The 288,358-nt window shown below is 35.9% G+C and overlaps 1 protein-coding gene across 1 annotated transcript; it reads right to left on the bottom strand.

Annotated features, from left to right (window-relative positions):
- Positions 1-52,280: 52,280 nt before the first annotated feature.
- Positions 52,281-234,764, bottom strand: LOC308640370 (protein O-mannosyl-transferase TMTC2-like; the record flags this gene model as incomplete). The annotated part of the gene is made up of 10 exons (XM_081312304.1): positions 52,281-52,420; positions 58,528-58,606; positions 92,494-92,615; positions 108,324-108,402; positions 109,520-109,704; positions 110,131-110,216; positions 143,016-143,130; positions 223,209-223,330; positions 234,438-234,545; positions 234,751-234,764. 10 exons carry the CDS (start codon positions 234,762-234,764, stop codon positions 52,281-52,283), a joined length of 1,050 nt encoding a protein of 349 aa, XP_081168430.1.
- Positions 234,765-288,358: the final 53,594 nt, after the last annotated feature.

Genomic DNA, 288,358 nt, shown 5'->3' with positions numbered 1-288,358 from the left:
TTTCTCCCAAGTCCATTATTCAGTTTTTCTCCAGCAGACTAGGGGGTGGGGTGGGGTGGGGTGGGGGCAGTTCTCATCCACTTCCATGGCTGGATCCTGGGAAAGTCTCCTTAAGGATATTTACATATTAATGGAACATTCTCCAGCTATTCCCAAAGTATCTCTTAGATAATTAGCCTTCTACCAATTCATGTTCGTAAGCTGTCAATTAAATGTCATCATTAAAACATTAAACTTTGAAAAAATGCCTCTGTTTCAAAAAATCACAGACGACAGAGAGACATGTTTACTTGCTTCAGAGTTAACAAGGTAACTCTATGCTGTTTGGTCAACTCTTCAGCTAACACAGGATTTCTATTATTCATAAACATGACATTTGATCAAAGGAGCAGACATGTGGCTCATCTTTCTGCACTCTTTTCCCTGGTAGTTAAGCCAAACACAAATTTCATGATCTGGTTTCTAGTCACAATAATGAGCCACAGACTGTTCCAAAATCTCAGACATCAAAGCTAAGAATCTTTTTTTTTTTTTTAAAGAGAGAGTGAAAGAGGGGGGGAGAGAGAGAGAGAGATAATTTTTTTTTAATATTTATTTTTTTAGTTCTCGGCGGACACAACATCTTTGTTGGTATGTGGTGCTGAGGATCGAACCCGGGCCGCACGCATGCCAGGCGAGCGCGCTACCGCTTGAGCCACATCCCCAGCCCCAAAGCTAAGAATCTTTGAGCGAGGTTGTAGATGAATCTGAAAAGAACAGAAAATGGTAGTAATAGTAATGGTTTTTAGGAATCATGTGTCAAGTAAAGGAAAAAAGAAAGGTTGTGAATAGGGATTTCTCAATGCACTAAAAGACTTCTATAATCTCTCCAATTCACTGAGGTTCCAAGATAGTTCTAGGATAATGTGGTATCATGAAGGGTTTTCCAGCCCTCCCTAAGAAACATTCTGTAACAGGCTTTATTACTTTTTTCTTCTTTCCAAAACAACAACAGTGATTACTCAGGGATTGCAAGTTCGACTCATTCTTCTCATGGAGCATGAGGAAAAATGTCTAAAAATACTCCGTACATGAAATTTTTATTTGATGAGGAGGAGGAAAGCTGAAGGACTCTGCAACCACATAGGCAAGTGTTAGCAAAGCCATCAGAGAGGAATAGAACCCCCGGCTAAGCCAACATGTTCACTTGAAAAATAATAATCAAAGCCACTGAGGGACAAGTGAAGCCATGTGTTTTACATATGCCATCTACTCCCTGTAACCTCAGGAGTTTGTAATATTAACCCCACTTTATAGGAAAAGGGAATATTATACTATTAAGAGAAATATTTAAAACTTTAAATGTCTAGATCATTCTTTGTCCTATATACATATTAGCTTAGGCTTCACTTCAACTGAGAATTTTTAAAGACTTTATTACATGAAATTACTCAGTATAATAGAAATCCTGCATTACACATGAATGAACACAAGCTTTTTGGTGAAGTCACTGTCTGGTGAAGTTTCTCAAACTCCTTGGTCATAGGATCCCATTATTCTCTTTAAAATTATTGAGACTTCCAAAAGTTTTTGAGGATCCCAAGAGTTTTTTCTCAATATTTACCATAGTGGAAATTAATCCTGGAGAATTTTATAAAGCATGGAACTACTAGTTCATTTTAAAGGAACAATAATAAACTCATTACATGTCAACTTCAGTATATTCCAACTTGTCCTCTATTGCTTCCTTGTCTTTAATCTTCTGTTACCACAAAGAACACTGCAATGAATAACAAACTACACTGCTTTTAAACCTCATCTTTCACCTCCTGATCAGGAGGAAATGTGAGCGTGCTTGTATTCTAACCCCACAGTCAGCCCCTTGAGTCCTTCAGCTTCCAATCTTTCATTCTAGAACTCCAAGAAGCTTAATCTTATAGTATTATTTACACAAAATTACACAGTTGTATAAACAACAGAAACCAACATTGCCAGACTTAAGAGAAATGAGGGGGAAAGTTGACACTAGTTGGCCCTGGACAGACTAGGTCACCATCATCCTGGACAGGTCTAGCACCATCACCACCTGATACCAATCTGCTCTGCTTGTACCTTCTCCAGTGGACATCCAAGCTCCTGGCAGAACCTCCATCACAGTATGATGAAGGGATTTGAAAGCCTAGGAAAGGGGTAGGAGATTAGGTCTGGATTTTCCCAAGGGTAGGAATGGGGTTCTGGTATTTTGGACAATTGAAATAACCTAATAATGGTACCAAACAAAAACACTCACCAGCAAGGCAAGAGTCTGAATTCAGAGATGATAGTTTTGTAGTCACATTTTGATTACAATCATATTTTGAACAGAGCATCTTTGGAAAAAGATTTACCAAACTGTAGGTAGAGGAAAGGAAAACAACACAAGAAATCTAGCAATGGTACAGCAAATTCTGACAGATAATAGAAATGATTCATTTTGATTCTCAGTTCCAGTACAGTATTTTGTGTTTTCAAAGTAGCTTTGAATAAATAAAACAGATACAGGTGACAAGGAAGACACAATGCTGTGTTAAGGGAGTCACTTCAATTTGTCAGTGACACATTGCATCTGGTGTACTCAATCCTTCCTTCCTACATTTGCCCCATCCCAGAGGGTGTTGCAAGAATGTTCATTTAACTTTTATGATGGGTGTGATTGCCACCATGTGGAGCACTATTCATTTCTATGGCCATCAAAATGCCAATAGCTGTGGTGTGGGGGATAGCAAACACTGAATGTAACAATGATTTCAAAGGTGGTGATTATTTCTAACAGACTCTAAAGTGCATCTACTAAATTAAGAATATGACCTCTGAAATTACTTTTCACTGAAGATCATCCTATTTTAAAGCTGGGACTGGTGACGTTTTTAATTTCACAGGAATATCTTTTGCAGGATCCAAATGGAAAACCTAGACCCCAGGCTACCTAAGTTGCACTCATAACTTTAGTAAAATGCAATCAGTGCACTGTTTATTTTGATTTGCAGTAAGCATTGAGCCCATCATTTGAAGCAAAACTACTAAATAAAATTTCTACATAAATAAAAAAGTAGCTGATGATTTAAATTGCATGCAGATTTGAATAAGAATCAAAATAGATTAAGAAACTTAAAAAGAATATCTGCAACAGACAAGCATCACCTATCTGTCCAAAACAACAATCCAGACAGCTGCTACTAAAATTCCATAGAATCTTCTTGCCCTTTTCTTTGAACCAAATTGTTGCCTGTGATTTAAACAATATAATTCACTCTACACTTTATCCATTACTTTTAAGCATGAGGAAAAAGGAGGAACATGTGCATACTTTCTCAATCATAATCATATTACAGAGTAGGATTTCTAGTTGGACTGTCCATTCATGTGTGTATGTCTGCGGTACAGGTACAAGTCTGAAGAGATGTGATAAAATGACTGATCATTCCAAGGAGTTGAAATAAATCACTGGAATAATCATGTTGTTATTGAATTAAAATTTCAGAGATGAGTTAAAAAATTGGTATTTACATTTATAATATTTAAGAACTCACTGTCATGGAAGATAGAAGCAGAGACTCATTTTTCCTGGCCTTTTTTTGCTATGCAAATTGATTATTTCTACATATATATAGGTGTATCGGGGAGGTGTATGTGTGTGTATCAGATGGTATAGACATACTATATTAACATGATCAAAGGCATGCTGGAGTAAAGATTAAACAGATGGCACAACAATCAAATTTGGCAGAATATTCAAAATATTCTCAATACACTCAAAGTGTACACATACCACTTCTCTAATTGACTTCTACATTTGCAATAAACAGATTTCATTTGATGGAGGTCAACTGAGAGATACTGGTTTCTATATTGTAGAAAAGACAAATTTGTTCCTGAATAGGACTTAGTGAAAAATATTCACTTTTTAAATCTGCAGAAATAAGCCTGTCAGAGACCTTGAATAATAGATTAAAGTGAAATTTAGGAGAATTTCAGAAATAATAATTATGTAGTAATTACAAAGGTAATATATACAGAAAATTAAGGACCCACATTCTAAAGAAGGTTTCTCAGTTGGTATAGCTGCTATAATAGAGTGCTACATACTGGGTTTCTTAAACAACCAACATGATCTTCTCTCAGTCCTTGGAATTTGTAAGCCTGAGATCAGGGTACTAGTTTGGTCTGGTTCTTGTGAGATCTGCTTCTTGGTTGTATCCTCATGTGGCCTTCCTTGGTGTATGCATGTAGAGATTCCCTGTACCTCCTCTAAAAATGGTTTTACTCCCATCACAGTGTCCCTTCATGGCCCAACCTAACCCTAATTATTCTCAAAGCCCCATCTCTTCACACCATCATGTTAGGTTTAGGGCCTCAACATGTGTGTTTGGAGGATACAAACATTCCATACATAGCAGATGTGCAAGACAATGGTTTAATCTGTCACAAAACAGATGTGGACTAAGGTCTGAGCAAGCAGGATTAACACAGATGTGGCAGTTTCATTCAGAGCAATCGCCCTTCAACATGACATCAGAAGGCAGCAACTGTCCACTCACAGAACAAATATGAAGAAACACATTTCACTGAGCAAATTCTCCACAGCCTTCATGCACATCGCAAGTGGGAAGTATTTTTGGTGCTCTGAATAAGGATGACCAGATGAAATCTAATGGGCAGGAACAAAGCAAATCCTCCAGAAACTATAAATCTTTCCAGGAACTAAAAATAAAATGCAAACACACTGGCTAATGCATGGCATTCTATTTGCAATTTTATAGGGCCCATGCTAGTACATGCTTGGAAAAATAATGATACGAGATTTTCACACATCATTTTAGAAAATATTCCATCAGGACACACAGATCAAAGTGAAGCCAGGCTCTCTATTCCAAGTCACTACATTTGCCAGCATCCCACCTGCTGAAAATGTAAAAATAAAGAAATGTGGCTTGTGTTTCTACACTCATGGCAATCAAGGAAGGACTCAGGGTAGAACTTCTGCCAATCACACAGTATAAGCTCACATTTTGCTCTTAAGAGCTCTCTATCCTTGCACACTTTGCCTTTATTTCTGAAGTGTGCATCTGAAACTACCACAATCAACATCAAGCACCTCCTAAGTTCAAGTGTGGTCTGTCAGCACATTTTTATTCTATAGAAGATTTTTTTAAGAGAGAGAGAGAGAGAGAGAGAGAGAAAGTGAGAGTGAGAGAGAGAGAGAGAGAGAGAGAGAGAGAGAGAGAGAGAGAGTTTTTAATATTTATTTTTTAGTTTTCGGAGGACACAACATCTTTGTTTGTATGTGGTGCTGAGGATCGAACCCAGGCCGCATGCATGCCAGGTAAGCACACTACCGCTTGAGCCACATCCCCAGCCCTCTATAGGAGGTTTTAAAGACAGGTTTGATGACATTTTTCAGACTAATAGCCTCAAGTTCTTACATACTACAGAATTTGCATTGCTTTTACCTAGTGATGAGACCCTGTTTTGAAAACTGATACCCTTACCTTTGTGCCTCCCTACCTTGTTCTAGCATGCTAATATAAAAAAAGGAAACAAGCAAGCAAATAATTAGCAATCAATAAGACAATCATACACATGCCCAGAGTCTAAGCCTCAAATATATTGATTGAATACCTATTCACCCATACTCTCAAATAGCAACCAAATGAGATTTGAAAAGGAAGGCAGAACCAAGTAAATAATTTCAGACTCAAAGAATTACTTTAATTATGCCAACTCTTGATTTCTTTTAGACCCGTGTTCAATACTGAGTTAGAGAACCATAATAATTATATGATATATGTAAAATATGTTTATAGAATCAAAATGAAATATATGTTTACCTATTCAAAGAACATAATTTTGTATTGAGAATATAAAAACCTTGAAATAGTGATCTGATAATTTGATGACAGCTAAAATTGGCCACATATCACCTCTACTGAAGATTCATGTCTGAACGAGCAAAACAAAAACACTTCTCTAGAATTACAAGAAGGCACATCATTTTATTTCTTTTATGTCAGAAACCAGAGAGGCACGATCCTTTCCTGCTATTACAGATCATTCTGAAAACAAAGTAACTTATGAATACTTCACTAACTATCTAATTAAATTGTAGGCCATTTGTCTCATGAATGTGTAATGTCCATTGCATATAATAATTAAATCCAGTTTCAATATCTTGAAATGGCTCATAGAAATTAAGCTATGCTCTAATGCCTATAATTTGACACTTTTATTTAATTCAGTCAAAGATATAAGTTTAAGAACTTTGCTCACTCCTTAGTTCATCCAGGAGAAGTAACAATTAAATGGAAATTATGAAGGTAATATTCACAGTAAATTAAGTCCTGGATGCTAGTGATCATGATCTCTCCCAGCAGCAGCCTCCAGCAGAGGAGCAGGGATGCAGGCTGCTCTGTGTGTAGGTCAGCTCAACTCTGAAATCTGTTTGTGGGAGGACAGGAGCCCTGTGCATTTAGGGAGGATGAAATGGAAATTTATAACAGTGAGATAAAATGAAAAGCTTAATTAGAAAGTCAGTGAGTATTTTTCTGTAGGATGAAATAGTTAAACTGGTATCTAACCTGAAGTTCTCTAATTGCAATTTTTTAAAATTATGTGGGTTCATCCCATCTTTTATAGCTGATTCACTTTTTTTTCCCTTTTAAATGTAATTTGTTTACTCATATATTCAATCAACATCTAACTATTGAGCTTCTACAAAACTGGGGAATCCAACAGTACACAAAACAAAATCTCAAGTCTCTTGGAGCTTATATTCTCTTTGTAATACACAGATAATACACATTCAAAATTAAGTAAAACTTAGCATATATTGTAATAGAAAATATCATAAAATAAAAAATAAAAATAAAAGACAGTATTTAAGAAATATGGAAGAGAAGTCAGCAAACTAGCTTACTAACCGCCAAAAGAAAATACTCAAAAAATACAAAATGACACATGAGAATTACATGGATGGATAGGAAAGAAACAGCCAAGGGAGTAAAGAATATAAGAGAATAGAGTTAGAAAGTATCAGAGCAGGTGTCTTCAAAACCCGGGAAGAAAGTGTTTCCAGAAAGGATGAGTAATCATCTGTGTCAAATGCTGCTGACAGGACACGTAAAATTAGAACTGAGAACAAATGGATTCAGTATCACTAAGCATTGTTCTAGTAGGTTTGACAAAAACAAGTTTGGTGACATATTGGGGGGAAAAGCATGTTTGGAGTGGGTTCAAAGGAAAATGGCAAGTTTTACTATAAAGAGAAAGGGGGAAAGAGAGTGATGGTTAGAGGCAGAAATGGGATTAAGAGATTTGTTTTTCAATTTTGGGAGAAATATTAAGCAATGCTTAAGCAACACTGAGAGAATGATGGAGACAGTGACAGAGAGAGGAGAGGGGAACACGGGCTGGAGTGATGTCCTTTACCAGTCAAGAACAAAGCCATCAGAATGAGCAGTTTGGTTTGAATTAGAAGCATGAAGGGTTTATCCATAATGACAGGAGAAAAATATAGCATCAAAAGGCTCAGGTGCTAACAGATGGTTAGATGTGGTGATAGAAGCCCTTGGAAGTTCTGATTACTTTTAAATTTCCAGTGATAGGGCATCAGCTGAGTGTGACCTTGAAGAAGATAGACGAGATAAAGAATACCAGTGAGATTAGTTCTGATGGCACCAAGGAAGAAAATAACACAATTTCATTAATAGATGCTAGCAAAAGTTTTTCAGCTTAACTTTTTTTGTGAAGTTAAATTCTTAAAGGTAACCTCCACTTGTTAATACCTAACTTTAAGCAGTGAAGTGGCTGTTTCTGTGCCTCGAGAACCTTCCCCAAGAAAGCAAATGTGGCACCAACAGCATGTCCTAAATGTTTCTGAACACCGATGAATGCATTTCTGAATGTTATTATTGGATTGCTCTAGCAGTCTTGTAGTACACATTTTATAATGTTCACTTTTCTTGTACTTCAATGGCTAGCTAATAATATTTATAACATATTTACTTAGTGTCCATGCAATATCATTTAATAAATGAATAGTAAATTTATAAATAAAATAAATTAAAATAACCATATATTTACCTTGATAATTAGTGGTATCAACTTTTTTTTTCAAAAACTAAAGCTTCACTATTGAGTATGGTGATTCAAAGAGTGATTATCTCTTAGAGAGCAGAGTAGGGGACTAGATAAAAACACATGGATAAATGACAGTTTGTGGCAAAGATTAGTTTAGAAGTTACATGATATGTTCAGAGGCAAGAAATTTTGCTATTATGCATATTTGCTTTCACATATGCTAACATTTTATGAGTTAGATATTATATGTGACATTACAAATAATTGATTTTTACAAATATTTTGTTTGTAAGATCACACTTCCATAGGCTTTCCCTATTGGCATGAGTCCAAAGGAAGTCTCCCATACTAGGAGGAAAAAGTTCACTTGGGCCATACAACTTTGGTGGAAGCATGTATGGGAGCACATAAACGCTGTTTTTCTAGAAGGTTTCCTATGTCCTCTGCTCAAACATCAGCACCCAAATGTGTCAGCCCTGATACTAGATTATATGATATTCATTAGTTATGTATCATGTTTTCTATTGTATTTTCTCACCATTTTATCTTGCATCTTAGTATCTCCTTCTGGAATATTCTCATTTTGCCAAAACTATTTTACTTTGCTCAAAATAAAAGGCTACTGGTTTTTGAAAATGGAAAAGTATCACCACCAGAGGCCTCTTACTGAAGAAATTTCTAAAGTACATACTACATGCTAATCCTAGATGCTGAGAGTATTAAAGAAAGTTTATCTTAACACAGTAAAGTGGTCACTGTATCATCTACTGCCTTTTCACTGTTGATTTCATGTGCTCTTGGTGAACTTGGTTTGCCTCCGTAGGTAAGTGTCTCTTTGTCCTGGATGCTTTTAGGTGAACATCTTTGTCTCTGGTATAATAAAACCAGGGTAAGCCAAGGTATAGATTTCTATTGATTTATTCAATTTGGAACATATTGGGCTGTTTATCTTTTAACCACCCTAAAAATTCACTACTTCATTTCATCTGGGGGCTCTGAATAGGTTTAACATCTCACTGTATTATTCAGTTTTCCTAAAGTCTCTTTATTTCACCCATATTTCCTTTTGTGCATGGCAACCCAATTTGCATACAATCTGTAATTTCCTTGGCATTCTCATTTGAACCTAACTGCTGTTTAATCCATCCACTGAGTTTTGATTTACTTATGTTTTTTCTTTCAAGATTATTCTGTTATCTAAATATAAGTATTCTTACAAAGCTATTCTAGATTTTTTTTCTGACCATTCCAATATCTATAGTCTTTGGAAACCTAAATGTTTTCTTTCTGCTGACTCTCATTTAAGGCAGTTACTTCACCAAGGTCATGTGGTCTTTGCATTTTCTTTTATTTCTTGACTGTACCGGGAGGAACCCAGAAGGTTAAACTGGAGATGCTCTTCTCAAGATAAGATTTCTGTCTGCCTTTGCAAATAGCTAGAGATTACTAACAACTGAAAATCACCACATTCCTCCTTGAGGGTTTTGACTCAGTATTGGAAATTACACGATCTCCTTCACCATTCTGATGCAGGCACAAGAATCATCAGCTGAAATGCAGGGCTGCTACTGCACTTCATGTTCAGGGTAGCCCAGTATACACAGGTGTCCCACCATGTAAACCTTGAACTCCAGTTTGTGGTTGTTCTCTTTTCTTTTTCTTCCCGACACTGTACCTCTTTGGGAATATGCTTCTTATCTTGCTCTTAAAAGCCCAACAGCATTTCAGAATAGTATTTTAACTTCTACCAAGCATCTAGGAAAGAGACTTTCTGAGCTCCACTCTGACAAAAGCAATTAAAAAGGTCATTAGAATTTTGACAATTGTAAGAGCTGGCTTGAAAATAATTTGAGGGTAGAATATTAAAGAAGAGTTGATCAATAACTGTGCAGCTGCATCCTATCTATAACACCCTTCTAATTAATAGGGAGAGTGAAAAGGAACTGGCTCTTACTCTCAAAATTTTGTCAAACTCAAGGGAAGAGAGGGAATGGCAAACACAGATAAGCAACACTAGCAAATAAAAACACACAGACAGCTAAAGAAATACTTTGATATCCTCTTGGAGCATTATCCACTTTTGGAAGTACTCTACTTTGTTTAGCTTACAATTATCACTACACAACACACAGTTTGTTTATCCAAAGATACCAATCCACAGTTTATTTTTTCCTATAAAGAATACTTATCACATGCATGACTATTTTGCATCTTGACAAAACCACTTTCTGATAATAGAGAAATTTCAATTTGAGACTATATTTTTAGCAGAGCAATTCTACCTCTTGCCAAGATAAACTCTAATTTCATCCTCACAAAATGAGAAGGAAGGAATTTGCCTTCCTTCATCTCTCCTCTCCCTTTATCATTAAGCAGCAAATTATAGAGCAAGTCCTGTTTGAGCACAGGCACTGCTACTTTAGACTAAATATATTTGCCCCTTTCTTCACTTAGAGAAGAGTAAAAAATAGCCTACCTTCCCTGCTGCCAGGATTGATGTTCACAGGATGGATAAGTGACTCATGTAACTGCTTTCTTTGCTATCAAAAAGAAAACTTTTTCTCATGGGGGCACAAATATACCCATAGGCCTCTTTGTACCCTAAAAATCTGAAACTGGCAAAGGCCTACCCAATTGCAAGGAGCTAATGCCAGTGTGTAAACTAGTCACATATGTACTACAGTTGACTGCAATATTTTAGAATTATCTTTATAATATTAATTTGTTACCTATATGCAATTTCCCTATTGAAAACAGTATTAGCAGGCTCTTAACCTTACGCATGAGAAATCATTTTAATTCTCATGCAATTATTTGTTCAATGTGCATCATATACAGGGCCCCCAGATCTTCTTTTGTCTTATGAGTCAGAAAGTCTGACTTCTGTTTATTATACCACATGTACCTTACATTTGTTTGCTACTTTCATATTTTTTAAACCCTATATGCTTATCATGGTCTCAATTTATCCTCATAATTGACCCAGAGAGATCTATGCCCTAAAGGATTCAGTAAATTGTTCAAGGGAACATATTGAGTAAGCAGTGCAGTTGGGTCCAAAGCCCAGTTATCTCTACTCCCTCTTCCCTTCCCCTCTTACTATTTCAGCTTATTATGGTAGAGATATAGTGATGATTTTTATTTTGGTAAACATTGGTGGTGGTTCACAATATCGGTCACAAGCATTTGGATAGACCAGATTGACAATATTCTAAGATATAATTTAGGGGCATAAAGCTAACTGAAAGATGAAGAGAATGAGAGAAAGGAGATTATGAACATTTACTTGTAACACCATGAATTTTCTAAGATTTTCCTGAAAAACTGTAAAAAGTATTCAGGGTCTATGACATTGTATACAATTTAGTCTTCATTTTTTGCTTCATGCACTCTAAAAGGAGAGTAAATCAATATCTACTTAAATCAATATCAACAAAATCTATTTCTTTACAATTGGCCCATTGTTCAAACAGTAGGGTTAAAACTATAATTTAGATAGTTAAAAACAAAACACTAATATGTCCAAGATTAATTATACAAAATATTCAATTTAATAAATTGTCTTTAAATGTAAAATTATGTCACATGCAATCATGCTAAATGCTTGTACTATAATTTACTTCACTTAAAATTTTATTTCTCATTTATCAAGTTCTATGGAGTGAAGACTGATTTAAAGTGTGATCAATATTGTTTATAGCTAGCTGCTGAAGTGAGAGGAAAACTGAGATTACAAAACATGAACTTCAGGGTTTCGAAGGCAGTCCAATAATACAATAAAGAAATCTGCTAATCAGAAGCATCAAGGATGTGTTGGGAGCAGCATGCTTACTTCCTGGAAAAGGATTCAGAGGGATTTAATAGCAACATTAGTGTTTGTTAGGTCTCATAAGCGAAAGGTGTATCTTAATTGCTGTCCATTTTTGCTAGTATTTGTTAGTGAACAAAACTCCACAATGTTCCGGATATAAAATATGAAATAGTCCTTCATACATCATTAGTTTAGGAAACATTACAAGATTTTCTTCTAAGCTGTTTCATCTACATACTTATGTTTTGTTTAGACAGATCATTCTTGCTGAAAATAAAAAGAAGACCTCTGATTATAAGGACATTGATAAGCTTATTCCCAAAAGAAGAGAAAATGCCAGCAAAGAGATACACTAAAACCTTTGATATATCACAGAGATATATCAAAAATAGCAAGAATGACCACTTCTGGACTAGCATCAGAAGACCTGGATTTTAATCCTCACTTCAGCATTTATTGCACAGGTGATTTTAGAAAAACTACTCAACATGGCCAAGTCACTTTCCCACTAAACAACAACAACAACAAAACAACCTATAAAAACAGCTGTTCAGCTTTCCTTTTTGGGTATTATGAGGAAGAAGCAATGTAGTAGGTAATGAATACTTTGAAAAATTGTAGTACTCTACAAAAATGGAAGACATGATTTTATGTTACTCAAATAAAAGCTGTAATATTTCACTAGCACTACGCAAACTTCCAGGTGGTACTTCCTTGCTGAAATAAAACTAGATTAAAAGTGAAAAAAATATCAAGGGCTACCAAAGAGGGCAAAATAACCCAAAACTGGAAGGAAAACATTTTTTTTGTTTTTAAACATGTGACAATAAGTTCTGTTTTGTGAATCCTTAAGTTGAAGAAGAACAATAGGCTTTGGAGCAGCTCTTAAGTTGTCTTCCTCACAAAACGTGTCTGAGGGGTCAAAGACACCCCTGCAAAGGAGACATATACAAATACATGTTGTAGGCGTAAAACTCAAAAGCTTGATTTATACATTGAAATGTTGCTCCTAATCTTGGAAAAATTTACCTCTGCAAAAAATAAAATATATTAATAATAGCATAAGGAGGTTCAAAACAGCATATGTTTAAACTTTGGCTCCAAATCACAGTTATATATTTAAAATTCAAAGTAAAAAGAGATATTGTACACAGTTAGAATCTTAGCACAACAAAAAATTTTAGCTTTACTCATTTGTTTGCCTATGGGATTCTTTCTATTTAGGCTGAAAACTTTCATTACTGTTAAAAATCTTCACAGTTCACAATAGCTAAAGTGTGGGTCCAACCCAGGTGCCCTTCAATAGATGAATGGATAAAAAAAATGGGGCATATACATACACAATGGAATATTACTCAGCAGCAAAAGGGAATAAAATCATGGCATCTGCAGGTCAATGGATGGAATTCAAGAAGATAATGCTAAGTGAAGTTAGCCAATCCCAAAACACCAAATGCCAAATGCTTTCTTTGATATAAGGAGGCTGATTCATAGTGGGGTAGGGAGTGGGAGCATGGGAGGAATAGATGAACTCTAGATAGGGCAGAGAGGTAGGAGGGGAAGAGAGGGGGCAGGGGGTTATTAATGATGGTGGAATGTGATGATCATTAATATCCAAAGTACAGGTATGAAGACATGAATTTGAGTAAATATACTGTGTATGCAACCAGAGATATAATAAATTGTGCTATATGTGCAATAAGAATTGTAATGCATTTTGCTGTCATATATAAATAAAAAATTAAAAAAAATATTTACCATAAATGCCCAGGAATAATACCTACTGTATAAGAAAGAATGAAATTCAGCTTTTAATCAAGAAATCATTAGCTCCCTGAGAAAGGAGAATCTAATATTTCACTGCTTTTGCAAAGTTAAAAACTCTGAAAAAGTCTCAAGCCTTCATGTGAAGATACTGGCATTAAGAAAATCTTATGCACATGAAGAAAAGCCATTCTCTGCCACAGAAAAGGACTTTCCCCAGTGTAGCCTAGTAGCTCATTCTGGATATGACAGACCTTAATTCAACCTAAAAGGTTGTCTTGGTATTTAGATTGTTTCTATTTTCTTTACCATGATCAACAATAATGAAATTTCCAGAGATAGTATTGATATACATTTTCAAGGATTAATTCATAGGATCAAGGAGAAGAAGAGGGTGGACTACATGTCCAGTGCCTGATATTTCACAGCCTATGGCATTCAGCATGGATGGCATGGGGAGCTGGGAGGGTGAAAAGTAATCAGAGGGGTTGCCCTGCATAGCGTGGCTGTGTGCATGGAGGGAAGTGTGGGGCATCCCTGCTTAGAAAAGCTCATCTTCTCCATATTTGATTTCTGATAAAACTTTTTTTTTAGAAGAATGTTTTTGGGGCTAGGGATATAGCTCAGTGGCAAAGTGTCTACGTGCCTTGCATGCTTAAGGTCCTGAGTTTGATCCACAGCATCAGAGGAAAAAACATTTCTTCCCCCTCTAGAAAGTGTGAAAAATATTGTAATAAGCAAAGAGAAGTCAAAGAGTATTTTAAAAAGCAATTTGAAAATGGATATGTTTTAGAAAGATGCAGCTTTCCTGACAGGATTGGAGACCTGATATGAGGAACTAGAGGCTTGAGGCAAATAGAGGAGTTATAAGCTTCTTAAAAAAATCTCACACAAAGAATTATGGAACCTTAAGTGAAGGTGGTGAAATGAGAGATGAGGAAGGAATATTATTGCAAACCATTTTTTTTTTGTAGTTACTAATAGGATTTGATGAAGTGCTAGTTGAGTGGGAAGGAACAGGATAAAAAGTTAAAATAAAAGATAATAAATAAGATAAATAATAAGATAAAATAAATAAGATAAAAAGGAACAGGATAAAAACAGGATAAAAACAATGAGATGACAAGCATGGCCACTTGAGTGGAGGGTGAATGTAACAACTGATATCAAGAATTCAGGAGGCAGAGATGCTCTAGCATAGAAGGATGGAGCCAGTTATTCTGAATATATCTATTTCTTTTCATCTCTACCCAGGGCTAAAACATCCCTCTCAACAGCATGAATGGGAGCAATGGCCCATTAACCCTCCCATTTCCAGCCTGTTCCTCTAATCCATTCTTCAAAGAGTAGCCCCAGACATCCTTATAAAATTAGAATAAAAGTGTTTTACTCTCATGTTTAAATCATTCAAGATGTTGCCCTCTGTACTAAAAATAAAATCCAAAGTGATTTTTGTGTAATTCTGCCTATTCCTGCCTCTTCCGCTCCCCCCTCTCCCCCTCTCTCACTCAAATCATCTCTCCAAACTGGCGTTTCTTCCACTCCAAGCTATTTCCTATCTTGACTTCAGGTCTTTAATGAGCTCTTCCTACACACATTATTTCATGGCTGGAACCTTGCTGTATATCTTCCAGATTCAGTCTCCCTTCAGATGTCTGGTACCCTGAACCCTGACCCCTAGTGAATGAAGGACACCCTACGGGCTGCCATTCATGGTAGCTTCATATCACACACTGATAACACTACATGTACTTCTGTGTGTGCTTTTCAATAAACCGTCTGAATGTGGCAGAAAATGTATTATTCCAAACTGTGGTTCCAAGAACTATAAATATAACCTTTATTCTCTTCTAGATATATGGAAGGCAGTATTTGACAATCTATGAAATGCCTGTAAAGTGAAGTGAAAAAAGTAAGTCGTGTTTACGTTGGATCAAAGGGGACATCTTTGATATTTGCAAGTTTTTTCTTGCTAATCACATACAATCTTCATAATGCCAAATTTCTGTAACAAGAAATCATCAGTTCTGACTTCAGATCTAGATAAAGTCTTCCTCATCTGAGCTTAAGTTCCATTTCTAATACTGAAGAACAAAGATCTTGTTAAGTAAATTAATATTGTGCAAAAAGGTTTCCTGGAGGCATATTTAACCTAATTTCAAAGCCAACTACTTTGTAATATATGACTTACATGCAAATAGAAGCTACTAAATATAATTTGTTCCTTACAATGGTCTTTTGAGGCTGCAAAACACATTATCATTAGTTAAGTCACCGGGATAAAGTGATAAAGGCAGATTTCTATTAAAATCATTCACTCATTCTTTCTTCTACTTATTTACTTGCTCACTCAATAAACCTACTTTTTTGGGAGTCTTCCCACCTAAGAATATAGCAACTCTATTCTTGTGAAAATTTCTCAGACTGATATACATGAAATCTTGTTGACTCCTCTCCCCATCCCCACCCCCGCACTGGCCCCTTTCTCCCACCCTCCCTCGCCCCACTCCTTACACCAAATGGTCATTAGTAATACTACAGGTTCCAGTTCCAGCTTAAACATGCACATACACATTCAGTCCTCAGCCTCTTGAGTAATCCTTTTAGTCACATTTGGAAGATTCTCTTCTAACTGGCAGAAACATGTCAAGTTTTTCCAAAGTTTTGGGATCAAAGAATCTCTTAATATCGCTCCATGGACCCCAGGTTTAGAACATCTGTTCTTCCTGTTCTCTCTCGAGTTTTTTCCAACGATAAAACCATTATCTCCAGCTCTGACCTTGCTCCTAATCTTCAAATTCATACTCAGTTGCCTGATAGGCTTCCAGGATATACAGTAGTCAACTAACTTTGACACATTGTCCTTCATATTAGATGATTCCCCAATTAAAAAAAAAAAGAGTTGTGCCATAATCTACTTGTTCATCCAAGCGAGAAACGTCTCTTTTCTTTACTTCTGTCTCTAGTCAGGAATCAGAAAGCACTCCCCTTTGATCTCCTGAATACTTCTCAGATATTCCTCTTCTTCCCTCTTCCTTTTGCTATGACACTAGTTCAGGTCTTTATAATTTTGTGCCTGGATTACTGCAAAAGTAGTGGTCTTTCTGTCCTATCTTTGCTTCCAGAAAATTGACCCTCACAATGGTATCAGAACATATTTATCTAAATTGCATTACCCTCTTTACAACCATTAAATGGATCTCAAGTATGGCAGGTAAGGCCTTTGATAACCTCACTGATACTTTTCAGGGGGCAGCCTCTCTGCTCACCACTCTGGATGTCCGGCTTCTTAAACTCAGAGCTACTGCTCTTCCACATTATGACCCACATCATCTTTTGCATGTGAGAATGATCCCCACCCTAAGCATTTCTTTACCAAATCCTACTCCTCTTCAATTCCTATGCTAGGCATTCTTTTCTTTTAGAAATTTTGTCTGGCCTTCTCAATCCTCAGGCTGGCCTACTTATACTCAATGCCATGGGGGCACATGGGGATATAGGATCTATGGGAATACACGGTGACATTACACTGATATAAGTAATGAAGTGTTTCCTCCACAAAACTGAGAATCCTCAAAGGCAGGGAATACATACACTCTAGCATGATACCCATTTTCCCCCAAGCAGGTCAGGCACTGATGCTCATTTACTTAGTAAGTTTGTAAGCCACGACCTAGTGCCCTTGAGCCTATTCCACACAGACTCCATCCCTATCTTATTACAGAAGTATTAAAATTTCCTCCATCTCTTTATAACTGAATGAACTCTCACTCATCTCTTAGATTTCAGATCATTTATCAATGTCCTCAGAAGCCTTTCCTGGTACAGCAGAAACGCCTTCACATCTCCCCATTCAAAATTCACATAGCAACATGCTCATACCTTTTGACACCAAGATTCATATTTTCATGATTATAAATTATTGCCTCTTTCTCACTAGGCTCAAAAGTCCATGAAGGCAAGCAGCCCTTCTTTGTTTACTCTGAAAGTCTCAACTTCTGGAAGAGTGGGCAGCACATAGTTGGTTCCCAGTAAGCATTTATTGGTTGAATGGAAAGAAGGAATTTCATCTTTGTCTTTCAAACCTGAGATCACCTCTAATTTTCTTCTCCCTCCTCTTGCTTTTAGGGAGCTTTGTTAAGGCTCACTTTTGTTTCCTAGACCTTGATTTACCTCCTCTGCCAGGTGAAAGGAATAAGGTGAGTTTGGCTTCCTTTGCAGAGAGATTTAGCAGGTACAAGCCTGGCATAAACTCATTTACCTAAACCCTTTGCTACCTTTCTATACTCTCCCCAAGACAGACCCCAAAATAAGCTGACAACTTATTTAATACACAGAAAAAGGTTTGAAATAAGAGTTATAAAAATATTTTAGTGCCTTTTCTTCCCTGTTGTATGATATATTTGGGGACTCATTGGAATAGATGTTTTATTCACTGATCCTGGCACTTCCAGCCCCCAGGCACAAAAGAAATGGAAAAGCCTGGAAACATCTGGAGGATTGCATTTTATTCCCTGCTCCCTTTTCTTCTTTTTCCTTTTTTGGTCAAGTTCAGACAAGGGTAAAACATGCAACACTGTAATTTCTTAAAACACCACTTTATGGTATTGATGAATTGATGACAAGAAATTTAGCTGTGCACCTTGTGTTTGGAAGAATTTTCTTCTCGGGTACCTCATTATTCATCATCTCGCTGAACTGTTCCACATGATTCTAAGGTCCAACAGACTCCCACAGAGGGGCATGGGAATGTGCACACACAAACACAGAGGGACATCCTGAATGGGCCACAGAGTTCCTAGTACAGCTCCCAAGGGAGAATGCAGGGACCTTTCAGGGCAAGATTTTGGAAGAAGCCCTTTGAAACAGAGCTATGCTGCATTACTAAACAGATATCTTTAAAATGTTGTTACATTACTACCAGTTTACAAACAGCTGTTATGTAACCAGAGAGGAAAGAATGTTTTCTGGTTTAATTTTGCCACGTTAACTTCTCAAGACAAGGGGCACCCAATAATATCTGCCTCCCATTTTACATTTGTACTAAATACAACTTGACACTGTTTGATGGAGGGGTGACTAATAAGGGGCATGTGATAAAAAGTTCATATTTAACCATGGAAATAGCAAGGACATATAAGCTATTTCTATTTAATTGAACTATGTAAAACAACCTCATATACACAGAAACTTGTATTGAGAAAGATAAATTATAAAAACAAAGTAAATAATATGCTAAGACTAATTGATCTCCCAATACAATATGGTATTTTCCATTCTTTGTAGGTGCATGTCTGCCAGCTAGATGCAAAATTTCTTAGTTTCCCTTGTGACTTGGTTTGGCTATTGTATTAATCAGCTGACACTATAACATGTTACGTGTATTTCTGTTTTTCCCTACTTCTTTCTTATTGAAAGAAAAAGAGGTTGGTTTGGAAGCCCCAGTGATTTGGACCTCTGGTAAGGATGGCATGCCATGTTAGGAGCATGTGTGGAGCAAGAGCTCATGTCCCCAGTGAGCAAGAGGCAGAGTCACCATCCTTTTTGACGGCATGCCTCTCCACCAACATAAGGACAGTTCATAAGGCCCTACTTCTTAAAGGTCCATAAAACTTCCCAGTAAAACCATCCTGGAGATCAGGCCTTTACATAGGGACCTTTGGAAGATGCTCATCCAAATTAGAGCAGCCAAATAATTAAGTGAAATATAAACAGAATAAATATGCATGACTTACATAAAGGAAACTATTCTGAACTACCCTTCTGTTCTCCGATGCTTGAAGACAGAGCCATGCCTTCAGTCAGCTATGACTGGGAGAAAGGGTTAGGGCTCTGAGCAAGAATAGAACTATAAAATAAAGAAGGAGCTCCTCAGGCTGTATTTGAAGGTGCTATTTCCACTGCTGTGGATTCACATAACGACAGTTGGGCCTGGTCTCTGCACAGGAGGGAAAGTGGCAAAAGCATACGCTTTAGGAGAAGGCTGAATTCTCACTTTAACACAGTGGCAGGCTGGAAGCCATCAAGAAGTAAGCTATAAGGGATGCCCCAGGAGAAGCAGCATGATCTTGAAGAATACATACATACCATGTTCCACAGGAAGGTTAATAATTTTCATTTCTCCCTTCCCATCCAAATCCATATGTTTGTAAGTGTATGTGTCCTCCCACATATGCTCCTCCATTCCCTTCTGGTAGATGCACACAAGCCAGTAGTATTACATTACAGTGACAAATCTATAACATTTATTTCCGCTAATCTCATGCATAGTGCTTGGTGAAAGGTTATAAACAAAATGCATACTTCTTAATAGCTGAGCAACAATTGCTACTTGGACCCCATATAAAAACCATAGAAAATTCCATATGACTTAAAAATCTAAATGAAAATTATAAACAAAAGAAAATCTCATTGTGAAGGAGGCCTTCTTAAATAAGACAGGTTTCTTGACTGCTGCAGTGAAAAAAAGAAACACATCTTGATAAGAAGAAAACAGCATTGCTAAAAAAAAGTAGCAAAAGATGTGAAAGGTGAGCCTCAGAAGAAGACAAATAGAAGATTAATATATAAGCATATGAGAGACGTGTTATCACAAAACCATCCCAAAAGATGCAACTTGAAACAATGAGATAGTGATTTTTATTCTTCAGGTTAATAATAAAAGATGGACATTATTAAAGTTTGGCATTCATGCTGGTGGGAATATGAATTGTTATAAGTTTTTTGGAAAGTAATCTTGCTGTATAGCAACTATTAAAATTAAAAATGTTCATCTTCTTTGGCTCAGCAATCACACATTTAGCAATTTATCTTAGAGGAAGATGTATAGGAAATATTTAATAAGACTTTCTACAGCTTTGTTTACAACTGCAGTTGAGGGGGGAAAAGAAATAAATGAAATAAATGTTCATTAATAGAGCAAATTTGACAAAAATGATAGCAATATCTGGGTTAAGTTCTGCTCTTTATTAAAATGACCTTTGGTCGTGTTTCATTATCTTAAAAAAGTTTAGGTAAATGCCAAAGAGTAATTTTACTTGTGTATAGTGAAGTTAAAGGGGATTTGGGGCAAAGCATGCTTCAAGAATGGTAGTGAAGGGAGGGCAAGGTATAATGTGTTGTGCTTGAAAACAAATCAAGTCTGGATGGAGAAGGGCTGGCTGTGGTGACTAGCAAACCACCCAGACACTTAAACAGAACATGGAGTTACTGTTTTGCCATACCCTGAAGGTATGTGGGAGTTCAGTCACTGATACTGACACATTTTAAGGCAATATAAACTTGACAAAGATGGCATGTTGAGGTCTTGGGGTAGCCACTTTTTATCTGAAGTGGTTGGATATAATTGATGCTTTACAACAGTTCAGTATCTGCAGTATTGGGTTCAGGTAAAGTCTGACAATTTAAAAAATATTTTCTTTCTTTTTAATGGTACATGACAGTAGAGACTATTTTGACATATTTATACAAACATAAAATATAACTTATTCTAATTAGGATCCTAGTCTTGTGGACATACACAGTATTGAGATTCACTGTGGTGTATTCATGTAGTACATAGAAAAGTTATGTCAGAAAATCTGACAACTATGAACTTAATTCAGGAGATGAAGTGATGGAAATTTAATCTTAGAAATACCACTATGTGTGAAGCTAGAAAGGGAAATAAGAAAGAAGGAGCCAACTTGCTCAACAGTGGGATCATAGTAAGGATCAGTACAGGGTAGTGGTGGCAGAGTGAGAGGGGGGAGAATTATTTGAGAAACAAGAAACTGCTTAGCATAATGAAGGAAGTGGGACTGCTTTTTCAGTCTCTTGCATCAGTGTTTGGGCAGATGATGGTGTCATTCATAAATTCAGGAGAAAGAGCTGAGGTTAGAGAATCATCTCATCCAAAGAGGTTGGCTTTTTAAAATGCACAGACTGGTGATAAATCAGTTGCAGGTCTTTTAATGCATAACAATGGAAATGGAACCTTCAATATCAAATTATAACAAATGAGTTTTCTCTCTAAAGGCCATGAATGTGACACTCTTAGCAGGATGTGATGTTAGAATAAAGTACTTTAGTGATTATATTTCATGTGAATTTTCCAAGTGTAATTGGTTTCCTTCTTTTCTCCCTCAGCCAGTACATGGATTTACGTAATGTCTTCAAGACAAAAACTAAACCTAGGAAGATATGTCCACATCTAATTTTCCCTTCCAAATGCTTCTGAAAATTAGATATCTTAATACTGCACTTAAAACACCTAAAACACAGTAAAAATCTTATGGAATGTTATGACTATTCAGAGCCTTCTGACCTCCTTATTAAGAACTGGGTGACAAGAGAGACTGAAAAAATGCTACATGTCGGGACAGGAAGATGCTTTTCCTAGGTTTGCTATCAGAAATCTAATCAGAGCTCATAAGCTGCCATCTTAGGATACACACACTGAATCTTGCAAAATGGGTGGGGATAGTAACAAGTGTACGCACAGAAGCCCCCAAAATAAGAAATATTTGGATTTTTTTTTCTTTTCTTTTTTGGGAGGGTTGTTTTTGCTATTATCAAGCTGACCTCTGTTTATCCCTTTTCAAGTCTGGCTGCATGACTGAAACCTTGAGAGTCAGTGTCATTACAGAAGGGGCATGGCTTATAAGAGGTCAGCATCTGAATCTTCAAGGAGCTTCTTTTGCTTACCACCACCAAATGCTTCAAAGTGAGATTTTCTCCATGAGTCTATAAAGTTTTTAAGGAATAGCACATGGCTTATATTTTTGTTCTCATACCCTCTTCTTAGGTATCATGCTGGCTAAAGAGCAGGTCATTACTGTTTATTGAGTTTTAAGATGCTTATAGTACCCAAGTGATTTTTGAGTTTGGCCAAAAGTCCATAAAATATACAAAAGTGTGCCTATTGAACTGTGTATTAGTTATTCAACAGATATATTTTAAAGCTAAAAATAGTAATGGTATTACAAAACTAATAAAGCTATAATAGTTATAGTGACATTTATTGGATGCTTACTATGAGACATTCAATGTTCTTAATACTCACAATAACCTTATACAATGGATATAATGAGGAAATCAAGTTAATACATCTGAGGTAATATATTTAAGTGGTTAAGTCAAAATAAGAGCAAAAATTTCACTGAGTTTTATGAGATAGTCCAAATGAACAGATGTTCCAGAAGAGCACAAGTCAGGAAATATATATACTTCTTTAAGTAATCCAAAAGCTTATCATTATCACTTTTATTTTAAAAAACTGAGATAGTGATGCTGATGACAATTATCCTTTTATTGAGCATGTATTATCTTCTAGAAACTAAAATAAAATGCTTAAAAGTCTATTAACTCCTTGGGTTCTCAAAATAATCCTATGTCCCAGCTTATATTAATACCCAATCAACAGACAAGGAAATGGAAATATAGAGAAGTAAAGTATCATGACTACAGTCACATAGTAAACGGTTATTCTGGAATTGGGTGACAGAAGCAAAATCCAAGCAAGAACCAGTGGTTCTCAGTCCTAACTGCACACGAGAATCATCTGCCGTGCTTTAAAAAACAGGATCCTGGACTACATACATCTTTGAACAATTAAATTCAGTGTTTGGTGAGGATCAGGTCTTGGTATATTATAAAAGTTCCCCAGCTGATTCTAATCTCACCTGTGGCCCCTGCAGGCAACAGAAGCTGGGTTCCCCTGTGTGAAGTGGGCTGGCTGAGAAATATGGCAAAAAAAATCACACGACACAGAAAATGGTTTTAAAGCAGGATGGCTCTTTGACCTTAAGGGTCCAGCTTCCAAGCTGGAAAGAGAGCAAGAGCCCCTGTTTGCTTTATTTATATGAGGGAACTTCAAAGGCTTTTTACAGAATGTTCTTAGCCAATTAAAGTAGGAGGTGGGCTGCCCAGTTCCCAATGGGTCACACCCAACTCTGGAGCTGTCTTCCTAGCCCAGCAAAGACTGAAGTCACCTGCATTGCACAATCCATTTAGCAGGAGGGGCCGCAAAAAGGCATGCAATGCCAAACCAAAATCTTGACTCAAGGTGGAGTGAAGACGCTAAATAGCTCAGGAGTGGCTTCCTACACTAATGTGCAGTCATAGCAGAGAACCACTGTATTACACATATGTGAAACTCTTTTTTTTTAAATTCCCAACAAATAATGTTTGTGCACAAGGTCAATGACAGGAGGTAGATTTGAAAATCAGTAGTTCACAAAAGAATGGTACCACTATTGTCTTTGCTCTGGTAGGAAATTTATTAGCATTGATTATAAGCAAGAAAATTATAGATAACTAAAACAAAGCATCCCAGAGTAGATGTAGAGTACCAGGTTTATTTATTGAATGTCAAAGCTGACTTTATCAGTTTTAATTAGATAGTAAATTTACCATGTTGTTTCCAGAAATCACTCAGGAATACTATGTTAGGAAAGGTCTTGCAGAACCTTTCTAAAATTGAGCACAAGCAGATGGCTAATTTCTAGAATCTTAATTTCTTTCTGTCCTATTCTTCATGGTCCTTTATTTCTGATAAGACTCAGAGGGTAATATTTTCTGAAAATAAGGAATACTACTCTCAATGCAACTGAATACACACTGCCATTTCCTTCATTGTTTTATGAGGACAGTTTCAAAAACAAATGAAGTCCCTGAGAAATCTTGGATGTCAAACAGTTTGTAGATAATGGAAACTGTCCATGTATGTCCTAAAACAAACAAACAAACAAACAAAAAAACCTATGCCCTTTCTCTTCTGGGCGAATAAATAGCTCTGAGAAAAATGTGAGGCAGTTAAAGGATAATGCTTGATCAACCTTAACTGCTAGGGGAAGTGGGAACAAATGCTGATCTCATCCAGACATTTTCTCACAGGTGCAGTCAACAAAATGTAATCACATTCTCTGTCCCACTAAAACATTTATTTCAGAAGTCTTCAACCAATTGAACCCAGAGAAGAACTAACAGCACATGTAAATTGGGGAGGAGGTTAAAACAGAAAGCTCAACTCCAAAAGAGAGTGTTGATTGACTAAGCCCATTAAAAACAGACCATCGGTTGGGTGCAGTGGCACACATGTGTAATCCTGGAGGTCCAAGAGGCTGAGGCAGGAGAATCCCAAGTTCAAAGTCAGCCTCAGCAACTTAGCAAGGCCCTAGGCAAACTAGTGAGACCTTGTCTTAAAATTAATAAAAAATAAAAAGGACTGGGAATATGGCTCAGTGGTTAAGTACCCTGGGTTCAATCCCTGGTCCTAAACAAACAGAACAAAACAGTACCAGGCCATCCTAGCCAGCCCACACAGGAGTTGCCTGCAGTCAGCGTGGCCTGGCTTTCTCATCCAACAGGTTCACTGTCCAACTAGCTGCATGGAGACAGCGAAAGTTCGGAGGAAAAAAAAAAAAAACTTTCCCAAGATAGCCAATTTGTTACTTTCACCTTGAAAATTTTTTCTCAGCCACAGTCAGTTTTTTTTGTTTTTGTTTTTTAAAGCACAAACTGTTTCCCTTTAGAGAGTATGCCTTTCTCATCATGTCATGGTTGACACAAAACTATGATTTTAGAGTTCTGACCTGTCCTTTTCGGTCCCTGGCACACTTTCCCTCTCAGTATGCATGTGGTGCCAGTTATTGTTGTCATTTCCTCATTCAGTGGGGTTTTCCTCCAAATATCAAATAGGTCACCCCCAGACAATAGCACGGGAAATAAGTTACAAATTCTAATCTTTCCCTCCATCTCATAAAATTGAATAACGGATGGGGAAAATTTTGATTCATTATTCATTTCCTAATTTAAAAAAAATTCTTCATAGTTGTAGATGGACAGAATGCCTTTATTTTATTTGTATATGGTGCTAAGGATGGAACCCAGTGCCTTGCACATGCCAGGCAAGCACTCTGCCACAGAGTTACAGCCCCAGTCCCATTTCCTATTTTTTTTCACATATAATTATTGTTTTTAACATTGAAATTTTTCTATATTTTTTAATAAAGAAATCTTGCATAGGTAGTTAAGCTATGGAGAGGAAGAGACGCCCTTTTGCAATTAATTTTCTTTGAAATGACTGAAGTTTCAATAAATCTAAAAAATTTTAAATCAGTGTCTACCTTATTAGATTTTTCTTCCAGAGCAACATGAATGAGGCCTGTAAAGTATAATATTAAGCCAAACAGAAAATGTTTAAGGGTTATACTTTTTTTCAAGGTAATAATAAAACGTCTATTTTATTTACAATAGACAGCTCTGTATCAGCTGTCTCATTTACATTTGTTTCTTCTATTAGATTTGTTGTCATTTCTACCATGGGCTGGGTTTCAGAATTTGAATTTATGAATACTTAATGACAGACCCAACTATCTGAATCACTCTAAATTTCATGAGAGTATAGATTAAAACTAGGTCTTGAAATTCATTGTAACCACTATCTCCTGATGGTCACAGAGAGAGACAAGGAGAACCAAGAGACCCAAGAGATACATATCCCATAGCAGGTAGAGAGAGGAGATGTCAATATTCTATAACCAGCAAGAGTTAAAAGTGAACATTATCTTTTAAAATCTCCTAAAAATCTCTCAAGTTTCTCTTGAAGTAAACCCATCAAGGACAGCCTCTCAATGTGCTCTTGGCAATCAGTTTTGCTGTGTTTTGGTTTTATTTCCAGCATTGTAAAATATCTCCATGTTTGTGCTGAGCATCCCATATTGTGGTTGGCTTAAGTTTAGAGGCCAAGTTTTATTGGGGGTGGGGGGAGGTGTAGGCAACATGTTTAAAATGCTACACCCACACTCGGTGCTGCAAGATGTCCACATCGTGAAAGCACCGGAAACCTGCACAGAGGTGACAGAAGCTTCCCACAGATTCCTTCACAATATTGATTGAGCACCCACAGTGTTCCAGGCACCATTTTACATCCTTGTCACAAACAATGTAAAGAGAGCAAAGTCTCTGACATCACAGAGCTCACCATCCAGAGAGGAGAGGCAGACATATGCATATAAGGCAACATGTAGACTAAATGATCAGCACCAGGGGAAAAGGGTACAGAAGTCCAAAAGAGAATGCCTTGGGGGATGCAATGAATTACTGACACATGGTGCTACTGGAGCAGGTGTTAAAGACAGTGCCTGCAGAAGCCATATTGCTCTTTGGAGGAAAAGCACCGCAGCTGGAGGAAAGAGTGGGTATAAATGCTCTCAGGAAGGAGCACAGTTGAGCCTGAGACAGGCAATGCCAATATGTATATTGTCTCCACAGTTGAGCAAGTGGAATTGACTCTTTTTTTAAGTAAATATATATATACAGAGATCATGTGTTAAGGCATATAGATGGATTCCTATAATGTCAAATTTTAGTACTTCCTATAGACCAAGTGGCATTCTAAGTGCTTTATATGTATTGCTTAACTTCTGTAACAAATCCTCTGGGGTAATTACTATTACCACCACCTGCAGAACAGGCAAATGAAATTTAGGAATGGTGAGTAGCATCTGAAGGGCCTGGAACCAGAGATCAGCAAAGCCTTAATTAGTATGTAAGCCATTTGATTCCAGAGCCTAAACTGGTAAGCTACCAGGCACATGCAAGTGGCCTTAAGTCCATGGGGAATTACCATATAGACTACTTTTTCAAAACAGGTTATATAATTGAGGCATGCTTTGAGGTATGCTGTTTATAACAACACCTACAAACAGAAAAATCCTACATACTATGTGTTCCAAGGCCATCAAAAATACCCAACAGGCACAGCTTTGGGTCTTCACAGAGCCTACCATTTTCCAGTACATCTTAAGTGATTCAGCATGCACATATTTGAAGAGGCAATACATTTTTCATTAAAGCAGCCTGAAAATGCAAACCAAGCTTTTAATAGAGTTTAGTTGTATGACATCTTCATGCTATAGTTTCGACTACATAAACATCTTTGCCATATTCAGCAACTTCAGTTTAGATACATGAGGGAAGTACTATGATCAGACAAATTAAGAACTGAAATTAAGTATTATCAATTCTCATAAAATACAGCATTCCAAAGCTAGGGAGGCCACTCTTCAAATGAAACCAATGGGGTGATTAACCATTTCAAATTCTTGTCACACGATCTCTAACAAAATCACAAGTGCTCTTTTCAACTTGCCATTTCTTCTTTAAAAAGGAAACATGCATATGTTGTAAAGGTGCATTTCTGTGAGTTATTTTAGTAGAAATAATTTAAGAAAGTGACAAAAAAATTAGAGATGAAAACCACATAGGAATAATGGATGTTGTGCAAATATGAAAGTCCAATACTCAAGAAACTGAGTTCTATTCTATATTATTAGTATTTTGATATAACCATATTGCAGTTTCACTATAAATAAGACTGAATACTGTCTCATAGCACCCATTATTGACACTTGATATATAAGGAAATAATAGTTGTTCATAAGATTAAGATGAAAATATTTTAAAATGTAGTACATACATTCCCCCCCCCCACTTCCTAAATATGTAGCTCTTCTTATTTCTTTTCTGGGGCTTAACAAAGATATTATCACAGTCATGTATTTAAATAAAATTTTACTTAAGTAAGGAGAAAGTGTTGATTCTGATGCTTTACAAATGACAAGGAATTTAACGTTGTAAAAACTCCATCTGGAAAAATCTTCATCCTTGAGCAAGCATCAGATAAGCTCTTCTCAGCTCTCTTTTGGACCAGGCGTTATTTCTGAGCCTTGTTAAGTAGTTTAGCAACAATTCTCCCACCCTGAATCTGATTCCATGCAGTATCTGGTCACATTTCTTATCCTACCCTTGAGATCTGATCACATGGCTTGCTTTCAGCAAAAGCCCTGTTAAGTCAGTTTAGCAAGAGCCCCTTACCCTTGGTGTCTTCTGGTAATTTTCTATCCACTCCCCCCCCCTCACTCTGCTAGTTAGCTACAGCAGGAAAGGAAAAGTATGTCTTCCTTCCCCTTTAATTCATTGTCACAGAGGTCCCTGTGACAACAGACAGACAAGTGACAAACATACAAATTTATTAACATTTTACCTGACTTGCACTAAAAAAATGAAGACAACAATTAGAACCCAAGTGTTTTTAATGCCAAGACTAAATAAGAGTAAAAACAGTGTGGGGAAATACACATGGAGTATCAGGCAAGTGCAGTGAACTGGGGAGACTTTAGCACAGCCTTTTGTTCAGATTCCTGTCACTTTGTCTTTGGAGATGAGGGAGCCTTCAGGTATGCAGAGAGCACCACTCACATGAGGGTCTCAGGACCTGCTTGAGGTCAGAAAGTTCTTCTTTCACTTGCCATTTCCCAAATTCCTTCAGCTTAAAATATCTAATATACCAAGCTGCCATATTTTGTGACAGCATCTCCTGAACCCTGTCACTATTAATCCCCAGGTATCTTTACTATATTTGGAGTTGAGCTTGTTTTCTCTTCCTGATCCTAACAGTCTTGACCCCCTATCACAATAGTGCTAAATAAATTCTTCCTTCCCACTTTGAAATGTGTCTAAATATGTTTTTTTTTTCTTTTACAAGGACATAGGACCTTCAAGAGAAATTAATCGACCAATCTGTTAGCTTTCCAGGATCTGCCAACTTATTTGTCTTTAAGTAGAATATAATGTATCTGTAGATGCCGATTAGAGTTAAAATACGTAACAATGGGTTAGGAGCAGATGAGGAAAGTCCTGGAAACAGAAGAGGGGTGGAATGCTAGGGAGGAATGAAGACTACACTCACAGGCAGCTTTTTGTTACTGTTAATATGTTTTTGAATAAAACAAAGCTCCATAAGACCAAGGATCAGAAACATGAATGCCTATAAAGATAAGAGAGGCAGAGGAGGCTAACTATGGCATTCCAAAGAATGCATAAGGGCTATAGGGGTCGGGGAGAACTGTTCTCTGCAGGTGGCATGAGGCCACCCTCCCAGGTGGGAATGGGGGCCAGTGTGGGTAGAACTGAATTCTCAAAGAAACCAGGAAATGAGTTTTCCTGGAGAAGAAACTGTAATTTTAGTGTGTGGTCCCACAATTCAAACAATTATAGCTACATCTCCTTACAAAGGATACTCCCACAAAGAAATGTGAGTAAAAATAAACATGCTTAGAAAAATATAATTAAGTGAAGTTCCCCAAAGGTTCTGATGTTCTTAAAACTACCACACACAAGTTGATTTTCCTTATAACCAAGAGCCACTTAAGTTCCTGCTCGTCTCTTACATCTTCTGGTCTTTTCTGATGTGAATATATACCCCACTTCCCATACACACTAATGCACAGACATTTTTTAAACACTATTGTTTAAAAAATGATTGCATGTGGATTGTGATGCATGATAATACCCCAAGGATGGAAGAATTGTAAATTCAACTTAGTTCAGCCAGACTATCTCTGCAACTAGCCCACACCAGCAATTCGCCAACAAGTGGGTTGTATTAACCCTGTCTTCCCAGCATGAGGCTTAGAAAAATCAAACAGAAGAAAAACAGTAACCACTTCAGAAATACATTTTTTTTTCATTCTGTCTAATACAAAGTTACTCAAATGTAAACAAAGAAAAGTGAATGTACCAGAAACCAGACTGGGAAACTTGTCAGAAAAAAAAGTACTGTATCTGAATAAATTGAAAAAGAGTTCTATGGTTGAAAAGAGTTTGAAGGTATATACAGGTGGGATTAGACTAAACTTGATGCTGTCACAACTGAAGCTGAGAAGTGGAGCATCTATCTTGCTGAAAAAGAAGAATAAGATTTTTTGATTCCTACTGATTCATAATCTAGGTACAAGGAAGGCTATTTATATACCAAAAGAAAGCAAGAGTTTGGTCTATAAATTTGGATGGGTGTGAATAAACCTAAGATCAAAGGTGTTATTTCAATAATATCTCTGGGCCAATTTAATAAAACCAGATAAAATACAGTGAAAAACTAATAGCAATTTCTCTTGTGATTGTTACCTATTATTTTCTGGGTTCACCAACTTACCTAACTCCATTTTCTAACTACAATATACAAGAAACTGAGGGGAAAATATGAAATGAAAGTATATGTGCAATATTAGAACATATTTTACTCATCCAGTCAATCTGGTGATATTGGAAGGTATGTGTTGATAATGCGTAAAAGTCATGGAATGCAAGGGTCTATAGTTTTCCCATGTCACAAAGCTCATTCAGAGTTTTGGGAGAACAATATGGGTCCTTTCCCATTTATATGAAATGTGTCTTAACTGCTCACTGGACAAATTATTATTAACCCTGTCAACATCTAGCATATAAAATTGCTGAGTCAAAACTAGAATTAATCTACTAGTGATTTCAGAAATTCATGTAGAGATGACCAATTGCTGATTATGGGTCTCACAAGAATGTACCTTAACGGGCACTTGCCTATCACACACAGATGTGACAGGGCTGTATGAAATATCACCCACTGTGCACTTAAGAGCGGCCCACGTGTTACTATCTTCAAATTCTGTTATTTTCTTGGGATTAGCAAATATTCTGACGAAACCTAAAGTAATTTACCCTGAGTTCTACTCCCTTATAACCTAAACTTTCTTCCCCTCCATACCCAGGTCTGTCCCATCCCATATTTTCACAGTCAGTCCCTAGGAGAGGGTGATCCTTTAAGATCTTTAGTATTTTAAATCTCATATTCAAATATATACTCTCTTTAACAACCCTCTTTTTTGAGTTCTTCTTATCTTATCCATATCCCTTTAATTTCTTTCATCTGTCTGATTGCTTTGGCTAGAGTTTCAAGAACTATGTTAAATAGAAGTGCTGAAAGAGGGCATGCTTGTCTTGTCCCAGTTTTTAGAGGGAATGCTTTCAATTTTTCTCTATTTAGAATGATGTTGGCCTGGGGTTTAGCATAGATAACCTTTAAAATGTTGAGATATTTTCCTGATATGCCTAGTTTTTCTAGCATTTTGAACATGAAGCAATGCTGTATTTTATCAAATGCTTTCTTTGCATCTATTGAGATGATCATATGATTTTTATCTTTGAGTCTATTGATGTGATGAATTACATATATTGATTTCCATATGTTGAACCAACCTTGCATCCCTGGGATGACCTACTTGATTATGGTGCACTATCTTTTTGATATGCTTTTGTATTTTATTTGCCAGAATTTTATTGAGAATTTTTGCACCTATATTCATTAGAGATACTGGTCTGAAGTTTTCTTTCTTTGATGTGTCTTTGTCTGGTTTTAGAATCAGGGTGATATTGGCCTCATAGTATGGGTTTGGAAGTGCTCCCTCTTTTTCTAATTCATGAAATAGTTTGAGAAGTATTGGTGTTAGTTCTTCTTTAAAGATCTTGTAGAACTCAGCTGTGTATCCATCATTTGCACATGATATGACTCTATAGTTAAAAGACACAAAAATTTACACCAGAAATCTAGAACTAATAAATGAATTCAGCAAAATAGCTGGATAAAAAAATCAACATTCATAAATCAAAGTCATTTCTATATATTAGTGGAGAAATCCTCAGAAAGAGAAACTAGGGAAACCATCCCATTTACAATAGCCTCAAAAATATATATATGTATACTTGGGAATAAACTCAATGAAAGAGATGAAAGACCTCTACCATGAAAACTATAGCATGCTAAAGAAAGAAATTAAAGAAGACCTTAGAAGATAGAAACATCTATCTTATTCTTGGGTAGGCAGAATTAATATTGAAAAAGGACCATACTACCAAAAGCACTGTACAGATTCAAAGCAATCCCAATCAAAATACCAATGACATTCCTCATAGAAATAGAAAAAGTAATCATGAAATTCATCTGGAAAAATAAGACACCCAAAATAGCTAAAGCAATCCTTAGCAAGAAGAGTGAAGCTGGTGGCATCACTATACCAGACCTTAAACTATACTACAGAGCAAAAATAGCAAAAAAAAAAAAACCCAAAAAACCAACCAACCAACCAACCAACCAAACAAACAAACAAAAAAACAGCATGGTATTGGCACTAAAATAGAGCTGTAGACCATTGGGTACAAAACAGAGGACATAGAGACTAACCCACATAACTACAGTTATATTAGACAAAGGTGCCAAAAATGTACATTGGAGAAAAGATAGCCTCTTCAAAAAATGGTGCTGGGAAAACTGAAAATATACATGTAACAAAATGAAATTAACCCCCTATCTCTCACCATGCACAAAACTCAACTCAAAGTGGATCAAGGACCTAGGAATTAAACCAGAGACCTTGTACCTAATGGAAGAAAAACTAGGCCCAAATATCCATCATGTTGGATTAGGCCCCAACTTCCTTAGTAAGACTCCTATAGTACAAGAATTAAAACCAAGAATCAGTAAATGGGATGGATTAAACTAGAAATCTTCTTCTCAGCAAAAGAAACAATAAGTGAGGTGAATAGATAGCCTACCTCTTGGGAGCAAATTTTTATCCCTCACACATCAGATAGAGAGTACTAATCACTAGGATATATAAAGAACTCAAAAAGCTAAACACAAAATAAATAAATAAATAAATAAAAACCACAACAACAAATAACCCAATCAATAAATGGGATAAGGAGCTGAACAGATACTTCTCAGAAGAGGATATACAATAAATCAACAAACATATGAAAAAAAATGTTCAACATCTCTAGCAATTAGAGAAATGCAAATCAAAACTACTCTAAGATTTCATCTCACTCCAGTCAGAATGGCAGCTATCAAGAATATAAACAATAATAAGTGTTGATGAGGATGTGGGGGAAAAGGTACACTCATACATTGCTGATGGGACTGCAAATTGGTGCAACCAGTATGGAAAGCAGTATGGAGATTCCCTGGAAAACTTGGAATGGAACCACCATTTAACCCAGCTATCCCACTCTGTGGCTTACACCCAAAGGACTTTAAAACAGCATACTACAGGGACACAGGCATATCAGTGTTTATAGCAGCACAATTCACAATAGCTAAATTGTGTAACCAACCCAGATGCCCCTCAGTAAAGGAATGGATAGGGAAACTTTGGTATATATACACAATGGAACATTACTCAGCATTAAAAGAGAATAAAATCATGACATTTACAGGTAAATGGATGGAGTTGGAGAATATAATGCTAAATGAAGTAAGCCAATTCCAAAAAAACCAAAAGCCAAATGTTTTCTTTGATATGGGGATACTGACTCATAATGGTGATGTGTGGCAGAGAAGCATGGAAGGAATGGAGGAATTTTATACAGGGCAAAGGGGAGGGAGGAAAGGGAGAGGGCAAAGGGGAGGGAGGAAAGGGAGAGGGCAAAGGGGAGGGAGGAGAGAGAGGGGGCGAAGGGGTAGGAATGATGGTGGAATGAGTTAGACATCATTACCCTATGAAGATGCAAATGATATGAAAATACTTTGTGTACAATCAGCTACTTGAAAAATCGTGCTCTATATGTTTAAGATGAAATGAATTGTGTTCTGCCATTGTGTACAACAAATTCAAATAAATAAATAATTTAATAAAAAAATACAGAAAAAAAAAGCCAACAACCCTCTTTTGTATCTTGTAAATTCACACTTACTTTTTGGTATGGTCCATTCTTTTTCATTTACCTTCAAAATTCTTTACAGAATAAGTTTTATACTCCTCATTACCAGTCCTCCATTTCCTTTACACCTTAAAAACTTCTCGTACCACTACAGTGAAAATACTCTTCAAGGCTATTAATGTAAACTTATTCTCTAAAATCCATGAATGTTTTCAGTACTCCTATTGCCTGTTAGCAGTAGCGTTCACTATTCACCAACTTTGATTTCTATGTCCTGTTCCTGTCTTGGTTGTCTTCCTTAGCCTGTATTCCCAATGTAGAAATTCCCAGGGGTCAGAAAAACTTTTGTGCACCACTCCTTTGATGACCTTACTTCATTCTGTTGGTACCTCCTTTCTGCAAACAATTGCCACATCTCTACCCCTACCTATGCATGTTTTCCCAACTGCTTATTTCATAGGAATGTCCCCGAGAAAACTAGAATAGCTACTTCTCACACTGAATTTACTAAGTCCAAACTTAAGATTTTTCTCTTGAAACAAGCATACCCCTCTGATGACCCTATGTCTGTTTACGTATTTTTTTCCTAAGTTAATCTAGATTAAAAATTTTTGGCTATACATTGTGGATAACTCATTTTCCTAGTCACATCCTATTAAATAATCTACTGCTTATTTTTTTCTTGTATGTTCTTTTCTACTCTCCTCATTCCTATATCTTAGTGTCTACAACATCATGCCCTTATTATGACCGTGACCTTCTATTTATTTTTCTTGTTTGTCTTTGCTCTGGTTTTATGTTAATTTTCAGGTCTATCTTCCCCTATCCTTCCTCTAACTTTATTTATGTCTGTGCACCTACCTGCCAGGATTCCCTCCTTTCTCCTCTTGCTAGATTCTTCACCTATAAACATTCAATTGTTTCAAGCCATTTTCAGCTTGCCAACTCTGACTTGGTGCTTTTTCAGATCAATCCAGCTGCGAGTGATTTCTCCAGTACACTTTGCTAGCACAGCTTCTATCTCTCAGGAAGCCTTGATTAGACAGCATTATTTACTGCCCTGACACATGAGGACTGGGATTCACATATTCTCTCCTCCTCTATTTTTCCACATTAGCTTGTATATTTCTCAAGGCCAGAGTTAATTTTTCATAACTTTGAAATTGTATTGCACTTGGCAGAGTCTTACATACAAAGGTGGAACTTGTTTAAAACAAAAAAATAAGTAGAAATGAGCTCAGACTAAAAACAATCATATCCACAAGAATATAAGATCTGATCATTGGTCATTACATTCTCTTGACTCCAGAGTTGATAAAAAGTAAAAGCAGAAGACTCTGTACTACGTAAAATTTTCCTATTTAAAAAAAATTCAAATCCATAAGTTAATGCAGAATTTGGCTTAGATCCCACAGGAAGAACAAAGCAGTTCCATTCTCATGTTCCTGCAGTCCTCAAGAGTCAGCATTTTTTGATGTGCAAAAGTGGGTGAGAAGGCAGAGAAGATTGATGTCTTTTTAAAATAACTCCACAGAAAGACTAATGTACTTACAGAAATGAAAAACTAAAGTTAGAAAAACAAAATGAATTTTGGTAAAGTTTTCTTGTTATAGAAACATCTTTTCACATAATATGAGCTCTAATTTTGGAGAAACCACCCCCAAGATCAACTAAATAAGATTGAAAAATTGGTATCTGCCATTTTTGAAGTAATACCTGGATTATACACTGAAAATCAATACACAATTCTCTAACTACGCATTTCAGTAAATGGTAAGAGACTGAACACTTCTGAAGAAGACACAAGACCATAGTCTAAAACTTACATCGTGCCTGATAATTTAGAGTTCTTCCATCATTTTTGCATTTGATCTTTGAAATTCTTTGTGTGTAAAATAATCAAAAAGTCAACAATTTAAAACTAATTTATGTAGAACCACATGGTTTTTGTAGAAAAAACAAATTCATTAAGGAAACAACTTTATTTTATTAGGAAAGAACTACATCCCAGAGAAAATCAACAATCTTTGAAAACATAATATTAATAAGCAGTTGTATACATATTTTATTTTGTGCAGTTGTAACCTGACCTAATTATATGGCTAAAAGATTCTCAGAGTCCCCCTACACAGCTCCTAATCATGCTAGTTGCAGGGATATTTTAAAAAATGTAAGAATATTCTTTGTTAAAAATAAGAGTAAAATTAGATTACCATGTAGATGTGAAAAATGCAAATGGCAGTGGAACTTAAATAGAGAATGAAAATTGAGGTCTGTTTGCTATGCTCTCATAAGCAGGTAACTAAATTGTATTCAGATAAAGCATATAAACAGCAAAGAATATTCTGTTAATTTTTTAAAAAATGTTTTAGTTGTAGGTGGACACAATAACCCCCATTCTTTTTTTTTTTTAATATGGTGCTGAGGATCGAACCCAGTGCCTCACACATGCTAGGCAAGCGTTCTGCCATTGAGCCACAACCCCAGCCTACAAAGAATTGTTCTTTATGAACAAAGGTAGTAAACAGCAAGTTGATGTTAGGTGGATGCTTTAATTTAGATTAAATGCAAAACTCCTAATAAATCATAGCCTATTAAATAGGTCTCATTGTTTCAATTTAGATTATTACCATGGTTTATGTTTTATCATTCTTGCCTCAGCGAAACCTTACTTAACTAGAGTAATAAAATCCAGAACTTAATCCTAAAGCAGATTATGAAAAAATATATCTGTTGATTCATCAATCATAAAGTCACTTACTTATGGCTGAATATGAGCTTCATATCCTAGTCAAGTCTGATAGATACTTAATTTGCTAATACTAGATAAGGAAAATATCATTGGAATAAATGTATTTTCAAAAGTTTGAGCATGTTTATGAATCAACATTTTGGGGGCCCAGGAAAAAATAGCTTTGAGTTGGAGATTAAATATTGACTTCATGATTTGTCTAGTCATTTAGAATAAACAATCTCAACAGTCAGGCTTGATATGCAGTGCCCGAGTATCTTTTTCATTTCTAGTATAGGTCAGATAACTTAGTTCTTCTCTCACTATTCCATGATATTGTGCTGAAGACCCCCATCTGGCCAACCACTTAACAAAGTAAAAGTAACCCTCAAATGGCACAAAGTGAATAAAAGTTGAACTAAATTCCAGTATTACATATATTTAGAGCATCATATTAATCAGTGTAAAAAGAAAAAATAAAGAAAACCCTGATCCCTGCCTTCTATGAAATACAATAACAAGTTTAAGACTGTAAAATCAACTTTTTTCTTAGAAAGACTGCACAAAGATGCCCAAGTTGGGCATTTACAAGGCTATCCCTTCTGTGTTTCCTAATTTAAGTTCCTAACAGTCAGGCACTCTTGCCCATTATTTTCACTCCTATATATATAAAGTGTCTAGAATAAGACCTAAGACTCAGTAAATGTTTACTAAATAAATAAGGTGATTACTATTATTTTTGTTTCCCAGACTTCTGCTTGTATTTCATCTTAAATATATTGCCACATTTTTTCAATAAAGCTTTCCCTTATAAATACACCATGGTTTTGATTACAAGGTGATTCCACTTAATTATGATGCTGTGTGAATCCTTAACTTCTCTAACCTTCTGCCCAATGGGAATTGTGAGAAAGGAATGAAAAAACTCAAGAGTTAAAACCTAACGATGTCAGCCATAAAGAAAAATGAGATTATGTCAGTTACAGGAAAATGGATGGAACTAAAGCCCTTATGTTAAGTGAAATAAGTCAAACTCAGAAGGTTAAGGGTTGTATGTTTTCTCTAATTGGCAGAAGCTAGAGAGGAAAAAGGAAAAAAAAAGATGGGGATCTCATGAAAATTAAAAGAAGATCAGTAGAGAAAAGGGACCAAGGGGTGGGAAATGACAAGGGAGGGGAAAGAGCTGGGGAGTGATATTGGCCAAATGATACTGTTGCATATAGAAATATATAACAACAAATCCCACCAGTATGTATAATGCACCAGTAAAAAAATGTGGGAAGAAAAGAACAATATAACCTAGAAATGTGATTGATAATATAATAAATGCTTAAAACATTTAAGCCATCATTGTTCTTACCATTGGGATTATTAAATTATTTTCTTCGTTGTAAAGAATTTATCAGTTTTTGAAGCATCACACAATTAATGTGAGGGGAATCAGAAGAGTCATTGTAAAACATGGTGTCTTGCAATACTGAACACTTAAAAGAAATTAAGAGGCCCACTCTGTGACTTCCCCATTTTCTCCCCTGACATAGTCATAAGAGCTTCATTAACTTCCTTCTCTCTGAAGACACAGGGACACATCAAAGAATCTGAGCACATAGGCCTTATTAAGCTTCTTCCAATTAATTATCATAACAGGTTACCAATTTGTTCTCCAATTGTACTTCTACACAATCAGCCATAATAAAAACCAACAACACAGATTTCCTTATTTCTTTGTGTCTTCATTTCTGAGGGTTCCCTTGCCATGTAAAACTTCCATTAAACAAATGTGTATGTTAATCTGTTTTTTGTTACACAGGTCTCTGCCATGAACCATGTGATAAACAAGGAAGACTTATTACATTACTTTTCCTTTCCAAAAAAAAAAAAACCCACTTCCCATTTAAGACTCTTTTAGCAACATCAATCCTCCACTTCTGTGCTCCCAGAGGACTATACAGCCTCTAGAGAAACTGCCACACTATATCACTGTATTTCAATTAGTTGATGACATTGGGTCTCCTCTGCTATACTGTGTGGTCTTGTAGAGTACAATATGAAATCTCCGCATCCAGTCACAAAATAGGCACTTTACAGACATTTGCCCAATAGATGAGCTACTATAGCGAAATGAAACTGATCCCATTATTTGTACTCACCTCACACTAGTACTTTCATTCCTGTTTTAAAATTACATTTCTTGATATATGGTCTATATCTGGAGAGCAGGGCAGAAATTTTTAGCATTGCAGAGGGAGGTAGAATGCATATGAGAATAAAAACAATGGGCTAGAATTCAGTGAGGTGCTGCAAAAACAATGCTTAGAAGATGGATACAAAACTAATTCTTATTTTCTCCAAAATAGCTATTCTATTTCAATAGTAATGATATAATTTATATCCATTTTATGTTATAGAAGTGTGACTACTCAAGGAAAACTTGCAATGAAAACAGTTTTTATAAAGTTGAAAAGCAGTTCTCAGAAATGGGTATTATAAAGTCAAAAAGATACATGCTTCAAGATCTACCTGTTATCTGAGAATTAAATAATAGGTATTTAATACCTCATCAAAAATTTAAAAAAACACTTTTCAAAGAATTTTAAAAGTCATCCAAATGTAAAGTATTTAGAAAAACTAAAACCTGTATGCAAATGATACAAATTTATAGTGCTTTACACAGCTAGAAAACATCAATTTTACCTCTGGAGTCGGGGAAGAAGCTTGAGACTAATAGATTTCTTTGTTGGACTAGCTGTATCATTGGCATTCAAAATAGGAGATTAGGACAAAACCCTAGTATCATGATGCATCGAAATCCCAAAACTAAATTCATTGAGACTGTGCCTCTGAATAATGCTTCTCATTAGAAATGTACTTACATTAGGCCTCAGCCTGGCTGCCAGATCATAATACTTCTCCGCTGCTTCATTCAGGCTAGCCTGTCTGTAAGGAAAAAAAAAATTACATCTTTGTATTTAAAAAATTGCAGATAGGTGAACAGAATCATCATGCAAAAAATATTAACTTTAAAAAATTACAATCACACCAATTAAAGAGTAAGTCGCCCATACAGAAAACTGAGTGCTTGCAATGAATGTGTTATTATGTTTAAAGCACTGTAAATAGTATCTCAACATAATCCTATTCAGTAGGTATTGGTATTTTAAATTTACACATATAATTTTCTTAGCTAAACCACATAATGTTGAGACACCAATCTCAACATGATGTCTCAGAAAAATCTTCTTTTTAAAAAAGTAAGTTGTTAAAATTAATATTTAGTTGAGCTTTTTATGGAAATAGTGAACATTTACAAGTTTAAAAAATTTTGTTCATTCTATCTAGAAAGTCACTATCTCAGGGGAACCTTTGCATTTTGTATAGTCCCCCTCATCCCCCCACCAAAAGAAAAGCCAAATTATCCCTCTCTTTGCTCTCTGGCCACTAGAGTGGGCAACATGACCTAATGAATGTCAGATAATTGAACGTTCTCACTTGGAATTTTAATTCCTGACTGACAGAAAGATGAAAGGATGGCCATAATTCACTGACATTGTAGAAGCAATGTGGTTGTGTCCTGGCCAGACTCTCCCTATAAAGGATTGCTACAATATCACACTCCCTTGGCCATTGGGGCTACCTTATTTCCTGTTGCTTCAAGCCTTCCCACTTTCAGTAAATTAAATTCCCTTAGCCTTCAAACAGCTGGGTCAGCTATTTGAACAAATATTACATAAGTGATAAGACAAATATCACATGAGTGGCAAAGCTGATTTATACAAATAAGATGCACACTGAATTTTACAGATAAATCTGTTTACTGCCTATTCTTGTAATTCACAGGAAAAAAAAAAAAACTAGGTTCTGCCAATTTATTAACAGAAGAAATAAAATGTCAGATGTTGAAAAACCCAGTTAGTTAGTCTTCAAAACATAAAATAAGAGGGGTACAGGGGTACCTTCCTGTAATCCCATCTACTTGGGAGGCAGAGGAAGGAGGACCGTAAATTTGATGCCAGCCTAAGCAACTTGGTAAGACTCTGTCTCAAAAAAATTTTTTGAAGGGCAGGGGGATATAGGGTGTCCCAGGTTCAAACTCCAGCACCACTGAAAACAAAATAGAATGTTTTATGATCATACCATCATGTATCATTAGATACTTCTTCAAAGACAGTAGAATATAAGATCAAAGGACCTTATACATGTGGAGCCGGAATCTTGTGACCATATTTGAAAGGTATCGAAGAAATGCTATTGGAAAATGGCAAATCAATTACAGATGCACACATAGCATAACTATGATTTGACAAGAGTAGTAAATGGTTGTAGGTCCTACATGTAATATGGAGTAATGTTCTCTTAAAACTGATGTGTCTTAAGCTTTTGTGACAAGATGACAGAGGTGAGTCACGAATAAAGATGATAAAACCAAAATTAACTTAGTCAATTAGAAAACCACATTGATGTTTTAAAAGAAAAGGCTAACTAGCCATACCTATAAAGTTGAATTTGTACTTTGGTCAAGCCAAATAAAAACCATAAATACATACCCCAAGCAACCATATAAATTATGGGAATAACTGAAGATAACATCTCTCTGGAGAGCAGGACACATTTTTCTAATTTTTAAGGAAAAATAATTAGAAACACTGCTATTTTTAATGGAAGTTTTAAAGAAAGTAAAAACCCTTGACCCAAGGCTCCACTGGACCCATGACATGTTACAATGTGCTGCTGCAATTTATATTCTCATAAATGTTAAAGTTCAATTTCAATATGTCAAGAAAAGTTCTTTAGTCTGGTATGAAACAGTAAAAATTCACTCACTAGGGTATTTAATGAAGGTTCCCTCCACCAAATTACAGAATCACTTTGGTTCAGATTCATTTTGGAAATTTGAACCAGAATTCATGAGGTCATGCCCTGGAAGGGTTTTCTCTAGAGGAAAATACAAGGCATGGAGGAAGGAAATTAGAGTAACTTAATACTACAAAGAAATTAGTTACTTTGAAGCAAGATCAACCAATAGATATCGAGCATAGAAAGTAAAGCTACTATTAATATTCATCTTTATGGGCATTCAATTAATAAGGCAGATAAAGATCAAAAGATAAACTGGAGAATCCATTAGATGAAATGTCTTTAAAATAATAATTCAAATTTCAAAAAGGTTTTTCCCCCAAAAAAAGGACTATTAGTTTTTAAAGTCATCATATTCTTTAGTGGTTTAATGTCTGAAAAAAAATTTACGTTGGAAGACCTAATTTCTTAAACTAGAAGTAGGATTAATTATATTCTAATCAAACGAAAAAACAAGTAGATTTATTATATATGTCATCTGACCATGAAAATTAATTTTCACTCTAGGACTTTGCTTCTGTTATTAAATAGTCTTTATTGACTACTATTTAGAAGGCATTTATGATGCACATAGGAAACTGCAGGGAAATCATGTCAGTTCTTCCTACAGAATGTTCATGTATGTCCTTGTTTCAGACAAAAGAAAAAACTCATGAGGCATACATGAAGACCCGTCCAATGTCAAGTTTGCACTGTATGCTCTCCTTTGTATTACCCTCTGCAAGAATCACTGGGAATACTTAATAAACCTTAATTTTACTGATGTCTAAAACGTCAACAGATTTTTGAAAATCTAGGTAAATTAGCAGTATTCTGCCAGCTGCTCGGGGGATTCTACTAATATTGTCAAGCTCCTCAACCATGACATTATTAGGAGGCAACTAAAAGATTCAGGTTCTCAGGTTATTAGGATATGGCTGTTTAAAGCAGCTGATAAGCTGGGTATGATGGTGAATACCTGTAATCACAATGACTCTGGAGGAAGAGGCAGGAGGATTGCAACTTTGAGGCCACCCTGGGCAAATAATCAAGTCCCTGTCTCAAAATAAAAAACAAAATGTAGCCGGGCATGGTGGCTCATGGCTGTCTGTAATCCTAGCCTTTCAAGAAACTGAGGCACAAGGATCACAAATTCAAGGCTTGGAGATGTGGCTCAGTGGTTAAGTACCTGGGGTTCAATCCCCAATACCTGCTACCAAAAAAAAAAAAAGCTGATAATGTATTCTTTCCCTACATTTTCATCCTTTTTTCCTTCACTGTTTCTTTTTTGGGACAGAAAATTTATTAAATTCTCAATCCAGGAATTTACTATTTCATTTGCTAATTACAACATCACTGTGAAAGCAATTGCTGTTATTAATCACATTTTAAAGATTGAAAAAAAGCCAAAACACTTCAAGATACTTCCCATTTTAGGAGATTAAATAGTTAGATATGGAAGGGAGCCATAAACCCCACTCACGTGCAAGTGGAAGACTCAGGAAGTGGGGTAAAAGAGAAACAGTTGCCTCTGTCAGGAGATTTCCCCAGGCTGGATGTAGACAACCTTGTGCTTTGGCCATAGGACAAAGCCAAGAATTGAGATGGTAGAAAAGATAATTAATTCACTCACATCAAGAAACTACCATGGGGGCTGGGTTTGTAGCTCAGTGGTAAAATGCTCATCTGGCATGTGGAAAAGAAACTACCCTGGGTCCAGACAGGAAACGTCCCTCATTTTAAATGTTATCTTAGGAGTCAACATTGAGTTATGTCATATATAGAGAATAAAGATCTAATCACTAATCCAGTAATAGACACCAACTAGAGATTCAGAGAGGGGCTCTTTTCTCACCACCAACTTATACCCATCTTATATGTTAGGCCCTCCTAACTTCATATTACCTAAACCTCTCAGGGCCAAAAAAGCAAAGAGGCAGACAAAAAAACCTAGATGGTATTTGTGAACCAGACTATGAAACAGACCTTGAATTCCCAAGGAATAATTGGACTGAGCTGATTCTATTTTTCTCCCATCCATTAAAATTCAGGTGCAAGTCAGAAACATATACAATAACAGAAATCACAAGCTTTATCATTTGCATATCATAGAATTCCACTTTTGTATAGAAGACTATAAAACTTACATCTGTTACATATGTATTTATCTTATATATTTCATATGCCTAATTTCTCTCTCTGGTGCTGTTTGGTAAGAGAGAAGTATATTTTGGAACACAGGTTTATGACCCATTAGATGAATAAAAGAAATGTGGGAATAAATTGTTATGAAATAATAAGTTAATATACCCTATGGAATGCTTGAAGAGAATCTGATTAAAAGAATCATTCACAATTACCTACATTTTTATGTATTCTGTGAGAGTTGTAAAACTAAGTATTGCTAAATTTAAAATTACTTCCTGAAAAATATTTTCAAAAACCTCTAGTGCCATTTAGAAGTAGGACTTTCTTTAACTATAACTAATAGTTGTGAAATATTAATTTTGAATTAAAATTACTTAATATGAACAATAGTCACTGGTTCATATAAAATATATTTTATTAAAAAATAGATGATTATTTTTAAGGATAACATGGGGTATTTCTTTTCAACTAGACAGATGTTTACTCTCATAATACAACCGCAGAAGGGAACAATAGCTGGGTTTTTCCTGAATTCCTACCAATCACTAACCTGATGTTTAGCTTTAAGTTACTTAAAGCTACACTAATGCTAATTTCTAGCTAAGTTATATAGTAGGGATAGAAGTTAAACTGAAATAGATGACATGGTATGGAAAATCTTAAAACAGCAAAACCAGAGTGACCCATGTAAAAACAATGGGGAGAAAAGATCCTCACAGTGAAACTCCTACAATAAATTATGACCTTTAAGCCCTTCTTAGATGAAAACTTCTCTGTTAAGATACCAAAAATGGAGCTGGTGTTGTAGCTCAGTAGTAGAGCACTTGTCTAGCATGTGTGAAGTACTGGGTTTGACCCTCAGCACCACATACAAATAAATATAAAAAAGATATTGTGTTCATCTACAATTAAAAAAAAGGTTCCAAAAATGCCTTCGAGATTTATAGGTATCCATTCTAATTTTAAAAGTAAAGGATAGCATGTTGAAGAGAAAACAATGATTTAAAAAAAATTGTGCTGATCATGTCATTCACCAAAGTTCCCTCGAAGTCAGAAATTTTATGATGTCAAATGAGATTTTGATCCCATTCTTCCATGGCCTCAAACCTTTCAGGGACTGCTTAGGAACAGTTAAGCCTCTATTGAGAAAGACTACACACTGTTGAAAGTAGTCTTTTAATTTTGGAAAAAATTAAAAGGGAACAAATGTATGGATTTCAACTGCTATATTAGCATAGAGTAAATCATCTCCTATGTTCAAGGTGTAATTTGGTGATGGAGGGGGAAGGAGTTGGGAAGAATGAAAATAGGCAGGATAAAACCTGTTCATGGTTGTAGTCTCAGAATCATCATAAGCATCACCTTGAATTTGTTAGAAGTGCCAACTCCCAGGTACCACCCACACCTACTAAATCAGAATATTCATTTTACAATGATCTGCTCATACATTAATACTGGACAGACACTGGGTTGGAAGACACCCACCTTCAACCTGCTTTGCTTTAAAGACCTTACAGCTCATTACAATGTGGTTGAAATAAGACTCTCCTGACCAAGGTTGGCAGTAAAATACAATTTATAATTGGAAAAGTCCAGTGACTTTTGAGTGGTTTTTGGTTATTTAAAAAATGTTAAATAAGAGAGTATATGGCCCTGGAGACTCAGCTGTTCGTTCTTATCCTGGCGGATCTGTTCCAGAAGGACTCTACTCCTGAGCAGATATCTAAATCAATATTCAAGTCCTGTAAATAAATTGGTGTAGTATTTACAGATATTCTATGCACAACTTCCCTGTATTTAAAACATCTCCAAATTAGTTCTAATACCTACCACAACATAAATATTATACAAGTAGGTGTCAGATGGTATTGTTTAGGGGAAAGTGATCAAAACCAATCCACACATGCTCAACACAGTTTTCCAAAATATTTTTGACTCATTCATGGTTGAATCCATCGATGTAGAACCCAGGGATATTGAGGGCAGACTATATATGTCTCTCAAAGATGTACAGATTAAAAGACACACACAAGTATATGTGAACTCTTTGAAAAAGCAATCAATCCAGTTCTTTTTCTTTCTCACGTAAGAACTTAAATTTTAAGACTATGGATGTAACTCAATGGTACAACACTTGCCTAGTACATATAAGGAGGCCCTAGATTGAATCTCCAGTACTGCCCTCTCCCCCAAACAAAAAGCATATGATACTTCTAGTCGAATTTATAAAGTTAGTATTTTTAAATTTAATGTTTATAGAATAAACAATTAAAAATACTATGTTAATTGAGTATAGAAGTTAAAAGATAATGATTCTTTCTCATATATTTAGTCTGCTCTCTAGAAACTTGTGAAGCAATTGGAACCAGTAGGTGGGGTACAGTTTGGCTTTTCTTGCTACCTTGTAAGCATGTAGTAAGGTGAGAGCTTGTACCCTTATACCCAGAGATGAAAAAAGTGCACACTTTCCTCACCACTCAAGTGTGACCCCTCTCAGTCACTATACCAAGATGATAGTCCTAAAAATTTAATATTCCTTTGAAAATACAAACTTGAAGTTGTCTCCCCCATGACTATGAATCTAATTTCTAAAATTTATCATGTGAAAATAATTTAATAATATTAGAGAGATGTGACTATTTAGGATTTACACATCTGAAAACCTGGTATTCTTTATAAACCTCTTGTCCTTTAATAAATTCAAGAATCATAGCTTCCAGGTAGTCCCTCATTTGTAATGACAGAGGGAGCCAATGTGACACCGTGAAAACACATATCATCCTTGGCCAAAAGACAATAGCTTTACCAACTTCTCAGTCCCACATTTACCAACTCTGAGGAGGATTAACTCTGAACCTCAGTATCCTCATCTATGAAATAGGGATATTAGTAGTTACCTGACAGATAAGTAAGCAGAACTAAGAGGTGACAGACATAAATGCAAAATACAGTGGCAGGCAGACAGAAAATACTCAAATAAATAACTCTTCTACAAGAGACTATGAAAAGTGAATTTGGTAAAATTTGTTTTTTGTGCCTGTTCTTCTCAGGCATCAAATATATTCAAGCTCTCACTCCAGCTTTGAGTTTAAAAAAAAGAAAAAGAAAAAAAAACCTGAACAAATCTGTTCCTACAAAATGCTTCAACAGAATAGTTGATTCAATTGTTTATTCTCACAACTGTAGAGAAATAACTTCACTGATTTCTAGAATTTGAATTCCTTTGATAATTTCCTTTGATAATTTTATTTGATGATAACCAAACTGATTAAAAAAAAAGTCTCAGTGGAAGCACTGAGTACTTTTTCCATTCTACTTAAAGTACTGAAAGTACCACCATGTACTGTTAATACTCATTATATGAAACCACCCAACATCTGTAATCACCTCCCTGCAAATACAGTTGATTAATTAGCAGCAAGTGGACACCACCTTCCCAAGCAAAGCAGAAGCCCCAAGTCCCTTCATTGTCCAACTTTCTTCTAGCACATGACTCCAGTTCCAAAACTCAGATGCAATCTCCAGAGAATGGGATTCAGAAGTCTGCTTATAGGAGGCCACTGTGCCCAGGACAATCGCCTTTTAACATGTGTGGCACTTGCTCTGTTTGGTTCCTCATGGGTGATGGTGGCACAGCTCTGGGACTGCAAAAGCTGCTGAGGCCTGGGGAAAGCTGGGTGGCTGGGGATTGCTCCTGGTTATGTCCAGTACAGCTCCCAAGTCCCCAAAGAGAATCTGCGGGCCACACAGTACTCCTCAATATACCCTGCTTCTGCTTAATCTGACCAGACTGGATTATTTACTTTGCATCTAAAAATCTGTGACCAGTAGAAGATGGGCAGTTTAGGAATGGATCTATTTTCATCAACTTTGCTTTCAAATGGTAATTGAAAGCCTTCATCCTGCCTTAGAAAATTTCCCTATTTAATGATAACTGCTTATTTGATCCATTCCCTCCTTCAGAAATTACTTTTATTAATACTTATATGTGACAAATAATATTATATATATATGTGCCAACATTTAATTATATACACATATTTATATATACATATAGTTATATATCACACACTAAGTATATACTATATATTTATATAAAACTATACATGCTACATGATTTATATATAAACACATGAGTGTATACATACTATATATAATTGTACAGTATGTATATATATTTAGTGTAATTACATATAGTTACAAGAGTGAGTTTTCTATTTTCCAGTCTTTGAATCTGTCAGTCATCATTTTCACATTTTTATGATTTTCCATTGAGTGTTGGGGAAACATGGACACCTTCTATTTATGTCTATCAATTGTATACTGCTTCTGTTGCAGATATAATTTCAAATATCCTATTACTCTTTAGTTAACTTTTCCAATGTTATAAAGTCCCACTTTCCAACTACTTATTTTACTTTCAGATATATTTTGTGTCAGGGTAAGTTAAGCTCTACTGTGGTAATAAACACATTATAATCCCTCTTAAGACCAAAAATGTTTATTTCTCACTCATTCAACCTATCCAGGTGAGAAGGTAGGTTTGGGTGCCTTAGATTACTTCTGTTAATTTTGGTTATTTGACTCCTCTAGTTTCCAGTCTTCAAGTAGGAAAAAGGGAAGAGTGCTCACTCTTGTAGCTTTGGTTCATCTGTGACATACTTCACATTCACACACATTCCATCCCAAGGAAGGCCTGGGCAGGTCTGCAACTTCAGAGAACTCGGGAGAGGGCAATCCTATTGTTCTGGGACAAATTTTTGGTGACCAGCATTACTACTACTTCCATAGCTCCTAGAGTTCTTGTGAATATCCTTGAAACAGGAACTAGGCATGTTCTAAAAGGCCCTTCAGTTTTTATAGTCAGTGTGCTTCACCAAGCAGCCTAACTCTGATACCTCTGAGTTGTCGTTCTTACCTGAAATGCTTAATTCAAATCATATATCTTAAAACTTTACATCTTCTTATTCTACAGAGAAAGCTCTTTGGGTATTACTTCGAGTTACAATGGTTCTGTCAGAAACTTCTCAAATATCAAAACTTTTGAAGGTCCCAATCAGATAAAGATATGCCCCTGGAGGGCTAGCCTCAGGCCCTCATTTCTTTCCATCAGTTATATCCAGAGGCAGTCACTTAAAAAAAATTTAGAATGAACAAATTTTTCTCCTCCCTTATTAATATATTTTTTTATTATTTCAATAAGAAGTATCCAAAAAAGGGAAGTTAAATCAGTATGGTGGAACCATATCTTGTACTATAAGCTGTCTCTAAATTACTGATTTGGAACATCAGACAAACCATAGATCCAACTAACCAAGTCAAAAAGGTGGAGACTTTACCCTTTTCTTCACATACAACTGGTTATTAAACCTTGCCAATTTTGTCTTCTAAAAATCTCTCAAAAGAACTGAGCTCTCAAGGGAAGAATGACTATCAAAATCAATTTAGGACTTTGGCAGTTGCAGGGGAAACTATATGTAACATACATAACAAAATTTTGATAGCTAACCATTTTGATAAAAGTACATTAAAAGATACAAAAATCTTTCTTATCCTTTCAGCAAACAAAGTGCTGAACTTTCTTTACTGATAAGAGATGGGTGTTCAGCTTGCATAGTAAACACTGAAGAAATATTAGAATTTGATGGAGCTGAAAAGCAGAAAAGCTACATAAAATTAGTCATGGGGACTGCCACCAAACTGTGTATGATATCATTGTCAGGCTGCTACGGTCACGTGTGCAGTCAATATAGGAGGGCGTTGAGTGACTGAAACTTAATGAGGAATGCAGACTGCAGAAAGCTGGAAAGAAGGTTCTGAAAAATAGATCCTAAAGATTTCCACGTCTCCAACACGTAACAAAAACTTTCCACTGTTTTCTAAAACTGTGGTAAGTCAGAAAAAATTACGAGTGATGGATGTAACAAGGACATTTTTTTGTAATGTTCTTATAATGGGTTTCCATTGGTAGACCTTGAATTCCAGATACTGATTTAATATGTACAAAAATGATCTGTTGATGAAAATACTTATAATAAATAAGATGAATTCGCCTACAGAAACTTGTGCTTTCCCATCCTTACAAATGGTTTATTATTCATGAAGAACAAAAAGTCCTCTTCCCTGCCATATCACCTAACCTTGTCATGAGAACAATAGTATTTTGTAAAAATTATCCTTGCATTGAAAGTTCTTGCAGATTGACTATAATTCATTTTATAAAGATACTAATGATCAACTGAATTTTGACTTTTCTGTATAGGTGTCAACTTTTTGGGGGGTTATCATCAAAACTAGTGCCTCAGCAATGCTAAATACTAACAGCAGAGTGAAGGCATCCAACTGCAACCTCATCGTGTACCCCCAACTCCCAGCTAGGCTTTAAATTCCTTATTTAAACTAACAAAAAGCTAAGCAAGAGGTCCTGAAGATACAGTCTAATAATATTCTCAAATGATAAACACAGTCAACAAAATTTGCTTTAAATATTGGTTCCTGGGGTACAAGGGAAAGGGGTAGAATGTGACTAGAAAATAACATGAGGGATTATCTGTGACAATGGAATTATACTGTATTCTGACTGTGATGATGGACACACAAACCTGCACATATGAAGAAATTGTGGAGAACTAAACACACACCTGTACAAGTAAATCTTGGAGAAACCCAATAGAGCCAGGGACTGAATAAATATCAATATGCTTGTTGAGATAATATGCTGTAGTTTTGTAAGATATTATCAATGATGAAGCTGGATAAATGTTACAGGAGATTTCTCTGTATTATGTGGGAAGCCATCTATGAAAAGTGTGTGGACTGAGCAACGTTGGCGCCATTAGGCAGGGAAGCCTGGTCTTAGGAACTCCCATGTGGAATCCACAGATTGGAGGATGCCCAATTCACCTTGGCTCCCTGTTCTGAGTCATAGCTCACATTCAAGCACAGCCTTAGAGAAGGGAATGACCTGCTAAGAGCCAAATAGCCTGCTTACCCCTACCCATATCCTGGTTTTCCTGAGGAAGCAAGCACCCAGGCAAGACCCCTCCCACATTGAAATCTTATACCTACCCATCCCTTTTGATCTGTATCACCATAAAGCATGGGCTCCATTTTTGTTAGAAGCCTTACCCCTCTTAACCGATTGGCTTAACCGGTCACTGCCCCTGCTCTTTAAAAAACATTTCTGGTCTTTTGCGTTTATTTCATGGTACTACTTTCATAGCTTTATTTAGCAGACAGACCCATCCCTCCAAGGGGTACCCATACTCTTGCCCACATAAGATGTGAGCTAGAGTATTATATCTTACAATTACATGTTATTGTGTAATGATCTCAAAGTAAATGTTTTAAAAATAGTTCCTCTACTTTTTCCAAAAGCCATTTATGTATGTATGCTGGGGATGAAACTCAGGGTTTTGTGCATGCTAAGCACACGTTCTACTGCTGAGCTACTCCTCAGATCAAAAGTCCTCATTTAAAAATCACCCAAATGTGAACCAACTTCTCTGCTATCTTTCTTACCTTGTAAGAATGATCTTCATAATTACAAATCCATCAGTAGAAGATAAGCACAAACACCATAGCATGAATGTCACTTAATGAAGCACTTGGTGTGTGTGTGGGGGAATTTAATGGAATGAAATTCAGTAAGAATATGGGTAAAGGAGTACACATATTGCTAACAGAGCAAATACTGCTTTTAAAAAAACTGTATAAATCATTTGAGTTTTGTTAAAGCATACTCCTTTAACCTAAAACACTACTTATGGATGCACTGTCTCTCTTTATATTCACAACAAAAATAGTTTATGTGCCTTTTTATTTTTTCACTATTGCAATTAGCTTCTGTAATAACCCTCTGAAAATAGAAACAGTAATGGTCTAGAAAATGTATTGTTTCACAGCACAGCAATAGTACTGATTATAGGGCCATTTTAAGTATTTCATAGGCCATATGCATATTTGTATTTGATAATCCTTCCAACTATCAAACACATTAAAATGCATCCACATGCCATATTCAATAATAATTAATACAAATACACAAATATGCAGATGCAATTGATTAATTGACATAATGTTTTGTTGTGGAGACATTTAATTAGATAATTATTCAATTCAATTTTGCAGTTTATCTTTTGTATTTTCTGACCAGTAATTTTGGAGGGAAGGGAAAGCAAGTTGGGGAGGGAGTCCTCAATGATTTTCAGAATACTGAGAGCTCATATGCCATGTGTATTGATCACTAGACTATAATGAAAAAAAAAATAGTTCTACTTTTCACATGGATCTGCAACCTGATTGACATTTACAATATAGAATGCATAGTATGATATGAAAAAAATAGTATAATTATTTTCTTAAAAGCAGGGCATTGGTCTTTTAAGGTTTAGTAGCAAAATCTGACCTGAGCATGTGGGCAGCATTGAAGACAACATCAAACTCTGTACTATCCAGCTCAGCTGCTTTTTTTGCCATTTCTGCTGCTTCTACGAAGCGAGCTTCTTCCAGAAGAAATTGACCTACAAAGTACAAAGTGAGCTTCAACTCAGAAAATGGTAATTGTAGAAAATGATAAAGCTGCATTTAGAAAAGAATAAGTGCAGTGGTAAAGGTGATTTGAAGCTAAGATGTAATGTCACGCTCATTATTTAGTCATATTTCATGTGCCTTTCCTTTAATTGCAGAACATTGCAAGAATTTCCTTTTCTTGAAATTCTGTTTCTTAAATGTTCTGCAGACTACTCGTATAATGAAAATGAACATATTTAAAGGTATATTACAAATGTGAGTTGATTTTAATAGTACTTTAGAATAGCTTCTGTCTCTGGCGCACATGCACAAGCAGGTCTATCCATACTGATATATTTATTTCTTACATTTCAGTTATTGAAAGAACATAGGCAGGCACGATAATGACTCACTCTGAATTAGACTTAGTAACAGAAGTGGAAAAAATATTCCCAAGCTCAAATTTTTTTGAGACTACTTTCAGGTCAGCCTTGCAAGGTTATAATTATTGCAGACAGAGCCACACAACTCCTTAAAATTGCACCTCAAGAATTGCTATGTAATGCTATCCTGAAAACATATCGAAAAGGAAAAGGAAAAAGTTGGGTCCAATTTTAAGGCTGTAAATATGTTTATAGAAACAATAGATTGCATTGCTTTTATACGTAGGGATTTACTAAGAGCAAAACTAATGATGTTAAGCTTCACCTGATATGGATATTCAAATAAAAAACAAAATAAGGGAAAAAGGGTATGTTGAAATCATCTATAATACTGCCAGGCTTATGGAGTTGTGGTCTAATTATCATCTCTTGTTGTGTGGGATTCCCTTTTTGTTTAAAGTTCAGGGCATTAAAACTAGAAAAAAAATTGTTATAAAAATGAGTTGCAAACCATGAGCTGCATATAGAAACACAAAAACTATAAAAATGGTAAGTACTGATGGCTGTTGGAAGAGCCTGTTATTTACTGTTCATCTAGTAAATATTAAAAATTGTCTTTTAACCCCAAAATATCTCCTCTTAAAGGGGGAAATATGTTTTTTAAGGATTTATAATAACTAGTAGTCATGGCTTAATTTAAGTATTTTAAACTTTGATTAGTTAAAAGCTGGTGAGTAAAGATAAACCTGTGATTATAAAGCCTACTATTTTAAACTAAAAGACAAGACTGGGACTTGGACAAGGCTTGGCTATTTCTACAGAATATTTCATATTACTTTCTTATATTCTGGGCCTTACTCATCTCCCAAAACAAACAAACATAATTTTAGGGCCAGAAAATTATTAAGGAAACAGAGTTAGTTGCAAATAAACATTTATAAGTTTAAAAAACATGTTTTTTTTTAAATTTGGGTATAAAGTGTCCCGCAAAAGTTGATACTAATACAGAAAATATTCAGACAAAATGATTGGATCATGAGAACTGGAACTTAATCGGTCCATTCTAGTTTGAATGGATAGAATGGTGGTTGGTAACTGTAAGCAGGTGGAGCGTGGCTAGAGGAGGTGGTCAGAAGATGCCCTGGTTCATCTTCTCAGTGCTGCCCTGCCAACCCTGGCCTCCTTGCTGCCATGAAGGGAGCAGCTTCTCTCTGCCATGTGTTCCCCCCATGATGTTGTGTCTTCCTTTGGGTCCAGAGCATTAGAGTCAGCCATCTATGGACTAAACCTCTGAAACTGTGATCCCCAAATGAATTTTCCTTCTTCTAAGTTGTTCTTGTTGGCTGTTTGTGTCACGGCAATGCAAAAGCTGACTAAAATAATAATACTTATTAAATTCTTGTATATGCTAATTTTATACATGTGTAGATATGAGATGAAATTTAAAGTATATGCTTTTGTTCAAAAAAAGTGAAACAAAAATTAGACAATATGTGGTAACTAAAAAAAATACTATCCTCACGTATTTCTTAATCATTGACACATCTATAAACCCATCTTCTAGTTAGTTATTTTTGTTAGAGATTATTTTTTAAATTTAAACAGTATTAATAACTACTTGTATTCAAAAAACAATATTTAACTAAATAAATGCTTTGATAATTATTTCTGGGATATTTAAACAAAGAACAGTGTAGGAAATTAATTATTCTTTTTTTTTCCCCCAGGGAGCTATTAATGCTGAAATGTAACAAATTAATAATTAGGATAAGGCAACAGTTAATTGAATAATGAAGGTTATTTTCTTAAAATTCATTTCTCCAGACTGAAGGGGAAAAAGCAAATATATTAATTATGGCTAAAACAAAAATAAAGAAAATATATAGATCTATTATGTTCACACAGAAAAAGAGAAAGACATTGAGAGGTTGTCTATATGATGAAGATAATGGTAACTGGTAACACATGAGGTCAGTTATAGGCATGCTCAGGGCAAAGCCTTCCAAAAGCTTTGTCAATGCCAAGCGTATCTTTTATGTTCAACAACAACAACAACAACAAAACATTAACTACTGTGTAAAATCAAATATGCTACTTCATCACAATAGCATTCTTTATGTTTAAGTAGCAATGCCATGTAATATGCACTTTGTAAACTGTTCGCCAAGTCTAGAAACTACCCTAAATATATAATGTATCATTGTAAATGCTTACAGTAAAAATTCTCATGTGAACATTTTAGAGTAGACTCTATCATATTACTTTTTAAACAAATAGTATCACAGCATATTAGTTATGCATTTCCACAATTCTACCCCTCTTCTCAAGAGGCCATATTATCTCAATAGTATAAGTGTATTATTAAGTGAAGTTTATTATTTTTTAAACTGAATTTAAATGCCTGTACCAAGATTGAAAGTCAATTATTATTCTACCACGTTATACAACTACTGATTGGGTGTGTGTATCAGAAAAAGCCTGACCTTTCCAGGTTTTAACAATGACTGATCTTTAAAAGGATACAGTCCAGAATTGTTGGAAAATAGAGTAGTAAACATTTCAAATATACAGAACCAAAACAAAAAGAGAAAGAAAAGATACACTAGCTTTCTTCCTGATAACAACCCAAAGAATCTCAATGTATTTATTTTGTGGAATAACAAGGAACAATTTTGCCCTTACCCCTTCTGGGTAAGACACAAATCACCCCTCTACCAACAGATTTTCGTATTATTTCTTCCACCAGAAACCAACCTCCTTGAACTACTCATGCTTCCTGTAGTGTACTCTACTGCTTCACATTCTTATTGATCTGGAATATGTGGCTTCTCAGGTTTCTTGTTCTCTAACCCTAACCCTAAGCCTAACCCTTCTAATTGCCATTTCTGTTTCATCTTCCTATAATAAATAAGTATATTTCATTTTTGGGCCCTAAATACTTTCTTCTCTGTGAAGCCTTCTTACACCAATTTCTAGTAAGTTTACTATAGTATAATTTATCATCTAACCCAGAGCACTTAATAGAGGAATGTTATTAATTATGCTTGAACAAGGGTTTAATCAGAATTGTCTGAGTATGACCACTCACTTAGAGCACAAGTAGCAAGTCAGGCTACTGGGAAGTGAACTGTTTGCAAAATACTCCCACTTTCCCCTATGATTCAATATGTTCTAGTCTCATGAAACTTCTTTCTCTGCTGTGAACATAGCTTGTTCTTGTTTGAACAGTGAACTTTCTATTTCTTCTGAGTCTGGCTCTTGAAGTAGCTGCCTGAAGTTCTGAAATCTCAAATACTACACACTCTTAGCCATTTGCCTTGACCACCTTGTCTCAAGAAGTACTCCATTTTCTACTTGTCACCTTCTAAAGATGCCATGGTCCTGTTTAGTTACTGTATAGCACTACTTACTACTTACTTTCTGAAAATAGAGGCTTGCACCTAATAGACACATTTTACACATATCAAAATAAAGACCTTTCCCTAAGAATTTTAAGTGAAGTCATCACACAAGAATTTGATATTCTAAAACTGCACACAAGAACCTACTGATTGAAATGTCTGCTATTTGCCTGCCTCTCTACCGGTATTGTGAAAACAAACAGAATTTATGTTATAGAATAAAAAGCAATGAAACAGGATCCAAAATTTATTCACCTACAACTAATTTGGTTAAGTCATCTTCATTTCCCTAGATTTTAGTCTACTTGTGTGTGCAGTAGAGGAATTAATTTTTAAAAAACTGTTATAATTCTGAAATTTAATTATTTGAAATGAATTTTCTAAAATGAGAATGATTCTTTAAACTGTACATTTTTTTATAACCCAAGCATAGTAAGCAAGGACTATTAAGCACTCAGTTATGAGCTTACTGTGCAATTGTAGATTCTTTACTGTAACCAATCCTCCCTTTGACACCATGTTTTGAGTTCTCTACATATCTGATTACAAAGTAGAAAAAATGCTGAAAGTTGTAAACTTTCATAAAATTCATAAAATTGCATTCCATACATTTATACTGAATTATAGATTCTTCTCTGAGAAAATATACTAATAATGTGTATATGCTTCCAAATTTAAAACATTCTGAGGCACTAAGAACAATTTTCATATCTGCATTTAAAGACATGTTATCACTATCATACAAATAATACATTAAAAAGATTTTTACACTTTCTGACAAAATAAATTTTTAAAAAGTTCTCATGAGAAAAATATTACCTACCACCACACTACAAAAAGAAATTTCAAGAACACGAAATAGTATAAAAATTAGAAGAAGTAGGTAAGGACGGACAAGCCAGAAAAATAAGGGGGCCAACTATTAAAATTGATATAAAGGTGATTTTTAACAATTGCAATTCAAATGCATCAATGATGAAGTTTCAAGAAATTTACTGTGAAAAAAACTACATATTACATAACAATGTTTTCATAGAAAGCTTAGAGGATGCAATAAGTGGAATTAATTTGAAGCCAAGGAAATATAGGCAAAAAGATGGGGGAGGTAATCCTATTTTCTAAAATGTAACAGCAAGAGGTCTTTTAGCACTGACAGAAAATAATCATGGAGCTACCACAAACAGTAACCATAAGAAAATCCTAATTTAAAATATTTAATACGCAAAAACCTGTGAAAATAAAAATAAATTCTGAAGCAAACTTAAATTACTCGACTGCTATCTTAACACAACAATAAAATTGTATTGTGAAACAAAATCAGGAGTGTTTATATAATTCATTACATGGAATTAGATCCTACATTATGTTAGGAAGATAAAGCATCACAACCCTAACTTTATAGATGTATATACACAATAATCTAAGTTTAAAAATGCTCTTGTGGTTGGTTAAGTGTTTCCTCCATTTTATTATTTCCATTCTTCTGCACATGCAGCCTGCCACTGATTTATTTTTTACTAGCTGGAAACTGGAAGAAGGAATTAAATATTATACAAGCATATTAGTTTTCTTTCCTTAAGATTTGATTTCCGTCCACTTTTAAGTTTACTGCTTGATAATAACTAAGACATCAAAGCCAATAGCGATAAAAGAAAAACTTTTTTTTTTCCAAGAGATCAGCAAAAGTAAATGTTTTTTTGGCTCCTTGAAAGCCATTCCAAATCTGGTAGAAATAAGCACATCTTACCCAACACCAAACCAGCTATATACTGTGCCTCACTAAACATATGACTCACTACTAATGATAGAGTGGAGTGTGAAAGAGTTGTGTAATGTAAGCTCATTCTGGACTGATGAAGGCCAAGGCTAGATGGAATGAGACAGCTATCCTTTATACCCATTATAGTTTTATCCTTGGCCGCACTCAGAGGCATTTAATCTTCCAGAAAGCAAAACTTTTTGGTCAAAATGTAAATTTCCAAAATTTCAAAATGGCATGTTCAATGACTAACACAATATCACTCAGAGTGAAAAGGAAGCTAATATTTTTATTATAAACTACGCATCAGGCAAGGAGCTAGATGCTTTCCTTATGAGATCTCCTGTAAACTCCACACTGAACTTGAAACAAACAACTGTGAAATTGCCTTCCCCATTGAAATTCTATGAAAATTACCGCAGGGAAATACAATGGATAAGGAGGCTTTAATGTGACTACTTTGTGAAGATGAGAATGTAGCCTGAGGCTATATCTGCACCCCAAAATGTCAGTAAATCTTATACCCACATTAAGAGCAAATGTGGGGAACTTGGAAAAAATGGTCAGCCACTCACCATAGTGCATGTAACAGTTTCCTTTGGTGGGATCCAGCTCGATAGCCTTCAAGAACTTTTCAGCCTCACTCTTTCGACCCTTGAAAAACAGAGAACATGAATGATTCAGAAATGAATCATGAGGGATTCTTCACCTTCAAGGCCCAAATGAGCAGACTCATGTCCACTGGTGACCATCATTGCAAAAGAAGAGTTTTATTTTTATCTAAATGAAGATGTTGAAGGAGAATATGTGAAAATAAAGATGGAGGTCTGAATCCTGGGAAACATTAAAATAGAGGTGTGAGTGCCAGAAAGAGAAGAAAAGGAAGAGACCAGAGAAGTAAGAGAAAAGTTACAAAAAAAAAGGATTCACAGGAATCAAAAGAATAAGGAAACATTGTTTATCTTCATATGATTCCTTCTTTTTTGTCTTGTAACGGGAGTTTGTCCTCATTACATACTTCTAATCACATCCTTATCAAATGAGGAAATAAGATCACAATTCATTGGATCTGAAACAGCTACTCCTTATTGCTACTGAAAATTATACTGATCCAGAATTTAATCTCCTGTGAAGTCTCCTGCCTCACTACAATTTTAATTGGGAACATCGTCAACACTCATAAGAAAACAAATTAAAAAATAAGGGGAAGGTTCACCTGCAATACATTTGAGTTTTTTCATCAAACAGTGTAATCCAGGCAGATTGTAAAACTATACATTCTTTATTTGGTTATGGATTCTGATCCACAACAACATCCAGAATAACATAAAGAGGTGGCTTGAAGCGGGAGAACAGTCTAAGCGGAACTTCCCGGAGAGCTCTCATCTGCCATGGTTGAAGATCTATGCTGAATACAAGTGGCAGCAGGACACTGAGGTTGATGTCCAAAAACCACTATGGTAAAGAGAAATGATCTCACCTGCTTATTCCTTCTAATTTACACACTATCCATCATATGAATTTCAGGCATTTTCTTTCTTTCTTCACAAATATTTTTAAAATTACTGTTACAGTGATGAATTTTCCAAAGTTAAAGATGTGTGATTAATTTAGTATGCTACATTCCACACAACACTTATTCATTTCCCCATATCTTCATTTTTTGTTCATTCATTTAAAAAAAAATCACTCTGTTACTGCCTCCTTCATTCACTCATTGTTCTAACAGCTAGAGACCAGCCTACCACATCTACCACCTATAAACAGTGATAAACAAACAATGAACTAATGGACTTCTGCATTTCTTCTTTCTTTTAAATAATGTTATTCCATTGAAAAACTTCCCTCTAATTCATAATTCTTATCAACTATCCAACAACTAAAACTAAAAAAAATACATTCAATATTTCCCACATTTTAATGTCAAAGGTAAAAAGACAAAATGTTTCCCTTATGTATACTTTAATAAAGTTAGTAAGACTTAGCAATAATTTTACCAAGCAAGGATTCTCCAAATGAGTCAATAAATTTAAAGAATCAGGAAGGCTATGTATGAGTTATGAGCAGAGATGCTAGACAAGTGGAGCAGCTTACATACTGGTTTTAACTACGTGACTTTTGGAGAATTTATTAAATCTCTTAGCTGTAATTTTCTCTATACAAAAAAAGGAGGATAGGTGTAGTACAGGGGACTATTAGGGTAGTGAAAGCACTTTGTATGACACTATTATAGTGGATACATTTCATATATGTATCTAAACCCATAGAATAAATAGACAACACCAAAGAGTAAGCCAAAATATAAACTATGGAATTTAATTGCCTTATCAATTGACAACAAATATAGAACACTAACTCAAGTTGATTATAATAGGGTTTGAAACTGTGTGTATGGTGGTGGGAAGGTAGGGAGGAATATGGAAACTCTGTACTTTCTGCTTAATTTTTTTTTAAACCTACAACTGCTCTAGAAAATAAAATCTCTATATTTTTTTAAAAAGATAAAAGCTATTTCAAAAGATTATTGAATTATCTGAGCCAACACATACAAAGTAGCTATTATTGTACTTGAGGTATAAGTTTGTAGCAAATGTTAACTATTATTTGATACACACAGGTAATATGCAACAAAATGAAGAGCTATGAATGACAAATAGTAAGTTTTGTTAATATACACAGGCTAAGAAAACATGGTCATTCTTTAAATCATCTCCAGAAAATAATATACAAAGAACTTGCAGAAGAGGATAATAAAAGAAAGATGCAAAATATAAGATACTGTTTGGTAAAAATATATATAAAGATTTTATATACAAATAAAAAGGGGCTTTGAACTTTCTTCCTCTTAAATTTTTAAGGATGGAAAAGAAGGAACTGGTTCATTTATCAATGCCACAATAAATTGGGTAGTAAAACCCTTGTTCATTGACAAAACAATAGTATGAAGCCTTAAAAACATGCATCAGTACTCAAAGACAGTGGTCTTTGTCTGCTCACTGGACTGTTATTAAAAGAAATGAGTCCTATAATCTCCTAGATAGAAATTGGACATGTAGAACATTATTTTTGGGGGTGGGTGGAGGACATATGGCCACTATTTGTTTAGTGAAGACTAACTGCCAAATAATAAGGATGAAAAGAAAACTCTCCTGAGAATATATAAAATAATAAACCAATTGACCATATAAGTCAATCAGGTAAACAAATCACTAGTTTCTATGAAGGGGTCAGGATTGTTGGGAGATAATATTATCTTCAATTAAATTTACTGTTTCAACTATCACTATTATAGGGAAACAGTAATTAAGAAAATGGTGAAGAAAAAATTGTTCAGCAGATTTTTCATGGTGTCTTTGATATTATATCAGCATTTCCTATATGCTAGTATTATGGAAGAGCCACAGGCTGAACAAACCCCTTACAACAAGCAAAACATATACAACATACAAAATTGTGTGTATTGATAGGTGTCTAGACACGGGTAGTGGTTCAGAAACCAAGAAAAAGGGATGCCACTAATTATTTAAAACCATACACAAGACAATATTGTTGAAACTCATGAAGAACAACAATGAAACTTCCACCCTACCATATTTTTACCACATGCACAGATAGACCTCTAATCTCCAGGATATATAAAGAACTCAAAAAACTTAACACCAAAACAAACAAACAAACAAACAAACAACCCAATCAAAAAATGGGCTAAGGGACTGAACAGACAGTTCACAGAAGATATATAATCGATCAACAAATATTATGAAGAAATGTTCAACATCACTAGTAATTAAAGAAAAGCAAATAAAAACTACCCTAAGATTTCATCTCTCTCCAGTGAGAATGGCAATTTTTGAGAATACAAGCAACAACAAGCGTTGTGAGGATGTGGGGAAAAGACACACTCATATATTGCTAGTGGGACCATAAATTTGTGCAATCAATCTGGAATGTAGTATGGAGATTCCATAAAATACTTGGAATGAAACCACCATTTGACCCAGCTAGCCCACTCCTCTGTCTATACCTGAAGTACTTAAAAACAGTATACTACGGAGATGCAGCACATTGATGTTTATAGCAGCACAATTCACAACAGCCAAACTGTGGAATTAACATAGATGCCCTTTACTAGATGAACGGATAAAGAAACTGTGATATATATATTTCATTGTGTGTGTGTGTGTGTGTGTGTGTGTGTGTGTGTGTGTATCTCAGGAATATCTATCTCAGGAATAAAAGAGAATAAAATTATGGTATTTACAGACAAATGGTTGGAGTCAGAGAATACCATGCTAAGTGAAGTAAGCTAATCCCCAAAAAACAAAGGCTAAATGTTTTCTCTGATAAGTTCATGCTAATCCATAATAAAGGGGGGCATGGGATGAGTGGAGGAACTTTGATTCGGCAAAGGGGAGGGAGGGCTGAGGAAGGGGAATGGGGATAGGAAAGATGGTAGAATGAGATGGACATCATTATCCTATGTATGTGTATGATTTCCCAAATGGTGTGACCCTTCTTCATGTACAACCAGAGAAGTGAAAAATTGTGCTCCCTTTGAATGGATGAATCAAAGAACATTCTGCTGCTATTCCACAGTGTGGGATCAATTTCCAGCTAATTTACTTTGTTTTCCTATTAAACTATGCTACTACTACCACAACTCAGAAACAGGAGCCTAGTGAGTGGATACAAAAAGCAAACAGTATCCCACCCAATGGCGATCAACACTATTTCCAACTACAAAACATAGAAATACAAAAACAGCCACATACAGGTGTTGACATACTCACACACACACAAACTCCAATAATCATTCCTGGAAACCTCCCTTAAGAAAGTACATAGGAATAAGCAAGTGAGAATTACACTATTATGGCTTTAGTAAACTATATTCATACTTTTGTATTTATTTTTAGTGACAAATTATTCAGAACAAAATCCACCACCTTCTACAATGTGTCATGATGTAACTGCTCAGAATTGCTATTCTACTGAATGACACCTGAAAGACATACCAGGACCTTTAATCATTGCATCACTTTTTTACTTTATGTGGATACATATTATATGTGCACATCTATTTAAATATATAAATGGTGATATTGTGGTTTATGTTATGTTATAAGTAATATATTTCTGAATATATATATTACAAATATATAATATATAAGTTACACACACACACACACACACACACACACACACACACACCGCTTTATGAACATTTCCTGGCACAGAGCTCTTAAAACCTTTTAATTTTCTGAGTAATGGAGGGGCTAAAACAACTTTTGTTCTAACATTTTCTCTTTTAAGCCTGATACCTAACACAGAGGTACTAATCCCTAGGAATTTCCTCAGTGACAGGAACATGATATTATTCTAATGAGGCCACTCTTTGTGGGTTCCTGGATAGGAGTAGATCACCAGAAACACCAACACATGATTGGAAGCTTGGAACCTTTGGCCACTCACCCTAAACCCCCACCTGATTCTCCAGGAAGGAGAAATGGGCTGGAGGTTAAATGATTATGCCTGTATAATAAGTCTTAATAAAAATTCCTGCACTATGGGATTCAAGGAGCTTCTGGGTTGGTGAACAAGAATACATATATGTGACAGGAGGGAGGTGCAGCTCTACAACTCCAGTAGGACAGACATTGCTTCCCACCCTCTCCCATGTACCTCTTCACCTGACAGTTCCTTTAAATTATCTTTGTAAAAATACAACTGATCAACCAAAATATTAAAAGATGTTCAACATCTCTAGCCATTAGAAAAATGCAAATCAATACTACTCTTAAGATTTTATCTCGTCCAGTCAAAATGGCAATTATCAAGAATACAAGCAACAATAAGTAATGGCAAGGGTGGAAAAAGGCACCCTCATAAATTGCTGGTGGGACTGCAAATTGGTGCAACCATTATGGAAAGCAGTATGGAGATTCCCCAGAAAACTTGGAATGGAATCACCATTTGACCCAGCTATCCCACTCCTCATTTTATACCCAAAGGACTTAGAATCAGCATACTACAGTGATGCAGCCACATCAATGTTTATAGCAGCTCATTTCACAACAGCCAAACTGTGGAACCATTCTAGATGCTGTTAGGTCCTTAGGCCAAAGTAACTCCATTTTGAAAATCAGCCTCTGCCCACCCAGGCATGACTTCCCATTGGGCTACCCCCAAAGAGTCCCTAACTACCAAAACCACAACAAAGACCTCAAGTAACAATCGCAGGACCAGATGGGTTAATTCTTGACTACTCCATTGTACATGACTATAGTGAAGAACTTTTTTCCAGCAGGCAGGCTGCTTCGTCTTGCAGAGGGCAGCCTGACAGATGTTCTCTGCCATATTGCTCGACTCAGAGATGTCTCTGTTGTGGATATTTGCACCAGCTACCCTAACAGACTCCCTTCAACAGATGAATAAATAAGGAAAATATGGTATAGATACACAAAGAAACATTACTCAGCCTCAAAGAAGAATGAAATTATAGAATTTATAGGTAAATGGACAAAGCTAGAGAATATCATGTTAAGCGAAATAAGCCAAACCCCCAAAACCAAAGCCCAAATGTTTTCTCTAGCAAACAGATGCTGATCCATATTGGGGGGGGGGCGCTGTTAGAGATAGGGACTTTGGATTGGGCAGAGGGGAGGGGAGGAGGTATGGGGGTAGTAAGAATGATGAAATGAGATGGACATTACTACCCTATATACATGTATAATTACATGAGCGGTGTGACTCTGTACCATGTACAGCTAGAGGAATGAGAAGGTGTGCTCCATCTGTGTACAATATGTCAAGATGCATTCAATAATCATGTATAACTAATCAGAATGAATTAAATAAATATTAAAATTTATTTAAAAAATAAAAAATCTTCATAATAAATTTGCAATAGTGAGTAATCCATTTTCTCCATTTCTGTGAGCCACTCTAATAAAATGAACCCATAAGACATTCATGGGCATCTCTAATTTATAGCCAAGTCAGACAGAAGAAGTAACCTGTGAATCATTTGAAAAAGGAGCCACAAACTGAGCTGAAATGCAAATGATAAACAAGGCTGAAAGACGACAACAGAGGGAAGTTCACTCAAAGAAGACAAGTATTTTGTGCTCACGGAGCTGCGTTTGTTGTTTGTTGTCTGATAAGACATGTTACATCAACAAAGGGCACAAAGAAGTAGTTTGCAAATACCAAAACACAAAAACAAAAAAACAGAATCCCTATGGAAACATGTTAAACATTTGCAACATTTAATTAGCCTATCATATAAATTAATACATTAACATGATATTATTCCTATATCAATAAAGTTGTAAAAAATGAGAGAACTCAATAATGGTGAGAGGTCATAAAAAGGGGCACTCCTATTACACATTGTTGAAATATAGTAAAATGTAAAAAAAATCCTTCTGAGAGGCAATTTTACATGTATCAAAAGTTTTAAAATCAGACACATTTTGGCAAACCAATTCTATTTCCAGGCATTGGTCCTAAGGAAACACATGTAAATATGACAAAATTGCTGTTTATTTTCCATACAGTATTGTTCATGTAAACTCAATGTTCACCAGTATGGACTGGATTAACCTGTGTCATTTCATTGAAATACTGAGTATCTATTAAATTAATTTTTGTTTAAAATTATTTAATCCCTAAGAGATCTTCCTGATCCACTACCAAGTGAACCAAAAAGGCTGCAATACAAGTTTACAGCCCCATTATGTTCTCTTGGTGGCACCACCTATGCCACTGGCTCATTTTACTATTGGAGTTTCAACACTAGGTGAAGGAAAGGGTTGGTCCCTTGGTATTTTAAAACTGATAGGGGAGAAGTACACATCTAGAGTAGAGAGGTTAAAAAAAAAGTCAAGCCAAGGGTCTCAACAACACAGTACAAACTAGTCTACTGAGAAGAGAAAGAGAAGGGATCCTGGATGTGAGTTTCACTTCATAGGAATGGGTTAAGTTCCCGCCACATGGCAGGCTGTGTTCGGGGTCTTGGTAATCGAGGCAGTTCCTGCCCTCATGCAGCTTCCTTTCTGGTTGCAGAATGGATAGTGAATACACAGACAGGTGATACATCACTCTTAAGTGTGTTGGTGAAAAATAACACAGGATCCATAGAAAGAGCAATTCTCCATTGTTGGGGATAGGGTGGGGTTATGTCTGATAAAGTGACCAAGAATAGCCTTTAGTGGCATTTGAGAAGTGACCCAAGTAAAAGGAGTGAACAGGTCATGAAAAGATCTGGCATGTCTGGAGTGTTAGGACCTTTCAGAAAAAACATAAAACAACAACAACAAACAGCATGGAAGCAGTGGCATAAATCCCACTAAAATCCTAGGAAAGAAGTATGAGAGGAGGGTGTAGACTTACCAGGCATTGCAAGGAGTTTGTAATTTCTGATTTTTTTTCTGGTTTTATTTTTCAGTAGGGAAAAACAACCAGTCAATACTGGATGCCACATGCTATTTTGATTCATGTTTTCATCAGTGTTAACGAGCAACCAGCAATCTCTGGAAACTGCATAAATATGGGACACTCCAGACATCTGTGTGCCATTTTTTTTTTGCACAGAGACCATGCAAACCTTCTCTGGATCATTTCAACTTTAGTATATGTGATGCTAGAGCTGGCAATGGAATTTCTTTTGAATGAGAAAGGAATACCACAGAGGATTTTAAGTAGAGGTACACCATGATCTCACTTATATTAAAACAAAATAGAACAACCCTCCAGATTTGGGGTGTAACACTAACAGGAGGAGGGGCCAAGAGACAACAGGAAAATCACTCAGGAGGCTGTTAATACTCATGGCATATGCTAGGGTAGTAACAGTGGAAGTAGTGAGAAGTGTTTAGATTTGGGATGGCTTTTGAAGAGTAGTGGCCAATGGATCAGGTGTAGGTATAGCGTAAAAGGAAGAACTGAGGATGACTACAGTTTTTTACTTGTCACATGCGATGGATGCAGGTATTATTCATTTACATGGGAAAGATTTTGTGGGAGTTGGTGTCAGGAAGAACATGCATGTGCAGTAGAGTATTGGAGTTCTGCTTGATGGAGATGCTAGGGCAAGAAAATATGGAGGACTAATCCAGAAAGACTGACCAGAGAGGGAGCCACTGGCAGGAAAGAAGAACAAGAGATATCTCATAACTTGCCTGAGAAGAAAGTAAAGGGAGTAAACTTGCTAAAATACTAAGAAAGGAACAAAAAGAAAAACAAAATTAATTTATTTACTTTTTTTTATTAGCTACACATGACATTACAATGATCTTGTCAATTCATACATTTGAATCAGATGGGGTATAATTTCTCATTTTTTCTGATTGTACAGAGTGCAGAATCACACTGGTCATAGAGTCACCTATATACATACAGCAATCATAATGTCTATTCTATTCTGCTGCCCTTCCTACCCCCCCTTCCCCTCCCCTCCCCTCCATCATTTTTCTCAATCCAATCTAATGTGACACACTTTTTTTTCTCTTTTTCTCCTCACAACATCATACATGTATTCTGTATAACGATGAGGGTCTCCTTCCATCTTCTGTGCAACTCCCCTTCTCCCTCCCTTTCCCTCCCACCTCTCTTCCCCATTTAGTGGTGATCTTCTTCTCATGCTCTTCCTCCCTATCCCATTTTGAGTCACCTCCCCTTATATCAGAGAAGACATTCGGCATTTGTTTTTTAGGGATTGGCTAACTTCACTTAGCATAATCTGCTCTAATGCCATCCATTTCCCTGCAAATGCCATGATCTTGTTATTTTTTAGTGCTGAGTAATATTCCATTGTGTATAAATGCCACATTTTTTAAATCCATTCATCTGTTGAAGGGCATCTAGGTTGGTTCCACAGTCTAGCTATTGTGAATTGTGCTGCTATAAACATTAATGTGGCTGGGTCCCTGTAGTATGCTCTTTTTAGGTCTTTTGGGTATAGTCTGAGAAGAGGAATAGCTGGGTCAAATGGTGGTTCCATTACCAGCTTTCCAAGGAATCTCCATACTGCTTTCCAAGTTGGCTGCACCAATTTGCGGTCCTACCAGCAATGTATGAGTGTACCCCCCCCACCCCCCCCCCCCGCCATCCTCGCCAGCACTTATTGTTGTTTGACTTCATAATGGCTGCCATTCTTATTGGAGTGAGATGGTATCTTAGAGTAGTTTTAATTTGCATTTCTCTGATTGCTAGAGATGGTGAGCATTTTTTCATGTATTTGTTGATTTACTTACTTTTTTAAAGAGAAAAACTATTAAAAAGCAATATAAAATATCAACATACAGGTCCATTTTCAAAAACCAACTCAAATTATAAGAAACTTGTCTTTCATAAAGAAGTATTTAAAATATCTGAGTATATTAAAATTCACATTTAACTGTTGCTTTTTACACAGCTTTGACATTCAGAGTAGGTTAAATAAAGTTACAGTTTAAGAAAGAAATACAAAATGACTATTATAAAGAGTACATAACTGAGGTGTTTAGCTTACTTAGACTTCCTGTTATGTTACAATTTTTATTTTCTTTCTACATCTGTTCACTTGTATATTTTTCCTTCAAGCCTAAAGGAATCATCCACACATACTGCAATAACATTTCAGTGGAGATAATTAATTTGATAGAAAACAACCACATCTTAAACTCCACCTGGGCAAATTACTTTGGCTCTTACATTGTGTTGCCTACAAAGTCAAGTTAACAGCAACATCACATCATAACCCGTACCCATCCATATCTCAGTTGACGAGAACAGTACTCAGATATTTCATTAGAATGTCTGGGAAAGCTGAGGTAAAGTAAGTAGAAATTCTGTTTAAATCAAATTTATAGTTAGATTGCAGGTAATAAATACAAACTTTTCACTTTAAATTTTGCAAATATTTTAAAATTTTAGAATAGGTCATTTTTAGACACTAAAAATGGGCTTATGATTTATCTTTCAGTTATAAAACAAAAAGATCCATCTGCTTTCAATTAAAACAATAAAATTTCAGCAATCCGTTACATTAATTGATTGGCTCTCTTAATTCAACAAACATTTATTGGGCACCTATCATATGCCTAGCACTGTTTTAAGTGGGATGGAAATGGTCTAGAAGAACAGACACAACTCCTTCCCTGGGGAAACTTACAAAACTGCAGCTGTTGGATGACAAACACAAGAGATGGGAGTTTGACCCACAGCAGGTGGTTTGAATGAGTCAATTACAACAAGGATTCCTAAGGAACCGATGCTTGATGTGAGAGTCAAAAGACACAGCAAAGATATCATACTTGTGTCAGGAATTCAAAAACACCTGTAGAGTGGGTGAGGCAGGCAGGCATGAGGTTGAGCCCTGTGAGAAGCAGGGCAGAGCACAGCACACCTGGCATACAGGTCACATGAAGATGCTGTCTGATGCTCTGTAAATATCACTCCCAGGACAGTGAGGATAACAGGTTTAATGGGAACAGAAGGACATCAGGCAGGTGATAGAGAAGCAAAGATTAGAGGGCTAGCATGAGAGAAAACACAGAATTGGTCACCTACCCAGAATGATAGATAGGATAGGGAGGGGATAAGATGAAGGAGACAGAGGGAACAAGGATGACCCCTGGGTTTTAGACTGTGATGAAGGGAAGGTATTAAATTATCAAACAGAACCTAGTTTAGAGGATAAGATTATCAGCTCATTCTTAAGACTTGTGGGGATTACTGTACCTATGAGATACAGGAGATGTCAAAATGTAATTTGTTAATCGGGTTGAATCAAGAGGCTTAAGCCAAGGTGAAACAGTAAACATTTGGAGAAAACAGTAGTAGTCGATCGTGTCAAAATCTGAAAAATGCCCACAAGATTTAGTGACAGAGATCATGGGTGACCTCAGTAAGGTAGAAGTTAACAGGTGGAAGTGGAGGGGAAGGTGAGAAAACCAACATAGCAATTACAGACAACTCAGTGAATCTGTCTGTGAAGTTACCTATCAGTAGAAGGAAAGGAGAACAATAAGGATTTGGGGGGAGGGAGACACAGAAAATAAAACTGTCATTCACAACAGGGCAATAACAAAACAAAAACAAAATAAAAAAACAAAGCGTAGGTTTTTTGAAATTATTGTTGTTTTGTACTCGGGATTGAACCCAGGATGCTTAATCACTGAACCACATCTCCAGGCGTTTTTTTTGTTTTTTTTTTTTTTTTTTTTTGAGACAGGGTCTCCTTTAGTTGTTTAGGGCCTCTCAAAGTTGCTGAGGCTGGCCTTGAACTTGTGATCCTCCTGCCTCAGCCTCCTGAGCTACTGGGATTACAGGTGTTCTTCACTCCCCCAGCTAATGCCTATGTTTTACAATTGAAAATTAGACAGAAAATAACCCCAAATAATCTTTTCTTCGAGGAGTCTTAGACTTTCCAATTTTCCAATTACCGCTGTGACCAAATTAAACCTGTCCAGAATTCTTCAAACTGAGTCTCTTCCCCCTGGGTACACTAACAACACTTGATTCCTATTTTTGTTTTTTTGACAGTTACCATATGCACCTTAATTACCAATTCTAATTCGTAATCTCCTCTTCTAATTATAAACCACTTTAGGAGGACTGTTAAATCAACACTTAGCTAAGGGCCAGATGCATAGTAGGTGGTCAAAAATGCATGAAGAGTGTTAAATATCTGGCAAAAGCAAACACTGAAATCACACTTCTTTTTAAAATAGCAGCAAAAAAGTCATTTCTTATAGTTCTGGAGGGTAGGATGTCCCCAAACATTCTCTTTAAACATATAGTCTCCTTGAGAAGTCCACCCCACCATTGCCCATCTGACAGAAGGCACTGTTTTCAGTGAGCAAATGTGATCAAATCGTGATGCTTGAGTGATACTCAGAATTTCTTTCCTACTACCACCATGGGTAACATGTTGTCTTTGCAAGGAAAAAGAAGAAATCATAGGTTTTGTCAGCATTCCACAGTCCATAAGATGGCAACAAAAGTTCATGAAAAAAACTTTAGATGAATAAAGTAGTCCATGTCTGCAGGGAATTTGTGCAACTGGAATGCCCTCAAATCTTAGCTAGTAGCAACAAGTACAAACAGCTGGGCTGTTGCAGTAATAGGTGCTGCTTCTTTGTCCTGGTCAGATCTGTAAGCATTCAGTAAATTACTGCATCCAAACTGTTTATCAATGGCGTGGGGGTTGCTTTGGTCCCCACCGGGTCAGTTGGAGCTCACTTGCACAACACAAGTTCAAATATAGTGGAGAATGGTTAGGACAGCTGCCTTCTTCGAGTGGAGAGGCTGGAGCCCAAACGACAGCTGCTTTGCAGCTGGGTCACAAAGGAGAGCAAGAAATCCCTCGACACCATAAAAGGTAGCAGATGATGGGAAGGCAATATCGATGCCTCCATTTGTCACTGGCAGGGTGCCACTTGCTCTCAAATCCAAATGCTCTCGCAAGAGGATGAAGCCAGATGTAAATAATTCCCTAGTTTCATTTCATTTTTTTTTTTTTGGAAAAAAAACATGTTAGCAATAAAGAACGTAGAGGGTTATTTAATTTATTTAGACATAAAATTCTTTGATGATTTAACCAGGGTCCTGAAGAGAGCACTGGATTTAATAATGGAAACCAAGTATCTAGTCTGGTTCTGACACCAAGCAGGTAAACAGCCAAGGAAAGCCACCAATTTGAACAGGTTTCATTTTCCTTAGTTGTAAATCAAAGAAACTGGATAAACCGAATTCTATCGGTTATGATTTTCTGTGAGAATAAAAAATGGAAGTCAATTCAAAAGAAGTGGTTATGTTTAGATGAAAGGAAAGTTATATTTTATAATTCATGCCCTCCCTCCACCTTTTTTTTTTTGGTTGTAGTTTCCATTGGTTTCCAGTCTACAATAAGGGAGGAACTGGATCCTTTTCTCACGTCTTCTCAGATGAAACTAAGAGACTAGGAAAAATAACTGATACATAAAACCAACCAAAGTGCATTTTCTGTAGTAACCAATGAACTCAACCGAGTTGGAATAAATGATCTATTTACCTTTTCAAGGTAAAGATGCCCATAAAAGGTGGAATAACCTAAGAAGGATCTTAAGACCATATACGCATTGAAAGTATATACGGTGACTCTATTAGTCTTGTGGGGGCTCTGACCCAGGAAACAGTCAGGATTCGGCAGGTGGAAGAAGAGCCAAGACATAGGATAGTAGATATGCTTCATTCAGTGCTGGCCGTAGCCATTAGCCAGCCCCCAGCTTCAGCTTCAGCCCCAGCCAGTTCTATTTTAGCCCTTTTCATCAAGTCTTTTCCATACCTCCTTTTCATATGCAGGCCAAACGAAAGCAGCACACTGCCAACAGGTTACATGGGGGATGGGGGGATGTTCACAAATTAATGTTTATGACCTTGAGTCTATACACTATACACTGAATCACAGTGTTTCTGGCCTTGACTAACCATAACACAGTCGGTTCCCAGCCCTGGCTGCACTGAAACATAACATAGCCCACCTGAAGTCTCATCCAGGGAGCCTGACTGAACTTCAGCCATTACAGGGCCTGCCCCAACACTAAGTAATTTCCGTTTGTCTGAAATTGCTGTCTGTGCCTACTGTTCCAATGTGAATATAACAGCACTTCCTTCCTAATTTGGACAGAACTTCTAGTTACCCTAAGTCTTAACTTGCCTCTTAACAAGTGTTCACTTACACCAGATGAATCAAATGATAGCTCTTATGACACATCCATGTCCTACCAGATGAAGCCACTAGGCTCTGTTAGAAGCCATCCGTGAGGACCTACTGTGACCTCTGCTTTCCACTCCCCAAACACTCTTAAAAAATAGGGCATTAACAAAGACATCCTTTCACAGCACAAGGCCACGGGAATCTGTCGAGCATAATTAAGTTTCCTCTCATCCTCTCTGCTTATCAAAATACATTTTTCAAAGAGTCTTTTGCCATAGCCTACTGCAACTTGACTTTCTCTTTGTAGATTCTACAAGAACAGAAACATACATTGCCATGCACCAAGCATTGTTTTGAGCATTTTTCATGCATTAAAATATTATATCCTCCTAACACATTTGAGATTCTATTAAGACACCCCATTCACAAAAGAAGAAATGGAGATGTGGAGAGGTTAAGTACCTTGCCTAAAGTACAAAAGATTGGTGGTGACTCTGGAGGACCTTACCAACTGTAAGATTTTGTTCTTACTAAAACACCATTTAAAAGGATCTGCAGCTTCCAAAGATTGATTTGATGACAATCAATCTAAAAACACATCTACCTGAGAAAATAAGATTATTTAACAGCAAATGTAAGCCAATTTCTACTTTTGACCAGGCTAATCATTCTTGTGCCACCTTCTGCAAATAATTTTCCGTGATTTACAAAGAAAGATGCAACTATTGAAAAGAGTGTTGGTTAGCAAGCAACACTCACTCACTTGCACTTCCAGAGGTGAAGGGACCTATGAGATGACAGGAACCTTTAAACTAGGTGGAAAGGGGGAAAGCACACACAATGGCCAGAGGGTGGCACACTGCCAGGAAAACGAGTCTGTATGTATAAATATATATGACAAGCATGTCACCGGACTGGATCATTCCCAAGTCCAAGCAGTATAGTGTGCAGCTGAAGCACACACATGTGTTTTGGTATTATTACAAAATGAAATTCTTTCTGTCTTTCTGACAGTGAGAGAGAATGTGTAATTTCACAAGAAATTGTGGGTCACTAACAGGAAAAAAATGAGTACAGAGGTTAACAGGGTAATGAAGAATAGAGAATCAACTTCTTTTCCTCTTGAAAGACAATTTAATAGTAGTTTGGCTGAGGGATAAATTATCACTGTCAACGTCTAAGACCCTCTTGACCTTGATAGGAAAAGTGCATGATGTAGATGACACAGGACACACTAAACATCAACCTCTTGTGTTCATCACATCGTGCAGTTTAACTGTCACCCAAATTGGCAGGTTTATCTTTGAGATGCAAGAGGGACCGAACGGACACTCCTAGCCATTAGAACAATTTACGCAAGCAATGCAGAGGTAACTAGGATGGCTCTTTAGTAAACTTGACATCACATTTTGCACAACTGCTATAAATACGGAGCACGCTTTGGAAAAAAAACAACAACAACAAGATGTTGACTTTCTCAGCCTCTCAAAATGGAATGATTGTATTTATTGAGTCATATAATGTCTTGTGGAAAATCAAATCTCAGGGATTTGGAAATCTGAGGAAAAATCTGTAAACTGTTTATTCAATCTTTTAAAGTCATTTCTATTTTAAAACAAAAGCATAGATGTGGTATAGAAAGAAAAGTATTGGTATAAGGAAAAAAATCACTTGACAATTAGACTTGAGCTTGATCGTCTCCTTGAGCATGATCGTCTCCTTGAGCATGATCCTAGAAGAGCTGGGCCACTTGGGAGAGTCAATTAAAGTCTCCAGATATTCAGTTCCTTACAGGGATAATAATGATACCTCCTGATGAGGAGAGTAGCTGAGCAAGTACACATAAAGCTCTTATAGCTGTGTATGGTATATGCTAAGTGCCCCCAAATGTTAGCTATTATGATCTTTGTGCAATAGGGATGGCCTTAAAAGGACTAAATGAAGTAAAATATATTTTGAAAGCACAACACAGAAACACTTTGTGAGTGCTCACACACACACACAAAAAAAGCACAACAAAACAGAATAAAAAGCAGTTTATTGTTATTGTTGTTGTTTTTTGGTACTAGCAATTGAACCCAGGGGTGCTTCACTACTGAGCCACATCCCCCAGCCCTTTTTAATATTTTATTTAGAGACAGGGTCTCACTGAGTTGCAAGTGCCTTGCTGAGTTGCTGAAGCTGGCTTTGAATTTGTGATCCTCTGACCTCAGCCTCCCAATTTGCTGGAATTACAGCAGTTATTTTCTTAATAGACCTTTTCTACCTGAATCTACTTACCCAAAGGCAAATCATGAACATATATAATTATTCTGGATATATGTAAAACAGAGTTCTTGTAACATACCTACATGAAGACCTCTGTGATTTCAGGTACTTTGTTATCAATCAAATTGCCTGTTCTAAGACTTAGAAGTTTTAGAAGACTGTGGGAAAATATCTTCAAATAATTTAAAGAAAACAGAAAGCAGAGAGAATACCAAAGCCCATGTTAAAAGAACTTGGGCTTGCTTTTGATCAAACTGGAAAACTCATAGTAAATACTGGTGACATATAAGAAATCATGAACTACCTACCCCCTAGAAGTATGTATTTTCTAAAAGGCTATTTCTCTTTGAAATGTTGGCATGGTTTGGTAAGCTCAGGTTTAAGCTGCTACCAATCTTAAAATTCTCAGCAGGAGAGTTGTATTTGATTCTGATTATTACAAAATACAGAGACTTGTCACTTCATAGGACAAAAAGTTAGATAAGCAAAATACAACTTTATTCAAGTCTGTCATATTTCACAGATCTTTTCTCAAAGTAAAGGACTATAGGTAGCACGTTAATATTTCTTTTTATTTTTTAAATATAATAATAAAATAAAAACATTAGATGGGCAATAGAAAGGAAAGTAAAGTTCAGAAGAAGCTATTACATAGCCTTTGTACTGAAGGATAAGCAAAAAACAGGGAGGGGAAATTTAAGAAAGGCAGTTTTGGTAATGCCAGACCAACTGGATTAATGATCAAATGAAGTTAGAGAAGTATGAGGATAATAGGCTACATGGCCTCAAGAAGGACTACTTAATTCTATTATCCCCCAAAATTCATATTATCTCTAGGGAAGATTTTGTACAATAATCCACAGTCATCTTTTAGAGTGTTTTGAATTTGGGTGGCTTAAAATAATAACAAATCCACTCATCCACAAATATCTGGAAATCTCAGCTTGTTATGCAAAAAATATTTTGGAGAATTTCAAATAAAGTCATCTTAAAAGTAGTTTATACAACAGTCATTTTAATATTTGGAAAAAGAATTAGTGTTACAGTTGAGTAAATGATCTACCGGGAAGCAAAATTAATACTTTCTAAAATTACAATGAAATTCAGCAAAATTAGAGCAAAGCCCCAACCAGAAAAGGTTGCTTCTTCTATAAACTTTATCAGTATAAATTCAATCTAACCACTTCCTGTACAGAATGTTTAATATTGCTTTCATTCCATCAAATCTACATACCAAGCCAACTCTTCAGGTAAAATAGACAAATATTGTGATAATTCATATAAAATATTATCTTATTCCTGGCTGTCATACATCATACTTAATAAAAAAACAGAGAATTATCTGTGTTCTGTTACACCTGTCAGAAGAACACATGTTCATTATCATCACTACAGTGCATGAAATTCTAGAAACTCCTTCTAAAGTGGATGGTTTATATTTAACACTTCTGAGTTTCTAAGGCAATCAGATAAGGTGGGTGGCCACTATGTTACTGACTAGGAAACAAGTAGGGATATAGTCCATTTAGGGTCCTTTCATTCCTATCTTCCAGTTATGATCACTATTTCTATATTTATAGGATTACTGTATCATTTTTACTGAGATAAAAGTAGGGTAAAATTCATTTATGCCCCAAATGTTTTTATCCAACAACTTGAACCTTTAAAAGTACTCTTCAACCCCTTAATAATGAAGATCTCTGCCAGCAGAATTTTAAACAACAAAATGAAATGAAAAAATAACTTCTCACATTTTTATTGCTTTAACCCACTTAAAGCATTTCCTATTTGCCATTTATCCCTTCCAACATTTAAAAAAACGTTTTTACTTCTCTCATGTTTTCCTTCTACCATGCAACACCAAACTAATCTGTTTGTTCAACAAATATTTATTGCTGTCCTACAACACTCCCTCCTTCAACATCTAAAAAAAGGAGTAAGACTGAGCTGACATCCTATATCTGTTCTCCTTCTCATGGGCAGGACAGACACAAAAATACCTAACAACAATAAAAGATGCACTCACTTTCAGGGAGATAAGAAAAGAATCAACTCAGTGGGCAGTGATGTCAGTCCAATAGTCACAAAGCTCATATGTGAACAGAGTCAATCACTGCTTCTGAGTCATTGAACTTACTGTCATTCATCAAGCACTTATAGACCAACTATGTGGAAAACACCAAGCTAGCAACAGTTATGGAAAGACATGGTTCCAACTCCCACTGCTTGAAAAAAATTAATAATAATAATAATAATAATAATAATAATAATAATAATAATAATAATATTTTGATGATGGGATTAAGCTAGCAACTAGGTTTTTATATGTAACAGGAGAAGCCAGAATTAAAGACAGGCAGTCAGTGGAGATAGGCAACTGGGTTGGATGAAGAAAGTGGAGGCTAATTTGAATCCAGGAAGTTGGAGACTTTAGGAATTGAAATGTTAATGCCTTCGGAGCCCTTCCTCCATGTTTATCTAGATGACAACCTGCCTTGGCTCCAACATGTTATTAAGGTAACCTGTTCCAGGAACTGTCCCTCCCTACAGGGAGTTATAGAAGTTGTTGATTAATGTCTCCTGAGCTGCTTACTGTCTGAATCACTCCATTTGGCCCTTCCCCTGCCCATCTGCTTCTCACTTTTTGGCCATCCCACCTGGGCCATGTCCTGGGCCTAGTCATATATGAAGGAAGGAGAGAGAGAAGGGGGAAGAGGCAGGGGAACAAAGAAAGTCTAGGATATATAAAAGGGGCAAGATGCTCTCCCTTCTTGGGATACCAGGATACCAGTCTATGTTACTAACTTTTAAATAAACCCTGCTTTATATGCTTGCCTGGGTGTGGTTCTCTCAGGTTATACTTCAACATTTAAGGAAGCAGAACTTGTCAAGGTAACCAGCAGTATCACAAGAACCCTGAAAATAAGTCAGGCATGGTGGTGTGCACCTCTAGATACAAAAACTTTTGAGACTAAAGCAGGAGCATACTTAAGTTTGAGACCAGCCTGGGCAATTTATGGAGACCTTGTCCCAAAATAAAAAATAAAAAGTGCTGTGGATGGAGTACCCCTGGGGTCAATTCCCAGTACCCCCCCAATACACAATATATATTTCTCATATATTTATAATAAGCATATACTTAATTTATAATAAAAATACATATTTTATGCACACACATTTATATGTGGTAGAGGAGCACTATACAACTGAGCTACATGCTGAGTCCTTTTTATTTGTTTATTTATTTATTTATTTTTGCAATACTGTGGATTGAACCCAGGTGGTTAGGACTTTGCTATGGAGAGACAAGAAAAAGATATTCTGGGACAAGGGAGCAGCCTATTTGGAAAAGATAATGTATGAATGGATATAACATCCTTCAGGAGGTACTTAGAAGTTGAATATTGTAGGGACTGATGGTTGATGAGGCTGAACAAGGAATACTACAAATAATGACACAGTCAAATAATAAACCATGTCCTCTGTCATGCAAAAACATAACAGTAACAATAATATTGTTCTTGTGAATTGTTACCATTTATTGAGCATTAGAATCTTACAACATGCCTACCAAGCAAAGTTTTAAATGCTTAATACAGGTATAAGGGCTCATTTAACTTCTATGACCCTCTCTCCCATTTTATAGACAAATAGATAGTGTGTGTGCATGTGTGTGTTAGATAAGTTTCCCAAGATCAAATAGCTGCTAAGTGGTGGAAGGGGTCAGGCAGTCTAGAGCTAATGTTCATGGAGGTCCATCCCCCAATAAGGTGATAGAGTGCTCTTCAAGAAGGGATTCAGGCTTTGTGATCAAATTTATCTGTTTCTATACTTTTGAAATACTAACAAAACTGAACATCTACCATACATTATATTTGTGCCATGGAAAAAGGAAAATGTGACATGTTCCTCGAATATTTATAATTCTTGATACAAAGACACAGACCTAGATAAACAGTATGCCTGCACCATGCTAACAACAATGCTCCTAACATTAGTCAATCTACAGTGAGTCCTTTCAGTGAGGTTGAAAGAATGTCAAGAGTGTGAGGAAGGGGGAGATTAGTTCTTACAAAGGTTTTCTGGGATGGGAGGGAGGAAAGAAGGAAGGTAGATAGATTGGAATCAGGTAATAAAAACTACATCACTTCTGTTCTTACAAGAAAATACTGGAAAACTCACAATGGTTTTTCTTGGACCCATCAGAGAATTGAATTTGAAAGACAAGCTGTCACCCTAAAGGTGCAATGATAGGAGAGTCTAGAAATCCTTATTAGAGATGTGCTCATCTGATGCAGAAGTCAGTGAAGACTAAAAACCACTAGGGACACAAAAATGGTAAATTTGAGACTTGCTTGAGGCTGAGTGTGGACTAGCATCAGAGAGAAAAACTCCCCAAGACTCCAGTCCTAGGATCTCCTTAACTTCCAGGAATGAGGGTAGGTATATAGTGAAGAACCATAAAAGGATTTTTCCCTGGTGATGGCAGGGAAAGGGGAACAATCATCTTGTTAGTTATACCCAGAGTCTTCTCACTAACAAAGACTAACTCTGTCAGGTGAAAGGCTTTACCAGAGCCTTTGCCCATGGCTATAGGGAGGACATTCTTCTTCATTTATCACCCCCCTCCCCTTTTAGTCTCCCTTAACAGGGCAAGAGGGAAGGAGCGATGTAAGTGGGAGAATGTTGGAGGGTCACAAGACACAGAAAAGAAACAAGTCCACCCAAAGACTGAGATTAAACTGAATTATTGTAGAACACACACACACACACACACACACACACACACACACACACACAGCTGCTCCAGTGTAATACAGTGTAGACACCTGAAGGAGCTGCAGGGTGGAGTCTGAGAAAAAGTATTAGAAGAAGTCTAACAGCAATTGAAGAAATAAAAATATGGACACTACAGGAATGTGTAGCCTCTAGCACCTCTGGTTACAAAAAACATGAAACAATGCCCAATTCCTAGCTAGATTAACATATGTCCTTTTGGTTCCTAGGACCTGATCCTACCAAAAAATTTCAAAATTCAAAAAGACAAAGCAAGTATCAGAACCACTCAGATGCTGAAATATGAGCCAGATTTTGGAATTATTAGTCAAAATTTAAAACAACGATGGTTTATTAAGGGTTCTAGTGGAAATATAGACAACCTGTAAGAGAACATATGGGCAATGAAAGCAGGGAGATGTCAGAAAGAATAAAAAGGACATGCTAGAACTCGAAAGTTCTGTAAAAGAAATCAAGATTGTCCTGGATGGGCTCATCAGAAGCCCCAGCAGGGCCAAGGAAAGAACTGTTGAGCTTGAATAGAGGTCAAAAGAAACTTCCCAAACTGACATGCAAGGAGAAAAAGAATGAAAAGCATAGAACATCCAAGACCTGGGGGAAAATTCCAGACATGTCAGTTATAGGTAACGGGAATATCAGAAGAGGAAGAAAGAAAGCTGAGCTGCAGTAATAATGATAGAGGACTCCGCAAAAATTAACGACAAACACCAAACCGCAGTTTCATAAATCTCAGAGTGCACTAAGCTAGATAAATTCCTAAAGCACTGCATGTAGGCATATTACATTCAAACAGCAGAAAGCCAAAGACAAAACGGGAACTCTTGGAAAAATCACCCTACGGACAGAGGAACAAGGCTAAGAATTAAAATAGACTTTTAATCAGAAACCATTTAGAAAGAGAATAGAGTGAAATATTCAAAATGTTGGGGTCAGAGAACACCCAGAAACTAGGAAACTTATATCCAGCAAAATTATCCTTTAAAAGTGAAGATCTATGGGTTTTGTAAGCAAATGAAAACTGAGGAAATCTATTACCAGCAGGCTTCCCTATAAGAAATGTTTAAAAAAATTGTTTTCAGGCAGAAGGAAAATGATATATGTTAAAAGTTGAATCTATAAAAAAAAACAGTGTTATGGAAAGAAAAAATGAAGGTACAGTAAAATATATTTTCTTCACTGATCTGAAAGAAAACTATTTTTTTTTAAATAATAGTACTAATTTATTGGGTGATTATAGTGTATATATGAGTAAAATAAAAACGTGCAATACTCTGTTATGAGGTAACCATGCTAATATGAAGCAGTTTAGCGTTACTTAAAGGTGTACTTAAATTTATTTAAAATGCCTACTCCAAATTCCAGGGAAAACACTATAAAAAATTAAACAGAATTATTCTTGTTCCTCTAGGAGAGGAAATAAAATGCAATCCTATGAAATACTTCGCTGAAACCAGAGGGGCAAGGTGTGGTGCTTGCCTGTAGTCCCAGCTACCTGGGAGGCTGAGGCTGGAGGATCACTTGTGCTTAGAAGTTGGATGTCAGGCTTGACAACTCAGCTAAGCTGTCTCAAAAAAGAAAAAAAACAGATAATAGAGAGAGAATAGAATAAAAAACAAATAGAACTAAAGTTTGGTTTTTGGGAAAAGATAAAATTGAGAAACTTTTAGCAAAATTCAGAAAAAAGAAGATTCAAATAACAAAAAGTTTAAATGAGAGAAAAGATATTAAAACAGAAGCCACAGAAATAAAAGGAATCTTGAACAATTATACACTAACAGATAATCTAGAGTAGATAGATAAATACATAGAACTTAGCAAGATTGAACCATTAAAAATAAAAAATAAAAATCTGAACAGACCAATGATGATAAAGGGTAATGAATCATGGATCTAACTACCACCCATGACAAAGAAAAGTTTAGGACAAGATGGATCTGCTGATAAATTCCATCAAATAATTAGGAATTAACACCAATACTTCCCATAGTCTTCCAGCACTACCCTGATGTCAACCCTGGACAAAGTCACCACTTTCTACAAAGAAGAAAACTACAAACCTGAACTCCCGATGAATACAAGTGTAAAAATGTCAACAAAATATTAGCAAACCAAATGCAACAGCACATTAAAAAGTTTACATCCAAAAATATATTGATATATATGGGAGACACTGGGTGTGGGACAAACAGGAACATGCTTCACAACTTCATGGCAGCTCTATAACCTAAAATGTCCTTCAAAAACTTAAGATTAATTGTATTAAAAATCTGACATAAATACCACAGAAATTTGCTTATCTGTTCAAGAAACATAGGTGTCCTTTATAATACTCTTTTTCATGTTTGATAATATTTTCAAAAAAAGTAATTTGTAAAATAAAATCTAAAAAATTAATGAATCGAATGCTATATGTGGAAAATAAGGACATGTTAAAAACTTTAAACAAAGTTATAACTGTTTCCTTTCATGTATTATTCATTGTATGATATAAAAAAAATAACATACCCTGGGTATACTGCAATCAACAAATGCTATTTCAAGAACTAAAAGAATTAAAATATATTTGCCTCTGATTGAACATTAATAAATTCTCTCTTTAAAATGTATAGTTTAAGGTTAGTGAGTTCTACAAGTATTCTGAAGATGCTAAATACATCCACGAACACATTATAAAATTATCAACTGTTCGTTGAACTCATTTTTGGACTCATTCATATATATTTCTATTTTTAGGTAGGTCTTGTCCTGAGACAAAGAGCTTTTTCTTTCAAAATACTGACCTTGATGGTATTTCTGATTTTCTAGAACTCTCCTCTTATCCTGTCTACACATCAGAGAGGAAAGCAAAGAAACACACTCATTTTTACTAAATTTTTAGATATTTAATACTGATTACTTATGAGAAATATACTACTACTTAAGCAACAGCTCAGGTGTTTCTTCTCTAACTTCATTGCCTACCAGATAACCAGGTAAAAAACAAGTGTATTTCACTGATATATTTCTGTAGAATTTTTGTACTGTCTATGCCCTGCCACCTTTCAGTTTGATATATTGTAAAATTCCCTGAAGTGCATTTAGCAGAAGTTATTGATCTCAGGATGGTAAGAAGTTCAACTTGAAAAAAATTGTTCTATAATAAATATACTAAATGGAGCCTTCAATGCAAAAAGGCTTTCAGAGATTTAATGGATAATATGCATACATATTTTAAGAAGAGAATACAATATGCAGCTCTTCCCATACTAATTTGACTAATGATTCCCCCCCCCCAATACTCAGGAGTGAACCCAGGGTTTCACAGAGGCTTGGCAAGCACTCTACTACTGAGCAACACTCCTCAACCCTTTATTACATTTTGAGACAGGGTCTGGCTAAACTGTCCAAGGTGTCCTCAAACTTGCAATCCTGCCTCAGCTTTCTCTGTAGTTGGGGTTACAGACATGTGCCACCTCATCTGGCCTGATTGTTTTAAAGAAACATCGAGGGCTGGGAATGAGTTCAGTGGTTGAACACTTGCCTTGCATCTGTGAGGGTATCTACAACACAACACCACACACACACACACACACACACACACACACACACACACACAGAATATCTAAACACCTAAATCTCAATGTTCTGTTGACTATATGTTAGGAATGTATTTTGTACATTTGGGGAATAATGCTTTAATTGAAACTACCAATGCAATAATAGAAGACATAAAATCTTTTTAGTATTCTTGATTTCTTAATTCCTCATTTTATTCTTTATTCTATTTTTTTTGAGGGGGGCAGTGTGGTGCTAGAATTGAAGCAGTATGTCATACATGCTAGACAAGAATTTTACCATCAAGCTACACCCCAGACCTTTTCAAACAATAACAATAACACAATCTTTGACATGTTATAGTTTGAATATTGAATGTCCCCCAAAGATCACTATGTAAAGGTTTGGCCCCCACAGTGGCAGTATTGGGAGATGCTATGTACCTCTAAGTGGTGGGGCCTAGAGAGAAGGCCTTAGGTCACTAGGGATACTCCCTCAAAGGGGATGGAGGGAACCTAGTCTCTCAATCTCTATCTCTACTTCCTCTTGAAGATGTGTCCTCTTGCTCTGAAACACAATCCTGTCATGTTATGCCACTCTTACCAAGGCCTAATCCAAAAGAACTGGTGCCCAATCTTAGAACTGAACATTCAGATCCATGAGCCAAAATAAATTTCTCTTTACTTCATAGGTACCCCGAGTAAGATGTTTCACTAGTGCAAAACTGACTATTACAACATGTTACATTCCTTATTGAATCAGTGTTATATTTAAACTCAGAACAAATATATAGTTTCCTGTCACTGTAATAAAATACCTGGGGCAGGATACTTTAAAAAGAAAGGAGGTTTATTTAGCTCACAATGGTGGAGGCTGAAAGGCCAATCAGTATGTAATAAGTTCCAGAGAAGGCACCCTTGGCAGTATTATGACACAAGAGCAAGACATCACATGGCAGGAAAAGAAGCCACAGGGCAGGCGGTGATCAGTCTTGCTGTTTTTTAACAACCCTTACACAGGAACTAGCCAGGGTACCACGAGAATTACATTAACTCTCTGAGGGCACTACCCTCCAATAACCTAATTACATCCCACTAGCCCCCACATTTTAAAGCTACTAGTGTTCTGACTAGATAGCAATCTAAGATTGATACTGGGTACCAATCTTCCAACATAGAACCTTTAGAAAACACACTTAAACCGTATCCAAACCATAGCACTTTTCAAACTCAGAACCATTCTTTATATACATAAAAAGAAAATAAAGTGGAAAGGGGGACTAGATGAAGATCCTTCTTCCACATAAGTGGAAATGGAGTGGAGAAGGTATTTACCACTTTTGGTGAATGTGGGAATGTGAATTATAAATGGAAAAGAGGAAAACCAATCCCTATGGACAAGCATCTTGAGTCAAAGCAACAGGTATCAACTTAATCTTATATATCTGCAGAGTTAATCTCTTTGAAGTATGCAAAGAAATCTCACAACATAAAACCAGGCTCCTGATAAGTAATTTTCTGCTTAAAGTAAGTAAATTTCAGATGCAGTCAGAAAGTCTTCTAGCTATTGCTCTTTCATCCCTCAAAATAACAGCAATCTGTATACGGGGTAAAAATGGGAGTTCATAACCCACTTGAATCAATCTGAGAAATATGGTATATTAAGAACTATGTAATGTTTTGAACAACCAACAATAAAATATTATAAAAAAAAGAGGTGATTAAAAGGGCAGAGCCCTCATGAATGCAATCAGTGCCCTTATAAAAGATGCCTGAGGGAGCATGTTCACCCCTCTACCGTGTGAGGACACAGAAGTCACTATCCATGAAAACAGTGCCCTCACCAGACACTGCACCTACCAGTGTCTTGATCTTCAACCTCTCAGCTCCAAGAATAAAATTTCTAAATTTATAAAAAAAAATAACAAGTAGAACAAAATCCATGGTAGATAATATCTTCAAGTTTTATTTTTCAGAGACAAAAATGTCTCAGACTGATCAATTATATCTATACTACCTATTTCCCTATCATATGACATTATAATACATGGCTTTACATGATGGTCGGTGCGTACGTTAAAGTTTATACCCCATGACTAATGTCAGATTGACCAAAGGGCCCTATTTAGATGTGACGCCTATTGCCTATTGCTCTCTTCTCTCTAAAGTAGCATTATTACCATGCACACTGAATTACAGTGTACACTAAAGAATGTATCTCATTCTGTCACTTTGACAAACAGCCTCAATTATGTCCTAGAAATGAGAATCCTGCAATTTTAAGCCTTTAAAAAAATTGTCCTTTCCATTGTGAGAAGAAATAAATTACTAGGCAGGTGAGTGCTCAGGTGCTCCAGCTCCAATTCAATCTTCAACCAGTTAAATGTTTACCAAGTAAAGGTCAAAGTAACTTCACTCCAGCAAGGGTGAAGTTCACTTGACCTTCCAAGAACCCATCCCCACTCCTTTCAGTTTTCAATATTACAATGTCTCCTTCAAACCTTAAAATCTGAGGCAATCTATACATACCACATGTGAATTAGAAATTCACTGTTAAACTTCACTTAGTATTTTTTGTTACTCCACACATACAGATACTTAAATCCTTCCACCAATAGCTATACTACAATTCTTTTCATTTAAAGATATGCATGGAAAATGCCTTCCCATTCAGGAACTATATTAGAAGAAAATCTAAAAACTGAATGAATATTTCTTTTCAAAGCAAATATTTAGGCATTTTGAAGTTAACCAGGCATGTGTGACAGTAATAATAAAGTAAACAAAAGGCTAGAGAGTCATTTAAATGGCATAACTTACATTTAAGGAAAAAGAAGGGGCTGTAGAACAGAAGAGGCTTTGGACATAAACCTGGATTTACCTTGAGTGAACCTCAGCTTCCTTATCCATAAAATGGGTATCTAGTTTGCAGATACCTTGCTAATCAGAGGAGTATGAGCTCCTCTCTGAAGGTACTGTGATTGATGACTAGTGAAGAGACAGGGCCAGGAGCCACCCTCTACTGTGCACGATATTTAACTCTTTAAAAGGTAGGAAAGCAACCTATGGGGATTTATGACAGAGATATATGGAGTGAATGGCAAGTTCGCATGGTCCTAGAAGCTCAAGATTTTGAAAAACAAATGGTGCTGAGCCCAGAATTAATTGTGTTTGAAACAAACTTAATTTTAATAAATGTTAAGTTGTAATCTATAGCTCTGCAGGCCTCATGCTTCATGATACACAAGATCAAAGGCCTCTAAAATAATAAAGGTAAACAATGAGAAATGACAAAAATCTGACAGGATGGTGAACATGTGCATGGCTGGGCTGCTCCTAAACCTCTTTATGAATCTGCAAAAGTGACTGCTTTAATATTATGGAACAGGTGCGGCATTCTTAATATACATACATGTGAGTGTAGGTACATACAGATGGTCCCTGACTTACAATGGTTTCGCTTATTTTTCTACTTTGCAATGGTGTTAAAGCAATATGCATTCATACTTGGAATTTTGAATTTTGATCTTTTCCTGGGCTAAGACAACACACAGTATGATACTGTCTTGAAACTGGGCAGCAAGACAGTTCCCAGTCTGTTCTGCGATCGTAAGACAAAACAACTTTTAGTCTACAGTATACTGAGTTGCTAAGATAGGATGTTGGGTATTTTAGGTGTATTAAGTTAATTTTTCATTTAATAATATTTTCAACTTATGATGGGTGTGCTGCAAAATAATTGCATGCTATGTAGCAGAGCACATGTCCACCCATATCCAGATGCTACAGGAAAAAAAAAGGCAGTCTCTATTTGTTAAAAGAGTTGGCCCAACCATGTGTGAGAAGACATTTGTTTTTAAAATACACATTGGTTGTACCACTTTCCCTAAGAGTGAACATATGCTTAAACCAGGAAACTGTTATCTTTTTTAAAAAATATCTTATTTTTATTTATTTATTTTTTATGTGGTACGGAGGATGGAATCCAGGACTTCATGCATGAGAGGCAAGTGCTCTACCACTGAGCCAAAACCCCAGCCCAGGAAACTGTTTTAACAAGGAGAGATACTCAATTTTTCTACAGCCTCATAGATTAATAGAAATTATCAAGTTAGGAAAATAAAAGTACAAAAGCAGAGTTTAACTCATTCAAATATTTTCATGCTTTGTTACATGATAATCAATATGATATTCTTAAAAGAATTAAGGACAGGAAGTCATGAAGTCAAGTATCAAAGCGTATCAATGATACTTTAAGAAATAAAGAACTATAAACTAGAAAAAAGAAACATATCTATAAAACGATGTGTGATCCCATGCTTATAATAAGTCAAGAAAATACCCTATTGGTCTTTGAGTTGCCACTGCTTATAAGAAAGCTGAGACATAGTTTGGGGACAGCAGATACATATCCAACGCAGGTTTTTGTAAAGGCTAATATTATTTAAATTCGACTCACATTCTATTTAAGAGGCATGTCAAAAACATAAGATATCAGAATATTCAAGGGATCATGAGGGTTTGAGCTGGCTGGCTATTTAAATTGCATCAAATAAAAACTACAGACCAAATACAAAAGTTAACCAACCAAGCCAACAAAATAACAAAAATAAAATGTGGGCAATTTTAAAAAGCAGTATAATCTCATTTACAAATAAAAAGCAAATATTTCTTTTCGAACACTGCAACACATTTATTCACATACAAACTAGCCATAATTTTTTTTCATGCAGGTTTTAATGCCAAAGAATTTGAGCATTTAAATTTTTTTTTTCTGAGACTATCTGGCAAAAGAAAAATATCTCTAATGATAACTTCTGACGTACAAAAGGGAGAATACATTTCTGGGATATTTTAGAGAGATTTGGATCCTGAAATTTAGTGGCATAATGATTTAGAGTTTTTATAAGATTGATACTAGATAAAAAATATCTTGAATTGATGAAGGGAGTCCTAAAAAATGAACCATCAAACTCACTATTCGTCAGACTAAAAATAATATAGCAATAACTATATGATTTCTAAAATAGTAAGTAATAAAGTTCAGATAAAGCAACTCCACATAAAACTTAGATGAATATTGCACTAGAGTAAACTTCCTTCTTTATTTCATCTATTTCAGTAGCATGGAAAGGGTGATATTATGTCTTTGCTCCTCAAAGAATTAATTTTGCAACTTGGCTGTATGCATAACAATCAGTGAATAAGAACTATAGGGAAAATTACCTTTTGTTCTCCTCTCTCTCCAATCTAAACATGGCTGTGCAGAGATTACAATAAAAAACATAAAGCAACCTCAATGTTGGTCAACAGGCAAAATTGAAAAAATGTAGCTTTGAACAAAACCAAATTAGAAACAACAACAACTCAACTCTAAATAGTAATAATAATTCTAAAAGACCAATAGGAACAGACAGCTCTGTACTTTCAGATAGACTGACACCATTTTAGTGTATGGCACGGGGTTTTTCTGTGGAACCTCAAGTACTTTCACAACTGGAGTTTTATGTAGCCCAATTAACTTTGGCTAGACACAGAAGTCTGGCTCACTGTTCCCATGCAGTAGCCAAAATAAAGGTTTTCTGTATCAAGAATCACTGTCGGAGTCTCCAATATCCTTCCTTCTCTCCTACTAACCTAAATCTGGAAAATAAGCTAACAGCCAAGTAGTTTTTATTACAATTTAAATCAATATTAATTTTATTGGCTCACAAAAGCTGCAAAATATTTGGCTTAAATAAACTCAACAGGAAAAAAAGACAAAAAAAATTAAAAAGCAAGCATGCGCACAAAGCTAGAGAAGTCACATGGCTTTAGAAACAACTAGAGAATTATCTGAAATATAATAATGGAAATGTTATTCCTTCCTTTCTTAATGCATGTCCAATTTTAAATTCATGGCATTAGCTCTAGGTAACAAAGTTCAAACAAGAAATAAATCACGATTTTAAGCACAGCAATTCCAACTCAGCTTATGTTTAGTATTTTAATTGGACATGACATCGGTATGAAAGTTCCAAATAAATTAAAAGAGATGTCACTTGGGTCCAACTGTATTAGCGTGGAGGCTACTAGTGACTTTAATGTAGAAGTATTTCCCAGGGGACCCTGGAAAATTTGTATTTGAAGTATAATGTAGGATCTGAAAGTGACGATAGCCTAAAACCGAAGTCCTATGTTCATGACCTCTCACACCTAATTAAAAAAAATGTGTTTAACCACACAAACTAAATTAGTATTTAAAGGCAAAGTCTAAAAATAAGTTTTAAAAAGGGGTAGAGGAGACATGGTGACTTATTTTTAAGAATCACCAATCAGTTCCATCAGGCATACCAAGGGGAAAAAAATTCCACACTTAAAATTATTTAGTATAGATTGAAAATCAGTGACACCTTCAGAAAACCTTGAGGTTGGATTTAATTCTATTTTTTAATTGTTAAGTAACTTTTGGGGAATGTTCCTCAAATCTTTGAAGCTCAGTTTCTTCATGTATAGAAAGGATAATATTTGCTAAAGGTTGTCAAGCTTCTGTGGAATAACATGTCAAGCACAGGAATTCAGGAGATGCACATCTCTTCTATGTCTCCTCCCCTTCAAGCATTTCTGAAGATGACTCTGTGTCTTCTCTCTCAGTACATCACTCTCATCCATGCCTGGCATGGAGTGATAAATCTAAATAAATATGTCAAATAAATTAAGAAACTGAGGGAGTCAGACTAGGGCAAAACAAGTATTTAAAAAGCCTTGTACCTAACTCTTCAACAACTTAAAAAGACAAGACAGTGAAATGCCACATACTAAAGAAATAAAACAATCAGTCAAGACTTATTCCCTGTCCCATGCTCAGTGTCAAAAGACAGACACAGATTTATGTGTGCTATTCAATTTGGAAGTGCTAATGTTGATGATACTCAGAGCAATGTGAAAGGAACTTCAGAGAAGGGGAAAAATATATATATATAACTGCTTGAGAGAGACAGGCAAGACTTCACAGAGGAAATAAAATTTCAACAGGCAGAGAAAGGAAAAGGACATTTTTGGCAGAGGAATAAAAAAAAGGATATGATCTATAGAATGTTCCAAGGCATTCTGGGAAACCAAAATCCCTTTGAACTTTTCTAAATACAATAAATATTACATGAATTCTTACAGAAAAAACTTACAAAAAAGTATATTGAGTGAATCATTCCACTGAGTATAATAAAAGTACTAATAATTATTTTTCTCTAATTTGTCTAATAAAAATATAATTCTTATATAAAAACCCTATTCTACAGTATAAATTTACTATAGCTACAAGTCCATTTTACATAGTTTGCTTTTGGTTACTTTTGACCAAAGGGTAAAACGCACAACAATTCCATTTCTATTCTTCTTCTATTAAGATTAGAAGCCAATTCCATTTCATACTACATTTAAAACATCCAGAAGTCAAATGTGTGGCATTTCCCACCTTGTCAATGTCATGTTAGGTTAACGGCATATTACCAGGCTAAAAAACCCATAATCAGACACCCCCGCCCCCCAAAAAAATCCACTGGGATCAGAAATTTGCCAAATCTTTAATTTACAAAGAAACTATTAAAGGTGGTTGTGGGGTTTTGGCCTTGTTAGTTTAAGCCATTCCATAATGGGGTTTGTATTTCATTTAGTCAGCAATTTGGAAACTATAAAACTCTTAGAGGGGGGAAAATTAAAAATTTGGATTGTAATACATGAGTCTTTCCTTCTCTTCCATATGTTTCTGTAAAGTAAAACTTTTAAATCTTGTGTATTTTTTTAAAAACTTCTAAAAGGAAGAAAGCAGCCTTTAAATTTATACTTTTGGTATAGGAAACTTAAAATATTCAGCCTTGAAAAAAAAAAAGACACATGGTTTCTATATCCAGTACCATGCATGGTCTAGGCATATTCAGAATTAGAATTATGTATATTAATCCTTCAATTTTTTTCATTTCCAACATTTTTTTTGGGGGGGTTGAATCCAGAAATCTGTAACTTATAGTTATTTTTGAAGGTGACCATTTAGCAATTTAATTTAAAATATTCCCATTTTCATTCCAAAACAAAAGCTTAGATAGTAGGAAAAACAAAAAGTATAGGAATTCTTTTCTTACATAAAATTGTGTGAAACATTATCCCATCAGGATGGGTACCAGGAATGATTTTCATAAGGTACAACAATTATTTTTGTAAGTGATTAAACAGGATATATTAGGATGCTCTAAACAGAAACAGCAATTTGTACCTTTCAAATCCGAGTTGTGATCTCCTATTCTTCTTCTGTTCCTTCAGGGACTTCCACAGTGATTTCTTTCACAATGTATTTTTTTATACTTTTTATTTCCTATTTTTTCTGTTTATGTTATCATATTTTTATTTCTAAAAGCACTTTCTTTCTTTTTTGGTATTTGTATTTTTTCAGAGCATCCTGCTTAATGATATGCTATGACACCATCTCTAAAAGGTTTCTTCAAGTTAGCTTCACCAAATAACTTGTTTTAGTTCCTATCTTTGAATTCACTTTGGATTCAACTTCCTGACCATTTTCTCTCTGTGTATCTAATATGCATTTATTTTTACTAACACTGGAGAGATCAGGTGAATACAGATATTAGGAATAAACTCTAATTCTACTACTTAGCTGTGTGAGTTTAGAAAGCTTAATTTTTTTAACTGTCCCCTATTGTGTAAAATAAAGACATGAAACTTACTTTTAAATACATAAAATTACCAGTTTTGTATCTCACAATGGTAGAATATCAGCAATTTCTTATGCTTCATCTAACACCAGTTTCACAAAACTGTGCCCTTAGAGAGTGTTTGTCACAGTGGGTGGCCAACTGGTATCCCCCACTTGTCTTATAGAAGATTTTATCAGATGGAATTCCAACACTTATGAAGTTTTATATGATGATGGTCATTTAAAAGAATCAGATTTAGCTCTAATTACAACCAATTTAGGGCTAAGGTTGGTTTGTAGAACGTAATATTTATGCATATATTGCGGTTAGGACACAGTCATTATGTAATCATATATATGGAGTTCTCCATTTAGTTTTTTTCCATTAAATCACATGTCAGATCTTATCTAGGCCAAATACTGGATAATAAATATTCTATAATTTCCGTACAGGGTTCTAATAATATCACTGTCATTAAGTCCTCACCTGAGTTAACAGGTTCAGAACCACTACCTCAAAAGGCATCTATCCAGATACACATGGAGAAAACCAAGAGTGAGGAAGGTAGTTACTCACTGTTAGAGCTAGCAGTTTCCCATAGGTGAGATGGGCAGGGATGTGGTCAGTCTTGGATTTCAGTGATTCCATATACCAATGCTCTGCTTCTGGGAGCTTGCTTAATCGCATGTATGCTTCACCTGGAAAAAGAATTCTGAAGATCAAACTGAGGTTGCAGGTTCTAGTGAGCTACTGAACAGCAGGATGACTACAGATAACATCTCAATAAATGAAAAAAAAGGAAATTGAATCTTTTAAAAATAAATAATAAATGTTCGTGGAGTGAGATGTTTAATCTGATTTCAACATTATATGATGCAGCACACGTGGTAGCACATAAATATGTATAATCTTAAGGTTGTTTATGTATCAGTTAAAATAAATTTAAATTTATAATGAAAGTTATAGATAAAAAACAACTGGACACCAGGCTTTTCAACAGCATTTGCAATATCATCACCACCACCACCATCATCATTATCATGTTTATATTCCATGGGATTTCAGATACTATGGCAAGTACTTTCATTCATTTTCTCATTTGATTTCCAAATAAGTCATTATGACTTTCATTTAATAAATGAAAAACTTTGTGATTGGAATATGAAGTGAAATAGCTATTGCTAAAAATTTGGTTAAGTAGTACAGCTTTGATTTTTAACCTAGTGACATCTGATTCTTTTACTTTCTTTTTTTTTGGTTTACTTTCTTTTTATTTTTTATTGGTTTTATTTTTTACATACACGACAGCGGAATGAATCACAATTCTTTTTTTAAAAAACATCAGAAATTTGTTAGTTGCTCAAAACATTACATTGATCTTGACATATCATATATCATATATTGTTTCAAATGGGGTATGAATTATTATTCCCATGTGTACAGATTACAGGATCACATTGGTTATACCGCCATGTTTATACATACTGCCATACTAGTGTCTGATTCTTAAGCACAGGTCCTTTGTCACTATTTGTTTTTTCAGACACAAGTTGGTTCTTCCTTCTGTACATTTATTCTTTTTTGTTCACATTCATTCATTCGTTCATGCTTTTGGAAGTTCAAGTATTTACTAGATAGATACTAAGTGGAGAACCCTACATAGGGACTACAGGAAAGAGTTGTTGCATCCTACCCTCCAAGGTAATACGACCATGTTAAGAAAGGTTGAAAATGTTTTGGAATTAAACAATGGTGTTAGGTTTCAACTTTTTTCAGAATAATTTGCATATGTAAATAATGTCAATTTACAAAAATTATAATATTACAATAATTATAGACTCATAAATAATTATTATATCAATATGTAAATAAAATTTACAAGTTTCATTTGGAAAATCTAGTGAATGCGTGACAATTAAGCATGCTCAGCTTTAATCCTGTGCAAAGCTACTCTGGGGACTTGCAGTCATTGGTTATTACTTTCAAGTTATACAAATTTTAGCTACAAAACTTATTAGCATTTCAATAACAACCAGGCAGGAGAAAAATATGAAAATAAAGCCAAAAGAGTACCAGCTGATTGGTTATTGTCAATCCCCTTTCCCTCTTAATAGAGTACGGAGGGATATTCAACCTATAGAAAAAAGTTATATTTTAATGTGACTAGTATATTTAAGTTAAATATTGTAGTTTAATAAACATTACAAATGTAGATGCTATTCAGTTTCTGACACCAGGAAATAGCTTAGTAACGTATTATTTCCCAGAGAGACCTTTATAGCTTAACCAATCATAATCATTATAGTCTTTTGCACTAGAAGCACAGAACCCTTTTCTAATGTATTACCAACATTGGCTGTCACTTTTTTGCTTCAAAGAAGAACTCTCTACCTTTTGAAAAGTCACAATTTTTTTATTAGCACAGTAACTGTCAGTACAAATACATCTGATCAATTAAATTAGTTTGAGTCTCCTGACCTTTTAAATGCCCTATACTTGTCTGGTTAGTTAAAAAAAAAGAAAGAAAGAAAGAAGAGAAAAAGAATAAAGAAAAAAATTGATGACAAATAATGTATAATATGAACAAAAATGTATGTATCTACTCAAACATATATATTTGTATTTATTTCTCAGAACAGTCTGTAAACTACACCATCATAAAAAAGAGAGGTGAAAACATGTTTGGTTGTCAAATGATGACAGTAGTAGTTCTTTCTACATTAAGTGTGAACTATGAATTGGAGTACCAAGTTACAAGTGGCAATGTCCTACTTATGTGTATCCACTCTTCCTATTCTACACATATGGACATGCAGAACTTGTTCTCTCATCCTCATTAGCAGCTTTAACACATTACTCCATCATCCCACTAATCAACTGTTCATAATGTAACGTGAAACCTATTTTCAAACTCCGTATTAGTTGCTTTATATATGCATCTCACTGGTTATTAAGAAATGCCATTATCTGGATTTTAGAGATGAAAAAGATGATCAGCAGAGTGACTATGTAACAAAAAATCATAAACATACTAAGTGGTAAAGCTGTAATTTAAACCCAGGACAACCTGTCCTCAACACATTGCTTTAACTAGATGGTGGAGGATAATCACAAATAGTCCAACTTCTCAGCTCAGGTGAAAATGATACTCTTACTCATAGAAAATTGTTTTCTAGCTGTAATACATTGCCCATCAGATTCATTTCACTCTGCCTTGGGCTTATCTATTGAATTAAAAGAATAAGGAAGAGCAATAGTAATCCAGGGCTGACCTTTAAAAATGCTTCCTACACATATGTTATTCAATTCTTAAGAGGAAAATATGTGGAATATAAGACAAATTGTTTTTTTTGGGTAATCTGCACACACGTGCACACAGATGTCCATAAATGTGAAAATAAAATCAAGATACAAAACCTGAAATGCAAAAAAATAAATCAGGGATAAATGGATGTGTTAAAAAGGCAACTCATTAAAGATTTTAGCAACAAATAATACAAGAACAAGTACTTGCTATGTTGCTAGCACTGGCAAGGTAGAACTTCACATTTCTCATTTATAATCTACAATAATGACTAACATATCCATTTTATGAAGGGAGAGGAAGGTTATAGAATGAAGAGTGACTTGCACAGGGACAATAATGCCATCCTAAAAGGACCAAATGGCTCTAAAGCCATGATGTTTTCCTATTGTGTCAAGCTGCCTGACACATGCTTATTATTTATTGGCTACCTACAGACACCTTAAATATATTCTCTTTCTACATTTACATTATCCATATACTGTAATTAACATCAGTCTCATAAATGAGGTAAATGTGACTCACTAAGCTTAACCGATTTGCTCAAAATCAAAAACAAGCAAATGCCAAATTCAGAATTCATATTAAAGAGTTTTCTCTGGCACTTTCCACTACATCATGCTATACAAATGATGGCAAAAGTGCCATAAATCGATGTATTTTAGAAGGGAGGTATATAATATGTCAAGCTTGATTGTATCATTAAAATTGTAAAAACTCCCATAAAGGCAATAGCCACAGGAAAAGAAATTTCAGTAAATTCAATAAGGGAGAAAATAATAAGAAAGATAGTTGGTCAGGAATAGGGAGGGGAAAAGAGGGTTAAGTTATCTTCTCTCGTACAGTAACTTTTTTTAAATTTACAATAACAGAAAAAAATATTTATAATACCCAGGGGCAAAGAAGCAATGATGACTATTTTTCCTTCCCATCCTGAAAAAAAAATGACATAATAGAGGTCCTTTCATAAGAATGAGAAGATTTGCTGTGCGATGATATAGCGATTAGGTTCATCACCCAGATTTATTTCCAATTCACTCACAGACAAAAGGGATTTGGATGTCTCTAGGCTGGCTTCAGGCAGATGTAAACCAGTTTCAGATGTAGAACAAATAATGTCACTCTTCCTCCCTAAAAAGCCCCATGTCAAATAACCCAGGCAAAGGCCAAGTCCTCAAGGAAAAAATACTGGGTTATTGATGATGTAATAGTCTAGATCTCACTGTTTCTTATGTTTCAAATTACTGGACAGCTCCTACTTAGAGATAAAGAACAGAGCATGTATTCAGATATTAAAATTCAGTATAGATTTTGTTTTGTTAAACCTTTGTCATTACCTTTATCAAAAGTACCCCTTTCACAACTTCTAAAGTAATTGTTTAGAAATTAAAGAAATTGTTACAAATGCTTTTGTAAAAAACAATTCTTGTTACCTTTCCTACAAATTTAAGTGAACTGTCATGAATAATACATTAGTAGCAATAAAGATAATTATTTCCTTCATGGTACTTACAATTTAGTGAAAAAGAAAGAAATTTTCAGTGTATCCCAGATATAATTTTAGATGTACTCAAAACAATTTTCTAAATATTTATTACTCAGGAATTTCACTTAATCTGTGTACCTAGACCAAGTCTTGATTATTCCTTTTTATTATATTTGATTTATACTTGTCTTTTAATTATAAACATCTCACCTGCTTATTGTAGAAATTCTAAAAGATCATAATTTCATAAAAATTGAATAAATTATATCATCCATAGCTAGGCAATGACAAAATTTTTTGTTTCCCAAGAATTCTATTTACATTTTTTTAAAAATTACTTAGTAAAATATTTTGCCACCTTTAAGTAGTTAAGTTTCTTCTCACACTCTGTTATTTTAAATAAGACTGTGAAAGATTTCCAAAATTTCATTTTTTCATTCAGGATCAGTATTTATTCATTTGTATATTCAAATTACCCTACCAAATTTTCATGTACCAGTTGTACCTACTTCATCAATTATAGTCTTGTTGTATAACTTTTTAAAACACATCTTTTTGTATAACCTTAGAATAAATATATATTATAATATATATAATGCTGGAATTCTTGGACTGTTTTCTCTTCCTATATTTCAACCTAAGTTCAGATGCCTTTGGGTCCAATGAGTCCTCAAAATACAATTGAGGGGCTGGGGACATAGCTCAGTTGGTAGAGTACTTGCCTCACATGCACAAGGCCCTGGGTTCAATCCCAGCACCAACACACACAAACACACGCACACACACACACACACACACACACAAAAAAAAAAAAAACAGAACAATACAATTGATATTCACACTATGTATCAACTTGTATTTAGATCTTACATTTTACAAAATTTCTTGTCTATCCGATAGGGATATGAATTCTCTTCTAATTACATAGTTTCATTATTAAAATCAGCTACTTATTCCATATGAAATATTTTGCCTTATGGTAGGAGGCCAGATTCTAATTTTATTCTTATCTAGACATTTAATTATCCCAGATTAACTTTTATAAGGATTTCATTCCCTCATAAATATTAATCTCACATTTATTATCTACAAAAGCCTTACATGAGTTTTGATCTGTTTCTCGGGCTTCTTTGTATTATTTGTCTGGTTTCCTGTTCTTATCTCCCTACAACATTGTTCTAATCGCTCTAATTTCTTTTTATATTTCAAAAACCAGTACAGCAAATCTCATCCATCATTCTTTAAATCTTCTTGGCTCTAGTTTCCTTTAATTCTATGAAGGAAACTTTAGAAACTTTTATTCAAGTTTTTGATAACATTCCTTTTGGAATACGTATTGCTATTACATTAAAATCTATGAATATATTTGATAAAGGGAACTTTTACAAAATAGAGCTTCCCCATTGAAATTAGTATTCAATTCTTCATTTAGTCAAATGCCCCTCACCCTTTTATCTACAGATAGGATCCACTCCAGCAATTATATTCGTCTGATTCCAACTAGACTATGACATGCACAGAATCACACACAGAATTGTTCATCTCTTCCTGTCTTTTAACCTAAGTCCAGATGCCTTTGGCTCCAATGAGTTCTCAAAATACAATTGAGGGCTGGGGACATAGCTCAGTTGGTAGAGTGCTTGCCTCACATGCGCAAGGCCCTGGGTTCGATCCCAGTACCAATACACACACACGCACACACACACAAAAAAACAACCAGAACAATACAATTGATAATCACATTATGTATCAACTTGGATTTAGATCTTACATTTTTACTAAGTAAGTTGTTAAAGAGCAATCCCCAAATAATACTTTTTTCTAGAATCTGTAGTCAGATAGAAACATAAAACATCAAGGTGAATTATGTCAAGAGTTTAACTTGCTGTGATTTTAATTTTCACTTCTTATTTCACAGTATTAACATTGACATAGAAACATTAGGGAGTCAGCTTTTGTTTTTAATGTATCTATGCCACAAACTTGCTGTAACTCTTAACAGTCAGATTTTATGACTCTCTTGTGTTTCAATCTTAATCTTTTCCTTGTGTTATTCTTACAAAATAACACAGTCCAGTTGCCCAGATAAAATGGTTCTGATTGGAAACCTCAATGACTATTGGGCAAAGCCATAAATAAATAAATAAAATATCCACACGATCACAAAAGAAGCCACTTCCTATCTGACAACAGACATTAACAATCAGAGCTTCTGAAAGGAAGGGATTGAAGTAAAATGAAATACTTCCAAATCCTAAATTAAGAAGGGTTATGAAAAGGTTCAAAATGTAACACTTCAGAAAATTCTGTAGCATTAAATTTAAGGAGGAGCCTCTGAAGCTTGAGAATTAGGTTTAAGCCAAACAAAGGAAATGTAGGGAAAAAATGTGAATATGTGTTTCATTAAGTCAAAAATACTAATCATCAAGAAATAGACTAAAACTTCAATGAAAGTTAAAAGGGTTCCTAGTTTCTAGTGTGAGGTGATATATAGGAAACATCTGTTGTGCCATGAAAATTTAATTGGGAAAGAAGCCAGGGGCCTGTATCAACATTTCTCGGCTTGTAACTGGGGATTCTGAAGTTCTCCAGTCTAATCAATTTTCTTTATATTTTCAAGGAAATAGATTATTAAAATAATCAATCCACCAATGTTGGAGCCAATCCTATTAGGTGCTCAAATCTTCCAAAACTTGGGAGTGAGAAACCTGTGTGTGTGAAACCTGTTGTGTGTGTGTGTGTGTGTGTGTGTGTGTGTGTGTTTTACCTTCATGTAAGGAGAGGTGAGGATCCTTTCCCACAAATGTAATATTATACTGCTTAGATTTACAATATAGTAAATAAAGTAGCTTCACATCACTAGAATACTTAAGAAACACTAAAAACAAGCAAAGAAGTGTTAACTGTGTTTTTAAAAAGAAACAACATTAGGATTAGAGGAAAGAAGAATGATTAAAAGTTAGATTAGCCTGGAAAGAATTAATGAATAAACTGGGAGTCAGAGAAAAAGGAATCCAAACAGTTGCAAGACAATGGGAAGAGACCCTCCTGTGGGTCAGAAGAGTACAAGGGATGATTTTTCAATTTTACATTAACATTTCAAGGAATACATTCTCATGTACATTCCTGAAATCAAGCAGCATGTCTCTATAATAGGCAATGAATAATTTATTTGCACTATAAATTGCTATATTGGTGTTAATTCTAAGGCATATCAGAAAATTCAAAATTTATCTTCTTTATAATGTAAACTTGAGAATAAGATTCTACAACAATTCACAAAAATCCCATTTCCATAATTAACATGTTGGCAAAAACAACTTTCATTCTGGAATAAAACACTGCATGCTGTAGTCCATCTTTACTCATTTAAAATAAGACAACGGTTTCTATCAATGTAGGTAAAATTTAAATAATAGCTCATTTGGAAGGTTATATGAGATTTTTAAGTAGAAAACAATTCTTTCCTATGTATTAAGAACGACAGATCTAAATAAACACACAGTAAAACATTCAGAATTAGTAATGTATTTAGTTTCAAACTTCACTTTTTTACTCTTGTTGAGAATCAGAACACAATAATAAATACCTCAAAGTAAGGCTTTTTGGCTTGTTGAGTAGTTGAACTGAAGGAGATTGAAAAGAACTTCAGAAGCTAGATCTTTCTAACCTTTTCCCTGTGCTACTACCTTCTGCCTCCATCGAAATTAGAATTCCTCTTTCCTAGGGAGAGTCATAAAATTACAACTCTTTTCCCCTCAAAGCAAGCATTGACCTAGAAAGGTCAGTCTCTCCCTTCTCCCTTCATCCTCTAAGATGCTCATTCCACAGGGGTTCTGCCCCAAAGCCAGTGTCAGGAAGGAGTATTACGCAGGAAGACCAAGATGAATCTGGACAGAGAGGCCTTGCTGGGTTCCCCCTCAGTCTATGACCATTAGAGCACATCATTTTTTGTTCAAACGTATTTCTATACCATTGCCAACTTTTCCTCAAACCTAAGCCTAAAAATAATTTCCCCTGGGTCTTTGGATCTTCATTTCTGAAGACTCCAATTATATAAAACTTTGATTAAATAAATTGGCTGTACTTTTCTTTAAGGACCTCTCTCTTCTTTACAGGAGTATCAGGGGCAGCCATTTTAATGGGTGAGGAAAAGTACCACATCTTTCTGCCCCCACAGTTGTTGCCTATTCTAAATATGTATAACAAGAACTTCTCATTTCCTTGACATTAATTTTCAAGGTTACCCTTCACACACAATTTTCTTCTTTCACATAACCATGTCCATTTAATTAAGTGACATCAAAGCTGACATCTTTGAGAATGCCAGATTTTGAAATCTAGTTAATGAATTTTTCCCAGTTGTAACATAAAAATCACCTCAGTTTTCTAAATACAATCCAACCTCAATTTACTACTGAATAAAACATTCACTCACGGCTATTGCCCAACAAAAGGTGAAAATATGTACATTTTCCCCATTTGTCTCTATTGAAGCCTCAGAAAACATTTTTTTTCCAAACAGAACACAATGAAACAATCTGGGATTCAGAGAATAAGAAGGATATAATTAGGTATTAATTTGAGTACATTCATTTCCTCATAATTCAATTTAAAAACAAAGTTTTTAGGCTTCAGTCTTTCACTTTACCACAAAACTGGAAAAAGCATGAATTAATGTAACAGGTGGGCTTGTGTGGTTTTAATAGCAATGAAATATAATCAACTGTCTCATATCATATTTCCAGGAAAGTAAGCAACATTGAGACCTAGGCATGATCCTGTAGCAACCCCTCTATTGACATTCAAGTGTGCACACTCCCCATAGGGACCATATATCTTCTGGCCCTGGGTTTAATTGAAACTTTAAACAAAATATATTACCTATTTAATGCAGCTGAACTGGATGCTGCCTTTTGTAGTATACAGACTAATGCTTAGCAATTAAAGTCTGAAACCGTACATAACATGGAATTTATACCAAGCGTGAATGGTATAAAGAAAGAAACTAAACCATAGCAATTTGATAATGAAAAATTAACTTTTAGGACAAAAATCTGTGATTTTGTTTTGTTCATAAAAGAAAATCATTATTTTTGATAAATGACTAAAAATTCACAATTTTCCTCTTTTTGACTACTTATGAAGTGAATTTCTGAAATTTCTCAAATCTGTATTTTGTCTCTCGGTCCTGATGAACTTTATATATCTGGATCGCATCTCCTGGTCTTTCTTTTCTGATGATGAAAAAATGAAAGTGAAATAAGTAGAATTATCTTAAAAATTAGAAGTTAATGTTCTTTTGGGAGTTGTATAGATTGCTGTCTAATCCACTTATAAGGTCATACTGACATCTATAGGATTGGCTCAGGGTCGTCAGTAGTGCCAGTGGAAGCGATCGTGGGAAAACTCACCAGACTCCAAATAGGGGAAGCAGGTGGTACAAGAAGCTTAACACTATTGGAGTGTTAATGCTTCCACACTCAAAAGATGTGAAGTTCAATCTCACAGTTAAAAACCATCTCATTCACAGTCAGCATGCTAAATGCCTGGAGCAATTCACTTAACTAGTCACAGAAGAACACAGTTAGAATGTAACCATCAGAGCAAAAAATCTAAATATCCTCACTCTAAAATATATTCTGGTATATGGTAAGGTTGGAGACACACAGGCACGCAGACACACACACACACACACAGAATAATCCATGAAAAATAACTGATTCAACTAAAACACATCCTATACAGATGGCTGAAAGAGAAACAGACTTCTTTTATACCCTTTCTACCAGCTGAACTGAGCACATAATGTACATATTTAGGTAGAGGTGAGATGAATTTACAAATAAGACTTTGCATTTTGTTTTCAGAAGGTACACTGGGAACCTCTTTTGTCAGTTCTTTCCACCAAAATAATAAAAAACCTAATGATTCTTGGTTAGATATTTAACTCTTTATACAAGTTTCCTTCTCAAAATAGAATTCTATTTTTTTTACCCAAAACATTGCTCTAATGAAAAAAACGTCATCTTTCCTTTCATTGTTTCTACTATCAGAGAAAAACTCTTATACCTAAAGAGCTACTTAAAAGAGCTAAAATTTAATCAAAAGATTTTGAGAGTATGAAAACATTTTTTCAATTTCAAATCTATGTAAGTAAAAGACTTGTTAGCTGAAGGCTAATGGCAGAAAACATATTTTCCAATATTGGGCTGAGACTTAAAAGTAACAGGAGTATACATAAAACAAAACAAAACTAGAAATTATCAAAATAGTCAAAACTATGTTGAAAATAATGGCAAATAAACAATGGGCCATTGTTACACAATTCCTCTTGGGGAGATTTAAAAAAAAAAGAATGTAATATTTCCCAAAGATGAATGCATAGTATTCATTATGTAGATTTCAGTGAACAGAAAAATATGAATATATATGCCAATTGTGATAGTAGTGCCACATTAAACTATAAAACCTGAATTCTTACATGTTTTGTATAGCCCAGTCAGCACAGCATAGCCTACCAAGGGACAGGCAAAATACTGTCTAGGTGGGAGTAGTAATTTTCCATTTCATTTGTAGGTATTATTTACTTACTAAGGGGAGACACTAAAAATCTCTGAACTCTCAGAAAACTCCATGGGAACAGGAATCATATTGACTATATTTCGTACCACGCTTCTCTCTACCACTCTCAAACTCAGCACTTGTGACTTTAAGAAAATACTTTATTTACTCTCAGAAGTTATTCCAATCCGTGACTGTAGACTGCAGTGATGAAACAGTAACCCTAAATTCTCCATTACTCCACACAGATTATGCCCTTCTGTTGTCAAGATATATTACCAAGATAAAATGGTCTAAATTGCTTGTATAATTAAACCCAACAATTACTTTGCATTGAGAAGGACAAGTAATTTTATTTTAAATAATAAATAGATGCAAAAAGACCTTTGGGATTAGAAGAGCTCCAACTGATAAGAATAATAGGAAGTTATAGCCTAATTTTATTTCTTATAATCCTTTAGGATTATCAAGAGTAATGCTGAGTGAAGATAATAAGGGAAATAAACAATTAGAGAAAGAAGAAAACAATTGAGGGTGTTCAAAATTATCCTGCATTAAAAATTTCTAAATACACTGCCTATTTAATGCATTTGTGACGAACCACAATTTTGTAGATGGTTTACTTTTTATAATTAAACTGGGGGGGGTATATATTTTATTTTATTTTTTTTTTTACTTGTCATTAAATGGGTACAGAAAAGGTGTTCTGACATAGCAGAGAACATGCCAGTTTTTGTAACACAGAAGGGCTAAATAGAAAAGGCATTTGAATTTAAGTTAAGAAACTATACTTCTGGCTCAAACACAAACTGCAATTCTGAACAGACTGAATCAACTCTTTGGGTGTTAATTTCATATCTTGGAAAATAAGAGAGATAATATTATGAGAATTTAAACGTATGAAATGTGTGTGATTCTGAAATATACCTAAAACTTGAGATGAAAGGCAGAGAACGAAATTCAACCTGTGAAAAATATGTCACAGAAAAAGGAAAAAAAACCCTTCAACCTAAACATGGCCATTTTAATTTATAGGGAGAGCTCTATTAATGGAATTAAGATAGCTGGCATTAGCTGAATATGCTGTTTGACTTTTTGTTTTAATTTGGCTACTGATAAACGAAAGACTGACTGTGGTCACTGATAGAAATACAGAAATGGGCCTGGAGAGAAAATACACAATTCCAGACAAGACAGAACGAAACAGAATCCCTATTGAACTTTGGTGACTGCAAGCCCATCGATATGACAAAAATCTTATCTATGGAGTAATTCTATTTACACTGCTTACTCCAAAATGGACTGACAGAGAAGACAATCATCCACTTTAGGAGCTTTAAGCTTCATAGAAGTGAGGAAGGTCACTTTATAAAACACTTATCCAGGTCAGGCATTTGGGCCAATATGCTTTACCTTCATTATTTTAAGCAATTTTCAAACTGATACTATTATTACAGCTATCTTATCCATGAAGAAACTGAGACTTCCATTAAGTAGTCAGCCCAGAAATACTCAGCCAGAGAGTGTTACAGACAATTTGAACCTAGGCTGTCTAACTTCAGAGGCCCCCCTCAACAGATTAACTCCCCCTGTTATCTAAGGAGAAAACTGTGGCACACAGAATTAAAGTGACAGAACTGGCTAAGAACAATTTTAACATTTATCTTATGACTTGGTTTCTTAATATTTCATGTTTTTCACATCCTACCGAGTATAAGAACTTGGGTAAAAATTTAATATCTGCATATGAAGTAATATCTGTTTTATGTTATTTCTGTGTTTGCAGTTCGCCTAAATTCTTGAAGATACGATACTCAACTGTTACTCAGATATTTTGGTCTTATACAATCAAAGAGAATATTAAGAATATATCTTTAAATGTTGTTTACATTTACTTGTGAACTACCACAATAAAATTAAATAAATGACCTTAAAATAATATATGAAAAATTGAAGTTGGGGAGGAAATTAATCAAACTTATTTTGTATTAATTCACAAGTGAGAAAAGTATGCTCTTTTGGCTTACAGGATGAGTAAACTGGTATGTATCATGTTGTCATGTAAGACATTTTTCAGAAAATGTTCAAAGGGAAGGAAAGTGAAATGGACCAGCATGTTTTTAAATAGTACTGCAGTGAGTTTAGTTCTTAAACTTATAATACCATGTAGGTATGAATGTATTTTTTTCATGCGTATTCCTTTATTTTCTAAACTTTTCCTAAAAAAAAAGAAAAAAATAGAATGGGGGAAAAATCCTAATATTTGTATATATACATACAAGTGCTGAGGAGTGAAAGTCCTGAAGGGGTAAATAAATGAGACATGAAAAAAAATGAATCCTTGCAGGCTATGTCTAGCCAGACATTGTAATCCATCACTGATCCCTAAAGGGCACTAATAATATGTAAATGTGTGAATTAGAAAACACATTCAAGGCTGTTGATAAACTTGATAGGATAATCAGCACATGCTGACAGACTAATAAAACTGATGAACTGATAGGGCAGCTTATCTCCGAGGCCATTTTTTTCCTTGTCAAATGGAGGCTAATCAAAATGTATTAGGAGTTAAAGCAAACACTCGGGGGATTTAACCCATTTGATTAGGAGGTGAACTCACTCTCTGAGAAAAATTATAGTTTCCTGAACCACTGAAACTATAAGACCTGATCAGCTGACAGATCTTCATATAAAATTAAACAGAAGTCAGCCACTATAATTATAGAAGAAATCTGGAATTTTAAATCATATGAGGATCCTCCTGTAGAAAATTGGTAGGGTGCTTTTCAAGTCTGGGCAAAGAGACCACCTCTCTCTATAATGGAATATAAAACAAAGGAATAGGCAATAACCCTAGGGACACATTTATCTGTCTCTGCCTGTGTGAGCTTAGCACTTGTGAAATCATACGAGAGACAGATCCCAAAGTAACAGATGAATTTTCAATCCAATTTATTTACATAAAATAATTGAATGAATTTTCTGAAAACCATTAATTATGGTGAACACCTCCTCTTTCTATTAATAATAGAGATATCACATGAATCCTCCTCTTTCTATTAATAATAGAGATATCACAGTCTATTGCTAAGGATCTCAGAGTCCTATCCTGATTTAAAGAAAGATGTCTAATTGAATCATTGAAGAAAATTAGAAATAAGGCATTTCCAGTTAAAAACAGAATCATAAAGTAAAATTGCTATGCCTCTTTATACAAAGCTAAAGAAATCAATCCCTTTAGAATTTATTTTGGTGTGAAAAATATCTGGCATTATTAAGATTGTTAAATTTTCAGATAAAATCAACATTAAAATATCACCTAAAAATTTTTTTAGGATAAATCTGCACATTTTCAGCACACATTTTACATACATGGACCTTTCAGATGAATGGCAAAATCCTGGACTGTAAGAGGCACTGTTTTAACTCATAAAAATTTAAGGGCTAAAGTACCTTTAATGACACGAGACTTTACCTCATGTAATCATATCAAAAAGGGAAAAGAACAATTAAGAAACATCCCACTGTCCTTTTTAACATGAACATTAAATCACTTTATAGTTGAATAGGCAAACTACAGTGGGAATCCCAGAAACTGGGAATGGGTTTATTAACCTTTCTTTCCAAATGACGATTTTTCCTGTTCACTGGAAAACAAACAAACAAAAAACACTGAGTCTCATTTCATCTTTAACTTTTTCTAAGTTTTACTACAGATGATGTTTTCTAGTTTGAGAGGGTTTGAGACTTTTTGTGCATGCACAAATTAGTCAAATCATAGGATTTAAAGTGTTATATAATTCTGAAGGTCACAAAGTCTAATCTCATTTATTTTATATGCATAAGGAAGGCCTAGAAATAGTACAAAACTTAACAAAATTTAATAAAAAGGGAAGATGTGAGTTTGAAGTTTGTGTTTTGGGGGGGAAAACACAAGAAGTATTTGATTTGAGGACAAAAGTCCCTTCTATCTTGAAACAGTTATCAAAACATCCACAGGGTGCTTTAAATGTTGAATATTCTGTTTCTGAGAGTCACATGCTGAGCAGGTGGTTTTCAGCTGTGCCTACTAGCCAACAGCTGTGCTAATACTTTCCTACAGGAGGGTTGGGATTAATCGAAGGTAAAAGGCATTTTATTAGATTTCTCGTTCTTGACCTCTTATACCTAGAAAAATCCATGCCAGAGATTTATATACTGTCTTACTGACAAGATAATGAAGTTAATTACTCAACCTAGAAAAAGGGATAATTATAGGAACATACTTACGGTCTTCACATTCTTGTTCATCCTAAAATATTACATGAAAAAAACCTACTGAGATTCAAGGCCTGATCAATAAAAACAATATAAGTGGCTCAGTTATTCTCATCTTTTATGTACATCAAACCCCAGAATCTCTCCATCATTGCAGATTTCTTTGTTGTTGTTTGTTTGAGGCAGTACTAGGGATTAAACCCAGGGGCATTGTACAACTGAGCTGTATCTCCAAAACTTTTTATTTCTTATTTTGAGATAGGGTCTTGCCAAGTTGCCCAGGCTGGCCTAGAACTTGCAATCCTCCTCTCTCAGCCTCCAAGTAGCTGGGATCACAGGCATATAGCACTGCACCCAGCATAGGTTTAGTTTTGAGAATCTTCTGATTATACAAATAACATAATACAAATTATCATGAATTTGATACATTCATTGAAATGAATATGTACTTTATTAATCCCTAAACATAACTGAAAATATATACAAATATAGAAGGTATTGCTTCTTCATTTTCTAGATTCTAGCTAATGCTTGGTATGCAAATAGTTTTAAGAGCCTCTTACAACAATTCTAGAAAGTGGCCAATGTGCTAGAATTGCTAATTTAATGCATTTATTTTGCTAATTTCAGAAAAAGTGTGCTGTCAGAATTTGAACATTATATCCCATTGTGAACAAAGTTTCCTTTGTTAGTACTAATAATATGATGCATTAGAATTCCATTTATCACAAGCCCAGATTCTAATTTCTCCACAGGTCACTGAAATGTCAATTAAAATATTAAAGTTTTACTTACCCATCATATTGTACAAGCTCTGTGGGGCAAACTGTCTTGGCATTTTCTGAATTGCTTCCTTGTATACACTCAGGGCTTCCTAATTTAAGAAGAAAAAAAAAGAAAGAAAGAAAGAGAGAGATAAATCATCATTAAAGTACAGGGATAGTCACTAAAAACAAGATAATAACATTTCTCCAAAGTGAAAACTACCCATTGCTATTTCTAAATGGTTCACTAGAGGAAAATAATTGAGCTGTCCTTTGGTAGCTTACTACCTTAATTTCACAAATGAAAATGCTCAGCCTAGTGAAGAATGCTATATAAAAATTTAGTTTAACAAGGAATTGAATGTTAGCAATGTTCTTTTAATATAAATTTTCCAGTTCACACGATTAGTCAATAAAAAAGAAAAAAAAGTCCATACTTGGAAGTTATTCATCAGTTATAAAGTTCATAGTTACTTAAATTCAAGCAATCCAGTGGGATCTAAATAAAATATCAGCAAACAAATCTTATGACTACCGAGACTTACTCAAATTATTAAATGCAATTAGTTTAAAAGTAGTACCTTTGTTGTTATATCGCAGTCTTTGTGAAAGAGTATCAGGGGCAGAGTAGAGGACAGTTTGAGGAGAGGAAGAAGACAGGGGCATCAGGATCACATGCAGACCTGCCTTCTGTGAGCAAGGGAGGATGAGGCTGTTCACCTCCTAACAACACAGTTACATCACTTCTCCACCCATTAAAAGAACAATATAATTTGCCTTTATTTCATAATAGTTTTTAAGAGAACTAAAGAGAAACAGAATTTACATCAAGCCACTTCCTACTTGAAATACAAAAAAAAATTGTAACTTATAAAAATTATAACACTGGTTATAGGGAAACAGTTCTGTTAACTCTTTCTGGGATCATAAAATCATCAATGAGCCAATAAGCTTTAGAAATAATGCATGTGATTTTTTTCCTCCAACAGTCACAAAATATATTAGCATCATTTTTTTTTCTGAGAAATTTACAGGAAATGAATGTGCAACAATTTAATTTGCAAAAGTTTTTTTTCCCAAAGAAATTTGATCTCAAAATCCTTCGACTGTGAATACTTATTAGTTTCTGAAGGACAGCAGTGGACCTGTAAGGAGATTATGGATAGGAAACATGGAGCCTGGAACAGAACAGGGGCCAGGAAAAGTACAGACAGGTTGTGGCCAAACCTCATAGTGTCCTTGCTCGTGATAGAGCTTTCCCAGGTTGTACAGACAGCTGGTAACGGAGCTCTTGTGTGCATGAGGGTCCTTCAGGTTTTCATCTGGGATCTCAGAACACTTTAGGAACGTTCGCCGGGCTTCTTCTGTCTTTCCTTGATTCATTAGAATAATGCCGGTGTTTAAGTATGCAGCTGTGGGGGGAAAAATTAGAGAAGTGTGAGAAGATCATCTACACTATGGATGAAACAGTTATCTTTGCTTCAGTTTAGCTTCCATGGATTATTTCTTATTAAAAATGATAAATATTTATGGAACAAACACATGGGTTAGATAATGGTAGTGGGAATCATAAGCATCACTAAAAATATACACAAAATAGTCTCTCCCTTCACAAAACTCCAAATATGTTTGAGGTTAAAATCTAATTGAATAAATCATCATATTTCTGAAAGTGAAATTGAGAGAAATAAAATCGTTAGAAATTTATCACTAAACTAGCAAGTACTCATGAAAAAGGAGCACCAAGGGTTTTCTCTGTGAGGCTGTAAGTCATAAAGGTAGTTTTCACAAATGGGAAAAAAGTATTTAAAACCACAAAAAATTTGAATATTACTTACAAGCCAGGGTGGGCCTGCTCCCAATGGCCAATTTATAATAATGTAGGGCTTCTGCAAATCTGCTGTTCTCCTGTAGAAGTAACCCTCTGCGGGAGGAAAACAGAAATTTGGAGACAAGACTATATTATTATATACAAAACCACAAATTTTTATTTTATATTCCAAAAATAAAAATGGTCAAGAGTGCAATAAAATGCCAACTTGGTATTATAAACAAAATTTAAAGTGAAGGAAATGATTCCTCAGGAGAAAAAAATACTGGATAGGTATCTGTTGCATTTATGTTCCATTAGAAAGAATTGAATATTTTCAAAAGCCCGAACTTTCCCCTCTCTGGGCATCTCGTCCCCTACACTAGAGTCACTGACCACCTGGATTTCTTCTAGGAGCATGCACACTTTCTCATCACTTCGGAAAGAAAACCTATCTAAGACCATGATATATACATGGAAACATGAGATGTCTCCCTCGATAGCTGTTCAGTGGGAAATATTTGTCCCTGACTCCCTGAAAGGAAAAAGGTAGTCAAGGTCAACAACAAAAAACAGTGTGAATTTATTCAGGTGCCATGAAGGAATAAAGGATAGAACTGGAGCCTACCTACATTGCTATTTTCTTGCTGTTTTGTCTTAGTCAAATACACTTGAATTTTGGCATACTGTTCACGTTTCAATTCACTATGCTGAAACACATCTTTCTCTGTGAACCCTGTGACTCCATAGGCCTCCCTAGGAGGCTCCTTAAATAATAGCCACATGTATTATCCTAGCTATTCCAGAGCTCACCTGTATGACTGAAATGAAAATCAATCATAATCATTTCTATGATAATAAGATGTCAAGGATCTGAACTAAATCCAAAATGCTCTGACAGAAGGGTTTTGGCCTATTCCATTTTCTTGTAATCAGTATGTATCTTATAGTTGGCATATCTACTGGGCCTGAGTATTCCTATTATTACTGCAAATTACACATCCAAATTGGCCACTAAGGAGACCTTTGAAAGGGTAGCACATGGAGATCTGAGAAAAAAATAATACTACTGATAAAGAACACCTTTTGTTGAGTATTGCTATGGTCAGGTATGGTTGGAGTTATTCCCCGAAGGGTGCATGCACTGGGAACTTGGTCCTGTGTGTGGTAATGCTGGATGGTAAAAAGACCTTTCAGAGGTAAGCCTAATGGGAGGTGGATGGGTCATGAGGGCACCACTCAAGAAATCAACAATCAGTTCTTGCAAGAATGCACTATTGTAAAAGAGTAAGACTGCCCCCCACCCAGCTCTGGCTTCCTGTCTCACCATCTGATCTCTCCCTCTTATGTGCTCCTGCAATTATGATGCTACCATGATGTGAGGCAGCTAGAGGAGCACCAGCCAGAGCTGGTACCACCCTGTTTGGAATTCAAATATCTAGAAATGTGAAATTAAAAAAAAATAAAATAAAACCTTTTTCTAAGCTAATATAAGCGTAAAATACTTAGCTTATTTATTTATTTATTTATTTATTTTAATTTATCTGGTACCAGGGATTAAACCCAAGGGCACTTAATCACTGAGCAAAATCCTCAGCCCTTTTTTTATATTTGATCTTGCTGAGTGGCTTAGGGCCTCTCACTAAGTTGCTGAGGCTGGCTTTGAACTTGCCATCCTCCTGCCTCAGCAGTCCCCTCCTCCTCCAGTTCCTAGAATTATATGTGTGTGCCACTGTGCCTGGCCATACTCAGCTTATTTAATGAACATGTTGAGAAAATATTTGAAGAAAATAATTTTCAAATGCAAGAATGTTCATTTGCCTCATCAGCATATATTAACTTTATTATCTCTAATATTTGCAAAAGGTCATTTGACTAAATCAGAGAATTCTCAGACATGTTAAGATCAGTTTCATGTAACATAAATGTACAGTTCTCTAAAAATTTTGAGCAACAATTAATTTGATCATAAAATGACTATGCTTTGCTATTAGATGCCCATTATAATTTCTAAGAAAAGGCAAAGCTTCCTCTAGTACTCTGATGTTCACAAAAACAGTTGTTTTAAAGGTAAGTAAAATTGAAAAAGAAACACATTTTTCAGAAATGGATACTATTATTCATAACAATAATCATATGAACATAATGCTTTTCAGTTAATGAAGCTAATATCTGTAATTTTGTCTTTATTACTTCCTTTCCAATTTAGATAAAAAGGCTCTTCTCTTTGATAGAAGGCTAATAGCACCAGAGAAGAAATATCATCCAAATATTTTATTCTATTTTTTCTAGTTTTCCTTATGAATAAAGTCTATCAATGAGCTCCTAATTGTTCAATAACTCCAATATACTTCTGCATTACAACTTCCTTACTTTTAAACCTAGAAAAAGGTTCACGAGACTCTTAGAGGGAAAGAAAATGTTCTACAATGTTTATTCATTCATCTTATTCCTCTACTGCTTATTACTGTTCTTCCCTTTAAAGTCAGATTTCCTTTAAGAGTGTTCTGTGGTGCATATATTTAATATGTCAAATCCCATTTAATCCTTCGATCCATTTTAGGCTCTATTCCCAGAATTCCTACTGAAATCTCACAAATTTCTACTGATAACCAAACCCCCAAAACAGTGCATTGATCAGAGTTGCCCACTCAAAGAGACTGCTGAATACATACATCTTCCATCCTAAATTCTATTTCCTTAGTTTTAGAAGACCACAGTCTCCCATGGTCTGGACCTGTGAAGAATGAGGAAGAAAGTGCCACTTCACTCTTCCACTCCTTGAAAGCATTTCAAAGATTTTTCTCCATCTCTTCTCTAGAAAATAGTCTCTGCATGAAATTGTGCATAAATGTGGCTCATCTATGTGCTGACTATTCCCCGTGCTGAAGTAATGGACTCTCCCTGACATCCAGATCTGTCTGCAACAGTTGACTGAGCCAAGGCAATCTAGGGGCTCACTGGAATTTCAAAGTCAACACATTCAAAAATTGAACAGTGTCTATGGCTCAAAAATAAATAACTAAATAGATAAAAGAAATAAAAAGAAAAGATCTTCTCAGTAATTAACACCACCATTTACTTCAGTGGCTTTAATCAGAAACCTGATTATCAATCTTGCTCCTTACTTATTTGAACAATTACGTGTTTTGCAAAATCTCTGAAGCCCACTGATCCTTGTTTTCTAAGGCTCTTCACTCTGTCCCTCAAGGTTCATCTTTATGGCTTTGTCAGGGCCCTTTATCTTTTCTGCCACCTGAATAATTGCAATAGTCCACTAATTAGTCTCTACATAATTACATTTCTAAAGGGCAAATATGCTATTAGGCTAGACAGACTGAACATGAAAGGAATGGGCACAGATCTCTAACAATGTGCCTAAAGTGCATAAACCCCTAAATGTACTTAGCCCCATGGGATGTTCAGTGCTGATGTATTATATTCTATCACTTTCCAATTCATAAAAGATACACAGGAGGAAGTAATAAATAGTATTATAACCACACCTGGAGAATCCTGTCATGCCTGCCTTGTTCTTGGGAGAACCCTAGTCATATGCAGCAGCCAAGTTTCCAGGGTTACATAAAATGGGGTGCTTTGAAGTAGAGAGTATCTACCTATATAATCTGAATAAAGTTATCAATGAACTGAGACCAAGGTAGAAGGCTATGGTGGCTGGTTTCTCATGGGTAAGGATTGATTGGTATGGATGCCACAAATGTGAACAAGAAAGAGATGTGGTCACTATGGACACACAATTTCCTGGGGAAGAGGAATTTCCTAGTGGAAAATTGCTACAGTGAAGGACAGTGAACCAAGTTTGCTCCATCCCAGGAAAAGACAGGGGAAGGTTCACATAGCCCAAGTGACGTTGACAGAGGCTGTGTGACAGCATTAAGAGTGTTGTCATCACAGGGATGCAATAGAGGTTCAAGGAATTAACCAACTCTAGCTGTTATGGTTAAGAAGAAGAAAGCCAGAACTAGAACTGTTCCTGATACTAAATCCCACGCCCTATCTAGAGGAAAAGACTAAAATAATAAATTCTAGATATATACACACTAAGTTAGGCTTTCTTTTACTCTACAACTCTCAAATTTTGTATAACAATATCTTGTCTTAATACACTGAAAAGGAATCAAGTGTCATGTTGGAAGTTCATGATGAATTTGGGTCAATCCTAGCACTGTTTCCACTAGGCTTCTGTTACTGCTATTTCTGCATTGATAGAAGCTTCTCCTTATTATACTGAAGATATGATACAGAAATAGAAATCCTTTACATTTCAATAATAATAATAATTTAGCAGTTAAACATATTCAATAGTTGTAATATGTCAGGTAGTTTATACATAATAATTTCTTATTCGATAGCAATCTTATAAGGGGCAGGTCATTACTGGCTGATTTCACAGATGATAGATCCTGGGCAAGACAAAATTAAATAAGAGGCAAAAGTTCACACATTACTGATAAGAAGTACATCGAAATCCAAGCCCAACAGTCTGGCTATAATTTAGGACCTGTATTTTAGCTGATTTGTAGCAAAAGCTCTTTTTCTGTGGCTGGTTAAATTGATGACATAGTTTGTTTGTATATTGATTGTGACAACAAATTAATCTGGTTTGTTTAGATATTAAAGAAATTTTAATAGACCATCAAGCCAGAACCTGCTTAGAAATAATTTCATCCACATTATGCAAATGGTATATATTAATGTGACATCATAGTGCCCTTTGGGGAAAAACTGGAAAAAAAATCTTCCTGATTTTTTTATAGGTGATAGGATTAATTTATATAACTGTGTATGTAGGAAGATACAGTATATCTTGTTTAAAGAAGATTTTATTTCTCACATTTCTCCTCCAGTGATTTGTCTTTCAGAACAGTCAGTTAAATGTCAGTAAAAAAGACTAAAATCGGGAAAGAGGAAGAATAAAGGATTGTCTTAGTAGAAAAAAATATATATCTAAACATATGAGCCACAACTATTCATCTTCACACCTAAATTCTAGATTTTCACTTCAAGAAAAATTAACAAAATGTTCTCCCTTAAGTCCTTTTAATTTTTTAAAAAATTTTGATTGTATGTTCTAGAAATTACCATCATGTGCATAACATTTCTTTTCTCTGAGAAAGCATATCTTTACTTTTGTCATCCTTAACAATCATTTGTCTAAAATATCATTTTTTAAAATAACAATAATCCAGACACTTGATTAATGAAAACCTGTCAAACTCATGTTAACTGTTGGTTAGACAGAGTTAAATGCAAAATTAAATGTATCAGGAATACAACTCTCTAGAAGATTCTAACCATTCATACAGATTAAAGGGATATATTTACTTAGCACAGTGGTTCTCAACCAAGAATGATTTCTCACCCCACAGAGTATTTGGCAAATCTAGAGACATTTATTGTCACAACTGAGAATGACACTGGAATCTCTGGGGTTAAGGACAGGGATACTGTTAAACATCTTACAAGGAACAGAACAGTTGCCCCTATGTGTCCACCACAGCAAAGAATAATCCGGTACAAACTCTTAACAGTACTGAAATTGAGAAAATGTGATTGGCATTTCATATTAACTAACGGCAATGCATTCCTTTGGAAAATAAGAACTTCATATCCCTGTCAATCACATATATGTATGATTCAGTGCATGCAGTATATAAAAAGCAATCTAAAAGGGTCATATTATTTTTCAATAAAAATCCAACCTATCTTTTTTATTGACTGTTTTCAACAGAAAGGAAAGGAAAACAAAAAATGAAATTTTCTGAAAATTGAGAAAGCATTCCCTTTCCTACCTCTGAAAAAAAACTGTCAGTGCCTCTTTATAATAAGATACCTCTGCATAGAACTGTTACATCATTCCACAATGTGTACATGTGTCAAAACATTCATATGTACAATTACACTCTTCCCTCAGTGTCTGTGGTGGATTGGTTTCAGGACCCCTCTCAGATGCCCAAATCGTAGAATGCTCAAGTCCCTTACACATGTGAAACTTCCCAACAAAAATTAATTAAAACAAGTTAGAGTCATAATTGAACTTTACATTTATTCAAATTTCAAACTTGCTAATTTAGCTAACGACTTTAAGTGAGATTTTGTATATTTTAACTGAGAAATGGTACTACAAATACATTTCCTGTTTTTTTTCAAAATTTATGCTTAGTTTTAGGCAATATTTATAATAATTAATGTTTAATATTAAATAGAAGTAATAATTAATAGCACGGCACACTCATAAAACACAAATGTAACCATATTTTGTTTGATGAAACATGCGCGAGGCAACATTTTCAAGTGAGTACAGTAGCAATTATTGGAATCAAACTCAAAGTCCTTTTAAGATAGAGATTATAAGGAAAATTAATGAGTTACTACTACTTGAATTAAGTAGTCATTACTTGATTCATGAAATTACAGTAATTTTAGGTTTAAAGGGACACAACAAGAGTTTAGAAATTGTGTACCTAATGTGCATAAGCCACTGTGTTAAGAATTGACAATGTAAAAAGAACCATGACAATCACATAACAAGGTTCTGTCATGAAAAATTGTCCCATGAGATGAAAGTGCCAGTGTCCTAAGCAGCTCCTGGAATTGCCCACAAAGAAGACAAGTATGTCCTCCCTAACCTTTACTGTTGCCTACTGGCTATAAGGTGGAAGTCCTACATGGAGGATGGAGGAGGATAAACTAAAATAGGCCCACAAAATCAAGCCCTTCACGAATCTGATCTAGCATCATGGGATTGAATGCCTCTGGACATCTAGTTATAAGACAGAGAATAAAATTACAAATAGTTGAAGCTCCTGTTATTTTCAGTTTCCTATCATCTACCAACCAACCTCTTCCCAACTGACAAAAATGTCATATACATTGTTTTTCTGTTTTTTTAAATAAAGCCATAAAATACGTAATATCAAATATCGCTCTTAGATAATTTTAAGGAAATTTTCTTTTAATTATATTTAGGTGAATACAAAGTATGAGCTGTCTGGTTTTGAGTGATAGCAGTGCTAGGCAACTGCTAAGTATAAAATATGGAATTAAAATATTTAATTAAAATTATATAATTTAAGAGCGTATTGGGTGCATGAAATTGGAACTCTTAAATTAAGCTCTTAGACATCAAGGTGGTCAGAGTTATTACTCTTTGCCGAAAGGAGTAATGACATTAATGGTATTTTAAAAAAAATATTTATTAATCCTCTCGATGTTCAAATAGTAGAAAGATGGAAACTCACAGGAATTATCAAGTAAAAGAGAAATAACAAGGATTTTCATCTTAAGAAAAAAAGATTCAGTGAGATATAAGTCATTAAATCTGAGCTCCAAGGGACATATCAAAGACAAAGCTGTGCTTTCTGGTCCTGCAAAGACTTATGTGGCCTTCCAATCATCTCAAGATAATGGACTTTTTGCGGGCCAGGCAAAAGGATTCTCCTTACACTTAATTCTCAAATGAACTGCTCTTTTTCACCCTTTCATTTACTTAATTGAACAACTCTAAAGATGGTAAAAACAACATCTTTACAAAGATTATTAATGGGGAGAAAAACACTAAAAGATGAAGTAAATATAAATGACTTTTAAGTTAAAACAAATAAATTGTACTTATTGGAATAATACTAACTATGTTTCCTACAGAAAGCATTTAATTGGAAACTTGCCTTAAACTACTGTAAAGACATGGAACATAATGGTGTATTCTCAATAGGGCATTGTGAGCAAAATTAAAAGATAAGCTGCTTTTGAAAAGGCTAAATTCCACTGAACAGGTTAATGGGTGTGTTGTTCCACTCTGTACTTTTACTGCATGAAGAACAGTAGGGAGATAGGGGAAAAAATTCACCATGTCACATGAACTAGACAGAAGAGGACACATGAGTCTATTACAGAGCTCCCCAAAGCTGAAGCCTCTTTCAAAGTGTGTCACTTCTAAGTGTCAAAAAACTGCCAAGGAGGTTTCAGAAAATACATTTAAGCCTCCCCTCTGCTATCTTTCTCCTGACACAGACCTGTTTATTTGTTCAAAATTGGATTTTGTTTAGACTTTGACAACTAAATAAAGTAGAATGATGCCACCCTATTTCATAAAGAAGTTATATTTTTATTCCAACCTGTCAAATACAAAGCATCAGACATCCAATCAAATTAATATGTTTCAAATACAAAAATCCTGCCAATTAATATACAGGAAAATAAAGAACAAGTCAAAGCTTTTAAAATGCATTTTTAGCAGGTTTTTTTCCTTATGGCTTAAAGAAGACAAATATATTTTGCTACAGTATGTCTTAAAAAATATATGACGTCTCTTACGGAAATCAATAAATGTAATTCATCACATCAACAGACTTAAAGATAAGAACCATATGATCATCTCAATAGACACAGAAAAAGCATTCAACAAAATAAAACACCACTTCATGTTCAAAACACTAGAAAAACTAGGGATAACAGGAACATATCTCAACATCATAAAGGCTCTCAATGCTAAGTCCCAGGTCAACATCATTCTAAAGGGAGAAAAATTGAAGGCAATCCCTCTAAAAACTGAAACAAGACAGGGATGCCCTCTTTCCTCACTTCTATTTAACATAGTTCTTGAAACACTGGCCACAGCAATTAGACAGACGAAAGAGATTAAAGGGATACAGATTGGAAGAAAAGAACTCAAATTAGCACTATTTGCTGACAATATGATTCTATACCTAGAAAACCAAAAAAATTTCACTGAAAAACTTCTAGAACTACTAAATAAATTCAGCAAAGTAGCAGGATACAAAATCAACACCCAAAAATCAAAGGCATTTCTGTATATCAGTGACAAATCCTCCGAAAGAGAAACATGGAAAACTATCCCATTTACAATAGTCTCAAAAAAAAAAAAATTTGGGAATCAACTTAATGAAAGAGGTGAAAGACCTCTACAATGAAAACTAAGGAATGCTAAAGAAAGAACTTAAAGAAGACCTTAGAAGATGAAAAGATCTACCTTGTTCTTGGATTGGCAGAATTAATATTGTCAAAGTGACCATACTACCAAAAGCACTATACAGATTTAATGCAATTTCAATCAAAATTCCAATGACATTCCCACATAATTACAGTTATATTAGACAAAGGTGCCAAAACATACATTGGAGAAAAAATAGCCTCTTCAACAAATGGTGCTGGGAGAACCATAAATCCATATGCATCAAAAGGAAATTAAATCCTGTCTCTCACCATGCACAAAACTCAACTCAAAGTGAATCAAGGACCTAGTAATTAAAACAGAGACCCTGTGCCTAATAGAAGAAAAAGTAGTCCCCAATTTCCATCATACCCAATTAGGTCCTTACTTCCTTAATAATACTCCTGTAGTGCAAGAATTAAAATCAAGAATTAATAAGTGGGATGTATTCAAACTAAAAAGGTTCTTCTTAGCAAAAAACAAACAAAAAACAATCAGTGTGGTAAAAAGAGAGCCTACACAATGGGAGCAATTTTTTTCCACATGAACATCAGATAGAGCACTAATCTCTAGGATACATAAAGAACTCAAAAAGCTAAACACCAAAAAAAAAACAACAACAACAAATAAGCCAATCCATAAATGGGCCAAGGACCTGAACAGACTCAGAAGGTAATATACAATCAGTCAACAAACATATGAAAAAATGTTCAACATCTCTAGCTATTAGAGAAATGCAAATCACTTCAGTCAGAATGGCTGCTATTATGAAGACAAACAGCAATAAGTGTTGGCAAGGATGTGGGGGAAAAGGCCAACTCATACATTGCTGGTGGGACTGCAAATTGGTGCAGCCAATATAGAAAACAGCATGGAGATTTCTTGGAAAACTAGGAATGGAACCACCATTTGACCCAGCTCTCTCACTCTTTGTCTATTCCCAAAGGACTTAAAAACAGCATATTACAGGGACACAGCCATATCAATGTTTATTACAGAACAATTCACAATAGCTAAACTGTGGAGCCAACCTAGATACCCTTCAGTAGATGAATGGATTAAAAAAATGTGGCATATATACACAATGGAATATTACTCAGCAATAAAAGAGAATAAAATCATGGCATTTGCAGGTAAATGGATAGAGTTAGAGAAGATAATGCTAAGTGAAGTTAGCCAATCCCCCCAAAACAAATGGCATATGTTTTCTCTGATATAAGATGACTGATTCATACTGGGGTAGGGAGAGGGAGCATGGGAGGAATAGATGAACTCTAGACAGGGGAAAGGGGAGGGAGGGGAAAGGAGGGGGCAAGGGGTATAAAAAGATGATAGAATGAGATGGACATCATTTCCCTAAGTACATGTAGGAAGACATGAATGGTTTGAATATACTTATACAACCAGAGATATGAAAAACTGTGCTCTATATGTGTAATATGAATTGTAATGCATTCTGCTGTCATATATAATAAAAAATTTAAAAAAGATACGAAGTCTCAATTAAATGGAACATTTACTACAAGTGACTTCTCCTGAGGTAAAATTTGGTGGAAGACATATAAATAAGCCTTTATCTTCTCTAACAGTATATTTCTACTCAGATTATGAACAAGATTCTTAACAATTGCTACCTTTATAATTCTTATGATAAACCCATACAGGTATCACATTCATTTTAAAAATAGAATCCCAAAGATCAGAAAGCAAGTTAAACAAATTCATATAGCTAATTACTGCTGGATGGAGGATTCACAGAACTACAATGCATATTAATACATGCATAATTTTGTACTTGTCTTCCAAATACATTAAGGCTATATTTTCCCCTACATGTCAAAAATAATAATAGGTGTGAATATATTTCCCTAGTTAAAAGAAAAAACAGTACTCCATAGAAAGCTAGAAAGAGAATATTGAGTATCTTCACAGTAGTAACTTTTCCATATTGATTTTTTCCATACTTACAATTAGCAATAGAAATATCACTCTAACTAAAAAGAAAATATGAGAGAGAGAAGTTAACTTGCCCATGCTAACATAGCCAATAAGACTCAAGGTTAGATTCAAGTTCAGCTACCATGCTTCAAAGCAAACTGGTTTTTCATTATTCCTTACAGGTTCATTGGAAATACATTCCTGGTCACAGTGCAAGTATTTATAATTGCCTTCATTCTCTGGTTTATATGTTCAATGCTTCCCCATTATTTGTATTAACAAATTTCTCTTTCCTTATTTATACTTGCTCTTCACAATAGATGAATATTTTTTTATTTGCTTCAAATGTGGAAAAACTGCATCCTTCAAAGTCAATCAACTTGTATTTTCACCCCCCAAAATCTATTATAACCAATGTACCCATAAAGAATTTTCATTGGGTGACTATTGTACACCAGGCTATTTATTTTCATGGAAATATTTGCTAGTGAATCTAGGCATATCTCCACGAAGACAAAGCCAGGGGATATTTAGAAAGAGAATAAAATAAACACCTAACAAACTTTTCCACTTTTAGATTTATTTCCTTTCTGAGCATATTTTATTTAGTCCTTTTATAATAATGCAAATATAACTCAATTCAACAGATGAGGAATAAGGATTAAGCAATTTGCCAAAGGTCAGTCACAGGACCAATAAACGGATGACTTGAACCCAAGTCTGTATAATGCCAAAGTCCATAATCTGAGGTATTCCACTAAATTGCCTCTAAGGCATAATGGTGCCAGAAAATCCAACTTTTATAAAAGGAAACTTTTCCCTCTTCCCCATTCCTCTCTTCCCCACGAAAACAAATACTATTCTGGTAAACCTATATATATTTTCTGGGATCACAGTCAAATTTCTTTCAAATATTTTCATTGTCCTCTAGGAAAATTCTGAGTTCTAAAACAAACAATGTGAAGAACTGAAAAGCATCTAACGTGGATTAAAAGCACCAACCACCAATGACTTAATTTAAATTTCATAGAGATCTGTAACTTACTGTAACTTAAGTGGCTATCCAATATGGATGTCTCATCATTATGCGATATCTTGAAGGGAAAACACTTTTATCAGTTAGATGGTATACAATCAAGGAAAAAAGAACCCCTCAAGCAGAGGACAAAGCCTGGCTGCTCAGTAGAACTCAATGTGATTAGTTTGTTGGTTTATTCAGTCATTTAGAATATACTTTAAAATTTCCATTATGGATAATTAATGACTAGCAAAACAGATAAATTATCCTAAAAGCCATCATGATACTGGGTCAAGGATACTTTGGTATAGTATAATACTGTGGAAGCCCATAGCAAGATGTTTAAAGGAGTTTGTTCAGGCAGGGCGGAAAAAAAAAATCCTAACATTTGTGAATTCCCCAGGAATCAACACTCTGAAAAAAGATATTACAAAAGAAAAGCAAGCTTCAGGGCCTGATTCCATCACAGATATGGTTGTAATTTGGGTTAGAGATATCCCTATGGGTGCACCGTGATTTAGTGCAATGTACTCACTTTAAACATAAATGTTCAACAAAGTGGGTGTTTTCTTTGTCCCTTAACAGCAGTGCTCTAACAAAAGTCTGCAGTTGAAGCAATAAATTATAAAAGGGGAAAAGGTATCATGTATCTCACAGACCAGCAGGAATAGGTGTTAGGTCACGCAAGCAGTTTCTAACTTAAGAACAAGCAAGATGAGTTCCAAAAATGAAAGTTTAAGTCTCTCTCTCTTTGCTTGGAACAGATTTCTCAACCTACAAACTGTTCACTCACTCACTTCTCCTGAGGTATTTAAAGAACAGAAGGAAAACACCATTTATAAAATTGTTTCTAAAACTGTACTTTCTTGTTGAATTTTGATGCAAGGAGGGTGTTCCTTCACTCAGATTAGAGGGTTAAGAGAGCAAGGATCAATCCAGGACCACAGTCATCACTTCCTGGCATCCATCCTGGCCGTGGGAGCAGAGGACAAAACAGTAGTTATTGTGGGAAATAATAAAAGAGCCGAAGGCTGGCACATAAGGTACCAAATAGAGAAAACTATTTTTAATCTTTTTTTTCTCCTTACTGTTCATTCTAACTCATTTTTTAATGAGGCACTGGCCTTGCCCCAGAGAAAATTCTCAGCCTCGAGGATTACCCTTCACTTAAAAAAAAAAAAAAAAAAAACAGGGCCTAAGAATTGGCGAACTTGCTTGTCTTTCTAAAGCCATCAGTTGTTGCTTTTGATTAAAGTTGTATCCTCTGAAGTTTAAGGACACTGAGGACACACATTGCACACTTTGCAATACCAGGCTGGCAGCCCCTGTTATAGCTGGTATTTGAAATTTTAAATATTTTTCCAATAAATATTACCTATAATAGACAAATATACAGGGAACACAAACAAATAAGTACTCATTTTTAAAATGGCCCTTTATAGAATATAAATAGAGTTAAAGGCCAGTCTCCCTTTAGGCCTCAGGACAACCTGATTTATTTCCTTAAGATGTAATTTCTATTGTCTAAGAAAGCGCCTGCCTGCCACCTCTGAGTCTGATGAGAAAATGTGGGTATAACAACCAGGCCAGATCTGGTTCTCCTTCTTCAGATAGTAAAAAAAAAAAAAAAAAAAGAAACAAAAAACACTAAGGAAATGTCCACCAACTATCAGAATGGTTAGATGGGATAACTTCCAAACCCCAGGTCATATGACACCCTGGGCTAATCAACTCTAACAACAGGAGACCCTGAGGGCAAAGTGAAAGGACATCTTTAGGTGATGTTCCATTCTGCAGAGGAAAGAAAGAGAAAGGAAGAAGAAGAAAGTGGAAAGAAAATTTTCTAAAACAATTCCTGGTACATCCTTCATACATGAGCTGTTCAAGGAAAATGAATACAGCTAATTCATGGGTAGTGTGTGTACATATGCATGCGTTGACTGAGCACATATATATGCTAAGCAGTATTCTATGCACTTTGGTTATATTAAAAAAACAATGCTTTTATGGATCTTATGTTTTTCCTAGTTTTGTGGTTTGTATATGTATGTGTGAGGGCATATGGTGCAGGGATTGAACTCAGGACCTCTCACATATTAAGCATGTACTCTACTACTGAGCTTCATTCCTATCCCCGAACATCATCAATATACAAGATAAACTATAAATATATATTTACTTTTAATATCATTATTTATAGTTTCAGATAGTAAATTTTATAGTTCATAAAAAGTGATAAATATTTTTAAAAAGAAAGAAAGGACAACTGGAGTGTTTGAATAGCAGGGAGGTTGCAATAAAGAGATTTTACTTCAAATCCCAAATCAATATAATAGTGAATGGGAGAAAACTGAAAGCATGTCCTCTAAATCAGGAATAGGACAAAGATGTCCACATTGCCACTCCTATTTTATGTAGTATTTGAAATTTTAGCCAAAGCACTTAAGCAAGAGAAAGAAATAAAATACAATTAGGAAAGGAAGAAATCAAATTATCACTATTTGCAGATGATATAATCCTATAATTAGAAAGGTCAAAAAAGTTACATACACCAGAAGACATCTTGAGCTAATAAACAAATTCAGCAAAGTAGCAGGATATAAAATGAGTATACAAAAATCTGTGGCTTTCCAATTCACTAATAATCTTATTTTCTTTTTTCCTGAAAAAGAAATCAAGAAACAATTCCATTCATAAAAGCCGTAGGAAAAAAAAACCTAGGAACAAATCTATCTAAAGAGGTCAAAGACATCTACAATGAAAAGTAGAGAGCATTGAAAAAATAGAAGATAGAACGATTTCCCATGTTCTTGGATAGGCAAAATTAATATTGTTAGAATGGCCATATTATGAAAAGCAACCAATAGATTCAATGCAATCTCCTTTCCATTTTAATGACATTAGTCACAGAAGTAGAAAAAATAGCTCCAAAATTCATATGGAAAAATAAACAACTCGAAATTAGCTAAAGACTCAAAGCAAAAAAAAAGCAATGCTAGAGGCATCTCAATAACTGACCTCAAGTTACACTACAGAGCTATAGTAGCAAAACCAGCATGATATTGGCATAAAAACAGACACAAAGACCAACTGAATAGAATTGAAGGCACAAAGACAGACCCACAAAGATACACTCATAAAAATTTTTTCAAAGGCACCAAAAATATATGTGGTGTTTTTTAAATTAATGGTGCTGGCAAAACTGGGTATCTATATGTAGAAGAATGAAACTAGATTCTTCTCTCTCATCCTGAACAAAAGTCAACTCAAAATGGATCAAAGACCTTAGAATTAGACCAGAAATTTTGCAACTGCTAGAACTAAACAAAGGTTGACACTCCAACCTATAGGTGCACGCAACACTGTCCTCAACAGGATACCGGAAGTTCAGGAAATCATACCAAGAATTAATAAATAGTATGGAATCAAATTAAAAGTCTTCTACACAGCAAAGGAAAAAGTATGTAAAGACAAAAATTGCAGAATAGGGGAAAATTTTTGCCAATTACTCTTCTAATGAGGGATTAATATGCTATATATATATATATATATATATATATATATATATATATATATATATATATTAAAAAGCTTACAAACAAAAAAAATAGTCAATAAATGGGCAAATAGATTAAACACACAATTCTCAAAAGAAGAACTACAAATGGCCAATAAATATACTGAAAAAATGTTCAATATCTTTAGCAACTAGGAAATTTCAAATCAAAATGACACTGAGATTTCATTCCACTCCAGTTAGAATGGCAGCCATCATGAATATAAATAGCCAGGGGCTGGGGATATAGCTCAGGGCTAGGGCTCTTGCCTAGCAAATGTGAGGCACTGGGTTCGATCCTCAGCACTTCATAAAAATATATAGACATTGTGTCCATCTTAAAAAAAAATCTTAAAAAAAAAGAATACAGATAGCCAGGCATGGTGTCCACACCTTTAATTCCAGCAACTCAGGAGCATCGAGGCAGGAAGTTTCCAAGTTCGAGGCCAGCCTTGACAATATAGTGGAAACCATCTTAAAATAAAATAAAAATGGTTCAGGATGTAATTCAGTGGTAGAGCATCCATGAATTCAATTCCCAGGACAACCACCAAAACCAAAACAAAACAAAACAAATAATAAATTCTGGAGAGGATGGGAGGAAAAAGGAACATTTATATACTGTTGTTAGAATTTTAAATAAGTACAATCACTATGGAAATCAGTATGTATATTGCTTAAAAGACTAGGAATGGAACCATGATATGATTCCACTATACTACTCCTAGGTCCTAAACAATCGATCCTAAACAATTAGAGTTAGTATATACTACAGTGATACATGTACACTCATGTTACAGCAGTACAACTGACTATAGCCAAAATTATGGAACCAGCATGGTGTCTATCAGTAGATAAATGAATAAAGAAAATGTCTTATACATACATACTGGGTTTTCTTCAGCCACAAAGAAGAATAAAATTATACCATTAGCAAGAAAAAGGAATAAGCAAAATAAGCCAAACTCAGAAAGTCAACAGATGAATGGATAAAGAAAATGTGGTATATATACACAATGGAATATTACTCAGCCATTAAGAAGAACGAAATTATAGCATTTGCTGATAAATGGATGGAACTGGAGATTATTGTGCTAAGTGAAATAAGCCAGTCCCAGAGAACCAAATGTTCTTTCTTATATATGAATGGTAAGGACTTTCACACAATAAGGGAGTAGGGGGAGGTGGACAATGACCAGTGAAATCCCACATCACATACAACCACAAGAATGGGGGTCCTAATTATACTCCAAAAAAGGAAATAAAGGAAGTCAAGGGTCATATGTTTTAAGTGGAAGCTGGAGAGGAGAAAGGGCAGTGGAGGGGGTGGGAGGCTCATGAAAATAGAAGTCAGACCTGTAAGAGTAGATGAAGGGGACCAGGGAGAGGGAGGAGGGAAGGAAACCTCACTGGGTATCAAAAGTTACTAAACTGCGTTGTTATATTGTGGGCATGTAGGAAAATGTAACAGCAAATGGCATTATTATGTAGAATTATAATCTACCAATAAGAAATATATAAAAATAAATAAATGTGTTGGTTTGGAGAACTTATCTGAATAAAGGGAATGTTGAAGTAAATAATTGAAAGAAATGAGTGATTTGAGATATAATTTAGCCATGGAAATAATGTATTATTTTGCATAAATAATATATGTTAAAAATAAGCAACAGTTGTCATATTAATTTGTGAAATTCACTATCTCTAAATATCCAAATGTTCTCAGACTTCAATTATATTTTAAGCAAGTTTCCATCATACAGGCAAAAAACCATAGTTAGGTTCTCTATTACAGAGAAAATAAATTAAAGGGAAGACAATATTACTATAATTCCTGGTGTGTCTAGAAAATAATTCTTAAGTCACAGTAATTGGAAATCTGCAGAGAACTGATTGGAACTACACAAATAAGAAATTTACATCTGTTCATTTTTCTTCAGGAGCAGAGAAAGAAAGACTTTTTTTATATAATGCAAAACCTCCTTCTGAGAAAATTGAAATTAATTTACTTGAAATTCTGCTGCACGTCAGCCTGCTCTTTCCACACAAACATAATTTTAGGAGTAACAACAACAAAAAAAGCTTCTGGCCATTTAAGCAACTTTCACTCCGTTTTAAAGTTAAATCAAACAGAAGCATTAAAGCAGGATGTGATTATGAACTTCTTTATAAACCTCTTTATGGGCTTTCTAATACACGTCCTCAATTTTTACCTACAGTGTTCTGGATGAAAATGACTGTAAAATTAAAGGCCTTTTAATGAGATTTCAGGGGAAAAATATGCCTTTCATCGCTGTTTCCAACAAGGAAAGTAGTTTAACTCAGTCTACACAGCTAATATTGAAAGAATATTTCTATCGAGAACACCATGACCTACATAGTGCCATTGTGCAACTCCATCTGTAAGAGGAAACCTATAGTACAAATGAGCCCAGGAATGACTCAGGTTCCTTCCTTCTCTTGCCAGGCTCGAATTTTTAAAAGGATTGTGATGTCCCCATTTTCCTTTGGGGTTGGCTGGGAGAGCCCAGGCTTAACAGTTCGGCAGGCGATCCTAGACACCAATGCTGCGATGCATAGTTTCCAGTGCTATGAAATGAACAAGGGTTCAATAAGTTGTTTGATCAGTTCCATTCAAAAGCCTTTGGCTGAGCACAAAAGAAGTGCCAAGGACTTCACTATGTGCTAGAAAGAAAAACATAAATAATTTACGTCCCCAGCTGTCAACCAGCCTCTAGCGTGGATGTCAGTTCTTTGGTCATTGTGTCCATGTATTTCATAAGATTAATACCTTCTCTGGTACATCCTTTTGCTTTGTGATCACAAAATGCTTTTCTGTGAATATTATATGCAGGAGAAGTGAATATTTCCATGGGATTGATGCCATGGTTTTTTCCCTATGTGGCAATAAAAAAACACATAGCAATGCTTAACTTTTCTAGTACCTGATCTCTTCCTCATTTCTCCCCTCTTACTGTGCTAACAGCTCCAATAACATCACACACATGGGAACGTGTGTGCCACACAGAGTTCTTTATTCTTCTCCTTCTCCTTTATACATGTACTTTTTCTACCCAAGCTCTTTAAATATTGGTAATCTTCGGGGTTCCACCCATGATCCTTCTTTCATTTCTCTCTCTCTCTCTCTCTCTCTCTCTCTCTCTCTCTCTCTCTCTCTCACACACACACACACACACACACACACACACACACTCAGTTTTAGTGTTTATAATTATGTAATTATGCCACAAAATATCTATAACCTCTAGTTCCAAAACCTCGCATGAGCTATAGAAACACATTCTAGTCGCCTAGATAAATGAGAGGTATCTCAGTTCTATGTAACCCAAACTGAAGAATTTTCCCCCCAAACAACCATATTCACTTGTCTTTCTAGTGTAACCCCCTTTCTTTTTTTTTTCCTTCTTTTTTTCTAGGCTAAGACTCTTGGCCTACCTTCTCATAAAACCAGAGCATTTCACTTAGAAAATATGTCATTTTATTATGTAACACTGTGTTTTAAAATCCATACTTGAAGCTACTTGAGAGCAAGAAGTATATCTTCTCTTGGTCTCTCTGTTTTTCTCTTCTAATTTATTGTTTTGTTTTGTTTTGCAGTACTGGGGATTGAACCTAAGGCCTTACATGTGGTAGGCAGGTGACTCTATCATGAAGCTACATCCTCAGCCCCACAACATTTTTTTTGAGACAGGATCTTGCTAAATTGCCCAGACCTGGGATGTGGGATCCTACAGCTTCAACCTCTAGAGCACTTTGGGATTATAGATGTGTACCATAGTGCCCAAGAGGAACTACATTTTCTTTGTGAGCATATTCCTAGCTTCTAATTCAATGACTGCCATTCTGGAGGCACTCAGTATATGTTGGATGAATCAATAGTTTCTTATTTCCAACATGTGAATGTGCTCATTTCTGTAAATAAAAGACATCATGGGTATTGACTGAACTTCATAGCAGCTCATTCTTAGAACTCTGTGTAAAAACCAGTGATGTTTGAAATAATGGTTACAAGAATTAAGGATTTTAGATGAGCAGGAAGTTTTCTTGTTAAAAGCTAAACCAAAAGCAACTCGCAATAAATTAGAGAACAGATGTGCAAAATAACTGTGGGAGAAGACGGCTCTGAAACTAGTGGATATGAAGTATACTTTGCCTGACCTTATTAACACAAAAACTGAGCAGAACATGTGAAACTATGCATAAAGAGGAGACATGGGACTCAGAAAACTCTGCAAAAGATTTACAGAAATAAGTTGAGTGCAGTGTCTCAGACCTGTAATTCCGACTACTTGGAAGTCTGAGGCAGGAGGATCTCAGTTCCACACCAGCCTGGGCAAATTAACAGGACCCTGTCAAGATCAGTGCTTCCCCAGCATGTGTAAGGCTGACGGTGTGATCTCCAGAATTGGGGGACAAGGAGAAGACTTATAGAGGCAAATAACAAGAGCACTTATTCTAGCACTTTCCAAGGAAGAAGTAGTTTTCCCCAGGGGTTTCATAGCATCAGGATGTCTTAGACACATGACATTATAAATTGATATGTCCGGTACTCTGGTTGATGCACCTATAAGTAAGTGGTTTTAACACACTGGTACATATGATCATCAAACAACCTTGTGATTCGTACACAGAATCACCTAGGTTTTGAGTCTCTATAGTACCTGTGACAATATAATTAGGGAAATTCTAAGAAAACACAGGTACATAGGCACCTTCTCAGCCTTATTGTGTTTTTATTTATATAAGTAGGTCTCTTATGGACTGATTTCCCCCAAGCAACTAAGTACCAAGCATCTCAACCAATCCAACTTATTCCTGCAGACCACTTACAGAAACTTACTGAATACCCCTGAATGGTACAGGGTGAACGTTCATGTTATATACAATTTATAATTTTAACTAATAATCACATGATTATTAATTCCATAAAAAACTGAAATGGAAAATGCTTCATCTTATGCTGGCTGCTTTTTTAAATGGACCCAAATGTACATTTAACTCTGGATTCTCCATAAAATTATTTCTGACTTCCCTTTTACCATCCTGTAGACATCCGGGTCATTATATAGTAATTTGTTTGCCTAAATCCATGTCTGGCATTTTGACAAGGCAGACTTAGCTAAATTTCTTGAATCTAGTATGTCTTGGCCAAAACTCAAGAATGGATAATTTAATGCTAAAATATAGTCAAAAATTTACGTGCACAAATGCATATCTGGTTGATGAAATCATTATGCATGCTTAATTTGCCCTAATTTCAAATAATCTCTAATTTTTCCCTTAAAAAATTTTCTCCATAAAGGCTAGATGTATATTATTATCAGATTTATTTGTCTTATAGGCATAGTTAATATCACAATAATGCTACAAATTAGAACTGAAAATTACTGAAGGACAATTTCAACAATATGTTTTTAAGAACAAATGTCACTGTATATCCACTTATAATTCAAGTGGAATTTAAGGGACAATTGATATTTCAAGAACTATGAAATATAATAATATTTCTAATAATTCAGAATATAAGTATATGCTTTATTTCTTATTAATAAATGGAACTACTAGAATTTGCTTCATTGAATTACTGCTTGGCTGGTTGTCTATTTAAGTAATGTATCACCAATTCTGAAAAAAAGATTTTCTTTCAATAAGTTTGTAATAAAAAAAAAGTATTTCCAGTGTTTGGTGAGAGGAAGGGAAAGAGAACACAAGACTTGACACTGAAGTTTATGAGGATATATGCCAAATCCGGTCTACATCAGCATGTATAAAACTGTCAACATCTCTGGGAGGAAATTTCACTATTCTTAGGCGTTGTGTATAGTGTTTTCAAAGTCACATATGATGGGAAAAGCTGTTGAATCAGTCAACATGGAGAATCATCTAACTGATCAGGGATAGTAATACAAACTAGGAAAGGAGTAAATCACATGGGTAAAATGGGCAGGAGTCGACAAATACGGACAGTGTGTGGAAATGGAATTAACAAATTTAAACTTTATTGACTTATGTTCATTAGTTTATTCATTAATCAACTCATTAATTGAGTCATTAGATTATCAATATGTACACTGTTTAACTCATTGGTTTACAAATTATTTTATTAATCAACATGCACAGAGCTTAAATCCCTGTGCCTAGCATTGTGCCTAAGTACTGGGGGTAAAATGGTACCTAAGCATCATTGTTCTTAAAGAGACCACAGTATAATTAAGGGGAAAAACATCACAAATTCAAATATGATCCAGATTAATTAGAGTCAAGTACTAGTTGCTTGGTGAGACTCAGAATGAGTACCTATCTTGCAACTCTAAGAGTTCAAGAGGTATCCAGAAATTTCCCTCATCTTGAGAAAGGATTAGCTTGGAAAAAGGGTGGAGAGTGGAGCAAGAGGTCAGAAAGGGAGAGAAAGGGGGAGAATATTACACACAGAACAAATTATATATTCAGAGGCCTTCAAGAGAATAAGAGTAGGCACATTTGGGGAAATTCCAAAGAAAGAAAACCTTCAACTAAAAATTAGATATATCATAGAACATTCACAACAAAAACTTGGAATCACACAAATTTAGAAAAAGTAGAATCCAGATAATTGGGAATAACTACTTAAGAATGTAATGAGGGTGGGGGGAGGAGGGACCCAACTCACATTAGCAAAATTTTCATACACACACACATACACACAAACCCAAATAAATCAACTTCAAATATGCAAGACCTTTGTGAACAAAATTATATATTTTTTACCTTTATTTTATTTATTTATTTTTATGTGGTGCTAAGGATTGAACCCAGAGCCTCATATGTGGTAGGTGAGCACTCGACCATTGAGCCACAATGCCAGCCCCAAAATTATAACATTTTAAACAAGAAAATTTGTAAACTGTGAGAAATGTACAAATGAATGTATCAGGAAGGGAAAACTTAAAGAGTATAAAACAATATTAATTCACCTCTCTATAGTATAGAAAGTTGTTTCAACCAATCAAAACCCCAACTAGACATTTAATGCAATTTTAAAGTCTCTGATCAAAGATAAAACACACAATAATAATCAAGAATTATAGGAAACAAATTACAGTAATGGGAAACTTACCTTTTAAAACAAATTTACTAGAGGTTATAGCAAATAAAACAATTTGTTCTTGGCATTGGTTACCAATAAGTTAGAATAGAGTCCAAAGAATAATATTCTATATACCTAAGAATTTACTCTAGGTGATAAATAACTGTTCAGCAAAGTATGATGGAAGTATTGGTTTTTGTGAGAAAAAAAAATTATACCTTAACACAAATATAATAGATCCTGGTGAATTAGTGACCAAAATAGAAATTAAGAGAAATTCTAAAAATATCCCCCAAATATATAATTGTTTAACATTAGGCTAAAATAATCTTCATAGAGACAAAATATATTGAGGCTTTAAATACAAGGACAACTATATTTTTCTATATATATAAAGTTATGCACAATAAAGGTTATAAAAAAGCAAAAATACATGTAAAACTTAGAAGAAAAATATAAGCAAAACAGATGTCTGTGTATATACATAAACAGAGAATTATACTTTCAACAATGCAAATAAATAAGAAAAAAAGTCCACCCAAAAGAAAACTAGGAAAGAAATATGAACAGTTAATTCCCAAGAAAATTACTAAGAGCCAATAAACACGAAATTAGTTAACTTCACTTGGGAAATGAAAAAATGAAGCAACACAGTTTTGAAATCATCTCATTGGGTATTCATTAAGGCTGTCAATGTCAAATCTCCAATATAAACAACTTAATATTAATCAGAAGGGGAATGAGTGTACAAATTGTGACACATCTACACACATAAGTCAGTATTGATCAATATATGAGGGGGAAAAACTAAGAAGTGTGTACCTATAACGAAATGTATAAATGCTTACCAATAACATATAAGGCATATACTAGTGGAATTCAATAATAGGATCTCCGATATTTTACTCTATGTCCTCCATAACTATTTGAATATCATTCACAAGATGATATTCCTGCATTAATTGTGTAATGAACATTATCAAACAAATAAAAATGAAAGTCCGATAGTAAGGGCTAGCCTTGTTCATGCCATATGAACACTCTAGTACCTGCAATTATCCCCACCTCATTGTGGGAAGAAGTAAAGGGCCAGTTGAGTTGCTCACCCAATGCACTAGCTGACCTCAAATCAATGGGGTCACAACAAAAATCTTTCAGTCCCTTCACTTCAGGTCAAACACACCAAGCACATCTGGGTACACCTGGGAGATCACAGGAATTCTCTATTCTGGAAGAGCAATCTGCTTATTTGGCATCCCCTGGACACCTCCCACTCCTTTGTCACCTCCCTATCCCGATGAAACTTGGCAGGAAAACCCATTCCAAACTGTAGGCCTCTGGCCAACTGTGACTTCTCCTTACCTTTCCTTAAGTTCTTACTTTCTCATAGACAAATCTCTGCTTTTGAACTCTAGGCCAGGTAGTCCCACCAATTGAATTCTTCCATCTATGACCCTCCCAACCTCTCAAAAATTCTCAAAATTTGTCCCTGAATTTACAAATAAATCCCTCATACCCTCAGTAGGATTGGATCTATGATAACAACTTGACACACTACCTTTCTCACCTTGCTGAATCCCACTAAATGACCTCTCCCTAAGACAGATTTCTGGGCATCATGAGATATAAACCACTGAAATATGTATAAAAATGTTAACTTCTTTTATTTATTTATTTAATTGGTACTGGGTATTGAACCCCAGGGCACTGAATCACATCCCCAAGCCCTTTTTTATTTATTATTATTATTATTTTATTTAGAGACAGGGTCTTGCTGAGTTCCTTAGGCACTCTATAAGTAGTTGCTGAGGCTGGCTTTGAACTTGCAATTCTCCTGCCCCAGCCTCCTGAGTCACTGGGATTATAGACATGTGCCACCATGCCCAGGCTTTTTTTTGCCTGCCTCTTTTCTCTGCCTTCCCATTAAAAACTAATATCTCAATTAAACCCATCAGGGAGGCGTGATTGGTTAAATTGTGCACTCTCCCCTCAGAAAATTAAAAAAAAAAGATATGCTTATGTCCTAATCCCCATGACATTAGGATGCAACCTTACTTGGAAACAGAGTTATTACCGTTGTAATTAGTTACATGGATGAGCCGCTATGCCAGCAGGATGAGCATCCTGTAAGATGGTGGCGACGGGAAAGACAAGAGACACAAAGAAGGAAAACAATGTGATAACACAAGCAGAAACTGAAGTTCCGCAGCTGCACACCAAGCAATGTCAAAAATCTCAGCAAATCACTAGAAAGGGCAGTGAAGGATTCCCCTAAAGACTTCAGAAGAGGATGGTCCTGCTGATACTTTTTTAAACTTCTTGCATTCTGATTTGGGAGACAATAATTATCTATAGTTTTAAGCCACCCAATTTGGGACACTTTGTTATGACCATCTCAACAAAACTAATACAGAAACCAACCCTAACACAAAGTTCTTGTTTCAGAAACCGAAAGAAAATGATGCAGTAGTTATCTGATTCAAGAAGGTTCTTTACAAGAATTGTTTAGTGACTGATCAAAATATATAATTTAAAGAAGGTAGTTCTCTAATATCCATTACCAGGATCTTTTCTACTCTAGTGTGGATTCCGTAACTTATTTATGAAATCAACAATTATAGTTAGAAGTCCTCCCTGTATGAGGGACACAAGAAAGAAAAAAAAAAACACTATTATAAGCAGAATACTAATGAAAAAGATTGCAGCACTTCCACATTAAACATAGAATTGCTGCTAACTTTCACTGGATATTCTTTACAACGTTTGAGAAATATTTATTCACTCCTAGTTTATTTATTTATAAGAATTGCTTTCTAAGGAGTTCCTGATTGAATGCCTTCCTGGCATATATAGAGATGATCATATTTTTTTATCTTCTGACTTTTTAAATTAAGTGTATAATAATCAGATTGCCGTATCAAACATTCCACCATAAACTGTAGCCAAAATCCCATCTGACAGTGGTGTTTTAATCTTTAATACATTGCTGCATCTACCATATTAATTGAAGACATATCTGCATTTGTATTTGTAAGTGTCACCAGCCTGTTATGGGTTCTGTTTCCTTCTTTCTTGTTGAATTTTCTTTTGGGGTTGTTGTCCTTTTGCTTATGTGTGTATGAAATTTAGTCAATATTTTGCCTTCGGTTCACTCTAGCTTCATAAAAACAAGTGAAAGTTGTAATAAATGCAGGAATTATCACTTCACTAAAGATTTGACAGAAGTCACTTCCCAAACACCTTAACTTTGTTTGTTGATGAGAAAACTCTGACAGTTTTCAGATTTATCCAAGGATTTTGATTGATATTGCCTGTTTCCTCTTGGGTCCATATTGATCACTTACATTTTCCCAAAAATGCACATATATTACATGTTTTTCATATATATATTATTGTTTTTTCAAGCTTACACGTATCTACTTGTAACCCATTTCTCATTCTAAATATTGTGTAAGATTTTTTATTCTGTGGCTGAATTTTCAGAGGACAAGTTCTCATATTTATGCACTATTTCCCTCTGTGTCTCCAAATTCAAAGCCATTAATACTTTCATTTTTACTTCCCTTAAATTTATAGGCTTATTTTTGTTCTCCTTTTCTAGCATCTCATACTGGATATTTATTTAGATTCTTACAACACAGAACAAAAAGGAAAACTAATGGTAGCTAAATTTCCATTATCTACAGAAATGATCCCTACATTATGTAAGATAATCAACAATTGATTATACAGCATAAAATTTATTATCCACATTCTGAAATATAATGCCCAGTGAAATATTCAATGTTTGATTGAACTACCTGTTTAAGTATCATTTGGAAGAGGCTGACTGAGAAAAATCCATAACAGCAATAAAAGAACATCAAGTATTTTTTTTTAGCAGGAAAATCAATTATCTTTCAGACAGTGGTGAGTAGTACAGTTAAAAGGTCGAAAGTCAACTATGTATTTACAAAATTTGACAGTGTAAATCATTGAGCAATGGCTCATCTGCTTTGTCTCTAAAAACTTATTATGCTTGAAAAGAAAAACCAACATCAGAACACAGATCTGGTCTTAATGTCTTCTGTAAAGTATTAAATTTGAAAATGTAAATAAGCTGTGTTAAAAAATGCATGATATTTAGTGCTACTAAGAGCATAATTAAGGATTAATTTATTGATACTAAGATTTAATTTATTGATACTAAGAAGTTACTCCTGGAGTTCATTACCACTAAGCAGTGTTTTGGTTTTCATTTGTTTGTTTTTGTTTTGTTTTTGAGACAAACCAAAAGACAAAATTGTATATTTTTTATGTTCTTGCTAAGTTTCTGAGAGTCTCACTAAGTTTCACAGGCTGACCTCAAACTTTCAGTTTTCCTGCCTCAGCTTTCTAAATTGCCAGAATTATAGGTGTACACCACTGCAACTGGCAATAATTGTTTTAAATTAAACATGATATGACATTGTCTAGAAGCATAGGTAAAAGGATATCAAAATGTTACAATTAATGGGTACAGAAAATTAAAAATGCTTTCTGGCTGAGTGAGGTGGTGCATGCCTATAATTCCAGCAGCTGAGGCAGGAGGAGCACAAGTTCAAAGCCAGTCTTAGTAAATTAGTAAGACCCTGTCTCAAATTAAAAAGGGCTGGGAATGTGGCTAAGTGGTTAAGCACCCCTGGGTTCAATTCCTGTCCCTGGTACACCCCCCCCCAAAAAAAAAAGCTTTCTAGAAACAGGTGTGGTGGCACATGCCTGTAATCCTAGCAATTTGGGAGGCTGAAGCAGGTGGATCTTAAGTTTAAGGCCAGCCTCAGTGTATTAAGCAGGGCCCTTAGCAATTTCATAAGATTCTTTTTCAAAATAAAAAATAAAAGGGACTAGGGATATCCCTCAGTGGTTAAGTGTCCCTGAGTTCAAACCCTGGTAACAAAAGAAAACAAAAAAAATTTTTTTCTGTAGCACTTTTTTCTTTAAAACAACTCTTAATGCAGTTATGCATTCCATTGACAATCTAGTTGATTAAACACAGTAACTATTATAAAAATTTAATATATAGTATTATAGTAGATTGAAAGTCAAATATTTTCTTTCTACATTTAAAAGTCATTTGAAGTAAACACACACACACACATACTTTTTTTTTTAAATTGAAACATACATCATGAAGAGTTTGGATATTTTGTTTTGTTGTCTTCTGTTCTGTTTTTGTGATAACAGGGATTAAATACAGGGATACTCTACCACCAAGTTTCATTTCCAGCCCTTTTTACTAATTTTTAAATCTTCAGACAGGATCTCACTAAATTGTTCATACTATCCTCAAACTTATGGTCCTCCTCAAGTAACTGAGCAAAGGGACTTACAGTCATGTGCCACTGTGCCTTGCTTATGGAGGTTTCTGCTCATTTGAGCAGAAATACAAGTTTTTGCATGGGTAGAGAATCAGAGCATCTTAGGTTTAAACAATGGTCCCTATACACACTATTTGTGTGACCTTATATAAAGTAACTCTGAACCTTGGCTTCCTCATTATGTAGGCTTCATTAGAAATCAAACTGGGATACCATGGAAAGAATTAAGAAGAGTATTGGGCACAATACTCTAGTATTATCTAGTATTAACACAACTAGTTAATGCCATTAAAGCAATTGCCAGGCAGGCCACAGAAGTGCACACTTACAATTTCAGTGACTTGGAAGGCTGAGGCAGGAGGAGGCCAGCCTAGGCAACTATGCAAGACTCAAGATTAAAAAATAAAGAGGACTAGAAACGTAGCTCAGTTGCAAATCACCCCTGGGCTCAATTACTAGTACCAAGTAAATAAATAAATTGCTATCAAAGGAACAAAAAAATTAAAATTATTCCAGTATTATATAAATAGGTATTACAATCCTTTGTATGCACCTCTCAGATATAATCTGATATCATTTCTAACAACAACAAAAAACTTTCCTCAAATTATTATCATCCTGTAAAAGATTATAAAATTTCCACACTGCTTACTTGTTTTCCAAATCACCTGTATTTTCCTTCCTCCTCACCTAAAATGTTCAGATATACTTAATAAGAAGTGCTAATGATATTTTTAAAATAGAAACATAAAAACAAAATATAGGAATCAATCCGAGGATCATTTCTGACCTAGAATTCCCCTGTCTGGCCAGTCAGGGGGTGCCTTGTTTTAGTGATCATACCGCTTTAAAGTGAAATGATGACACGTGCCTTCAGATTATTTTTCCCATAAAGATTTCTTATCATATAAAACTTTTACAATAATTTTCAAAGCAAATAGGCTTATGAATACTAAATATCTTCCAAAATTCTAGGTTACTGATCAAAATTAAGATATAACAGAAACTAGGATTCCAAAAAGCTTCTAAATTTCATTAAGAAATATAAGTATTTTGTACCAATTACTATAAGTATGTTTATCAGTTTCAAGCTGCTTTCACAAAACATCTTTAGGAGACATTAAGTGTAAATGATCATAAGAAAAGTAAGTAATGTTTCATATAGCCACAAAGGAGAATTATCAGGTTAAGTTTACTAGAATGACTGAGCAATGCAAATTCATTTTAGGAATTGAAACAGAACATAGAATAATTTCTGTACATCAAATTATGTAATGGAAATAGCATGTACATCTTAAAAGCAAAACTGTTAATTTGTTTAATAATTTCTAAACTGTCTACCAATATAAACAAAAAAGAAAAAAATTGTTCCAAGGAACATATAATACCAAACTTATTAATATTGGAAGTTATAGAAGATTTATCTTTGTTCATTTTATTAATATTTGATTTAAAAATCATGGAATCAGACATACATTGGAAGATAAAAACTGAGTATCAGAATTCTGTCAACCATATAGGTTACATAACTCAATACTTCTGAATTACTGCTAACAGTTTTTCAGGGAAATTTAAGCCTCTTCTATTTAAGCTGACAATTATGTGTGACTTAGAAACCTATTATATTGGAAAAAAATACATTAGAACTATATGTGGCCCTAATGACACATTCCATTGACTATAATTAAGGGGGTAAAATTGATCATGTTAGTAACTATTTCTTCATCAAGTATTTTTCAGTAGGGATTGGGTAACAGTATCCATATGCTTTCATAGTTTATATAGAGATCCATGAGGTTATCAGATGAAGATTTTAAGTTACATATGAAGTGGGATTATCTAATGGAATAAACTTATGATTGTAGTAAAGAAGAAATATGGATGAACTAGGCATGGTGGTAAATGCCTGTAATCCCAGAGACTTGGGGGGCTGAGGCAAGAGGAACACAAGTTCAAGTCCAACCTGGAGAACTTAACAAGACATTGTCTCAAAATATAAATAAATAGATAGATAGGTAGATAGATAGATAGATAGATAGATAGATAGATAGATAAAGGAGGGTTGGAGATGCAGATGAGTGGGATGGTCCTTTCCTAGCACGTAGTAGGCCTTCAGTTCAATTCCTAGCATGAGAGAAAGAAAGAAATCTATTATATTGGAAAAAATATATTAGAACTATATGTGGCCCTAATGACACATTCCATTGACTACAATTAAGGGGGTAAAATTGATCATGTCAGTAACTATTTCTTCATAAGAAAGAAAGAAAGAAAGAAAGAAAGAAAGAAAGAAAGAAAGAAAGAAAGAAAGAAGCAAGCATAAATCTGAATAAACAGAAATCCTTTTCCTTTAACCTCCTACACAATAGGTACCACCCACAGGTAGGTAATTTTTTAACCAGTGGTTGTTGGGGCTGAGGATGTCAGAGCACTAACCATTCATGTACCAAACTCTGGGTTCCATCCCCAGCATTCCCAATTTATTTTATTTTATTTTTAAGTTAACCTGTGACTGTGGATAAGAGAGAGAAAACCAAGTTCAATAAAAAGGTGTTGATTTTCACCTTTCTTTTTTTTTCCCTGAAAGTGTATGGAGAATAGATATCAGAAAACTGATACTCAATATTGCAAAGCAAGAGACACTTTGATATCACTTTAAGATTAAAAAAACTGTTCCTATATAAAGAACATGTGTGTAAGTGTAGTAAACTGATATGGGCCTTTGTCATGGTATAATAGTTATTAATTAACACATGAGTGTCTGTAGGCAGGAGCCTAATTTGATATTTTCATTCGAATACTTCAGGAAAGAGGATGGTAATAAATCTGGTGATGCATTAAACACAGCTGAGTGGGTGGAAGGGATGATGCAAAATGGAAAGAGTTTGCTCTGTGTGAAGGAATTTCAGGTAACAAAGGAAAAAATTAAACAGTGTGAAATAAAGCACAAAGCACATCTGCTAACTTAATTCACACAACCAGCCCACCATCAGAGAGTAGAAATTTAAAGACAGGGTAAATGTATGAACAGAAAATGAAATGAACCATTCCTTCTGCCTTCCCTCAAATAACTAGAACTTTTCCTATTTGGACTTTATTTATTTATTTTTTTTTTAATTTCAGTACTTTTAGAGTTAACCAGTATGAAAGATTAGGTAGCCAGAGTATAAATACCTATCAAAAATTAAAGTTTACAAATTTTTTGATACTGTCAATATTATGTTGAGTTCATTAAACACAAGTGGGTAGACATCTGTTCTGCCCATACCAACTCTGAAAAGCTCTCAAAGGAGGTTTCTCTCAGTCCCTCCCATACTGCCCAGTGTTTCATGCAAGAGAACATTCAGGACCCCAGGAGAGTCACTCAGAGAATTTTTGCAGGATTAATACAGACCCCAAAACAAACAAATAAAGTTATCTTCTCTTCCAAGACTGAGAAGAATCAGGAGGGTAACACAAATAAAGGTGCAGAAGCCCCCTTCTCATCCCTACAGACAGAGCAGCACAGAGAATGGAACAAAGCCAGACAAAACCAGAGCCACAAAACTGGGGCAAATTCCCAGAACATCATCAAGCACTGGGACTTAACCGTGCCTGCATCTAGACAACCCCAAGAGTTCCCAGTTATGGGAGTTCATAAATTCTCTTTTGTGTCTAAGCAAGTTTAAGCTAGATTTCTATTACAAACAAACAAACTGTTCTCATAAAGATAAGAGGCCAAACAAAGACTTCAGTTTAGTTTGGATTTACCAGCTCAAACTTCTGAATAGCTCCTAGGACCTTCAGTCAAACAACAACAACAACAACAACAACAACAAATTAATCATAGAGATATTTCTAATTCAATGTACAGATATTCTAAATTACTCCATTATCCAAATCTTGCTGATAATCATGAGTACCTTCAACGACCAAAAAAAAAAAAAAAAAGAAGAAGAAGAAGATGAGAATGGGGAAGAGGAAAAAGAACCACCATTACCACAACCATGTTCTTTTTCATTAACTCTCTGGCTAAGCAAATATTCTATATATACTTTGACATGAGCAATTTCTTAACTGCTGAGCGCCATTACCAAGTAGGAAATTTCCTTGCCAGCGTACCCCATGTTAATTTCGCTGTTGACATTGCATGTAAGGTGACCCTGCCCAAGGACCAGGGTGGATCCAGGATTAGGGTGTATCCTGCAGTTTGAGGAAGTATCCCGGTCCTTGGGTTTAGGGCGTTCCCAGTTTAAGACAAGTTTAAGGCGTTCCCAGTGGAAGACAATAGGGGTTTTAGGGAAGTTGGAGGTTGAAGATTATTGCTGCCGAGATTAGGGCGTTCCTGCTGCCCGAGCTCCCGTTGAGCTCTCGTGAGATTCTGAAAGGATATGGGAAGAAAAGCCTCGTGGAGGAAGTGATTTGGGCGGCAGGAGAACGGGATTGCCCGAGAGCGTGTGTGGAGGCCGGTGTGAGTTCGGGAATAAAGAATTGCTGTTTGAATCTACAAAGCTGTGTGGTGGCTCGTGATTCTGTGCCCAGCCAGGACTGCAGCACTTAACAATGAAGAAAGCCATCATTATTAATAACCTGTGACTGGATAAGAGAGAAAAAACCAAGTTCAATAATAAGGTGTTGATTTCCACCTTGCTTTTTTTTTTTTTTTTTGGTACAAGTATCAAACACAAAGACTTATTTTATGAGCCCTAATACCCATCTCAGTATTAAGGGAACAAACTCTGTGAAAAACTATAAGCATTTAAACCAACTCTTAGGTTATAATATGGTATACTACTTCAAAAAACCTCAGCCATAATACATCAATAATCATGAATACAGATGATGTGGCTGCCAACAAAGAAATCACAAATACTATCCATCTATGAGTCTCAGAGGCATGATTAATGAAAAGACTATTTCAGAAAAACAGCTATCACCATCTCTGTTTCCAGCAGTTAAATCAATAGTCCCTCTCACCACAGGTTTCAAAAATGAACCCAATCAGAGAAAGCGAGTCATACTCACAAATTATAAAGCATGTCAGCCATGTTGCTGCGGTAGTACAAAGCATTTCTATAGGCGCTTTCAGCTTCAGGAATTTTGCTCTGACTCTTCAGAACATTTCCAAGGTTACCCCATGCTGGCAAGAAGAAAAAGAAGCATTCAGGCTAAGCGTCAATCCAATTACACATAACATAATATCAGGCCATCAGGAAGTACTACGGGGAGACAAAAACCTGCATAAAACATTTTAAGAAGTAAAATTTATTTCCCTTATACTCTAACATTTCACCAAGCCAGGAGATTAAATGTAATCAAAGCTTAAAAATAATTAAAGCAATTATTATGTCTCAAAGCTGATATACATATACAGTTCATCATAAGGCCAACAACAATGTTATCTTAAGATCACCTACAAAGACTTCATGCTCTTTCAAGTTTCCATAGGGGTCTTCATGGTCTGAAAGTACTGTATACTTATTGGGCTAGAAACGGTAAGAAATCATCTTAAAATAAACAAAGATTTCATTCTAGTATGAAAAAACTGATAAATGCCATAAAAGATCTAAAGATGAAAAGCAAAAAAATCTAAACAAGATCAAAGTTAGAAAGATACTCAATAGGCATCAGAACATATCCGTAAAACATTACCCTTCTTAAAACAGTGAAGTATATATGGTCTGTTCAGATATAATGTTTCTTTATACCCTTCCAACAAATGAGTTCACTGTAGGGAAAAATCTTTCCCCACACGTAATCATGTTGAAAATCATTTGTTTTCTGTGTGCCCTTAATTTTCTCCCCATCTAATTATAGTTTCTCAATACTAAAAGTCATTTCTCCCCTCAAGGAGATGGGTATTGATTCTTGAAAATAAACTCTTCCCCCATTGGGAAGATGAAGACAAGAAGAAAAATTTATGTGTATCAAAATTTATTTGATACACTATGCCTGAATAATGAAAGCGTATCACTTTTTAATGCATTTTAAAAGTGTAGAATCTTTTAGGATCAGAATTGCCTGCATGCCTATAATTTAATACACCAGCACCATGGTTCACTCATCTGGAAAATGGGTTCATAGTGACTCATTGGCTTTGTGATGGGAATTAAATTAGTCAATATACAGTAAGATGTTTCAGACAATGCCTGAACCATGGTAAATGATAAATATTTGCTATTATCATTAATGTTATAATGATTGATGCTCTGCAATTTAAAATTATAGAGCACTGATGATAGAAATAATACTAAATGTAATGTGATTTTTGTCTTTATGTATTTATATTATCTGCAGAGAATACTAATCTTTCATATTTGGTAAGTTATGCTTCTGATGGAAAACAAGAAAGGCACCGAACTGATCATTATCCAACATCGAACAATGTCAAACACCATGCCACACTTGATATATGTCATCTCACGAAGCTTTCTACAGAGTCCTGTACATAAAGCAAATGCCTGTCCTGTGGGTGAGGAAGGAGACTCAGAGGCACTGAAGAATTTGCCAAGTTGATCCTGAGGTATTACAGCAGAAATTCCAACCCAAGGCTCACTATTTCCAAATTTACTCTACGCTACATCTGACATTCTTATACCATGATTTGTCTTTTATTGCAAACTGACATTCACACCTTAGGGATGAGGCCTTGAAATGATGAATCCATAGAAAATCATATACTCAAATGGAAAGGTAAATCCACACATAGAGGATTGCAAGTTTAAGGACAGTCTCACCAACTTACCAAGGCCTTCAGCACTTAGCAAGACCCTTTCTCAAAATTAAAAAATAAAAAATGAGTTGGAGATGTAACTCAGTAGTAGAGAACCTCTGGATTCCATCCACAATCAATCAATCTCTCTCTCTCTCTCTCTCTCTCTCTCTCTCTCTCTCTCTCTCTCTCACACACACACACACACACACACACACACACACGTAAAGCAATTTAAAATATTGTCCAGTTGAACTACTAAATCCATAACAGGAAGTTAAAATATAGCAAACACAATAGTAAAATGTTATAATTATCTTCAAACTTAACAGGTGTAACACTACATGGATTTTATATATACTAGCTTTCCCCCAACAAATTAATAAAGCATGGCTCTACGGAAACTTCTGATACCTAGGTAGTTTCCAATCCACTTCATCCCTCCACAAAGTTCTGCTTTGATTGTGGGATTAGCAAATGAAAATTGATTTGCATTGAAATTACTCCAGAGAAATTCATCCAAATATTAATGTAAGCAAAAAGAAAACATTATATTAATACCACCCCACCCAAACCACAGACTTAAAATACAGATGCAGGAAAAATATAGCAATGATTTGCTTTGAATATTTTAGGTCATATGTCCACAGTAGCAAATTGATCTATTCTATATGTGTATCTTAATTAATCTTAAGCAATGCTCTTGGTAGTAGTCAACATGAATACAGCTATATTTAGAAATGTCCACTCCTTTGGTTGTATTCATTTATTCATTCACAAATGTAATCATTAAATAATACTTGTTAATACATTTTTTGGTGGCCAGAAACTTTATTAGGGCTTGTGCATATAATACTGAAACCAAATAATCAAGCTCTTACCTACTTGGAGCCTATGATAAAAGGAAGAGGAGTGGAGGGGGTGAAGAAGACAGGATGCATACAATAAGATGAATGAAAGAACTTCTGGGAGTGGTAAGAATTATAAATAATAAAAGCAAAGTTAAGTGATAAGGCTAATTTAGATATGAATATCACCTGACCAAAGTCAAAATCCTGCAACTGGACACATGTGAGACCTTAGGACTCTCCATGGTATAATGTTCATGTTCTCATTCTTTCTCTCTCTGTCTCTCTCTGTCTCTGTCTCTCTCGCCCCCCTCACCTTTGCTCCCTCTCATCTGTTGTGTGTGTGAGTGTGTGTGTGCAAGAAACAATTCTGCTGATTTATTTTACTTCCTGTGCTTTTGCTTTAGTAGTAGGGCATTGATACACAAGATTTTATCGTGTTCAAATCAAAATCAAAATTCCTTTTCAAAATCTTTTCTTCCATAGGTAACTTTTCCCCAATGTTGTGTTTATCAAAACACATTTTAAAATCATTAAAGAGTTGCCAAACTTAAAACTAAAACTGTCTCATGATTTTTTTTGTTTGTTTGTTTTTGGAGAGAAAATTTCAGTTAGCGTTTCCAGACTTACAAATATAAATGTGATTGATATTTTTCATCAATGCTACCAATAAATGCCAACATAAAGTAGAGCTCACTTATGCATAAAGCTATCCCAGAGAATATGACCAGAAATAAAAAATACTATTAACTGTCATCTAAATAGCAATTATTTTCATGGACACTATCCATTTTTTGTATTCCAATGACAAAATAAAATATCACACTTGAACTGAAAAACCATCTCAATTCCAGCTAATTTTAACATATTTTATATATTAAATGTTAAAGTATAAAACATAAAACATGAACCATAACTGCCTATGTGATGATTCTACTTCTAAATAATTCACCTGCCAATTACTCAGTGTGCCTTTTTCACATCGTGTCCATTTTTAAATCTAACTAGACTCATTACTTGAAAATATCCAAGCCAAACCTCTAAGATACAGAGAAATATTCCAAGTTTCATAGATGGGACAATTTTACACTATGAAAACATTGGTTTTGTGTAAATTAATATATAAATATTATGTAATATTTTAGCATTGTTTATTAAGGGACTTGAAGAATGTATCCTAACCATACACAAAAGAGAAAAATACAACTGGACTTTTAGTGCTGTTTTCACCAAATACAAAGGTAAATTCCAGATACTCACAAAGTTAAACGTGAAAAGGTAAAGCTAAGAGAAGACTATGTAGGGGAATATCTTCGTGGAATGGAAAAAGACTCCTTAAGAGGACTCCAAGCAAAACTCAAAAGGTAAAAAACTGATGAATTTGAAGACTTCAAAATGAAGTGCTCCTATAACTTTGCCACTTCAAAGTTAAAAACACACAATTCACTCAGAGAATGTACTTCAAATATTTAAAAAGAGAAAGTACTCTATTTAGAAAGTAAAAGGTATTCCTACAAGCGACAAGAAACAGGTAAGAAATCCACTAGGAAGAAAATGAGCAAAAAGAATAAACTAGAAACTACAAATAAAGGAAACCAGATAAGCACCATGCATTTAAACTAACATAATAGCACAAAATTTCTTATTAAATTAGCAAAATGCAAAGTACAATAGCAAGATATCTTTTATACACAGCTTGGCAAAAAATGACTAGGTGAAGCCAAGAACTGACGGGGATATAGGAGAATCAACCAGAGCACTGTGGTTGGCAGCGTGACTTGGAACAGCCTGTCCCTTATGCTACCTGGAACCTCCACTTTCATATGCCATCCAAGAGTACTCAGTCAAATCACAAACGAAACTTAAGTCAAAGATAAGCTGGGACCAGCAATATCCCACTCAGAATTCTCACCTATGAGAACATGTAAGACAGTGTTTATTTCAGGTGTCTTCGTGTTGGCTGACAGTAGGAAATAATCAGTGTGTCCATCCTTGGGAGTACAATATGCAGTCTACTTCATGAATTGTTATGAGAACCAACAAAGAGCATATAAATACTGTAACATGACTGCATGTAAAAGCCTACTAACAAAACCTAATGTATTGTGACATAATTACATTTATAATTATTGTTAAAAATTAACACCCTAAATATCAGTGCATATTTTGTTAAGTGTACATTGTAAATCCAAGAATACAAATCCAAATGCATTAGAACAGTTGCCTATGATGCAAAGGTAAAATGAAGTTAGATACAGAGATAAAAGAGAGATGAATAAAAGAGAAAACTTGGCAGGGATCACCCTAAAAATTGACCATGAACCAAGAATATAATTAATCTAACCCCTTACCTGGGATCTAGGGGGGAAAAGTGGGGAAGGAAAGGCGAGGAGGGGGAGGAAATGAGAGGTAGAAATGGAAAATTAAAGTCATACTTCACATTCTTTTTAAATAGAGATGGAATTATACTATATCCTACTTAAGAAATAAAGAGCTTTAACATCAAACTTTTTCTTATACCAAGATAATTCAAAACAGATGTATAGGATTATTTTCAAATTTCCACTTTCATACTTATACACTGGACCACCTGAACATAAAGACTTCCATTTTCATTAATATTTATTATGTTATATCTTTTGCACTTAAGTCCATACATTTTATCGATGTGATAATCCCATGCAATGGATTTTCAGAGGTATAGTTTTATTGGAATAAAATGCTTAAAATTCTTCCCCCTCAAATTGTGATAAAGCCTAAAATGGTTATCAGTGTTTTAAAAGTCTATATTTTAATAAAGTATGGATGAATACCATACAGTTTCCGAATACTCAGAGTTCACATCTACTTCTTATTATACAAGTGAATTTTATAAGAAACTGTGCTAATTTAGAGGGGCAACTACCCAATCTTATGGGCCTTCCTTGCCACAGTATGATAACTGAGCAGGGCATGGTGACACAAACTTCTAATCCCAGCTACTAAATCAAAGCCAGCCTCAGCAATTGAGCAAATCCCTAAGCAACTTAGTGAGACCATGCGTCAAAATAAAAAATAAAAAAGGCTGTGGATATGGCTCAGTGGTTAAGCATCCCTGGGTTGAATACCCAGGACTTGAAAAAACAAATAAAAACAAACGATCAAACAAAAAAACACACTGTGATAATTAAAGTGAACAAATAAAGACGAAAAGGAAAAGGGAGAAGAATAAAATGTTATAATAAACTAATAATAGTAGTGCTTATATTTATTTAAAGATTGCTACATACTTGAAAGTGATCTAAACTTATTTAACCTAATAAAAGCATCTGAGATATATTAATATTCCATTTACTGAGGAGAAAACTGAAGATTAGCTCACCAGGTAACAGTTAATGAAAAAGGGGATCCAGATTTGTTCTCAGGTATCTGAAGGTAGAGGTAGAGCCACCTTACCTTCCTAATATTTAATCTGAACTCAAAATACAAGAATATATTAGAGCACTCAGTATGTTTCCATATGTAATTTAGGAACTAAAGCACAATATGAAGACAAAATAAAAGTATTCAAATGAGTCATCCTTTCAGAGCTGCTAGGAGTAAATAAAACCTAACCACAACAAAATAAGCTATCCGGTGCCCATATTCAAAATATATTTTCCAGGCCAGAGAAAAGTTTATATAAAAAATATACTGTTTTCCATTTCTTTGAGATTATAATTTTAAAGGTCACATTTTTCCTGTTAACACAATGGAAACAGAACATACTCAACCTACGGTCAACAAACAGCTATTGCTCACAGGTGTCCAACATGCTAGGTAGGGACTTAAGACACAGATACAATGATTTTGGTGCTGTGAGGATGAGGATGTGGGACAGACAGAACAAGCATTGTTTAATAAATTTAAGACTTCTTTCCTAGGCTAAACATCCACAAGAAAAGTAAGGGAAGGCAAAAAAGGCACTTCTACACATAACTAAATAAATCCTAGCAAATGTACTCTGATTTAAAAAAAAAACTCTTCTATTAAGAAACCAGGAAGTGAAGTAGGAATCACTCATACACCTCAGGAACCCTTCACACAGATATTCAACAACATCTAAAAGGTATCCACTTACTAAGAAACTTGACCTTAATTCACAATGAAAGCTCCTCTTGTACTTTAGTCCACAATCTGCCACGGTCTATTTTATGTTCTTTGAAAAGTAGAGAAACAATTAAATATTCACATCCTGTAAAACTTGTTCCAAAGAGAAAATCAAATATGCAATCCCTCTGGAAATGCTAAGTGATCTGTGTCAATAAGTTCTTCCAATGTTTTCCACAGTCCTTATCCAAAGACATGAAACTTTTTAAGTTTATAGACTAAAATCAAACTTCTATGAAGTAACTATTGCAATTTCACAGCAAAAAAATAAATAAATACGTGGAAATCTGACCTACATTTCAAGAGTTTTTTATTTTTATATTTAAAATTTGAAGAAATTATGCATATACCATTTATTATAAAAATTATAAAAATTTTCTCATGATTTGCCATATAGTACTGCTCTGTGAAAAATCAGCTAAAAACATATTGCTTAATATTAATACTTCATTTTTAGCTACTTACTATTCAGGTCTACATGAGTAAACATGCCTCTTTGGGCTATCAGATAAGCATATTCATTTCAGTAGTAAAGTAAATAAATACCAAAATATGTAAAGACTCTTATCCTAGACTCTTGCTTTTAGCTATAATTTATCTTAGAATGTTAATCTTTTATCTTTAATCCTGCTATCAAATTCTTAACTAGTATGTAAAGATCTGCCAAAATTGAAGTATTTAATTGCATAAATAAGAAGATAAATCCTAGAGTTCACTTTCCCCAACTTTGAGTTACTTATAAAGAATCAGAATGCTATTTCCAAAAAGGGTAAAAATTCACATTTTGCCAGGAACCTGTGTCAGGCATGCTGCAAAAGATATTGAATAACTAATTTATTTGTGCTAATATATCTAATAAAAATTACTTCTATTCCAATTAAAGACCAATTTTAGGTTAAATTTAGTGTATATATATATATATATATATATATATATATTCTTAATGAATTTTTATAGCAGTATCTTACCACCCCCTTGGTACTAGAGGAGGAACGATGCTTCAGAGAAGCAAAGTGAGACTCAAAAAACATTTAAACAAACTGAAAGACAGGCTTGTGTCTCTCTGTCTACCGCCCTTGGTTTCAAGCACTATGGAGTACATGCTCCACCAATGGTCTTGCCAAAACTATAATTCAAATAAATTAATTTTAATATAAAGGTTAATTGTGCTAAATTTTCCCAGTCTCAATGGAGAGGGAAAAAAGAAAGCAAAGGGAACTGGTTACAGTGTGCAATAAGAGTTCTAGTTGAAAAAATAAGTGGAAGAAGTGGCTATGATTTAAAGATCAGGTATCATTGATAACAGAACACCTATTCTATAATCGTATATATAATGCTAATTTAAAATGTTACAATCCCAGTGGCTTGGGAGGCTGAGACAAGAGGATGGAGAGTTCAAAGCCAGCCTCAGCAAAAGCAAGGTGCTAAGCAACTCAGTGAGACCCTATCTCTAAATAACATACACACAAAAAATAGGGCTGGAGATATGGCTTAGTGGTTGATTGGCCCCAAATTCAATCCTTAGTGACCCCCCTAAAAAAAAAAGTAAGGAGGAAAAGAGCCACTTCACTGCATGGAATTTACGATGAACATAACAGAGACAGAGAGAGTTATCTCTGTGTGTTTAATCAGAATGCTTTTTTACTCCATCTATTAATAAAAACTCTGATGGGGGTGGTCAACATGTGTAGTCTAGGCTTTATACTAATTATCTGATAATCACTTCAGATTATTCCAGGGAAATAGGAGCCCTTCTAAGCCTACAGGAATTTGTTTTCCCTAAAGCAATTATACCTTGGATTATCACAAAAAAGAATATCATGTTAAATAGGTAAATAAGAGTTCTAGTTGAAAAAAATAAGTGGAAGAAGTGGCTATGATCTAAAGATCAGGTATCGTTGATACCAGAACACATATTCTATAACCATTTATGTAATTCTAATTTAAAATGTTACAATATGAAGTTATTCTCTTGTTTTTGCTATCTTTGATTACTTCAAATGGACCCAAAATTAAATTTATTCCTGGTGAAGAAGACAGCATTAAAATTCAAAAGATAAAAGAGAGTATTTCAATAACAACACTGTTCCCATCTTGACAACATGGTTTCTTAATAAAACATCTACATGCATATTGTGATATTCACATGTATAATCTATATCATTGCTTTAATATATCTAGGGGGTCTTCCTCAGCATTTCCCCATCTACAAAGTCTGCTATATTTCTAACTTTGACTACGAACCACCTCTACACCCACAGCCAGATCTGCTACCAGTACCACTTAGAGTAACTGATACATGGTTTGGCCTGTATTTGCCTTCATTCATTGACGTTTCATCTATGTACAATTTTTCCCTGGGCCTGTCCATCAAAACATACCTGCTCTATCCCTATGAACAATGTACTCTCTGTAAAGTTTTTGATGAAGTAGCCCTAGTAATATATATAGTTAATATAACTGCCTTTTTAAATATAATGACTGGCCAAGGGGCAAGAATTTGGGAGCACCGAGATTGAGGATCACCTCAACTCATGCAAAGAACCCCCACCTCCATCACACCAAAGGAGGTTTAGAATTATTCTAAACTTATCCTAAGACTGAGATCTTGGTATTACTAACTGCTAGGCATTAAGTTATACGGAAGAACTTTAAGTGTTAGACATGTCTAATGATGAAACATGCCATCTCAGAACACAGTGAGTTCTCCATCAATGCAAGGTCAAAAATGAACAAGATGGTCATGAGGGCTGTATTAGACAAATTTTACGAGCAACTCAAATCTTGAGATTTGACATTTTTATATCTCTATAGAATACCACTTCTAAAAAAGATAAATTATAATCGAGTATTTCCCAGATATTAGCCATTCAAATCAACCCTTCATTATATTGGCTACATTCATGTGCTAATTGTACTACTAATTGATTTAATTTATTCCTTTAAATTATCTTTTCATTTTCTTTTTTATATTCTGTTTTGTTCTCAGCAATAGTATCCCTGGCCTCTCTGACACATTAGTTTTAGTAATCCTTAAAATATCAAAAAGTTTGTGTATGCCACTTCAAATCAGTAGCATGTATACTACACTTTTAAACATAGCTGTCACTTAATTACAAAAGCACATAAATTTTTTAATTAGAAATTTTCCAAGCTTTGAAAATTGCCTTAAAGAGACCTAGTTGATAATTACATTTAGCACAGTTTGGTATTACTAGTGTGTCTGTTTTGTTTAAGAGAGAATAGTGGAAAAACATTCCCCAGGCTTCCTACTTACTTGGCTATATTTGCTTCACGTTTCAGAAACCAATTATGTATATAATGGATAACAGCCTTAAGTGTCAAGATATAGCTCTGGTCAACATTAAAATTTCTTAAAGCTAAGCTTAAAAATCTTGAATACATTATTGAATTTGTCAATATTCCAATTAGCTAACAGATTAACAGTTGTATATTTGGCATATTTGTTTGGGATTTTCATTCTTCTTACAGATTTATTTGGCAATATACCACACATTTTGTGAGAGTAAATCAATTGAATGAATAAAGGACTATATGGGGAAAAACAAAGAGATGTGCCTAATTGTTTTGCCTTACAATTTCTTCAGGAAAGAACTTCAACAAATAATAAAAACTAGTCAGAGCCCCCCAAACTCCTGAGATTTAAAACATAGAAGCTTTTTAGTTGGCTCACATTTAGTTGACACTGCTTTATAGTCTCAGTAGTCATTTTGAAAATAATCTGCCATCAACTGAAACAAGGCTCCTTAGCACATGATCAGGCTTCATATGGGGATTCTCGCCTGACTTTAGCACCTACTTTAGTCAATAAATGTCTGACTGTTTTTATTGGTTTATTATGTTGTGTTGAAACAAAACATTTTCTATCTCGCTACCTTAAAAAATAAACAACTTTTTCATTAAAAACACTTCAGAAAATATGGCCACATTATATGTTCTACTCCACAAAGTTTACTGACATTTTGGAAGAGAAAACAAAAATTCATAGGAAGACAAACTCTGCTGTAAACAAAGTCACGCCTCTCAACAGACCCATCACTGTGTAGACAGGGGCCATCCTAGGGCAGACTTGGAGAGTAGTAAATCTCTGTTATGGTGCCTTCCCTGGGCATGGTCCAAACTGTAGATTATATTGCCTTGGGGGTTAAGCGTAGCTGCGAACTAGGATGGCAAATCTGCATCTAAAACTTTTGCTTCCCGGCGCTGATCTATTACATTTCCTTCTGTCCTCCAAGCCCTCTTCCCTTCTTTCAAAGAAGTCGTTTCATTTCTTTGAATGACAAATTAATTTTAAGCTATAATTCAGATAATTTAAAAACTTTCTGCTCAAATTCAAAAACTGCTTTGAATTAGTAGCTGCCACTGGCACATGATTTTGTAGCGAAGATTTGTGCCTTTCCGTGGAATTTTAAAAATTTTTTGGCAAAGCATTATAAATTAATGAGAGCTAAGTAAAAGTTTGCTGCTGCTTAGCGAAAGAAATTTTGTTGGGATTACAGAAAGATATAGCCCAGGCAAAAACATAGGAGAAATTATTGTAGGAATAAACTATAGAAATACTTTAAGCTCCTAAGATAACCATTTGTAATATAAATAACTGATGAAACAGTGCACAGGAGTACATTATTTATTCAGTCTGAAAAATTGTAGAGTAAGTTCCTCTTATAAAAGAATTTCACATTACACTAAAACAGCAACTGTATTTAAAAACAAACAAACTGTACATCAAGTCTGTATGTAAAAACAAAAAATTTTACTACATAACACTTTGGGGCTTGCAGGATTATATTTTTAGGATTTTGAAAAACTTCACAGCCAAATAAAGGTGGCTCAAGAAAATAATCAGAGACACCAGGTATGTTTAACTCCATAAAAAGAAGTAGTTATTAACCTGATGGCCAGCCTGAGAATATCACCCAGGTCTTGGGTCACTCTGAAATGGGAATGGTTAGCTATTTCCTAGATAAAGCATTCTGCAGAAACAATTACCTATCAAGTCTCAAGGTCAGATTGAACTACAAGTCCAGGACCTCTGTACTTTCAAAATGTCTTTGCAGCACATCTTGCAGCCTCACTCAACCTTCTCGTTCTACCTTGCAGAAGATACATTGTTCTTGGCACCAGGGCCAAGAATCAGGTCTGTGCTCTCCAGCATCAGCTACGCCAAGACTATTTGAATATCTACTTCCTCATCTGGTAAAAAAAATTATGGAATTGAGAGGGTCTCTCAGCTCTAATTCAGTTTACTTAATAAAAATTAAAAACACTATGAAAATGCATATGCTAAAAATTGGAGATCATTTCAGTAAAAGTATAACATCATCAACTGAAGATTTTGATCCGAAGATGAAGATCACACACAAAACCCAAACAATCACGCTCACTTTTGCTAAAGATAGCATCCATTCATCATATATTTAGCATCTGTTCAGATGCTAGGCCCTTAATTATGAGTTGACTTAGACCAGGTTCTGTCTAGTCAGTGAGACTTAACAGGTTTGGAGAGGGAAACATTTTCTCATTGATAAAACAAAGAATCTCTCTCATCCCTCTTCCTTCCCACTCTGGGAGATGTCCAGTGAGAGCCTGGCTTCTGCAGCGGGGGCCACCTTACAGTATGGGAGAAATAGCTGAGACACAAAAATGGACAGAAGGATCCTAGGTATCATGGTTACATCATCAAACTAACCCCCAAATGGCTTTCCCCTAGACTTGTTAAATAATAAATGCATTCTTACATTTAAGCGATTTTAAACCATTTGTTGTCACCAGAATTTTTTAAAATCTGGTTTTAAAGTTATTTGATATTTCACACACACTATCCACTATCTTATACTGACACACATTCCATTATCATGATATTAATTTCAACTCTGCTTTCCTTTTAGAAGCAAAAGATGCAGTTTATATGTACTTTTTCATCTAACTTTATCCTATCCTCCCATACCTTCCCTGCAGAGGTCACCACCAAGTTGAAGTTGGTGTGACTCTCTACCCTGTGTTTGTATTTTTACTACTTAAATATTTTCCATGGAAAATATGTCACCCTGTTTTCTATAAATTTAAAACTTACTGAAGTATCAACAAACACCATTCTTCAGTTTGCATTTTTACTCAAGAAGGTTCAAATATTTTTCCGTATTTATGTACCATTTCCACCATGGTGTACAGAGGCATACCAATGAGTAGAGCTTTCACCATCCAGTACCTGAATGGTAGACACTTGGGATATTTCTATTTCCACCTAACATGTATGTTTTTAACACATAAAACCAAAGGCTACTGCTTAGTCAGCCAATTATACACAAAACAGAAAAATAATCAAAACTAAAGACACTGAGTACCATCTCCTAGGAAACTGCTAGGATAAGGTAAAACAGCATGGTAAGAAAAAGGCTACAGGAACCCAAGACCTGTAAGGAGACGCTATATGGTCAGATGTTCAAACACTATAATATCTAGCTATTAACAAATGAGTGCCACTGTCACCAATCAACTATTCTCAACACTACATGGCAAGGTGGACCGTGCATCAATGGGGAGACCCAAACAGCTATTTGACCAACGTAGCACAGATATTTATAGTGGGCTAAGGAAAGACTAGATCAATAAACACTTTAAGGCCACAGTGTTGGGCGGAGATACAAAAACACATTGATAACAACACAGTAGAATTCAATTTGAGACAATGCATTTTAATTTATGAGTATGCTTTCTCAAACTTTCCAAATATACATTCAACACTTACAAACCAAATGAATTCCTTTGCGCGCGCGCGTGCACGCGTGCGTGCGTGGTGTGTGTGTGTGTGTGTGTGTGTGTGTGTGTGTTGGGGGGGTTCCTCGGGTTCCTCTCTTAGCAAATTGGCAAAGTTCATCTTTAACTCCATTCTTTAAAATGTTTTTAAGTGCATCCATTATTCTTGGGACAAAAAAAAGAAAAGAAAATCTTTAATATTGTCTACAATCTTTAATATTGTTCAGGATTATCTGGCCTCTCACCCTTCTCTGAGGCCACTTCTCCCTTGATATCAAACCTCCAACTACACAGGACTTTCATCCTTCCCCTGAAGGTCACAGAGCTCTTGTCTCCTGTGTGTCTTTGTAAAAACCCTCTAAAGTGATCCTCCCATCCCTGCCCCATCCACCTTTCTCTTTCCTCTCTTATCCTTCAAAGTTCACTTTTGAGTTGACTTAAGAAATCCTCCTGATATTTCTGAATAGATAAGGTCCCCCTGTTTTGCCTTTAGAACACCTATTACAATGATACTAATTTAATGGTTATCTCCTCTACTCAAAAACTAAGGCTGTAAGGGCAAGGATCCTGCTGTTCTTCTACCATTCTATTCCTGTAACATGAGAAAGTGTTTGGAACATAGGAGGTGTTCAAATAACTTCTCAAAAATAGTAAAATTTTTGCAAAGCAAATGTCATAGAATTTGCCACACAGCAGACACTCTATAAATGCAGTCAATGAACTAACCTCCAATAATACCAAGCATTTGAAATCCAAGTGATAGGCTTGGCACTTATATAAAGTAAAAATACTGAAGCACACATTTTGGTCTTTTCCTCCTCAGGAACATGGACATTATAACAATCATCATTGTTCAATGAAATGACTCTAACAATTACTTCTATTCACAGTCCTAACTGTGCTATAGTTACTCTTTCTTGACATGTGTACACCCTGTACTTGCAATCTACTTTAATTCTATTTAGAAATAACATAGTTTAGAATTAAATCATATTAAGACAGGTGAAAATTAAATAATCAATGATTTAACATTTATAAATTACATTTTTCAATTTGGTAATTTAGAATTAAATCATATTAAGACAGGTGAAAATTAAATAATCAATGATTTAACATTTATAAATTACATTTTTCAATTTGGTATTTCAAAATATTGAGATTTTGAATTTTTCTCCTATCTCTTCTCCCTGAAGAACAAGAAACCACAGATCATATATCGACATCTGTTATATACTTAATATTTATATATTTATTTAACAGATACACTTATAGCCCATGGTATATATAGGTACTATCCTAATAACTTCATAAACATGTAACCTTCTCAAAAAGGTTTAAGAAGTCAAACCTAAAACAGAAAAAAATAATTATTCAGGAACAAGACAAAATTGTATAATTTTAAGTAATATGAATTAGAAGTAGCACTTGCCAAAATTAGTTAATGACATGGTTATTAGTATTAATTTTTATCACAGAGCTGGGATTACTTTGATGCCTCTTAAAGTCAATGATCTCTTCACTATGAAATATTGCTAAAATATTTTTTAAAAAATAAAAAACTTGGATAGCATAAATGCTCTTGTAAATGAAAACAAAAAAGCCATTCTAAACCCAAAACTCAAACAAACAAAACCTTATCAGATAATCCCGGATTTGCAAGTCACCAGCTGTGCAGCAAAAGGCCATTTTTCATGCATAACCAAGAGTTCAGGACAACTGATTTTTGAATCTCCTTCAAACTCTAGCACTCTATTCCTGCAGTGTGACCATGAAAACCACTCAAAGGCTGGCAAGCAGGTTGGGTTCTGATTGTGAATCTTTCCAAGGACCTTGAAAAGCTTTTATAGTCAATTATGTTTCTGATTCCTCAATTGTAAATAAAACAAAGCAAAAAAAAAAGAAAGAAAGAAAGAAGGATGACAGAACCACATGCAGTCAGAGAATTCAAAGTGTTTGAGACTTACTGTCTGACAATGGAGAACCCCAGAACAAGATGACTGGCTAGTCTGAATTGCACATTAAATGCTTTATTAGTCAGTCCTCACATTATTATGCTTTGATTCTATAATGATGTCCTAGTTCTTTCCTATTTTGGTTTTGCTGAAAAGATCTGAGAACACTTCTTTTCAGAAGATGACACTACCTTCTGCATGTATTTTCATCACTGTGTTATATAATATGTAATCTCCTGAATGACTGGCCCTGAGAAAAAAACTTTCTGAATCACTCCTTATTATATTATCTCAATGTCTCAACATCCAGATTTTCCCCCTTCAGTCACAACCCTGTCATCTGTGCTTTGTGTAACTGTTTGGGCGGTATGCATATGGTCCAAGGGTTTAATGAGTGCTAGTAATATACCACATAAAATTGCAAAACCCTTTAGGATGCTCCTTTTTTTTTCTCCTAAACAACCTACTAAAGTCTATCACTGACAATAAATGCTTAAATATTTGCCTATTTTACAAAGAAGCTCTCTCCCTAGAGTACATCAAAGTCATATTAGAGTTAAGGCTCATCCTTGAACTGTATGACAGACATGGTTAACAGTTGATGCTGCCCCACAAGAAGTATGTTCATCTTTGCATAAAACTCTAGATCTATGATTTGGTCTCCCAGAATATGCAAAGATAAAATCTAACTTTAGTTATTCAAAGTAAATTGTATCTTCAAACTTCACAGAAATTGCAGAGCTGTTCTCTTCTCCTCTAGTTAAATAGCAAATCATCTTCATCCGGGTTTTTTTGTTGTTGTTTGGTTTTGGGGTGGTAATGGCCACTAAACCCAGGCCTTCAGACATGCTGAGTAAGCAGTCTACCATCCAGCTACATCCTCAGCCTGAGATAATCTTTTGATGCAAAAAATAAAAGCCTTGAATGCCAGCAAGCACGAGTCCTGTCCCAGGATGGCCCCTTACTAATTGCATGAACTTGGACCATTTCCGTAATTTCTCTGTGTCCCATTTTCCTCCACTGCTAATGTGACTTATATTTCTCTTGTTCTGATTATGTGGGAGGGGAAAGAAGTAGTATTCATCTTTAAGGTTTTTAACTATACAATGGAAAACCAGCTTATTACAGGTCATTTAGTTCAAGGATCATGTCTAGCTAATTTATAAGACTAATGTTTCAATCATTTTTTTTAATATTATAAAACTATCTGCATTATAATTTTACCACAAAATAAGTTTATAGGGAGCAGTATTTAAGTCAAAAAATCAGTAATTTTGATGCGTTTTTAACAATTAATTCTACTGGTCTGTATAATTTTAATGCATCAATAAAAAGGGAAAAAAAACACTTGATGCAAATCATTTAACATCATTAACCTTCAATTTCCACATCAGTAAAATAAGGAAATTAGGCCCCCAGAAATCTTCTGAACCTTTAAAACTAAAATTATATTTAAAATACAATATAATGATCAAATATGTAGATTTTTTTTCAGAGAAAAGGGGACCAAATTTCAGATGCTAATATATTGCAAACAGGAACAGGGCTCCAAGAAATGAGCTTGAAATGCTTTGGTCACCAACAAAACATTCCAATCCCCAGTAAGCAAAAGTATATGTTACATGGTCATGTCACAAAGAATTTAAAATAGCTCATCAGGAAGGGCCATGTACATTCAACCAGAGGGGGAAAAATCAGTCCAGCCAGTAATTAAGAAATACGTTCTACCCCCACCAAAGATGTGCAATGATTTGAAGCAAATGTTGCTGCATAATTACATATGAACATAATTGAAGCTCTCCATCTCTGCAAGTCCTTTTATGTCAGTAAATGATTTGAAATGGAATGCAAAATTAAAAATATCCTTTTAAAGCACACCATTAAAATTATACTTTGGACTCTAAAATGCAGCAGAGAACAAGAAAAATCTTCAGAGGACAAAGTCAAAAACCAGAAGACTACATGTATATTAATGCCATTATAGGGACACTGGCATGGCACTTTGAGGCTCTAACATATGAAAGCAGCATGTCAGTGTGCTCTCTCACATACATCCATCATAGCTGGACTTTTCTGTGAACTCTCCAAAAGAACAAAGTACACACCAAAATGAGGACAGGATACGCAGTACTGTTAACAAGTCTCAAAACACAATGTGGCAGGTACCCGTTCATCAACTTCTTCCACTTGATGAAAGATATTTAAGTTACATTTTAGAATAGATTATTTAAGTTAAACATTCATTTTTAAAAACTAAGTCTTGAACATTGTATACAACCAGAGATATAAAAATTGTGCTCTATATGTATAATAAGAATTGTAATGCATTCCGCTGTCATATATAAATAAAATATAATAAAAAACAAAAATAAATTAAAAAAACAAATAGGCAAAACAAAAGAAAAAAATAAAGTCTTGAAGATCAACATGATAGGTTCAGATTTACTCAAATTCCACATTATCTGTTTTCTCCTTCAATTTGATTTCAAGAGAGGATTTAAAGTAGTCTTTTGAAGCTATAGTAAAAACTGAAACTCATTAGTCTGCAACTCTCTTCTTTACTAGTATTCAAGAAATTTGGATAATCCCCAGCAACCTGGTGGATTTATTTGTGGGTGTTTAATTTTTTTTTCTACTATTACAAAGTGAGTAAATTAGAAAAACATATTTAAGAAAAATAGCTAAATTATATAACCTCAAATAGCAATAATAATTTTTTTTTTAATTTTGCAGAGCTGGCAACTAAACCCAGGAATGATTTACCCCAAAATACATTTCCATTCCTTTTTTTTTTTAAACAGGGTCTCACTATGTTGCTGAAGCCGGCCTGAACTTGTGATCCTCCTACCTCAGCCACTTGAGTCACTGGGTTTACACTCCTGGGCACTGCCAGGTATTCCAATTGAGTATTTGAATAATTATATTTATGTAGCACAGGCAAATACACACACAAATTTGTAAATAGATTTTTCTCATTTTCTTTTTGTTTGTTGGTTGGTAATAGGTACTAGTTTTATTGTTTTTCCATCCTATCCAACTGGGAAATGGTAGATTTTAAGTCTAGAAGAGAAGCGATCAGAAAAGAAAGCAATTACCTATAAATGAATGAAAAGTAGAAAAGGAAGCACCAGTGACAGCAGAAACTATCTGCAAAGAATGGGAAATACTTTGTTGAATTGAAAAAAAATCAGAGTTTCTTGAAAAACAGCCTCATTGTTCCCCCATGTCTTTAGTGTAGATTTTCTCTCCACTCGCATGGCTGACTGAATCCTGGAGTCCTGCCTGCCCTTTTATGTAGGTTCAGCAGGAATATACAAAAATTGTCATCCTACTTCACCTTTGTACCATTATAAATCATTCTTGAATCCAGTACTATTCATACTTTAATTCTTTTTTCCCCCAAATAAAACTGACTTCAGATATTAACATGGACTACACTAAAGGAAGTCTACTTAGGCTTTTACCCCTTCTATGAAAGAAGGGCTAAATCACACCAGAACATATACACTGGCTTCTGAACTGCTCACATCTCTATTAACACAGATTATTTTTAGGAAAAAATGTCCTATAGATACTTACCTCCTCCCTTACTTAACTAGAAATTAAAATATAAATGCTTATTTCGATAACAGTTCATACCATCTATGACATTCATTTCCAATATCCTAGTAAACAGCAATTTCCAAGACCACTCAATTTTACTAAAATTGTTTACAGACATAATATTCCTATTTACTTCTTTATAATTCATTCCCCGTCTTTCTTACATAATTTATTGGTATTTTACCTTTTTATATTAAAGAAAGATAGCTAAACTATAAAACCTCAAATAGCAAAAATAATTTATTATTGTGGTCTATGTGATATAAATTAATTTTCATCCAAACAGCCTAAATAGCATTTCATTTAAATTCACTCAACACATTTTTAATGAGTGCCTGCTGTGTGCTAGACAGTTTGACAGTCAAAAAATAATACAGTCCTTAAACAAATTATTAAAATAAATAGTGGTTTTTGGATATATTTGTTTTTCTGACTTTTTTTTGTCCTCCATACTACAGATTGAGCCCAGAGGTGCTCTACAACCAAGCTACATCCCTAGCCCTTTTTATGTTTTTATATAGAGACTGGGTATTGCCAAGTTGCTGAGGTTGGCCTCACACTTGGCTCATCCTACCTCACCCTCCAGAGTAGCAAAGGTTACAGGAATGCACCGTAATAGTGTATATTTTCTTTTCTAATTTGTGCAGGGAAAAGTTTCCTATACTTATAATAAGCTCCTGAATGTGACTAGATATTAGAACAAAATTTACTCCTCATGACCATAATGCTATTGAGTCATGTAAAGCGATAAACCCAATATGCCTCAACTATGAAGGTGAATACACAGTATATATTGGAAAGATTCCTCACTAACTTATTAAATGAAATGTTTCAGGACATACAATAATATTACATTATTAACAAGAGAACTACTCACAGGATACTTCATTTCTAAGAAACAAGAGAAGCAGAAGCAGGACAGCTTAATCTCAGTCCCATTAAGTTCAGAACACTGAAGTTAAAGTTAAAATGCTCCCAATACTCTATGCTTTCACTGAACATCATTCCAAAGGAGTCTTTTAGTGTCCCTCTCCTCTTGTCTTTTTCTAGCATTTTCTCCCATACCTGTGGAACATTTTGAGGCTGTGAAGATGAGGACAATTTGTTTGATCAGGCTAGACCACTGCATGGAAAAAGAAAACCACCCTGCTGTTAAGTATGGCAGGACCATCACAGAATTTGTATGAAACCACTTCAGGAATACATCATCTATTTTTAGTATCAATATCAAAATCTCTATTTGCTACTGGGAATTTGAAGAAGAGACATGCTCACTGCAAATCAGGTTTGTCACAAAAATCACCTTAAAAGCATTGACTTGGCATCACAGGCTTGAGTTAAGACTTGTCCATTAAGGGAATACCCTGTTACAATACAAGTGCAACTGAATTTATGTTTTCTATTTCATAAAGTTCTCATGATGGCTGGAGTCTACAACCACCAACACACCCCACCCCACCCCTCCAAAAAGGGAGAAATAGAGGGCAGAAAAGAGTTTTCTTTTTTTAACTAGAACTTTTGTGTGTGTTAGTGTGTATGGGTCTTGTTAAATTGCTTAGGGTCTTACCAAATTGCTGAGGCTGGTTCTGAACTTGCAATCCTCCTACCTAGGCCTAGAGAACTGCGGGGATTACAGGCATGCACCGCCATGCCTGGCTTTAAGAAGAACTTCTCAAAGAGTACTTTCAGGTTCACAGCAAAACCTAGCAAAAGTACAGAGAGCTCCCATGTGCCACCCTTGCCTCCACATGACCTCCCCCACTGTGAATATCCCATATCACAGCAATACATACTTTATAGCAATGAATCTATATCACTATCAAGCAAAATCTACAGCTTACCTTCATAGGTTTTGGAAATACTCCACAATTATAGTACAGTACAGAAGGGTTTCACTTCCAAATCCACTTTGTTCTACTTTGTCACCCTTCCCTCCCCTGAACCATGGCAGTCACTAAACTTTTTACTGTATCCATAGTTTTGCCTTTTCCAGAATATACTGTAGTTAGAATCAAGTAGTATGAAAACTTTTCAGGTTGGATTCCTTCGCTGAGTAATATGCCCCCAGGGTTCCTCCATGTCTTCCCAGAGCTTTATAGCTCATTTCTTTTTAGCACTGAATAATATTACCTTGCATCAGAGGATTCTGATGAAAACTTTACCACAGCATGGAAGAAGTACAAGGCAATGGCCACAGCTATCTTTTCTAAAATGTTCATGTATCTGTCACACAGCAAGTATCTAGTAAATCCTTGTTGAATTACTGAATTATTGAACAAACATAAAAAAATGAAATTCCCTGATGTTTCTAAATCTCATTTTCCTCATCTGTAAAAGGAAAGTGATCTTTTTCTCTTCATGTGAAAATTTAAAGGACCTATTACCAATATTCACTCTTACCATGAATTGATCATTAAAACAGTGTTCTGAAGTTGGGGTCATGAATCTTTCAGTTCCTGAAAAATAAAAATGGTAAAAGGAGGAAGAAAGCGATACTGGGACAAGAATGAGATGCCTTGGCATAAAACTTAAGGAGGCACTCATTTCTGCTTGCTGTGTCAACATTCAAAAAGTTGCCAATAGATTAGTAAGAGGGGACCAAAACCAGCAAGATAGTACTTAATGCACTTGTATATAAAAACAGAATGCTGGTCCACAAATCAACTGTACCAGTAAGGGACATAGGATTTTCTAATTTTATGGTAGAAAATGAGTGTTGTAATTATTTACAAGAATTAAGTTTGCAAAAAATATTAAAAACGTAGTGTGAATCAATAAAAATGTAAAGTATAAATTAGTTTCCTTAGAAAGTAATATGAGGTCCTTAGCATGTCTAGTTCTGAATATCCCATTTCAAATGGAAGCCACATAAACTGGAGATTATCCAGAATATCAAAGGAGAAAGAGTCCTCAGAACCACAGAATCCAATTGGCTAGAAAATCATGTGTGTTAAGTCTGATAAAGAGATACCACATTAGGAAATAAATCAGACATGGAGTTGAAAGGTACAAGGAAGAAAATTATCTTTCAATTGAAAGAAACACTGCCTAATAGCTAGAGCTGTTCAAAAATGGAAGAAATTGTGTTCTAAATCAGTAACCTTCCTCTACGGAAGTACTCAAACAGGGGCTAGGTAACAATTTCTAAGTAATACTGTAAATGCTGTAAATCAAGAATTCTCCATTAATTCTAAAAACTAAGCGAAATACTACTTTTGCCCTGTAAAATGCCCATTCAACTAATTCTTATAAAAAGTTAGATCTTAAATTTATACATTCTATGAATTTGGTCTGTAAGCCTTTATTTAGCAAAATTTTTAAAAATACATAAATACATGACAGTGGTAAGAAAGTTTATCCATTACAACTCCTTTGGATTTGAGATGAAAAATCTAAGGCTGCAGTTAGCCATCAAGGGATCCACTTTTTATTTTCACATTACAATAACATAATTACCTTATAATCCACAAGGTTCTTTTCAGAACAAGCCCCACTTCATCAGATAATTCTAATAGGCTGAGAATGAGAGAGTAAATAAAAGATTGGTGAAAATGCTAGAAAACTATCTAATATCTCAATAGTGTTTGGTAGGAGTTCCGGGACACCAAGATGGCAGAGGCAGGGGATACGAAAGATGGTGCTGGAGGACAAGACAAGCAGAGGAATCATATCCTGTTTACCATAAGTCCCATTACCATGACAACTCCTGCCACTGAAGACTTAACACCATGTCAACTCCTGCCACAGGTTCAGTATTTTAAATGATCAATAGGGGTAATGTGAGAAGTATTCAAATTAGGTTTTCTAAGATAACCAATGGGGGAAAATTGGACATGTTCTCATCAGAATATAACCATTAGGAGGCAAAGATAGTAAGGTCTTCAATCAAGTCCGTATAGGGAAGAAAATGCCTCACAGTTCAGTATATAAGACACTAATTTCCAGAGATTGGGGTCTTGGGCCTCTCTATCATGCTTAGCTCACAGAGTTCTAACATGGAGTACTACTTCCACCTTCACCTTCATCTGTACTTTGCCTGTTACTTCTGTGTGCCTTGCCCAATTCTTTCTTCAGGATACCAAGGACCTAAACCCCAACTGGATACTCTAAATATAATAACAGCATTCATTAAGGAACTATTAAAGGGCACTGTCACACCAAGTATTTCAGGCTCTCAGCATTCTACATGTATACAAGCAAGGAATGTCTTTCTCTTGATATCTTTACACTTGGAGTAAACACAGACACTTCACTTACATCTATCTCTCTGTTCCCAAAGACCTAGTGAACCTCACAATTGACCTCTCCATTGGATCAGTCTATAATGTGGTCAAGGGCATGGGAACATTTGGGGAAAATATTTTTGTTTGTGAAGAATAGAAGTATTCAAATTGAGCCACCCATCATCCTCAAGACCTATAATAAGTAGTGGTTACAATTTTGCAAAGACTTATTATGAAAATCCGATATTGCAAATAAAACATGAGCAAGGGCAAAAGAAGTTACTTTTTTATAACATACATCATGTATTTGGAATTCTATATTTTTCTTTGATTAAAAGTACTAAAAAAAAAGTCATTGGTTCTATGCCAATTACTGCAGTATAGTAAAAAATAAAACACAGATCTAGAAGTACAAAAGTTAAAATTCCAGATCTAAAAATGCAAAATTATTTTCACAAGAAAAGATGAGATACAGCACTGAACAATAAGGTACAAAGGAAAATCAGGGACTTTACTCCCATCTTAAATCATAACTCCAGATCATTTCTTCCTTTAAGGTGTAAAGTTAAATATGCTGCCTGATACAGTACAAAACATGCCACCCAAGATGGCAGAGATAGAATTACAAGTTTTCCATATCACAAAGGTCAACGTATACAACCAAGAACAAAGGTGTGCCAACAAGCTGGATTTGGCTAGTAAGAAAATGAAGAGAGGAAAAGGGCAAGAGATCCACAGCTCAAAAAGACAAGTTACCAGGGTCATCTAATCAACTCAGGTTCTGGTGGAAACAGGAAGTTCTATTTTGGCGTAATGGAAGCACCCGTTTCTTCTTTTATGGACTCACTGTACCCTCTCTCACTGAGGACCTAGATAAAGTTTAATGACTAAGGACACAAATAATGAATAACAGTGAAGAATATGATTGGCACAAGTCACTGGTAGTAAACACTCACACACACACACACACACACACACACACACACACACACATACACATAAAGTGATTCTTTTATTCCTTTGCCAAGTGCAAAAGACTTTTAGCAGTACAAATGACCTTATGTCATTCCACATTCAAAAATTAGTGCAGGATATAGGCCAAACTGTATCAAACAGAACTGAATTCTAGGCTCAACTACTAAAAAAATATTAAAAATAAAATGAACAGGAAAATATAAGATACCATGTATAAAATATAAAATATTGACTTTTATAGAATAAAGAAAATTTCCTTATGGAGCAACAGGTACTAATTAAGGATGGGGGGGTAGTTCTGGTGTTCTATTCTAATGCATAGTGGGAAACTAAAAATAATGATAATGTGCCATATGTTTCAAAAAAGCTAAAGGGAGGAATTTTGAATATCATTACCACACAGAAATGGCAAAAGTTTGAAGACATGGATATATTTGCCCTGATTTGAGTAGTACACAATCTGTATATATATTAAAACATTACAGGGTATCCTTCAAACATGTATAACAATTGTAGGTTAATTCAGGTAAGTAAATAAATTAAAAATTACTGAAAGGCAAAAGGATTAGAATTCTATATTAGGGGGAATAAAAACAGAAACTACTTTCAAAAGTGGGTCTGTTTTTTACGAATTTTTGTATTCCTCTCCATTCAGCCAGTGGGTAGAGAAAGGGAAAGAGAACTTAAAGCAGGGTTTTCAACCATTCTGAGTTTTAATCACATCTGCACATATTTCCTTGCTGAGGACTGGATCCTGTGGCTAAAGCTGACTTCAAGGGAGTCTGAATGTTTTAGAGCCCGGAGAAAAGGGGGAAGGTTTGGTGGATTTGATAGAAATTCAGGGGTAGTCATTATAAGAAAAAGCTTTCTGACTCATGTAGACATTGTGTGCAGTGATTGAAGAAAGATCCAGATAATTTTAAGCCAGATATTTATATGAAAATGAAAAAATGGATTTGTTTTCCTTCCCTGTGAAGAACCATTCTACTTTTTGATTGTGAGCTGGGTGGAGATGAGGGCTGAGCACCTTTATTCAGAACCATCATTTTTTTCGGTAGTATAGGAAAGGGACTAGCGTGCATTTGAAGAGTTTATGTTGGAGAAGATAGAGTCTCAGTGTCATATACCACAAAACAACAGAACTAAATAATATCTATTAAATGAGTAATAGAGTCTTACTTAATGAACCCCCATCCATCCAGATACCTATTAGATATCTCAGCACCATTTTCAACTGCTTCCTCTCATTTTCTCTCCAAGAATGGGCTTGGCAAGTAAGAGACCCTTAATTGTCACGAAAAAACAATAATAAAATATACTGCTTTTCTAATTTAATTGTTTTGTGATTAGAAACCAATCTGTATAATATTGACTCTTTGAAATTGCTTTATGGTTCATTACATGATCAATATTTTTAGATCTTCTACATGTGCTTATAAAGAACAACAACAACAAAAAACATGCAATGTCTTATTTCTTACAAATCAAAATACTAAGTGTAAAAAATTTTTTTAAAATTTAAAAACCGGGCCTGTAATCCCAGCTACTCCTGAGGCTGAGGTAGTAAGGCTGCAGGTTCAAGGCTGGCTGGGGAAACTCAGGTAGATCTTGTCTGTAAAAATAAAAGAACTAGGATGTAGCTCAATAACACAGCACTTGCCCAGCATACGCAAGGCCCTATGTTTGAGTATCATCAAAAAAAAAGAAAGTTTGATTTGTTCCTATGTTCATATATTATTCTATATCCAGTTCAACAATTCGACCTAAACTATGTCTAGCATATGGCCTGGAATAAGAAGTTTTACTTGTCTAGACAAATTTTATCCAATCTTTTTTCCAGTGTTGAATCATCTTTAATTTTTCCAGTATCAACTACATAGCTCTACCATTGGAAATTTCCATAATTGCAAACCTGCTCTTCCCATTTTTAGATGGCACTGCAGGACAAAAATTCTCTTCCCCTATTCTATAACATTATTTGAAGTAAAATAGATTTTTTCATGGTGCTGAAGTAATGGAGCCACCTTCCTACATACTGAGGAAAATAGTGGAAACATACTTTTTTACAGCATTTTAAAAATATCACCAGGTCACCCTTTGACTCTAAGTTTTTTGGACACTTCCTGGCAGTCACTTGAAACATGTGTGCCCCTCAAAGAATTAACAAGTATTAAAGATATTTCAAAAGGTAGACACATATGTGGAATTGCATATGCCTATCAAATAAGGGCCTTTCAATTTAAAATGAAGTCTTTACAAGTGAAGCTTAGTTTCACTGAAGGAATTTTAGCGACTGTTAGGTCTGGTTATTTTGAAATTGTTTAAGTTTTCATAATATGCTGAGGTTTTATACATTTTATACCAAGTATAATATTTTCCATACAGAAATCTTCATTTTTCATTTCTAAAATGAGGAATTAGAAGAACAGCACATTCAACTCAATAAAAAATTATGATCAGGCAACTTCTTTTAAAACAAAATTGCTTGATTCATGCACTTACATACACACACATATACAAGTGTGTGTGTACATATGGTTAGTTCACATGCACCTACTATATCACTATCATGCTTGGTTATGAAAATGCAAAGAGAAGCACAATTTTCTCATAGAAGAAAAGATGTGCAACTAAATATATCCACTGGAATCCTTATGAAATAAAGGGAGAAAACGACTTTCTCAGACTGGACCCTCAAGTGATATACCTGTGAAGAATCAACCTGTATAGAAGTTAATGAAGCCCATTATTCTCTCCTGGGAATGAACAGTATTATCTTTCAAACTGATTCAACTTGCAAATCTGAAGCATATCGGGCTCTTTACATTTGCTGGCTAACACTTTCACTATGCAGTTAATTAAATGTTTTGATCTACAAACTTATACTCCTGCTTCTTTCTGAAAACAGAGTAAACAAAAATGTATTTATCTTCAGCAGAATAGATGCCAACACCAATAAAACATGAAGGAGAGATTTACATGAATAAAACTAAAATGGGATTGAATATTATGATCTCTTTAAAATCCAAAGTTAATACAGAACTCAATTCCTGATCCTCAATGTCAGAAGAGCTACATATACCCTATAAATGTTAAATGTAAGGTCAGATCAAGCCCCAGGGGAAGTTTTATTAGTTTTGCTAAAATTTGTAAAGTTAAAAGTATAGTATTCAAGGAGAATGATTTGAATACCCTCACATATAATAATCTAACCCCTAATCAGTACAAGTTTGATAGGTTGGTAAAGGCATGCTAGACAATGCATTTCTGAGACTCTGAAGACCACATAGGAATCCCAAATAAGTCATTACCAAATAACATAAATCAAGCTACTTTTCTCAACTACCAATGAATTGTAATGCTTCACAGCAAACTCAAAAGAAATCTGTGCAGGCATGAAAAAAATACTGAAGCATCCACGGGGTGATGGGCCACAAAGTGATAACTAGATAAGTAACTTTAAACTTATGCAAAAAAAAGAAATTAACAAAAAATAAGAGGCAAAGAGAAGGAACAGTAAAATTTATAGATTACAGAAGAAGAGTTCAGAGAAATGACCAGGGAGTATTTAAGTTGCTGATAAAGAAAGTGAAAATAAGGCAAGGACTTGGTTGTTAAATTTAAGGTAAATATGAAACACTGGCAGAGATAATACAATTAGGAGCTGATCTTTATAATGAAGTATTTGAGGTTGACCCACTCATGAAATAGAGTATAAAAATTTAGAAAATGCATGAATAAGCAGAGGAAGTTAAAATTATACATGAAGTCCCTAAGAAAACAGTCAAGCTAATGTCTCTCCCATGCCACTTGCAAAAAATTGATTTAATGTCATTTTAAATATTTCTTCCACTCAAAAGAGTTGGTTATGTCTGTTGATGCCTTCTATTAAATGGACAAGAGGTACTACATACAGATTTCCATGTGGGCCATCACTTTAAAATACATTTCTTAGATCCTAATGTTTTTTTTTTTAACTCCCAAGCAACTTGAGAATACATGGATCAATTTTCTCCATACAATCACTATTACAGAGAGAAACAGTTAAAATAATACCAATGGCAGTCAGCCTAAGACAACTATAATAACTGATTTTACTTCCCATATGCTTCAATAAGTGAAATGTATTAGATATTATGGAAGAAAAAGCAAAGCAATAACATTCTCCTAAAATTTCAGATATGTTTAGATATCTGAGCTAGAAAAGCATGCTTTAAAAAAAACTGCAACTAATCCTCAAAAACTGCATTATTTTACCTAAAACAGAGAGAATACTTTTTATTTTACAAATGATTTATTCGTTCAGAAAAACATCCATAATTCCTATGTTTTGTAATTTTAAATTTAAGATACTTGAGAATCAACCTAACAAAAGAGGTGAAAGATTTATACAATGAAAACTACAGAACCCTAAAGAGAGAGATAGAAGAAGATCTCAGAAGATGGAAAAATGTACCCTGTTCATGGATAGGCAGAACTAACATCATCAAAATGGCGATATTACCCAAAGTTCTCTACAGGTTTAATGCGATGCCAATCAAAATTCCAATGGCATTTCTTGTAGAAATAGACAAAGCAATCATGAAATTCATATGGAAAAACAAAAGACCCAGAATAGCAAAAGCAATTCTAAGCAGGAAGTGTGAATCTGGAGGTATAGCGATACCAGAGGTCAAACTGTACTACAAAGCAATAGTAACAAAAACAGCATGGTACTGGTACCAAAACAGGCAGGTGGACCAATGGTACAGAATAGAAGACACAGAGACTAATCCACAAAGTTACAACTATCTTATATTTGATAAAGGGGCTAAAAACATGCAATGGAGGAAGGATAGCATCTTCAACAAATGGTGCTGGGAAAATTGGAAATCCATATGCAACAAAATGAAATTGAATCCCTTTCTCTCGCCATCCACAAAAATTAACTCAAAATGGATCAGGGAGCTAGATATCAAATCAGAGACACTGTGTCTGATAGAAGAAAAAGTTGGCTATGATCTACATATTGTGGGGTCGGGCTCCAAATTCCTTAATAGGACACCCATAGCCCAAGAGTTAACAACAAGAATAAACAAATGGGACTTACTTAAACTAAAAAGTTTTTTCTCAGCAAGAGAAACAATAAAAGAGGTAAATAGAGAGCCTACATCCTGGGAACAAATTTTTACCCCCCACACCTCAGATAGAGCCCTAATATCCAGAATGTACAAAGAACTCAAAAAATTAAACAATAAGATAACAAATAACCCAATTAACAAATGGGCCAAGGACCTGAACAGACACTTCTCAGAGGAGGACATACAATCAATCAACAAGTACATGAAAAAATGCTCACCATCTCTAGCAATCAGAGAAATGCAAATCAAAACCACCCTAAGATACCATCTCACTCCAGTAAGATTGGCAGCCATTATGAAGTCAAACAACAATAAGTGTTGGCGGGGATGTGGGGAAAAGGGTACACTTGTACACTGCTGGTGGGGCTGCAAAATGGTGAGGCCAATTTGGAAAGCAGTATGGAGATTCCTGGGAAAGCTGGGAATGGATCCACCATTTGACCCAGCTATCGCACTTCTCGGACTATTCCCAGAGGACCTTAAAAAATATAGGGATATATATAGGGATACGGCTGCATCAATGATTATAGCGGCACAATTCACAATAGCTAGACTGTGGAACCAATCTAGATGCCCCTCAATAGATGAATGGTTAAAAAAATGTGGCATATATACACAATGGAGTATTATGCAGCACTAAGAAATGACAAAATCATAGAATTTGCAGGGAAATGGATGGCATTAGAACAGATTATGCTAACTGAAGCTAGCCAAGCCCTAAAAAACAAATGCCAAATGTCTGTTTTGATATAAAGAGAACAACCAAGAACAGAACAGGAAGGAAGAGCATGAGGAAAAGACTACAGTAAACAAAGACGAATGGGGGGAGAGAAACGGGGAGAGAAGGGAAAGCACATGGAAATGGTAGGAGACCTTCAATGATACATAAAATTATAAGAGGTTATGAGGGGCAAGGGGGAGGGAAAAAGAGGGAGAGAATTGAACAACAGCAGGGGAGGTAGAGAGGGAAGATGGGAGGGGAGGGGAAGGGAGGGGGGATAGTAGGGGATAGAAAAGGTAGCAGAATACAACAGTCACTAATATGGCATTATGTAAAAATGTGAATATGTAACAGATGTGATTCTGCAATCTGTATTTGGGGTGAAAATGGGAGTTCAAAACACAATTTGAGTCAAATGTATGAAAGATGATATATCATGAGCTATGTAATGCTTTAAATAATCAATAAAAAAAAGAAAAAAAACTGCAACTAATCCTCAAGAACTGCATTATTTTACCTAAAACAGAGAGAATACTTTTCATTTTACAAATGATTTATTCATTCAGAAAAACATCCATAATTCCTATGTTATGTAATTTTAAATTTTCATAATTGAAAAAAATAATATTTTGAGTTTGGAAAATAATTTTTAAGCATATGAAACTTCAGATTTGTCTTGTTTGAAAATAATAAAGCTTTAAACTATTTTCCTAAAGAATTCTTTGTAATATGCACCTATTCATATTGACTTTGTCCACTTGCATATTCTGATTATAAATTATGCATAAGACCTGAAGAAATATGTGTGGTAAGCAAATAAAATAACAATTCTTGTGAAATACAAAAATAAGAGAAATAAATAAAAAGGTGATCGATAAATAGTTCATGCATAAAGTAAATGAAAAATCTAATTTCTATTTGGTAAAAACTTGCTGTAGAATATAAAGTGTTCCCCACTTTAAAGAGAATCTTATAAACCCAATTGCAGGGTCAATGTTGTGTGTATGGAATATTTGTTTTGTTTTCTAATAGTTTACTAATGTAAATTGTAATTAGTTTCCATGTTTACAACTGAAACAGTAATGTAGAACTCATGGGAGCATTGCCGTTTATATGAAAGGCAAATTAAAATCTCTTCCACTATACTTAAAAGAAAATAAAAATCTAACATTCAAGAGTAATCAGTATAAACATCCTTTGACTATGGAAAAGGGGGGCAGGCTAGGAATCCACTTTTTCACACATTTATTTAATCATTTAGATAGAAGGGATTGAACCCAGGGGTGCTTATGACGGAGCTATATCCTCAACTCTTTTTATTTTGAAACAGATTCTCACTAATTTGCTGATGGTTTCAGCTAAGTTGCTGAATCCAGCCTCCAACTTGTAATCCTCCGTCTCAGCCTCCTGAGTTGCTAGGGGTATAGGCATGTGCTACCATGCACGGTTCACTTTTACTGTGCTTATAAAGGCTGTGATGTGTAAAAGCTGCTTGTAATTCAGCCTGCTCTCATTAAACATATATAGAATCTGATGATCAACATTTCCTCTTCATATTGAAAAATAAATGCCATTTTATATGACCAAAGCACTCTTAAGTTTCTCCAGATAAAAAGATTCTGTACATAAATTTTCAGGGCATCAGCACCTCCAAAATGAAAAGACATTAGGGTGATACCAAAAAAAAAGGCTAATTTAGAAAATATACAAATTATGCAACTCTATACCACAAATATATCCATCCAAAATAAAAGACAGACTGATACAATACTGAACATCTCAACTACAATACTCCTATGTTTCTATGGTTTAAAGACTCTAGAGTTCAAGTAACATAGTTAAGAAAGGAGTATTTCACATGTATTAGTTACCCATGATAAGAATCCCAACTGACACTTATAACCTAGTCCCAAACCACTGGGTTTTCAGTGTGTTTGCACTAGACAATGGGATTATTGGCCAGTTAGGATTAATTATAAGTTTTCATCGTGTTACTCAGAAGGATATGTAATTTAAAACTTATTAATAATTTCTGGAATTTTTCCATTTAATATATTTTTAGATCTCATTCAACTATAAGGTAGGTGAAACTGCGGAAAAATAAAACACAGATAAGGGGAGACTTCCATATATAAAAAATGTGGTCAGAAAATAAAAATATATCCATCACACACACACACAAAAAAAAAAAAAAACAAACAAAAAAAAAACAAAACAAAAAAAAAAACAATCCTAACCTGGTAAAAGGTAAAACTAAAAGGTCAAACTATAATTTTGAAGAACCACATTTTACATTCAACAAATACTAGCATTTTGAACTAGATATTAGAAGATCTAAGTATGAGTTTTGCCTCTAATACCAATAGAGGGCCTTCTGGCATGTAAAGGGTTGATCAGTAAGTATCTGAACAATAAATGAACAGATGAGACAGTTTATAACACTTGATGATTGATATATTTAATGTCTCGGCTCAGTTTCCCTGTCTACTGAAAGCAGTAACTCCTTCACCAACTGCTTATTTTAAAGATTTAACAAGGTTATAAACATTAAAGGGCTCTTAAAACTACAAAGTACTGAGCCAGCAAGTTATTTTATTGTAATTAAGGCATTATCTTCTTATATATAGAAATTAAATTATGCTGTCAACTATTTTTCAAGAAAGCATAACAAAAATTTGAGAAAATTGTTTTCTAACATATGTATGTACAATAATAAGATTAACAAATACTTTCTTTTTCTGAAACGTTTCCAAAAAGCTCATATTATTTTTAGGTAATTTAGTTAATAACATGCTGGGAAGCATCTGGAATTTTAATGAAATTTTGACTTAGCTTATATTAATATTTTCTTTTGCTTTTTATTCCCAAGAGAACAGCAACAAATTTTTAAAAATTCAATCTTGAGATGTCAATTTATGTACCCAATTAAAATATCCAAGCCATTATTAAAAAGACTCAAATAAGACTTCAAAATTTTAAAGCACATTATAAGAACAATCTAATAATTTTCAGAGCTACTAACATGAATTGTGTATTCTGCTTTTAATTATATAAATTTTTTAGAGTCTTACATTAATTTCACTGACTTGTAATTACTCTTAATTACAAGTAAGTATTTACAGACTATTTCTATCCAACCTAAACCTCAATTTATCGATTAGGATGACTCCATCACCTATTCTACTAATATTCTGTCACTGATTTAGTCATGCTATCCCGGAAGAGAGTAATCTGGATATTTTGTGTTTGTTCACCATTTATGTGATGGTAAATTCTGTCTCACATGATGCTTTCTCACTTTTGGCCTCACATTCAGAGACCATATATAATTTTCTAAAATTCAGAAACAGATGTACAGGATATTACATCAATTACAGAAACACGTACCATCTCATGAATCACCCTTTGGATATACCTAGATCTGTATTTGATGCACTATATCATTCACTAAACTTACAATGAACTACTTACTTTTTCTCAAACAAGAAGTACTTACATATTATATGAAAATGAAATGATATTTTCACAACAACTGACACCGAATCAAAGGGAACTATTTGTTCTTCTTTTTGCTCCATTATGAAAAGTAAAATTTAGAAGCTTGTTTCTAACACTCTAGTCTAATAAGCTCTCTGCCTCTCATAGTCTTCTGTCAAGGAGTTAATCGTCTGGAAACTAGCACTTAAATGCACTTGGTAAACTACCTAATTAAAGGAACCATGGGTGAATCCTTTTATAGAGACAAAATAATTTGTGATGAACGCATCACCTCCTTGTGTGCCTATTCCATAGATTTAAAAACCATACTGAGTGAGCGTGGCAAATCCATATCCTATAATATTTCTGAATATTTTCACTAGTTACTTGGAATTTGAAGATCTACATTTAAATCCCTGTTGGCTGCAAACAACTTCTCAGTCAATCATATATATTAGGTGTTTGTTTTGAAATGAACACAGTTATCTGCACTGAGAATACAATCATGGGTGGGTTTTCTGAGAGTAGATAAAATGTTCACATAATCCATTCACTTAAGAATGGAAATAACATAAATGGAAATGCCAAATACTATCATTTTAATATTGATTTGGAAAATTAACTGTGCTTCTTATGAAGCTTAAGTAATTACTACTGACATAATTTTAACTGTTATCCTACTTGAATGTCTAATTCAGCCATTTTTGCTTTAAAACAAAATAATGCTGTCAGAGTTGATAGATTGTAGTAAAAATAAAGGAAAACACGAAACAAAACAAAAAAGATTTTCTGAATTATTCATCAACTGCAAACCACTCAGGTTGCTGCTCTCTGACAACATTCAAATCCACTCACAGAATACTAGATTACCACTTTGTTCATTTCCTACAGGGGTTAAACTCTGATGTACCTATGTACATCTCTGGTTTCCCCTCCTAAACTGCATATGCCTCAAGGATAAGAACCCTGTCATTCATCTTCAGAATCCTAGAACAAGCAGGATCTAGCACTAAATAGATATTCAATAAAGTCTTGGCGACTTAACTACACACATAAAAATCTTGTATGGCATCACTGATAACAGCAATGAAAAGGTATAGGGCAAAAAAATGAATGTGGAAAAGCAAATTTTCTACAGAGCAACCTGCTAAGTTTACATAGGGAGAACACCCAGTAACAGTCTGGGTCCACTAGTTATATGCCCATGGTTCTGAAGAAAATCAATTTCCAGGATCTTCATGAAGCATAAGCTCCACTTAATGAAATTTCAGGGTAACAAAGCATTATTTATTATTGCATTATTATATAAAACTCATTGCATTATTTATCATTGGAAGAATTTCTGCTGAAAACTGACCTTTCAATTTCAAATTGGAATCAGCTGATCAATAAGCATTTATTGAGCCCTTACTTAGTAAAAAGCCCTTTTATGAAGATATTATGTTGCAAAAGAGCAATTTTAAAAAATATGTAAGTATCTCTTACATCCCTTGCAAAGCCTGCCCTTTGTTATTAAAACAAAAGTTTAATCATCATTGCTTTAGAAAGTTCCAGGGACAAAGGAGCATCAATGCTTCCATTACAAAAACCTCAAGGTTAATCTTTCAAGCAGTTTTCTGGTAACAAAAATAATTCATCATGATTTTTCCCCCCACAAATAAATTCTAGAAATTTTCAGAAGAGAAAAAAGTTAAAAGCATGTTCCACTTTAATACTTAAAAACGCCTTCATTCAATACTTTGATATAGACCTCCAACTTATCGAAAACTCTTTTCAAAAGGTGACTAAATAATCCCACAAAAAACAGTCATTATTTTGGAATACTGCATTTCTTTCTTCTCCTTAGTGTACACCTGTAATCCCAGGTACTCTGGAGGCAGAAGCAGGAGAATGGCAAGTTTGAGGCCAACCTGACACTGCCTAAAAATAAAAAATAAGAAAGGCTGGGGATGCAGCTCAGTGGTAGAAAGCTTGTCTAGCATGCCCGAGATCTTGGGCACAAACTCCAGTACTGAAAAACAAGACAAAACACTCTCTCCTTTACTATTCTGTGGAGCTGCACTCCTGGTTCTACTCTCTGAAGCTCATTTTGTCTCCTCTTCTGTTTCCACGTCCTTCTAAAGTTTTTAACCCAATTGTTTTCTTTCAAAACAGCATCCATCCCACAGAACTAAACTATCTTGTCAATCTCAAGTCAATTCTCTCAACAAGAATGAGTCCAATGTTAGTTCTTCTCAACAAGTATCTCACATTTCCAACTGCCTCCTTAGGCGCATCCATGTGGATACCATGACATCACACTGGCCACAACAAGTTAACATACACAAAACTTACATCTTCCAGTATTCCTTATGTTTGTTGATGGTACCCAGTCTCCCCAGACACCCTGGGTCAAAACATAGAAGTCATCTTTGATTCCCTCTCATATGATGACACGCATCAAGTCCTGCTGGTAACACTTGAACCATATTTCACATATCATATCTCTATATTCCACACATCATATCTCTATATTCCAGGATTCATTAACAATTTCAAGCCCTCATGACTATAAATCTGGACCTCAGACTACAGAAGCTCCTTAACAGCTCTCCCCATGACCAGACCTTTTTCTCAAAGTATCCTACACTTTCAGACTAGTCTATCACCTGCCCAAAGCAATGATTCCTAATTTCCTACCACAGGAAGGAAACTCCTTTAGCCTTCCATTGCCAAACTTGTGCAACTGACTCTCATCCTCCCTTTCCAGCCTTATCTCAACTTGATTCATCAAACCTGACAGTTCACTTTTACATGTATCATGCACTTGGAATTTCCTTTTTCGTTCTGTTTTCTTTGTCAAAATCAGTTTCATGGTTTGAGGAAAACAAAAAGGTCTCTTCGAATTCCCTAATTAGAAATCAATTCTCCTTCAAATGCCCTTCACCAACCACCTTATGTCACTTATGTCCCTTATCACTGGAAGCCTCCCTTATCCACTCTGCCTGAAATCCTCCCAGAGCCCCTTGCACGTAATACATTCTTAAAAATAATAGTCAAAAGATTTTCAAAGCTGTCAAAACTGTTTCCTCCTTTTCGAAAGTTTTACAAATCACAGTTGATACACAAATGCATAAAAGTTTTTACAACACAAAGCCTGGTATACTGAACTTCCATTAGCACATCTTCTAAACATGTCAATGTGTGTTTCTGATTTAACCTCCTCTCTGTTATTTAATAATGAACTACAACCAACAGGGACAATCCTAGACCAAACACAACCACATTCTGTATTTCCAAGTAAATGCTAACAAAAATATGTGTTTGTACAGGACGTGATCCTACCACTTAAAAATCAATATGGGGGAAAAAAAACTATAACCCCCAACCCTTGAAAAAAAATAGTATGGGCATGTTATTTATATTATTTCTTTAATGAGAATAACATACATTTCCATGTTCTCAAGTGTGGAAATATTAAAACTACTCAGATTTTCGTGTGTGTCGAGGGACTTGTTAATTAATATTTATTATTTTAAGAACTTGATGTTTAAAAATTCTGATGTTCACCTTTTTTCCACTTTTCCTCCAATTATCTGCCTAATGATAAAAATATGAGTTTCCCACTGAAAACTCAATAAGTGAAACAGCCCATAGAAGAAAGCAATTTGATGTCTAGCTGGGTGCCAATGCTGAAACCGACTGTTCAGACAAAGGCGGAGAGAGAGCACCAGGATAGAGTCTCAGCTGTACTAGACTCAGGTGAGCCATAAGAATGGAGGGAGCCAGGTATTCCTTCAGCCTGTCATATATGTCTGCATCCCAGCAACTGTAAGGGTTGGCAATTCTGTTTGTTTACCTCCTTTGCTATTATTTAGTATCTTCTACTACAAACCAGGCACTGTATTCAGGATTGTAAGAGTATTATCTCATTGATTCCACAAGCAACCAGCTCTAAGGAAGACACTGTTATAATATTCAGCTGGCCAATAAAGAAATTGAGATTATGAAGGTCCAAGGGCCCCGACTAGGGTGGTGTAGATAGGAGAGCCAAAATTTGGAAACAGGCCAATCCAGGGCTTAAATTCTTCAATTTTCTGCATCAAATCTACAAATATATATTATACTGATTTGTTTATTTACTACCTATCAATGCATTGTTTATTTTGAGGTGTGTCTCACAAAAGGTCAGAAACTATGATGGGGTCTGGGACCCTTAACAAAGAAACATGGCTGACTGCTGGTACATGTTCTGATGCCTGCTTCAGCCTGTTCCTCACTGGTAAAATTAACACCAAAACAACAACTCTGTAGTGTTCACAGGAGGATCTTGTATGAGTTAAACTATGTTGGTCCCAAAAAGATATACTGAAGTCTTCTATACCTAGCACCTCAGAATATGACCTTATTTGAAGACAGTGTGCTTACACAGGTAATCAAGTTCAAATGAGGTCATGAGTGTGGGTCTAATTCAATGCATCTGATGTCCCTAAAAAGGGGAAAATTAGACACAGACACACACAGAGAATGACCACTAAAGATAAAAGTAGAGATCAGGATGGTGCGCCTACAAGCCATAGAACACCAGAGCTTGCCGGCAAACCATCAGATGCTGGGGTATGGAAAGACATGGAGCAGAACTTTCCCTCATAGCCCTCAGTAGAAACCAGCCCAGCTGGCACCTTAACCACAACTTCCAGCCTTCCCAAGATATATTACTTCTGTTCATGCCACCAGCTCTATATAACTAATTCACCCCTTTCAAAGACTCATGGTATTTAGAGACAGTGTTTCCCACCCACATTTCCATGTATGCCCTGGAAAATGCCCCTTAGTATACAAAGCTCACTTCTCAATTCTGGGAAAGAGCAGGACACAATCTCTACCCCTGCAATATGGAGGGTGGAAAGAAGACAGCCAAGTGATCCCCATTAAGGCAGGCCTTTGCACCACTAGCCTAATGGACTGAGTGCATTTTTCTCCATTGAGCAGATTTTTCACCAGTAATGTCTAAAGTGCAATGATTCTAAGCAATATTTACAATTATAAGTAGCCCTGGGCATGGTGGCACATGCCTGTAATCCCAAAAACTCCGGAGACTGAAGCAGGAGGAACACAAATTTGAGGCCAGTCTGAGCAATATAACAAGATCCTTAGCAACTCTGTGGACTCTATCTCAAAAAAGAAAAAAAAAATTTAAAAAGGACTGAGGATGTAGCTCAGTGGGAAAGTATCTCTGGGTTCAATTCCAATTCCCAGAACCAATAAATAAAATTATAAGCATCTCCTACACATAATACGCTGGTATTAATTCTCCCATGAGAATATCTTTGACAAGAATACCAGCTAGTAGGGCATTATGTAAAATTGTGGATGTGTAACCGACGTGATTCTGCAATCTGCATTTGGGGTAAAATTGGGGGTTCATAACCCACTTCAATCTAATGTATGAAATATGATATGTCAAGAGCTTTGTAATGTTGTGAACAACCAATAAAAAAAAAGAATACCAACTAGGCTGACACATGAAGTGACAGAAGACAGCACTGTATGTTAAAGAAGAGGATGTGCATCTTTTGCTGAAGTTACAAATACAACAAGGGTTTTCTGAGTGCACCGAGAGGTCACTTGAAAGCCAACTATTTCCTGCAAATGTCATTGTTTGCACTGGTTTCACAAGTACATTTTTCTTTTACTTCTGGCTGCCCGTTAGGCACTTCTCCAAGTAGCAAATCTTAAACATTTTAAAATAAAAACTGGATCAGTTATGCTAAAACAATCACTCTAAAGATAATAAACTGCTTTGTGAACAAAATTTGAGAGACATCTATGGTACCTAGGAATCACAAGTTATATAAGATGTTTTACATAAATTGTGTGATCATATCTTTCAGCATAATATTTTCCTGGTTGTTTCTACATAAAGCCCTTCAAACCATGCAATGAATATATGAATAAGCCATTGTCAGATAATTCAAAGGCTGATAAACTATAGCCTACTATCTTAGCAACTGATTTACTGTGTCATTTGCAGAATGTAGAAAATATAGATACTGAGATGTTTTTACATATGCTTTTGACTTCTTTGTGTGGGTGCCTAGAATTTATTTCACACAGCAACCAATATCATGATACCTGAAGAAAATCATCTTCTGAAAACACCATGTGTGGGGTTTAACACAAAAGAAGAGCTCCATAGTCATTTCTATGAGAAATTTAGTGCTAAGTCACTTTGCTTTAAAGGTCTGCCTCTCTAGAGTAGGTAAGAGTGACTATCTCATGCATTATACTACAGAAGTATAATAGCTATCTTTGTGAATAAAACAATAAGTGAGAACACAGCCTCCCACACTCATTAAAATTGCAATGAAAACATATTGCTTCACAGTAGCACCTAAGCTATATGTACACTATTTCATCATATTATTTTTCAGTGGTATATATATATATATATATATATATATATATATATATATATATATATATATATTTAAAACTCCAAATACTTGCAGAATACCCATAATCTTTCTAAAAATAACAAGTGTTCCACAAAGCAAGGTAAGGAAGATAATACTATAAATAATATAAAAATCATGACATGAGCTGATATTTGCCCTTGTATTACATGGACATATCATGATACTCTTTATTATAGCTAACTTTTGAGTTGATTCTATCAACTCATAAAATGATTTCAATAAATATTCATGAAAATGTAGAAACTTGTCCATCCATTTTTCACAGGTGAGAAAACCAGGGCTTAGGAGTCACCTGACCTAACCAGGGTGTGATAACCAGGGGCTGGCATGCGGCAGAACTTGCACCTGTATCCTAGTCAGGCAGCTTGTTCTTGCGGGTAGGGCCATCCTGCTTGGGGACTTGGGCAGAAGTTTTGGCCAAGATTCTGCAAAAGACACTTGTGAGGAGGACACTCAAAACCTCAGAGAAGGCCTCCTTGTTAAAACTGATCCTGAGAGGCCTGAGCAAGACTGTGTCCTTGACCCAGCTCTATCCTGGCTCTGCCGATCCCTCTTCTCAACTAGGCCTCAACCTTGGCCTGTAAATACTTGAGCAAACATTGACTGAGTTTCTAATAACGTAAGGTCATATCCCTGGGATGACCCTACACCCCTTTAAAATGCCTGCCCAAGAAATTCTAGGCTGCCAGAAGGAATTACTATCTATTCCAAACACCTGAAAGTAGGGCCCTTCTCTAAGCCTCTGCGGGAAGGCAGTAGCTTCATTGAGGTGTGTGCCCATGAGCAAACACCCAGATGGGTTTCACATGCATCAGCAACACCTTCTTGCTCTTTATAACTTTTCAAGAGCTCCCTACCCACTCCCCTCTCTCAGTTCTTTCTCCTTTTAAAACACTCAGCCAGCCACCTGTGTAAAAGGTGAAGTTGAGTTCAATTCACACAGGACCCTTTCTTTATTTCAACAGTATGTTATTGATTAAAATCTCACCCTTTCCCCTTTAACTTCATCTGCCTTTGACAGGCCATTCCAGCTCAGTGTGGCTGGGCACCTGAGTACCCCCTGTGTACATCTTCTACATCAATGGAAGCCTCTATCCCAAGGTCAGCCTGAGTAGGTTTGCCTACTGCAGGGCAGATCATAGGACAAGATTCCTCCTGGGCCTTCAAAGTTGTTTTTTTTTCCCCATTTATTTTTTTTATTGGTTGTTCAAAACATTACATAGTTCTTGATATATCATATTTCACACTTTGATTCAAGTGGGTTATGAACTCCCATTTTTACCCCGTATACAGATTGCAGAGTCACATCAGTTACACTTCCACTGATTTACATATTGACATACTCATGTCTGTTGTATTCTGCTGCCTTTCCTATCCTCTACTATCCCCCCTCCCCTCCCCTCCCCTCCCCTCCCCTCTCTGACAATCAAGTGGAAGTCATGTGCTCAGTTAACACAGGAATTTAGCTACCTTAACGTGCTAAGAGATTAAATATGTTCAACCCACATCTATATATCTACATTTACTAAGCACCTACCAGGTGCTAAACATTGTGCAAGGTACTTTAAATATACTACTCAATAGAGAGAACTTTTATTTTTTCAGTGAGTTCTTTGTGCCAGGTACTGTGTTCACCAGTTAACAAATACGATCGCAGGGGTCAATAACAGTCCCCAAGATCGTATGGCTATTAAGAAGCACATGCTGCATCTAAAGCCAGGCCTGTTTGATTTCCTACACACACAGTGCCACACTAAGGGACACAATGATGACCAGAGACATCTAACAGGTCAAGAAGATTTTGAGATTTCCATTATCCCACATCCTCTCCATCCCCTTGGCTCTAACTAATGCAATGGCTGTGCTTTTCATATATTGCATTATTCAAATATACTGCAACAACAGATTAAAGGATAAAGAGTGAAAGCTAAATTATGGAGTTACTACACACTTCAACACAAGTAGGTATTTCACTTTACCCTCAGGAAATTAAGAAGTTTGCCTTAATAACTAAAAGTATGCTGCTCTTCTAAAATACCCTGTACATTTTTAACTCTATTTTCGAGTGGTTGCGTAGATTACAAATATCACCTCTCCTTTAAAACACTAATGTTTAGGATAAACAGGATTATATCTAATCCTTAAATATGCTATGAAGAGTATTATTTTATCCCGAAACTAACCACACTAACAAAGTTTTTCTTAGACCAACTACTTACATTAAACTGCTGGAACGGGCTAACATTTTTATCATGTGTTTTCTCCAAAAGATAAAGGAAGCTGTTGACCAAGTTAAAACATACGTAACACACACGAAATAATTACTCATTGTATATTTTGGCCTAATGCCACTAGCTTTGTCTAAATCTTTTTCACTACTAAAACCAAAAGCCAAAGGGCTCAATTTTACCATGAGAGTCTTCAGCTGGTGTAACCATCTATTATAAAACTTTTTTTTCTTCTTAAGGCAAACAAAATCATTCTTCAGCCTTGTTTCAAGATACCTTAGTAACCAGCCCTGTCCCCCCCCCCTCCAGTTCTCACTGCTCTCACTGAAATACAGGGCTGCAATGAGTCTGGCTGGGTCATCTAGGCTGCACACAGCCCCCTCCCCAAGACACCTCCCCCGCACCCCCCCCCCTCGCCTCATCTTATTAAAATCCAAGGACTCAGCAGGCCCAGAGGAGGCCTCTTAGACTCATCTCAGTGCCTGTTATGTGGCTGGCACTGTTCTCAGAACACATCTGGCATTTTAAAATTTCTTATTACCTCTGAAAAGTCAAAATTCCTGAAAACTCATGAACCTAAATCTACACCAAAAAAAAAAAAAAACAAAGCAGGGGAGATGACATAATCATGATGGCTACCTATAAATCTGTTGTCTTAGCCTATTTTGTGCTGCTATCACCAAATACTGAAGACTAATTTTGTAACGAACGGGAATTTATTATCTTACCGTTCTGGAATCCAGGAAGTATAAGATCCAGGTACAAGCAGGAAGCAAGAGTAGCCTGCACCAGACAAGGGGACCCCTTCACCAGGAGGGACCTCTGTGGCTTGATCTCCTCTTAAAGGCCCCCACCTCTTAATACCACCATACTTATAACACCTGAGTTCTGTAGGGACACGCGCAAATCACAGCACCTGCAGAACCCAATATTCATTTAAAGCAACCAAATTTTTACCCCTCAAAAAAAAAAAAAACCACTAGGTTGAACACAGGACCATGAGATCATGATGTGGGTGAGGTAAGAGTTTTCTATGATAGACATTAAGGGTAGAATGAGCAGGCTGCCATGCCATAATTTTCTCAACCTCTTCTGGTTCAAGTGAGTCGTGACTAGACTATCCCATACTTCCCCCCAACTCCTGGGATTCTGGACACCTTTTCTATATTTTTCCAAAGAGTTTGTGTTAACATCACTGCATTTTTTTTTCTTCAGGGCTTACTACATGAGATAGAGTATATCAGTAAGTTATGTGAATAAATATAATGATTCCATGATTATTGTCTCTTTTCTGCAGATGGAAAACTAAAACTTAGCACAGTTGAGTGGCACCCCTAAAGTCAAACAGTCAATCACTAAGGTATGGATATCTGGCTTCACATGCCAATTTCTTAACATCAATCAATCTCTTAAATACACATATCAAGAGGTGGTCAAATCCACCTTTTCAAATTGAAATATAATACAATAATTGGAATAAATTCACTTTAATATGTTTATAATGTAAACCTTGATGGAAGATAGTAATATAAATATATACTCTTTGACCTAAAAGAATAAAACTATAAGATGCTTTTACTTAAGACATAAAACAGCAAAATGCACAAGAGGTATAATCCTTCACTTGTTTGTAGAATCAAAATCAGTATGATGGTATTAAGATATACAAGTCAGAGCTTCAGCTGCTCTATGAAATGTCACTAACAATATGTCTCAATTTATTTTCCCAACACAAATGCTTTTTTCTGTGTGAGTGGGTAGATGTGGGGGAAGCAAGAAAATGTGCACCATTTATACCTTTCAAGAACAAAACATGAACCAAATTCCAATGACAAGCAGTAAAAAGAGAAAGGACAAAGGCTAAGCAGAGGGGTTAGAAAGAAGGAGCGTGCCCCAGGAGTCAGCACTAGCTGAACAAATTGCAGGCCTGTGCCCTGTCCCACACGCCAAGGGAGGCCAACAGGCTGCCCCTGGACCAAATCACATGTGCAGTCTTCTCATGCAGCAACAGACCCTGTACAAATAAGAGAAGAGCCGCAAGTGAGTGGCTGCAGACCCTTAAGCCATCAAACTGAAAAGACGGTTTTTTACCAGAAAGCTGAAAATCAAATATATGAGGTTTACACTGAGGACACAAAGCAGCTGACATTGAAAAACTTCCCTAGAGATCAAGGAAGCAGAAAAGTGAAGTCATTTTCCCAAGTCTCATATACAGTAGATAAGCCTATTAAGAACATTGTAAGCTATGCTAATTGGTTCAAGGGTTATATATCTCTTTGTTTGTTACAACTGAGCTTTCACATGCTGCAGTGAATTGGGGAGAAAGACAGTGTAATAAATCTATCTCAAACAAAATGGCATTAGGGTTTGAAAGATGCTAATGAGCTCCAATGTTTCAACTTGAAAATCTCCTCTTCCCACCCCCACACCACCTTATGAACTCCTAAGTCATCACTAGCACAGGAAGAAGGCACTGGAAAAAAATTCTTCAAAGTTCATGCTGTTAATTCCTTATTACAAGTAATATGCTTAAAGTAAAATGAAGTGTCATTTGAGATAGGTACAGTCATTTAGAATGAAAGCATATTTTCTGCATATGAAACATAGGGATGAACTGTATTTGCATTGTCACTGGAAAATTCAATCAACATTAACTGAATAATGTTTTTTTCTTTTATAACTTATTACTTTCAAACTAAATCTGCACCTAAATGCAGAACTCATGATGTATTTTAATTAAAAGAAAAAAAGGCTAAGTCAATAGTCTTCTTATCCTAAGATAAAGAGTAAATGAGGCAGAAATGAAAGCACTCAAAAAAATATAAAGTCCTTTATAATGTTAAATATTATTTTGAAGTCTTGGGAGCCCAAGACCCAGAAAACAAAAGACAGAAGGGCCTAAAAAGAAAATAATTATCCATTCTCTGCATCATCAGCCATTTAGTTTGTGTGAATACTTAGGGAGTAAGTATACTTTGGAAATGATTCAGAAGATTTAACCATAGAGCTATTGTGGAATTAAAACACTGTAATAGTTGCATATAAAAGCTCATATGACCCATTCCCTGAAAAGGTGCTCTGCCCACGTAAAGATAAAAATGCAACAGAATTGAAGAAATCTTAAAGGAATTTAATGACTATCCACATATTAATTTCATTTGGCAAAAATAAATCATACTCTGTGGTTGATTCTGGTCTTCATTTTACCTTATTTAAACTTGAATTGAACACATACTATGTGGCAAATACTGTGTGTGTGTGTGTGTGTGTGTGTGTGTATGTGTGTGTGTGTCTTCAGAGAATCCAAGATGAATACAAAATTATTCATGACCTATCATATTAGAAAAAATAAAATAGCTAAGTTCAGAGACACATGCCTCTAATCCCAGCAACTGGAAAGGCTGAGACAGGAGGATTGCAAGTTTGAGGTCAGCCTCAGTAATTTAACAGGGCTCTAAGTAACTCAAGAGAGAAACTGTCTCAAAATAAAAAATATAAAGGGCTGGGGGATGTGGCTCAGTGGTTAAGGACACATGGTTCAATCTCCTGTACCAATAAAAAAAAAGGAAAATACAAAATAACACTGAGGGGAAAGGAAGAAAGGGAAAGTAAGTGCTTAATGAGTTCAGAGTCTCCTGGGAGTATTGAGATGTCTGGGAAAAGATGGAGGTGATGCCTGCTCAACTTTGTGAATGTAATGTATGCCACCATCTGTACCCTTTAAAACAGTTAATTTTATGTTATGTGAATTTATTCTTGAGTAGACTTCCCTCAAGAAACACCTCAAGAAAAATTGCAAAATTGAACTGTATTCGATAGGATATGTGACAGGTACTTTATACAGAGCATCTTGCTCAGTCTTCACAAAGAAGCTGATTTATTTATCATTATCCACATTTTTAGGTATTATCATGTAGATATGTGAAATGTCCTCTACAAGTTCATGTGTGAGACAATGCAAGAAGGCTTAGAGTAAAATGACTGGGTTATGAAAGCCTTAAACCAATCAGTGAATTAATCCTCTGATAGAATTAACTGAGAGGTAACTGAAATCGAGTAGGGTGTAGCTAGCGGAGTGAGTACCTGGGGCATGCCTTTGGAGTATTTGTTTCATTATCTGGTGAGTGGAGTCTCTCTTACTCTCTGGTTTCTAATCATCATGTGAGATGCTTCCCTCTGACACCATGATTTCAGCCTCACTTAGAGCCCAGAGGAATGGAGCTGGCTCTCTATAGACTAAGATCACTGAAACTGTGAGCCCCCAAATAAACGTTTCCTCCCCTAAAATTGTTCTGGTTGGGTCCTTTCAGTCACAGCAGTGAAAAAGCTAACTAAAACCAAAGCGAGGCTAAAAGTGGACACACACTGGGTTTAAGTGACAGTAGACAGACTTCAACTGAAGCCTGCTAAGACTCCTCCTATTACACTTGGCTGCTCCTTGCTTCTGTGGGAATTCACCAAGCAGGTACGTAACAATGAACACGCTTTCTAAAGTCAGAACAGCATAGCAAAATACAGGGCATGGAAGTATATGTCATGTTCTAAAAATGATGAGACATCTATAACAGTGACAGCCAGGGCAGGAAGGTAGAGAAGAAAAAGCTTAAACTAGCAACGTTCGAGGCATAAGCCTGTCAGAGGTCTTACCTGCCTTGGAGAAGTGTAAATTTTGTACCACTATCTACAGCAGCAGTGCCCAAACTGCAGGAAGTGTCACAACCTCTACAAAGCTTCACACAACACAGATTTCTCATTCACTTGGTCCAGCGTGGCACCTGAGAATTGGCTTTACTAACAAGTTCTCAAGATGTTGATGCTGCTGGTCCACTGACTGTAATTTAAGAACCTCTATCTTATAGAATAAGAGGTTTTTAAGTAGAAGATAAATGTAATTTCATTAGTATACTGTATTTCATATATATTATATCACATTATTTAAGACTGGTTGTCGAGACTAAGAGAATGTCCAAACTAAAAACTTCAACTGGGACAACAACAGGCTGCAAAGGTAAGGATAATCATCACCTATGGCTATATCAGTAATCAGTAAAACACCATAGCGATGTGAAAAGGTTGTTCAAGAATCAATATTACATAGGAACAGACTTTTAATTGAAGTGGCTAATCAGTGATGAATTGGAGGGGAGGTCATGTAGACAAAATAGACACTTTCTAGAATAAGTTATGGAATGAATGGTTAAAGTAAGATGGGAATGTACACTCATATAGAAGAATCAGACCTACTGCCAACACAAGTAGAAATATGTTCTCTGTCATCAAAAAAGTGATGAGGCCAGATGCAGTGACACAAGCCTGTTATCCTAGTGGCTCAGGAGTCTGAGGCAAGAGGATTGAGAATTCAAAGCCAGTCTCAGAAAAAGCAAGGCACTAACCAACTCAGTGAGACCATAACTCTAAATAAAATACAAAATTGGGCTGGGCATGTGGCTCAGCAGTCAAATGCCCCTGAGTTCAATACCCAGTATCACCACCACCACCATTACCATCCCCCCAAAAAGGTGGTAAAAAGCTTTTCTTCCTGGTACATGCCAAAATCAAAAGAGAAGGGATTTAGTAACTCCCTCTTAGAATAAATTTTCCACAACTGTAGCTTCTCCCTAGAGTAAAGGCACATGCCTCCTCCTCCTGAATGTGCTTTATAATTAGATAACTCTAATAATACCTTAGTTTCTTTCACTGAAAGTGTCTGAAACTGGGAAAGAATATTACTTGATTATTGGAGTTTAAAATATGTATTTGTGAGCAGGTTTTCCTCCCTAGGGCAGAAATAAACCCTCAAGATGATTTGTTTTCTGGGCTGGATTTGGAGTGCCTTCTGAGTGTAGCATCTGGAACTACAACCAGAAGCCCAGAGATGACACTCATCCCCATTCACGTCACTTGAGAGGTATGAATAAACTCTCTCAATCAGTTCTCCTAAACTGCAATTAAGTGTGGCTCTAGCACCCCAGCAATTACTACACTCTGTTCCAGATACATTAAGAAAGAAGGGAGAGAGGCAGGGAGTTTAGGAAAGAAAGTTTTTTCAAATACATTGAATCTGGTCCAGCAACTGACTTCTTCCCAGGAAAATGAGCATTCCCTTCTTCTACAGGGAATTTACAAGAAGCTGGCAGCCGGGGCGGGGGGGGGGGTCCCTATTATTAAATAACATTTCCAAACAAAAGCACAACAGACTACTGACATAGAGAAATTTCAAATCTCAAGTCTTTCAAACACGGAAAATAAACTATAGCCAAACAGAGAACCAACTCTTACAAATGCAACCCATCCCCCATAATTATGATCAAAGGACCACTAGTCGAAGCTCTGTGCCCAGCATCTGAACACATAGGCCTGTGTCCCTGACAGCATGGCCTTGGGCATATTACTCATCTGTTGCCTACCTCACAGGTTCAATGTGAAAAGCAAATACAACAAACCACAGAGAACAAATTGAAAGCATGAAATATAATAATCTCTTGTTCTCTATATTCCTATCATGATCTTAAAATAGGTCCAAAGTTACATTCAAAGGAAGGAAGCAAAGGACAATAGCCAGGAGGCTTTCCACAGTATTAACAGCACAAGTCTCCTTAGATTGGTGACCAAGAATCAGTGTTGTCCACATATCCCAGTGGAGAGTTGATATGTTTTACGTACTTTAAATCAGGGATGGCATTTCACTTCAAAACCGTGTTGCTCACACTAGATGAAAAGGAAACCTTGTTTAATGAGTCTGTCCATTGCTCATGTTGCTAATTCATCATGGCAATCAATCAAGAGTTCCTGGTCTTATTTTCTATTTTAAATGTTCCATCTCCATTATAATACACTTAAACCTATTTGTTCTTCCTTCTTTATTGACCACCTCTGAAATCCAGCATAAGCTGAATCAGAGCCAACAGGTTCCAATTCTTCTTCCCCGACATTGCTTTGAATGATACTGATTACTTGGCAAAGCCCCGACCTCCTACATCTGCCAGTCACAAGATTAGAAAATCCATTTAAGTTGATTTACTCCATATTTCAGTAGCTGGTTTCAAAAAAAGACAAAGGAAATTAATTCAGAGACCTGAGAAAGCCCTCTATCAAAACCCAATGCTCCATCACCTAAAAGGAGCATCCCTAAATGAGTCAAGAACATCTGGTGACGGACCGGAAATCCATGGCAGGCTTTCCTGGAAAAGTCAATTCCAAGTTTCTTGGCTCTGAAAGTGAAGCAGGAACAACTGCCCGGGTTTAGAACTTCAGCACTTTGGAAAGAGACACAAACTAAGTGGCAAGGCTAAGAGCAGTGAGTACCTCTGGTGAATCAAAGACGACAGTAAGCACATGACTATAACAGACATTTCTCCAGTGCTGCTAAAGTACCAGGAGTAAAGGATGAAATATATCATTTCTTGAAGGTGAAAGGGGGCTTCAAATGCCGTGAGAGACACAGAGGTAAGGGAATTAAGCTAGTATTTTTTTTCTCTCATTATATTAGCAAGTTTGCAACTTAAAACCAGCAATTACTAAGGGTCTAGCACCTTTGTCTTCACATAAAAAGCATCTTCAAGGCATGGGGGAAAAACTTATGGAATTATAAACAAGGCAAAGACACATATGTCACAAATTTAGAGGCAGGACTGACTACACAGAAGGAAAGGACAATTACACTCTTAACATGTCCAATCCACCTGCCAAGTAGCCCCACAGTTCTCTCATTGCTGTTACTAGGCTACCAAACACTGCAATAAAAACTTAAAATCATATATCCAGGAGAATTCATTAAATTTGTGCAATTTAACCTCAATTTTGCTAGTAGTTCCATACAGATTCATCAACACCAAGACTTCTGAATGAGAAAAATATCTATTCCCTTTCCTCTAAATAAATATATAAAAAGGCCAGAAATACTGTCCCATCATCTTTACAATCAAATAATACTGCTGTAATAAACCCAACTCCCAAAATAAAAAGCACTTTATCCAAAAGACATTTCTAAAATGTTACAGAATATTTTTATCAAGTCATATTTAAAATATAGTAGCAAGTCTAACTTTTATTTTAAGGAAACCCATACAGACTTTTCATGAAGAAATCATTTAAAGACTGTAGGGCTCCTGAAAAGCCTATTCCAGTTTCACATAAAAAAAACCACTTTGGAAGTCATATTGTTACTTTCTTAAGATAGGACATACTTTATCAGGATAGAGAAAGAAAATAAAAGTTTAGACCACTGTTAGTCTAAGGACACTTGACTTCCTTTAAAAAAAAAACTTTCTTTTTCACCAGCTAAGAAAATGACAAAAACATGCTGGACGCAGCGGTTCACACCTGTAATCCCAGTGACTGCGGAGGCTGAAGAAGGAGATCACAAATTCAATGTCAGACTGGGAAACCTAGTGAAACTGTTTCAAAATAAAAAATGAAAAGGGCTGGGAATGTAGCTTGATAAGATAAAATGAAGTCCATCAAAAATAACTTGTACTTGAAAAAATTCTTGTAGGAAAGAATTCCAATGAAACTTTAGTGAATGCATCCTGTTAACATTCCCTCTTTCCCTTTAATGTTTGGTGATCCTACTTACAACTATTACTTCCTAGACCAGTATCTGGGGCAAGAAGGGATAATTTTAAATATCTTGACTTTAGCAGCAGTCTGTGAAAGTTTAGCAAACATCAACACTACAGAGAAAAATGTTAATCAGAACATATAAAATAGGTTCTGTATTATTCACAACCTATACAAATAAAGGTCTACAAATCATTATAAACAGTTCCTTTATACTTTCCTTTCCAAATCAGAAAGGGTTCAAACAGCAAAGAAGCTACCACACATAAAAGGAAATAGAAATACAGTTCATAATATAAGTCCAATGACATCTCAAAAATAATATTCCTTAGCCATCTCACTCTATTTACCCACATCAACTAAAATTAACTCCAGGGAGAAAAATAAAACATGAAATACAAAAAGAAAAAAAAAGACAAAAATTGTTTCATCTAGTAGACAGTGAAAACACAAATATGAACACAATTTTACCAGTTCCCATTGGGTATAAAAACTAAAAGGTACAACCCAATCTCCAAGCAAAACGTTTGTTAGAAATTGTCTGATGGCCCTGGGTAAGAGGACTCATGTCTGTAAACCTTGGGGCTAGGGCAAGAAGGATGGCAAATTCAAGGCTGCCTAGGCAACTCAGAAAGACCCAGTCTCAAAAAACAAAATGGGCTGCTGATGTAACTCAGTGTGCCCCTGGGTTCAATCCCTACTACCACAGCAGGGGGGAAAACTGCCTGATAAAGCTCATTGAACAAACAAAACAGTATTAGAGCTAAACGCAAATCTTTTAGTTACACAGGCTTCTACAGCATGATAAAGACAAACACATTAAGCACTTGTCATTTTCTTCAGCATGTAATAAGAAAACAGGTATTCATGAGGAACTAATTTTAAAATTATATATACATAAATCAACTAAAGAGTAAAAATGTTCTTAGAAAATTTTTTTAAAGTTCCTATAACAAGATTCCTTGGAGTTGTTATGTTATCCGCTTCTACTTTCTTAGTAGAAACTAAGAAAATCTTTTATTAAGAGCACTTAAGGGCAGGGCACATTGGCACACACCTGTAATCCCAGTGACTGAGGCTGGGGAAGGAGGCTGAGGCAGGAGGATCGAAGCCAGCCTCAGAAACTTAGTAATGTCCTGTATCAAAATAAAAATATTAAAAATGTCTGGAGATGTGGCTCAGTGGTTACATGCCCTTAGATTCAATGCCCAGTATCAAAAGAAAAAAAAAAGCTCTAAAGGCTTGAAACCTATTCAGACACCAACCCCAGATCACTGCTGGAGGCAAAGGGAAGAGATACACCAAGCAATATTCTAATCAAGAAATTACCAGTAACTGAAGAGTCTGCAATGTAAACATTCAAAGACAAACTCATCAGTGTTCATTCAAAATAATGGAAGGTGCTCACTTTTTTTCCCCAAACTTCAAACAAAAATCTAGCATTAGAAATGCCAACTGGAATATATAATTTTCAAAGTATAAATTAGAAGAAAGGAATTCATGACCACTGATATTTATGGGAACATGAATAAAATGATCACAACAGAAAGAATCAAAGAATCCCCATTTCCACACTGTGAGAGCCCTTGGAATGTAGTGGGCAATCTGTTATGTACTGCACCTTACACCACTTTTCCATTATTTCCTCATAGTATTGCTTAAACTGGGGGAAGGAAATCATTTATCTCAGGAGAGAAAGGTAAAAATTATAGGTTACAACTTCTCACCATGATTATAATTCCTTGGAAGAAACAAGCTAAAAGATAAGGTGTAGGTGTGGGGGCTGTTTGTTGTTGTTTTCCTAATATTGACACAGTTGTGTATATACACACAAATTCAGGTGATCTGATCTTAGCTTCTTAATGAAAAGGAAACTTCAACAAACAGAACACAGGGAAACTAAAGATGACAGCAAATCAAGAATCAGATAATCGTTAGCTTTCTGTGTGGTTTTACTGACAATGAAAAATACTTAGTCACTGTGCCCAGACCTTGGGAAGAAAGCTAAAAATCAGAAAAAGACAACACAAAGTAGTTTTGTCACACTCAAAATTTTGGTATTTACTTAAACTGAAAAAAAAAGAAAAAATAATTCCTATCCAGTTCAGTGCCTTCAATCTATCAGATATTTAACAAAAAATGAAGAAGTGAACCAAATCCTCTACTGATCAGGAATTAGCTCTAAGTCACAGTTTCTAGAATCATGAAGACTACAAAACTGTCAAGTAATAAACAAAACCAAGTTTCAGTCTGGCCAGGTAGGCTTGACAGTGAGAGACTGTCATTTTATCATAAATATCATGATTTTAAGGCATCTGGGATTTTAGAATTGATGTAATAATAAACTATTCCCTGGGCTACTGCCCTGTTTGTGACATCAGTTTTAATTGTGCAATTCAACAATAGATACAGACCAGACACGTAGATATATGTGTGCACACATACACACACATAAACCACAAATATTTCTTAGAAAAACCGTTTTTGCATCAGAGAATCAACTCCCATCTGTCAGAACAGAGAAACAGTTTCTATAACAATTCTCCCCACCAAACAAATAAGTTTTCTATAGTTCTAAATCTATTGGAAGATTTAATAATTGTTTTCAAATTTTCCATGAAGGAACAAACCATGTAGAAATTGCTATTAGTAAAGACCAACAATAGATTTTCTTCATAAAGATTTATAAAGGATAAGTAGTAACGGTTCAAAATATTTTAAAATTCCTTCATTTGACACTATTTTTCATATTATTCAACCCAGGGGAAAAAAAAAACTCTCAAAATAGTTTTTGCAAAGTATATTTTCCAGTTTTACAAATCAAAGAGGTTTTCTGCCAGCAACATGGTAAGCTGAATATCAATCACATGGTACAAAGAAAAGTGAAAGTCACACTCTCACATCTTAGTGTTGGAATAACATGCTCAGGTTTATTTTTTCTTGTTAGTGTTTGTACATTTGTTTTTGGAAGCAGTGAGAAATGGGGAGTTGTTTGTTCATTTTAGATTAAAAAATAAAATAAATGATACCAATGGAAAGAAGAACAAACCTCAGGATAGAGAAATGAATAGGGAAATTCCTTCCAGTAGTATTTTCCAATTTTGATGAAATCAAAAGCTATGTGGCTTTCCCTCTAAATCTATCTTATCTAATGTTTTAGTGCTCAAGATTTCCTGCAGCCTCCAGCTCAAAGGACAGCCTTCAAAGTAAAACTGGGTTCTTCCTATCGACAAGGTTGTCCACAAATCCCACACACTGCTGTGTCCTTCAAAGCAGCAAAAACTACAAGATAGGACAAATCTCTTCCTTCTAAGCCAAGTAATAGCCTTCAATTATTCACTCTTATTATTCCCAAAGAGAAATCGAAGGGAAAAAAGAAGACAACATAAAAATTAGAATCTAGGCTATTTTCTGAAAACTCTCTAAAGTGGTTGAAACAAAGCAAAACAAAACAAAACAAAAAACACAGGAGGAAGAGAAATCAATTATGGTAAGAAAGCTCCAGGGCAGAATTCAACAAAAAAGCCAATGTTCTCTACTAAGGAAATTAATATGTTAACTCCAGCTGAATATAAGCTGGGAAAATTAAAAGCCAAAAAGCCAGAAAATGAAACCTGGAGTCATCCCGACAAAACACTAACTTTACATTTCCTAATAACTTTCTAACTTCAACATGGAAGTTCACCAACCTCTGCCTGCATCTGAAGGCAGTCTTAAACTGGGTACAAAAGAGTCTAGGGTAGTGCTTCCTTTGAATGTCCACAACTTCAGCTGGCCTCTGAAGTAAAGCAGGAGACCAAGACACAAATTAACACACTACCCTTCTACTACCTCCTGACAGAGTTGGGGGAAACCCTGTTATCAAGCCATAGAGCACAGCCATTCATGACCCCAGCACTGCACTCCTACCTGGAGATACACTTTCAGGACATACTTCAACATTATGCACCCATTCCATTCCACTTTCAAAACATACAGCTCCTCCTGGAACACAGCCTATCTTCTTTAGGACATAATCACTAGTGTAGGGGGCAGGGGTTTCCCAGGACTCAGAGAAGAGCAGTTGACACAAGGTAATTAACCAGGGTACAGGAGAAATATGCTGCAGCTTTGATTTGTACCTTGCTATTTTTGTTTCTATTTTTGGTTGGCTTGCAAGATGCAAAATATACTACAGTAGTATTACATATATATTATATATGTTTATAAATATCTACAGTATTAACATAGTATACAATATATAATACAGTATTATATACATTTATAAATATTTATGTAGTGTATAAATATTTGAAACTTCTCAGAATGAGGAAAACTGGTTAAAATAAAGAATGTCTCCTGTACAGGAAGGACCACTTTAAATATTTTTGTACCTGCAAAGGGGAATTAATGACCAATAAGACTGTAACCAGGAACCTCATTATTCTTGCTTATGCCACTCTATAACTTACAGAGCACTGTTACAAACATTTTCTCCTTTATCACAATCCTAAGGCACATCAATTAGGAGATTCAAAGATTCAATCCCAGGTTTTAATGAATGAGGACACCAGACCAAGACTTGGAGAGGACCCCCGCCCCAGGCTGACTGCTCCTTTGGCCCTCCTCCCTGGCCTGCCCCACTGCTCCTGTCCTTCAAGTCCTTTGATGAAGTTTGTACTTTGGATTAGACAACCAATGGGGAATGAAGGAAAAGAAGGGAAAATGGGAATAGAAAAGACAGTAGAATGAATCAGACATTACTATCCTATGTGCACATATGATGATATGACCTGTGTAATTCTCCATCATGTACAACCAGAAGAATGAGAAGTTATTCTCCATCTATGTACAATATGTCAAAATACATTCTACTGTCCATGTCGAATAAAAACAAATAATAAAAAAATTAAATAATTTTTGAAACCAAAATTACCCCTGAGGATCCTTCAAGGAAGGGGGGGGGGGGCAGTAAGATAAACTATTTACCACATTGCAAGTTGGCAGGGAGCTATTTTTCACCAGATTTTCACAACGATGTAACCATTTTCATCCAGCCAGATTAAAAATGCTAATGAAATTTATGCATAATAACTTCTTACAAGAGTTATTTAAAGAAGACATAATTATTTCCACTTTATGACTAAGAAAACTGAATCTTTGATGGTGAAGTGACTTGACCCTAACATGGTCCTCAGTAAATACTCTATGGAGACTAATGACTAAACCAATAAGTAGACACCAAGGCTTATCCCAAAAACATGTCCAGCCAGTTCAGGGACTGCCCTCTTCAGAAAGCCATTCCTAAACATCTCTATCTAGATTTGAAGCTGCTCTTCTGTTTCCAGTAGCATCTATGGCGGACAAAATTTTAGGATTTTTCCTTATGATCTTCACATCCTGCCTCCCCAGTATTATTGCTGCAGTTATGACAAAAAGGTTCACATGATCCCTTTATGACAGAGTTTTTCCTGGCTGGCAGCAGAATGGGAATCACAAGGTTCAAAGCATAAAAAGTATCTGACAGCCAGGCACAGAGGGCTACACCTGTAATCCAATTACTTGGAAGGCTGAGGCAGAAGGATCCCAAGTTCAAGGTTAACCTGTGCAACTGAGTAAGACCTTGTCTCAAAATAATAAATTTTTTAAAACAACTATTCAATTCCCAGATCGAAACAAAGAAAAGACAAGACAGACTTGATATATCACTGCTAGTTTTAAAGGTGGAAAGTGGCACTGGAGAAGGAACCTGAGTTGTCTCTAATAACAGGGCACAGCCCCTGCCAAAGCCAACCAGGAAACAAGAACCTCAGACCGATAATCGTGAGGAATTGGATTCCACTAACAACTTGAAAAATCTAGGACGCAGAACTTTCCTAGCAGACACCTGAGGAGAACCTAGCAAACACCTTAACTTTGGCCTTGTTAGATCCTAAGCAAAGAAACTGACCCAGGCAGCAGGAGAAAACAAATACATCAACCCATGCACAACTAAGTCATATCATGAACACAACAATTATTTGTTCATGTGGCTTGTTATAAAGACTGAGGGACTTCCCCCACATACTCCAGTATGATTTGTCACTGACCAGGCACAGAGTTAAGACTGAAACGATAAAGAAATTCATAGACTTGGTCTTTAATAAAGATTGAGGATATCGATAGCGACAATTGGGAAGAAGTGACTTCACATAACACAGGCCCTCCTTACTTGTGGGCCAAAATTGTCTTTTGATATCCTGGCAGGCAGCTAAAAGAATGCACATTTTGAAACAGGGCCTTGCTCCGTTGCCGAGGCTGGCTTTGAACTGGAGATCCTCCTGCCCCAGACTCCTGTGTCACTGGTATTACAGATGTGTGTCCAGCTATAAAATATCTCTAATGCTGCCATGTTCCTTCCTCCTCTTCATTCCAACTGCCTGTCTTCCCACCTTTTACTTTGTTGGCAATTTAACAACTTCATCATAACCTTTGTAAAACCTTTCACTCAAAAACTGATTTTAGCTTCTGAGAAGGGTATGCTCAAAAGTTTCTAGCAATTTCAGAAGAAAAAAAAATGTGAAGTAAAACTAATTACCATAATCAGTTCTTGGAAAGTGCACCACCCTACATGCTCATGCATGCTCACACAAAAAGACTAAAATCACACTATAGAAATTAGTTGCTTCATGTTGACCTTAACCACAACCCTAAATTATGTAAGAGGAAGAAGCTAGTATATACATTGTATTTATTCATCTTTGAATCACTGATCAAAACCCCAAGTGTTTCAGTCAGCCTTTTCCGCTGCTATGACTGAAAGACCCAACCCAGAACAACTGTAGAGGAGGGAAAGTTTATTTGGGGGCTCATGGTTCCTTGGGGCTTGAGGTGAGGCAGAACAACCCAGCAGAAGAGAGTGGCAGAGGGAAGACGCTCCCATGATGATCAGAAGGCAGGGAGTGAGAGATCTTCACTTGACAGATACAAAATATAGACCCCCCCCATAGTTACACCCCCAATGAACTACTTCATCCAGCCACATCCCACCTGCCTTTTGTTACCACTCAGTTAATCCCATCAGATGATTCACCGATTGGGTAGACGTTCTCCTAACCCAGTCATTTTTTTCCTCTGACCATTCTTGCACTGTCTCACAAGTGAGCATTTGGGGGATACCTCACATCCAAACCCTAACACCTGGTAACATAGTAGGTGCTCAATATACGCTGTTGAACTGTAAAAATCTCTATTGTTGCAATAAAATCTCTGATGATTGTTGTCCTTAAATACCTATGCTACACTCACCTCGCAGCAATGAATTATTTATAATTCAGCAGGTTGGAAATAAATGATTTTTTTCAATACTCACCCTTGCTTAATTACATTATTCCTATTATTCAACTTGGTTTCTTACATTTACATATGCATAATGAATCAAAAAAGCACTTCACAAATTAAGGGTATTTTGAAGAAAATAAGGAGATGCACTCAAGAACAATTAAAATCAAGACCCTTTTCAAAAGATTCCTTATATATTAGTCAATGTCTGTAATTGGTGTAATTATGTAAATATAGTCCACTAACATCCCACAATAATGTTGGTGTTAGTATTCATGCTTTGGAAGTTCCTTACAACAAGGTCCTTTTAAGGCTATTAACCCTTTTTGGAGAGCATCCAAGACAAATCTAACCTCTATCATATTCTAAGCTCCAGCTAACAGTATATTTGGAAGGTACTAGAATTTTCCAAATTAGAACTGGAAAATTACTTAATTGTGTGGACTGCACAAATACAATCAAACCATCCTTCCACACAATGAAAACCTAAATTAATTCTCATCTATCTGTAGTTAACCATGTTCAGTTGTTCCCTGCAGCTTAAAGACAAAGAGAACTAAAATATAGAGACCTCATCTGTGGTCTTCATTAAACAGTAGCCCAGAACAGAGGAAATAAACATCATTGAGATATGTCCCTAACAACAATCTTTAAAAAAATCCAATAGTACAGCATGATGGAGAATTTTAAACACCCACAACCAGTATTACACAGCCGACTTGAAATTGTATTTTATAAAGAAGGCTGAATAATTTTTAAAGACAGAAATAACCGATTCTCAAATTTAACACCAGCAAAATGTTTTAACAATTTGTAGCTTCCAAAAATATCAGTCAAACTCTCTACCAAATAAATTCCCCTCACTTTCCCACCCCAAACCTATTCTAAAAATCACCCTGGTTAACATGAAAATGAGCAGGGGGAAGAAGCAATAAACAAGCAGAAATAAAAGGGAAAGCCCTCATGACTAACAAATTAGAGATAAACTTCCTATTAATCAAGAATTGGCTGTATATTTTTTTTGCATATATTAGTATGATCGAGGAACTGCAGCCAGCCCTACTTACTCACTCATTACACCAACCATCCTTGTAAAATACAACCTTGTCAGCTAAACACTTACTTGGTTTACTAGTTCCTGATTACACAGCAGTTTTAATTGCAGTACACAAACATAACTGTATATCTAGGACATTTGTTTTGCCATATTCTACATTTGCTATTTTTTTTCACTTTGCCATAAAATAAAGCCTATTATTTATAATGAACACCTAAAACTCAATAAATGGAGAGGTAAACACATTGAGACATATGTCAAGTATTTAGATGTAGGCTTCTGATGCCTTCAGTTTTGTTAAGAGCAAATTTTCAAGTTTCTAGCCAAAAAATCCCCACTGTTCTAAAATTTGTAGACGGCCTACTAAATACTTCTCATAAATTATGTCATGACAGCATGTTATTTCTACTTACTGAAAATATTACTGTATTCACTAACATATAATTTTCTTTCTTTAAAAGATGAGAACAAACCCTGAACTCACACACGCCAAGTCTTACCACCACACAGCCAGACAAGCTGGAGCCCCACATTGGCAACCTACATGGCACCATCTGCTCAGTTCAACGATAAGCCTGTGAGGTTACCCAGCGCAACTTACTGGGCTACATATTACGCAGCAAATTTAGGTTGTGACAACTATCAAGTGGTGTGCTTTTGCAAACTCTGAGACAATGCATCTTTGTGAAGGTGGAAGCCAGTGTTAAAGAGATTTTTTTCATTTGTTGAATGTACAAACACCGATAAATCTGGCACTTGATTCTAAATTCTCCAACTGTAATTACAAACACATGTGCACATTACATACTACCGATGCACTTAAAGTAATTACCTTATTGAAGATGTCTGCTTCTTCACAAGCTACTAGAAATAGCTGTTAACCACTCTGAATGCAACAGTTTTCCATGTGCAAATGCATTAATCAGAACAGCTTGTATACTTGAAAAGGAAAATTAGATATCTATATACCTCCCTTTTTCGTTTATCTCCCCAGAAAATTTTATCCCAGAGTTTCCAAGTAGGTTTTGCTTTTCAAGTGTGTTAATCAGAATTCCAAAGGGGCTATGCCTACAGTAAAGTAGAAAGTATTGACATATGACCACTACTTTTATTTCCAGAGGGCTCCATCAACCTCTTTTATCATTCTATTCTTTTGATTCTGAGATTACCTTAACCACCTCACCATTAATCTAGTGGCTTCACTAAAGAATGTTTATGCAATATGCAACTGTACAAAACAATGTGCTAAATCAGAGTTAATCTCAGCAGCGGACATGGATTAAGGAATGTGCTTAACAACAAGCACAAATTGATCTCCTCTAAAGTTGATATTGTTCAAAATGGAGTGCAGGTATAGACAAGGCACACACCTCCACTTTGCTATGGGGACATAACTGGTAAATGGCAAAGCTGAGATTCAAGTCCACATGATTCTGAGGCTATTCTCTTATTACTGCAGCACACAGATACCCACACCAGAAGTAAAACCTAAGGAGATGACAGAGATTATTTTAGGAAATAATACAGAGATTGGATAAGGCAGAATCTGCTGTTTTTCATTTAAAGTCTTCTAGTACTTTTGACTTCTCAAATGAGAAAGATCCCTTTAATAAAAACCAACTTCTTACAAAAACTAAGAAACTCAAATCATCCCAAACTAATTTTTTTTAAAGAGAGAGTGAGAGAGGAGAGAGAGAGAGAGAGAGAGAGAGAGAGAGAGAGAGAGAGAGAGAGAGAGAATTTTTAATATTTATTTTTTAGTTCTCGGCGGACACAACATCTTTGTTGGTATGTGGTGCTGAGGATCGAACCCGGGCCACATGTATGCCAGGCGAGCGCGCTACCGCTTGAGCCACATCCCCAGCCCCATCCCAAACTAATTTTAAGTAATACACTTCCTATTGGATAGTAAGCTTTGGGGATAGAACAAAATAAAAATACAGAAGAGATTCATCTTTGTTACCAAAGTTCTCACAACCAGGAGGCCATCAAAGAGACAGGCACTGTAGCCAGGCAAGTGGTCAATGGGAGAGGACTTGAGTCAGGCCTCCCCACCCACCCCAATGTGTGCACTGGAAATACCAGAGAGAGTCTGGCACCCCCAGAATAGTCAAGAAGAAAAGGAAGGTGGGACAGCTGTGCCACTCTGTGAGGGATTTCACATCCTTGACTTAGCCTACCAAAACCACAGCTCAGCAGTGTGAAAAGGAACCCCCCCCAAAAATAAAAAACACAAAGAACGACAACAACAAAAAGACACAAAAATGCTTAAGACTTTTAAAGTGTCTTGTCAACTAGTATTTTAGCATTTTCTATTCCTCCCCCTCTTGGAATATATAGCAGTTGGTATACTTCCAAGTAGACCTCTATAGTATAGTGATCCCATCCTTTACGCCCCACCCCCACCACAGGGATCTGGGTAAAATCTTGACAATACAAAATAATTCCCCATTCTAATAGTCTTGGGAATGGTCCTAGCACTTTCAGTCAACACATACCTCATAAAGATTAACAACAGAGAATCAGATCAAAAAATATAAAGTATAGCAAGCAAAACACAAATGTTTGAGTAATGTAGTTTAACCTCAGTGAAATAAATATATCAATATTTACATGGACAAGGATTATAAGAAAACATAACAAAGGGTTAAGACAGATTCCATGTTGAGGTGGCAGAATCAGTCTAATTTCTCTTTTTTTCCCACTATTTTCCATAATGAACATCAAAATGGGGGAAATAATAAAATCAATGTTACAAGGTTGTAAATTTATTTTCCATATTTGTGCTCGTACAATATGATTATTCATAATAGTGAGATTCATTGTTATATATGTGTACATGCACGTACTGTCACAATATTATGTTTTAGTGAATCAACACAAAATATCACCAGAGTCCTAAACTAGAAACTAGACTTTTGAGGGTCCCAACAAATCAGGTCTGGCCACTCACCCCAAAAAACCAAATGGAAAAACTAATAGTACAAAGCAGGAAAGGAACTTCAATTGGTATAGCTGTACTGGGAAGACAAAGCATTCTCAGCCCCATGTTCAGGGGTATGGACAGGAATTCCCAGATTACACAGAAGAGAATAGATACATGGAGTCAAGCAGTCTTGGTCAGACTGTGGTCTGATTTGTCAGGCAAAGCGTTGGTATAGTGACAAGGAAGTTGATATTGCTTGGGAGATACTTGCCCCAATATGCTTATCATAATCAGTTACCTTGGACTCTAAGGTAACTGACAGATGTAAAATGAGGTATAGACACCAAGGATTTTACATTTGCTCACGAGAGTCAATGTTTTCAGCAAAAACAACTCCTAAATCATTCTAAGTCCTTGTAAGAAAAGAAAAGGAAATAGAGGCAGAATAGAGAAAAAGTCTGCCCTTCCTTATTTAACAGGGCATTCAACTGTAGCTCAAGAAAATAGAGGGACATTGCAAAACAGTGTGGCATAATTGGTTAAGAGTACACTATTCAGACCAGGTGTGGTAGCACATGTCTGTAATCCCATGGACTCAGGAGGCTCAGTGAGGAGGATCACAAATTCAAAGCCAGCCTGGTCAATTTACCAAGACTCTGTCTCAAAATACAAAAATAAAAGGGGCTTGGGATATGAGGATAGGGCTCAGTGGTAAAGTATCCATGGATTCAATTTCCACTACCAAAAAAAAAAAAAAAAAAAAAAAAAAAGACAAGTGTACTATTGGGCTTAGTATTTGGGCTTAAATCTTGGCTTTGTCACTTTAGACAACTTATCTAACGACTGGAGGCTTCCAAGTCTTTGTGTCCTTATCTATAAAACTGGACAGCAGAGCCTTCCTGTCAGCTTCACTGGGAAGTGTGGAGGGGTTGGGGGAAGTGTATGCAAAGAGCCTAATGTAATATCTGGCACGTACAAAAAACTTAAGAAAACTTAAGAATGTGTTTTTGCTAGGGAAACGAAGAACAGCATCATGACCATATCATAATGATGACTTGGAAGTATGCTTCACTGTCATCCTGTGTCTGCTGACCTGATGTTTTTGGTTTTATTTTATTTTGGATACCAGGGATTGAACCCAGGGTCACTTAACCACTGAATCACATCTTCTTCAGCCCCCTTTTTTTTGCAGACACGGTCTCCCTAAGGTTCTTAGGGCTTTGCTAAATTGCTGAGACAGGTTTTTAACTTGCGGTCCTCCTGCCTCAGCCTCTTGAGTTGCTGGGATTATAGGAGTGCACCACCATGCTCAGCAGTCCCTATGTTTTTAACATCAGTGTGTGCACAAATAAAACCATTTCCACTCAATAGCAAAGAGACCCCAACAACTTTCTTTGCCATAACATCAAAGAATTAATGGGGGAAAAATCTTGTGAATGATTTATCCCCAAAATGTGATCCATAAAAAGTGACTTGTTCAAAAGAAAATTATTATTCAGTATAAATAAATCAAATTTAATGAAAACATCAATTATTAGGAAGCTGATAGAAAATATAACTGTGTAAAGGAAACTGTTGAAAAAAAATTATTTTGATTATACAGATTAAAAAGGTCTTGGACAGAGGGGAGCCTCCTCTAATTCCCAGTTCCAAATTGGGACATCTGTATGCCTTCAGAAAATAATCTCTACTGTTGAACAAAATTTTTTTCTTTTATTGATATTATTAAAAGAAGGCCCCCTCACTCAAAGTCAAGTTTATAATTCCTACTCTTCCACCACGAAATAACACTCTGAAATTCTAAATAATAAATAGTAAATGCTTCTAAAAATTTGAGGTGATCAACTCATTAGTTACATTCACATCCTCTGATTGCCTGATATTCTATGGTCTGCATGGATCACCCACTCCCCATCAGGAGTACAAAGGTGTTTACTGAGCAAACATGTAGTCACCAAAGGTCATGAAATCATTCATTATTTTTCCTAAGGAAGTACAAATTGACACTGCTATCTACATAAAACAAAATAGGAAATAATAACCTCATTTAATAATGGCTATATTTTCTCACAGAGCCAGACCAATCTATCTTTAAAAGATTTACAATGGAATGTAAACCTGACAATTGATTATCAGTGTCTTTCCAAGTTTTCATACAATAATTTTCTTCCAGTCTAACAAGTAGCATAATTTTTATGTTCCTCCTGTTTAAAACTGACAGATGAAAAGCTCTGACAAAAAAGTCAATCTCTCTAGACTCCTCATAAGGTAATGATGGATTTTTAATGCATGCTATAGCACCCAGTTCTAAAATTCCAAAATTAATAAATGATCACTTCTGAAATTTCAGCCTGATTTATATCATCAATGCCTTGTGTTCAAACTTAAACTATGCCAGGAAGAAACTAGAGAGGACTATCCATCCCCACTGCATTTTGCATGTATTAACCACTAATTCTTACAACAAACCCAGAAGTTTTCTGTATCCTCATTTCATTGATGAGAGAATCAAAATTCAGAGAAATTAGGTGAGAGTTATCCAAGACCACCCAATCATAAATGACAAGGTAGGGTAAGAACTCAGATGGTTTTTTAGCTAAGAAGCCTATGCTCTGCCACTATACTAGCTGACTTCAGTGGAGAGTAGGCTAGGTAGAAAGCCCTAGGATGCTCTGTAATGTACTCTAGCCTGGGCTTTGGTTTGGTAATGCAGAAAAGGCAATATTTGATTCAAAATCTCACAGGTTTTGCACAGCCACTTTAATAGTGCCCAGAAAATCATAGTGGGTGTCCAACACTGAGCCATTCCTCAAGGTGACCACTGACAACAAGATAGGGAGAAGTACGGGCTATCATTTGCTCAAAAGTAAATATTCAAAAGATAAGACTTAATGGAAAGAGATCAGGTTTATTCAAGGGCCAGCAATCTTGAAAGACAGAGAAGTTCAATCTCAAAGCTCCAACTCAGTGAAGTGGGGTACTCTGGGGCACAAAGGACTTTTATAAGAAGAGACGTGAGGAACAGGGCAGGAAGGCTACAGGGTGAGCCAGTCTACCTTATGCATGAGGTGTGCCTCCTTTATTCTTCTCTTGAACACTGCAATGGACCTCAACCTCATGGGAGTAGCTACAGGAGTTCTTTTTAAAACCTCATGTCAATGTATATGCTGTGTGTTGGTGAATTCATAGAACTAAAATCTATGAAAGAACATCACTAAGGTCACTGGATGTTCTGGGTTCTATAAAGAAAGATATAGCAGTTAACATCTTAACCATTGAGATGAGGTTTCTCTTTAGAATTTAAAATTCAGGAGAAAGGTAAAGGAGGTAAGAGAATTAGGGAGGGGGCAACAATATGTGGAAGGTCAAAGGGAGTTACTCTGCCATGGACAGCTCCAAAGGAGCTGCCTCATTATAACAAACAGAACCTGCAGTGGCATATGCCTACAATCCCAGAGATTCAGGAGGCTGAGACAGGAGGACCACAAATTAGAGGCCAGCCTGGACAACATAGGGAGATCCTGTGTCAAAATCAAAAGTTCTGGGGATGTAGCTCAGTTGTAAAGCACTTGCCTCGCATAAAAGAAAAGCATCAAATTACAAAATCGATGGTTGTTACAGTTTAGACATAAGATGTCTCCCGAAAGCTCTTGTGTGAGACAATGCAAGAATTTTCACGGGTGAAATGATTTGATTAGCAATTAGAGATTATCAATGGGTTAATTCACTGATGAATTAACTGGGCAGTAACTATAGGTAAGGTGTGGCTGGAGAGTGTGTGTGACTGAGGACATGACTTTGGGGTTTATACTTTCTTGGTGATGAGCAGAGGTCTCTCCCTCTCTCTCTGCTTCCTGATGCCACATCCTGAGCTGCCTTCTTCTACCAAGCTTTTCTGCCAAAGTTATGGAGCCAGTCAACCATGGACTCAACTTCTGAATGAACCAAAACTGACTTTTCCTCCTTTATGTTGTTCTAGTCAAGTATATTGGCCACAGCGAGGAAAAACTAACTAAAACAATGGTCTAAATAATTATTACTGATAAATTTTCTATTTAATTCTGTGGTTAGGTTCCTCCCTCACATCAAATTATGAGCAACTGAATTTTCACTATTTTCATTTATTTGTTCCACATATACATAATGGGCACCTATTGTATGTTTCAGGCGCTATGATAGGTACTATTGTTGCCAGAGGCCTAATTCTAAGGATCCAATTAATCAGGTCTAGCCATCTGCCCCCCAAAAAACAAAACAGAAAAGGTGATGATAAACAATATGAAAGGAACTTTAATCAGTGTAGCTACACCAGGAGGACAAGGGGACCCATGTCCTTAGTCCTGTCTTTGAGGTGCTGACAATGACCTTGAGATCTTACAGAAAGGGGAATGAGGGCAAACATGGGGTGTTTGCACAGTTGGAGGGATCACACAGATGTCCCATAGATGGTCTTGGTCAGGTGTGTTCTGTCCATCATTATCTCTAGATTCGTTCAGGAAGGGCCTTGTCCCACAAAAGAAAATTGTTGTTGCCTGAGGAGTGGCTTCAACTTACCACAAGATGTATATCCAGTGAGATCTTGTTTCTGATCCAAGGTGACTGGGAGCAAAGAAAATGGATACAAAATGGAGGCAAGGATGATAAGTCTCTAATCCTCCTTTTAGCCACACCCATTGGACATTTGCAAGCAAAATTGAAGAGTCTAAGTCCTTGTTACACTATGAAGAGACAAGGAATAAATATTTGCCATGGAAAAAAAACCAAATCTTTCAGATGAGTTAGATGGAATGAATTCAAATGATTATAAAATGACGCAGTCATCAAGGGCCGCCGGTCGAAATCCACTTTGTTTCTTAGGAAGGATTTCATTGACACTCAAAAGGATTGGGGGGGAGAGAACCAGGACTTTTTTAATGCCACTGAAACCAAATTTTCTTTAAACCTATCTCTATTCCACAGCTTAGTGAATCACGTTTTCTTGAGGCAGCCGCATTATCTGAAGTTTCACATTAGTATTTAAATAATTCTTTCACGAACAATTTTAAGGGGGGGAAAAAAACATGTAAGAAGTAGTATGTTTCCGTGTGAGAATACTACTTAAATCCAAGTCCTTTGATTTTTCTGTTTTAAGTCAAATACTGATGCATAATTCATGAGGAGAGTCTTTACAATGGCAGAAGCAGGCGAGCTGGTGAACAATTTGCAAAATACACAAAGAAGAAAAACCTCACAGTTATTCCAGAAGCAATCCAGCAAAAGGGAAACAGTTCACAGAGCCTGTAAGAGAAAGCACCAGGGATGTTAGAAACCCAGATTCTAATGCTAACTCTTATCCATAACCAGAGGACAGACCTGGGGAGGTCACTACCATCTGCAGACCTCCAACTCTTCATTCTAAAACGAGGATAACACTGCTTGACCTATTTATACCACATTGTTGTCATGAGCAGGCAAACCCAACCCTGGATGGAAAAGCACTTTGAAAACAAAGATGACATCCTATATAAATAGTCACAAGTATCATTACAGAAATCTGAGAAAATTTAGTGGGGACAAGGCACTGACATTTCCATAAATGTTTAAATAGCTTGCATATTTTACCCCCTATTTCTGTCTTCTCCCACCAAAATTAACTTGGATTTTTTTTTCAAGGGGTTTGCTAAATCAGTTGTCCCCTCACTCTATTATTTTTAGAAATTATCCCATAGTAACTGTTGGATGCAGAGGGTCTCTGTCAGACAATGGGTTCATTTCACAATGGCAGACACAGTCCTTATTAGGAAACTACAATAAAATCTTATTTCTTATTTTCTTCTAATATTGAAAGTGATCCAAACACCATGTTTAACTGAGAAATAAAAACACAATTTTTTTAAAAAAAACAGAATTGTAATTTTTTTCCTTACTTTTCCTGCCCATTTATCAAATGCCCATGCTTTCTGGTCCCAAAAAGACATGCATACTAGTCTATTTTTTCATTACTAACTGGTACCATACACTTGCAAACACACCCAGAAGCTGCCATCCACAAAGAGTAGGAGAAACACGGAAGTAAAAGGCTCTTCTGAAGAGTAACTTTTATTTACCAAGAACTGGAGGGGGTGGAGGGATTATAGCTATTTACGATGATACACAGATTAAAACCCAATGACTTGTGTGTCCTTTCAAATTAACTCCATTTAGAAAACCTCTCATTAAATGTAATCTAATTTAAATTCGTATCAGAAGCACTTATATTTGTTACTACTCTCTTGATGAGCAATTAGTTCTATTCTTGCTTTCCTTTCCGGATCTACTTATAGCTAAAACACAGCAGAGGTGAGAAACATTTATTAAATCATCCTGTTTTGAGCTTTCCACACTTGCTTGTTTATTTATTGTTCCAAATAAATCTTCCCCCCACCACCCTGGCCATTGGGTGTTAGAAGAGACAAGTAATTCAAAAAAGTAAAGCCTTCTGCTTCATTCATGAGTCATAACTAAATGACAAGGAGAAGTGAGAAGACACTTTCCAACAATACATTCATCAACAAAATGAGAATCAATATCACAGGATGCCACTTCATACTGGGAGGAGAGCTAGAATCAAAGAGACAGGATTGAGTGTTGGTGGCTGTGTAGAGGAATGAAAGTGCTCATCACTGCTGGTGGGAATGCACAATGGTGGCCAGTGTGGTAAACAGTACAGCAGTTCCTTGACTTGTTGAACACAGAGTTTACCACCTGATAGCAATGTGACTCCTAAACATATACCCTAAGAAACTGAAAACAGGTTGGACGTGGTGATGCACGTCTATAATCTCAGCAGCTCAGGAGGCTCCGTGAGTTTAAAGCCAGGCTCAGCAAACTTGGCAAGACCAGAAGCAACTTAGTGAGACCCTGTCTCAAAATTTAAAAAAATAAAAAGGGTTGGGGTATGGCTCAGTGGTTAAAACATAACTGGATTCATTCCTTGGTACAAAAAAAAAAAAAAAAGAAAAGAAAAGAAAAAAAAAAGAAAACTTTTAACTGTAGCCAGGTATAGTGGTACACACCTATAATCCCAGATTCTAGCAAGGTGGAGGCAGAAGTGCTGCAAATTTGAGGCCAGCCTGGACAATTTAGCAAGACCGTGTCTCAAAATTTAAAAAAAAAAAAAAAAAAAAGAGCTAGGGATGGGGAAGTAGCTCAGTGGTGGTGCACCCTTGTATTCAATCCCCACTATCACAAAATAAAGAACATTTTATTTAGTTTCAATCTTAACTTATTTAAATTTTTTCTGCATTTTATAACTCAGGCTTTTTAAAAAATATAATCATCAAAAAGCTATACAAATGTTTTAAGCTCTATATGATAATATTGTGTTCTTAAAATATATAATAAAAAGGGAAAGTGTTGTTCCTCTTTGTAGTCAACAAGATTAAACTCTCCAGGCTCCAGGATAGATGTGAATTTAAACTCTCCAGGCTCCAGATTAGATGTAAATTTGGTACACACAGGTATAAATTCCAGGTCCATATGTTTCATCTGTTTATTGGATCCCAAATTCCTATTTGGCTCTTAATAAACTTGTGCCAAACTTCTTTGAATTACACAGAATAGTTCTAACTTCCATTGTCCTATGAAGGGTTAAGTCTCCCTAAAACATCAAAAGTACAGGGGTGGATTTCTTTAGAAGTTCTCCTTGAACCATAAAGAATTGCTGATCTGGGCCCATTCCTGACACACAAAAAAAGGCACTACTATGTGCTTCATCCCTCATATAAGAAGTGAAGCCAGAATTATACAGGCAGTTAGCATAGAGAGGTAAATCTAGTCAGGTAGGATCAAGAAGGCCAATGAAATACTAAAGCATTCAGAGGCTTTCCTCCACCCTAATCAAGATAATCTGTCCCTACTCCAAATTGTGGCTAAAGTAACCTGTCCCAGGGATTGTCCCTCCTTACATGGAGTTGTTAATTACACCCACTTCCTGCCCAGATCACTCCACCTTGGCCCTCCAGCCATCTCCTTCTCACCTTTTGGCTATCCCAAAGCATCTCCTGGTCATCTCCTAAGCATCTCCTAGTCATATCCAGGAAGGAGAGAGATAAGGGTAAAAGAGCAGGAGAATGAAGGAAGTCTAAGACATATAAAAAGGCAGCATACCCTTGCTTCTTGGGATACCAGGATACCAGCCATGGCCTCTTTCTCCCTCCCAGGAGAAGTCTATGTTACCCCTTTTTAAATAAACCCTGCTTTATAGGTTTGCCTGGGCATGCTGCTCTAACATTATACTTCAACATGTAAGGGAGCAGAACTCATCACCAGTAACTGGTGGTATCAGAAAGTACACACTTTCTGAATTCAAACTTAACTTTCAGCTGATTAACAAATCTTTGATCTTCACAGTATTTCAAAATCTCCAGTACCAGAGGCCAGAGGCCAATGTTCACATCTAGATGTTGTCAACTAATATATTTGTGATCATGAGTAAACTATGTTCTGAGCTTTTGCGGCTCTTTTCCTGAAACCTGGGAATTAAAACTCCGGTCTGGATTCACAAGTGGTTGTTAGGATCTCACAGTATAACTCAGGTTTCATAGATTTCCACACATAGGGAATATTAATTTAGGTCTTGCTTAGTTTTGGAATGTCCACAATACCCTGCAATGTGGAAAAGCAGAAGAACATTTTTTGGCTTTTATTTTTTAATTGGATCAGATGCAGTTTGAAATCAAACTCCACAATAACCTGTTCTATGTCCTTGGGGATGCTGCCTGACACTTTTCTGAAAGTTGCCTCATCTATAAAACTGGTAATGAGGGGGCAACTACTCTTCTGCTCCTGCTAATTGGTTCCATGCAGGACTATGAACCCACTGTTGCCAATTTCTTTAAAAAACATTTTTTTTCAATAAGAAAACTGGAAATATGAATCATGAAGTACAATGTCCTAGTTTCTAAGAAATTAAGCTACTAATTTGTTGACTGTTTCATTTTGTTCTGTTTTTCTTTTTTTTTAACAACACAATACAGGATAAATTAAAAACTGAGCTGCCAATTTATAACTTCAAACCTAGCAAAATGTCTGACACATTGTCAGTGCTTAACAATTTACTGAGTGAATACACTGTGGATAATTAATACGGATACCTTGAGAATTTCAGCCTATTTGGGCAGCTCATTCCCTGCTTTGAATTCTTTGATTGTTTCCAATGTTTCAAAGAGCTTCTTTTTATTTTTTCAATTTAGGTGCCTAAGATAAGCCTATTACAGTACACAATATACAAATTATCCTTTGCCTGTTATTCCCACAAGTAAAATCAGCAAACAGATAATAAATTTGTCCTGGGAGCAAGTTCACAGCATGATGAGGAATTTTATTACCGGCTGCTTAAAGGACCTCAACTTGCGGACACACAAGGGCAGAGGTGATATACTCCTCATTGGCACGAACATCCCAAGCAGTCTAAATCATCCAACCAGCTTCCACCCTTAGATTTGTGATGTTGTAAATGTGAAGATTTTTATTTCTATTCTTCAGGACCAGTGAGTATTCTCTCCTCTATATATACATTTCCTTCTCCCCGCTGAACCCTGTCTCAACAAACTGCAAAAGGAACAATACTTGTGTGTTAGAAGCCAAAATGTCTCACAGGCATTTCAATAACTTTAATTATTAGTATTATGTGTCAGTATTCTCATTTTCTATTCAATGAATGATACTATTGTATAGTCTTAGCCATATGCTACATAGATTCAATGCCAAGTCCAGGGACCTGACACATATCTCCCCCACATTTCAAAGAATCAGTGAACTTGCCACTGCAGCACAGGTCTATGGTCCTGGCAACTCCAAAGGCTGAGGCAGGAGAATCACAAGTTCAAGGCCAGCCTCAAAAACTTAACAAGAGTCAGTCTCAAAATTTTAAAAAAGGGACCAGGACATCCCTCAATGTTAAAGCTCTCCTAGATTTAATCCCTAGTACCAAAAAATAAAGGTAAAATAAAATAAAATAGGCTGAGCATGTAACTCAGTGGTACAGCACCCCTGGATTCAATCCTCAGTACTGAGAAAAAAGAAATAAATGGTATATCAAATATTCCAAATCATCCAAATGTGCACACATCTCTAAGATTTGACTAGTGTCTACTGACACTAACAGTATCATTATTAGTCATAATTTTACCATTAGCAAATACTCAGAGAGCACAAATATAAATAAATAGATTTTTCTTTTAAACAATCCTTATTCCTTTGGAATATTTAAACTAGTTTGTCAAGTTGCTGTTTTGTCCAAAGATACATCCAATTTGTCAAAGATTTACCAGAAAACTCGCTCTTGCACTCAAAATTAGATTCATTTGACCAAAACAGTAAGACATGTTTTAAAGATCAAGTTTTCCAAAACAAAAGAATCAAATCACCTCTCATCCCCCTTCTATCTAATTTTATTAAAAACACAAGATAATCTACTACCCTTTAATAAAAATAACTGAGTGATACTGACAAGACTTAGGATGCGCGATGAAGAAGGAAGTACTTTCTTTAATCACTATTCCCTGATTTCTTCATTAGCTAACACAGTCGCAAGGAGCTCTTTGCATTGACTATAATGCAATTTGGAACTTTCCTAAATATGATTGCATCACACCAATGTTCAAGTTGCATGAACCAAGAAACAAACCAAGACCACCCACCCAATGGCATGAAGCAATGCCAGGATGGCCCTCTCCCTTGTGCCTAGGCAGGAAGATTCAGAGCTCCATTGAAATTGTTCTAATACCTAATTTTAGAATGCCAGTTACTTGAGAATGTTTTAATTATTATTTTTTTAAATTTGCATTCCTGAACACAAAAGGGAGGAGGAGAAACAAAGGAAAGTAAGAAGGGGAGAAGCCAGCTAAGCTATGTGGCACATTATCCTACAAAAAAGATAAGAGTAAACTGCAAGAGGCAACAGGAATATGCTTCACACAGTCATCAAGAGCAGCTGAAAATCTGCCATAAAAAGGAAAGACCCAAACACACACACACACACACATATATATATATATATATATATATATATATATATATATATATATATATATATATTAATTCAAAAGTAAAGGACATCTTTCTGACAAGGAAGCACTGTAATGTATCTTGCTAGCTTTTTAAAAGCATTTTTCAGGGATGCAATTGTAGCTCAGTGGTAGAGCACTTGCCTAGCATGTGTGAGGCTCTGGGTTCAATCCTCAGCACCACATAAAAATAAATAAAGGCATTAAAAAAGAGTATACAGAATCTCTGTTATTTCTTTAAAAAAGGGGTGGGGAGCATTTTTCTATTACACTCCAGTGAAAATAAATTATAATGATTCCAACTCCAAACACTTTCAAAATTTTATTGAGGCTTATTTTTACATATCCTAAAATGTACCCATTTCAAGAATACAATTCAGTGGTTTTTAGTAAACTTACCCAGAAGTGCAAGGATCACCATAAATCAATCTTAAAGTATTTTCATCACCCTAATAAGACCCCTGATGTTCACTCACATTCATCCCATTATCACTCTCAACCACTAAGCTATTTTCTGCCTCTAATAGGGCCACTCCATTGAAGTGGTCCTTGGCAGCTACTTCCTGTGCCCTTCTCCAAGGCTGTTGTACCTCAATCCTTTGGTGTCCCTTTCCTTTTGCCCTGCATTCTAAATAGAAGCCTCACCTAAATGGTTAAGATGTTAAATGCTAAATCTTTGATTTATAGAACCTAGAACTTCCTTTCTTTAGTCTCTAGTATTAAAACAAAGCATTTAAATTCATGTGCAGTCTGATTTTCAGGAAAGTTTGATTTTCATCAGGGAAATAGGTCTGATCTCCAAAAGCTGGCCCCAGGAAGTCAAGATCCATTGCAATATTCAGAAGAAAAATGAAGACATATACCCTGGATAAAGAAGACCCTGTTTAACACAATAGCCTTCCCACCTTGCTCCTCTATCCCTCCCTATAAAATCCCTTTGCACCCTTGAACACCCTAAAATGGAGCTTTGAGGAAACAACACAGCTGACTGCTCAGGAGTGCTGTCCATTGAATAAATCTGATTCCTTCCTACCAACTCTTTTCTCCCAAGTATTGTCCTTCCAGTGGAGGGCAGCAACTTTATGGATTTGCTTTATTTCTGGACATAACAACTTTATGGATTTGCTTTATTTCTGGACATTTCATACAGATGCAATCATACAAAATTCCACCACTTCCTAAACACATGATTTCAGTGAAGTCACTTTACCCAGCTTAGCTCCTCCCAACAATTTCACCTACTCCTCACGAAGGTACTGTAGGAATAAATGAGGTAATCCATGTGAAGTACTCAGAATGCCAGCTAACACATATCAAGTACACAATAAACTAACAGTCAAGTAGTTCAGACACTAATACTCCTTGCTTGCAATTCTATGATGGTTTCTGTGCTAGTTTTTGGATATAATGAATTTGTAGCTCTACTATCACTTCAAAACTTCCTTATGTTTTTCACACAGGAAATACTATTGCACCCGAGTTATCTGAAACTATAACAAATTCCTAAATTCTTACTAATTCTTATGTCCAGTCACCAAAATCTGTAATCTCTTTACTTCCTTGAATTTGCCTCCTTCTCTTCTCTCCTGAGCTTTAGATACAGCCCTCACATTTTTTTCCTGACTTGGTGTCTTACTTGTTCTCCCTCCTTCCCTCATATGGGATCCTCCTCCCCAATCTGTCCATCCTACTTCTGTCAGAGGACTCTCTCTTCAAATGCAAGTCTCATATCTCTTCTCTTTCAAAGCCTCCCCATAGCCTTCAGTTGGGTCCTCAGCTACCCCCAAGAGGCCACACAAACTGATTTCTGCCTACATGTGGTGTTTCCACCGCTGGCCAATCTCCAGAGCTCATCCTCAGCCATCATCATTCTACAACTCTGTGAATGTATGAGTCACCCTTAGTCCTCCCAAGAAGCCAATCAACTCCAGCATCTCTTTAAGACTGCCATATGCCTCTCAAGTCTTACCTCAGGTATTCCCTCCCTCCCTCCTTCCCTCCCTCCCTCCTTCCCTCCCTCCCCCTCCCTCTACCCCCTCTCTCTCTTATCAAGACTCCCAGACCACCTACCATGATTTATAGGCCTCTCCTCTTTCCAGAGCTCAAATAGACAATGTACAAAAAGCACAATGCCATCAAATCAGAGAGGTACCTCTTCTGGAGCCCAACTTCAGCATCAGCTAGCTATAAGTAGAGGGTGGGGAAGGGAGGAGGGCACAGAGAGGAAACAGGGACAGGAAGAAGACAGCAGAACAAGAAGGACAGGAAAGGAGAAAGTGAAGAGAGGAAGGGGAAAAAATAGAGGTACTCCCTGAGAATAAAGAAGAAGGAGAGATAGGGCTCCCCTTCCAGGGGAGACTTCCTTTTGGCGAGAGCCTTTGGTAAAATGTGATCACTTCCTGTAACAATCACAAATGATAATCATGCAATTTCCCTTTTTACTTCTCTGATTCTGAAACACTACCACTCACAGTGATTCTAGCTCTAAAGTGGAAGAAAAATTTAAACACTTCCATCTTCCGGAGACGACATTTCATTTCCTTCCTAAAGCATTCTCTGCATTTACTGTCAATCAATCCTGAGTTACTTTTCACATTTTCCATTTGTTTTCATTTTTTTTCCTATTCTTTCATCAAGATCCATGGAAAACTAGACTTATTTCAACATGTTATAATAGCTAAGATATTTAGGTGAAAAAAAATCAAGAGTTAAAAGCATTAGAAATTATCCTAATCAGTGGTTTCCAGCATTTTCTCCATAGATCCCATTAAGTACACCCATTCTCCCATTCAAACCAAGGCCCAGCTTTGAAATTGTTGCTTGAACTTTGTTTCTTCTTCTTATTCTTTTCCATAATGCCATTCCCCAATAGTCAAAATTCAAGCTAGAAATCAAATTTTTTGCCTTGGGAAACTCAGGCTAAGACCCTTGAACTAGTATATTTACCAAAACCTAAAACAAAATGCTTTTAGTTAATCTTATATCAGATAATTGTAAGCTTTGGGGTATCAAAGAAAGTTGAGGGTAGTCTCTGAGGTTCCCACACTCTTCTCAAACCTCAAATTACGGACCATAGCTTATATAATGGATTGAGGTTATAGCCCAAAAAATTTACATTTATACCTTAATTTTCTGTGCTGCTTCTTCATAGGATCTTAGTAAACATCTTCCTGTCCTACTAGAAGTTCTCATCCTGGAGATACACAGGGAGAAGTCAAGGAGTTCATGAACTTCGATGGGAAAATAAAAAAGGTATGTTTTATTTTCACTAGTCTCTAACAAAACTTGGCATTGCCTTCAATTATGAATGAAGGCAACAAATCATGGTGCTGTTCTGTCACCAGTAAGAAACAGATTCTTTTCTATCAATACAGTTGCTACAAATTTCTCAAAATCATTTATGCTCATGACAACCTTGATGTTACAGCAGCTAATGGGCCTATACCTGGTTTTGTTGTTAAATGGCTTAGTAAGGATGGATATATTAACACATAGTATTCTGATAATTCTATTTTTAAATGCATTTAAAATATTACTCTAGGAAAGAAACCCATTGATTTCAACAAATGGTCAAAAGGACCCATGACAAAACAGGTGCTTTGAAATAAAAAATTCACTCAGATTCATTTGTGTGCCCTATAAAATCAAGTTGGTAATGGAAAACTAGACTTATTTCAAGAAAGTAAATACTTTCTTGAGTAAATGTACAAGTTTACACAATTAGTTGTGGAAGGAAAAGACAGCATTCACTCAGATCTAAACACTACTCCATCCCAGGGCTTTAATGGAGAAAGAAAAGCAGCCTGACCTCCAGAGATATGGTTCCAATCTGATGCATCATTTAATGGCCCAATGACTTTAAGTTACTTAGTCTCATAGAACTTGTTTTCTTATTCACAAAAGAATAACAGCATTAATTGCCTTATTGGGTTGAGGGGTATGGACTAAAATAAAATATGTAAAGAAATGAATATGATATTTTGCAAAAATTTCTATAAAGATACAATAATGCACTTTGTGCCTAAATATTTTTATATAATTTTTCATAATACATAATACATTTCCATAGAGCTTTACTAATCTCTAAAATTTCTCCAATGCCTGTGTAATACACTCTCCCCACAAAACTGAAAATCAGAGCATATGTATTCTCAAAAGAGTTCATGATCCTGAAAGATCTCAGGCTAGGAGGCAAAACACCATCCACTTGGTCCTTATTTCCACCTTTACACTATTGTGTTGGAAGCTTCAATAACAAGTTCAAGAGTAAGCCACAAAGTCAAGTCTTCCTGCCCTCACTGTCTTCTAGGCCAAGGCTCATCTCCTAGGCAGTTTTCTTTTCTTCTTCCATTGTCCATGCTGTAGACACATGTAAAACTCTGAAATCACAGCTTTGAGCTTTTTACCACTCCAACAACCTGACATTTCCTCCGGGAGTCCTTTTCTAATCCCTCTGAAGGCAATTGTTCCTTCTTTCAGCCCTCTGCGGTATTTTACCTCTTACATGTTCATTCATGTAGCAAAACAAAATACATGATGTTCATCCAGCAGATTTATGAGATCACCCAGATCAGAGACCATAAGATTTATCATTTGCATGACATTCCTCTAACAGTGCCTGACAGATTAGATGGGAAATCAAAATATATAAAGTTGAACTGGATTCCATGCATACCATCCACAAAAGATCAGAAATGACTATCTTCTTCACAGATGTGCAAACCAAGTTCAGATGAGTCATAAAGAGCCCCCAGAATAGTGCCAGAAAGTGAGAGATCACCAAATAAACCCAAGGACATCCATTTATTAGTCAATGATACACCATACATGATTTATCTTTTCTTAAAAAAAAGGGGGGGAGCCTGTTTTCTCAATGTCTTATCCCCTACAGAATTAAAATATAGAACTTTAAAAATATTGTTCTTTTAATGATTCTTCATTTAGCATGCTCATAAGAGCTGTAATTCATTCATATCTTGATTTAGGTATATGAAAAGTAAACCGGAGATGACTAGAGTTGAAGTACTGGGCTGCATAGAAGGAAAAGCACCACTCTCAAAGAAGCAGCAACCCACACCTATGCCTATTTGTAGCAATCACTCTGGACTAAGCAAAAGAGATAAATTATGACAGCCAGATCTAAAGAGGAGAACGAAGAGAGAGACTGTAATGCATTTTGAACCTTAAAAGGAGAACACAGAACATCTACGCCAGAAGTCATGTTTTCCTTGATGACAGTTCAAAATGGTCACTGTGATTAAAGAGCACAGCCAATATCATATCTGGGTTCAGACACAAACACCTGCCAGAGGGGAACTGTGTCTCTACTGATCACACAGCACAAAGAGCACCAAGCACAACCTATAAACCTCAAATGTGACTTCAACATAAACACTGATTTTATGGATATGATTTTAACAGTTCACATTTTCTTATTACTCCCATAAAGTATTTTACTGCTATCAAAGTACCTCCAAGCCTTACATATTATAAGTGCTTCCTGGATATGTTCACATATCACCATAATTTTGGTTCCTAGTAACATGAGCGATTCACCACTTGCAAAGTGGTGGGGAAAAAAAAACTTACAGAATTATGACCAATAAATTTGTGCCTCTGTGCTATTTAACAATTGATTGTTTCTTCGTCAGCTTGTTGCAAGTACAGAATTACACATAAAGGCACAAATGAGACAAGAGGATCACAAACTTCCCAATCAAGTTCATCCCCAGCCTCAGCAACTTAGCAAGTCCCTGACTCAAAAAATAAAGATCAAAGGGGTGGGGATATGGATCAGTGGTAAAGCACCTCTGGGTTCAGTCCCTGATGCCACAAAACAAATACAGGCATGAATATTATATATTTATTCATGAAATTTAATGTTAGGATTGAACTTTCCCCAAACTCAGAATATTATGAAACCCTTTAACCATGTATTATAATACATGTTGGATTTAATAGGTCTCCTCTAGCTTAATCTTTTTAAAATTAAATTTGCTACTCCACGTTAAAACCTCTCCACTTAAACCTGTGCTTTTACAGAAATGGTTTACTAAATGCCTTATGAATTACAACTTTAATAGGTTCTTATTAAAAATCAAATTAAAGATTTTTTGGGTACTATTTTTAAGCAGACAGGTAGCATTGGCTAAAATGTATTTCATTTACTTCTTGGGTCTTCTAATTTCATTTCAGATATACACAAAGTTAGCCATTTTTCCATTGCACATCATATCTAAGGCAGCATGTTCCACTTAGTACGGATTAATCTATTATTGTAAATCTGCAAACCAACATTTAAGCTACAGATTTTGAAAGGCCAGATGCTACTATTTTGCAAAACTTCCATTTCTAGTGACATAAGTCAACAGCATTCCTGAAACACAAAAATCAGATATAATTCTGCAATAGGCAACCCTCATCCTGAAACTGCTATTTCTACCTGAGGACAACTACATCCAAACTGCAACCTTTTGATACATGGGCACTCTCAAAGAGGACCAAAGATGGCAATCTGGATCAAAGGAAGATGCCAATCTGGATCAAAGGAAAAGCATACAGTCTTTTCCATTGTGAATAGGGAAAAACCTCCTATGACAGCAATGCATTACTGACATTTTTCCCCCCAAGGGTGCCTCCTGGGTAGCCCAAAGAACAACAACAACAACAAAAAAGTGGAGATGAAGCTGTCAACAACCAAGCAATGACGCAGAATCACTTTGCAGGTGTCAAAACCTCAATCACAGAAAATCAGGACCAGTGGGCAGACCACATGAGAAAATGGATACCAGAAGAATACCAAACAGCTGCTTAGCACAGAACTAAAGCAAGGCAGATACCCACGGGGAGGTCAAGCAAAACACTTGGAGAGCACATTGAAACACAGCCTGAAACAATGTAACAAAGCTGCAGACAGCTGGGAAACAACTTCTTAGAAACACAGGCTTGCAGCTACAGAGGCAGGAGGAGGCCAGGTTAACAAACAGCCACACAAGCATCCTGGAGGCAGTCACTCTAGAGGCAACAGCAGGCACTTCCGGCGGGCCAAACATGACTGCCAGGACCACTGACAAGGACTGCAGGGACCAGTACACAAAGCCTTACTGTTACATGAAAACCACTGCTCACCAGCAGGCTCAGGATCAAAGGATTCGCTGGGACAAAACCTGTAAGGATCAAGGTAGCATGGGGTCCAGGCTATCCAGTCACTAATGCTGGGCTGGTCTCTCAGGCAGCACGTCTGCCAAGTTCTACAAATATCACCACAGAGTGAGAGAAAGGGAAGTCAGTAAAATTTTACATCTATAAGTCTGACCTTGAGCTTTGGCTCTGAACAATTATATCACAGACCTATATTTCTCAGCTGCAGTCAAGGAACCCCAAAGAGTGTCCAGATGTGCTGTCAGGGATCAGTAAGTTTGCCAGAAGAGTTTTAAAACTATGTGTCTCCAGTTAGATCAGAGCTTGGCAAACTTTTCCAGTTAAAGGCCATACAGTAAATATTTTAAGCTTTTGCAAGCCCCAGGGTCGCTGTCGCAACTACTGAACACTGCCACTACAGAGAGAAAGCTGACAATCCATAAACAAATGAATGGGTGTGGATGTTTTTTAAACAGAGTGGACTTGGCTCAAAAGGTACCCACCTCCAATCTAGATAGTAATCCAAAACTCAGACACACATGTATTCATATGAATATTCTACCTCATGGGTAAGTATCTCACAGCAGAATAAGGCTATTCCTAAGATCACATTTGTGTCCCAGTGGGCACCAAAAGTACTACTAAAATTGTCAAGAGTAATGAGAACAGAATGGAAATGAACCATATAGGTTTCATGGGCATCTACACTCTTCTTTCCCTTCTAAGGGCCTTCCAAGAAGGTCCTGTCCCAATTTTCCACTCTTAACATAGACTAAAGGTACAGACCCATGGCCCAAACTCAGGCAAAGTACCCCACTCCCATCCCCCTGGTAGTGACTGTTTCATGGATGATGGCCTAAATCAGGATAATTAAAATCCTTTCCAGAACATTTCTGAGAGAATTAGAGATGAAACTCTAGGTTGTCACTGGCCCCAATGACCATGGCGTCCTGACCAAGAGATGAAAGAAGTGAAATCCACATGCGTGCATTAGAGGTCTGTTCAGACAAGCAAAAGGTTCCAACTTCCCTGGATTGGGCTTATATCACTGTTATTGAATGAAAGTTTGTTGGAAAACAAAACTATATTATATTGTATGTGCACACGGTATGACCAAATTATATTGTCATACCGTGTGCACATACAAATATGTAGCAATGTAACAATGAATAATGAATTCCACTGTTGATTAATAATTATAATGCACTAATTAAAAAAAAGAAAAATACATTTTAAAGACTGAATGTTTGTGTTCCCCCAAAATTCACATTTTATATCTTAATGTCCAAAGTGATCGTCGGAGTGAGGCCCTGTAAGAGGTGCTGAGATCACAAGGGCTGCCGTCATGAATGAGACCTCATGAATGCCTTTATGAGAGGCCCCAGAGACTGCCCTGCCTCTTCTGCTACACAAGAGTACAGGAGAAGATAGCCATCTATGGTTCAGGATGAAGGCCTTCACTGATTCTGAATCAGCTAGTTCCTTGATCTGGGACTTCCCAGCCTACAGAACTATGAGGGGGAAAAAAATAGCTGTTGCTTAAAATACCTGGTACAAGGTATTTTATCACAGCAACATGAATGAACTAGATTCCTTCTTATCAAAATAATAGGTTAGCAAAAATAAAGATGTGGATGACAAAGTCTCAAAAACAATTCCAAGTAGAAATATAAACTCCAGAGCCTCCACACCACATCCCGCTGTGAGTACAGATGATGGCACATCTCATCGCTCCTTTTCATTAGGGAAAGGAAGCATGTCTTTCCATCTCCCTTCACCAAAATGTGATCACCTGTGTGTTTCCTTTTCACTACTTTCCCTAGACAGAAATCTGATATAGTCTTTTAACTCTTCTGTCTCCTTGACCCACAGCATTTAGTTAATTACCAGTGAAGTTAACTTTCCACTTCTAATAGATTCAAATATCATTTTAGCTCTACTTTATTTTAATCCTCATCACCAATGGAAATAGAAATCTTCCAATATAATCCTATTTAGCCTATATAATACTACATAGCTTTTTAATGAATTACTTTCTCCCTTCTTTTTTTTTTTTTTTTTGGTCATTACTAGGGATCAAACTCAGGAGCACTCAACGTCCTTAGCCCTTTTATTTATTTATTTCATAGCAGAGATTGAACCCAGAGGCACTTAACCTCTGAGCCACATACCTAAAACTTTTTATTTTTTTATTTTAAACTTCGAGAGAGGCTAAGTTGCTCTACCTGACCTTGAACTTGCAATCCTCCTGCCTCAGCCTCCAGAGTCACTGGGATTATAGGCATGTGTCACCATACCCAGCTCTGCTTTGAATTTCACCCTACTGCAAACAGGTCTCCAAATGTTATCATGAAACGCAGGCTCCCCTTGGTGATATGGATTCTGCCAACCTGCCAATTCATCTCTTCCCTTTTCCCCTTCTCCCCGTGCCCTCCTTTAGCTTTGTGCCCTACTCTGAGACACCAAGCCTTTCTCTTTCTACACATTGTTTCCCAAACACTCCTCCTCCTTCTTCATCCATATTAAACTAATTCTTATTTATCCTTCAAGAGTCAGTTCAAGAATAATCTCTCACAAGTGCCTTCTTCCCTCCCAGGCTGGGTCAAGGGCCTCCTTATGTACTCACTTAGAATCTTAACCATATCTGAATCTTACAGTAACTATGCCTGTTTACTCCAGTCTCTACCTCCTCCAGCCCCCAACCAGACCCTGTGCTCTTTAAGATTACAAACTTCATCTTGCTCAGGGCTGCTGCCCCACAGCTGACATGGTTTATGATGCAGCTAAGCACCCAAAGAAATGCTTGCCATCAGAACAAAGGGGTGATTTGAGCTGAAAACACCCAACACTGCTGCTTTTTTGGGAGACAGAAAATTTCAAGATAAGAATGACATGCTTCTAAATGAAAGTCCAATGCCTATTTGAGCTGATTTCCTGAATTTAAAATAAACCAAAATCAAATATCTCCCCCAAAATTTGACTAGAATTACCATATTTTTACACTATAATCTGCAACATCAGGCTACTTAAAATGGTAAACACACCCTTACTTTACCTTTCCTTCCATCATTTCTAGTAACAACAGCCATTTCTGGCCCATGAGACGAGCCCTGGGAATACACAAAAAAAATCTACAATGGCATTAGCAAATGTCTTTATTTCTTTTTAGTTGACACAAATATAAAGACAATGATCTCCATATCATTGTTGTTGCTTTCATAATTTTCTTTCTCAATAGCACTATTGAAAGAGAATATGAATTTGTTGGTGAAGAGTGCCAAAGACTTTTAATATCACCCAGGGTCTACAAGGTATGGAGTTAATGAATAAATTGTCTAATTTAACATTAAATTTACTCTCTTGGGCTTTAAATTGAAACATAAACCTCATACACAAACACATTATCTGCCTCTCTTAAAACACTGGTTTTAGAATCTTGGGTTTACAACAGAAGCTCCATAACAATATGCTCTCTAACAACATCCTTATTAACATAAACAAATAACCAAACTGATACCATGAAAAAAAACTGATACCATGGTTTGACTCCTTTCCACTTCTTCACAGAATACTCCAAAGCAATTGAAAAATAAAATAAAATTTCATAAGACACAACTGTAAAAATTTTACTCGTCTTATTTATCCCAAATTTGTTTTGTAAGAAATAAACTTGTGAAATGCATTCAAAATTAATACCCAAAGAATCTCAAGTATGCAGGGTTATATGGACCACCATTCTTCCCACTGGATTTTTAACCAATGCTGAAACGTGGCTATTTGAAATACTTCAGTCCATCATTTAACACAGTTCAAAATGTCAAGAGCCATATTGCGCCCCAGTGGCCACTCCTCAGTACATAACATATCCTTTGAAGTTAAAATACCCCAAAAGGATGCCAAGTGAGAATTTATAGGCTAGTACAGTCAAACTTATCGAAACTTACCTACTATTAAAGAAATCAATAATCTCTGGAATTACAATTACCAAAAAAAGCACTTTTCATTATCAAAACGTGTGACTTTTTCAGTTCAAATCTCCATCACATCCCCGCACCCATGGCAATCTTTTTATATGCATTTCCTAATTAAATAAACCATGGCTGTATGCCTACAGTCATCTCATTTTCTGACTAGATGCTTTGAGCAATAATTATAAATTTATTATAATAAATTGCACAGAAATGAAGGTTAATAATAAAAAACAAAGAGATCTGACAAAAGCATTTTATTTGACCACAACACCTAGCACAGAGCTGCAATTTCAAGGGCACTAATGGGTGTTTCATTTGACAAATCATGTAATTTAGCCAGTTACCTTGACTATAACTACACTCAATGCCACGCTTCATATCCTGACTCATTCTGATATCACAAAATGCACCAGTGAAGAAATCAAGAAACAAAAGTCTATGTCAAGTTATCATAAGCAAACAGCATTTCCTCTGCCAAACACTAAGTAGTTTAGTGTTAAGCAAATGCGGCATGTGTATAACCTTCAAAGGAGTATGCCAGGCACACATGCCTATAATCCCAGCAACTAGGAAGGCTGAGACAGGAGGATCACAAGTTCAAGACCAGCCTCAGCAACTCAGGGGAGTCCATCAGCACCTGGTAGTAAAGCACCCCTGGGCTCAATCTCGATATAGATATAACATATACTTTTATAGATAAATTAACTGTACTTATGAAATGTCCTTAAATAAAATAAACTCCTCCAAAAACATGACAATAACTTGAATATCCAATTTTGAAAATAAACAGTTCAATGCTCTTGCTTCCTCAAAATTCTGCTGTATAATAAATTTATTTGCTTCCCATTTATCTGTAAAGCAAAAAGGTCATAGTTATAAAACAAAGAAATAATCCTGAAAAGTTTCTCCAAGACTGAAATGAATAACACCTTTTATTCTAGAAACTTTGAATGCCAGGGAAACTGACAAATATGATTGAAAAGCTAAGCTCTCAGAAAGGAGAAAAACAAGGCAGAGTGATCAAAAGAAATTTTATAGTGCCATAACTTGTTGGAATTCATGGCCTAGAAAATATAGCCAAAAATATAGTCTTTAATCCCTATGTCAAGTTAAGGCAAATCTGATTAACAGGAGAGTTCAGTCACTGCAGACATCCAAAGAAAACAGGCGACCTGTACAACTAGGAAGGCTACATTTGGGAGAGATATTGCAAAGCTCTCACACTTATGAATAAAGCATCAACAGAACCAGAACAAAAATAAGTCCAGGCTAACCCTTCACCATATGTCACAGCCACAACACAATGTTCTGAGAAAGAAGGTAACAGAGTCCCAGAAAAAAGTTTAAAATATGAATATCCATGAATACGGACATGAATATGAAATTAAAAGTTAACAAAAGAGGGTTGAAGTTGTGGCTCAGTGGCAGAGTACTTGCCTAGAATGTTTAAGGCACTGGGTTTGAGTCTCAGCATCACATAAAAATAAATTAAATAAAGTCCTATTAACCAGAAATATTAAAAAAAAATTTAACAAAAGAAAGACATAAGCTTAAGTGAAAGTCTATCTATCAGAGGGCAACCTCTCAGCATATTTTATAGGTCTATCGTAAAAGTCCCAGATTCAAACATTTTACCTGCTAGCATGGTAAGACAGGACAACATTTGGTAGTATGCTTGATACCAAGGGTGAGGAACTGCTGTATCATTCACCACATATAAAAGCAGCCCATCGAGTAGTATTCATAATTAGCAATCTACTGAATGTAGAAGTTTATTCCTCAAAAGCACATACAAATCAAGTCTTCAAAGAAATCATCTAGCATTGCACATAATTATACCTGTACATAACCAAATTATTATACCTCTTTCATCCTATGAAAAACTGAAGGTAAGCAGTTCTAATGATATATCACTCCACTTTTTTCTTTAATAACTAATATCCTAAGTAAGGAGAGCTATTCATTGAGGTATTTATATCTTTAAAAAGATCGCTGGTCCTTTCCTTCAAGACTGACACATTTATCACTTTTGTAAAGCCACTAAAATAAGTATGCAAAGTTGATATAACACCCAGCTCCCAAGAGAGAACCAGAAAGTTTAAAAGATGAATGTCAGCATGTTAAAAGCACTTTGCATGAGGATACTAAAGTTATAATAATGTATGTTTGTCAACCAGAGATTTTTCAGTGTGCCTTAGGGCAAACTTTGTCCTTTCCTAATACTGTGAAGGTGCCTGCCTGGTTTAGAGGTAATGCACCCTTAGCCTTATGATAAACAGTCACACCATCACCGGCATTTTAAACAAGTGCTTTTAGTGTGTTAAGCATCAACAAAGAGATTAGGAAGACAAACTGTGCTCCTAACTCATGCTGTAATACAAAAGGTTGTAGCTAGTTCAGAATTATAGCAGCAGAGAATTCAGTGTTACCACAGGGGCACATTAGCACTGAAGAACTAAGTACAGATGACAAGACAATAGCCCATAGCACCAACAATGTAAATTAATGATTGTGTATATGTGTGTGTGTGTGTGTGTGTGTGTTTACACATATGCATGTGTGTGTACAAAAAAACTAAGAGACAGATGGCTGACAAGCAATTGTCCAGTCAGGGCTTGTATTGGGAACATTTGCTATGATAAACACCGTGTGACGGGCTCAATGCAGGTAAAGCAAAGCAATCCATACAGACGTCACCTCATTTTACGTCTAATTTACCAGCAATTGTTACACTTGTTCAAAAGTGCAAGATGAACCATTTGCAAATAGATATGTTCAAACAACCAAAACTTAGTTAGGGAAAAAAATACCATATAAAATAGTTCATAAACTATAAATTCTTCCAACTGCATTGGTTTTTTCAGTGTATTATAAACTGGGAAGAAAATTAAAGGATAAAACAATACTTCCATATTCTCTGGCTTCATCTAATAATTATCTGATGATACAACTTTTGATACAAAGCAAACTTCTCTCTTATTTTTCAGTAATTCTTTCTAAATATGTGTTTACTAAGTGCCAGGCATGCCTTCAGTGCTTAAACATAATGAATTTTTAGATAATAATACTAGATTGGCCTGAGACAAATCTATTAAAGAGAACTTTTTAAAGAGAATAACAGAGTGAGTGGTTGATCATTTGACAAAGCATTCTTATTACCTAGTCAAAACCCAAACTAACAATAACACTAAAAGACCAAGTAGAAGGAATAGTTGAATATTTTTAGGGGAAAAAATTTTAGCTGGGCATGGTGGCATACCCCTATAATCCCAGGGCTTAATAACTTAGCAAGGTCCTAAGAAAATAGTGAGACCCTGTCTCAAAATAAAAAATAAAAAGGGCTTGGGATATGGCTCAGTGATTGAGCACTGTTGGGTTCAACATCCGGTATCAAAACAAAAAAAGCTGTAAAAAATCTGTTAATAGGCTTTAAATCTTCCATTCCTTCATTTCATATAGTCAAGCAAAATCATTATGAATAAAATCTTATCTAATGTTTCTATAAAAAAACAAATTTATATCCAAATGAAAACTAAACCAGGGATGTGCTATTAAGCATTTTGAATACTATTAATTCCAGAATAGAAATTTCTACTGTGAAATTTTTTTTCCAAAGTTCACATAGTTAGTGTACAAAATAATAACTAAGAGGCCCATAAGTAACAGTAATGATCTTGGCTGGGTTTCACAAACACAAAATGAGCAGTAAGGAAAAAATATTCAGGCAAGTGACAAATATATTTTCCACTTTAAAAATTTCAGATTCTTTTTGTTTTTAAACTCATAAATTATTTTACTCATGAGAAAATTAAAAACATGCAGAAGCTACATTTCTATTTACTTGTCTGTATGACATCAAAGGGCATTCCATCAAGGAGATAACATGTGGAAAATGAAATCAGACTTCAACATGCTTACCGATTACCTTTGTTTGCTATGAAGTACTCTGACTCCTCTCATGTTATTTCCATGAGAAACTCATAACAGTATTTTTAAAGAGGAAGAAGAGAAAATCCTGCCATATCATTGTCAACAAATATATGAAAGAACAGAGAATTCGGGGTCAGTATGTTTTTTCCACTGACTAAACACCAAGCTTCTCTAGAAAATAAGAGAGAGCTTCCTTCAAGGAGTCACATGCAACATGACTTAAATTTGGCGCAGACTGAATATTTATAATTCCAATTTTACTCTAACCACAATTTAAGATTCAATATAGTCATTTTACCACACTGAAAGTAAGGGGAGGGAGAATACAGTTGAAACCATATATGCTTTCTCATCAGATCCTGTGAATGCTACTCTTCTACTGTTTGTTTCAACACATCATAGACATATTCTTAAGTTCAGCACAGAAACTCTTGTAAAATATTAAATTTTACCATAGGGAAATTGATTTTGCTTTAAGAAAGTTTCATGTTACCACTTAATTTCAACCACGCTACATCAAACATTGGAAAGTAATTATATATACAGTTTATAAAGTAAACCTGATCACTATATTTAAATTAAATGATAACTTTGAGAAGTACCACAGCAATAATGCTTAAGCTCTAGCAACATGAAGTCCTCTTAAAATATATGCCAGATTCTTCAGGCTAAAATGCAGAGTCTTGATTTAGTTAAGGAAGTCAGACTTAAGAGCCATCTCTCTCTTAGGGAATTACTTCTCTCTTCACTTCAAGCAACACAACTGTATTTCACAAAAGTTTCTGAGGGGCAGCAGAATCCACAGAGGGCAATTTAAGCAACATGTTAAACATGAATCCTTGCAGTCTAAAATGGAGCAGTGGAAATAAACACATTATCATCATCCTGAAGTCAGTTTCCACTTGGCTCCCCAGCTCTTATCCTTTTTCACATACAAGAGAATTATATTACTTAGAAAATATATTTGGAAAGTCACAATTTACAGTGAACCTTGGCAATTAATCACTTTAACATGCTGTGCATGCAACAAATAAGTTCAGTACTCCATTAATATGTATCCCAAAATTCCTAGAATACATAAAAATAAAGCTTGCTAATCTTAAGATTTCGTGTTTTTAGCAATATGTGGTTACACATGTAGTTCTGCTAAGAATTCTGCATAAAATATCCTTTTCAAATGATAGCAAATTATAATGCATATTTCAGGCCTTCAATATTATATCGGTATATAATGTCTATATATCATATTCAGCATGCTATCCATTAGATGATATGGGCAAATCATCACACTAAATTCATCTGTGTAGCTAGAAAAAAAGAAGTCAGGAATTTTAACACTCAGTTTGACCTATATACAGCATGTGAAGAACTTATAACAAATGCCAACCATCAAAGCACAACTAATTTATCATCACACACCATTCTTCCAAAGTTACAAAGTTCTAACATTTTTGACTTATGATTAAAATTACAGACAAAATGTATCTGCACATTTAATCTAGTTTTTGCCTTAAATTTTAAAAAACAGTGTCCCCTGACATATACTCTTTGAAGAACTGGACAGCAATCAAGAAGAGCATACAACAGGAATGCTTGGTTTATCACAGTATTCTACAATGATGACAGTACTGTAGATAATAATATATCATTTATATTATATAAACTCTATAATACTGGTCTAAATGCTCTCTATTCAAACTTTTCCCAACTAAGCCAGCAACTGGCCAGACCCATCCCTTAGCTTGTTTTAAGGAAAAGTCGCCCATCTTTAGAAACAAAGACTTTTTTCCACAAATGCCCAATAGCAGGTGCACCATCACACAAAACTAGACAAAAGACAGCCAGCTCAGTTTACCTCACTCTTAAACATGACCATTTGTCAGAGCTTATGGTGTAACTTCTAAAATCAGCACATTGTTTAAAAGTTGAGGGAAAGTTTATGTTTACTAGTACTTTCCTATCAATTGGCCTTTGACAGACACTTCATAAAATGCATTATGAAGGACTTGACAGATATTCTCATACCTATTATCAGCAAACTTTACAACAGACATCGTGTGAACCAAGACTTACTGATTTAAAACACACATCCATGAGCATGCTTTTAGCTGCAGACTGGATGCACCAAAGAACACAGAATATGGCTAATTAGCACCAGGAGAAGAGTCTGCCTTCACCTCCCTTCAGTATCAACCACTTTGCTTAAGTTCACTCTTTGCCTCACCCTAACCCTAGGGATCCATTCACTTTCCATAGCCCAGAGAGGCTGCTGAAAAGCTGTCAAAGTAAATCTGTGCTCACTTTTTGGATGGTTTAATTTCAATGGAGCATGAAACACCCCAGGACGGTTAATAAGTTTAGCCAGGCGTGCTGTTCTCCCTAATATATTTTAATTATGCATCTGTTTTAATTGTAATCAGATTAAGTCACCGGAAAGGCACAAATTGGAATTTTCCCTAATGGCTTTTGGAGCTTTTCATCAGCTTCTAAACACTAACAAAGTTTAAAAAATAGGTAGAGACACCAGCACAACTGTGACATTTTCCAGGAATCAATGCAGTTTCTTTGACAACACAGTTCGGGTCTCATTAGCCACCTAAATGCAGAAGACAACTTCAGTCTCTAGGGGCGTCTTCTTCCCCAATTAGCAGAAGAGAATCACTAATGCCTAATGCAAAACGCCCAAACAGAAATGGAAGCCAAGGCTTTTATAAAGTGCTGCCCAATCGATTGGTGAAGTAGGCTGGGGAGCGGGAGATACAATCAGCAGTATTATCTTCGCCCAAACTACCGCACACGTCAAAAGAGAAAAGTTGAAACAGAGTACGATCTCTCTTTTCACTATTTTGGCAACTGTCAAACGTGCGTTTTAACTTCGAAAAATAAAAGTCTCCTATCAATAAAAGGAAATGGTAAAGGAAGATCTATTAGGGCGCGGGGGGGGGGGGGCTGCTTCCTTCCAGCCCATATGTTAAAAAATGCTTAATGGGCTTTTGTTGCACCAAGGAATACCTAAGACGTTTGTTTTTTTAACACGTTCATTAAACAGTTTCCCAAATTGCCGGGATTTCCGCTAAGAAATTTAAGCGTCTGCCAACAGGCGAGAAGCGAGAGAGAGAACCTGCTGCAAACTAGGAGCGGAAACTCCCTCAGCCCGCCCAGCGCGCTCGCGTACCGGGTGTTTGCTTTAGGTGTTAATGTTTACATGTCGCCTAAACCTTGAGGTGCAGAACCAGTTCCTCCAAGAAGCCCTTCAACCTTAAAGCTGGAGGCTCCAGGGCCACGCAGCCACCGTCCCTTCCTCTCGCCCCCTTACCTGTCATCATAGCAGAAATCCTTGTTGAGATACAAGGCGAGCCCCAGAGCGCTGCTCACCAACTCTGCAATCATCTCTCCACCGCCTTCCCTCCGGCTCGGCTCCCAACTAGAGGGCAGCAGCGGCAACAAAAAACAGAAGCATCAATCCCCACCTTCCGCCGCCTTCTCCTCCCAGCTTCACTTTTTTTCCCTCGCTTCCCCACCCTCCCGCCTCTCCCTCCCTCGGGTCCTTCCAATCCACGGCTCCTCTCCTTCGCCTCCTCCTCGCGCCTGTTCCCGCAGCTCCTGCTTCCTCCCGGGTGCGGGCTTACACAGCTCTCCCCATGCCGGCGCCCGCGAACGGCGAGCGGCGTTAGGGCTCCGCCCCCCCCCCCCCCCCCCCGTGGATGCACAGGGCTGGTCCTTCGCGCGGCTTGCGGCCCCCACCCTAACCCATGGCAGTTTGGGGCGCCCTAGGTGAGGAGTGGGACTCGGAGGAGGTGGAAGAGTGCGGGATGGGGGCAGAGGGACCGGACCGAGCCGGGCTCTGGGACCAGCTGGAGGAAGAGAAAGAGGGGCGGGTGGGAGGGACAAGGCGATCCGCCTCCCTTCGCCGCCTCCCGGGCGCACTGCTCCGGTGTCGCTGGGACTGACTCCGGCCGCCACAGCAGCTGCAGCACATTCACTCTTTATTAGCTCCCTCCCAGCCCCAGCCTCTTCTCCAGTGAAGTGAGAAGCGGTGGCTGGGGACTCCAGAAGCTCCCGCGTAGGGTTCTCAACGCGGCCCCCCGGCGCCTGCGTGGCCAACCCTCCATCCCGGGTTTGCCCAGCCCCTTTCCCCACCCAGATCTTCCTCGAAAGCTCCTCCCACCTACCCTCCCCCCCCCACTGGCTGGAGACTCCTCCCACCCGTGGCAGAGCTGGAGGCCCCTCCTACCCACCTCCCACCCTCCTCTTGTTTCTTTCACCTTCGATTTCTGTCTGGAAAGCCCCGGGGACGAGGACGAGCGCTGGAAGACTGCCCAAAGGAGTAGCTGAAGCGCGCTCTGGGAGGGGGAGCTCGAGGAGAAAGGAGACAGGAGGAGGTGGTCGCTCGCTCAGCTGCTGCCTGGCGGCGCCTAGCACCAACTTGATCCCAAACCCTGCGTTATGTGTGCCAAGCGCTGCCAGGCGAAAGTGTGGTCAGTTGGACAGACTTCTGGGGACCCGGAGAGGAAGAACAGGTTTGGCCAGTGCTGCAGCCTTGGTTGCCACAAACATACACGCTATCTTTCAGACACGCACCCGATGCGTGAACCGAAATGGGGAGAAAGAACATATTGGAGAGTTGGGAGCGACAGATTTCATCTTGGGAGCGACAGATTTCAGCTCTGAGCCTAGCCTACCACTGACTCCAGTGTCAGGGGAATTGTATTGGGAGAGAAATGTCCCCTCAATGAGCTTAAAAAGAAAGAATTCAAAAAAAGAGAAAAGAATCGCATACATATACACCAGAGCGATTAAGGGTAGGGTGCCTTGGTGATTTCAGGACTGCCAGGCTGACCCTGAGAACACAGAAGAGGCTTGCCGCTAGTGCAACCCGGTACCGCGCTATCCTTGAACCTAGCAAAGCGGAACGCTAATGCCCTTTCCTTTCCGCCCCGATGCAGTACTGGATGGAAGGCATCCAACATGATGAAATATGGTGTAGAAGAATGGCCTGGGTAGAACGAGCTCTGGGTACTAAAGTTACAGGCCCAAAGAGGACTGCGGGCTGTCTGCCACACCTCCTCCGGCTTCTGTCCCTTTTCCTGCTGGTCTAGTGGCTCACTTTGACCATGATGAACACTACTGCAGCGCCCCCTGCTGCATGGCACCCACAAGGCTTGGAAAAGAAGTGTGTTTTCCACTTAAGCTGACTTGCCTGCACTGAGAGACCTGCACCCAACCAGCAAGCTCTCCACAAGTGTTGCCAAAAATTGAACCCCCTGGATATCTGGCAGTGACCTGAAGAGTTTGGGTGCCTGCCAAACAAAGCTGCATCTTTTCCTGATTTTACAAGAAAATCTGCAAAACCTGTTGTAGACACAGATGAAATGATAAATTTTTATTATCTGCAACAAGCAAATGTTGTGCCCTGGGAAAAATGTAAACACAGATTTAAAAGGAATTACATCATTAAAGACAATAATTGACTTTGTTAGGGGGATACTAGAGATTGAGCACAGGAGCACTTTTCCACTGAGCCACACCCCCAGTCCTTTTTATTTTTGAAACAGTCTGGCTAAATTGTAGAGGCTGGCCTGGAACTTGAAATCCTCCTGCCTCAGCCTTCACCGTGGAGACGCTGGGATTACAGGCATGCCACCAGGCACACTTTGGCAATGACTGATCTTTTATCCTTTTTCCCCATGATCTCTGCTCATTGTTGAAAAGTTTTTAAATCATATCAGTCCGTCCATCAAAGTTCTTTGTGTCTTTGTGTTGGTCTTATACGTTGATATTGTATCCTAGGACACTGGAGGAAGAAAGAGAATGCATACTCAGGATCAGATGCCTGTGTTTGAGTCCTTACTCTGCTACTATTAGTGTGACTTTTGATCAGTCACTTAATCTTTTTATTCCTCAGTTTTATTATCCGTAAGACAATGACAATAATAGCACCTACTTTATGGGTACTGTTATTATGATTAGAGCAGTTTTACTGAAAAAGCACCAGAAGAGTCCTGGGAAGTGCAATAAGACATTAGCTATTATTAGTATGAGCTCCCACTTCTTCTTTCACTTTTTATCTAAACTCTGGATGTTTATCTCCAAAACATATCAATCCACATTGCTTTGATCCTAGTCCAAGCTACCCTCATGGCTTTCTTAGACCAATAGTGACCTTCTAAGTGGTCTCCTTATTCCATTCCTGCAACTTCTCCTTCTCCCCAGTCTTAACTTCAGGTATTAGAAAGAAAGTTTTGAAAATTACAATCATCCTATTTTAAAAGAATCAGTGACTTCCTATTACACATTGAAGGAAGCTCTGATTCTTACTTATCTGGATCTGACTGCCTCTCCCCTTTCACATTGTGCTCACATGTGCACAACACATACATTCTCCTCATGAACCTACCAGTTTCTCATCTTTTTACGTGGAATGATTTCCCCCTGACTTTCTCAGCCATTGCCTCAGGAAGTCTTTCCTAGTCTAATCTATATAAATAGCCTCCCATCATTCTGTATTATTTTGGTATACATTAGTATTTGAAGCTACCATTTCAATGGAATCTTCATAAGGGTAAGGAATTTATCAGTTTTGTTTTTCACATAATACCCAGAGCCTATAACATCTGGACATGTAGACAACACACATTAAAAAAAAAGTTGACAACAAATAAGCAAATAAATATACTTAAGGAAACTATAAAATAACTGAAAACCCACAAATCCATTATGAGAGAATAAAATGATGGGTTGTCATTGTTAAAGATGATGAAACATTAACAAAGACAAAAGGGGAGAAGTAGGTTAAAAATTCTTCACAGTGCATCAACTCTGCAGGAAGACCTGTGGTGGAATGTCACAGATGGACAGCTCTCTTCAATAATTAAGAAGACTTAGAGGCATAAAAGGTACTAGAGAACTTTGGATTCAGCCTGCTAAAAGCTTGTAAGCATTTTCCAGAGCTGTCTCCATTTTCAACTCTCCACTAGTTTTAAATATTTATTTCTACCTTCCTCCATTTCCTCCTTTTCTCCCTCCACCCACCACTCCTCTAAATTGGAAGCCTAGGGGACAGTGAGATATGCCAGTAAAGTGTTGCACCTTTCCATCCCTGATAAATGGAAGGCTGCAAATCTAGCTGTGATTGAGAAATACAGTTGCTTTTAACAAAATTTCTATTATAATTTAACATGGGTCTTAATATCCTTCCAGTGCATTAATCTCTTTCAGATTGCTCTCCAAGGGCTGAGAAGCAGCCAATTCCTGCATTTTCTACCTTCCTCGAACAACTGCAGGAAGGAAATTGGATTAAAGATGTCATCACATCCTTGAAGATCATTTCAAATCTGGGGACATAGGTTTTTTAGTTTATTAAGGTGTACTTATCCAATGTGAGATTGCTGCCTCAGTTCTGAATTTATATATGGTCTATTTAAAGCTACTGTTGCTCTCTACAGATGAAGGAAATTAGGCTGGTTGGCTTGAGTTTTCTACCTTAGACACAAGATTGGCCAAAAAAGTGCTAAGCCCTTATTTTCTCAAGTAGGTTCCACACATCTGCTACCTCACCACTTCCTCAATGAATTCGTTTTTATAGTCGCCTGGACCTACCCTGCATTTGTTCTGCATTCCCAGGCCTTTGTTGTATAATTCATACCTTTGCAGTGCCAGTTCCTCAGGGTAAAGATTTCCTTATTTGCCTAAGACATTTTTAGTTTATTGTGCAATACCATCTTCCCTTTGGGTGTTGCATAAATATTAACTAAAAATCCACATCTGGTGTTAGTCGTCATTTCTATTTGTCCTAATATAACTTCTCTTTGAACAATTCATTTGGAAAGTGTGCCAGGGGTGAAATGTGGCACATAAATTATCGTGTGCTGCACAGAATGCTTTTTAAAATGCCCACACATTTGGCTATTTATGAACAGAAGATTTTCACCTCTTTCTTTACTCTTTCAATTCTAAAGTTGTAGCAGGCCAAAGTAATTACAATCTCCCCTATGTTTTCTGAAAAGGTATCCAGGAATCTCCTGCTAAAATCTTAACAGATTGACTAGGTAGCAGAAAAACACTAGCCCAGCAGGTGAAACTGCATGTTTAGGGAGGTCAGAACAGAGCTCTCTGCTAGGGGACTCATAAGCTCTAGGCTCTGCTCAGGAAATAACCCTGCAGGAGAAAAACAGCAGAGCGTGGATGAAATGTGGGTCAGGGAGCTGAAAGAGGCACATGGGCTGCTTGGTTAACTAATGACAGTAAAAGCACTGGCTGCACATGTTACATTTCGATGTTTCCCAGCATACCATAAAGTGCTGCCCTGAAGACACTACAGCATATAACATTGCTTTATCCTAGGACTTGTGATCCATTAGGAATATAATTAGGACAATGCAGCCATAGAAACAGATCCTGTCACCTCTGTCACAAAACCAGGGCTGTTAAGAACCAGCTGCTACCAAAATAATGATCACTTTAAGAATCTCACAATTTCCCTAGCTTCCAATTCAGAGGATGTGGGGGTCAGGTAGGAGAAGAAGAGGAGGAGGAGTGTAGAAATAACATGTTAATAACCAGATATAGATAATTGCAGAGATGTTGAAGCTAATGATAGAATTCAGAAATTCAAGAAAACCAAGGACAGCCTCCTTCATAGAATCTCTCCGAATGCATTCACATGCACCCGTATAAACAGTGATCAAAAATATTCTAACAGCTTGGAAAATTGCACAGAATCTTGGGTAACAGAATTTTGATAAGACTTAGATTCTGGAAATAAAAAGGAGTAGAGGGAAAATTAATTTTCATATGAACATTACTTTAAATCAACCAGTTACTCATTAATTTTGCCTTGTTCAGTTCAACATGGACCTTTTAAGCTTGCATTTTCCAATAGATCTTTCTGCAAAGGAGGTTTTACATCTGTGTTGTGCAATACTGTAGCCATCACATGTGGCTTTTGAGCTGAGGAAATGTGCCTCTTGCAACTGAGGAACTGCAGTTTTAGTTTTATTTAATGTCAATTAACTTAGTGACATAGGATTAGTGGCTCCTAAATTAAATAGCACAGCTTATGTAGACTGTGAGGGCTTCCCAGAAGACCTCTGTGTGCCTTAAGGTGGATTTCATGTGAAAGCGAGTTGTCAACATCCTCCCACTATCCAAGCTTTAGTCCTGAATCATTTCCTCTTCCGGCTCTGCTCCCACATGTAACCTGTTTTTATTTATAAAATAGCTGCCAGCTATTGAGTACTTTTATATGTTAGTCATTGTACTGAGCACCTTATTTATTATCTCACTTAATTCTAGGGAGATAGATACCATTACTATCCTTATTTTACCGAGAAGCAAATAGAGGTACAGAGGAGTCTGGTAAATTGTCCATAATCTTATAGCTTTAAGTGGTAGATTTACCATTTGAACTTATAACTTTTAATTCCAAAAATTATGCTTTAACCACTACTCAGTACAATATAGTCTTGTTGCTCATACTCCCATTTAAATGGCCACATCCCCTTTAGGACTTACTTCAAGGGCAGAAATTCCTGACTAGTGCAAAGATTCTCTGAATACATTCATATTCTGCCTATCCTATCATACCTCAGATCATTTTAGATGAAATATGTGGAACTTATTTTTTTAAACTATTTTTTCCAATATTATATGGAAACTTGCAAAAATTATACTCTAATTTAAAGTAGAATCCATCCCTGACAAAATACATACACACACTCATGTATTATTAATAATAAATGTATTCAAATTACTCATTACATTTTTCTAGCATAATCTATACTATCTATTAGAAAAATATATTCCAACATAATAATGAAAGTATCAATGTAAATTACAAATTGGAAAGTCAAACAAGGGATTTATAAAAGTCAATATTTTGCTTAAAAAAACACTATAAATTTGAACCTGCGACGTGTTTTCATGTGACCTTTAGTTTAACCAGTTATTCATGAAGTTAGCTTTGATGTTCATCCAACATGGACCTTTTAAGCCAGCATTTTTCAATAGAACTTTCCATTTATTATTCTTATGAAATGACTAGAAAGTCAATTTGCAGTTGGCCTATTAATCTTCTAATAAATAACAGAAGGTCAATACACTTAAAACTTTTTCAGTAGATTTAATACAGTTACCCATTTGGAAAAAAAAAATAAGTATTTTGTAATTTGGAATACTGTTACTTTATTTAATGATTACAAGTGAATTACATATTTATACATTTGCTTATAGATTCACACCACCCTATATTTTTCTTCCCAAATGTTTTCTTTTACCTTTTTTTGTCCTGTTCAGTATACTCTTTCATTTTGCAAAGCTCACCCCTATAAAAGCTGTGAAGATGTGCCCCAAGCTATGCATGCTAATGAAATAGATCATGTGCAATGATGGACTGAACACTAAGACATTTATTTTCTTGGCAGTCAGTTTGAGAGACTCAGTTGCTGGGTTGAAATGACAAATTAGGAAGATGACATTGAATTACAGTTCCAAGCTAAGTACCACTAGAGAATCTGGGTCAAGGAGCTCTCATCCCTACTCAACATTTCCCCTAAAGTTAATCACAGAGCTAGGCGGACAGGTTATGATCCATTGCCAATAATAATTTGGCACCACGTCTCCTGATTTACAGTGTAAACAAGGGACACAACCAACTACTTATCTAGGGAGTTTCTCTTGTTGTTACTATAACTGATTTGCATTTTCCAGAAGTTAATTTAAATAAGCCTGTGTGCTCTCCTTTGTTCTTTTTCATGCTTGGCTTTGCTCTACATCATTATTTTGAGATTCATCCATGTTTTGTGCATATTAATAACTCATTTATTTATATTTCTGACAAATATTCTGTCATGTAGCTATATCACAATTTCTTTAGCCACGTGTCTGTTGATAAACATTTGAGTTTTTTTCAAGCTTTTAGCTATTGCAAACAACGCTTCTATGAACATTCATGAAAATCTTTGTATGGATATTTGTTTTTATAGGTCTTTGACAAATTCCTAGGAGTCAGATGGCTGAGACATAGTCAGTAGTGTTTAATGTTTTAAGAAACAATTTTCCCCAGTGATTAGACCATTTTACATTCCCAAAAGTGTTAGTCATTTCGATTTTAGACTTTCTAATAGGTGTATCGTGGTATCTTATTATAGTTTTAATTTATATTTTCCTAATACTTCTGTTGTTTACCATCTTTCTTGTGCTAATTTTCAACCCATGAATCTTCTTTGGTGGTGTAGTCTTTTAAATCATTGACCAGTCCTCTTTCTTTTGGATGTTACCTGCTGAATGCAACATAAGTTTATTAACTCCCTGCAGTCAGGCATGCAGCCCAGCTCAACAGGGTTTTCATCTCTATCCCTTGAGCTACATCCAGGCCTTAGTCCTTTTATGTATTTATTTATTTTACAACAGGTTATTGCTAAGTTGTCTGGACTGGCCTCAAGTTTGAGATCTACCTCTCTAGCCTCCAGAGTAGCTGGAATTATAGGTATGTGCCACCATGCCTGGCTCTGGTTAAATTCAACTTTTTGGCTGGCATCTGCAGACCCTAATCTCAGGATTAGTGACCTAGCCAGTAATTGCACATGCCATCTACTGAACAGGAGAATACCACAAAAATATCTAACAGAGATAGATTGGTTACAACCCAGAAGGATTTTGCTTTGCAATTCAAGGGATTGATCATTTTTACATTTATTTCCAATTTGTTTCATAGGTTATTTAGTATTCACAATGGATAAGAGCAGTGGGCAGCTGCATAGTTGATCCTGGCTCTGAATCCTTTAACCTGGTTCTGAGTAAAGGTGCCAGTTTCCTTGCCCAAATGGTACTACTAAAAGTTAAATACTCTAACTGCCCACACCTATGCCTTTGTCTTGTTTGGATGCAGTATTTCTCCTAATCACCTCCCTACCTCCCTTACTATTTCTTTTATCCACTGCCAAAACAAATCAATGTTCTGAAGTAAGAGCAGAGAAGGAAAGAAAGGTGTCTGTATTTGTAGAGCATGTACTACCCACAGACACTTTGCCATGTATTTTTATATATACTGTAGTACTTATGCTCACAACAGTCTGGCCGGATGTTTATTATAATTGTCTTTTTATAGATGGAAAAAAATCAAAGGTCAAATATCATGTAACTTGTTCCAGATCATGCAATTAGTAAATGATTACCTAGGTGTCTATAGCATTCACATCTGTTCCAAAGGTCTTTTCTTTTATTTAAAGTCTTAAACAATGCCCATCTTACTAACAGAAGAAAGAACCATTTCCATAATGTGAAGTTTATGACTTAAAATGGCACCTCTTTCTTTATAATGTGGTGAAGAAACAGGATTTAGGAGAGTTTCCAAGTGTTCCGTGCTTTTTGTGAAGGAACAAAATGGAAAAAGATAAACCTGTGGACCATAAAAACACAGCCATGTTTAAATTTCTGCATAACAAAGAAGGGAGGTGAAGTCCAGAAAGCCACTGAAGTTTGAAAGGATATAAAGAATTTGGAATATAAAAGATAGAAAAACTAATGGAGTAACAATAAAGTCCCGTAGAAAACCAAGCACAATGGTTCACACCTCTTATTCCAGTAACTCTGGATGCTAAGGCAAGAGGATTGCGATTTTGAGGCCAGTCTGGGCAATTTAGCAAAACCCTCAGCAACTTAGCAAGACCTTCTCTCAAAAAAAAAAAAATCTGGGGGTATAGCTCAGTGGTAAGACACTACTGGATTCAATCCCCAGAAATAAAAGAGATTCCTGAAGAGAACCCCAAGGACCTGATATTTAGGCAGCGAACGGGTAAATGGACAACCACTATTGCAAGTTTTATTTTACAATCTAGGATAGCGAGCCAAACAGCAGGTGATGCCATATGTACAGCTAAATATCAAGAAATATCTCACTATTGTGTAGATAGAAAAAAAAGAGCCTTTTACCTTGAGGCCAGATAAAGAGATTAAAGAATACAATGTACATACAAAGGTATAGCAATTGCATTTCCTATCTATGCATTTTATTAAAATTGTCTCTTAAAATTATGTTTTCTAACAGAAACAATAGATAACTGCTAAGAGCCACAGCCAAGTAATATGATGCATGGCATTTTTGGTTGAAAGGTGACACCAGCTAGCCATTGAGATGATATGATTATGTTAAGATTTGCATTCATATGGATATTGGACTCCTGCTGTTTACCTGGCCTGCTACAGGACTCCTGGAGAGTTCCCATTGGTTGGGGAAGTGCGGTAGGAGGGAATTCCGGGGGAGGAACTTCCTCTGGGGTTCCGGGAGAACGCCGAGTGTGTGGATCGGCAATCTTCCCGGGCGCGTATCGGGCATTGGCGGCAGTTTCAAAAATAAAGTTTGTTCTTGCTTGAGTGGCTCGCGATTTTGTGGCCAGCCAGACTGTGGCAATTGGTGGCCCGTATGGGGGACACCTGAAGCTTGGAGGTGAATAAAATTGCTCGCCCCTGAGGGAAGGCAAAAGAATGGGTGACCATTTCAAAAAACAATGTGTTCTTGTTTTGATTTATTTTGTTTTTGTTTCAAGCTGCCTATCCCTAGAATTTTCTCAGGCAAACTGGGAAAAATGGTTGGCTCACGGTTTGAAGTTGTTCGGCCCTGAGAAAGAGAAAATTGATACAACTATTTTTTGTTCTGTTTTTGTTTCATTCTGTTTCGGTTTTGTTTTATGCTATCTTATTGGGTTGCGTTACCTTTATAGTAGGTTAGAAACTAGTAAAAAACAAACCGAAAGACTGTTAAGTAAATTGTTAGAGGCCCAGACTATGGTAGAAAACATATTAGGTCAAGCAAAAGAGAAGGTCTCTCAAGCTAGTCAGACAGAGGAAAATTTGAAGAAAGAAAGCTTAGAGCAAAAACAACCATCAGGCGGGGAATTATAACAGGAGGCTGCTACTAACTCTGTTCTATCACCAGAGGGGGTAATTCAACCAACAGCTCCATCTACAGCTGAGCGGCCCTCAACTCCTGTAGTTGATGGACGGAATCCTGAGGCAGGACCCCAAAGATTAGCATGCCCTGTACTTGAGCAGGCAGGAAGGCAACGAATTCACCATGCTTTAGATTTTAAAACAGTGAAGCAATTAAAGGAGGCTGTAACAACCTACAGTCCACAAGCACCCTTTACCATAAGTATGGTCGAATTTATTACCAACTTGGACATGACACCAGCAGATTGGGCTAACATGTGTCGATCTGTGCTAAATGGAGGACAATATTTGTTATGGAAGGTTGCCAATGAGGAATTTTGCACGGAGACAGCTAGGTGAAATGCAACAGCCGGTTACCCTCAAAGAAATCTAGAAATGTTGTTAGGAAAAGGACCTTATGAGGGTCAATGGCAACAAATTGAATATGATCCTGGCATATACGCACAAATTGCTGTAGATGCGGTTAGGGCATGGAAAACTTTACAGGGGCATGGAGATTTACAAGGACAATTATCTAAGGTAATACAAGGAACTAATGAACCTTACGCTGAATTTGTAGATAGGCTTATTCAAACAGCTTCTAGAATATTTGGGGATACAGAACAGGCAATGCCATTTATAAAACAACTGGCTTATGACCAAGCAAATTGTTGCTGCAGAGAGGTCATTAGACCATGGAGACATGAAGATTTAAACACATATATTAAATTATGTAGAGACATTAATGAACAAGGGCAAGTCTTAGCAGCAGTACAACAGGCTTTAAATGCCAGGCCAAAAACATGCTATAATTGTGATCAAACAGGACATTTTAAAAGGAGTTTCCCCATAGGAGGAGGGTTTAACAAAGCTAGGTATCAAAGGAATAGAATACCGGGTATTTGCCCACGATGCCATAGAGGGAAACATTGGGCTAATGAATGCCATTCTCAAACCACCGTAGAGGGTATTCCGTTATCAAAAAACAGACAAGGACCAAGTGTTTACCCACGATATCGTGGAGAAAGGCATCAAGCTCCATTGCCAAAAAACGGACTAGAGGGCCCAATGCTCCGGGGCCCAAAACCACAAATATACGGGGCAATGGAGGAACCCAGAAGCACCATCAAGGTAGTGCCCAGGACACATTATCCATTAAATCCCTCATCAGACAAACTAGAGGGAACGCAGGGTTGGACATCTGTGCCTCTGCCAGAGCAGTACTAACTCCAGAGATGGGAGTTCAAATCATTCCCACAGGAATAAAAGGACCTCTTCCCCAAGGAACAGTAGGCTTATTATTGGGACGCAGTTCTTCTACACTAAAAGGACTTATGATAAGTCCTGGGGTAATTGATCCTGATTATGAAGGTGAAATAAAAATTATAGCTAGTTCTCCAAGAGGTATATCAGTAATTTCACCAGGAGATAGAATAGCACAGTTATAATACCCAGCCTGCATGATAAATTTTCCAGTCGTACTGTAGAAAGAGGTTCCAGGGGATTAGGCTCCACAGGTGTAGATTGGGCTATGCTGTCTTTAAATTTAGATTCTCGCCCCGTACTAAAACTAAATATTCAAGGACATGAATTTAATGGGCACAGGTGCTGACCTTAGCATCATATCTCCTCAAGAATGGCCAAAACATTGGCCATTACAAGAAACCATTCAAATGCTTCGAGGCCTAGGAGGGGTGACTAATCCCCATAGAAGTGCAATGGTATTAGATTGGAAGGATCCTGAAGGATGTGAAGGAACTATACAGCCTTATGTATTGGATCATCTTCCTATAAATTTATGGGGACAAGATGTCCTAGATCAATTAGGTTTGACATTAACAAATAACATCAGTCCTAACGTGACCACTACTAGGGCTAGACAAGGCTTTAGGAAAGAAAAAAGATTAAGAGAACAAGAACAAGGTATGACAGCACCAATTCAAATAGATCAAGAAATAAATATACATGGATTGGGTTTTCAGAAAGGGCCACTGAGACAATCAAGATTACTTAATCAGAAAGACCAGTGTGGGTTCCTCAGTGGCCCCTGACTAAAGAAAAGATACAAGTAGCCCATGACCTGGTCAAACAATAATTAGTGGAGAGACATATACAACCTTCCATATCTCCCCATAATACTCCCATTTTTGTCATTAAAATGAATCTGGTAAATGGAGATTATTGCAAGATTTAAGAGCCATTAATAATGAGATGGTTATTATGGGACCTGCTCAATCAGGGATTCCCCAATTGTCTGCTTTACCAAAAACCTGGTATGTTTTAGCTATAGATATTAAAGATTGTTTTTTTTTTTTCAATTCCAATTCATCCTGAGGATAGTCCACATTTTGCATTTACTATCCCTGCACTAAATCATGAAGGTCCTGATCAGAGATATGAATGGAAAGTACTCCCTCAAGGGATGGCTAATAGTCTAACTATGTGTCAAATTTATGTTAACAAAGCAATCCAGCCACTTAGAAATCAAAATCCTGAACTACAAATATTTCACTATATGGATGATGTGTTATTGGCACATAAAGATAAAAACACATTGCTAGAATGTTATGCCACACTTACAAATTTATTAAAAAATTATAATCTAGAGATAGCAATAGATAAAGTACAATTAAATCTTCCAATTAATTATTTAGGAGTTCTATTATCCTCAACCATGGTCCGTCCACCAAAAATTCAAATACGAGTAGATCAACTCAAATCACTTAATGACTTTCAAAAGTTATTGGGAGACATAAATTGGATAAGGCCTTATCTAGGCATACCAACAGGAGATCTAGGACCTTTATTTGATATCCTAAAAGGTCCATCAGATCCAAATTCACCCCGCATGTTAACGCCTGAAGCAAGAAAGGCATTAAAAATCATTAAAACATATATGGAAAATATGCATTTGGATAGAATTGATATAAGTTTTCCTTTATTATTTATTGTACTACCAACAAAAAATATTCCTACAGGATTATTTTGGCAAGAAGGTTCATTATTGTGGATACATTTATCTTATTCTCCTAACACTATTCTTACTAGATATCCTGAGGCTGTAGGACAATTAATACTCAAAGGAATAAAAGCAGCAAAGGGAGTGTATGGGATTTCTCCCAATAAAATTATTACTCCATATACTATGGATCAAATTGTTGAGTTAGCTAATGAGTTAAATACTTGGGCAATAATCATGTGTAAATCTAATGTTTCATTTGATAATCACTTACCATCTAATCCTTTGTTGTCTTTTTGGTCTAAGCATCCTGTAGTTTTTCCAAAAATGACAAGAAACACCCCTATCATGAATGCTCCAAATATATTCACTGATGGGTCAAATAATGGTACAGCAGCAGCAGTTACCCCTGATCAAACTTTTACATTTTTAGTACCCAAACAATCAGCTCAAAAGGTAGAGCTTAATGCAGTATTACAAGCTTTTATGATGTTTAAAGATTCTGTATTTAATTTATTTTCTGATAGTCAGTACGTAGTTAATGCTATAGTATCCCTTGAAGATGCTGGTAGGATTTCCCCTTCTTCTACTGTTTTCTCTTTGTTTTCCACTATACAAAGTTTAATCTGGGACACAAAATATCCATTCTTTATAGGACATATCAGGGCACATACAGGATTGCCTGGAGCCCTTAGTTTGGGCAATGAATTAGCAGATAAATCTACACATGACATACATATTTTCTCCACAATAGAAGAAGCTATAAATTTTCATAAAAGGTTCCATGTCAATGCTAATACTTTACAAAAGCATTTTAAAATAACTAAAGAACAAGCCAGACATATAATAAAACAATGTCAAAATTGTATGGCATTTTTACCACAAGCTAATCTTGGAGTCAATCCTAGAGGACTGATACCTAACCATATTTGGCAGATGGATGTCACACATTTTCCAGAATTTGGAAAATTAAAATATTTGCATGTTACAGTTGATACTTCTTCTGGATTTTTGATGGGCTCCCTTCATGCCAGAGTAAAAACTAAAGATGTTATAGCTCATTGCTTACAAAATTTTGCCACTGTGGGCGTTCCAAAACAGTTAAAAACAGATAATGGTCCTGGTTATGCTTCTACCTCTTTTAAACAATTTTGCTCATCATTTGGCATTACTCACATAAGAGGAATTCCATACAATCCACAGGGACAAGACATAGTTGAAAGAGCTCATCAAACTATTAAAATGTACTTATTAAAACAAAAGGAGGGAATTGGAAAGGGGTATATATCCCCCAAAGATAAACTTAAAATAACCCTTTTTACTCTAAACTTTTTAAATTTGGATTCATCAGGGCTTAGTGCTGCAGAAAGACATTTGCATCCAAAAAATGTACATAAGCCTAAGGTACTTTGGAAGGATATTCTAACAGGACAATGGAAAGGTCCTGACCCAGTGATAGTCTGGAGTCAGGGCTCTGTTTGTGTTTTTCCACAGGGAGAACAGCAGCCGATTTGGATTCCAGAGAGATTAACCAAAACAATTTCTACAGACCAAAAAGAAGATAATTTGACTCAAATCCATAACAGCTGATATCCAGAACTCCAGCTTGGCTATTCTTACATCTGTGACAGTGATTAACCAGGATGCTTTTTTCAATATCTATTTTATTATTGCTTTTTCCCACATCATAAAGTTCTATTTTATTTTTGAGCTCATACAGACCTAGGTCAATGTTTTTCTGATCAGTTTTATTTTTTGACTGTGGAGTTTTTAAACATTACAATGGAGATTTCACCTAGGTAAAGCTACAAGGCCTTTACTATTGTCTTATGTGTTGTATGTTACGTGTGCACACTTCTGTTTTCTGTTGTATGTCTGTATGTGCGTATGTCCATATATCATATATGAGGAGCGCTCATGAATAAATGGATCTGAATTTTTTTTTATTATTCACGTGATTTTAATGGTTTAATTTAAATTGGGTAAACAGCTGTTGAGGATTGTTTTAATATTTGTACAAATAAGCAGGTTAACAGATCTGTTTGTTTACTTTCACCTTTCCTTTTCATTATATTTAATAATTCTGTTGAGGATAATGTAAATTGTTCAAAAAATTGTTTTCTTACTACCTGTTGGAATGTTACATAATTTTTTTTTTTTAGCATCATTGTCAAAATTCCTATCTTCATCTCAGTGCCGGTGAAGACAAAGATGAAACCAAACTACAGTTTCTTCGATAGTTATCACAACAAACTGTATAAACTGATGCATCAATGAATAATAACTCAACAAGTAATGCTCAATCACTGAATCGATTTATTTTGGGAGGAAATGGACATATTGATAGATTCCTCTGCTCTGAACTGCTTACAAAACTTGCCTGGACTATGTATCACTTGTATGCATTGTGCTCTATCTGTTGATGCAGTGAATTATGGTAGTGCTGGCGTATCTTTGCTGATGTGTCACCAGTGTTGCAATTTTTCCTAAAGAGCCGTCAATTGACTTGGTGTCGTGGCATTTCTGTATCCTCTTCCCTTCTACTAGTGATGGTCTAATTTTTGGGGCCAACAGAGTGAGGCAAAAAACCTCACCCCCCACCAGCACCAAGGCCAAATTTGGGGGGCAACAGAGTGAGGCAACCCCCCCAACAGCACCAAGGCCAAATTTTGGGGCCAACAGAGGTGAGGCAAAGAACCTCACCCCCCCACTGGTGCATAGGCCTATCCACAAGTATGGCTATATGCTGGACTGGTAGTCAGTGACGGGTATGATCCAATTGCAGTGGTACCAACCTAAGACAGGAGGCTGACGCCTAGAGGTCAGTTTTCCGATGACGGGTAAGAACCATATGTTGAATTGGACAAACCTAACAGGCAAGGTCCCTAGCCACATTGCTTGTTGCTTAATTAAACAGAAGCGGGGAGATGCTAAGAGCCACAGCCAAGTAATATGATGCATGGCATTTTTGGTTGTAAGGTGACGCCAGCTAGCCATTGAGATGATATGATTATGTTAAGATTTGCATTCATATGGATATTGGACTCCTGCTGTTCACCTGGCCTGCTACGGGACTCCTGGAGAATTCCCATTGGTTGGGGAAGTGCGGTAGGAGGGAATTCCGGGGGAGGAACTTCCTCTCGGGTTCCAGGAGAACGTCGAGTGTGTGGATCGGCAATCTTCCCGGGCGCGTATCGGGCATTGGCGGCAGTTTCAAAAATAAAGTTTGTTCTTGCTTGAGTGGCTCGAGATTTTGTGCCCAGCCAGACTGTGGCAGATAACAAAGAAATGAAATTGGCTTTCCATCCTTGGGAATCTTTCAGAAGTTCTGGAAACAATAATTTAATTTGAAGTACTAAAAGTAACAAAAAAACTTTTAATAATATGAATAGGTATTTTTGAAGAATTCTAGAAGTTTATAATTAATTAAGTAAAAGGTCATTCACTAAATGTGATGGTGTAAGAAGTTATGAGAGTCCTGGAAAGAAGGAAGATGAAATTTTGCTATTCAATGGATATAGAGTTTCAGTTGTGCAAGATGAAAAAATTCTGGAGATTACTGTAAAATAATACTATGCTATACACTTAAAATTATATTTAAAAAGTAGGGAGCTGGGGATATAGCTCAGTTAGTAGAGTGCTTGATTCGCGTTCACAGGCCCTGAGTTTGTTCCCCAGCACCCTCCCCAGCAAAAAAAGGATTATAGATTTCATGTTGTGTGTTTTTCACCACAATTTTTTAAAAAGTAATGCTAGGAAGTGATTTTTAAGTGATCATCAATGAGTACTACCTTTTATGCCATTTCATTATTCAGGTTGTCAGATATCATTGGAATTAAAAATTATTATCCATTTGAACCCTCCACTCTGCTCCCATGGTCCTGGGGATTGAACCCAGGGGCATTCTGCCACTGAGTCACATCCCCAGTTCTTTTAATTTTTTATTTTGAGACAGGGTCACATTAAGTTACTGAAGGTCCCACAAAAGGTTTGAATGTTTGAAGTTTGGCCTCAAACTTGCAATTCTCCTGCCTCAGCCTCCAGAATTACTGGGATTATAGGCCTGTGTCACCATGCTCAGCTCACTTGTATTTTTTTTAAAGTCACCTTACTAAATATGTTTTTTAAAATGCAGCTACCACATATCTCTGTAATGCCATCACTTATGTCAAAAAGCTGTTGAAAGAATAATTTCTGTATTATAGGAGACTGTATTTAAAAGAAGATTGGTTGGCTGTTTCTTAAAGGATATAAGTAGGAAGCAATATGGAACTACATACAGTTAAATCAAAGTGTTTTCCCAAATATCAGCAGAATAAATCTTTCGCCAAAGCATTTTCCAAGGAGAACTCACTTCCTAACTCAGATCAGTTAGTGTAGCTAAAATGTTATTTAAAATAGCCCCTTTTAGGAAAAGGGTTAATAAGAATAATTTATACTTCCTTATGATTTACTTATTACCATGTATTACTAAAGCATAGAGCCCTCAAAACCAAGTGAGCACATTGCCCCTTGATTATGCTTCTCCAGTGGCCTATAAAGACAATGTTGTTTAGAATCTTGAAAGCCAGGAAGAACAGGCTAATCCATTATTCTCACCAATTCTTTGGAACTCAAGTTCCAAATCTAAAACGACCTATTCTATGAAACATTTGTGGAGGGGTTGGGGTGGGAGGTTATTGGGAATAGACCTCAGGGTTGCTTTACCACTGAGCTACATCCCAGCCTTCTTTATTATTTATTTTGAGATTGGATCTCACTAACTTGACCAGCCTGACCTCAAACGTGGGATCTTTCTGCCTCAGCCTCCCAAGTAGCTAGGATTACAGATGTGCACCACTACACCAAAGTCTGTGCAATCTTTTGGAAAATTCTTGAATTGTTTTTCTCTGAAATACAATATCAGTAGTAAGAAAGTCATCTTTGCAATGTAAAGATAATCTAGAATATATTTTAGGCTTGTGGGAATATACTAATTTTCCTTTTAAAATTTTATGTTCTGAAATTTGCATTTTCACAGGCAGAGCTAATTCATGGATCAACTTAGTTTCATAACTGAGATGAGTTTTTAGGCTTGATGCTAAAAATCAGTACACAATTTCAGCCATTCAGCATTGTCACAAAAACTACTCATATCAAGTAATTGCTAAATCACAAGACCTCATATTAACTCATAGGAAGTGCAAATTTCATGAGTCTTAAGATGTATCAGTTTTCCAAAACTGATCTTAATATCTTTCCTCTTGAAATCAATAATAAAAACTTCCCTAATGATTTCATGCAACAATTTCCCATAAATATCAGGTCAAAATGTCATCACAGTTAAAGTTAAATTAAACTTTATCAACATATTCAACCTATGATTAAAACAATAATAAGCAATTTTCCTAACAACCACATATGTATATTTTAAAACTTAGGCATCATCCCATGGCACTATTTTAATATTGCCTGGCCCATGTCTTCCTGAGACTTATTCATCTATTTTCACTAATGCCCTTTCCATATATTTATAGTCAGTCTCAACCAAAGCTAGAAGCAGTTCTCACTATGGCAGGAAATAATCAATACCATCAGTAAGTCCATATGCTTCCTTTCTCACCCCCATCATTTGCCTACTGAACCATTGCTTTCTCTGCATCCTGGTTGTGTTGGCTGAATCTATGTATATATCAGACTGCTTTGTTTTCTCTCACCATTTCGAAAGCCATCTGGACACAGACATTTTTCCTACACCGAAGCCCACTTGGCTACCCTGACATCCTGCCTAGTTTTGACAGGCTCATGTATGGAGGCTGAGTTGTTACCTGGACCTTCCTGCTACTCTAGGAAGTTCTGCTATATATCATTTCAAACCACAGTCCCATCTGTCTCTTGACTTCTAGTGTAGCCTGATGCCTATGGACTCCTTTGGCTGTGTTCCCATTCAGCAGATTGAATTTCCTTGGATAGCTGTAACTACTGGAACCAAGCCCAAGTTCATCACACATCTTTGGACTTTGTAAGTTGAACCACAAGAGATTCTCCTTGTGAAGTCACCCAACAGTCGGGGTAATTTCTCCTCCCTTGGTAACTGTTTTTCCAGCATCCTCAACTACATTATGCTGCCTAAGTCCCAATTGTATCTTACTCCTTTATGTGTTCCTATGTATAATTCTGTTGGTACTCACAAATTTAGTGTGGTCTCCTCAACTCTTGCAGTGGAAGAAAATTCTTTTAAATGTTCATTTGTAGGTCTAATATGTATGATACTTATACTTTACCTTGGTAATGATATGGACCTTGAATGGTAAGGCTATATATAAATTGATTTATATTTATAAAATTATTTAATAAGATGTATTATATAATATTAATTTAAGAATAATTTGTCTGTGTGTTGGGGGGGCTATTGGGGATTGAATCCAGGCATTGTCTACTACTAGGCTATATCCTCAACCATTTTTTTTAAAGATAGATAGAGAGAATTTTAATATTTATTTTTTAGTTTTCGGCGGACACAACATCTTTGTTTGTATGTGGTGCTGAGGATCGAACCCAGGCCACACGCATGCCAGGCAAGCGCGCTACTGCTTGAGCCACATCCCCAGCCCTCCTCAACCATTTTTATTTAATTTTTTTAAGACAGGATCTCTCTAGAGTCCTGACTGAACTCAAATTTTCTATTTTCCTGCCTTCGCCTCCCAAGTAGCTGGGATTACAGATGTGCATGTAAGTGCCTGGTTTGATTTAAAGTATAATTAAAACCTACCTTTAAAGAATATTTTAGAAGGCATATATTATGTTTGAAAATAAAACAATTTAAATATTTATACTTTTACATACATTTTTATGAAAATAATCAAATTTTGTACACTTTAAATGTAATTACATATTTTGTTCTTTAGATCATCAGTATAATCAAAGACCAAATTGTGTGAAATCCTTGATTTCAAAAACATATTTAATGTATTGAAATAAATATAACAAAATAAATTTTATAAAATATATATTGTATGTATTCTGCTTATTTATGACTTATCATGGTATCATCAGTTTATCACCTGAACACTCCAAGCAATAGTAATTAAATTAATTTGGTTTTCACATTTTGCCAAAATAAGTCTTATAAAAAGAGTTTTACATATATTTTGTAACTTTTTCTCTCCTTTGTTATGGAAGTATATTTGTCACAGAAGGGAAAATCAGTTTATGTGACTTAAAAGATACATGTTATATAGGTCTCCCTTAATATTCTTTCCTTGGGGTCTATGAACATTAGGGGCAGGACTAAGTTCCATTTCAATCACAAGAATTGAAAAATAATGTGCACTAGCAATTACAGTAACTTTGCCTGTAATCTCTCTTAGTCTGTCTGTGTTATTATGGTGGTGGTTTTGTTTGAAAATGGCATTCTACTTTCTAGACTGGTGTTTATATGAGCCTCTGATTACCAATGTCAAGAGTTATTTTGAATGGATTTCTAAGGAATGTGACGGAAACACTCATTTGTTTTGATTGACTCTTCTATGGGATATAATATTTCATATGAGAAAATGATTTCTCTTCAAGGGTAGATCTTCTGCTCTTGAGCTAAGGAAAGGCTGTGACTAGCCAGGATGAGATGCAGGTGGGGAGGGTGGTATTATAATCTGTGTATCCTCATTTCTTGGCAGCTTTGTTGTCCAGTAGAGGAAAAACTTCAGAAACAGCTGAAATCTGTTTCTTATCATCATATTTTCCAGAGAATGGAGCAAGTCCTCTTGTCATCTGTTGGCACAGTATCCATCTACGCTGTTGGCTCTGTAAGATTTCCCTTGAGATAAAAATGTTGAAAGGCAGCTTCATTCCTTTCGTGTTCCAGTCCTTCGTACAACACCTGCTCCATAGATGCACATCGCTGGAACGGGATTGTAAATTGTCCAATTCTCAAGTGATCTGTTTAAAATTTTTAATTTGTAAAATAAAAATACTTTAATCCTTTCACCATATAATGTCCCAACTATTTCATCTGTTCTGTTATGTATCTTCCTCCATGTATTCTGTATCAATTTGGTCTCATAAACTACAGAAGTGGATTTTTTTTTTTTGCAAAATGTACTTTGAAGAAGCTGGCATTCATATATCATGCGGGGTATTTTTGAAATAATCCTAAAATGGAGCAAGTCAACACTGAGAAAGAGGACTTCTGGGGAGAGAAAGCCTTCAGTAGAGGTGAAGCTCTGACTCTGGGGTGACAGGCTCCCTTCCATGGAAAGAAGCATAAATGGCAAACTTCTCACCACATTCCAAGTTGGCCAAGGGTATTCTTCCTCCCTAAATTCTGCAGCTTCAATTACATTCATTGTCCTAACACACTTCCCTGCAGGAACGGTTGTGTTGATTTGCCAGTTAAAACAGCTGCTGCCACTGATGCAGGAGAAGTTGCGATCAGGAGAGCCAGTAGCACTCCTGTACATCTCCAACCTAGAAATTAGATGCTAAAACTCAGCGTATGGTAAATCAATAAGGAACGGCATCACTTTGAGGTACTCCCGACTGCTCTGCATTTATTTTAATGTACTTCCTCACTCGACTATCGCTTGGCTATTAATTGAAAAAAAAACGATTATACTTATTTTAAGCATTTCAGATTCCCCACACATTCCAATTGTAAGAGATAAATCCACTCCTCTTGGTGATTATAAAAAAAAAAGACCAGTTGCTTTTGTCAGCTGTGGTGTGTATGAAAAAAAAAAAAAAACAGCCGCACAAAGGCCACACATGGAATACTTTTTTGTTAGCACAAAGCTCTTTTGCCCAAAATACAGTTCCTGCCTTTAGGAATACCAAAAATGTACCTTTTTTAGTTGCTAAAGTGGAACCATAAACCAGAGGGCAGTGCATTCCTTTTCTCTACCACCAGATGCTCATAGTAGAGCTATTGCTTGTGAGGAGGATGCTTGTTATTTCATATGTGATCATCAAGAAACAGATGGAGAGTGATTATGTGTTCTATATCCTGCTGACTGTTTTAAAGCAAAGAAAAGTTAATCTGTATTTTTCTGAGTTTTGATTAGTAAACAATGATCATTCTAAATGAGTAAGCTGCAGCCTCAGAAAGGTATGATAATTATAAACATAAATTGATGTGGGGAGGTTAGGCTTATTTAATTCTGTTAGACAAATTTTGATGGAACTAATTGGTCCCCATTTAGTATATAGTGAGATTTCTGTTAGTCAGCTTTTCATCACTGTGACCAAAAACCTGAAAAGGACAACTTAGAGGAGGAAAAGTTGAGTTGGGCTCAAGGTTTCATAGGCTTAGTCCATGGTGGATCAACTCCATGCTCTGGGCCCAAGATGAAGCAGAATATCACGGCAGAAGGGCATGGTGGGAAAGCACTGCTCTATTCATGGTGACCAGGAAGTAGAGAGAGCAAAAGGTGAAGGGAACACAGGGAAGATGAACACTTCCAGGGCATGCCCCTGGTGACCCACATCCTCCATCCTTGTCCCATATGCATACAATTATCATCCAGTTAGTCCAATCAAACTGGGATGGACCAAACTAGGTTCTAGCTCTCACAATCTAATCAGTTCAATCCTGAATATTCCTTCATTAACACAGAAACTTTTGGGGAATACCTCATATCCGAACAGTCACAGTATCTGTAGGAGATACCCCAAATTTATTATATAAAATAGAATTAATTCAGTTATTCAGTATACCACATGTTCAGGAAGGTTTATTAAGTTCTGTTTATAACGTTCTGGGTATATAAAGACAAATAAGAAGTAGCATAGTCTCTATCATTAAGGAACACAGAAATAAGATGAATACCATTACCCTCCTGGTATTTTGCAATGGATGATATGACTTAAACTAAGCTTCTAAGAACAAAGACACTTGGTCAGTAGTTGCCCAAAAAGTGACATATGAAGCTATGATGATACTCCTCAGGCAGGCTGACAATGGTCATAGTCTGTTTGGGATGCTGTAACAAACTCTCATTGACTGGGTGGTTTATAAACAACAGAAATGTTTATATAAATACTAAATTTACCTCAAAAATTCCAAAGGCTAGGAAGTCCAAGATCAAGGCCCCATTGGATTCAGTGACAGTAAGGCCCTTCGTCCTGGTTCACAGAGAATGCCTTCATAGAGAATGCCTTTTTTTTTGCATCCTTATAAGGCGGAATGGGCAACCAGTGGCCACTTTTATAAGGGTGCCAATCATATTCTTGAGGGCTCTACCTCATAACTTAATTACTTTCCAAAGACCTTACCTCCTAATACCATACTCTTAGGGTTAGGCTTTCCACATGTGGCTTTTGGAGGGACACAAACATTCATTCCATAGCAACAAGATTTGTGGAAAATTCATAGGTTTTGTCCTTTGGCATTAAAACCCATGGTCTACTACCCCTTTAGTAATATTTTGGAAATCTCTCCTTCTCTCACGTGAAGATTTCTCTTCTTTCCTAATGATTTAAACATTGGTATAAACCTTTCTGCCTTCTCCATTCTCTCTCTAATGTTATTTTAATGGATGTGAATCTTAGATCATCAATAAATTGGATTAAAGAATATCACATTAAGGATATTAATTTAATTAATTTAAAGACGTTTCACTGGAGCTCCTATCACTAGGATATTTAGAGATTAAAATCAATTATATAATGAACAACTCCTCTCTTTTGGAACAACTCCTCTCTTCCTTAACAGTCTAGTATGGATTTGGATGGTTTGTCCCCAGTGGGCTATGTGCCTGAGGCTTGGTCCTTAGTGTGGCAGTGTGGAACTTTGGGAAGTTATTAGGTCAAATGAGGGTGTTCATTTGAGAGGAATTAAGATATTCTCAGGGAACCCTGGTGAGTTCTTAAGAATCTGAGTTTTTGAAAAAGCCTAAATCTTACCCCTGAGTCTCTCCCTGACTTCCTACTTGATAACTGATCCCTTCCTCAGGTATATGCTCCTGCCATTGCTATCCACCTTGACGTGACCCATACCAAAGCCTGTAGCTATGCCATTTGGACTTTTAGCATCCCAAAGTATAAGCTAAATAAACCTTTTTGTTTTTGAAAAGTTGGCCTATGTCAGTTATTCCATTATCCTGATGAAAAGCTAATACAAGTATCTTATGTGGTTTCCTAAAATGTAAGTGGAGCACTTTATGCTTAGCCCATCATGATTGCTGTAGATAATTCACTGCAAATTGGGCAATCCTTCTGCCATGATTGGAAATTAAGACCTCATTAGTCTCAGAACTAATTGCTCAGCTTTCTAAGATCCATCAAGCTTTTTCTAAAGATTTGTCCTTTTCTAGAGATACTGTAAGAGAGTAGGTTGAAAATGACTGGGAGTCCCCACCAAGCCCAAGAGATACCAGAACACAATCTCATCTATGAGTTTAGACAGGAAGAGGGCGTTGTCTTCAGGTGTGCCTCACATTTCTTTAAGATTATGGAGCCCAGTAGCCCTGGACACCTTCTTAGATGTAGATCTAGGGAAAAGATGGAGAATTACCTGGAATAAAACATAAGACAGTATCTCATAATTATCTGCTCTCCTCTCTCTTTCTCTGAGAACTTAACCTTCTGCTTCTTCTGGTCTCTTTTTCTTTTTTAAAATATAATCAAATATTTGATGAGATTCAGTCTCACAGAAATCCTAAGAGGTCAATATTATTTATCTCATCTAAGAGTTGAAGTGTAAAGATGGAGTATAGAAGAGGTAAATGAAGGAGTAGAACTGAGATTTGAAACCCTATCTGTTTAACAATTTCAAAGGAAGTGTGGTCTTAATGGGGAAAAAATAAATGTCCTATATGGAACCAGGGCTTCTGAGATGCCACCTAAGCTCCCCGAAAAAGTGAGTGATCTTGATGAAGTTGCCTAGCCTCTTAGATCCCTCCTTGTTTCCCTAGAAATTGAGTTAACATGCTTACAGAACTCTTTTGCATATTAAATAATATAATGGATGACTAACTTTTTTTGTGAAGTGGGAAGCACTATACAGATATAAGACAGATCATTTTAGTAATATTATGGCTCCACCAATTACATATCCAAAGTGATAAATGTTTGGTGGTAATTAGTTAAGAAAATTAGCTGATTGAGGTCTCCTTGGAAAAATCAGCCAAAGGAATCCATATTTATAATTATGAGGATTTCATTCTGAGAAGGAGATTAGATAGGGGTTTGAGAGCATTAGAGGGGAAGACACAGAAGTAAAAGTTTCCCCCAGAAGGTCTAAAGATACAATGATTCTTATCCTCAAGTGAGGAAAGCATCAAAAATCATGTTCAGTGCTCACAGGCTACTAAAGAGACAGAGGTAGTCTCTAAGCATGGCTGAACATCAATTAAGAAACAAACAGAGACCAAGTGGGGAGTCATCTATGAAGAATCTATGAACATTAAGTTCAAATTTTAAAATCTAAACATCCCAATGGAGCAAGTTATAGACCACAAATGAGAATAGCATGGCAGTGCCTGCAATGACTCAAGATAAAACAAAACTCAAAGTAAGCCCCCAAATTGAGGATTAAATAGAAAAATGATTATTTCCTCCTTTATCATGTTTCTAGTTTGTACCAGACACAATGAAGTAAGTGTTAGAGTACTGGAATGATCATTAATGAGCTTCTATTTAAATTCCAGCTCAATTGGTAAACTATAGACAGCAGTTAAGAATGAGATTGATATAAGACCTTATCACCTAGGCAAAATATTTATCCATTTTTATTGAGTATTAAGTGCCTTATAGGGATATATTAAGCCAATCCCCTAATAATATTTTGTGGTTCTATTATTGTTTTTTTTAGTATGTGTGTGTGTTCTATTACTGTTCATATTTCACTGATTAGGAGAGAGAGAGAGAAACAAAAGGACAGGAGAATGGGAGATTATGCAACAAGATAATAAAATGATACAGAGACACAGAAATCGGCAGACCAGTATTTGAACCCAAGAAGTCTGGCTTTGGAAGCATGCACTTCTTTTGCAGGGGGATTGAACTCAGGGGCAGTCAATCACTGAGCCATATCCCCAACCCTAATATGTATTTTATTTAGTGACAAGGGCTCAATGAGTTGCTTAGCACCCTGCTTTTGCTAAGGCTGGCTTTGAACTCATGATCCTCCTGCCTCAACCTCCCAAGCTGCTGGGATTACAGGCATGTGTCATCGCACCAGGCCAGAACCATATACTCTTAACCAGTATTCTCTGAAGCTGCATTGAAGAATTTCATTTAGCTGTGAAGTCAGAAGAGACTTCTGAGTACAGTAGCCTAGATATAGGTTTCTGGACCTCACACATTGTAAATTTGGACTAGGAGGGTACTGTGGAAAATTATTGCCTGCCCCAGACTCCATCAAGCATGGAGAGGCTAAAAGGCCAAGAGTCTGAGAAACTACTGATTGTTCACCAGAAATCCCTGATGTGGACCATTGTGATGGTGCACACCTGTAATTTCAGGAACTTGGAAGGCCGAGGCAGGAGAATTGCAAGTTCAAGGCCAGCCTCAGCTATGTAGTAAGGCCCTAAGCAACTTAGTGAAACCCTCTCAAAAGAAAAAAACCAAAAGGACTGGGGATATGGCTCAGTGGGTAAGTGCCCCTGAGTTCAATCTCTTGCAAAACAAAACAAAACAAAACAACAACAACAACAACAGCAGCAGCAGCAACAACAACAACAACAAAAAACCCCTGATGATCTGTCATGGACCATCCTTAACCAATGTTTTAAAGAAGGTTTGGTTGCTCTACACAGTCTTTCCCTTTCTGTCAATGGGTTGCAGATCCTATAAGCCTGGGGGACTGAAGAACCATGGATGATAAGATTTTTTGCCTCTGAATTACCTTGAAGAGGTAATGTACCCAGAATCACACACTTGCTTTGGACTGTTTAAATGACAGAGAATAAACCTTTATCATAAATGACCAATCACACACACTAGAGGTCTAACTGTTATTGCAAGTACCCTGACCAAAATAGAGGTAGAAATAGAAATGCCATTTGTGATCACCAACCTTTAATGTATTATCTCTGACAGTAGAGAAACAGAATAATGAACATCAAGCTCTCTTCATTTTACCAAGCACATAAATGGCTTTCATCCTTGGGGACAAGCCAGCGAGGGTGCTAAAAAAAAAAAAAAGAGCAAAAAGCTTTAACCCAATATTCCTAAAAGGGAAAAAGTTTCTATTTTGAGGCAGAAATGTGAGGAGATAGGAAAATAAGGAGAAAATTGTTTTCCCCTTCTGTAGGTATTATTGTACTTCCTTGAGAGATGAGAAAATTGAGGTACAAAAAGGTTAAGTAACTTGTCTAAATTTGCTTCTATTTATACTTCTATTTGTAAGACATAATGTGATTACATGACAGCAAAACAAAAGGTCTGAAAAGCAAAATGTGTCAAATGCGAACATAATTATGGAGACGTGAACACGTTCATCTAATAACAACTAAAATCAGGGAAGAAGCTTTTTAAAGAAAATGCCTTTGATGATAAAAGTGTAAACCAAAATACAATAGATTTTCTCATTATGTTTTCCTTCGGTAAACATTAATCATGGTTAAGTGTTTAACTATGAACTCCTTTTGTTTTTTTGTTTTGTTTTGTTTTGTTTTATAAAGAACATCTAGAGTAAAGAATAAAAACTTTAAGACTTGACTGGCTGATTTTAAGGGGAAAAGTTGTGTAACAGAGCAGTCCAGATTTTCTACAAATGCAAAATTTCTACCTTACATTGGGTCTTCACTGCCAAGCAATTATTCACTCATATGATGTTGAATCCCTAGATTTTCCCATAATACCTATTCTTAACCATTTCAGTCCTCCTTCAGGTCTAGGTCTCTGCAAAATCTCTTGATAGTAGGACCTTGCTCTCAGTTTTCTGAAGATTGAAAGTTTTGGATGTGAAAAGAAAGTAGTGGTGTGGAGTCTGCAATTGACATCTGTGAGAGAAAGAATCGGGCTGGACGTGGTCCTCTGCAAGTGAGTCTCTAGACTCCTGTGTGGTTCTGAAAAACTGACTCACCATATCTGAAATACATAAAAGTAAAAAGAACAGCAGAAAGCTCATCTACTAATTTAAAGAACAAAATATTCTCTCTTTCACATGATCTGCACATTTTATCCTCATGGGTGGCTGTGCATGAGGATCTACATCACTATGTAAAGTCTCTCATCAAAGTTTATACTTTGAATGTTATTTGGTGAGAGCTAGCACAGGAAAAAAGACGTCTAATGTTCCCAGGATATGTGCTTTCTCTTTCTGTAATAGGGACACCCTGGAATCTGAAGCCTTCTTAGAAAGCAGGAACCAGAGAGAAGGAATTTGGAATAGAGGATGAACTTCTCCTGATATTATCTTTGACCCTGCTTTTTTCATTCAATATCCTGTCCTCAGTTTATCTCCCCTACATTAGTCTCACTGAACTGGAGATGATTCAGAAATTTGTCCCCACATGACCAACCTTTTCTGAGTTTCAACTCACATATTCAACTACCTACCTGACATTTACACTTGCATGTCTCAATGGCATCTCAAAATAAATATGTCCCAGCTTATAAGCTTTCCCCTCAAAGCCAACTTTCCTCATGTTCTCTGTCTTGGTACACGGCACTACATATACATCTGTCTATATAAGACAGAATTCCAAGAATCATCCTTGATAACATCCTCTCTGTTATCACCCTCAACTGATTCTTCTCCAAATTCTCTTGATTCTAGCTTCTAAAATATCTTACCATGGTGGCACACACCTGTAATCTCAATGGCTCAGGAGGCTGAGGCAGGAGGATTGCAAGTTCAAGGCCAGCACCAGCCCTTGCAAATTAGTGAGACACTGTCTTAAAATAAAAATAAATAAATAAATAAATAAATGACTGGGGATGTGGGGTTCAGTGCTCCTGGGTTCAATTCCCAGTACCTCCCTACAAATAAAGGAATAAATAAAATCTCTCATCAAAGTTTATACTTCAATTCATTGCCACCCACAAAACTGTATTCGAACAACCCTCATCTCTCACCTGGCCAACTACATTGGTCTCTAATTTATCTCCACATTTCCATTCTCCAATTCATTCTTCATATTGTAGACATTGGTGGTTGATTTAAAAAACTTGTCATATAACTAGCCCCTCCCAAGTTCCGCATGATCTAAGGGCCTCTCTCCAGCTTCAACTTCCTCCATATCCTTTCCCCTCCACTGCTTCAACCACCTGGTGCTTCAGTCTCATATTTGCTATATTTCCCTAGGACACAGCACTGGCCATGTAACATTTGTCTTGTCTAGCACACTCTCATACCCATCCCACCTTCAGTTATCTGCTGCATAGCATCTAGATCTTGGTTCAAAAAAGCATTTCCTCAATAAAGCCTTGGCTGGCCTTTTGGACAAGCACAATAGCCCTAGGCCAGGTTCTCATGGCCCTGTTCACCTCTCCTTCACGTCATTAATCACCGTGACCATTTTATACTTATAATCTCTGTAATGGAAATAATTATGCCTGTTTTCACTTAGGATTGTTTATCCCAAAGCTTTGCCCATGATAGATATGCAATAGCATTTGTCAAAGAGGTAAATAACAAAGAATGACTAGAATATATTCTGATGGTCCTAAGATAAATTGCTCGATGGATCTCTCTCACCCTTACCACAGATGTGCATTAGGAAATGAACACTCAAAAGTCAGTCATATCTTTGTCCTTTGATAACCTTGTCTCATGATACCCTGTCAATATTTGCATGTACCTTGCAACCAGAAAACCTGAATTAGAACTCATACTCCACCACTTAACTGTGTGGCCTGGACAAGTTATTTATCAAACTAAGTCTCAGTCTTCTCATCCACAAAATAGGAACATAATGGATACTTATTAAGTGGATAACTATGAGAATTGAATCATACTGTGGTATTACATTCTAAATTCTCAATAAATATGAGCTAATATTAATATTATAGGTTTCCCTCTTTTTTTCTGGTCATCTAAGTCTGAACAGTAGCTTCGTAATCTGATTGGCTTGGTCTTTCTATGGTTATATTAATACCTAAAGTCAATTTCCTCAGTAGGAATCTCCCACTTTCTCTGACCCACTCTGCACATACAACTTGGAGTGACAGACTTCTTTAGGTGACATTGCATGTCTATATTTAGATATGCTGTGTGTCAGTTTAAAAAATTCCCCAATATGCAAATTCTCAGGGTCCACCATGTGACAGCCTGTCAAAACTAACCACAAAGGAAAATATTGTTGCATCTGGATTTTATTCTTGCCACAGGTATTTGTGTCAAAACCATGGATGTCTTGAGGATAAATCTAGAGGCTTCTTTAAAATGAAACGAGTTTGCTTATGATCCTCTTCTATAATTCCAAAATCACATATTTAAGGAAAATTGAAAACATGGACATATTTAGCAATTTTCTGCCTTGTCTCTATTTTTGGGTTTGTCATATTTCGATTGTAAATTTAAAATTTGGCGCACCTTTGACATGTGGTCCAGAACACTGCCTTAGCTTGCTTTGTTTCCTCTTTCACCTCCTGAACCGCTACCTCTGTTGTGGTTACCATGTGCTCTCTGCTTGGCAACTCTGTGATCATCTCCCCCTTCCTTTTGGAACAGCTGTAGCCTTGGAAATATTGCTGTCTTCATTTCCATTTCAAACACAAGAATCTCTCTCTAAGGAAATGTTTACAAAGCACACCAGTCTCACCAACCCGATGCTTCTTAGTGTGCCGCCTTTACATAGGGTGAGAGTGAGGCTCTGCTGGGATCTGAGTTAGATTTTCTACCATCACCAAGTCACGCTTGACTTGTTTAGCGGCAGCAATTACTTATTGAGGGACTGCTGTCTGCCAGTTTGGGTTGTGGTAATTGGATTCTCCTTAACTCAAGGGCCTGGACCAGTGGCCAGAACATCAGGTGACTGGCCCTGCATAAAACAAGTCTGACTACATACATATGTTAAAGAGTCTTTTACATCTGTAGCAACTTTGCACTAGGAAGTTAACATACATGCAGTATGCTGCTACAAAATGGAAAGCCAAAAACCAAAACCCATAATAAAAACGGGTGGTTTCCCAGTCCCAGCAAGACACTGTCAGAAGGAAGAATAGTTGCTATTAAAAAAAATATGAGAAAAGCAGAGACATTAATTTTGCATATCTTACATTACTGTGTTTACAATCTGTTATAGTGTAGATAAAGGTCTAACAGAGATTGCTCCTACTTTGTATGCAGCTTAGTTTCAGTCTACTCCTCCAGGGGAAAAGAATAAGGAAAAATCAAATAAATATGTTTGTGTGCAAGGAAAAAATAATTTGGTTGCCAAAGGGAAAATTTATCAGGTTGAAAGTAACTCTCTAGAGAGAGTTTTTGTGAAATCAAGATTTGCTTTTTTCTTCCCTCCCCTTCAAAACTTCTTTGATCTTTCATTGTGTCATTTGTGGAGAAGCTCAATTGCAATGAAAAGTATCAAAATATATAACCATTAAAATCCATGAGTTCTGAAACAGAACATATGTAAAATATCAGGGATTCAAGACTTTAAAAAATAGCTAATATGTCCCAAATCAAGGCAGTTTGTCATTAAAATTAAAATGAAAATGAAAAACACTTTCGGTGTCCCTTGAAGGGGGGGAGGATTTAATCTCCCATCTTTAGGGAATCCAGGGATGGATGATGGACTTCGGGGGGGGGGTGGTCTAAGCCTCATGAATTTTATTGCAAAATTTTGAACATGGGTACATTTGATTTCTCATGAGACAAGATTCTACCACTTCCTCAGATTCTCAAAAGTCCAAGTCATTTAATTATCAAGATCCACTGGAAAGAAAATATGATTCCAAAATTTTTTAAATAAAAATTTTCATTTTTAGCTGTGATGGTGGTACAAACCTTAATCCCAGCGATTTGGGCATCTGAAGCAGGAGGATCACAAGTTTGAGACCAGCCTCACAACACAGCAAGACCCTGTCTCAATAAAACATAAAATAAAATATAAAAACAGCTGGGGATCAATCTCAGTGGTAGAGCATCACTGGGTTCAATTTCTAGTACCACAGGAAAAAAGAAAAAAAACCTGTATTTTTACAACCAAAGTCATAATTAATTACTAGAAAACAAAATATTATTTTTATTTGGAGTATGAGGAAAAAGTTCAGTGTTTTGGATTAATTTATTTCAATTAAATACAGACAGATTATTTTCTTTTAGGAAGAGGTAGTTTAACTAAAACTCATGTAAAGGAATGGGAAGCAGAGAGGCAAAGGATCCTAAAACTTTCAGTAAATTTACCTGAAGAATAAAGTATGACATACTTCAACCAATATCTTCTGGATTCATTATAATGCCCACTTCCACTAAACTCTAAACTTCTTTAAAATCATCTTCTATTCTCATTTTGTTCTCCAAACTCCTTACTCAAAATGTCAGCCATCTGTCTATGAGATGCAACCACTTGAGTGTCTAAAGTCACATCAAATCATGACATCTTCAACTAAACATGTGCTCTTCCTCCCTCTAAACCCCACTTCTTCTTAAGATACCTGTCTCAGTAAAGGCCTCATCTATTTGTATAAGCTGGAAAATCAGGACCCATTCTTGATACTACCCTATGCCTTATTCTTTTTTTTTAAACAATATTATGACAGTCTTAATCATGTCTGAAACATGTCTCTGTTTTTCTCTATCATCTCTACCCTAGTACAGGCTGCCCCCATCACTTGCTTGGATGAGAAACTCCTACCCTCAGCTTCCTGTCCAGCTACTTTCTTTCATACCATATTTTCTGTGGAAACTAGTTATTATTCAAAACACAAAATTCACTCATCTGCTTAAAAATAATTTAATGGCCTCTAATTACTCATAGGTTGATGACCAGCATGTTTACTTAAAATCTGACTTGTTCTCTATAGTATCTCCTTTCTCTACCATTGAGCTTCACTGGCTCATAGCCTTCTCACAGAGTTCTATGCTTGTTCAAGGCCTTGTACATTTTGTGCTCTGCTGCAGATATTCTTATAACCACACCACATACTTTCCCCTCGATCTAACTCCACTCTAAATTACTGCTCTTTTCTTTCAAATCTCAGCATACACATCTCTTAATGAGCTTCATGAGGACGTTTCCTTCAATATTTTCTCCTTTCAAGGTTTTTAACTGCTTCCCTCCAGTGCTCAGAATTATTATTATTTTTATAATAGGTAAGAGAGTTTGTAATTTTATATTTCTATGATTAATTGAAAACTGTCTCTCTTCATCTCCCTCACTTTGCTAAAAGCATCAATGTTGTTTTGTATGTCGATGTAATAAAATCAACTTTTTATTACAAATAAATATAAAACAATGAATGAATGCATGAGTAGTTATGATCTTTATGAAGAAGCAACACAAAATCAGAGAGAAAGAAGAGGAAAAAAAACGTAAATGGAGAGTGCAGAAAGACTACACTGACTACCTCCTTTCAGTTATTTAAAGTCATTTTTATATATAATCTAAGCAGAAATGGTAGCTCATTGAGCTGGAATCTGTTTATTTTAACATTAACAAAAGATTAAAAAAATGCCCTTTTGGAAAAATTTGTTTGTGGATATTGTATAAGAGTTTTGTGTCAGAGAAAAAAGGATTCATTTCAAATGAAGAGACTTGTTGAAAAACCTCAAGGAGGGTAGACGAAGGAAATGAATTAGAGATAGTACAGAATCAGAGAGCAGTTTCAGCAGGGAGATATTAGTATCCCTAGTACTAAAGTGAAAAGAGAAGGAAATTATGACTCTGAGGCTTAGCACCTGCTGGAACTGTAACCTGGGATCTCCCATGGAAGCTACGGTCAAGAAAAAATGTGAAATCAGCCCAACATAAATATGGCACCTAAGGAGGCAGGGTGCAGGGCAGAAATTCTCTGTACTTTTCCCCTTCTCTGACTTCTGCCCTTTTCTCCCATTGATTGAACTCAATTAGAAGCCAACTGGTCAGCAAGCCTTGGGTTTCAATCCACAGGGCTGAGCCTCTCGTGCAAACAGTTTGTGACAGAGAAGAGTAGAAAATGGATCTGCAGAAGAGTGTGGACAATGTCAGATTTTCTATTTATACCATGGGAGAGAGAGTATCTTCATTAATGGAGACATTCATTATACCTCAAGAAAGGGATATTTAAAATGTCAACTATTCCAAAAGCCTAGAGAAATTTGATTGGCAATATCTGTGTACTGAGTAAGTTTGGATTACGAAGATGAGTTAACTACATAGGAAAGTTGTAATGAAAATTCAAATCCTTTAAAATGGAGGAGTCCTTGCTAAAAGGAAAAAAAAATATTTATTTTTAGCTAAAAGAGATAGAAAGAATGAATTTAATCAGCAAGGAAGATCTGAAGGATAGATAGTAAAGATACAAATACAAAGTTATGGGATACATTTGAAAAATGGTAAAGCCAACTTGTCATTGGTGAGCCTCAGTTTCTGTGATAAGAAGAATATTGGGCTCCCCAAAGGTGTATGTGTCCTAATCCCTAAAATATGTGACTATTTTCGGTTATATGGCAAAGAGCAATTAAATTTGCTGGCAGAATTAAATTTTGCTAATCAGTGGATCTGAGATGAGGGAGATTAATCAATGTAAGCACAAGGGGCCTTGAAAATGGAAGACAGACGGAGGAAAAAGTCAAGTGCTCTTGTATAAGAGCTTCAAGGCTGCTATAGCTGGCTTTGAGATGGAGGAAGAATCATGAATCCAGGAATGTGAGCAACCTCCTGAAGCTGGAAAAGTGCACCCCTAGAGCCTCTGGGAAAGAATTCAGTCTCATAGATACCCCAATTTAGCCCAGTGAGACCCATATCAGACTCTGACCTACAGAACTGTAAGATCATTAATATCTGTATTTTACTTCACTGAGTTTGAGGCAAATTTTTACAAGTGCAACAGAAAATTTATATAGTATCCTCTTGTATGAAGTAGAGCTAAGAGTCTTGCCATTGAAAAGAAATTAAATATTACTGAAATACTTACTCCTCAAAAACACCCCAAGTATTTTAATTGTAAGATTTTTGAATCTTATGATGAGGAGACTTACCCTTGAAGAAACTTCATTTCTTCAAAGAAGACCTCTGTGAAAACCTAGCTGCCTGAATGATAAAGAAATCTGTTCAAAATATTTTTTCCCCTTCCTGTGGAGCACAACTTCAGAAAATCCATCAGCAAGATCCTATTTTTAAGTTAATTAGTTTATTATTATTTATTTCTTGTGACTAGAATAAAAACTGCACATACATAAAATTATAAAGTATTAAGTAAATCTTGAATGTGTTCTAATATAGGGAAGACTACAGGAACTGGAAAAGTCAAAGATGTGCCTTTCCCAAATATGTTGGATTATTTTGTACTCAAAAAATTGTAGAAACTGTAGTTGCACAAAGGATTCTAAACCACCCTCAACCCCTTGACCAGATTCTGTCTCAACATTTTTAAAAGGGTCAGGATTTAGTTCTGTGGTTGGGAGAATGCCTACTTAGCATGTGTGAGACCATGAATGCAATTCTTGACACTGAAAAAAAAAGAAAAATGCAAACGACAACAAAATAAAGATCACACATAAGAAATGACCTTCTAATACATTAAATAATCATTAAATAAAATATTAAATAAATATTAAATAATACATTAAATAAAATATTTTTTCCAAAATGGAAAGAAGACAAATTTACATGCTTTCACTTTTTTTTAAATATATTGGAAATCCTGGCCAGATCAATATGCAAGAAGTGCAGGCAGAGGGCATGCCAAATGGAAAGGTAGAAGTATAATAACCTCTGTTTATAAGTGAGATAAAGTTATATCTGGAGGATCTCAAGATTCTCCAAGAAAATAATCACCACATGAATAAATTCAGCAAGGTTCCAATACAAAACCCCACACACATAAACTGTGTTTCTATACACTAAGAATAAAAAAAAATATATGGAAAGAAAATCAAGAAAACAATTTCATCTGACAAGTAAAATAAAATGTAATACTAGACCCAATGTAATACTACCCAATCAAGTAGATCAAACGTGAAGACTTTAAAACAAGCAATGAAACTTAGAATAATACCAATAAGTGAAAAAATATCAAATGATCATGGGCAGAAACACTACCCAAAGAAATCTACAGTTTCTGTTCAATCCCTAAAAAATTCCTAACTTCTTTTTTTCATGAATACCATTTTTTATATTTTCATTTACTCATATTCATTTTGTATGAAAGTAGAGAATATTTTAATTTATTCACAAAAACATGCAATACATCTTATTCTAATTAAGATCCCAGTCTTCTTGTACATAATGCAGAGATTATTCATTGCAAAAATTTAAAATCCCATCCTAAAATGATAGGGAATGTGAAAGCAACCAACTTCAGAAACATTTTGAACAAGAACAAAATTGGTGGTCTAACCTGTCATAATTTCAAAACTCCATGCTATAAAGTTACCAGTCATACAAACACAAAAGATAGAAATGGTGATTAATAAAACAGGGTAAGAAATCCAGAAATGAAAAAAAATACCACATAAGTTTTCAATTGATTTCTGACAACAGCATTCCATGGAAATGGACAGTCTTTTCCATAAGTACTGTTGAGAAAATTGAATAGATAGCCACACAACAAACAAGGAAGTTGGGCCCTTATTTGACACCATGGACAAAAATTAACTCAACATAAATAGAGGACCTAAATGTAAGATCTGAAATATAAAACTCATAACACAAGAGAAAAAGCCCATGACAAGGGATTTTGACAGGGACTTTTTGAACAGCACATCAAAAGCACAGGCACCAAAAGGAAGAAATAAACTGAACTACATCAACCCCAAAACTTTGATTCATCAATGGACATAGTCAATAGTGAAAAGATGACTCACTAAATGCAAGAAAGCATTTGAAAATTATATTTCTGATTAGAAGTTAACATCTATGATATAAAGAGCCCTTATACCTCAAAAAGAAGAAAACAACAACCCAATATTAAAATGGGCAAAGGACTTCCACAGATGTTTCTCCAAAGAAGATATGCAAGTGGCTGAGAAGCACATGGGAAGATGTTCAATATCAATAATAAGTGGAGAAATCAAAATCAAAATCACAATGAGATCCAGCTTCAAACACATGATGAAACAGAAAGAAACAGAAAACAGAAAAATCCCTGATCGGCTCCCATTCTCCAGTCCAGGAACAAAGAGGCACGTCCACCCACCGCCACAACTGAAACAGAAAAGACCAGTGCTGCTGAGAATGTGATGGAGCCGGAACCCTCGTGGGTTAGAATGCAAAGTAGTGCAGGCTCCAAATTATCAAAAGGATCATTCAAATGACCCTTCAATTCTACTTCTTTTGAAGAGATATTTATATGCTTATAATTACTACAGGATTATTATACTCAAGGGTCCATTGAGAAAGAATATTTTTATTTTTAGCTGTGCATTATAGTTATACATAAGCATGGAATATAGTTTGTTCCACATCAGTCCCGAGAACTTGCCCTTTCCCTCCCTTCCTCCCTGACCCAGTTTCCTTTCTTCTTCTATACTGGTCTTCCATCCATGTATTTATAGTTTTCTTAACTCATGCTTTACAGATATACATAAAGATAAAACTCACCTGGCAGCAGGAGCACGTGGGCCTGGCTGGGCTTGGGACTCCCGGGCCTTCTTCTCTCCACAGAGAGCCAGGACGTCCGGGCTCCCTCTAGACCACTCCAGAACCACAGGTGTCAGCCACATGGCCTCCCTGGCCTCCAACCCTAACCTTAACCCTAACCAGGGTGCCAGACCTGTCCAGTGTCACTGTGGACGCTTCCATCTCCCACCTCTGCCCCGGCCACTGGCTTTCTGCCCACCGAGCCCGCGTGGCCTCAGTGCTTCTCCACTTGTGAGTCAGCCCCATCGGAACCGGAGGCCAAGCTGTTCTCAGGGTCACGGCTTTTAGGAAGGAACACGGTGGTGCTGTGGGCTTCCACCCGCCAGCTTGGCCTGGTGACGTCCACCTGTCCTGCTTCCAGCCAGGTGGCTTGGGGGACACTTGGGAGAATCCTGGTAAGGACAGATATGAGGTTGCGGGGCCTGGATGGGGGGTCCCTGGGTGGGGGTCACAGGGCTCCTCCAGGGTCCATGCCACCTGGACCAGGGAGGTCCTGCTCCTTCAAGCCAGAGGGCAGGAGCAGCAGGACAGAGGCCTGGGGCGTGCAGGAGCCCGGGATCCCATGTGGTCAGCTTGGTGTGGAACCTGCAGAGGGAAGGGCTCAGTCTGGGGAGCAGATGGGGCCAAGTCACGAGCCCTTGGGGGCTTCCATGGAGGACCTGGTCAGTGTTGTGTCCTGGCCATAGGTGGGCCCTGCCCCATCTGTCCAGCACTTGTGCACACACACCTCCCCACAGCCCCATCCAGAACTCAAGCTGTGCCACCTTACGCCCCAGGTCCTCACGCAGGAGCTCAGGGGGTGTAGCTGTGTGCACCCGCGTGGAGGTGAGCCCCGGTGGAGGTGAGCCCCCGTGGAGGTGAGCCCCGGTGGAGGTGAGTCCATGGGTCTCTGGAGGCTCTGTGCTGCTTGGCTTGCCATTCACCGTCTTCACTGTGAACCTGGGTGCTTTTTCCCGTGAACCTAGTGCTTTTTCCTGTGAACCTGGTACTTTTTCCCATGAACCTGGTACTTTTCCCCATGAACCTGGAGCTTTTTCCTATGAACCTGGTGCTTTCTCCCCCCCCCCACCCCCACCGTGAACCTGGTGCTTTTTTCCATGAACCTCGTGCTTTTTCCCGTGAACCTGGAACTTTTTCCCATGAACCCGGTGCTTTTCCCCCGTGAACCTGGTACTTTTCCCCGTGAACCTGGAGCTTTTTCCCGTGAACCTGGTGCTTTTTCCCGTGAACCTGGTACTTTTTCCCATGAACCTGGTGCTTTTCCCCCGTGAACCTGGTACTTTTCCCCGTGAACCTGGAGCTTTTTCCCGTGAGCCTGGTGCTTTTTCCCATGAACCTGGTACTTTTTCCCATGAACCTGGTGCTTTTCCCCCGTGAACCTGGTACTTTTCCCCGTGAACCTGGAGCTTTTTCCGTTGAACCTGGTGCTTTTTCCCTTGAACCTCCTGCTTTTTCCCGTGAACCTGGTGCTTTTCTCCGTGAACCTTGAGCTTTTCTCCGTGAACCTGGTACTTTCCCCTTGAAACTGGAGCTTTTTCCCGTGAACCTTTTTAGTCAATGCTTTATTATAAGTTTTATTCCTCTTTTTCTCTTCTTCTAAGATTCCCATAATGCATACATTATTTCTCTTGATGATATCCCATAAAAGCTATACACTTTCTTTGGTTTTATCATTTTTTTTTGATCTTTGACTTGATAATTGCAAAAGACCTGCCTTCATGTTCACAAATTCTTTCTTCTGCTTGTTCCAGTCTTTTGTTGAATCACTCTATTGAGATTTTTATTTCATTCACTGTATATAGTATAGTTTAAGATCTGGTATTGTTATGCCTCTTCCTTCACTCTTCTTGCTAAGGATTGATTGCTTTGTCGATCCTGACTCTCTTATTTTTCCAAATGAATTTCATGATTATTTTTTTTATTTCTGTAAGGAATTCCATTGGGATTTTAATTGGAATCACATTGAATCTGTAGAGTACTTTGGGTAGTATAGCCATTTTGACAATATTAACACTGTCTATACAAGAGTGGGAGATCTTGCCATCTTCTAATTCTTCTTCAATTTTTTGGTTAGTGTTCTGTAGTTTTCATTATAGAAGTCTTTCACTTTTTTGTTAAGTTTATTCCCAAGTATTTTACTTTATTTTTTGAGACTACTGCAAAAGGGATAGTTTTCCTAATTTCTGTTTCAGGGGATTTGCCACTGATGTATAGAAATGCATTTGATTTATGGGTATTGATTTTGTATCTTTCTACTTTGTTGAATTCATTTATTATTTCTAGAAGTTTTGTGGTTGAATTTTTTGGATGCTCTAAGTATAGAATTATGTTGTGGGCAAATAATGATAGTTTGAGTTCTTTTTTTCCTATTCATACCCCTTGAATTTCCTTCATCTGTCCAATTGCTTTGGTTAGAGTTTTAAGGACTATATTGAATAGAAGTGGTGAAAGAGCATGCCCCTATCTTGTTTCAGTTTTTAGAGGGAATGCTTCTGATTTTTCCCCCATTTAAAATGATATTGGCCTTGGGTTTAGCATAGATAGCTTTAAAAATGCTGAGGTATGTTCCGACTATCCCTAGTTTTTCTAGTGTTTTGAACTTAAAAGGGTGCTGTATTTTGTCAAATGCTGAATCTGAATCAATTGTTATAATCATATTCTTATTTTTAAGTCTATTGATGTGATGAATTATATTTATTGACTTTCATATGTTGAGTCAAGCTTGCATCTGGGAATGAACCCCATTTGATCATGGTGCCATATTTTTTATTATATGCTTTTGTATGCCATTTGCCAAAGATTTGTTGAGAATTTTTGTAACTATGTTCATCAAGAATCAATAAATGGGCTAAGGAGCTGAACAGACACTTCTCAGAAGAAGATATACAATCAATCAACAAATATAGGAAAAATGCTCAACATCTCTAGTGATTAGACAAATGCAAATCAAAACTACTCTAAGATTTAATCTCACTCCAGTCAGAATGGCAGTTATTAAGAATACAAGCATCAATGAATGTTGGTGAGGATGTGGAGGAAAAGGCACACTCATACATTGCTGGTGGGACTGCAAATTGGCACAAACAATCTGGAAAGCAGTATGAAGATTCCTTGGAAATCTGGGAATGGACCCACCATTTGATCCAGCTATCCCTCTACTCAGTCTATCTCCAAAGGACTTAAAAACAGAATACTACAGTGACTCAGCCAGTGCAATGTTTATAGCAGCACAATTCCCAATTGTTAAACTGTGGAATCAACCTAAATGCCCTTCAGCTGATTAATGGATACAAAAATTGTGATATATTTGCACAAAGGGATATTACTCAACATTAGAAGAGAATAAAATCATGGCATTTGCAGGTAAATAAATGGAGTTGAGAATATCATGCTAAGGGAAATAAGCCAATCCAAAAACAAACAAACAAACAAAAAACAGGGACTAAATATTTTCTCTGGTAAGTGGGTGCTAATCCATAGTGTGTGGAAGGACATGGGTTGAGTGGAGGAATTTTGGATGGGGCAATGGGGAGGGGGAAGTGGTAAAGGGGTAAGAAAGATGGTGAAATGAGATGGACATCATTACCCTAGGTACATGTATGATTGAACACAGTGACTCTATTTCATGTATAACAAGAGAAGTGAAAAATTCTGCTCCATTTGTGTACAGTGAATTGAAGACCTTTCTACTGTTATGTATAACCGATTAGAACTAATTAAAAAACCAGTTACCACAAATCAAATATAAGGAAATTCAGTGTATACAGATTAAGTAATAATATTCATCTTTGTCTGCCTGTTATCATTCTGTTCATAAGGCAGCACATTAGGAATTCAAGTATGGATTTTAAATGTATATGGATGTTGTATTGATAGTAGTCAGCCATTTTTTTCTGAATCTATTCCCCATAAGATGCATTTCAGTACTCTGTATTATTTTTATTTTTTTCTGAAAGACAAATATAATTTAGATTTTGTAACAGAGAAAAAAAACACCACCATGACATAAGCAATTCCATGATTTTGAGAGGTCAGAGATTTCATGGTGTTTTCCTAGTAATCTAGATGTTTCCACGTGCACACACACACATATACACACATGCACACAAATTTCAGTTAGGTAATAGAAATGTTTCAGAGAATAAACAATACAAACCAAGATGTCCCTACTGAATGAATTAGATAAAAATACCTTAGAGAATATATTAAATTATATCTCTCTTCAAATAATATCTCTTAAATCAATAATATTAGTATAATTTTTAACAGTTTTAAATGCATTACCTAATTTAGTCTAATAATATCACAGTGAGAGGTTATTGGCTACATTAATTTCCCAACTATCTAGATAAGAAAATTGAAACTCTTTCATAGTAAATATTTCTAGTAATAAAATTAGGGGTAGTCTCAGGATTCAAATCCAGGCAGTGTGATTGTATAAGCTATGCTATTGTCCTCTCTATGCCTCTCAGTATATTTAATCATTTATATAACTTTTCAGAAACTCTTGTACATTATTTTAGATGTATTTTAGGTGGCAGCAGCTATACTTTTTCTTTTTATGTTGCACTCCTAAAACATTATATAAATATCAAGGTCATGGAAAAAGTTTCTAAATTCTATAAAAAGAGCTGAAGGGTCCACTACAAAAAAAAAAGTCTTAACTCTGTCCAATTTTTTTTCTGCCATATGGACTCATTCATCTCTTCAGTACATGTTCGTGTTAAGAAAACATATTTTTTTCTCCAGTTTGCACACTACATTTCATAGAAATGGCATAAATATTGCTTTTCCTTAAAAATATCACATCAATAATTAAGCAATTTGTCCCCCAAAAAAGACATCTCGAATTTCTTTAGAACTTTCAAATCCTTCTAATAAAATATTGAATTATTGTTCCTGTGGAATATTTTCCCAATGTTATGTAGTCTTTTTAAAATTTATTTTTAACGTTATCATAGAATTAGCATTTATTCTCTTGGCAGCCAAGCTTCTTTAAAGATAGCTTTATTATTAGTTTGTTATTTAAGTCTCTCAGTACTTTGTGTTCAGGAATACTTATTTGGGTACTGTGAATGTGTCAGAAAAGTTGCTTTTATGCATAATAACCCTTCAATATTTTAAAAATTGTATTCATGCATTGTTAATTTAATTTGTAAAATTTTAATGAGATATAGCTTCCAAACCATATCATTTATCAACAAAACATGCACATTAGTATATTCTTTTATCTGTCACTACAATAAATTTCAAAACATTTTAATTATACCAATAGGAAACTTTGCAACCTTTAGTCATCATTCCCTAAGTTCTTTCCCACTCAGCCTAGGGCAATGATTAACCTCCTTTTTGTCTCTAAAGATTTGCTTAGACTAAATATTTTATATAATAAAAATCATACAATATGTGGTCTTTTCCTACTGAGTTCTGTCACATAGCATAATGTTTTCAAGGTTCACCCATGTGGTAGTGTATATCAGTGCTTCATTTCTTTTCATTCTGGAATAATATAATATAATTTTAATAATAATTTTAATAATATAATATAATTTTGCTTAGCCATTTTCTGCATGATGGGCACTTAAGTTGTTTTCATTTTTGGCTACCATGGATAATACCCATCTTAACATCTATGAAAAAATCTTGTGAGGCTATATAATTTATGTCATATATATGTACACACACACACACATATGTATATATCGGGGGAAGGGGGGAGAGAGAGAGAGAGAGATAGAGAGAGAGAGAGGAAAGTAGTATGGCTGGATCCTATGGTACTTCTAGTTTTAACCATTTAAGGAGATGCCAAATAGCTTTTAAAGCAGCTGACTGCTTTTACATTCCCATCAGCCATATATAAATATTCCAATTAGTCTACCTCCTTGTTAACACATATTATTTTCTGTTTTATTCTAACAATTTCAGCAGGTGTGAAATAATATCTTGTGGTTTAATTTGGATTCATCTGTTGTCTAACAAAATTTTTTTTATTGTTTTTATTGGCCACAGATATCTTGTTTGGAGAATTATATATTCAGATATCTTGGTAATTTAAAAATGGTATTATTTGTCTATTATTGAATTGTAATATTAACTACATATTCTACATATGTCTCTTATTAGGTAAAGGACATATAAAAGTTTTTCCATTTTATCAACTGTATTTTCATTTTATTTAGCATACCTTTTAAAGTGCAAAAATTTTCATTTTTTGTGGGTGGCGGGTATTGGAGATTGATTTGGGGGCACTAGACCACTGAGACACATATCCAGCCCTATTTTGTATTTTATTTAGAGACAGAGTCTCACTGAGTTGCCTAGCACCTTGTTTTTACTGAGGCTGTCTTTGAACTTGCAATCCTCCTGTCTCATCCTCCAGAGCCACTGGGATTACAGGCGTGTGCCACTGCAAAGATTTTAAGTTTAATGTTATCAGTTTATGTTCTTTGCTGTTTGTCTTCTTTGGCCATTCTTAATTAAAACACCTGGACATTTACACCCATGTTTTGCTCTAAAATAGATTTAGCTTTTACATTTAAATGTTTGATCTATTTTGAGTTAAATTCTATATATGCTCTGAACAGTGTCCATCTTCATTCTTTTGCTGTAGGCATCAACTTGCCTCAGAAATTGATGAAAATACAATGTTTGTTGAAAATACAATTCTTTTCCCATTGAGTTACTTTGGTACTTTCTTAAAAATCAATTGATAATAAATGTAAAGGCTTATTTCTGAACTTTAAGTTAAATTCCATTGATTTTTTTTAATCTAAATTTCAGGCTGGAACCATACTGTCTTGAATACTGTAGCTTTGTAGAAATTTTTGAAAGAAAGTGTGTGTTTTCCAAGTATTTGTCATATTTTTCAAGACTGACTTGGTATTCTGGGTCTGCTAAATTTCCTTATGGATCTTAAGAATGTCTTTTTAATTTCTGGAAAGAACATGGGCTTTTGGTAAGTATTGTTACGGTTTGAAATGAGGTGTCCCCTGAAAATCTCACCTGTTAGACAAGCAGGAATGTTCAGAAGTTGGTTAAATTATGAGAATGTAGCTTAATCAGTGGATTAGTCCATGTGATGCACTAATAATTTGAGTGAACTACCACTGTGTGGTAAATGTTGGCAGGTGGCGCATGGGTGGAAGGAGTTGGTTGGGGGTGAGGCATGACCTGGGGGATCTGATCTTACTCCCAGGATCAACTCTTTCTGCCCCCTGGCTGCTATGAGCTGAGCTGCTTTCCTCTACCACACCCTTGTGCCATGATTTGCTGCCTCAGCTCACACGTAGAGCACTGGAATGGGGTGAACTGAATCTTCAGAATTGAGAACCCCCATAGGACGCATTTCTCTTCTCTTAATTGTACGAGTCAGGTATTTTGGTTATAAAGACAAATAGCTGATGAACCGAGGTGCTGTGCTAAAGCTGTGGAACAATTTTGGGAGTAATGCCATCTCAAAAATGTTAGTGTTCTGACCTTTCACATGGAGTGTCAATCTGTTTATTTAGGTTTCCTTTATTTCCCCAACTTTTATAATGATTGGAATATACATTTTGCACTTCTTTTGTTAATATTTTCAAGGCATACTAATTTTCATTCTATTGTAAGTGAAATTATTTTCTTAATTTAATTTTCGGTTTGTGCATTCTTACTGCACAGAGATGCAATTTAATTTAGTGTATTGATCTGCACGCTGTAATTACACTGAACTCATTTATTAGCACTGATCATTTTTTAATTTCTTTTCTTTTGATTCCTTGTCTAATTGCCAAGCTAAAACTTTCATTACAGTTTTGAATAAAAATTAAGGAACTGAAAATTTTGGGTTTTTTTCTTGACATTGGAGGGAAAGGGTTTAGTCTTTTGCCATTAATTCTGGTATTGGATGTGATTTTTTCATAGATCCTCTTTGTAAGAGAAAACAAATTTTCTACTCTTCCTAGTTTGTTAAAGGTTTTTGCTATGAATGAATGCTGAATTTTCTATAATAATATTTGTATATCAATTGAAATGATAACATATTTTTCTGTTTATTTTATTGACATTGTATGTTATATCAGTTGATTTTAGACACTAAATTAACATTGCATTTCTGAAATGAATCATAATTTAATTACATCTTTTAATTACATTGTTTATGATGTTTTATATTGTCCCGTTTATGTTGCAGCATTGAATTGGTTATTATTTTGTTGAAGGATTTTTACATCTTTATTTGTAAGATGTATTGCTCTACAATATCTTGCCTTTTGTGATGCTTTTTAAAATTTTGGTATCAAGGTAATTCTGACTTCATGAAATGAACTAGGGATTGTTTCATCCTCTTAAATTTTTTGGAAGGGTTTGTGAAGAATTACATTAATTTGTCTTTGTAATGTTTGATAAAATTTACAATGAAGTATAATTTATTTTACAAAAGCATTTTTTGTAGATACTACCTTCAGTAAATGACCAAGTTTAATATTATCCATAACAAATACCAATATCTATCACCCCAAATGATAATAACATCACATTGGTGTTTTTATACATGTATTTGTATAAATATACATTTAAATGTATAAATAGAAGGTAATCATAAGAAAACATTAAATATACTCAATCAGAAAAACATGTGTAGTAGAACTGATCGTTTTTCTTCACAACTGCCAAGATAATGGAGAAGACAATTTGGAGAGCACAGATGTGATATGACACCTGTAATCCAGGCTACTTGGGAGGCCGAGGCTCAGGGACTGTAAGTTCCACCTAGCCTGAGCAAGTAGTGAGTCCCTGTCTCAAAATAAAACTAAAATCAACTTTGGATGGCTCTTAATATTTTTTCTATTCATTTTGGGTTTGTTTACATCTGTTTTGGTTTTGATTTAATTTACTTTTTAAAAAACTAAACCTTTAAAAAATACTTTTATTGTATTCATTCATTTGTATTTGTTGCTGGGGATCGAATCCAGGGTCTCACATGTGCTAAGCAAGCACTCTACCCCTAAGCTATAGCCCCAACCCCTAATTTACTTTGTTTTGATATGATTTATTTTGGTTTGATGTACCATCTAGGGGGGAATATGGATAGGCAGATTATTCAAAAAAATCAGAATTATGATCTATTTTTTCTATGGAATTTTCCTACTTACCCATCAACTTTATTTTTGTTACCTCTTATTGGATGAGTAGTATAAACTTGTTTCCTGAATCCCACAAAATATGTGATAGTCTTGTCCATGAAGCCTTTCCTCAATTACTTCGTCATATGTTAATTGCTACCAGTTTCATGATCTTTTGCACTTATATTTGATTCTTTCCCATTTTCATTGTAATTAGTATTTCTACGGGCTATGAATTCCTGGAAAATGGAGCTAAGCATTTTATTTCTCTATCTTTTCATCCCATGTCCCTAGTCCCTAACACACTGCAGGGCACTTATTCAGACGTACTAATTCCTGTTTGATTTGCTATCTTAAAGGAACAATATGCTTGACTTTCTAGAAAGTTGGATTATTGATTTCTATGACTTCCAAGACAAAAAAATATATAATTCTAAATTCCAATTACAAAAATGAAATAATGTTCTTGTTTCTGTATAATACTGATAGATTCTACTCTTGGGATATTGAATCAATAAGTCATCACATGTTTAGGTAAAAGTTTTTCTTTCCAAAATGCTTTTGTAGCTCAGACAAAAAGGACATACAAATCAAAAGTAGGAGGAATTAATAAGTTGAAGTATATTCACACAGTATAACATAATATGGCAATGGATATGTATGAATTACTTCTAAGAATGTATAAATATGGCTGGATCTAAACCACAACACTGCGTGGAACAAAAACATTATAGGATATTTTTGGTATGATATGATTTACATATAGTAAGTTATAAAACCATACACTAAAATGTATGCTTAATGTGTAAATATGCATTTGCAAATATGTTTTATATGTAATAAAAGCATGATGATACATAGAAATTTCTTGACTTTAATTATATTTAGAAGACAGGGAAATGAGATAAGTTATATTGAAGAGGAAGGAAAATAAATAGAATTGGTTTTAAAAAGTCAAAGAAATGCATAAAATGCTTTGTGAAATCATTTGATTAATCTGTATCTTAGATGTGTGACATAAATTTTACTCTTTTCTGTATTCCTGGATATCTACAACAGCCTATACTTTAAAAACATATAAATAAATATGTACCAATACATTTAACTATGTATATACATATGAAAAAATATGCATCTACACATAGGGACATGTGCAAACACTCATATATTACTAAAAATTATATATAGTAAATTTGCCTTAAACTGAAGAAGTAAATAAGAACCAAGATTATGATATGGCTTAACAGTGAATAATGTAAAGGATTATATTAATATACTCAGAAATGGAATTATATTTTCCAATTGGCCCTGAGAAGTCAGAATTTGTTTAAAAAATCACCATTCTTAGGTTCACCATGTAGATATATATACTGTGTAACTAATAATTTGTCTTTTATAATTCTAAGTCATATTAATAAACTGCTTTGTAGTTTTTTTAATGATAGAGAAATATATTTCCTGGTTACATGCCACCATATAAAAATACTTTGCTCTGCTGGGATTTCAAACTAGGTCTTCATAAAATTCACATATATAAAATTAACCTAGGATTTTCTTTTTAAAGAGTGAAAAGTCTTTCATTTATAGACTGAAGAATATTTTATTCTGCATATATATCACATTTTTAAACTCATGTATCTGTTGATGGACATTAAGTTTGATTACTTAATGTAGGTATTGTGAATAATGCTTTGATAAACATGGGAGTGTGAATCTCCTTTCTGTTTTCTGGTATCATTTCTTTTGGTTATTTCCAGAAGTGGAATAGCTGGATCATATAGTATATCTATTTTCAATATTTTCAGGAAATTTCATAGTATTTTCCATAGTAGTTGAACACATTTATATTACCACCTGCAGTATGTGTTTCATTTTGTCTACATTCTCACAAGCATGGGGAACATTTTTTTCTTTTTGATAATAGCCTCATTTGATTATGAGGAAATATCTCTTTACAATTTTTATTTACATTTATTTGATGATTAGTATGTTTATTTTTGTACATGGCATGAGATAAGAGTATAGTTTTAGTCTTTCATATGTGGATATCTATATTTCCTAATACTTTTATTAAAGAGAATGTTTACTCCTAGTATCTGCTTTGCACATTTGTCAAAAAACAGTTGACAATTGTTTTCGTCTATTTGCTCTGCATATTGTTCATTCATTTCAACAATATTAACAAGGCAGATTTTAAAAAAATCCAATTTCTCTAGATGCATGGATTTATTTCTAGAATCCTGTTTCTATTTCATTGGTCTATACATTTACTCTCCTGCCAATATCATTTTATTTTGATATCTGTAGACATGTAGAAAGATTTTAAATCAGTAAGGGAGTCTTTCAATAGTTTTTTTTTTTTAATTTAAGTATTATTTTGGCTATTCAATTCCCTCTCAATTCCATATGGATTTCCAATTTGCACTACTTTTATTTATTTTGACTAATTATTCTGACAAGATATTCCAGTAATGATAAAAGCATGCATTCTTCTCTTTTTCATATTATTATGGAAAACATTTTTAGCGTCTCAGAGCTGAGCAAGGTATTTGCTGCAGGATTTTCCTAAGTTACATTTTTTTTATCATTTTAAGAATCTCTTACTAATTTTCTGAGTGTTTTTAGCACAAAATGAATTTGCTTTTGTTAAATAAATTTTCTATGTCAATTACAATAATCATGGTGTGTGTGTCCTATCCTCTAATCAATTGATGTTCTTATCTTGGCCACTATTGTATTACTGAGATAAAACCAATTTGGACATAGAATGTATTACTTGTATATGATGTGGGAAGAGGTTTTATGGTATTCTGTGTGAGGATTTTTGCATGTCTTTTAAAAGGAATATTTGTCTATAATTTTATTTTCTTTCAATGCCTTTTTTAATAACAGATACTCATTTCTTCTTTAGTCACTTTTGGTAATTTGTGTGTTTCTAGGATTTTATACATCTTATCTAAGGTGATCTTGTGTTGGCTTAGAATTACTCATATTCTTCTTTTTTTTGAAGTAGATATTGTTGTTATTTATTTCACAGGAAACAAGGAGAAGGAGGTAGTAAGTTACATGAAGTAATACAACTAACAAGTAGTAAAGATTCAGTTACAGCATCTGACTTTTTTTTTCTGGTTGTACACAAATTATATTTACACCATTCGTGTCTTCATACATGTACTTAGGGAAATGATATCCATCTCATTCCACCATCACTTTTTTTACATCCTTTGTCTCCTCTCTTCCCCTCATATTATTTTTTAGTAGTAATTCTATTACTATTAGGTTGGTAGTAAAATTTCCAATTTTATTTCTATTTTAATTGTCTTCTTTCTTTTTTTTATCAGTGTAGCTAATGCTTATGGTTTTTGATCTTTCCAAAGAACCGACTTTTTTGTTTGTTTTTTAATAATACATTTTTAATTTGTTTCTTTTTGCTTTGGTATACATATATATAGACATATCTTGTAGATATTGTTGACTTGGTTCCAGACCACTGCAATAAAGGAAATAGTACAACAAAGCAAGTCACACAATATTTTTTTCCTGTGCATAGATGACTCATATTAGCAGTGTAATATTGTCTATTAAGTGTTCAAAAGCATTATTTCTAATAGAACAATGCACATGCCTTATTTGAAAAGTACTTTATTGCGAAAAATGCTAAAGTTCATCTAAACCTTCATAGTCCATAACCATTTTAATAGTGGACTGATAAAGTAAATGAAAAACTGTTCCTCTTGTCCTTCTAATGTTTTTTTGTTTGTTTTTGTTTTTTCCCCCCTCCGCTTTTGTGGACTGAAAGGATGCTTCAGCTTCACCCCTAGATTCTAGTATTTTTACAAAGCTCTTCTTGATTGTGAATAGTTGCTAGTTGGTCTTTCTGAAAAGGAGACAAACTGCAGAATCCTTTTCCTCAATGTTTCTGACATGCAAAGAACTCATCTGTTAAGTCTTTCTGTCTTTGTATACGCTATTTATCTGTATTCTCTTCTTTAATATTGCCTTCTTTTTCTAGCTTTGAGCTTACTTTATTGTTCTGCTCTAATTCCTTCAGGTGTAAAGTTAAGTTATTGATTTTGATCTCTCTCTCTCTCTTTTCAATATGACATTTACTGTGACCCAGTTTTTCTTATCAATGCTTTTGTTACATCCTCTAAATTATAAAACATTGTGTTTTACTTCCATCCCTTTGTAAGAATTGTATATTTTCCCTTTTGTTTTAATTTCTTTTTGGACTCATTGGTTGTTGAAAAGTGTTATGTTTAATATCCACACATTCATGAATTCTATGGATTTTCTTCTGCTTCTTTTTTTAATTTCCCCTAGCTTTATTTCTTTGTGATTAGAGAAGCCATTTGGCATAATCTTCCTGTTTTAAATGTATTGAGACTACTTTTGTGGCCTGATATATGGTTTGTCCTTAGAAAATGTGCACTTGAAGAGAATTGGTTATTTTATTGTCATGGTTAATTTATATATATTAGATCCTAGAGGTTTATTTGTGCTTCAAATCCTCTATTGCCTTAGCGATCTCCCATCAAGGTAATATCTCCATCATTGAACATGGATTAGTGAAGAAGTCACCAACAATTATTATTTTAGAATTATTTCTCTCTTTAAATTTGTCAATGATTGCTTTACATATTTGGGGATTCTGTTGTTTGATACATATTTGTTCATCCTTGTTATATCTGCTTGATGAATTAACGTTTTTAATGAATGTAGTATACTTCTTAGTATTTTAATGGTTTTCAATTAGTTTATGTTGTGTTATATTAAAATCATTTTCCTTGCTCTGTGTGTGTGTGTGTGTGTGTGTGTACATATATATGTGTATATGGTTTTTGGTGTACCAGGCACTGAACCCAGGGAGGCATATGCTACCATGTCCAGTTGTCCATTCTTCTAATTCTACCATCCTTTTACTTATAGCCTTTTTGTATCTTTGGGTCCAAAGTAAGACTATTATAGATAGATAATATTTGGATAATGTTTTTTGTGTTTTTTGATTAACATGTTTTACTTAATCATATTAATGGAGATCAGTGTGATATCACATGAGCTTATACTTACAAATCCAATCTGCCTTCATTGAACCACCTCGTCTTCCCATTCTCTAATAATTGCTATTCTAAATTTAGGTCTTTTTTTCAGCTTTCACATGAGCTTGATTTTTAAAAAGTGCAATGTGACTTTTGATTGGATAGCTTAAACCATTTGTATTTGAGGAATTATTGATGAGAAAGTATTTATGCCATTTTTTTAAAATTTTGATAGATCTATGTGATTTTGTCTCCCATTTTCTCCATTTATTGCCTTCTTTAGTGTTTTGTTGATTTTTTTAAAATATTGCTCCATTTTTTCCCTTCTCCTTTTTTTTGTGTGTATTTTTATATGTTAGTAGTAGTCAGAGGGATTTCAGTTAAGTATATTAAATTCATAGAAAACCTAATTTGAATTGATTTTAGTTTACTTTCAAGGTATGTAAGTAATATGTTCCTATATAACTTCTCAGATTATAATTTATAATATGATTTATAATTTTCAATTTTTAAAAATCATGTAAGACATAATTTTAAAATATGTTACAAAACATAAATACAATGTTATTGATTGATTTTATCTGTGACCTTTTGTTCCTTGTATGGCTTCAGACTACTATATAATATCCCTTTATATTAGCCTGATAGATTCCCTGTAATTCTTATAATATATTCTAGTGGGAATAAATTCCTTAAGGTTTTATTTGGAAACGTCTTAATTTCCTCTTAATTTTTAAACAAAAATTTTGCCAGATATAAAATTCTTTGTTGATAGCATTTTGTATATATTTGTTGATACATGTATGTTTTCCTCCAGAACTTTAATGTGTTATCTTCTATTTTCTTGTCTTATTTATTTATTCATTCATTTGATAAAAATTTGTTGTTAAATCTTACTGAGGGGAGTGCCTTATCTACTCAGTTGCCTCTGTCTTGCTGCTTTTAAAAATTCCATTTTTGGCTTTGTCTGTTGGATGTTTGGTTATGAAATATATGTCTGTGGACCATTTTAAACTTCTCCTTTTTGGAGTTCATTGATATTTTTAGATGTGTAGATCCATGTCTTTGATCCAATTTGGAATTAATTGGTGATTATTTTCAAATATTCTTTCTGCCATCTTTTCTTCTCCTTTTCCTTCTCTTCTTCTTTGATTTCCATTACACAGATAGTGCTTTGCTTGATGGTGTCTCATAGGTCCCTCAGACTTTACTTCTTTTTTTAAATTTTTGTTTTCCTTCTAGTTCTCAGGCTGAGCAATTTTAATTGCCTTATTTGTAAATTTGTAAATTTATAGAAACAAAATAAAAAACAACAACAACAAAATTGAAAGACATCTTAGATGTCTTAGGGTTCTTAGATGCACACTGCTGAAATATTTCTTTAATATTTAGCCAGGACATTTACAACAGATTCAGCCTTCACTTCCTACGTGCATTGAGCCTAGAGCTCAACATATTATGAAAGCTTAGTGTGCTCTCTGGTCTGTCATGAGAAACTGACCTGTCCTTGTCATGTACATGCATTCAAAATTCTCCATTTGACATGGGAATTTTTTAATTCCTTA

Source organism: Spermophilus citellus, assembly GCF_964194105.1.
Source record: "Spermophilus citellus genome assembly, contig: SCAFFOLD_114, whole genome shotgun sequence".
Taxonomy (NCBI): domain Eukaryota; kingdom Metazoa; phylum Chordata; class Mammalia; order Rodentia; family Sciuridae; genus Spermophilus; species Spermophilus citellus.
This window is presented reverse-complemented; position numbering and strand designations above follow the sequence as displayed.